Below are 270523 nucleotides of genomic sequence, written 5' to 3'. Positions count from 1 at the left end.
AGCATCAATAATACAGTCACATTTTTATAATGAAGGCCACAAAGATAGATAATTACAACATATTTGTCCTTCGTCTACTCATTAATCTGTGAACTGTAAAATGAATGAATACTGTATTTCTGAAGGAAAAAAAACTACCCTTGTGGCCACAGAGGGCATTACAGGGGAAACCATTCTTTACACATTCAACACCGTGCGTGTGGCTCACTCCACAATTGTGTCATAATCCCCTTACAGACCGAAGTGAGAGTTTGTTTTGCATGTAAACGTTGTGCATTTGTTTTGCTTGTTGCTGCTCAGAGCCTTCCTGAAGAAGCAGCAGCAGCTGAGCGCTCTCAGGGTGATGCAGAGGAACTGTGCTGCCTACCTCAAACTCAGGAACTGGCAGTGGTGGCGACTGTTTACCAAGGTACAGTACACACAGGGAGATCATAATGTAAACATGAAATATGCAACACGCACGTCTCTAACTATCAGCACTGATGGGATGAGATGGAAGGATTTGGAACTTTTTAAGATAGAAGTTAATGAAACAGAAGCGGACAGTGTTGCTAAGCAGGAGAAGTCAGGAAGTAATGTCCTCCACACTGACCTCTGACCTTTGCGGTGTGCTTACCAGGTGAAGCCGCTGCTGCAGGTGACCCGGCAGGATGAAGAGATCCAAGCCAGGGAGTCGGAGCTCCAGAAGGCCAAAGACAAACTCACTCGAGCGGAGCAGGACTACACTGACCTGGACAAGAAACACTGTCAGGTAAACACACCTGCCTTTGTGTACAAATACGAAATTGCTATGACCCAGTTACACACTTATCACTCCTCCTCTTCCTCTTCCTCTTCCTCTCTGTCACATTTTAGCTGGTGGAGGAGAAGGCGGTGCTGGCTGACCAGCTGCAGGCAGAGGCCGAGCTGTTTGCGGAGGCGGAGGAGATAAGGGCCAGGCTGGCCAGCAGGAAACAGGAGCTGGAGGATGTGCTGGGTGAGCTGGAGAGTCGACTTGAGGAAGAGGAGGAGCGGGGTGTGCAGCTGACCAATGAGAAGAAGAGGATGCAGCAGAACGTACAGGTGAGGGGACTCAGTGGTCCTACTAAAAACGTTTAACAATAACCTTGTTCATCTCTGTTTAACTGCTGCTTTCAATCTATACCAGGACCTTGAGGAGCAGTTAGAGGAGGAGGAAAGTGCCCGACAGCGCCTCCTGCTGGAGAAGGTCACGCTCGAGACCAAAGTGAAGAGTCTGGAGACGGACCTGCTGAGTGCAGTGGAGCAGAGAGAACGATTTGGCAAGGTAGACACATCTGTTTAAATTATCTCTTACAGAAACATAATTATATATTCTATGTATTTATGTACATTTACAAAGTGATAGATGTGTCAATGTTGCGCTTTATTTCCATTTTCTCTGAGCAGGAGAAGAAGCTGTTGGAGGAGCGTCTCAGTGAGGTGACGGACCAGCTGACTGAGGAAGAGGAGAAAACCAAAAGCCTGAACAAACTGAAGAACAAACAAGAAGCTGTCATTGCAGACCTGGAGGGTAAAGTGTTACATCATCTCTGCCTGCCTGGGAACATCTCACAGTGACAGGGGGGAGGAGCAACAGAGTTAATAACTAATGACTGATTGTTATTCCAGTTTAAAGTTTACTCTTATTCTGTATTCAGAGCGCCTGAAGCGTGAGGAGCAGGGCCGTTTGGAGCAGGAGAAGTGGAGGAGGAGGATGGAGAATGAGTCTCAGGAGGCCCAGGAGCAGCTGTCCGACCTGGGCATGCTGTCCGCTGAGCTGAGGGGCAGTCTGGCTCAGAAGGAGAAGGAGATCACCACCCTGCAGGGCCGGTGAGACAGAGGAGGGACATACAAGACATACAATGAGCCAGTGTGTACATCTGCATAGAACAAGATAACATCAGGGTGTGGTTTGTGTCAGGTTGGAGGAGGAGGGAGCTCGCCGTGCGGAGGCTCAGAGGGCGCTGAGAGAAGCCATGTCCCAGGTGTCTGAGCTGAAGGAGGAAGTGGACAACGAGCGAGGAATGAGGGAAAGGGCGGAGAAACAGAGACGAGACCTGGGAGAGGAGCTGGAGGCTTTGAGGACGGAGCTGGAGGACACCCTGGACACCACGGCCGCCCAGCAGGAGTTAAGGTGAAGGAGGAGGAACTTTTGACTTAAAAAACTGACAAAGGAAAGGTTTTGGATCATGTGAAGGAGAGAGTAACACATATTTATAGTGCAATTTCATTATATTTGTACTGAGAGAAGTCTTGTCCTTGGTGCCCAGGTCTCGTCGGGAGGCGGAGCTAAGCGAGCTCCAGAGGTGTGTGGAGGAGGAGACTCGCCGCCACGAGGTCCAGCTGTCCGAGCTCAGAGTGAAACACAGCTCTGCCATAGACAATCTTCAAGAGCAGCTGGACAACAGCAAGAGAGTAAGGGGAACACACACACACACATACAGTAGGTATGTACTGTATGTCCATGCAGGCACCCTCACCTATCCGTCCGTGTTCCCTCCCAGGCGCGTCAGTCTTTGGAGAAGGCCAAGGGGGCGCTGGAGGAGGAGAGGCTGAATTTGACCTCGGAGCTGAAGAGCCTCCAAGGGAGCCGCACGGAGAGCGAGAGGGGCCGCAAGAGGGCCGAGGGCCAGCTACAGGAAGTCACAGCACGCATGACCCAGGCCGACAGAGAGAGAGAGGAGAAGGAGGAGCGAGTGCACAAGCTACAGGTATGAGACAATATTCAATATGTCACTTTGTAGGTTTGGGTGGTGGAGATTTTCTGTTTTTAACCCCTCTCTCTCTCTCTCTTTCACTCTGTTTGTCTCCCTTCATCTCCTTTAGTGTGAGATCGAGTCTATGTCCGGTAATCTGACATCTTTTGATAACAAAACCCTCCGTCTGTCTAAAGAGGTTAGCAGCCTGGAGAGCCAACTGCGGGATTCACAGGTGACTTTAATGAACACACATACACACACACACACACACACACACACACACACACACACACACACACACAGGCTTGGTCTGTCTCAGTTATTAGGTTATACATGCAGAAAGAAGAAGATTACAAACATTTTCCATTAAACATTCATGAACCACATCACATTTTAAAAAGATTCTTGCACTGTGAGTTTTATTTTTCGTAATGAGTCAAACATGAAGGTAGATATGGATCAACGGTCACTCAAATCTGTGTCGCCAGCCTTTGTTTGACGCTCTCCTCTGTCCGTCTGCCAGGAAACGCTGCAGGAGGAGACGCGTCAGAAGCTGGCACTGAGCTCCAGGGTGCGAGCGCTGGAGGAGGAGAGGAACGGCCTGATGGAAAGAGTGGAGGATGAGGAGGAGAGAGCCAAAGAGCTGAACCGACAGATACAGACTCTCACTCAGCAGGTACGCTACAACTCCCCCCTGTTAAGCACACGTTCACCATGGAAACGAACAATTCTGCGACATTAACTTACCCTCCTCTTCTTCCTCCCCCTCCCTCTCTGCAGCTGGCTGAAATACGTAAACAGTCGGAGGAGGTGAACACGGCGGTGGAATCAGGGGAGGAGACGCGGAGGAAACTCCAGAGGGAGCTGGATAGCGCCACCCAGAGGGAGCGGCAGAAGGAGGAGGAGAAAGAGAGGGTGGAGAGGCAGAGGGAGAGGCTGAGGGAGGAGATAGAGGACATGACACTGGCGCTGCAGAGGGAGAGACAGAACTGCACAGCCCTGGAGAAGAGACAGAAGAAGTTTGACCAGGTCAGACACTGGAGAGTGACACGTTGAAAGCTATCATTTGAAAGAAGAATATGATAATTAGCCGTTTCCAGCCTGTAATTAGAGTTCAGATCCGTGGCAACTGGGTAATTACAACTGGGAGACAATGTTGCAAAAATTCAGATTTATGACTCGGCGCTAAAATATTTGAAAGAGCGAATTCCACTCCTGATAAATGTTGTGATATCGTGACTTTTTCACCACATTTTGGTCATATTATGTCTCAGTTTACAATTTCCTTACGGTCTGATGAGCACTTAAACGCAGCACAAGTCTGGAAATGTCCCTCTTGACTCCCTGACCCCTGACCTTTCTCCACTTTGCCGTCTCAGTGCCTGGCAGAGGAGAAGGCTGTGAGCGCTCGGCTGGCAGAGGAGAAGGACAGAGCGGAAGCAGACAGCCGAGAGAAGGAGACACGATTCCTGGCACTGTCCCGAGCCCTGCAGGTGAACTAAAGAGCTGACATTTCTCACTCATGCTTCACTGTGATACCTGTCTACCATATTGGGAATGCAAGTTCAACCCTCCCCTCATATTGCCATCTTCGGCACCCCATCTGACTCACTCCAATTTAACACCTCACATATGGTCATGTTCACCTCTCTGCTTGCTAGACGCCGCCTGCTCCTGCATTGGAAATCCCTCACCCCTCCCTCTATTTCGCAATGGCTGAAGGATACAATGTACTTTCTTAAACTCAAGAAAATAAAGTACACTATGAGGGGCCACACTGATGAGTTCTATCAGAGATGGCAACCATTTCTCTCTTCTCACCCAACAGTTCCTTTTTATTTTTTCATTTTATTTTACATCCCAGGCGGGCCATGATGGGGTTGTATGGATGCGGGGGTTGTGTAACTGCGGGGTTGGGTCGGGTCTCTGGGTGGGATTTCCTCTTCTTGTTTCTCTCTTCTCTCTGTCTCTTCACCACAGCCTATGATGCGATTTGTACTAGCCTACATTGCTGTTTGACATCATCCTGTAAAAACTATATTTACCCTATGAGATCCTCGCATCAACATCACTGATGCCATCCTGAACTCTGCGCTCACACTACTGTGCCATGTTCTCACAACCTCCAGCGGGCCGTGGCTTCCGGCTATTTCAATTTCAATCTACTTGTACCTCATTTTGCCTATTCTACCTCAGGGTCTACGTATAAAGACAACAATAGTAATAATAATACAACCTTCCTTCTTTCTCTCTATCTCCTTTTCGCCCTCTTTCTGTTTAAAAAATTACCTCCAAAATATCCTATAACTGTATGCACAATGTCATGAAAAATGTTTGCTTCAATAAAGACAAATAGCAGACTGTGATTGCTGTGCTTAATTGGTTTCTGTGTATCTCTATGTAGGAGGCCCAGGACCAGAGGGAGGAGCTAGAGAGGTCCAACAAGCAGCTCCGTGTGGAAATGGAGCAGTTAGTCAACCAGCAGGATGATGTTGGCAAGAATGTAAGAGTCTTTGTTTATTCTTGGGACCTCGCTGGACTCCTTTTGTTATTGGACTCCTTTGGGCTCAGGCTGTAGTCACCATCTTATCCCGGCTTTTGTTAGGTCCATGAGCTGGAGCGCTCTCGGAGGGCTCTGGACACGGAGGCCCAGAACCTGCGAGTTCAGACGCAGGAACTGGAGGAAGAGCTGACGGAGGCGGAGAACTCGAGGCTGAGGCTGGAGGTCACGCTGCAGGCTCTAAAGGCTCAGTTTGAGAGGGAGATCAGCACCAACGAGGAGAAGGGCGAGGAGAAGAGGAGGGCCCTCAGCAAACAGGTACAGTGAGGACGGAGAGTGAACACACACGTTTCAGCCATCTCCACAAAGTGCTCTAAACACTGTTCCTCGCTCCGCCACAGGTGAGGGAGTTGGAGATCCAGTTGGAGGAGGAGAGGAGTCAGCGTTCCCAGGCCGTATCGTCCAAGAAGCAGCTGGATGCGGAGCTGCAGGAGGCGGAGGCCCAGGTGGAGTCAGCCAGCCGAGGCAAAGAGGAGAGCGTGAAGCAGCTACGGAGGCTGCAGGTAAAACTCACACAATCACAGCTATTTCCTCCGCTCGTCCACGCGCTGCCCTCTCAAATGACTTTTTATTCGTCACAGGCACAAATGAAGGAAATGCTTCGTGAGCTGGATGAGACCAGAGTGGCTCGGGACGACGTGATCACCCAGTCCAAAGACAACGAGAAGCGACTGCAAACCCTGGAAGCGGAAGTCCTGCAGCTATCCGAGGTGTGTGTGTGTGCGTTTGTTTGTGTGTGTACGTGTGAAAACTGCACCTCAGCGTTAATCTGAACATGATTGTTTGGTGTGTGTAGGAGCTTTCTGTGTCCGAGAGGCAGAAGAGGCAGGCTCAGCAGGAGAGAGACGAGCTGGCGGACGAGATGGTCAACAGCAGTTCTGGAAAGTTAGTATCGCTTTTGATCACAAGTGTCATTATACCGTGTTAATTAAGTGTGTCACCGCTGACAAATGTGTGTGTGTGTGTGTCCAGGACTGTACTGAGCGAAGAGAAGCGAAGGTTAGAGGCACGAGTCACTCAGCTGGAGGAGGAGCTGGAGGAGGAGCAGACCAACGCTGAGCTCGTGACAGAGAGACAAAGGAAGACAGCTCTGCAGGTACACACACACACATGTGGATATAAATACATTTAATTAACATTAAATGTAAAAAAAACATATGAACATATCAATGCTACCTTATTTTAAATAGTGAAGTAGTTGTACATTTCCCAACAATTCTGCCTCGTGTTGGGTCGCCTCGATCTCAACTGGAAATGTTGCCTGCCTCTGGTGAGCCTGTGGGCCTGAAGGGGTTAATCTCTGCTGCTCTGCGTGTCGTCCAGGTGGAGACTATGACCGTACAGCTGCAGGGAGAGCGGACTCTGACCCAGAAGGCGGAGGCTTCCCGGGAGCACCTGGAGAGGCAGAACAAGGAGCTGAAGACTCGCCTGGGGGAGATGGAGGGAGCCGTGAGGGGCAAACACAAGCTCAGTGTCGCCGCCCTGGAGGCCAAGATAGAATCCATGGACGAGCAGCTGGAGCAGGAGAGACAGTGAGAGGACACAAGCACCCACAGTAGTGCTCACACTGATAAAGTGTCGATATGAGCATGAATATTCCTGATCACTATTTATTAACTTGTGAAATTGTAACAATATTATTGATTTTTTTTTTGTGATTAAGAGCTTTAACGCTATAAAGTGAGTAATGTCCTGCCCTGAAAACTAGCAAACCCTCCCTAAAATCATATTTATACATAACATTTACAGCAAGTCATATCATATTTGATCTTTTTTTATTTTGTATTTAGATTTGATCCTGACCCACATACTGTAGTAGCAGATTACAACCTTTTCTTTTCACAGGGAACGAGCCATTGCCAACAAATTGGTGAGGAAGACGGAGAAGAAACTGAAGGAGGTGATGATGCAGGCCGAGGACGAGAGGAGACATGCAGACCAGTACAGAGAGCAGGTACGGAAATGGATCACATGTGTGCAAACAACATTCAGTCCAGGTGAACCTCAGATATCAGCACAGGACTGAGACTTTAATAATCAGGTCACACGGACACACACACACACACACAGAGTGTTAAAATCATACTAAAATAAATGATTTATTCGGCTCAGTCTGATCTAATCCTAATCCCCCTCTATCATTCGCCTGGTCATCCGGAGGTCATATTCTACCCCCAAAATAAATCCCTCAGCCAAAGCAAAGACACTGACCCCGTCCCAAAACATCATCAGCTGATTTAATCTCCCTCCTGATCCCCAGCAGTCCTTCTGTTCACTGATTAATCTCCCGCTTTTTCTGTGTCTGTCTCTCCCCTTTCCTCTCTTCCCATGTCTCGCCCCGACCTTGCACTCCTCTGTCCCTTTTTCCCTCTTTCCTGCCATCCAAACCCCCTCCCCACCCTCAGCTGGATAAGTCTATGGTGCGGCTGAAGCAGTTGAAGAGGCAGCTGGAGGAGGTGGAGGAGGAGAACTCTCGCTCCAACGCCCAGAGGAGGAAGCTGCAGAGAGAGCTGGAGGAGATGACAGACAGCAGCCAGAGTATGATGAGGGAGATCAGCGCCCTGCGCAGCCAGCTCAGGTAAACCACTGTGTGTGCGTGTGTTTACTGTGTGTGGGTATGTTTACTTTGTGTGTGTTTACTGTGCTTACATCAGTCACTGTGTGAGTGTTCCCCCTTCAGTGAAAGAGGTGAATGAATCATCATCATCTCATGTTGCTTTAATTTGACTCCATTAACTTATGATTTGTTTTGCTTTGCTCTTTTGTTGCATCTTTTTGTGTCCATCTAACACTGACTCACTGTCCATCTGTCTGCGTCACACCACCACTCAGCATCCCTGAATGGAGACCAGATAAGTAGGTCCACGCGCAGACGCACAAAATACAAACACGTGTACAAAACTAAAGTTCATAATTTTTGATTTTCACTAAAAATGACAAAATGATGGTTGAACCAGATTTCCTGCTGGATTTTCTGTCCTCACACACAAATGTTTGAGCATTTCCTGTTTACTCTAGTTCACAGTAAACGAGGTCATCTAGTGGTGACTGTGTGTGCCTCCACTGTTTGAAAGTGAGTACAAAAATGGAGAGGAAAAAAAGCTGGTCAAAATGAAAAAAAAGTAATAAATAAATTGTTGATGTTGACAAGATTATAATAATATTTATGATGATAAAAATTCAAAAACCACAAAGAATGATTCCCATACAGCAGAGTACATGTGTTTGCACTTTGTGCTCTGATTATTGTTTGCTTTGTTTTTGTATCATTCATTTGTATTTTCATAACATGACATTTGTACACTTATGTGTTTAACATTTAAATCAAATGGCTGATGTTTCCTGTTAAATGCCATGGTTTGCTGTTGGGTTCATATTTCTCTCTCTCTCTCTCTTCAGACGTACTCCGCTGCCCTTGGCACTGCGCGGGCGAAGAGCATTGGTTGATGACCTCTCATTAGAGAACTCAGACTCTGAGGAGCCTCCTGGCTCGCCGACGCCCTCCTCTGGACTCCCAGGGACCCCGACTCCTTCCTCAGAACACAGCCCGGACCCTCCACCGTCCGTTAGTGTCAACAACACTGAGTGATGCACACATAGACGCGGAAACACACACACACACACACACACACACACACACACACACACACACACACACACACACACACACACACACACGTGCACATCGGCCTTTCACTGCTTCGGCTTCTCAGGGGTGAAAGAGTGACACACACACACACACACATGCACACACATACATACATACACACTGCACATAAGAGAACATTCACACAGTCAAGTGCTGGAAAAGGAGGAGAACACAAACAGGCTATGATCTGAACACGAATACAACTTCACATAACATTATACTATTTATGATTGTGCCTCATTTTTTAGAGCAAGGCAGAAAACATGAGATTCTACAAGGAGGCAACGAGAATTGAATTTTATTCTGTGACATGACAAAGACTGGAAATCTCTGCATTGCAACAGCGTGATGCATTTGCGAGAAACTAAACGACATCTCCCAGACTCCAAAGGGGAAAGCTAATGATCTTTCACGCGATCTTTGTTGATTACGTCAGGCTGAACGATGCTGAGAGGGCAGAAGACAATATGGCAGTGACGTATTTAGGAAATCTTTAATATTAAGCCATGTTGAACTCTTTGCTGAGGATAGATAGAGCAAATACAATCTAACTAATTTCACAAAGGGCTGCTGGGAAAGAATGCGAGGGTAAAATAACTGAAAGGTCTGGAAGGTGCCAAGACAATCTTCATACACTCTGCATAACGTTACCGACTAGGACAGAGGAAGTCACGTGCACAAATGGAGCAGTGAACTCGAATGGATATGTGACAAACATCTTCAGATATGACAGAAAACATTTTAAAAAGTAAAAAAAAAAAAAAAAAGAAACTGAAAGAAGGAACTTGTGAGATTATACATGTGGGGCACCAATTTAAAGGTTACATATTACACATATTTCCATTTCTTATTTTCATTTTAGGGGCTGTTTTGAAACCTCAAAAATGCTCTACACACTGAGTGAAAACAGGCTTTTTTTTTAGTTCCCCCCTCTAAACATGCCTCCTCTGTTCTGATCCCCCGACCAGGGACCACTGGACGCATCTCTATAGGGGTGAACCCTGTTTTGTCCATTTTGACAACACAAATTCCTCCTCCTGCTCTATTCCAGCTTTTACATGAGGGGGAAACGACAACAATAAGCTCACAGTGTCCCCAGGCAGGACTTATTCTAACCTTATATCTGAATTTCCATAAGATATTAATATCATTTTCAGATCATTTCTCATAAATGTAGAGACACAAACATTTGCCTGTGAATCGCTTTCACGTCTCTACATGCAGTCCATGGTGGTGCGCTGCTGCACTACGCTGTGTTCAATGATATAATCTGTTTTTATTGATTAGAAGCAGTATGTTAGGTATCGCATTAGGTAGGATTAGATAGTTTCTTTAAAGTCTTAACACATTGCTACTGTTGGAAGTTGAATTTGTATCATTTGTATCAATCTGAAAATGAACTTAATTTATAGACGGCTGGTTGTGTTCTGTATGAGTCCATCATCTGGGAAAGCAGTTTCAAATGATTGTTTCTGACGTTTACTTTGGGTTATTTTTCACAGGACTGATTTGTTTCAGTCGGCAATTGCAGAGAAATGCTGGATAAACACATTTTGGATTCTTCACAAACAAATGATTGAAGCTTTCCGGCAGAAAAATGACTTAAACGTTAGAAACAACATTTGGAAAACTGCATTGCCTTCTATTCTCCAAAAGAAATTGTGGCAATTGGTCTTTAACTCTTTGCTCATTTTAGACCAACGACCAAACGCATCATATCTTGTTTTGGCAAGCATCCTGTACATTTAGATTTTTGAATTTTACTTATTAATTGTGTAAATTATTGATCAAACAAAAGCTTTTGTGTTTAACCAAATGGTGGGCGTATGGATGAGAAAAAGGGACTTAAAATTTGTAGTAAAGTAGAGTAGAGTAGATTAGATGACATGAATAAAGTCTCTTTCATTTTGAGATGAGCAGAAAAAACTCTTGTCTGTGCTCCAATCTCAGATTAGATTGTAGAATAATTGAGCACGGAACGCTGAGCATTTTCAAATGAAAATAATATTACATTAATGTGACAATGGGAGCACCTGGGAATGATATTTTTTTTTAAATGGAAAGGAAACAAAAGAGGTTTTCATCTCCAAACTATCAAAAATTGCATGTGTGCTGTGAACCAATCACAGGTAGAGGTGCTGTGTTTGAAACCTGGCGTTACAGTTTTCCTTTAAGTGAAACATCTCCATTTACCAAACTTTGATCTGATCTGTTTGTTTTTCATTTTTGCTTTAAATATGTATAAGACATTTATGTAAGAGCAACATGACATGCTGCTTCAACCAGAAAAGGTTTCATTGTTACTTTAATCCTCAATGGAAACTAAAGAAAGGTAAAGATTGTGCAACTGAGATTACAAATGGTGTTTTATCAAAGGATGATGAATCCTGTTGGAGTTTACTGCTGATGGTGTTTGGTAATCAGGGTTGACATTATTGCTCCCTCTTCAGTCATCCTAATGTTAAAGCATATGGGCTGGATTGTAGGAAACAAGTGTGTGTGTTTTACTGTTATTTTACTGCAATGGAGCAGGAATGCAATGGTATCATCTGCACTGACGGAACGTAAACAAGGAAGCGTGTGTTTGTGTGTTATAACATGCCTGACGTCCCATTTGTATCCATATCTCTTTTTTGCTAAGCCAGGTTCACATCCATGATTCACCATTAACGAGATCAAACTGATCAACAAAGATTTTGACTACTGACGACATGTATTTAATGCCCTGTGAGAGGGTTTTATTTTTTATTTTCTGTATGTACTTTTCTTTTATGTTAGCAATATGCAAATGTTTTTATTTGAAGTGGTGTTTTTTTTTTTTGTATGATACTGTGTAAATTGCTGCACTTTACACACTACCAATGGGGCAACATACAGTACAGTGTGTCTGCTTTGTCAGGTTATAATTAACAGGCCAACTGAACTACTTTACAGTCACTCTTAACTATCCACTTAAATGTTAGGATCTTTTAATGCCTTGATGGACAAAAGTTTGCAGACTCATCTGGATTGAGCTGCTGGAACGAGAACAGTTCAGTTTCTGTTCGCTCGTAGCACGAAACACAGCCGGCGCTTCTCAAATCTTCTCTGATTTTTCTCTGTGTGTTTGTTTATGGCTACTGTGGAACTTGAACAGTTTTTGGAAATGTGTTTTATTGTTTAGCCTTTTATGTTTGTGATGCTGTAATTATAAAACATCTGACATCTGGGGTTAACTTTAATATATGTCGTTGGTTTTGACGTCTGTGTGGCCGTTTGATTCTTCAAGAGCAAGCATACACACACACACTCAGTTTGCAAATACATACCTTCCACAAAACAGGATTCATTAGCATAATCAGCTTTTATTGTTTTTTCTTTGCAAATATTTAACACTTAATATTTTGGTGGTTGGGACAATAATTCCACAGAAACACAGACAGCTTAAATATCATCATACATGTGCCAAAAAAAGATTTATTACCTCAAAACTGCCATCAATCGTTTGTTTTTATTTGTCGTTCAGTCCCAAGAATATTAATTAATTGTACATTCACTTAAATTCTGCTATATTACAAAATATGAATGTACCAGCTCTGTGTATGATTTTATAATATCAGGCTCAACTGCTTAACTTTTCCTGTGCTCGTTTAATTAAAGCTTTAAATAAAGAATCTCATCAGTATCCTAGTGTTTACCATTTAATTAGGCCTTTGAAACAACTGTCATCATCAGAGGCAGATGGCAGATAACATTAAGTATATTTGAGCATTATACTGTAGATTCTTAATGAGTCATCAAGATTTAGGTCAATCAAAGCATTTCTAGATTCCCTTGTTCCTTTGGACGTTAAGTGCTCTGCTATAAACAAAGTTGAACATCATATCACTGGGACCTGATTCATAGCTCACCTAAGTATCAAAGACGGGGTGAAAACGTCTCATCCTCTCGGGCAGGTGACGTGCTGTCCTGAAGGATATCGGTGAACAGCCAGTCAGCTTCATAAGGAGGTGTTTGGATGGGCCGATACTCCAGGTTATGAACAGGTACAGAGAATGACTGTGCAACACCCTGGTATGGGCTGAAGTTTGGTTTCTTCTCACAATTCACCAGCATGCAGGGACTCTCGTACAGAGAACGCTGGTAGGTTTGCAGTTCTGACATGTTGTCTTCGCTCAATGGGGAGGATAGTTCGAAAGTTGGTGATGCCCTAATATTGGTGAATTGTACCTCTGCGGCATCTTCGAGCAGAACCTCTGAGCTCCTGTGATCAATCGGGAGGTGGTCTGAGCTTGATCCCTGATCTCCATGACAACTATGTCCATGTTTACATATGTACTCCTGTCTCCCCTCAGAGCCATCATTGCTACTCAGCTGGTTCATAAACGCAACATCAACAGCAGCGCCTTCATCTCCTGCTCCCACAGCATCATCTTGACATGCACAGATGCTTTCCAAATAGGCCTCATCATCCACGCAGTCCACTATGTCTGTTCCACCAACACGTAAAAGGTCCATGATATCTGTCCACTGACTCTCAGCGATGTCAGTTGTGCTGTTCTGGGCCTGTGTGTCTGCCAACAACTGGATCGAAAAGTCACAAGAGTCGAGAGACAATGGAGAAAGGTCTAAATATGGAGAGATGTCCAGATTCATACTGGAGTCACATGAATTTGTCTCGTTCACTCTTTCAGTCCAGCTGCAAAGTGCGTCTTGTGAGATGTTGCTGGTTGCCTTCAGTGGCTTGTCAGCATCATAATACTCTGTGTGAAAGAGCTCTGCTGTTTTATTATCGTCTGCACCGTTCGGGGAGCCCACAGTTGTGGATTCAACTAGTCTGGGATTTCCGTTTCCTTTTTTTTGTCTCTTTGTTCCTTTGCCCTGGTCCATCTTTGCAGTGCTGTATGTGGTGGACTGAGATTTGGGCTGAACTTTCCAAAGATTTCCAGAATCAGGCAGCTTCTTTTCTCTGACATCCAGCGAGACGTCATTCCCAGACTTTGAGACGCCACCTGCATCTGTGTGATCTTTGCTTTTACCTGGATCTTGTAGGCAACCAGCTTTGGATGAGCTATCTGAGAGATCAGGCATCAGTGGCTTCTGTGAGGGTGAAGACGAAGAGTTTTCCTCTTCTTCTTTTAAGTGAAGTGCAGATGCTAGCCGCTGGTTTGCTGCCTCTATATCTGCAAACTTTCTGTGAATAGAGTCAGATGAGAAAAGCCATAAGGAACAATGCAATATTGATGATAGTAATTGTTTAAAATGTTGGTATGGTCCTTTAGTATCCATTTTCTCTACTGCTTTGACACACCTCTGGATCATGTTGTGCAGGAAGCGGCGATGGTTGACCTGCCGTTTGGACGGTCGGTTCTTCCTGGGTTTCTGAAGGGTCCTCATCATGTGACCCGCCGCTGAATTCACAAAGGTGTGGAGGTCACAACCCCAGGGAACGCCTCGCTCCAGCTCAGACCCCAGGGTCACAGAGAAGGATGGACACATGGCTGGGAGGAGACAGAGGAAGGAAGGAGTTCAGAAAAGAGGTACAGTGGTCCACATACTTAAGCACCTAACACAAATATCATCATATGGGGTTAAATCATTCTTCAGCATTGCGATGACATGAGATTTGGAGGAAATTATGCATTTGATATCTCAATCACACATAAGGAATGAAATGGAATTATAACCATTAAATCAACCACACAAACCCAGTTACCTCTTTCCTGCTGCTGTGCGTCTTCTGTCTGCTCAGAGGACTCAGCTTGAGGGAGGTGGACTTCTTCAGAAAGAGGTGGGGTTTGGGATCTTTATTGTAAGTGCGTGCGTGTGTGTCAAATCAAATGACATAAGTGTTCAATACAAATCCACAAATTCCTCTTTTTTCTAACAGTTTGAATGGAATCCAACTTGACAAACTGAGAGACAATGACAGGCCCTGAATAGAGAGAGAGGCAATTATCTAAGAAGTCAACCGCCTGTGGAAGTGGAGGCTCACGTCTCCATTGTGCGGTGTGTTAAAAGGCAGCTTGTTAAATGGTGGAAACACAAACGCACCGGTTGAGGCAGTTAACAAGCTCTTAATTGATCCGCTTAAAGTGAGGTCCTAATTATCACATTCTCAGAAGGAAGAGATAAGATGGTTGCTAGTGGCTTTAATTGACCTTTGAAAATTCAATAGCACACCTTCCTCAGGCGCAAATTTACATATCTATGGCAGCAGGTGGGTGAATAGTGAATATAGGGTGTGTATAGTATGCTCCTTAATTTTTGCTTCTATATTTTTTAATTACTGCTATTGGGACTTTTATTTCTTTATCTTCTAGTTCGATGCTTTAAATGTCAATTGAAGATACTGAGATGCTTAAAAACAGCAAAAAGCTAACCTGTGTTCTTTAAACTAGTGAATGAAAGATCTTGTGTGTGTGTTATTTTCAAAGCGGAGGCAGGAAGCCTCCCTGTAGGAGCGGCATCTATTTATAGTGACAGCACATGTGCGTCTCCTAGGGCTGCACAGCTTACACAGTGTGCTTCAACTTCAACACCAGGCAATGAAGAAACTTTTCTGTGGTGAGTAACAACAAATCAATGCTTCTATCTGAGCTTCAGGATCTATACAAATTTAGGATAATTGCTGTTTTGGCTGTAATCTCTCTTCTACTTCTGTAAATTACTCGTGTCTGGATAGTGGCGTTTTTCCTAACATGTGTGATTTTCTCAGTCTCTTCTCCAGTGGGCTGATAAAGGTGCTCTTATCACACATTCAGTGGAACAGCAGCAGAACTTTGACCCGCTGAGAAGGCCTCCCTCTTCACCTCTAACTGGTGGAGACTTGCTCAGCTCCTCCTCATCATCCAACGGAACCAATCCAAAATCAGCTGGAGTCTCTTTAGCGATTGGAAATTTAAGAAGAGGGTGATAGCAGCTGACTTGAAAGGTAAGTTTAACAGCTATGTTTTAGAGTATGAATTATCATTTACAGTATGTGAATATGCCCTTTGGTGCTTCCTCTTCTTCCTCTCCCACAAAAATGTGGCATTTCTCTTTCCCAAATTCTCACTCTAAAGCAGTGACTCCCAGTAAATAGATTCAGCCGGCGGACTCTGGGGTTCATCGGCATCACTTCACCATGAATCGAGCCTGGGCTGTGTTTAAGGCCCACCCATACATTGGCAATGTGGTGGGATACACAGCGCTGTTCGCCTCTGCTGACCTCATACAGCAAAGCATGTTGGGAGGGAAACCAGCCGCAGCCTCCACATCAGAGGATTCACTGCAGAGGACTGGTCCAGCTGGCATTGACTGGAGTCAGACAGCTCGAGTGGCATTTGTTGGCTTCTGTTTCCATGCCAACTTCAACTACCATTGGCTGAGGGAGCTGGAGAAGATGCTGCCGGGGGGCGGAGTCAAGGCCGTGACAGGGAAGGTTGTGTTGGATCAGCTGATTGCAGCTCCGGCCACCATCAGTGCCTTCTTCATTGGTGAGCCATGTACATTTTGCTGTGTTTAGACTTATAACCGAGCATAACTATACACATCCGTTGAGCCAACTAAGCCTTATGTATCCCAGTAACTCCCTTGAATTTCCCCCTTAAGTCAAACCAAGGTGAGTTTTACGTTCTGCATCAACAAAGTGTTCACTGAATGGTAACGGCCCCTCTCTATTTATAAGGTTTAAGTGTATTAGAAAAAAAAGAGGACATGCTGGAGGACTGGAGGCAGAAATTTTGGACTTCATACAAGGTAAGCATGACAGCCACAGGCCATTCATAGTAGGTTACATGGTGCCCAAATGCCATATAATAATGGATACCTCAGCAATAACAGTATTTGGACCAACTAATTAAACAGACATAGGTAGATGGTTTGACTCTGCTACCATTTTGCAATTGCAATTCATTTCCAATTAAAATTTGGAAAGGTATTATAAACCACAATCTATCCTCCTTCCCTCTGCCTCTCTCTCCTCCCTCTCTCTAGACTGGAGTTGTGTACTGGTCAACAATGCAGGTGAGATATTCCAGAGCATCTCATTATCCATCATCTTTTGCAAGCACACACAGATCCACACAGACGATCAAACGTGATTTCCATTTCTAAACCTCTGCTGCCTTCTCAGGCTGTAAACTTCGCCATGGTGCCTCCTGTGGCCCGGACAGTGTTTGTGGGAGGCATTGCACTGGTTTGGACTGTCTTCCTGTGTCACTTCAGACAGCAGGGAGATCACACAAAGCCGGGATCCACAGCTCCATGAAGCAAGTTATGGTATTCACAATTCAGTTGAAAACAACACATAATTGTTGTATTGGATGAAATGTGTCAAAGGGCGGAATTCAGCTGCAGTGTTGTGACATTTACTGAGTAAACTAGGGAGGATTCCTGAAGAAGGTCAGCCATCAAGGATGATTGCTGAATTACAATGAGTTTATATTGTGGAAATACAGGATGCAAATAAGTTAAAGCTGCTGTTATTTTTGTTGGTCAAGTGTGTTTTCATGAGAATTTAGGGAACAACAGAATATCCACCACGATAACTTGATTAATAATGTGAATCACCAAGCAGCATTTTGTTCATCAAAGCACATCCTGAAACTGTACCGTTTATTTGTTTGTATTTTGGCATGAGCTATCTGTATTTAGCTTTGCAACATTATCTCAGGTTTTCTTACATTCAAACTGTTATTTTGGTTTTACAAACTGCCATATACATGCATTTTAAAATAAGTGACTGATTTCATATTTCTGGTGGGTAATCCGAATAATAAAGCTATCAAGTGAATGGACCTCTGCGTCAAGTTGTTTTTTTTTTTCTCTATCACACTGTCAGTAAACTGTAAAGGTTCCTTTCCTATTGTTAATATTAACATTATTGCTATTAGATTATAATAATAGATTTTTATTAGCATATTGCAAAAATGAATAAAATAATTTTACAGAACAAATTTAGAAAAATGAATATTGTAATAAAATTATGTTAACTTGTTAAGAATAAATTCATGAATATATGAGAAAGCATAGTCGAACAGAATACTGTGTATATCTGACATATTGTCAAGTTTTCTGCCACTAGAGGCGCTCTCCCAAACAAATGAACCCCCGGGTCTGACCCTGCGTACAGGAAGTGCACTCTTATAACCAATCAGAGCCGCGAGATTTCAGGGAATTGTTTATCGCGACACCTTGGCTCTTCCTTTTCCCTTTTCGCTCTGAACCCAAGATGGTAGGTAGCGCTATTGTGATTTTACAAATACTTTACCTTCACTATCCACGATCATCCTCTCTCTTTCAATGTCTGATAGTCTGTATGACAACGTTCACTGTTTCTATACATGATTAACTTAAACGTGCCGTCAGGATTTTATGGTATATAAGCGTACAAGTTATATTAGCTTACCCTTAAGGCGCCGACACAAATGCTCGCTCGGTTGCCGCTTCATGCTTTACGTCTACACGTGAATGAGACACGAAAGCGACACAGAATGCCGAGAAATTGATAAATGTTATAATTTAAACGTTAAATGAGCTTCTGAGCGGTTAACTCTGTTTATTTTTAGAGGCGGCAGCCCGTGTAGCCGGACGGTGTTAGCAGCCTGCCGAGGCGGTGTGTCAACGTGTTTAACCGGCCTGTGTTTGTGGTTCGACCTATTTAGTAGAAGGATATATGAACCCCTGGGTTATACATGTTAAGGTTTTACGGTGGATTAGTGCTGACGTAGCATGCACGGATTTAGACTGAGTGTGATTAGCCTTAAAGTGTTATTATAAACTAATTTGAACTAGGTGCTGATGCAAATGTGTGCTCACTTTATTAGGGAGTTGACATCAGGCACAACAAGGACCGTAAGGTTCACAGAAAGGAGCCAAAGAGCGAGGATATCTACCTGAGGCTCTTGGTGAAGGTAAGCAACATTTAATGTAATTGAACAATGTTGTAATGTGAATGTGTTTACTTACAGTATTCATTGTATAAACTTGAACACAAGTCATAAACTGATGGGGGCTGTTGAACATCCTCCTTAACTGCACTGTTTGGTCCCTACAGTTGTACAGGTTCCTTGCCCGCCGCTGTAATGCCCCCTTCAACAAGGTTATCCTGAGGAGGCTGTTCATGAGCAGGACCAACAGGCCCCCAATCTCCATCTCCCGCCTGGTGAGTCTGATTTCTCACCATGTTCAGCAATAAGGACTCTTCATTTCTTTCTACTGTGTGTGCACATAGTTTGTGTGATTGTGTGTTACCCAGCCCCAGGATCAACTTCAAACCTTTACCAAATGTAAACCGTATCACTTGGAGACGGCACATCCTGATATTGGAATGTAGACTATCACCAAATGTTTTAATCTTTCACCTCTGCCTTCCCTCCTCCCAAGATCCGCAAGATGAGGTTGCCTGGCCGCGAGAACAGAATCGCTGTTGTTGTGGGATCAGTCACTGATGATGTCAGAATTCAGGATATCCCCAAGCTTAAGGTAAGTGTGTTGTGCTCGGTAGAACGGTACACAGAAGGTGTTTTAATGTACCTCTATCACTACTTATGATGATGATAACCACACTCGTGAGTATATCTCAGCACTGTAAGGATGTTAGTAATCATGACCATGTCCTGTTGTCCCCCAGATTTGTGCTCTGAGGGTGACCGACGGTGCCCGTCGCAGAATCCTGAAGGCTGGTGGTGAGGTGATGACCTTTGACCAGCTGGCTTTGGCTTCACCCAAGGGCCATGGCACAGTGCTGCTGTCAGGTTAGTTTCCATACTAATAAAACAAGATGCTATTGCTGTAGAAATGGTACAAATGCAAACCAGTGGCAGTAGTGTAGCAAACACCTTGGTGTTGAACATTGATTTGTCTCAAGGTAACATTTAAGGTGAAAAGCTTGGCTTAGCTTAATCAAGCTGTTGGTCAGGTGTAAATGTTGTGCATCTGAATCATTAACAGTGTGAATATGGATTTATCTGACAAAACATTTAGATAAGAAGTTTGTACTTGTGTCCAAAATTCCACTAGATCTTCCATAAATGTTCTTCTGTGGTTATAGCATGTCAGGTTATTGTGCTGGAGCGTCCGTTCCTTTTCACGGCTGAGGCCTTTGTGAATTAATTGTTTGGTTGATTTATTTTCGGAGGCTGTTGCATAATTGAGGCTTTACATAACTCAATTTGTTTTTGTTGTGCACCTCCAGCCCTCATTTTAGATTAGAACACATTTCTCCCAATGGAATGCTTTGAGGTATTTTAATTGGTGTGGATGAAACTACTCTTTTTATTTTAAATTACTTTTATTACTGACCTCTGTTAGAATGAACTCAACGGTGTTTTTGGTGCATGAGCTCAACACACTCACAGGTGTTCTGTTATTCAAGAAGGAAGTTGAAGAAGCTGTGCCGAGGCAAACTCCATTTATTTAAATTATTCAGAGGTAGCTGTACATTGTATCACCATAATGGGTGAAACAAATCAGGTGAAGTGTGTGGGCGAGTGGTGATCATAGAACCTTTCATTTGTACTGTAATGGACACTGAGTGGCAGAAGGGGAGCTGGTGCTTGCTGGTGTCACTCAGTCCATTGTTTGCCTCACTGTGCTGTCAGCTGCTAAAGTGCATGATGGTAGAGGTCAAGATAAATGTTAAAGTTAACGTGTAAACCTGAGTTGGTTGACACATCGTTTTCCCCTCTCACACACTGCATTCAAGTTAACCAGTTTAAGAAGTTCTACTATTCACATTGCAATTTCATGTATTCATTTTATTTATTTTATTTGTTTATTGGGTTTAGGAATACAGAATGTAAAACTACTGAGACAAACTTTTGTTATGTTGCCTCGACCACAACCAGTTACAAACCTGGACAGGCTGTTAGGATTTTGGATACAAAGAGCTGCTCTATCTATATACAAACTAAATCTCCTATAGGAAACGAAGTCATGCTTTCCTTTATTTTTTCTATACTAGTAAGGTTGTCCAACTCATCCAGCATTTACAAGTGGCTGATATCTTTGTTTTTCATTCCTCAGGACCCCGCAAGGGCAGAGAGGTGTACAGGCACTTTGGAAAAGCCCCTGGAACTCCTCACAGCCACACCAAGTATGTTTACAGCTTTACTTTACTACTGTGTTACACAGAACTATAGCTGCACATCATTATAGCTGCAATGTATGGATATGCATGTAATTTATGGCTTTACGTTAATATTCTCACATAAAGCTGAGCTACCAAGCACATGCTTATTGTGTAAATGTACACGTGTGTGCTATCATATCTCACTAAACTACTCTCTCCTGTTCAGGCCCTACATCCGCTCCAAGGGCAGGAAGTTCGAGAGAGCACGTGGGCGCAGAGCCAGCCGTGGCTACAAGAACTAGACTGTTTTTGTTTTTCATGCAATCTGTTAACAAATAAAAGATTGGCTGTTCAAACTCGCTCTGTCTTGTGCTATTTTGTGGCCATGTGCAAATCCATGTGAGCATGAACAGAGAAGATGCTGGCTCACAGAGCAGAGGGACGTCCCTTCCCTTCTGACTCTAACATGAGACGTCACAGTCGGTCCCTCGCTTTAGATCGAGCAGCATACCTCGGTGAAGGCCGGTAGTTGGTGGAGGAGCGCTGCTGGCCTGTCAATGATTGGAGAATGTGGGTGGGTGTTCCACTGTTTTCTTATCGCCATTGGATTTCCTCTGCGCCGCTCAAAGCCGCTGCTGAGCGTCCAGCCCCGGACACTTCCTGCACCGAGCCGCCGCTTTCACATCAACACTTTGTGTCGTCGTGAGGAGGAGACAAGATGAGGTAATCTGGATTTTTAACCATTTTCGATCAATTTTATCATTCGTCCGTAATCTCCTGGTTCCTTTAGGCTAAAACTAGACAAATTTAATCTAAACCCGCCGTTCTCTCGTTAGATCTAAACTGTTTCCAGAGAACATTGGCTCATCTCACCGTGAATCAACGCTTGATCCAGATACATGACTCAATACATTGATAAGCATTAAGAGTGATCGTGATGAGATGTAGCATATTTGTGTTTGCGGAGCCTGGAACAGCAAGTTGTCAACTTAAGCTCCACGTTCACCAGCAACCCGCTAGCCTGAGCTAACCACTTTACTGGACTGACGCCGCAGTCTCAGCCGGAGCTAACGTGTGCGATCGCTTTCATTCACGCGTTAGGATTTGTTCCTAACCACCTCTAAAGCATTTGGTTCCTGCATCTCGGAGCTCTAGTCAAACTACCCATAGTTTGACTGTATTGTAACTGATTAATATAGTTTGGTGAGATGGCTAACCGAGGCAGCAGTTTGTCAACAAGCTAGCTAACGCCCAGGTGACATCGGGTAAAGTCTAAACTCAGTTTGTGTCTCTGGCTGTCAGATGGAGTCAAATATCAAAAACCTGTAAATAGAAATTGTCTATTTTTCGAACTTCAAAGTGCAAGATGTATTTCTCCACAACAGTCCAAAATCTCTCAGTAACCTCATTGTGTGTGAGACACAATTAGCCAGCTGATATTTTGTCTCCGCCCTGCATTTCAAGGACGCGAGGTGCAACAATGGGCATCAGCAAAGTTAAAAAAAAAAAAAAAAGTCTTATCAGATCAGGACATCGGACAACTATTGATTTTGTCTACAGCACGGCTTTCATAACGTTTCCTGGCCATTTAAATACTTGAGAGACTTGAGTGTCCCTCCTCTGTTTCCTGCAGAGATGTGACTGGTTTATTAATGTACGTAATAGTCCAGAAAGTGGACTTTGACGGACAAATTCTCAGGTCCAAAGTCTAATGTCAGCTATTACTGAAATGGGTGCAATAAGCTTTCATATTGATTTGTTTATATTGTATTAAAACAGCACCAAATTACATCATAAATAGCATGAAAAGCATTAGAAACTGTGTTAAGACAAACATATGTTCTCAAAAATGTCAGCAATCCCCAGTTGTTTCAATACACTTCATATTTCTTCATATTGTGTGATTGAAACACTTGGAGCTTGTAAGTGTGTTACAGCGTATCCATTGTGAAACCGCTGAAGTCCATTGTGATTCACACCTTCAATTTGCAAAGCTTGTAATACTTTTTTGCCTTTGTGGACAAAATCCACAATTTTGTCAAAAATCACTTCTGCTCATTCTCATGCAACCTTTCATCCACACTGTGGTGTCAAAGACGGGTGAGGATGTGTGACTCTGAGTCATCATGTAAGCAAAGACGAAGGCCAAGGGGCACAATGGATCCACTGTTGCTTCACACTGCAGGCATAATCTCTTCCTCTTATCAATACAGTCCTGCTCTGTACTTGTTCTTCAAGTATTGTCAGATTATTGGGTTGACACGTGACACGCCCCTCTTCGTCTCCTCATGTTATCTCCTTGCAAATTCCTATTTAATTAAAGGTGGTTCCAATTACGGTGTGTCTTTCTTCTTTTGTCTCACAGGATCACAGGCCTCTGGCAGGGAACGTGAGGCTTGGCTCAAGGGGCATTACCATGACATAAACTAAGGATCCACCTGGAACTGTCTCCTTGTTTGTCTTTTGTTTTGTTTGTGTTTTTGTTTTGTGTCGTCCAGTCTCTACCTGTTGTACCTAATATTCGCCCTCTGGTTTTTGAAGAACAGATGATGGAATTATATAGTATAGGATTACTTGTGTGGATGAAACTTTAACGTATCACACTACTGTTCAGAGGACGAGCTCGGTCGCTCCTCTTATCTGCCTCCTATATAACACTGACGTTAAAGATAGCAACGGAATTGTCTCGGCTGCTCTTCTTTCTGTGGCATTAATTATATCTCAACCAGCACTTACCATGCAGTTTATTCCACAAATGTTTTTTCAGTGTTTAATTTAATTGCTGTAGCCTCCTTGTTGAAGCAGGGAGTTTTATTTGTTTATTTGACTTAATTTGTTTTATAATTTAAAGAGTCTTTAATGTGGAGTAGCTGCCTAGCTGCCCCATATTGTTATGATTACAATAGTTTTGAATTGTAATTTTCTAACTATGAACTTTATGAAGAACACTCTTGTTTAATGACTGGTCTCATACTGGAGAAGATGACCTTCTAGTCTCCTCACCTTTTTTATTGTCTGTCCTCTTCGTCACTCTGTTTGGGACACAGACTGGTGTTTATCGTTTCCTGTCATCACTGCCCCAAACAGAAGCGCCCCTTTAAACTGGACAATGTTTTTTGCTTTCAGAGGAAGTGGTCTTTCTAATATGGACAGATGGGAACAGAAACTCACATCTGTTATCTGTGATGTTGTCTTGTCTTGAATTCAAGCACTGAAGATGAAGCATAGTTTTAAGGTTTCAGGGATAAATCTCTCTTATCCATTCAGACTAATAGCAGTTAACACTGAAATTCAGAGGCATTTTGAGTTTTCCCTGCAAACTCTGAAGAACTGCCCACGTGAAGGAAACACTACAGCATAGAGAACATCTCACCCCTAGACTGAATTTTCGTACACTACCTTCTTGGACTTACCCCCCTCAAAAGAATCGGCCATGCGATCTCCTGATCCGTCCTCGCCGTCCCCAGCAGAGGCCCTCCTTCACGGCCAGTTTGCCAGCTGGGGATCAGGCAGTAACAGTAACAATAACAGCTGCCCCAACAGCCCTGGTGGTCCGGGCGGCCTGTCCCCTGCCGTCTCCCCTACCCCGGCTCCGGCCTCCAACTATGCCTTGACCCTGACCCACGCTCACATACATATCCAGCGCCTGTCACCACGGCCGGGTAAAGAAGCCCGTCTCCTGCTGCCATTATCAGAGCTGGTGGGATGTAGCTGCCCTCGTGCCCCCGCGCCTGCTCTCCTGGTGCTGTACTGGTACCCCCCGGGCAAGCGGCGGAAAGGGGTGTCCCGGCGCAGGCAGGTGAGGGCCTACCTGGCAGAGACCAGGCCGGAAGCCGAGAGGTGGTCGGCTGCTGTGCAGTGTCTACTCAGAGGGGTGACTGTCACTGCTGAAACAGGTGAGTGTGTCTGCCATGTTTGGGTGATTGATTGTGTATTGGTTTTGCCTAGAAGTACCAAGTCATCAAATCTTTCATGTTTTACCCTTTTAACTAAATCACTTTGATATTAATACAGAAATTGCAAGGGGATTTTTATTCAGTACAGTGACTTTGCACTATTTTTAGTGGTTGTATCATATTTGCAAGAAAAGGCATCTAATGGCATTGTTTGGATTTTCTTTGTTTATAAATCTGTCTTATTCTTGTAGTTGACTGCATGAAACCACCATGTTGTCCCTTGCCACCTTGATTTATCCCTCCTTTGTTCTGTAAATGTTGGCTAATTATAGCTTATTGTCAATGTGACCCCTAGATGCCCACGACCTTTTTGTGTATACAGCCTATTTTATCAGGAAGGGCAGCATTTGGGTTCATCTAGAAGAGAACAAAAGGGAATTTGTGATAGACGCTCAAAGAATGAGGGAGTTATTCCAGATTATTTTGGCAATATATTCTTTTGTTTCTTTCGTGATAACATTGTTTATTTGTCTAAAAGCTCTTTTTCTCTTTGTCCATATCTGTTCTGCACACATGGTCTGTATCATTGGGTGTCAAATGTAGAGAGGATAGAGCCGCTGCAGCTTCCCTCCCCTCTCCATGCTCCCGTATCCCCCTGTAGCCAAACAGATAGCCAGGCCACGCACACTGTTTACTCTGTCTGCTTGGCTTTTTCACACCACTGCCCAATGTGGCCACGCTTCACACACTGTCTGCCAGCATCTCCAATCTTTTCCTTGCCTCTTTCCTGCCTTTTAGACATTATCGTAAATGCCCCAATTCCGTCTAATCTGTGTAGCATTTGTTTCTTCAGTCTTAACACATTACGTCATGTTTCCTTCCCCCCAGCGTTGATACTGCTGTGTGTATCAGTTGTTTTGTCTTTCCCCTACACTTTTGTTTTTTCCTTGTCTGCTATTTCCTCATACATACTTGTATTTCATGCTGTTTGTCACCCTTGTCTTTCTGCTCCACTTTGCTCACACAGTCTGTATTCATCTCTAATATCTCTGTTTACTCTCCCACCATATCTGCGTCTGAAACCCTTTTGCTGTGTCATTTCGGTTCAGCGTTATGACAGCGGTTTGTTACATAATCCAGCATTATCTGACGAGGGCATAATTTCACCACCTTCTGCACCTTTGAGTTCCATAAATAAAACTTACTGATGGCAGATTTTCCCTCCTATGCTTCATACCTGTGGCAGTAATGAGTACACTACAAAAGCCTCCCTGCACCATCACCCGACTCATTTCTCTGCAAACCAGTCTAGTTTTCTTCCCCACTTTGTTCTCTAGTTCTCTAGAATGTTCTGCATTTTTCCTTCACCAGTGACTTTTAAGTGATTAGTAGACACTGAAGCAACACCCCTGTGTAGTGTGATCTACATCCTGTGAAATCACATAGTTCAGTGCCCTCAGAGTTCAGGGTTGGGTTACAGTGATGACAGCTTAGCTTACATCCCACTTGGCTACTTCTATTAACAGTGAGACTAGTTCCTTTCTTTGTTCTGGATAAAAGCAGCGTGTGTATTTATAAATCAATGCTCTTACTTTTCTTCCTATAGAATTTTCAAGAAGTCTGCTACCTCGTCCCAGGCGACTACTGCTATTGGTCAACCCTTTCAGTGGCAGAGGCCAGGCCATGCAGTGGTGTCAGACCCACATTCTACCAATGATCAGAGAGGCGAACATCAGCTACAACCTTATACAGACAGGTAACACACTGCCACCAGAGACAACCTCATCAGATTACATGAAACCTATAAATAACCAATGTTAAACCGATGGGACTGACCGATCTCTGTCTTCTCAGAGCGTCAGAACCATGCCAGGGAGCTTATCAGGGAGATATCACTCCCAGAGTGGGACGGCATCATCATCGTGTCTGGAGACGGCCTGCTGCATGAGGTGTGTGAAGCCTTAAGATGGAATGTGCATTTTCAGCAATTTATTATTAAACTATTATTTAATTAATTTAATGGATTACTCATGAACATCCCCAGCTGGTAGACTAAGTGGGCACCATTTAATGTAGGTGGTCGGCTCAGAGGAGACATCTGGAGAAGCAGAGTGGAGATATTTGTTGTCTGTATATGAGCGTGTAAACCTCAAATGTGTAAATGTGCTTTGTGTCATGCAGGTAGTTAATGGGCTGATGGAGCGTCCAGACTGGGAACAAGCAATAAAAACACCTGTTGGCATTCTGCCCTGTGGCTCTGGGAATGCACTGGCCGGCTCCATCAACCACCATGCAGGGTAAGCGTGCCTCTGCAACGCCAGGATTGCAACACTGGGGCTCGTCTTTCAAATGAACAAGCTCTGGCATCCATGCTGGGATTTGTCAGCTGATTTACATTTTCCTCAGTGTGAAAACTGAGAAACAAAAGCAATAAACACTAATCAAAGTTAATCTGAAGGATATGTGTGTGTGTTGTGCATATATCCTGCAGTCTTGCATCTTTATATTCAGTTTGCTGATGATCTATGCTGTTATGTTTATTTGTTATTGTGTACCAATGGATAAATCGTTTAAGATTTAATTTAAAATAGATAATGGGCTTTTTTTATGCCAAAACTAAACTTCTAATCTATGAATGTCGAATCGATGCAGTAAAGACAAAGAAAAACACCATTCTAATCTCACAGGTTGTTTAAATTACACCTTGCCCTCAAATAAAAGGGCACTTTGTCGTTGTTGTTGTTGTCTTGACTTGGTTATCTAGACCTACATATCTCCTGGGTAGATAAGGGACTCTGTAGACCTGCTGTTTCAGAGGGGAGATGGTTTTAAGTTCTTTTGTTTTATCTCCCTCAGGTATGACATGTGCCTTCGGGAGCCCCTCCTTTTGAACTGCTGCTTTTTGCTGTGTCGAGGCGGTGTCCGCCCCATGGACCTGGTCTCTGTGACAACCAGCCCCGCTCCTCCCAACAGCGGGCGCTCATCAGCACCCAGAAGACTGTTCTCTTTCCTCTCCGTCGCTTGGGGCTTTGTGTCAGATGTGGACATTGAGAGTGAGAGGTGTGTGTTTGTGTATGAGGCATTACAAGAACGTCCAATGTTGGTTTGTCTGCCTATAACTCTACACGACCATAATGTAACTCAACTCTACAATTTCAGATATCGTGGTCTGGGTTCAGCTCGCTTCACCCTCGGCACCCTGGTGCGCATTGCCTCTCTGCGATCCTACAAGGGTCGTCTGTCCTACCTGCCACCCTCTATTGTCCCTACGTCACCAGACCTCACACCTCCTCCTCAGAGGAGGCCCCTCTCCCGGAGTATCACTGAAGGCCTGGAGGGCTTCTGCCGAACCCCGATCCATCGCACCTGCTCTGACATGGGCATCAGCGAACAGAGAAGCCTGCGTAAGGGTGAAGGAGAGAGGGAACGAGAGGACAGGCAGAGAGAAAGGGAGAGGAGAAGAGAAAGGGCCAGGGGTGGAGGAACCGGGGTGGTGAGGGCAAGCAGCCTGGCGGAGGACAGAGAGAGGGAACAGGAGGGGGAGATTGAGATGGAAGCAGAGGAGGAGAGGTCAGGGACGAGCTCCGAATCAAATGAAAGGTTGGCAGGGATCAAGGACGAAAGAGAAGATGAGGGAACAGTAGAGCAGGACTCCAGTGAGATGGAGGAGGAAGACAGCCGGAAAGATGAGGGAGGCAGTGGCGGTTCTGTAGAAATGGAGGGAGTGATGCGTGCAAAAGAGCACAGAGGCGGCTATGGGCCAGAGCCTGAAGAGGATGCAGAGGGTTGCTTCAATTACCCAGATGGCCTTCGAGAAGCCAGACAGGCAATACGAAAGAATTCAGCCCCTTCAAGCCAGATAGCCAATGCCCTCTTCAACCAGCCTCTCAGTCAGGAGGCTGACCCTGACTCTGGCACTTCATATGGGGTAGAGGACATGGATCTTAATGGTGCTTACTTACAGAGCGATCCCTACCCGATGGACATTGCTCGTGAAAGGTCTCTCACTATCTCCTCTCCCTTTCGCCACTCACCGTTCTCGTACAAGCCCAAAGCCTTGGACCAGAACCAGAACGCCACACGACCAAGGCCCCTCTCCCTGCTCCAACACTCCCACTCAAACTCTCTCCCCCCGAAACTGCCCTCCCTCTCTCTCTCCCTTTCTCCTACACCCCCTTCGTCCCCTTCCTGTGCTTCTCCGCACTCGTCATCCTACCTCGTTCCTCGTCCAAACACCCCAAATTCCACCTCGCCGTCACCCTCTTTACGCACACCGTCCTCATCGTTTAACTTTGACATTACTGAGCCAGCTGGACCCCTTAAGAACCGTCCTTTTTTTTCACTGCCACCAAATGTCCCCAGGGATGATTTGCTACCCCCCCTTGACCAACCCCTGCCCACCAGAGACTGGGTCACCATAGAGGGGGACTTTGTCCTGGTGTTGGCCCTTTATCAATCCCACCTTGGGGCTGACCTCCATGCTGCGCCTCAGGCTAGGTTTGATGACGGGCTGATCCACCTGACGTTTGTGCGGGCAGGTATCTCCAGAACCACTCTACTGAGACTTTTCTTCGCCATGGAAAGAGGAACCCACCACACTGTCAGCTCGCCGTATGTGAGCCATGTTTCTTGCCGGGCCTTCAGGCTGCAGCCGCTGTCTGCACGGGGAACGCTCACAGTGGACGGAGAACTGGTGCCATATGGGCCACTTCAAGCACAGGTCAGAAAGAGGATCGACTGTGATCGTTGTTGACTGTACATGTAATGCACAGCTGTGATCTGTTTTGTCTTTATAATTCACTGAGTAGAGCATGGACATTAAGGTCGCCTCAATTAAGGGCCTCAATAAGTAAAGTTGATCAGTTAAAACATGAATTATGTCATACACCTTATACTCTATATGTGACAAGAAACAAATCTGCATGTTTGGTTTACCACTGTCTTAAGTTGCCCACTAATAAGGAGATACATGTGCTGTGAGGCTGGAGGGAGGAGATTGTGTCTGTACACTACAGTTACCATAGAATTAATCAGTAACTATGAGAAATCAGTCTTATTCATGTTTTTGCAATCTGTCACTGTTTTACAGGTTCATCCTGGTTTGGCTCGTCTCATCGTTGGCGACTCCGGAGTGAAGATTACCAGATTCTGACCAGAGTTGGGTTGAGTTGATTGACAGATGCAGCACTGTGCTGCGTTATGTAACCTTTGTTGCCATCCTCTGCTCAGAGAGAAATGAGCACTGAGAGACTAAAATAGCCTGGATCCCAGAAACTGCTTTTCTGGGGTTTATTGAAAGGGATCACCCATCGAGCCATGCATCATTGGAGCACGACCGTAGGGATTAATATCAAATTTGAAATGGATGAAAATGCGCCTCAATGCACAGCTGTTGGATTACGCTCAGTGTAGCCTGATAGCATGTAAACCGCACAGTTGGAAAATAAGAGGGAAGAACAATCGAATGTTTTTGGAATATTTTGTGCAGATAGTGCATGTGTTGGATGTATACATTGTAGTATGCATGCAGAAAAGCACTACCTGATTTTTGCCTTACAATTATACGAGAGAAATCAGAACTAAATCATGGAAGGTTCTTCCTAAACATGCAATGAACTAATTGAGATTCACATGGGCCAAAAATCATGCTAGTGGTCCTTTGGCTCCACATCCGCCCCCCTCCCACCCCTGATCTATCAGTATGAAAAACTCCATCCCTTAAAATAATGCCTTATCCACCACTGGAGAGTACAGTTGCTGTGACTTTGCCCTTTCTTACTTTATTATAATGCGTCTAAATACATCTAAACTCTATCAACGTATCCGTCCACTACGTTACAGCAAAGATAAGTCTATATACTAAGAAATAATGGTAGAAACACAGTACTGCTGTCTTTAAGCACGCTACTCTCCACTGTCACGAATCAGTGGACAGTTATGTGGATATAAATAATGTTTGATGATCATGATGTTCATGTAGTGTGAGACAGTGTAGAGCCACAACACAAAGATCAAGTTTGTATGGTCATTACATGAGTCGGAGCAATGGAACTGTTGAACGGTGACCATTCCTGATATTTTTGCATAATCTGCCTGTGTTTCTGAGCAAATGGATGCATGATGTCAATGATATCGCACTTATTACTTTGCAGCATATTGAACATAAAATTGTCTGAACAAAGCAAACCTCTTGGTCAGTGGTTTTAGACTGTTCTTTTCCAAGGAGTCTTTCAACATCACACACGTTAACCCTCTGCACTATTTTCTAGGAAGTTTGTAAGTGTAATTAGGGGACGTTACATGCCTCCATTGTTATGCCATTTATTGAGTGCAATAATGAGTTGGAGCAGCACAGAAAGTCACAACACCTGAATGGTGCTGTTACTTTTTAGTTAAAAAGGAGTAATACCAAATCAGATACATTGTCTTAATACATAGTATAGAGAACATATTTCACAAATTCTGAATGAATTGAATGTATATTTGGATCACTTGTGGTGTAGGGTTGTCCAATTACAATGAAATCTTTCAGCAACTGTAAATTCCATCCAAACTACAAATTCAAATGGAAATAATGTCAAACATTACAGTCATTCTGTTGCTATAAGTGGTGGATCTAACTCTTTTTGGGGACTTTAAGAAAATATTTTGGAAATGTAATTCTTTCAAATGAGGATGATCCCCTCAGCTAATGAACGCAGCAGACGCTGCAACCCTTACTAAGAACAATGTCAGATGATTCATGGGACGAACATGTTTTAATGTTTAGAATAAAACCTGCTATAGTACTTGGAGAGGACGAATATTACAGTTAGCGCACACATTGCATCAGTAAGACCGCCTGAAGACAGCTTTGACGAGCATGCTGTATGTCCTCATTTTGTCTGGACAAATCAATGCCTGTAGATTCTAGCAGTTGATCCTTAGCGTGACAAGTGAAATGTTTGCTCACCAGGCTGTTACTCTGCTTATTTACGGGAGCAAAATGCAGCTGCTTTACCACACGTACACTGTGCTTAAACATCTACAAAATGTGAGTAGAAGATTATGAGGCCAGTCAGGTAAAAGAAGATCTATGTACACTTTGAATGGATTATTTGTCAAATTCATTCATTCAATTCAATTGAGACTAGTTCTGACAGTTCACCCTGTGTAACATTTTGTCATCTATGGCCTCATCTTGAACCGTGGTGTTTTAGACCATTTCTGATATGACAAAGTTGGGTGTAACCTCATTGATAATACAAGTAAGATGTCTGTAATAGACTGCCTGTAATGAAACTGTAATTACTAAAACGATCAAATATATACACCTATATTGTGCTGTTAATAGTTATATATTATTTGGAATAAATTTAACTTGATAAGTTTGTCTCAAGAAAATCTTCAGCTGTGCATTTGCAATTGTGTCTCTTTTCATACGTACATGTCCGGTCTGAGCAGCTGGTCATGTGATATGAAGTAAGGGAAGTTGCTTTTATCAGCAGCATTCTTTAGATATCTAATGGCATTGTTTTACCACGACCTAGCTGCTATAGCAAACATAGATTAAAGGAACATTGTACACAATTTTAACAAGTCACATTACGCTAATAAACAAGGAGATAAATAACTTTGTGTAACGGAAAGTTTCAATCTTTTCCATGAAGTTGCTCCTTCTATCATCAAACCTTTCCTCCATCTCTTCTTTTCCATTATTACAAACGACCGATGGCTGCAAATCCATCCGTTGGATACTTTTTTAACATACATTTGTTAATATATTTTCTGCTTGTAAAAAAATAATGACATTTTTAATAAGCAGACTCTGTGCTAATTATCAGATAAAACTAAAAAGAATTTGAGAAAGTTTCATAAAGCTTTGAGTATAATCATTCTGGGGCTTTTACTGTATATTATTGAATCTGGAATATATGAATAGACACACCAAAACCTCTATTTCTACAAGACAATTTTATGTTTGTATCTGATCTAAAAATAGTGATAGTATTCTGAAAGGAAATGACCGGAAGTGGTTGCCTGTGAATCCAGACGGCTCTTCCGGTGTCGCTAGCCTCTTTGTCTACGGCCCGATCCTCGACACCAGGCACTGTGGTCCATTTGTTTCCCTGTAGTTTGAGGATATATTTACATATATCCATAATTTTCTGATATTGAATGACAGTCGACTCTGAAATATTTATGCCTAAAAGTAAAGCGCCGAAAATGGATGACCTGGACTACAGTAAGTGGGCTTGTTGCGGGGCTATTTGCATAAACTCTCCCTGGCTAATGGTAGCTCGTTGTGTTAGGTTTGCATACAAGTAGCTCCGTTTATCTTGCTGAGTTGTGATACATGTCGTTCCGAAAGAATGGATATTAATTGCGTACAACTTCCAAACGCAATGCATGTAATTCGCTCAATGTAAGCGTGATGTAGTGTCGCCAGTTTACAACACCGAGTTAGCGTCGCTGCTAACGCTAGGAACACTGCCGGGCACCACACGCCCTTACCTGCTGCTCCTATAAACTATGTCGGCATCGCCTCATTCTGTCGGAACCCGGCCGCCTTTTGTCATCGGTGCCTGGCCCGGAGTCTAAACGCTGATCAGAGCCCGTGGGCGTGGCAGAGTAAACACTCGGCTGAGAGCTGTGGGGATCGTGAACCACACTGCGGCACCAAACACTCTACCTGTCTCAACCAACCACTCAACTAATCTCTTGAGAAAGTAATGTAATGACGTAATGACCAAACAAACAGATGCGTCCCGGTCCACAGAACACCTCAACTATAATCAATGCGATGATGATATTATATCTCGTTCTCTAATAACATCATAGATATTAAACATGTCAATCGAATCAGCTGTGTGCTTGATCACAAAGACTCATTCAATGTCTGTGATCGTCTTAAAATATAAAAAGAAAATCCACCTCTTGTCTGTGTCCCATGTGAGGAAATGGTCTGTTTTCAGTGCTTCTGCAGCGATTGATCTTATTTGCAGTGATTGCTGATGATTATTGTTGGCGACTGCTCTTAAAGAATGAATTCAGACTAGAGAGAAATCCTTTTGAACCTTTTATCAAATCAGTTCAGTATGTGGGAGATGGTATTTCAATGGATCTTTAATATTAAGTTGATCCACTGTCAGGCTGTTTGATCTTAATGAGTTGTTTTTCTTGGTTCTTGGTCACATATTTGTTTTTTTTAAACCATGGGACTGAATTACAACACAACTAATGACCAGTGTTGATCTCCCATACATTTTCACTTATACACAATCCACTGACCGGTTCTCAGTGTTTTCCCTAGGTTGCTGGGTGTAACAGGGAGAAGCTAGTTAATGAGCTAGTTAATGAGCATGTTCTACATCTAAAAATGTAGAACATGATTGATCTGTATATTTGCTGGGTGCAGTAGTTAATAGGTTTCCTGGGTGTCCCTTCCCTGTGCTGTGACCCACTTTGTGGATGTGCAGCAGCAGCAGCAACAGCAGCAGTAGTAATAAAGTTCTGTCTCTTCAGTCCCAGTAGACCTGAGCCCAGAGGAGCGCTCTGAGCTGGAGGACATCCGTAGGAGGAAGGGCGTCCTGCTGCAGGAGATCCAGAGGCTCAGGGAAGAACTACGAGAGGCCCTTTTAGAAGTGGAGGGCCTGGAGACCAGCACAGAGGGCAGGTGAGAAGAAAAGGCAGAGTTAGCACACATGCAAGCTACAAAAATGGGTTCCCATCCCAGAAGAGGCACTGCATAGGGCTTTGATTACTGCAGCCTGCACCAGGTCACTGACTTGTCAAGTTCTACACAAAACCCCTTTAAAGACACTCGCGAGACAGCATTGCCTCTAGTAGCATTGTGACGCGTGTTCCTGGTTTGTGTCTTCCCATTTTGACTCAAAGCTCTCTTGTCTGGTGCGGATGTCATTAACCGGTGATCCATGGTTACATGATGGAGACAGGATGTTACTGCTGCTAAAAGTATTCTTACTCAAATTCATACTCGTACATTTTCCCCTTTACAGTAAAACTCTACAGAAAAGTCGACATGTGGCGATGGGAAGGAAGAAATTCAACATGGACCCTAAGAAGGTGAGGCTCTTTACTGAAGCTGTACCTGTGTGTCATGTCTGTGTTGGCTGTGAGGTGACCGATGCTTTGTGGCTCTGCAGGGCATCGTGTTTCTGGTGGAGAACGAGCTGCTCAGACACACTCAAGAGGACATCGCTCAGTTCCTCTACAAAGGAGAAGGTCTCAATAAGACCGCCATAGGAGATTATCTAGGAGAAAGGTGCCGGCTCTCGTCACATGTTGTCTGGGTTTCTCCTTCTGTGTCTTCCCTTTGTAACCCAGCTGTTTCTCTCTCTTTCTCTACTGCAGGGATGAATTCAACCTCAAAGTTCTTCAGGCTTTTGTTGACCTCCATGAGTTCACTGATCTCAACCTGGTTCAAGCTCTCAGGTAAACTGTGTGTGTGTGTGTGTGTGTGTGTGTGTGTGTGTGTGTGTGTGTGTGTGTGTGTGTGTGTGTGTGTGTGTGTGTGTGTGTGTGTGTGTGTGTGTGTGTGTGTGTGTGTGTGTGTGTGTGTGTGTGTGTGTGTGTGTGTGTGTGTGTGTGTGTGTGTGTGTGTGTGTGTGTGTGTGATGGCGCCTATAACCACAGAAACTAGACAAAAACTCATCAGTAGTGCCTCTTTGTAGTGAGAGACAGAGAGAGCGAGAGAGAGAGAGAGGAAATGATGCAAGAAGGCATTAGAGAGTGTTTTTCCCTTTGTTGTGTACTTGAGAGTGCCATGGCTGCAGTGTTTGTTCTGCCAGACTCTGACTAAACTCTGACCTCTGTCCTGCAGACAGTTCCTGTGGAGTTTCCGTTTGCCCGGCGAAGCCCAGAAAATAGACAGAATGATGGAGGCCTTCGCTCAGAGATACTGTCACTGCAACCCTGGAGTCTTCCAAAGCACCGGTATACACACACACACACACACACACACACACACACACACACACACACACACACACACACACACACACACACACACACACACAAGCTCAAGCCACCAAAAACTTACTGTAGGGTAGTAATCCTTAAAAATCCTGATGTTTGACATATTCTGAGGCGAATGAAGCAGTTTTTCAAAGCTTTTCCTTGTGTCCTATTGTATTTTGTGGATCGTGTAGAACACATCTCATAAGTGGTGCGTTCTATCGTGTTCTTCTCCTTTCCCAGACACGTGTTATGTGCTGTCGTTTGCCATCATCATGCTGAACACCAGCCTCCATAACCCCAATGTGAGGGACAAGCCTGGATTGGACCGCTTCATCTCCATGAACCGAGGCATCAACGAGGGGGGGGACCTGCCTGAGGACCTGCTCAGGGTACGAGCAGCTCCACACTCATCTTCTTCATGGACTCCAACAACTCTTCTAATGAGAACAAAGTGATTTTGTTTGCATACTTCATTGCCACGTCCTTTATTTCAGAACCTCTATGACAGCATTAAGAACGAGCCCTTCAAGATCCCAGAGGATGACGGCAACGACCTGACGCACACCTTCTTTAACCCCGACAGGGAGGGCTGGCTCCTCAAACTGGGTGAGATGATGCCTGCCTGGCCCCAATGTTTGCTGGAGATCAGTGACTTAAACTAGACGAGTGTTTAAAGCAAACACAGCGACTTACAACTCCAGGCTGTGGATGACACAGCTGGATGCCGTGTGTGTGTGTGTGTGTGGGTGTGTCCCTTTGAGAATATATGTGCTGTTCTGCTGCTGTACTCTCCTGTGGCTTTGTGCTGTGATCTCCATGTGCTTCTGTCTCTGAGGTTTTGCTGAAACTTTGCCTCTGATTGCATCGTCAGCACACTGTTGTGGCATGAGACCTTTGCCATAGCAACAACCACAGACTCATAACACTCACTGTCTTGCGTCATGGCAGCCCAAAGATCTGATTTTCTTCTGCATGCCGGGAACTGAAATCTAAGTGTCTGTGACTAATAAAATCTCCTTCCTCTCTTCCTCCCTTGTCTCTCTGTCTCTCTCCCTCTCTCCCTCTCTCTCTCTCTCTCGTCCACTCTGCCTGTAAATCCTCTGGTCCCTTGTGTCTCTGCTTCTTACCTGCGATTTCCACCCTCCTCTACCGCCGCTGCTTGTTTTCTCAGGAGGTATGTACTTGCCGAGTTGTTGTCGTCAAATTGTTGTTGAATAGTTTGCCACGCCGTCAGTGGAAAGAATGTGCGGAGTACAATGCCCAAACTTGGCCCCCATCACATCCCTTTTCCTCTCTCTTTCTCTCTCTCTCTCGTCACTGCTTTGTCCCTGTTGCAGGGGGGCGAGTGAAAACATGGAAACGGCGATGGTTCATTCTCACAGATAATTGCCTCTACTACTTTGAGTACACCACAGTAAGTGTGTGAGCCTGGGATTGATCATATGACTCAGTGTTAAGCTTCCTGTGGTGCATGATACACACAGTAGTGGATAAACAGCACGACATAGGCACCATGATTGATACTTCTGGCACTAATATGCTCTCATTGTGTGTTTCACCAACAGGATAAGGAGCCACGAGGTATCATTCCTTTGGAGAACCTCAGCATCCGCGAGGTAGAAGACCCAAGGAAACCAGTAAGTCTGTTTCTGATTAGAAAGCTTTCAGTGTTTGTTGAGTTATAAACGGATTTCTATGAGATTCCTTGCCTCTTTCTGAACAGAATTGCTTCGAGCTGTACATCCCCAACAACCGTGGTCAGCTGATTAAAGCGTGTAAGACCGAGGCTGACGGGAGAGTAGTGGAAGGCAACCATATGGTGTACCGCATATCGGCCCCCACCCCCGAGGAGAAGGACGAATGGATCCACAGCATTAAGTATGTAACCGGGGTGAAACCACAAGGATGCTCTCCAAACATGCCGGAAAGATGATTCATGTCTCATATTTTTCCGGTCAGATTGAAAAATGCTTCTCTTTCTTCTCTTTCTTCTTTCTTTCCTTCCTCTTTGGTTCTTGTCCTTTGTCCAGGTCTGCTGTCAGCGTGGATCCCTTCTATGAAATGCTGGCTGCCAGGAAGAAGCGTATATCCCTGAAGAAGAAGGAGGAGCAACCTTAGATAATTCCCTCTATTTGTCCTTTCCTCCTTTGTCCCTTTCATGTCTCATTCCAACACGGGACACATTTTTGTCTCCACTCCTGCTCGTAGGTTTTGTCCTCCCTCCCCTCGTCCCTCTCTCCTCTGCCGGACTCCTCGCTCTCTTGTCTGTCAGACTTTAGGGAGCCAGACTCAGAGTGGAAACCTCACTCTTCCTAGCTGCTCTGTTATTTTTTACTTCTTACACTACAGCTATAATGATATATACAGTAAGAGCACACACACACACACACACACACACACACACACACACACACACACACACACACACACACACACGCCTGTTCAGCATTTTCATTAACTGTGAAATTGAGGCCATGTTCACACTGATGTGAATGATTAGAAAGCACGATGTCGTCCTGGTCCGGCCTTTCCTCCACTGGGCCGTCACCATCTCATCGTTAAAGTTGATGGATGGAAAACACAAAGACAGCAAGTGAGCTGCATTATTAGATAACAGCCAATGAACATTCCATTTGTGCGTTTAATTCCTCCCTCTTGTCTCTCTTAAAGGTAACAAATAGACACTGATGGACACACACACTCGGTAAACACACATACAAGTATCGACCTCTCCATTAATAATGAAGTATATTAATCGATTGCTAAGTATTTGAGTGCAGTGACGGCCCAACACTGGGTCTTGTGTTATAGTGAGGCACAGGGACATGAACGCCGTCAGGTTTTTATAATCGTCTCCTTATATGTGGACGTGGCCTTCTTCAGGGTAGCAAGCAGCTGAAGTCTTCTCCCACATGCTGATGGCTCCTCAGTGGTCCAAAGAGTTTGTGTTTCTTCCTCGTGCTTTTCCCCGGACAAAATGTGAATTCACTTCTGGAACAGCGATGCGTTTCGTTTGCTTTCCGTCGATGCTGGTCAGAGAGAGTTGAGGAATCGGGGCGAGGTCACGCTTACTGAGATGTGCTCCGGTCTTATCTATGATGATACAGGTTAGAATGTGCACACCGCCCATTACAGAAGTCACACACGTCTCTCACACTGTAAGCATCGTGTGAGCAGAATGTCCATTACTGTTGATATTTACACCGGTCGATTTCGCCAAGTCACTGTTGGGTTTAGCTTCATGTATGAGCAATAGTAGAGTCAAGAGCTGTGGTACGTAACTGAAGGCTTATTATGAGTCACTTATAACACTAGAGGTAATGTAATGGACAGACACATCATTTTCTACTACTACCACCACTACAGAACTGGGTGAACAGCCTCCTCTTCCTCACTGGTAATAACTGTGTTAAACTGGTCTGCTGTAGTGAGTTTCAAACCAATATAAAGGCAGCTCATCACCTTGTACACTTTTTTGTAAATAGATGTTAGCAAATTTGTTTACAACACACATAGAAATGATTTAATTTATTCCTTATGTTTTGTTAAATCTGATTTTTGTACGAGCTACTGTAGGACTGCATGTTGATAACCTGAGGCGTCAGGCGTAGGTACTGATGACTCACAGATTCACTTTGATTTGGAAACTTTAGTGTTCCCTGTTGACTGGCTGCTGCGTTTATGTCATGTGTAAAGGATCTAGTGATTACTTTAGATAAGAAGAAGAAGAGTTTGAGCTGTTTGAAGTCTGATTACGACCCCGCTGGTTGATTAGTGAATCAGACTGAGGAAAGCACAAGCAGTAATCAGTATTACAGTCTGTTGAAGCTCCACCAGGATTTGTTTCCTTCATCTACTAAAGATATACAAAGCTGATTTTTTTTTTTTTTTAAAGATAAAACAGCAAGGAACACTAATTTACCTTTGATTCATTATGTTGTAGTCAAAGTCATTCAAATGGAATGAATCCAGAACAAAGTTAGATTTGTGCCTAGTGACCCTATGGCTAGTTCATTATTTGTAATAGTTTGATGAATTAACATTGTCCGATGTTAGGAGAGATGGCAGCGCTACAATAATTACTACTGCACTTTATCAATATTAGCATTTTGGAATTCAAATGCTGTTACTTTGACTGACAAAACTGCTCTGTAGCTCCCTCTATTGGTGATCAAATACTGCTGTATACTGAAGCAGGCATTATGAACTTAACTTGATTTGTTCCCCCCCCCCCCCCCCCCCCCCCCACCCCCGATGAAGCTCATTGTGCATGAAGGTGAATGTGATCCGATTGTAGAGGTAGGCCTTGCTACAGATCAATGATTGCCTTTTATTCTCCCTCCTCTTTCCTTATCACCAAACTGACAGTGGCCTAATGTTGTAGTTCAGCGTTGGTGTGTCTGTGTGCTGCCGTCACACGGACTCTGGGGTATTCTTGAAGTGCTGAGTTGCCAAACACTGCTGTGACAGCGAACTGACACTGAAACCGGGCCTCTGTTTTCTTGTATTCCAGGACCTCCACTTTCAGAAATTGTCTTTATTTTGTATTTATTTATTTTTATTTACTGTGAGCCGACAAAGGATAGATCATCTGTAAATGTAGCAAAAAGGAAACCGTGACACACTGGTGCCAGTAGACTACTGTATAACAATAAAAAGTCAACAGAGGTGATTGATTGGTGTCTTTATCCGTCTAGACTTCTCTGTCCAAAGTTGCTTTCATGTCCTTGATAATCGACGCACAGCTGATAAACATAACGCCATGTCAGAGGAATGAAAGGCGAGGATGCATCTTTTCATACATTTTAATTGGATTTCTATGACATGTTCAACTAATGCAAGGGTATGTAAGGGGTTAAGATTTAAAAATTCACAATACAATGATAAATGTACAATCAAGGCCAGATGAAATGACGAGAAACAAAGTTAAAATGACTATTACAAGAAATCGCACACAGTTACAGCTTCTTATTAGACAAAAGTCAAATCAATAGTTTAAAGAAGCATTGCTGAGACATCATCACGCCAAGCAGAGGCTGTAAAACACTACATTCAGCCCAACAGGCAGAATGTCTCCAAATAAAACAATCTGATCAATATGTTAAGATAACAAAGGTCAAACACTAATTCTACAGTTTCTTTGGTAAATTAGCTGTATGTCCCATGGAAACATAAGAGAATCCAGAGTGGAAATTGATCTGCTGCCACATGTCTATCAATATCTCTTCCTTTCACTAAATCTCACTTCACCATACTTCAGATTATTAGAGAACCTACACATTTTTAATGACAATATGTCACATATGTCTGATTACATTAAAACCCAAGAAAATGGGCCAAGACCATACAACAAAAACAAATGCAACCATAAATACTAACATTTTACTGGCGTCGGTTCAGAGTGCAGAGTTCAGTGTTGGAGATAAACAGTCTTTGTATGTTGTCCAACATCTTCAATAGTGTTCAGAAGCCTCTCAGTGACAGGGGTCAAAGGGGAACTTAGCCACGCCGCCGTGAAGCTCCACCTCACTTTCAGACCAGGTGATGACGTCCCCGGTGAGGTGGCTGCCACAGGAGGCCAGGCTGTAAATGTCATCGTGGCTCAGGACCTGTGACCACATGTGCAGGTCTGCTATCTCACCCACAAACGACTGAGTAGCATCAAACCGGCCTCCGAGGACGTCCTGATGAAGAGAAAATGGAAGTCAAAGCAAGTCCCTGGACATTATTAGAGACCCTAACTAAAATATGTTCTCCAACTGATTCATGTGTGCCCCATCAAAGTCCCCTGAACCCTACATAAGGACATTTGGGGGACATTCTGTGGATGTTCTCCCTAACTCCCTGTGTCTTTACCTGCTCCTGTCCCAGGATGAAGACCCCTCCAGGTTTGATGGGATGCCAGGCAGACAGGTTCATCCCAGACCCCCTCTGCACCCCATCCTGGAAGGCCTCCCACTGGCCGTCCCGCGTTGACCACGTCACACACACATGGTGCCACTTCCCGTCACTCAAAGACAGAGGCAGCGTCACCGCCTGTGGACAGGATGGTGAAGACGGTGAGGCACCAATTTAAGCATGAAATGTGTTTTATTGTTTGCAGGACAAAGAAGAGCAGCATGGGATTTACATTAGACAAATAGAGGCCTCAATCATTTTATGCTCTCACTACAGGTTTAGTGCCTTGCTCGAGGACAACATTAATCTCCAAATGTTAGAAAAGCTGTCAAAAAGCTGTCGGCTCTTCATCGACTCCTCTAAACTCACTCCTCTTATTATAACAAGCGTTTAGGAGCAGCTCAGCCAGCAGGGGGAGACAAAGGTTTAGAGTTGAGCACTGAGGAGCAAACGTGAAAACCAAAAATGTCACCCACCTGGTCATCAACCAGCAGCTCTATGGGATTGTCCCCCCACTCGATGAGCACCAGTTCGTTAACCTGTCCAGGTGCAGAGTAAGAGAATGGCGTCCCCAGCCCAGGCCCCGCCCCCGCCTTGATCCAAAGACACAAGGTCAGAGCGAAGATCTCATGAAGCAGGGTCCTCTTTGCCCGCCCGTACATGTAGTTTGTTCTCATTGGGAAGCTGATCTGGAAGGCATCGGGACTTTTGGGTTGGTTCCTGCTGGAACCTGTTGGTGAAGAACGACATCAGAGTTTTGCAGGGGAGCTCCAGAAGATAATGAAGGAAAGAGTCTATCCATTAAACATATAAGAGAAGTAGGACCACTGACACTTCTTTAACAGATACAACCTCACTGAGAGCTGTTGTGAATAATGAGTGACATCATCATTTCATGTGACTGTTTACCTGCGTGGTGCAGCTGGTTAAGCATCATCTCCAGTTTATTGGAACGGAACCCTGTACGGGAATCTGGTGCCCGGTATCCCGTGTTACCATGACTGTCTGCTTTGTTATGCTGGTCATAGTCATGGTTGTCATGGCTACCATCCATATCATGGTGGTCATGGCCATCGTCACTATCATGGTGGTCATTGTCATCATTACGATGATCAGTGTAGTTCTCGTTGTCCCTGTGGTTGTCATCATGTCTGTCATTGTGGTCGTCGTGGTGATCGTCGTGGTGATCGTCGTGGCGATTGTCGTGGTGATTGTCATGGTGATCGTCATGGTGGTCTTGGTGGCTGCTCTGGTCCTCGTGGTTGTCTGGGCTGCTGAGGGAGGCAGTGTTGTGGTTCAGCTGATTCTCCATATCGCTGATCTTCCTCTGCAGGAGCTCCTTCAGGGAGCCGGTGTAGGTAGTGGAGCCGTTTTTCTTGTGCTGTGGGAGGTCACAGAGTAAAAGTCTCAGTCCCTCTGCATCCTGCTGCCTTCATCAGAGCTGCTTCATGTAAACATGTTCATGTAACTTCTAAAAACATATAACTTGAAGAAATCAGCTAGTGGCAGGGGTGGGAGTGGGGTGGGGGTGGGGTGTTCTTATCAGCACCCACTTAGATTTCATCATTATGAGGCCTGTCCTCATTGTGAATGTGTCCTCCTGTCTCTCCTTCCCGGGTAATCCAGGCTTTGTGCTGATGTGTGTCCTGATTACCAGTCTGTCAAGGCAGATCATGATCACTGCTGCTGATCCTAGACCTGAACCCCCCACCCCTACCCCCACACAGATCATGACATCTGCCTGTGATCACCATCCAACAATGTGTCAGGGAGTGCAGGACCAAAATGTAACCTTCTAAAATGAATTTACTTCTGGTTTACACCCCAAAAATCATTGATCTGTGACTGTGTTCAGTTGTTGGTGCTCACTGGGACTTCCCATCTGAATTGAGGTGTTTTCTTTCTCTCTACAGTTTGTGTGCTGGTCTGGTGCTCACCTGCAGGTTCTCCAGTCTCTCCTTTAGCACCTGCAGCATCCTCTCCGTGTGCAGCGGGGATGATGTTGTGTCCTCTGGCGCTGTGTGTTTGTCCTTCCCCTGGTTGCTGCTGCTGCTTTGCCCATCAGGTCGTTGGCCCCCTACAGGGTGGTGGTGCAGCGGGTCTGGTAAGAGGTTGTTGTTTCCATGGCGACCTTGCTGGTTGCTATAGTGCCCATTGTCAGTGTAGATATGAGGACTGCCCAATCCCACTGTACCGTGGCGTTCCTCATGAGGCGCCGTGCCCCGTCTGAAGCCCTCGCACAGGTTCAGCTTGGCGGTCAGCTCTCTGATGGTCTCCCTCTGGTCTAGGATGGTCTCTTTCTGTTGGACAAGGCTCTCTCTGAGGTGGAGGATGGTGGCTTTGGCCTCTTCACTCGCTCCCCACCAGCCAGCAGGAGGGGGGCTTTGATATCCTGGTCCGCTGGTCCCTGCTGCTCCCGCGCCTGGCCCAGTTGGGAAGCAGGCGGGGTCTGCATCCACTGGAATAGGGACGCATACAAAGCGTGTGTTCGCTCCAAAGTCATGGTCAGACCCTGAACTCGCAGAGGAAGGGAGCAGGAGTGAGAGTGAGGAAAACACAACAAGGAACACGGACAGGTTCCTCATGTTCTCCACAGTTCAGTCTCACTTCAGAGTGTGTGAAGGCGGCGCTGATGTGTTTGCTGTTGTTGTCGTGACATCAGAGGGAAAGACAACCGAGATCTCCATTCACTTATGAGTCACATTTCCTCCTCGTCACATAAAGCTGCAAAACACAACATTGTATATTAAAAATGGACATAAAGAGGACACAACAGTATGAGCCATGATGATGTAATCCCGTCCTCTCTTTCCATAACTTTCTTAGTTTAGTGTGTCATAGTTGATGGAAGGCTTTTCTGTGTCCTTCATTATACGGGGTCGGCATTTTCAAATGGCACACACGTGATGTGGCAGCTAAACCTCTCTGACCACCTGTTGCTTGCTGTTGCCTCTCACACGGGTTGTGTGTGTGTGTGTGTGTATTTGTTGGTAGCTCATACATGATTTACAGTAATTTATCAATTATGAAGCTTGATGGAAAGACACAAAAAATAATCTTGAATGTCAAAGGTCACACTTGTCTTCATTGAAATTCTCTTCTTCTAGTCTATTGCAAATTTACAGAAAGGGAAGAAGACTGTTTCTTCTTCTTCTGTTAATTATGCAGCCTTTTTGCTACAGAGGTAAACAACCTGTGCGCCTCCTTTGTCTCTGCAGTTTCTGCTGCGTGCTGAGACTCACAGAGCTTAAGAGCAGAGACAGATGGTGGAAGTGTGTCACTCCCACCCAGTCTCCACTCCTCATTACGCCTCATTCAATTAACCTAATTGCAAACAGTTGTCCAGCTAACTTAGGCAGAGATAAGTGGGCTTCCTCAACCTCACACGCTTGTGTGTGTGTGTATAATCCATGAGTCCTGGTTTAGACTGTGCCAGCACCATATGGCCCAGTGAGCATTTAAGTAGGTTTATTAATCTCAAATGAAAAACTGACAACTGCAGTTAGTGACTAAAGCCCTTCGCTCAATCACCATTTGTAGGTTTCTAGGTCTCATAATATAAAGAGGAAGACATGACTTTATTTACTAGCACTAGATGATTATAACTAGTTTCACGCTCTGTTGCTCAGCTACACAATAGTGGTTGTTGCATGTTTCTGGTGACTGCATCTGGCCAAACCGTACCTGATGTCATGAGACACATTTACCTGATTTCTTTCAAAATTAGAAAGAATTTGAGAAGAAGAAGACAATAATATTGTAAAATGCTGTCTTGCAATGCTAAAAAAACATTTAAAAATGTTCAGTCTATGAATCAGATCAGCGCCGAACATGAATGTGTTCTTCTCTTGGTGATGCCTCAGCCGTCCACCAAAGCTCAGCTACACAGAGCAGAACATAATGAGCAAATTGACAAAACAACAGATGCTGGTAAAACATCCTTTCTGATTATTATCAAACTACAACAGCCATCCTCCTGCTATAGTATAAACTGATCAATTATAAAGCAGCCTTTTTGCATAAAATGTAGACTTAAACAAAGGAATAATTGTCAGTGAAGTATTAATCATTAGCAGTCCAGACGTTTTTTAATAAGTTATATTTCTCTCTAAATAATCTCTCAAAGTATTGGGCACTAAAATATGTACTTTGGGTTTTGTTTTGTGCCCTGATATGCAAAACCTGCAGCCTCTTTCTCATACCAAATCTAGAATTAAGAAACTAAGCAACATTCTTAAATCTGTCTCAGTCAGTTTCAATCTTCAAATTCAGTCAGTTATTAATTTATCACACATATTAGCTGCTTCATCACAAAGGATCTCTGAGATTCCGCCGCGCAAATGTTCCAGTTATTGGCTCCAACAGGCCTCAATAAAACTGAGCTGATTTTCTCACATAGAAAGCTCACACACACACACCTTAACACACCTTTGTGTCTTTAAAAAACACATTCAGCCACCCTGAAAAAGCAGAGATGTGTTTACCTCACAGCTCCTGTGTCCTCAGTGTGAAGCTGCAGTGAGTTGGTCCTCCTCACACACACTGATCAGATCAGATTGACAGATTTACTCCTCCACAGGTTGGCCTCTTCTTCAGTCGCTCCCTCTTTTCTCTCCTCCTCTTCATCTATCCCTCCTTTCTTGGGTGACCACACCTCTTTTTCCCTCTAACACGCCTCTTTGTGACACAAACACTGACATAAACTAACTGGCCGGATTATTTCTTTGAGGTAGAAAACTGTGTGTTTGACTCTTTGAGCTTAATGAACACACACACACTAGTTTTAGTCATAGTAAGTCATTAAACTAGTTAAAACTGCTTGGTCATTTAATTCACTTACAACCTGCTGCTCACTCAGTCTGATCATTCATGCAGCATGTACAGGAACATGTCTCTAAAGCCTGAGCTCTCTAAACTGAGGGTTCATTGAAGAGCTGCTACACTATGTTGGCTATGCAATTTCCCGAATTATCTATACAACATGTGTGTGTATGTGTATTACTGTGACGCTTGCTTTGACGTCTCTTGTTTGTGTAGAGACACGATCCACATTTAGAGCAGTCCAGAGGAAGGATGAAAGCCTGACTGAGACAAACTCAAACACACGACACACACCACTGACGCAACCTGGGTGAGTCATCTTTATTGTTTAATGAGTTCTGTCTTGTCAATCCCCTTAACGTGTGAATTAGGCCTGAGGAAGCGGGCAGAGACTAACAGCTTTACAGCTCAGGGCGAAGGACACGAGAGACGCTCCAGCTTTTCTCTCAGTACTGAGCCAAGTGACCCAGACGCCACAGTTTGGCTTCTTTGACTCAGGCCTCTTCCTCACATCCTGGCCTACTTACAATAATGTTCATTGCCCTCTAGTGGTACAAGTAAGAACAACACTACATGGAACTCAAAGCACTCAGAGCTCATACTTCCTCCAAATTCAAATCTGATCTTCTATCTTGTCCCATTGTTTTAAATATAACAGATGTCGTGGCAGATAGAATAAGAAATGTTTATTAATTACAACATACCAAAAACAATCTTATAAACATAACAGTTGATCTTTTTTAGGTTTTTACAGGGAACCGTTCCGAATGTGTTTGATTATTTATTTTTTTCATTTCAGAGAACGTTCATTTGACATCACAGAGGAGCGCCACGCCGCGGAGGATCCAATGCTCTGGTGTGTGTGAAGTCTTCAGGTCTACAGCTGTGATGTAGTTCAGGTCCGTCCTGACTGGCTTCTTGTAGATGGGGCAGGAGTAGAGGCGTGGATCCTTCACACCTGCAACAGAGAGAAGAAGAGGAAAGGTAAAATAATTGTAATTGTTATCAGTGTGTGGATCACTGGGAGATAAAATCACTGGAAACCACTGAGATCATTCAAAGTTTGAAATTGTGGTGAGCTACAAACCTGACCTTCATGTTCTCACAAGAGTTCAAACACAGAGAACCAAAGCTACTCAAACGTTTTCAGGGGATTTTTAATTTTGGCTTTTTATTTGGCAATTATTTCGACTCACGGGAAGTAACCCTTTCCTGCGTCACACCCACCCTGCAGCCACTCACCGTTATTCTCAGCATACATCCTGATGACGGGCATCATCTCAAAGAGGACTTTGGGTTTGGAGTCGATGATTTTGCAGTTGCGGCGGTCCCAGCTGGCCCCCTCCAGGTAGAGCCCATACACATACACTCCCTCTGCTGGGGGCTGGGTGATGTCATCCTTCATCCACTTGGTGACCTCGTTACATAGCACCATACGATCCAGGGCCCAGCCCTTGTTGGCCCGTGTGATCTCCTATAAGAGCAAGGGACAAATAAACAGGTTACAGCTGTGACATTGGCAATATTAAACAATTATTTTCGACCAACTTAACATAGCACTTAGGACTGGTTGAATGCAGTCATGTGTACCTGTCTCATGGCTGTCAGAAAGCCCTGTGGGTTGAAGAATCCCGTCATCCAGAAGCAGTTGGGCCTCCCTTCATAGATCCATGCCTGGTACTGCCGGTTCCGCTCAAGCAGCTCTGTGAACCAGAACCCCAGGGTGCTAGAGGCCCAAGATGCCTGGAAAACCAACGAAAAATATTAAATTTGCACATAAAACCCAGACTTAATTAGCCCGAAGTATCGCTAAAATGATACAATGCTCCGAACCAACCTTCTTCCAGCGTTCAGGAATGCGTGCGTCGTACATGCAGTCAAGAGCGTCCCGCAGGTTCTCACTCATGATGATTGTCCCGTCAATAGCCAACTTGAGGTCCGTCAGGGTGTTTCGGACCAAAACGATAACCTTCTGCATCCGGTCGATCTCCTGACGCAGGAAGATGTTCATGGGTTGGAGTGGACCCATCTTCCGGAGACGTTCTCTCACCTGGTTTGCAAAGTATTTGGTTAGAGCGGGAACTGATTAAAAGATTGATTTCTGTGGATGGAGTGGACCTGCTTAACCATGTCAGGGTGGATAAGCATGAAGAAACAGAGCAAAAAGGACGAGACGTGTTTTACTTTGACTCTAAATTGAGTTTCAATCTACGTTGCTTACTTCAAAAGGCATGTAGTCGGGGGGAAGTTTCTCCAGCATATCATCTGCCAGTCTGGACACCACAGCCTCTCTGGTCTCCCCACCACCAGAGGCGCTGTCTTTAGGCTGAATACTTAAGATGGTGTCCAGCACGTCCTTAGCCAGTTTGCTCTCATAAGTGATGTCTGCGTTAGGATGGAGGCCAAACACCTCTGGAGTGTCATAGGATGGCAGACCCTGTAACAACAAAAGCAAGATAAGTTGTTGGAATGGAGTCTGATCCATTTTAAAATGTAACTCATTTCAAAACACAGACCACACCAATTATTTTGTTAATCCAGTGAAATTTGAATCCGTATCATCAGGGCTTTCAAACCATAATGACTGACCTGGATGTATGTCAGGTACTGGTCCACGTTGGAGCATTTGGGAACACTGTAGCCCTTATAGAAGCTGAAGTCAGGTTCAAACATCTCCTCGCTGAACCAGACCTTGGCGAAGGTGTTGAGGAGGCGCTTGTCATAGTCATCAGTCACACGGCCCCCATACTGGATCTCTCCGATCATGTAACAGACTGTGTTCCATGACACACCCTGAGGAGATGAGAAATGATGACAGCAAGATGATGATCATGTATGTAGCAATGTATGCATATGATATTTTGACATATCTATATTTTGATATAGATCTTTTCCTACCTTTTTAATATCCATGTCATCAAAGTGGTTCTGAACAAACTGGACAGTGGCATTGAAGTCGGCCTGATTGAACTCGTATGGGATGTTCCATCCCAGAGGGCCGTACTTCCTCCTCTCCTGTACGGTGCTGTGGAGGAAGGCTACAGCATACAGCATGGGCTTCCACTGAGCCATGTTACTGACTTCCAAAAGGTCCTGGTTTATACCTGGAGGAGAAATGTACCAGTAAAGTGTTTAGCAGAGTCGATCTTTGGCACCAGGCTGTTTCTGGAGGACACAAATAGAAGACAAACTGCTCAGCCAAACGTAACTACACTCTAATGAATTGTCCCACCTCCATAGGTCCTCTTTAGGCCGGCCTTGAGGCCTCGTGGTGGCTCACTGGTGAACTTGATTGACATCTGCAGTAGGGTGATGGGGAAATGCCTGTGGACCTCCGTGGTCATCCAGAGTCGGAAGCTGTCGTGGACAAAGTCTGTCTCCGTCACCGTGTCCATGAGCTCGTCCATGAAGTTCAAACCCAGGTGGCAGTTCTGGAGCAAAGCCCAGCCACCCTGAGGGCAAAAATGATCAAAGAGAGAAACAAAACATCTTATAAGCTTTGAAAGAGTTTGAAGTTATAGACCAAAGCTGCAATAACCTCACACTGCACTGACTCACATTAGCCATGGTCTGCTGCAAAAGCTTGCGGGCGTGGACTTCCTGTCCTTGTCCCATGGAGACATACCGGGTTTCAATCCTGTGCCTCTTCCCCAGTGCAATGATAGAGTCAGTTGGATCTGATCCCATTGAGAGGAAGCAGATGAGGGGTGTGCGGGGCTGTGACTCCTCCCAGGTCTTCTCCAAGTCAAGCACCACACCTTCAGAGTACTTCTCCCCCATTGCATCCTTGATGTATTTACGGGCCTGCAGAAAAGGAGGATGATGAATACATTTTAGATACTGCAACATTGTGACCGCACATTGACTCTTGATGAGACATGTCCTCTCTAACCTGTGCAATTGTCCTGTCAGGACACCAGCTGCGGATGAGCAGTAAGCGTCTAAAACAGTCCAGAACCTGGTCATAGGAGTTTGGCAGCGCCTCCTCCTCTGGGGCCTCCTTATCAAACCAGGACTTCCAAGCCTTCTCATGACGACTGATCTAAGAGAACAGCATTCACAGCTCAGCTTCACATCATCATCAGCAAAACATGGAGGATCAGAAAGATGATCAACTGTAGTCACAACTAAAGAAAGACATTATGTCATGTGTGTGCGTGTGTCTGGCTGTGTGTCTGGGTGTGTGTGTGTGTGTTGTACCTGGTCCAATATGTTAGAAAACTGCCACAGTTTGCCGAGTTCAACTAGATTGAGCCAGGTCATGTCAAGGATCCATTTAGCTGGCTTTGGTGGGCAAGCCTTCAGGTCCAGAGATGCACCTCCTGCATGATGAACATAAACACTCACTGACCCAGAAAACCAAAGTGTCTCCAGAAGGAATTTAGGTGCATGTTTCAGGACATTTGGAGTTGATTGGTGGGTTGTGGGTTAGAGCTAGTTTTGTTGTTGGGCTAGAGGTCTGAAACTCGGCCCAGTGCCCCTCTAGGCCCCCTGAAACATATGTGAGCTGGTTTGGAGTCTGTATCTCACTTCATTAAAGATGTAGGTTTGGTGTCTTACCCTTAATAAGAGTAAGGAACTCTTCGTGTTTGACCCTGTTACTCTGCATGTCGATCTTCAGCGTCAACAGCAACGTGAAGAGGAACTTGTGCTCTTCGTACATGCCTCGAGCTGCATACTTATACACCTCAAAGGTCATGAACTCTATGATGCTGGCGATGCGTTTGGCGGTGATTGGGTTTTTGGAGGATCTGTTCAGGTGGAATTACATAGCAGCTGTTAGGGCTAAGATGTAGTTGATGAGCAAAAGGAATCATAACAGAACAGACATTAGAAATGTCACGTCAAAGGTGATCTCACCTGGACAGAGAAAGGTCAAAAAGTCCCAGAAACTGTCTCAGGGACGTCTGGTACATGACATTGACCATACTCATTTCTGTGATCAGGAAGTACAGGATGCTGCCCCTGGTGGCCACTGAAAGCAAAGGCAAAGGTAATTAGTATAGTATGTTTGCATTGTAGGCACATCAGTACTGACACCATGGCTTCCATTTTTATGAATGAACATTCAACAGCATGATGTAATCACATCCTGTAACAAAACTTTTTTTTTCATTACCCGGTCGATACTCCTCTCTAGCAATGTTGATCTTAATCTCGGTGTCGGCAGCAATCTCTAGTTTCTGAGTGACTTCTTCTGCTGTTCTTTTGGTGTTATCAAGGACGACAATCAGACTCTCATCCTCCACCAGTGAACCCTGCACACACACATTATATATACAGTACATATAGAAGTCAGAATTATTCTTCTATTGTGCATACATATTTGAACACCAGGATTCAGTTCATTGCTTGCAAATGTACAGATTAGCTGTTAGATGACCCTGATCAAGTTATTTACAGTTTCACACAATATTAACCACTTGTGAACATTTCTGTATATATTTGTATGTATACAGCATGACTCCTTGCCTGAGTGCTGGTCAGTCTGTAGAGCAGGTTGTCTTCTAATTCTTTCATCTTTCTTTTGTTAGATGTCACATCTTCCAAAAGGTCTGTCCTCTCTCTCTCCAGTTCCTTGGGTCCAAACACACACAAACACATTGTTCAGTTTAGGCTAAAAGAACATACAAACATTAAACAAGACAAATGTGAATTCTCAGAGCACTATTAGAGATAACAGTTTCGAAATATCTTGCTTTGTATCATAAATGCCCATAGAAACGCTAAACTAAATGAAAGACTGAATTTCATCTTGGGTATTATTTCCCTGTAGTGCTCATGATGTGACCGTGGAGGCGCCGTTTCTTCCTCCACCTGTTTCTCAGTGAGGATGACTCTGCCCAGCAGCTGATCCTCCAGGCCTCTCATGGTGACAGTGAAGTCGATGATGGAAGTGCGGGCGCTGATCTCGGGGGTGTAGGCTGGGTTAGGCAGCTTGGTGGTCACGTACAGCCTGAAGCCCTTCATCACATCCACTTCTTTGTCACCTAGTTTCACCTGCAAGACGGAGGAAGGAGGCAGCATCTTTAATCTTCTATCAAAACAAGGTAAACATTTAGACACAGGAGGTCTTAGGAGGTAGATTGTGGCACATTACCTTGTAAGTTGTGCCGGTCTTAATGAAGTTTTTATCCAAGATGTTGTCAAGAGCAGGATCCAACTCCTCTCCTACATCCTCGATCAGTAGGGGGCGCCCCAGAGATAAACTATCCTCCAGATGGTTCTTGAAGTATTTATGGTTCAGGGAAGTGATCTGAGGGCACAAAAGGGAATCAGTAGTTAAAGATAGACAGTTTTATTTAATCATTATTCAACTGCTATTCAAGAAATGAACGAAGGAATCAGCGACCGGCTACATCAGCTTTCATTAAGTAACACAGGTTGTGTATGTGCTGTTCCTGTGGCATGAAGTCCTCAGCCCACATTACAGAATAAAGAAGCAGCAAAGTGATGCTTCATATTATGAATCAGGCAAAGATGACAAACCTGCAACTCATTCTTAGCCTCTTTGTTCTTGATCCAGATTTTCCCCTGAGTCTGGGGGTCAATAAGGAGAGGAAAGCGGGCGCCCTTGGTGACAATGATGCCATTCTGAATGGACAGGTCATCATTGGGGAGGCCCTGGTAAAAACAAGACAAATGGATGGTGAGACTCACTCCACCTAAAGCAATCCTGGTGGACATGCTGAGGTTTCTGGTACTGTATCTCTCACCTGTAGGTTCCACTCGCTAATAGTGGACGTATCAATGAGAAGCTCGGTCAGATTGAGGTTGTTGCCGAAAGGTATCTGACGCTGCTTCAACTCCCGCTGCCACGCGCTCAGGAGAAGGTTCCGAAACTCTTGGTTGAAGGGCCCAGCGTAGGAGAGGAACGCTGTGGCGAGAAGGACGTCGCCTGCAACAAGAGACAGACCATGACTGAGCATTCTACAACTGAGTCAAGCAGATCCTCTTTTTGAATGGACAGAATGGCAGTGAACCTTATTTTGAGACTCACCCACGAGGCGTTTAGTCTGGGCAGCAAATTCTTTGCTCTGCTCTGTCCATCTTTCCTTCTCGCCAGCGAGACCACTAATGAGGATGGAGGCTGTTTGCATTTTGCGTCTGCAGCGTTCAGCATCTTCCAAAAGTGTCTGAGAGGGACGACGGGCGCACAGCTCAGTACAGGAAGGTTATCTGTGTATCTGTACACTTAAGCCAAACTCTCAACAGCTCTCATCTGTGATTACTTATGTACTTATGTACTTTATCATACTTTGTCTCTGTCTAAACTGTGTTGTATTTGCATACTGAAGGAGTTTGAAAGAGTTAACCTGTTTCTCCGACATGGCCTTCTCAAACTCAGCCTGTACTACATCCAGCTCTGCCTGTTTGGCATCCAGCTCAGCCTGGGCCTTCTGAAGGTCAACATTGGCTATGGTCAGACGGTTCTCCTGCACTGCCAAGTCAGCCTAGACAGGAAAGCAAACAGATCAGAGAGACAGAGGGACAGATCTGTGAATGATTAGAGACATAGAGAACTTGTGAGTGTGTGCAAGGGTGTGTGTCCATGTATTGACCGCCTGGGTCAGATGACATTAAGTGATAGGGAACCTGTTACCGACATTTCTGCAGCTGCATGTTACCTTTAATGGTAAGACCTCCTTGTTGATGGAGAAGAAGGTGGCCATGGCTTTGGTCCAGGATGCCAGGCCTGCCACATTGCCACACACCCGCTTAGCTGTTTCAATGTTGTAGTCGGGCATGTCAAAATAGGGCTGCAGAAGCTCTACCGTCTCTGCAGTTATATTGTCTTTAGGGAATTGCTGCAAAGGAGCGAGAGTGAGAAAAACATTTACCAAGTTTGATGTTTTTTGAGTACGTTTTTAAGCTTCAGTGTCAGTACCTGCAGGCTGCCTAGGAAGTTTCCCGCTGTCATGAGCTTGAGGGACTCCTGCCAGGAAGGTGTGAGGCATTTCTTCTCCAGGTCGAACTTCACTGGATTCACCCGCCTCTCAAACAGCAGCAGCACACAGTCCATGATCCGCATGATGAGGTGGGGAGGACGGCCAAGAGTTCGTACTGTGGCAATGTCAGATGGCTTGATCGTCTGGATGTTTGATGGTATGGATAGAATACAGATCAATGGTAAAAGTATTCTGGTTCCTCCGATACATGCACACAGAGACATACAGCATAGACAATCATACCAGCAGTGCAGCTTGTGCTTCATCAAGTGCAGGCTGTGCAGCTTCTAACTTCGTCTCAGCAATGGCCTTGTCAGCAGAGATGTGGTCTACAATGGCCTGGGCCTTGTCCTTCACTTTCTGAACCTCCACTTTAACTTGCTCTGCTGCATGAGCTTTCACCACCACCTCCTTCAACACCTGCAGACATAAAGGAAAGACATAGATAAGTAATGACCCAGAGCAATTTCAGCCTTCATGCTTCACAGAAGAACCCTCCCCAGCCTCTAACCTACCATGTCAGCCTTGTCATTAGCAACCTGAAGCTCTTTCTCCTTCTCCTCCAGCTCCTTACTGAGAGCTGCCACTGACTCTGACGCCTCCTTCAGCTTCTGGAGACCAGTGTTCATCCTAGCCAGGAGATAAAAATGACATGAAGATTCCGAAAACCTGTGAAATGTAAAATCTCCATAAAGAAAACAGAATTAGTTTGTCCATTTACCTATTGGCCAGCATTTTGACTTCAGACCTCTTCTCCATGTAGATAGTCTGATAGCCCTGGATGAAGGAGAGGTAGGACTTGGGTGTGACGTGGTTAGAGCGTCGGTATCTGGATTGAAATAAGATCATATTATTACAAAACATTACTAGGGCTTTGAGTTGTAATCAGAAGAAGGTACGTATATCATCAATCTATGTTGCTTTTGTACTTGAACTTACAGTTTCATTGTGAAGACAAAAGTACATAAGGGCCTAATACTGTACGACATTTTTCATATTCAGTGTTTTCGTCTTCTACTAAATACTGTCAGTTGTGATTGCTCTTTACAATCAATAAAAACACATCTGCCTTACAAAACAGAAAGAAGTGTACTGATGAATGGACGATGTGCAGTACCTCTGGAAGTAATCTACACATTTCTCTGCCACACCGTCCTGGAAGGAGCCCATACACTGGACCACCTGTGCTTTGACCTGAGGGGTGCAGTCAATGTCATAGCCAGACAGGAAGTGCTCTGAAACTACAGGACAGGAGAGCGAGAGAGGACAGGAGAGATTCATAGGTATGGATGGAATTGGATATAAAAAACTCATTTGACGTACCACAAAGACTTCAATGTGTGTTGTACTGATTGTGAAATGTTTAAGTACCTGCAACAAGAGCGTCTTTGGGCCAGCGGCTGAACCAGTCCATGGTGCAGCCCGATATGAGCGCAGGAAACTTTAATGCCCGGTTACGGAACTTTTCGCCGACAGGTGAGAAGCACAGGACAACGTGAAGATTCTGTCGGACGCGTGACATAAAGTACTCATACAGGTTTTCATTGGTGAGCGGTCGCTTTGGAAACTCCCGCTTCATCACTGGAATGAGGTCATTGAGGATCTCGTCTATCTCATCACGAGGAAACAAGTTGGACACCTGAGGACAGAAACAGAGTGAAGATCACTCAATAGGTGTTTCTGTGTTTGTGTGTGTGTGTGTGTGTGTTTCAGTGTGCACTCCTGACCTCTCCAGATGATAGGACGTTGTTCATGTACTCGAGGAAGGACTCGTCTTTGATGTCACTATCGGTAAAGATGAAGCTAATGCCTTTGCCTTGCTGACCGGCCGTCCTGTACAAACCCTTCAGGTCGTCCATCAGGTTGGTAGCGTTGTATGAACTGGCAATAAATCAATATTCACATGGGATTTCAGTCAGTGTATACAAGTGTTGCACTGACAAGTGTTGCACCGGCAAAATTGCAAGAAATGATATCACTCAGTATAGGATCAGAAACAGCTGATATATACAGTGCATGTGCGTTCCAAGTGTGTGTGAGTGTTACCGTGTCAGTGTGATCTGGAAGATCTTGTATCCAGCAATGAACGAGGCCAGTCTGGTCAGGCTCTGTTTGCCTGAGCCCCCCACGCCCACCAGCAAGGCATTACCTCTGGGAGTTCGGATTATCCTTGAAATCTACACACACACACACACTATTATTATCAAATTGAAGGTGTGGATACATATGAAAGAGTGATACATGAAATGCTTTAAATTGTATACTTGAATGTTAGGATAGTTAGTACAGATCACATACGTTTGTGGCTAAATTAAAAGGAGCCTCACACCAAATTCTGACTATTGAAGTGTGTATGTGTACCTTGATCAGGTGTATCATGGCATCCTGGAAGAAGACCGTGTTCATGCCGGTTCCCCTGATGCTCTCGTTGTAATGTCTCAGAAACATGTTCAGACTATTCCTCAAGCTCTCAAATGACTCAATAGGCTCATACACTTTGGGCAAGTCAGATTCTGAATCTTCTGGCTCGTCTCCTGAGATAGAATAAAGAGACATAGAAATTAAATGTCTTTGGAGACAACACAGCTCCAAAACTTTTGGTTGAGCCGTACCTGTAGCCTCAGGGGCATTTCGCAGAAAGTCAACAAAGTACGTGTCTTCTCCGTAGTCCACCAGGTCACTCAGGTCCTTTCCAAGCTCCTCGTCTACAAGGTTCACCAAGGCCTGGTCAAACCATTCCACATCTTTGGGCATCGTGAATCGGTCAGCTATCACACGTTTGCATTCATGTTTCCACAGTGTAATCAACACCTGGAATGTAAGTCAATCACAACATGATTTCTGGTGTCTTAGCTCAGGTGAAGACAAACAGACAGAAAGGCCAACAGATGAATACATGGTTTTGTTTAAGTTGTGTTTCTTTTCCTTTTCTGGAATCACAGCAAAGGTTTGAAGTCTATTATGGTTTTTGACTAAAGGGACAGACTGAATACTCAGCCCCACTTGAATGTTCTCACCTGGACCGAGTTGACCACCTCAGCAGTGGTATTTAGCATGCCTTGCCAAATTCTTGACAGATCCCGGAGGTTGAAGATGTAGTGGAACTTGGCCGGGGTTGGAAGCATCTTGACCTTCGTCATCTGCCAGAGAGAGCGAGTCATAGACACCAGGCGGGGCACAAGGCTGCGAACCTCATCAACGAAACCACGATGGGCGCAGTAGTGGCCCTCACCGACAACACCTGCGTTGGAGATAATAGGGTCCTTGTGGTTGGTTGAAAGGTCAAGGGTCGGAATGGGATCAATGCATTTCATTCTACTCAAAGAAACATGCACTGATTTTACCCACCAAATATTTTGTCTATGGAAGCGTTTGAGGGCAGAGTGCAGTTAAAGATGGAGAACTGCCTCTTCAGCCTCTGTGGGATGTCATTCCGTCCTCCTCCTGGATGGATCATAGCTGCCAGGAACTGGATGTCCACTATACTGGTGAACTCTCCCGGCTTCTCCAAAGTGTAGAAACCATTCTGTTCCATCATTTGCCGGACGATCTCATTAGTCACCTAAGATGAAACAGTTAATTTTATCTTATAAGTCACAAGCAAAACAAAGGATATATTTTGTATTTTTGTTCAGTAATGATCTCAGACCTGATCTCCCCACTCGTTGATCACAGGCATATTGATGTCATCTATGAATATGGACATTTTCTTCCCTGCTGGAGGTCCATAAGTGGTGCCCATCCGTTTATCCACATAGCTTTCTACCGTCCTCTAAGATGACAACAAAGAAGAACAAAGAAGGCAACAGAGGAAGATGATGATGAGCAAGATGTATTCATACTCAAACTATACTGACAGCCTGATGTGTGTGTGATTCTGCCTAACCTGGAACATGAGTGGTGTCGTGGCAGAGGAGAAGTTGAGACTCTTGCCGATGTGGTTCTCACGATCGTACTTTGACATGTAACCCTTGATGATCACCGTCTTGGCTGTCCCCTGTTCTCCGATCAGTAAAACAGCCTGTGGGAACAATGTAAACATTTCCTATCACTATTGACTCATTTGAGTGAATACATCTTGTTTACTTGTTAGTTTGCTTTTGTCCGTCTTACATCTAAACCTTACCTTGCCCTGCTTGGCGATGGTATGAATGAGGTAGTCTGTCCTCACATTGTCCACATTGGGAACCAAGATGGAGCCGTAGTCTGGGGTGAAGTCAGAGGGGTAGATGTATTCCTCTACTCTGGTGCTCCAGTGGACCCATTGACCTGGGAAGTAACAAATGTCCATGTGATCCCTCCGTACCTGTTGCACACGTGACAACATCTGCTCATCAATGCATACGCACCATCTGCTGAGACATGGTAGTCAAACATGGTGCCCTCACTGTCAGCTGCAATGTCTGGCAAGTTCAGTTGTATGCTTTCATTGCCTCTGAGCCAGATCTCCATCTTCCTCCGATCGTCTGGTTCCAGCAAAGCTCCAATGCTCCACATTAGGGCAAAGGCATACAACCGCTCCAAGTGCTCTCTGGTTAACTCATTACCATAGTCCTGTAGAATAAAAACCCATTTACCACCACGCCTGTGGACCTATGAAATGCTATGGTTTAATGAGAAAGAGTCCAATGAGTAGCACAGGCTTACCTTTGGTGACATGAGTCCCTGCAGCATGTTGATGCATTGCATGATGACAAAGGCCTCTAACATTTCCATCTTAAATTCCAGTGACTGCACACTGAAACGGTAGAGCTCAGGGAAGGAGGAAGAGAAGAGCTTCCTCAGCACCTCTGCCTCGTGGGAGGAATAGTTCTTCAAACAGCCCTGTGACCACCAAGCAGTTTGCTGTTAATTTCTATACAGATACATCAGTACCCTCTCTAGTGTAGTTTGTTTTCAGGAAAATTGTAGCTGATTGTAATATTGTAACACATCATCAATGTTAGAAATTGAACACATTTTTAATTCAAAGCGATGGACTGAGTTTATTTACCTCAAGTATAGGGCTCCAGTTCAGCACAGACGAGCTCATGAACACCATGCCATTGCGTGAGACGGTGGCTGGTGAGGCGTTGTCAATGTTATGTGGCTCAAAAACAACCTTACAGTTGGGTGCCATGGAGATACGGTCGCCGTTTGCCAGTGTGAGAGTCTTATTGTCATCCAACACTGAGTTTAGGTTCTCAATCCAGATGGCATCAACCGGTCCATCCAGGACTAACCAGATGTGCTCTCCTGAGAAGACAGAAGCAGTGCTTGAAATGTAACAGAATAGAAGCTTTCGGGCTTTATCCTCTGGTTCATTAACCTTTTTGTAATCACCTTTTTTGGCCCTCAGTGTTTTCCTCCAGAGTGTAGAGAAGATTCCATCAGTCCAGTCATTTGTGGCCACGTCTAGTTGACCAAACATCTGAGGTGCTGTGATGGCTTTGGGGTTCATGCGCATCTCTCTGTGGGGCTGACCGCACTCTGGGACACGTGAACACAACCCATCCAATATGAAACATCAACAATGATTCATAAATGAAAAATGTGTACACTGACTTTTCAAGGGAAAAAATGTTCAGAGTCTTCCATGTAGTCTTACCTGTCATGGCTCTCATCAGTGTGTGTATGCAGGTTGTCTTTCCAGCTCCACTGGGCCCCAGGGCCATCATGCCATGTCGGACCATCTGAGTCTCAAACAGCTGGATGACCTTCAGCTTCCACGGAGGGTGACTGATCAGACCAGCCGCTTCCACCTGAGGGATCACAGTCACTCACACAGGTAAGGAAAGAGACACACACACACACACCGTCCCTCTGTGCATGTTGGCCCCCATCTTATTTACTCTTCCCTCTCTCAAAAACACAGACATGGACCCTCCTACCTGTTTGTCAATGGCAGCCTCCAGTTCAGGGTAGCCTACTTTGTCAAGTTGAATGCCTGGAAAGAGGTCCTCAATCAGGCTGAGGAAGAGGGGCTCATCCTCATCGATCTAATAAGGACAAACACATCTTGGTTTTAACCACATCAGTGAGTGAGGCTTACACTGTGGAAGGTAAACTCACTTTCTATTGTATTGTATTGTATTGTATTCTATTCTGGCAACCATATTGTTCACTGACCAGCTTGGACAGGTTCATGTCCCTGAGGACTCTCATGACGATAGTGGACTCTGTGTCATTGGGGTTGGCTCGCTTGGCTGCTCCCAGAGTTCGCAGCACTGACAGGATGTTCCTCAGGCCAAAGTCATAGTGAACCTGCACAATCACAGAGGACATTTTAGATTCACTTGGTACCACCACTCTCCAACCAGGCTCTGTGAGAAGCATTTACATCATTTCTATGGTAAAATTAATACTAAATATCAAATATGCTCCTTAGTAACAGATCCATTTAGTCTCTGGATTCTTTTACCTGCTTGGAGAGTTGCTCCTCACATAGCTTGTAGAGGGTAAAGAACTTGCGTGCCAGCTGTATGTTGTCTATGAACCCACAACTGGCCAGTTTCACCCTGATGATGATCTGACGGTCAGGAACCATCATAGCCACAGAGCGGAAGTTGATCTTCAGGTTCTCAGGAAGCTCCTGGCGACCAGCATAACCCGGGTTCTGATTAGATTTGGAAAGAAAAAAATAGTAACTGTAATTCAGTTCATACTATAATTACACTTAATCTGTAGAACACGAACATAAACAATTTAAATCTCAATTTTCTTACTGACCATAGTGAGGAAGATGCCAAACTCTGGGTTCATATCCACATTGTCTCCATCAGTGAAGATGAAGTTTTTGCTGCGTTCCTTCTTGCATCTGAGCACAATAGAAATCTGCTGGGCGGCCACCGACAGAACCGGGAGGTCAATGCGGTTGAATTCATCAAAACAGCCCCATGAACCAGACTGAGCCAGGCCTGCACATACACACATGTCAAAATGTCTTCATTATAACTTCACACAATCCCTTCAGTCCCATTATGGTGTAGCCAGTTAGGTTACATCATTATGGCCCTTCATCTTTCCATTTCTTACCTTTGAATATTCTCCCCAGACCTCTGAAGTCCATCTGGTCAGAGCAGTTGAAGACCACAACATACTTTCCCAGACAGCGACCCATGTCCTTAATGGTCTCTGTCTTACCTAAGGACAAACACAGGTTGGTCACATCTTTAAAAAACAGATGAATTTGACGTTTTTCCCTTTTTTTCTGATATTATGCACAAGACCGAACTAAATGAACCTACTAACTGACTTAAGAACGCAAGATGAAATAGATGTGGTTATGGACATTTTTGACAATAAATTTCTATGTTTGTTAACTGGAATTTATAATCAAAGCTAAATAGAGTCTACGGATAAATTTCCCATCTGGGTGTCACTTTTACCTGTTCCTGCAGGACCAGCAGGAGCTCCTCCCATACTCATACCAAGAGCCTGGGCGAGGGTGATGTAACACCTGGTGAAACACACACACACACACACACACACACACACACACACACACACACACACACACACACATACACACATACACACATACACACACCCCAAAAATGAACTTAAAGTCACACATTCTAAATGGCTCTATTAGTTGCTGTGCTCTATTAGGTCCTCATCTGTCACCTTACCTGTCAGTCAGCGGCGTAATAACGAGCCTTTCAGTGCAGCCCAAGAATTCGTTCTGATAGACAAAGTTGACATCTGTAATGTTGATGTTCATCCTGTCCGAGTCCTCGTTGAAGTAGAAGCGGCACTGTTTCAGCCACTCGAAGTCACTAGGGCTTTTGACATGCAGGCGGCACTAGATGGAGAACAGAACACAAAGAGTAAGAGAAACTACAAGAAAAGAAGAGAAGAAAGACAAAACTCATATTCTCTGACATCACTTTGCTTTCATACTAACCAGGTCATCAAATATATCCCTCTGGTGGACATGGATGGTGATGAGAGTCTCATATTTGGTCCTCTCTACGTCCCCGAGGTCTTTTGTAGTCATGTCAATCAGTGTGTTGAGCAGATCAAGGAAGAACTGGTTGGTTTTGGCCATAATGCGCCGATCGTTCCGGGCATTAGAAAGCGCGTTCTCAGAGTCTCTCGTCCAAATCATCTGAATACCGAGCAAGCCCACCTGGATCAAAGATGAAGATGAAGAATGTTCTAATCACACCATAACAAGAGAGTCCATTGTAATAAAGCAATCGATTACACCCACCTGAGCAGGGAAGGAGTTAAGGAAGTCGATGAAGAGGAAGCCAGGCTCCTGTATGGCGAGGGCAGCGTTCCGAATCACTAGATGCAAAGATCTCTGGGATTCCTTCAGCAGAGCATTGAGCCAAACCTCCACGTTCCCCTCTGCAGTAACCGGACGCTCCAGCTCCACTGTCTCGCCTTCCCGTGATGATACAGCCAGCATGCGGTCGTATATCTGACAAAGGTGTTTTGTTGATTAGAATCCATTTTTTTCTGCTCACTGATTCAATTATGAACCATTATATTTTTCATGGACTTTCAGCTCTACAAAACATTGTGTCAAATGGTTTGTGGGCCTCAAACATGGACTTGTTCTTTACACCTTTTCGTGAAAGCGGACGCATTTAATATTGTCGAAGATGTTGAGGAGGTGGGCCTGGATGGTGTGGGAGTCTGAAGCCTGGCCTAGGATCTCCAGCAGGGCCGCGTCAGAGACAAAGAAGAAACGAGGGAACATCAAGCGCTTCTTCTCTAAATAGCTGTTTGAAAGCACAAACAAAGCACGAAACTATAACCTGCAATATTCAGCAGGGGAAAGACAACACACACACACACACATTCACACACATTCTCACCCTGTAAGTGACTTCTGACAGATCTCCAGCTGTTCCAGGAGGTGAGGAAGCAGCTGTCCCATGGTCTCGTCTCCCACACATGACTGCACAACATTGGGTATCTCGTGGGCTCGAGTCATAATCTTCACCCACGTTTTGTCAATGTTGGAGAAACGTTTCGCCTCCTACAAAAAGAGATGAGTCGATTGTTCATCTGATCAGGTTGTAATAAAATAAACACATACAAACATAGGATACATATACTGTACATTGATTAAGCTGAATGTCATGTGGCTGTGATTCAAACAGGTTCTATATTAACCTGGTTTCCCATTAGGATTAAGCGATATCTAATCAAGTAAGAATGGGATTTTGTTATTTTAAAAAATTCACACATAAACACTTTGGATTACAGAATTGAGCATTAATATTAATGAATATATTGTACCTTAGGTAGCTGTTTAGCAATGTCTCCACCCACAAACACAGCCTCCAGGTAGATCCAGAGGTTCTGCACAGTCATCCAGTTCTCTATGATTATTGTGGTGTTGGACAGATTCTGGACCCACTTCTGAATCTGGGCCTTAAATGGGGTGTTGTACCTGGGGAAGGAGTCGAATCATCGTAAAAATCTTTTATTATATGACACAATGACAATCTTTTATAGCTTGTGTGATTTCTGTGATTTAAAGTCATGTGCCATGTCACCTGTTGCTCATAAGAGAACCCAAAACCATCAGACTGTCCTCCATGCTGGTAATGATCTCTGACGTGCTGTCTCCTCTCAGCAGCAGCTCTCCACGGGTCTTAAAGTTGGCAAATGTGAAAGTCTTGGCATCCCACTCTGCGATCACCTGCCTCAGCTTCTGCTCAATGTCTCGCTCTTTCACCGCACCGATGCAAATATCCTGCATAAGAAACAACAAAACCACAAAGTAAAGACAAAACAAAGGTAGCCCAGTAACATTTAAGTGTATTTAGTATAAATGGTAGTTCTATTACTAATATTTGTATCATGTATGACTCTTATGTATCATTCTTACCTCAAGCTCCTCTTTATACTTCAGCAGAGGGGCCTCCATAATGTTGCGTAGCTTGAAAGTGTCAGTCTCCACTTCAAAGGTATCTCCAGTCACCTGTGCCATGAACCAATAATTACGTTGTCGAGTAATTATAACCCATATAGACTAAGCCAGGCATGAAAAGGCCAAAGCACAAAATGATACCATATGACCGAACTAGTAGTTGTTGTTCTTGGTAACTTGAGTTAACAAGTTGAATTATGGGCCTTGGGTGATAAACCTGCTAACTGACCTCTGTTATCCTCTTCCAGTGACGCATCATCATGGCTTTGTTTGTCATGAGCTCCAGCAGGGGGCAGCACTCACTGAAATCATCTATAGTTTTCTTTAAATCCAGAAAGGCCTGCCAATCCTTCAGGGCGCGGGGCAGCTTGCGACATCTACAAGAACGAATTTTCATATAGCAATGAAAGAGTTTTTAATCCAACTGGTCCTTTTCGTTTACTTCAATGACGTTTATTAAGATGAATGTTACAGTAAATAAGGAGGCTTCTGTTACCTGGTCTGGAAGTCCAGCAGCTCATTGTTGATCTTCTCTATGTGGATGTCAGCCCAGAGGATGTCGTCGTAACCATTGACTGTTTTAATAACATTGTTGTACAGGCCGTACAACTTCTGCAACAGTGCCAACTGCTTTCTAATATCCAGCAGCTGAGGATGCTGGGTAACAGGAAGACCAAAGAGCTCCTCTCCACCTGTGTAGGTGATGTACTTCCTGAACAGGTTGTCAAAACGATTCTGACGGACAAGAATAAAAACAATGTAGGCAAAACTTAGATTGACTTTAAAATACATGTAAAGGAAAAAATCTTATCAGATAAAGACGAGCACATGATAATCCTTTTATAAGACAACAAAAAGTTTTCTGCCTTCTAAGCCTTCATCGTTATGGGTTCTGAATAATATACAATAAACACAAACTAAATAAACTAAGACTATAATGTCTAACAATTAATAATGATAATAGTAATTTGTTATTCTCAGACTGAGTACCACACCTGAAACATGCTGAGTCTATCGCTGGCGTCTTGAGGAGCGAGTCCCACCACCATTGGTCCATCCTGCAGTCAGGAGGAATAAAGCAGCTCATGTCCACAGGTACCAGTCAGTGTGTAAATGATGCACCGTAACTGAATTTGTTCTCTCTTGCAGTCTTTAAATCTTTATTTTCTCATCTTTCACCTTCTCATAGTCCTGGTAGAAGTGTCGGCAGTCTTCCACAAAGGTCTCTACGTTGCTGGCCAGCTGTCCTCTGAACCTGGGCTGCAGGCTCACCAGGTTGTTCTGCACCTCGGTGGATTTGAACAGCAGCTTCTCCCAGGTGTATCGCAGTGTGTCCACCTTCTCCGCCTCTTCTTTTGCAACTGACAGCTCATATTTATTGAGCATTGCATACGACTCCTGTGAGGAACAAAGGTATGTGTTTGAAAGGGGGACATATTCTGAAGCATCTATCTCACATTGACACAATTTCGGCAACTACACGGACAGAACTATGCAATATAGAGAAATCAAATACATCAACCCAATAGCTATTAGGTCAGCAGAAGCACTGAACATGTAAGTTTGTCACTTTCTGTATTCTTTCTGCACTGCTGATGAACTTTCATTACTCATCATCATCTGCAATACTGGCACGATTTAGATACTTTCATAAACACAGCTGAGAGGCTTTATAATATCCACAATATGATTTCTCACAGTGAGCAGCAGATGATGGACAGTAAAGCTGCATTGTACCTCTATGGGTGCAACTTGAAAGTCAATGGCTATTTGATGCTCTCTGATGTCTTTGAGTGCTGCCATGGCAATGCGAATGTCATCCAGGTCTTTGATTGGCCGATTCAGTTTCTTTCCCGCTTCATCTACAAAAGCAAAGATCTGCTCCATCTCTGAGCGATATTTCCTTTTGCTGTACAGTCCATAGTCCATCATCCAGCTCTTTGTTTCAGCTGTGAGTGACATCTTCAGCGCCTCTGGTTTGAAAAATAAAAAACACAGGTGAGGAAAGATGAGAGTTCAATATTCAATTCAGTATTTCATCATCTCACATCAATGATTTCAAAAATTCACTATACTGAAAAAGCAAGACAATGATGAAGCTGAAGCTGAAGCTGTGTGAGTAAATCAGAAAGTGCTTTTCTAATCGCAATGATCACCATGAATACATGCATGAATCTGTTCTAGAGAATGATATTCCACGAGGGTCTGACCTGTGAATAGAGCCAAAGCTCCTACAATGATGAACTCTGGCTCAGAGTTGATCTGCAGCTCCAGTTGTCGGTAGTAACGAATCTGGCTCTCAAACTCTGACACCAAGTGACTCCCCTCGCTGAAACTGAGGAGACAAAACCAAATCCCCAAGTTCATTGTGACTTCATACTCGCAAACAAGAAAATGTCCGATAAGGGACTGAGTTCACTGAGTTCACTGTACCTCTGCATAGTTTCCTTACGGTCTTTCTTCCAGATATGATGGTAACAGCTGAAACGTTGTAGAGCAGCTGTCACATTCTGGCATAACAAAAAATAAAGAAGAATAAGCAGAAAGTATGAAAGTATGAAAATTCTGATTTGGCATATTTTTGCTTATTCTAGTATTTAAATTAAAATAACATGTGTATCTGAATAAAACCAATACTTTAAGAGGGATATCCACTAATTTCAACTTTTACTTTTCTCTTATTTATGTTTGACAAATTTGTAACACAGAAATGTTGGAAAGTGAAAATGAAAGAATCACACAAGTATAATGTGCTTCAATGAAAATTCCCTGTAAAATGAAAGTCTTTGCTCTGCTCTCAGGTGGACCATCAGCACCTTTTTGGCAGAACTGATGGAAGTGCTGAGGACAGACACCAGCTTGATGATCTCCATGTTCTCAGACACACTCTTGTAGTGGTTTCGAACTTGGAGCGGAACGTCCTGGATCACAGCCGCTGACATGTCTGAGGCACTGCCGTCTGGAACGGATGGATTGGAGGAAATGAAACAGACTGTAGGACAACATGAGAGAGTTGGAGCGTTGTAGAACAATAATTCACAGGTAGGTCACAGAAGCCACAGAAAGCTGAATGAATAAATTACTGTGAGGTCAAAATGGACACAAGTTTGAAGTTTTAGGTGCTTCATGTTGGTTTTGAGCACAGATATTTGTAATTAGATAGATAAGATGGTGTATGTTCCCTCATCGTACCAGCAAGGCTCTTTTGTGTCATATTTCCGTCCTCTGATTCACCCTCTGCATTGTCCCATTTCACAGCTGTCAATTGCCTTGCATGCATCTTTCTCTGCAAAACAGGAAACATACAGAAATGTGGAGAGTGACAGAGTGGTAATATTAATGTTGTCACTTGTAAAAGAAACCTAAACGGTGGGATCACACACAAGCGTTTCCTGTACCTTGCTCCACTGGCCGACTCCCTTGCTGACGCTGACCACACACTCTACAGCCCTGTTCACAGCCTGCTGGACCTCCTGCAGTGTTGGCACAATGATGATGTCAGGGATGGAGAGGTTCACACTGACTTTGAAGATTGGCTCTTGGTCGCTCCTCTTCTCATAACCAACAGACTCAGCTACAGGACAGAAAAGCAGTGATGTATTAAGACAAGATTGAGATGTTGGACAGTTTATGGGCTCACTAGACCAGGACAGAACAGGCAAAAACCAGTCTAAAAGCATTCAAATCAGCTGAATAACTCGTATGAGCCCCACCGCAGAAAAGCAACAGGGATGTGCCATGGATGCGCTTGCGTAATATCTCCAAGGTGTTCCGTGTCAGCTTGATCAAAGCATCCACATTTCTGAGGTTGAAGTGGGATATGAGCTGCTCAGTTGCCTCCTCCATCATCACCACCTCCTTGTTCCTCTTCCTCATCAGGGGGGAGGCGGGGCCGATACTGGCTGAAGGGCGAAAGGTGTTTCTAGTGAAGCCACGGTCCTCAGATCTGCGCTCGTCTTCACCTGAGATATAACCAGTGATGCAATTACATATATAGTTCTTCTAATTTACTATCTACTGAATGGTTTGTGTTTTTTAATGTCCCATTATGAAAACTGCAAGCATACCATCACTCTCCATGTGGTCCAGGGTTTTGCTCTCAGTGCTGCTTCTTTCCTCAGCCTTCTCCTCCTCCTCCTTCTTACTGTGGTCAGACTCCAGCATGTTGATCAGTTCGTGCACTGCCTCTTCTACAAGTGAGTTCTTTGTGTTCAGGCTCTGGGCTTGTTTTATACACAACTCCTGTAAATACAGATATAGATATAATATCACCATTGTATTATAGTGACAGATGGTCTATCACATACATTTTTTAAGCTATATAAAATACATGTCAAGTATTAATTGAGATCAAAGACTCGTGTATTTCCTTACCATGGTGGTCTGAACAAACTCTTCACAGGTGACAGGGTCGTCCTCTGGCAGAGCACACAGTGTGGATCTGCTCATCTCCTCCAGAACATCAACTATCCTGAACTTCACAAAGTCATTCACCCGGTCCATCAACAGCTCCAGGTCAGCTGGAGAGAGAGCAGACGGCAGAGGGGAAGAGAGAAAGAGAAGAAGACCAATAATGTGGAGGAGGACAAGATGTAAGTGTAAGACTAACTTATATGGAAGTTCACACACACACACACACACACACAAATCTTGATTGCTTTTATGCTCACCCAACTCTTTGTTGATGCAGCCGAGGTAAATATCGATGTTCAGTGATGTCCAGTCTAGGAGGATCAAACCTGGCCATATAGCCTCATCCACCTGTAAAGGCACAGGTACACATTGTTGCTGCTGTAAATGCCGTCTCATCTCATCATAAATTCATGGATTTTCATACATCACATACACACAGTATAAGACTATTACATATGTGTATCCAAGCCAAGAAACAAGGATTCTCGTCTGTCCTGAACCACGTCTATTCCATCAAACTATGAATATAAAACAGAAACACTTTTGATGTGACTTCATTTTGAAACCTAATCTCACCTTGGCTACATGCGGCGTGGCCAGCTGTTCAAAGATCGCTGGAATCTTGGCCCGCACTCTGGTGTTCTCATTCAACATTAACTGGAAGGAGAAAGACGTTAACATGATTTGTGTTTTTATTCCCAGCAGTATTGGATCATTTTGTTCAATACAGATCAATATTGAACAAATCAATCATTATTGTACAATCGAAATGTCAACCGATGTCTTATTTCTCCCACCTGCAGTCTGTCATAGTTGTTCTTCAGCGTTTTCTCTTTCCGCAGCAGCAGGGCAGCAAACTGTGGGATCTCCAAACTCATGCTGGTCATCAGTTTTGCTTCCTTTAGCTGAGTCCATATCTCTGGTTCCAAGTTGACATATAGCTTCCTTGTGCCTGGATGCCTGACCAGCAGAGTGGCCTTCAGGCCCTCTCTGGCATCCTTCATCTGAGGAGGGGAGATCAGGGAAGGTTTGGATTGTTTATTGAGAGTTTGTGAGAAAAATGAGAATGCAGAAGTGAGAGGAAGAGGGAAGAGCAGAGGAAACATTAAAACAGAGGACAATGAGGAAGGGAGGAAGCATTGTTCTCTTTTTCACTCACCTCACTTTGCGTCCAATTGTGATAAATGTGCACCTCGTACTCCACCAGGACGGTAGCTAGTTTGTTATACTTCCTGATGACTGGCTTTGCCTCTGGTGTGGATAGAATCTCTGGATGCTGAGCAGGAAGAATATTGATATCAATATGATGAAGAAGGGAAAATGTGAATTGTTGCATAAGGATTACAAAGCGTGTTATAATACTGACACTGATGGATTGTAACTGGAAGCTCTTTAAGTGTCACATTCAGGATTACCTGTTGTAAGAGCTCCATGGGGCCGTGGATCTTTCTGTACAGCAGTCGTGCCCACACAATTCGGCCTGCAACAGGCGGCAGGTCCCAGCCAATGGGGGGCTTCGCTTTCTCCTGGTTGTAGATGTGGGAGATCCTTTCGATTTCCTCACCAAACTTCTGTAGTATGAACTTATACTTCTCCTCAATGCCAAGGTTTGGAATGCCCAGTCTGTTTACAGCGAGTCAGAAAAATGGAAACAAATGGTCAACATTAGAATGAGACCATGACTAAAAGCATCTACAACAGATCAAGCACAAGCAAATACAGAGCTGCTCACTGGATGTCAATGACAGCAATGTTACCTTTCATATGTCTTCAGCTCTGTCAGAGCTCTCTCCGTGTTATGGATTTCCTCCAGTGTGCTGTGCATGAAAGACCTCAGCTGATTCTAGAAGCACACAAACAATGATAGAAAGTGCTGTTAAGGCACTGTGGAGTGACAGTTTGACATGTTATGACAAGTTAATGGTAAACTTACATGGAGCTCAGTGGTGCTTTTACAGAATTCACCATAGTCCACATCAAAGTCTGTTCGTCTGTGGTCGAGGAAACTGTATTGCTTGGTCTTCATCTTCACCACAATAGCCTGGTAACACACACACACACAAACAGACACAGAGAAACCAGAATTCATGTTATTATATCAGCTCTATACTTTTTCAAGCCCTCTCGATGTTTGTGTTTGTTTTAGGGGAGCGTTGTTGTGTGTGAGGGCTGCGTGGAGGACAGATCGGTCATTTAACACCACATTATATCTTTACACTGTGGCACAACGGTCAACTTCTACTAAAGGAGACGTCTTAACCTATGTTTGTAGAGTTAGTTGGACCATGAAGTTGATAGCATGTGAAATGAAGCTCTGAACAATCACAGGCCCTGTTTGTATGGAGTTGCATGCAGTTAGTAATGTCATATTATTTAGTAGGATGTACATATTAATGTCCATGAGTTTTATTATTGTATGTTGTCAGTTATTAGGATGGATCATGCACCACTACAAGGTGAAGCCTGTGGTTAGACATTACCTCCCATTTTCCCTGCATTTCTGCAGTCTGTCCATCCATGGAAGCAGAACAGAAAAGACAGCAAAATACAATACCCACAATTAACATGATTTATTATTTACATTAACAGACACCCTGATTCATAGACAGGTTAAGGCAGTAATCACTCTCATGCACAGCCCAGAGCTCCTGATTCATAAATCAAATACAAACACAGACATTTCAACAACAGATGGGATTCTTATCCGAGTGGTCCAAAAGATAAAACAGCCCACCCACCTGGAACCTAGTGGCTCGGGTCTCCAGTCCCTCTATCTTAGAGTTCTGAAGTGCAGAGTACGTGGAAATGGTGCTGAACATTTCCAGGATCTTTTCCAGTCGTCGCTGGAATATGTCAAACTTCCCAAACAAGTACATTTCGCTGAAGTCAAATTGTTTCTCTGAGGGAGTCTTCTCCAGCCTCTCCTTGACCTCCTGAAAATTACGCTGGTACTCCTACAGGGCAGACAAGAACCATCAGCTATCATTTTATTTGACCTTATATAAAGATTGAAACTAATATATTGTACTAAACAAGCCAATATGCTGGATCAATACCTGGTTGAGGTGGATAGCAGCTCTGATCTTATCCACTACATGTTGCTGAGGCTGGTCCCATATTGAAGCGGTGCTGTTATTAGTGATGTAGGCCTTACAGGACGTTATCATCTGGTTTGTCACCTGGAGATGGAAACACACATGAAGAAAGGATGTACAATGCTCACATCAGCTTGTTTTAATATCTCACTGATGATTGTACATCCCCCTGCAGGATTCCTGCTCCAGCTCAGTGACGGACATCCCTACCTTGACGCAAAGTGATGTAATCATTTCAGACGTGTCGTAGTTGGAGATATTGTGAATCATCCTGATGCCGTCGATCAATCCTGGGATTGCATCCACCATCGACACCTGGAGGGAAACAACCGTGCTCACAAGTTGGTAAGTACAGCTTTCCTGTCTATTTGCATGTACTTGTACTTTTACACAAGTGAGGCTCTCAAAAAGGTTAAATATAGATTCAATACTTCAAATTCAAATGCAAAACATGTAGCATTACTGAGCCATGTTCTTACAGGGTCTCCATTGTAAAGAGGGTCACAGAGCTTCTCCAGGTTGTGGAGGTGGCTGACATTTTCTTTGGCCTCGTTGACTGTAGTAGTGATCCTGGTGTCCAGTTCCTGCCATGACTGCAAGGAGAGCAAAGTTTAAATGAATTCATGAAGCTGGAGCAAATTCAACATCGTAATCGAAGTTTTCATGCCTTCAACTTTGGATTAGAACTCACTGAAAGAGCTGTTCAGTCGAATCATAAGTACTAAAACCTTTTTGAGGGGACCAGTGGTCATTTCATACCTTGATGAGTTTAGATTTAGCAAACAGCAGCACACCCAACACAGCCTTCACGTCAGCTCTCTTGAGTTGATCCAACAGGTAGCTGAAGCGGCACATACGTTTCTTCCAGTAGTACAGCTCATCTCTGGGGCCGAGGTCATCTGCATCCTTCCTCAGCTGCTCGCTTTCATTCAGAACCTGCAGGAAGATGTTCATGTACTGCAGCTCCACTAATCCATTTTATTTGGTTTGGTATTTACGATGGTTTTTGAGTTTGGAATTTTGAGGTTTGAAATGCAGATTTTCTAGATGCTCCTTTTTTCAGCTTTTTTGGGAGATAACTCATAACTTTGTAGAGATGTCACCTGTTCTATTTGTTCCATCCAGACTTCCATACTCTCCTCCATTTTCTCTGTGGTCTCTGAGCTCTTGGACGCTGCCGTGTAGTCTGATGGAGTTTTCAGCATCTGCAGGTCGAACGTGTCAAACTCTTTCAAAGTCACCTGAGGGGAAAGATGAGATGGTTTCATTTTGCAGCAGTGCCTTCAATTAACTTGCATACATAAACGTATCATAGATTTAGTCAACAATCTTGTATGTTTGCATTTCAGACAATTGTGAATTAAATAACTCTATTGATTTATCCTGATCAGCACAATTTCTATATGATGTGAATGTACTTTCACCTTTTCTTTGAGATTCTCTTGTGCTCTTGCCAAAAAGGACACAAAGCTCTCCATTGAGTCCATGTAGTCCTGTTTGACAGTCTGGGCCTGAGGCTTGGACAGGTCTCCCCAGCCGTGGTTACTGTTCCTCAGGGCCGGGATGAAGACTTCAGAGAACAGCTGCTCCACACTTTTCAACAAACCGCCCTCAGTTGTATCCAGCATGTTGAAGTTTACTTCCTGGATAGAGACGGTTCAGCATAAACATCTGCAGTTTTAATAATAACACCATAACAATAAATAACACCAAACTAACAAAGATGGACTCACCCTGTGTATGTTCTCAGAGGTGATAGCCTTAAAATTGTTTGCTCTGATGAAGAACACACACACTCCGGTGAGTGGCACATCCTTCCCATCTGTCACAAACACTTTCTTTCTTTGATCTTGGGCACCAAACTGGGAGGCACCCGAGGTCGTCGCTGCTGATGTCGGGACTAAGAATACACGACATAAGACAACCACTCCTCCTTATTCAGCACAAATATAAGTTAAATAATGACATATTGTTTTTCCTGTTACCTGCTTCTTGTGTCTCAGTGTCCTGATGGTAGAACATGAGGGAGAGCTTTCCATCAACCACAAAGAGCTGCTCCATGTGGTCAATCTGAGAAAGAACACTGCAGTCAGACTCACCTGTAACCTTCAACTAATACATTATTGTATTCAGAAACTAACAGTAACATGCAAATACCATAACTGTGCTTATTAAAGAATTCAGAGCACCAATCCTGCAGCTTTTTATACCAGCACACCTGTTACACTACACTGCAGTATGGTTTACTTAAACAAAACAGTAATATCTGAGAGAATTTGTTTCACACAAAGCCTCCGTACCTGTTTCCCTTCCAGCATATCATCCTCCACATCAGCCTTATCCAGGCCCAGACACGCAGCCACAATGCTGAGCACGTAGTCATGTCGTCCATCCAGCTGGGCTCGCTTAGCCTCACGCTCCTCTTTTAACTTGAGCTTAAGACAAAACGAAAACGAAAACATCTAAATGAGACAGGTGGGCATTGAGGTTACATGGATTTCATTTAATTCCAAAATAAATCATGAAGTTAACCCAGTTCCTGATCGCCCATATTCAGTAGAAGAAAGCAAGTACTGTAAGGAATACTGTACGCAGCAACCTCATGCTCAAATACTGACATCACAAAGCTACGACACATTCCATCACATACTTGGTCTGTAGCGTTCTGGACACTGGAAATAACAGATGACAGAAGTTCCCATCTGGTCTCCAACGTTGCATCAGACATCATTTAGTAATCCATTTTTTAAAACGCAGTTATGTTCAGTTTTTAGTACACTAACATGAAGAAAAATAATGCTAGTATTTGACTTATAAGCAATCTATCACATAAGTAGCTCTGCAAAAGACTGAGAATATCAAAAAGCGAAGCCAATATTCAGGAAGGTAAAATGTACATTGTCAATATTGTCTTCCTACTTTTGATAATTCTGTATCTTCTCTCTTCTCTCTATGCTCACAGCTTCCTTATTAGAATGATTGACCACAAACACACCCAGCTGAGGATGATGGGGCACTAAAGCCGCCCACAGTGGGTTGCCAGGTTCTGCTGCTTAGTAACACAGGAACAAGTCCAGCTAATAAATTAAATCAGACCTGCTGTTTCATGGTACGTTGACTGCAAGATGCATTCAACCCTCTCAGTCATTCCAGCACCAACCAGCAGGGGTCACTGTTAGATTGCATTTTGGGACATTTGGAACTGAATGTCTCTTTACAATATATTGAACTCAACCTTAATGGAAAAATAAACACACACAGTTGCACACACACAGTTGCACACACACAGTTGCACACACACACAGTTGCGCACACACACACACACAGTTGCGCGCACAAACACACACACACACACACACACACAGACACACACACACACACACACACACACACACACACAATTGCTCACATCACAAGTCTAACATAAATCGCTTGCCAAGCAAACAGTTGCTAACCAACCAGCCACATCACACCTTTGTATTCCAGAATAAGCAAACAACTTCAAGCTTCAGCTCAGAGACAAACAATACAGGCACACATCACAATACAATGTAGTGCAGATGAGCAAACCTGTCATGACTGAATACAGCACAAGAAACCAATAAATATGAAAGCTAACATTAGCAGATTCATACATAACACACACACATTTAATGTGGCACCTAACAGACACTCAACACTGTGAGAGACTTTTGTAATTCAGACAACGCTACAAGCTTTCAAAGACCAGCACAACCTGGCATAAGAATACAGTGAGATATGGTGAGAGTGACACACACACACACACACACACACACATTTGGAACTGAAGAACACAACAAAACAGCTATGAGAACAACGGTAAATTGAAAATATCACCTAAGAGTCAATTCAATTGAGATATTAAGAGGCCATCTCCCAATTTGTAAGTGAATTACAGAAAATATTGCAATTGGTCCATTCAAATTCAAATCACACAATGATGAATAAAATATGCTATCTGAGGCATTATTTCACATAACACATGTTAACTACATGAACAGAGAGTGGAAATGAGAGTGGACACCCAAACCACACCTGATCAGAAGCACCAGAGCTGCACACACTCTCTTACCTGAAGGACCTTGAACACAGTTTGCTTCCAGAGATTTTTTGTAAATATCTGAGACATGACAGCTGCTCACCAATCATTTTCTAGACCATGACACCTTGTGACATTCCCTCTACACAGGGGATGTGCACGCTCTGCCTAGATAAGATGACTCCTATCAGACTGTCAGGGAGGAGCACACTGTGTGTGTGTGTGTGTGTGTGTGTGTGTGTGCAACAGCCACATGCTTCAACACTGCATGAGATAGATCACATCCCCTCTGAGCTATTCAAGCCACAAACACAGGCAGCTATACACACTGAGGGACCACACAAATATATAGGAATACACACAATATTACTTATTGTTATTATTAATACACACATACATGGACACATGAACTACACACTCCCATACTAATCCCACATATTCATTTGCAGATATACATACATGTATACATGCAGACACATAACGGACACAAATATATACTCTATATTTATATAAATACTACCTAAATGGCCGTCTCATCCCACTTTGGTGTAACTGCATGTGGCAAAGACAAGTCAAACATCTGTAATAACTAATAATGCTTTTAAATATGTTGAATGTATATCATAGCATATTTCTGAATAATAACCAACAAGATCAACTAGACTTGCAAGTGACAAAGGATTAAACTTTGGGAATGTTTGAAGGTTTTGGAGTATTTTAAGTATTTGCACTCTAATGATGTGGCTTTATGATCCTTCTCTTCGACATTTATCATACTGAGACTGAAACAAAAGGTCGGCACGGCAACAACACATTTTCCATGACCACATCTTAGCTTTGGCCTCGGCCTATAAGACACATTCTCATGTAAACACTCCCATCTGTTTCCTGAATCCTGTGACATTAAGGATTGATTGCATTTGGCTAGATAACGAAGCAGCCAAGTAGTGTGTAACTTCAGAAGTCTTGGGTCACCTTACCTTGTTTTGATAGTCTGGCTTAAAGTGCAGCATTGTCATCAGTCTTTCACGCTGACGCTTCCTTTCAAGTCATTCCACCTTCTCAGCTGACGTTGCTTTTCATGACATTAAAGAATTACAGCTCGCGACAAAGAAGACCAGCCGAGGAACAACTGGCTTGGCTATGTGAGCAATCAGCATCCCATTTACCCCATGAGAAAGGTGACTGACCCCAAATTGTTAGACCGTGGGCCTTAAAGGGGACCGCTGACTAGATAATGCAGTATAGGATTACTAACTGTCAGCCAGGTAATTATCAAGGTGCTGCTATCACTTTACAAGTCTATTACAGCTATAGGAAGGAGAGGGGGAGGGGGGGGGGGGGTGTATGTATGTCTGAATATACACATTCAGACATACATTATGCTTAATATGAGAGCGAAGAATCATCAAGAATCATCCCATAAACTCACACACTAATATTTAGGAAATGGTACTGAATTATTGGCATTGTTGTAACTGGGTTGACTGAATATGCCACAATAGAATTTTTTGAATGGTGAACTGCTTGCCATGAAAAAGGAGAGAGACTTTAAATAATAAATGAGGGTGTGAGACACATGAGAGACAGACAGGGAGATGGAACGAGTGAGAGGTCTCCCATTCACTGTTCCACTGCGTCTGTCCCTCTGGAGAGCTTTAATATGTCTGATCAATGTTCAATAAGTAAGGTGTGATACTGAACATTCAAGCAGCTCAAGCAGTTCTGAAGCCTTTACTGGATTTTGACTCTATGTTTTTTATTGTTGTAAGGTCTCAGAGTTGAGTGACAAAACTGATCATTGTTATCATTGTTGTTGTTGTTGAATAGTTATACCTTATCTTATGTAAGTTAGTATATTTAAGGCCATGTAGGACACTGTACTTGAGTTCTACGACGCTTTGTATTAAAGTGTCTGCACACACTAACACACCGCCACCTAGTGGAAGGAGACTCATATCACAATAGCTCTGTAAAAGATTAACGTGCACAGTTTACAGTGGTCATAAGAGTCGTGTTGCTGCAGCGCCCCCTGTGGACAGATGTCATCACATTTTAACATGATCTCATGCTGTTGATATGTTCCCATGTAATCTTAATTGGGTTGCAACTTGCTGCGACACAGTACACACAGTACAGTACAAACAGTACGCAGTACAAGATAAACAACAGCTCCCACATTTGATAAGTGATGCAGTCGAAACTCATTGGATATCAGATCAAAATGTCAGAAAGCCTCCTGAGTCGGCCTGTGCTGCAGGTCTATAGCATCAATAACTGTAAGCTACTTTATAACAGCCGAGTGGGGGCGCTATAACACTACAAACACGCTACTCATGTGTAGCAGCGTGAAAATACAGTTAACTTAACTTCATAAAATCTTTCATAATGTTTTTGAGATATGTTCCTGTACACTTAAACACAAAAACATGCTGCACACAAACGAGGAGGTGAATGAAGTACACACTATAGTTGTTGTGGTTTTAGTTCCACGTGAGTGAGCGAGAGGGGTGTGTTTTCTTCTAAATTGATTTTTGAAAAGGGTAACACACACTCGTGACATGATTATCGAGATTTGTTAAAGTATTGCAGCTCAAACCTTGGAGAGATCCCATGTGACGGGCGGATCGATGGATCTTTCCCTGTTGAACACTCTGACCGGTTTGTCCGACATGGCTGTTAAATTCCTTCACACAAACAAAAAAACTCCACCACCGCAAAATCTGTCTCAGCTTTGTTGTTGTCCCCTGACACAGAAGAGCCATTTAATGAGTCAACATCTGTGCGCAGAGGTTTAGCTGGCGGTTAGCCTCTGCGGACCTTACAGAAGACTCGTTTAACCTGCAGAAATCAGGCGCGTTGTTAGTGGTTACTAAGGCAACGAGTCAGCTGTGAAGGGGGGCAAGTCGGTGGTCCAGCAAAACTTACACTGGCACATGACGTAACGGGATAACGGGAATACAATCATAGCAACTGACAACTTCTCTTTACAGGCTTCCGTACTGTTCTACTATACTGCCAACAAATCATATTTTTAAGCACATGTTCTTTCTAGATGTATGTATATTTATATTTAAGGCCATGTAATTGTGTGTATGTTGAAGAGTGGCTAATCTTAGTAAAAATTAAAGGTTACAAAAGGTAAAAGATAAGAAGAAAAAAAGTCTTTGAGCAGAGAAAACTGTAAATTACAGGAAATGTCCTGTGTGTCCTTTGTGAGTGTGTAGGGTAATGAAACAGGGACAGTGTGTTTTACCAGAGGTTCATTTATTTACTACAGTGGGGAATTATTGACACCTTTATATACTGTAGTCTCCCAGTAATCCTGCCAAATACCAACAAGTGCCAATTCCTGCGATGCCCCCTAGTGGCTTAAACTCACTGATCACCCATTAACTATTAAAGCAGCTTGAGTGTACCTGGACAGTGGGTCACCCTCCTTGTAGGCCTTCATCATGTCGTGTCAATGTTCTGCTCAGGTCTCACTGGATTCATGCTGCTCAAGCTGAACGCACACACACACACGCACACACACACACACACACACACAGGCGTGGCCTTAGCAATTTAGGGGTCCAAAACAATCACAGCTCTTTGGTTTTTCTAACTGGAGAACATGTTGCTATTGAGGTGATCTTTCACTTAAATGTTCAAAATGATATTCAAAACAGTCGTGATTTTTATTGTCAAATTGATTGGCAGACAATAACTCAATGTAAAATATTCAGAGAGTTAAAGAAAATGATAAAGACGTGTATTTGTTTGCTCTTATTCCTATAGACAACAGCTCAAAGAACATTTCTGACATGCATTCAACACCGAACTGTCATATTTTTGTCTGGGTTGAGTTTGAATGTGTATTTGTGAATACTGAGGACTACCAGCCTATCGGGAGCAGGTGCTACATTTAGTGTGATGTATAAAAATAAAAAACTTTTGTTCTCTTAAAATTTTGTGGAACTAAATTAAAATGTTGCATGTGAGTAACTTTAAACATCGCCTCCACACACACAGTCAGGAGAAGCAGGGGCGCCTTGATTTCTCATATTTGCTTTTATCCTTTCAGCAGTTTTGTTGCACTAAATGAAATGTCTGTGTCCATACAGGGCCCCCTCCTCCTCCTCCTCTTCCTCCCCCCTCCTCTCATTGAGGAAGGGGAGCAGGAATGTGTGATGGGCCGGCTGTATGTAGGCCAGTGATATGCCTGAGCTGGGCTCTGTCTTTGGCTTAAAAAGTTCAAGTCATTATTCTCCCCCTGCTGCTATTCATACAGAGTCCCGTTAGCTCATTGTTATTCTGCCCCAGTGTGTGAGTGAGTGAGAGTGTGTGTGTGAGAGAGAGAGAGAGAGAGAGAGAGAGAGAGAGAGAGAGAGATGCCGCTGGTTTTACTGGTGCATTAGGGAGATTTGTTGGTGATTTTCTGGCCGGTTTGCGGGCGTGAAGGCATGTAGATAATCGGCTCAGTAATGAGGAGGTACTGAGCGGCACCGGAGATCTGATCCTGATGCCCGATGGAGTGAAGAGAGAGGGAGAGGAAGAGAGGAAGAGGAGGAGGAGAGAGGGCCATGTGAACGAGGGGCGGAGGGGCTGTGAGATTTAGTGCCCTGCTGGATGAATCAACCCCCCACTAACTAACGGAGAGGGAAAGTAGCCTGAGAGGAGGAAGAGGAGGAGGAGGAGGAGGAGGAGAGACTGAACTGCTCATTACACACTCAGAGACGCTCAGGAGCTTTTATCGTGCCCAACAATGAGTCCAGTAAAGGTAAATGTAACTTCTCTCTCTCTCTTTCTTTTTGTTGTTAGTGTTTCTCATGTCTGAGCGGGACTGAGGGTCTCGGATCAGCAGGTAGCTCTGATCGCTCCGGACCACAGAAAGATGGCAGACCTCTGCTTTACTCACCCACAAGCTCCCCTGACTCATTTCATTTGGTGGCATTTTATTGAGTAAACCGGGTCGTTACATTCCTCTGCTCCCTTTGCGTTTGATTCATTCATTCAATTCGCTGACCGATCGCTTGTTCGACTTTAGATTCTGTTCTGTTCAAAGAGATTAATCACCGAGTTAGTGTTTGTAAACTGCAGCCATGTATTGTTTTATATTATTCAACATTAAGCTTTAGAAAAAGTAAATCCTGAAGAAAAATGTAATATATAATTTGTTTTCCTAATGATCTACACCAAAAGTAAATTGCATGTCAATATTATTTCACATTGCTAAATCATTTTAATTTGAAGCAGAACTTGAATGATTCCTTGGTGCAGCGTTGCCATCAGCACCATTTGAAGACGCTTTAAACAGCCTCAACCAGATGAATGCACCTTCTGTACCCCAACTGCAACCACCTGCAGTTCCGGTATAGAGAAACAAACAAGACATTATATTTGGTGTTAAAGCACCCAGAGCTGGAGGACATTTATGTTTCACCTAAAGCTTTCATTTGTAACTACAGTAACATTTCATTTGGCTTTTCAAACCAAGACTTGTCTAAGTAAATGATGATAAAGCTGAATGTGCTGACCTCCTGCTTATCTTGCTTTAGTGCAGACTGATACACTGAACACTAACACACCCCTGTCTACTGTATCTCACACGGCCATAATGAGAAAGAGTCTGGAGTCTGTTTTCTTTGTGTTGTATGCTTTTACTTGATATGGGTCAAAGTTTTCTCTGTAATCTTGCTGTGATAACAAAGAATGGCTGCTGGGGGAAATTGGACTTGAATGAGCGTTTTGCCATCAGATTCAGACTGGAAACCTTTCGACCTCCGAGCTCTCGCCTTGATCGTCCTCTCTGCAGAGGAGGAAACATAGTCGTGGCGTGTTTATCCAGCGTCCTGACACCTGTTGTTGCTGGGACTGGAGAAGCCCATTGTTCTTATCTGAAATGGTGTGGAACTTGCGTGGAACTCAAATCTTGGATAAATATTTGGGCTTTGGTAATGTTACGCAGCAGTGATGTAGGAACTGGCGAGTGAGGCGCTGATGAGATTCATGTGAAGTCACAGACGGGGGAAATAACATGTTTGCTGTCAATCAAAACCAGTCTGATAGCATCATGAGTGACAGTGAATTTGTCTCTGTTTCACTGAGCTCACTGATTAGATTACGACGGCTTGTTTAAAGACTGATCAGTGGATCAATACACATTTCTGACACTCACTGTTCCGCAGATAAGAACAAATTAACACCCTAAGCTTCTGTTTCCTGTTTGGAAGTCAAGGTAACACATCCAGACTCTTTCTCCTGCTCTCGGCTGAATCTTGCATCGTTGTCATTGCATTGTGTTTTTCTGATTGCTTTCTTTTATAGGGGACTGCTGTCAGTTATAAAGCTTAAGGCCCTGATTAACAGGAAGAAGAGTAAGCACACACACACACATAGTGGCAGGACGTACGTGAGGAGGGGAACCATGTCTCGCACAGAGGAGGTCAACAAGATGACAGAAAACGTCTACAAGGTAAAGCAACACCTACAGTTTATCAGCTTCTCTCACCCAACAGTGACCGTCTGCATGTTGTCGTCCAGTTTGCTCTCAGAGTTTCACACACTGTGGCTTCCTGTGTTGCTTCTAAAATATTATTTGTGTGCGTTTTTACCCAAGGGGATACTGGACCAGTTCAACCCCAGTCTGAAGAACTTTGTGACTATGGGTAAACACTACGAGAAAGCCCTGACAGGTCAGCAAGGTTTTCGATTATTTCCACTTGAAGTCACTGGATTGTCTCGGTTAGATTTGGGTTGAAAAGCAAATGTTTCACTGCGTACCAAAGACCTGACACATGCTGAAATATAGCCACTTAAATGCTGAAGAAAAGAAGAAACTCCTCATCCTTGCTGGGCTCACAGATCTGCAGCTGTGGGTTTATTATCCCTTTAAGCTGTACATGCATTTACCATAAACTTACTTTTACTTACTTTACTTACTTTCCCCTTCCTCAGGTGTGACAGTGGCTGCTAAGGGATACTTTGATGCTTTGGTGAAACTTGGAGAACTGGCAAGTGACAGCCAAGGCTCCAAAGAACTGGGTGAGTGGGGGAACTGGCAGAGAATCCTGGGAAGGAAATACAAATCAATTATTGGTCTTTATGTGAGACCTAATAATGTTCAGAGACAGTCGGGGGGGAAGCTGAACTCACTTTTGTTTGCGAGTCCGTTGCATACGTTAGTGAATGAGGACATAAAGACAAGAGGGGACGAGGAAATGTGCAGAAAGAGAAAGAGAACAGAGGGAAAGGCAGAGAGTAGGGTCATTGTTGGGAGATTAACAACACCACATGATCTCATTGTAATGCTGAAAACAGTGGGGGAGGCAAGCAGGAGTGAGGGAGGGAGGGCGAGATGCCAGCCACCATATACTACTGGGCTGTGTGACGGAGGGGGCGACGCACAGCTGACCGCCAGCAGGGTGCAAATGAGACGCCGAGGCAAAGAAACAAGTTGTGTGACATTTTCGCTAGAGAGCGTCTGCATAAACTGTGTATTCAAGTCCGTATGGTTGTTTGTGATACTGAGTCGCTACTCTTGCAAAGATGTAAACATCACAAAGCGACTCTCTTTGTTGCAGGAGACACACTGTTTCAGATGGCTGAGGTTCACAGGCAGATTCAGGTGCAGCTGGAAGATGTGGTAAGAGAGCAGCACCATGTGGGTCAGACAAACTTTATATCACAGACGGACACTTTGACTAAACAGGGCTTTCATTTGGTGACAGCTCACCATGACAGATAGTAATTTACTGTATCTATTGAACATTGTCCCTGCTAAATAATGGTTACAATGCATAGAACAAGAATATCTGTTAAGATTCCAAATCCTGTCCAATAGTAATTATAACAGTTTGGCTTTAATGCGTTGATGAGATGTGGCGTAATCACATCATTTGTCTAAAGTATTGGGCTTAAACTCATCCACAGTTAAAGCTGTTTCATTCCGAGCTGCTGGCCCAGTTAGAGCAGAAGTTGGACCTGGACATCAAATACCTGACAGTGAGTTCATCTAAATCTAAATGAAAGCTTGACTGAAACATGGACACATTCAGTGATGAGAAACTCAACTCTCACTTTTTTTTCTCAGGCCACCTTGAAGAAGTACCAGAGTGAGCGCAGGTCTAAATCTGAGTCTATTGAGCGCTGTCAGTCCCAGCTAAAGAAGCTGCGGAGGAAGAGTCAGGGCAGCCGCCACCCCAACAAGTATGGAGACAGAGAGATGCAGGTAACGGAAGCCCGGAGAGTTTCAAACAAATACAACATCTAAATTCCCTTTATGCGCCTGCGAGGTGAAATGTGGTTCGAGCATCAAGATTGCTTTTCCATTTATATCTGTACATCTAGCTTTTGTGTCATTAGAACGTACAATTTCCAGAGATCCTTTTAGAAATAAAAAAGCGTCCATACATACACATTATGGATCCTAAACATCTTACTCAGCATTATGGTTTTATGGGAGATTAAAGAGTTTTTGTGTAAGAAATAGGTCAGTGTGAATAAGATTAAAGAACAATCTGCCTCAGCTGATTCTTTGAAAACAAGCAACTTAGTGCAGAGGCTTTTACTATAAGGGTCATATAAGAGGGTGAAAGGGTTTAGCCAATTGGTGTGAGCAAATAGGAAATCAAAGAGGAGTGGTGCATTGAAAGGAAAGGTCAGCAGGGCAAAGGAGAGACTATATAAGCAGGATATGATGTCACTTAGTTCTCCGGGTCTCTACCAACAATGTGCATTAAAGGTCAGCGGGCTATGTGTGTGTGGTTGAATGTGTATGTGTGGGGATGATCAGGTTGTAAGTGAAATAATCTCTATTTCCTTCAGTTTGTGGAGTTGATGAGTCGTCGCCAAGGTGAGCTGGACACGCTCGTCGCCACGGGTTACAAGTCTGCTCTGACTGAGGAGAGGAGAAGATATTGCTTCCTGGTGGACAGACAGTGTTGCGTTACCAAACTACTCATGAACTACCACTCCAAGGTTATCTGCTCATTTATTCAGTTTCGATCATATCATTCCTGCATGTGTAGATACAACCAAAATGTCTTCTCTGATTGGCCCCAACCGTCCACATCACAGGTAACTGAATTTCTTAATTTTTGTGTTTTTGAACATTGCCCAGGTGCGAGAGCTTCTGTCGCAGAAACTGTCATCGTGGCAGCAGTCGTGTTCTCAGCCCACCAAACTCCCAGAACGTGCTCTGAATCTGCTGCGTCACACTGCGCCTCAGAGCTCCGGGGCTGCTGGGTTAGCAGAGGTCCTCCGCCACACCAAGCTGGGCGCCTCTCAGCCAGAACAGGTGAGATAACGTGTCTGTACACCGCGTCGAATATCCTGTATTTATTACTGACTATTCATCATCATCATCAACCTCTCACAGACTTTGAGAGGTTTCAGTCTCAGGTTCTTATGTCTTACTGCCTGTTGTCCTGTGTTTGGGCGCTCACACTCCCTCTCCTTCCTTCTCAGAGGTTGTCTGTTCAAGAAGTCCCTCCTCTGATTAATGGCGATTCCAGTCGCTCCCAACAGCAGCGCTCCCTGCCCACCTCCTCCTCCCAGAGTGATTCCTGCTCCACCCTGGCTTCTCCTCAGACATTCTGCTCCTCATCTTCCACTGGAGGGGCTGCTGGAGGATCATCTCGAGGAGCATCTCCTCAGCACACCAGTACACCTATAAGTGCATCAGCCAGCCCCACTGCTGACAGCAGTGCCAGTGGAAGCAGCACCAGCAACCCGGGCACATCCACCACCACCACCACCACCATGTCGGGCAGCTCCACCCAGCAGAGTCAGCTCCTCCTGGCCGCCAACACCTCCAACCTCTCCCCCTGCCTCATCCCATCCACAGTGATGTCAGTCAGCCAGGTGTCATCAGCCGGTAGCTCCTCACAGGCCATGACGCTCCCCATCCCTCACGGTGCTCCTCACAGCCCTCCGCTGCCCCACAGCGCTCCTCTCTCCAGGGCCTTGACTCCAGTGCAGTTACTGCACCAGCAGGTGGGACCAGGAGGACCTAACACTTCCTCACAGCCCCAGAATCCCTGGCTGATGAAGGCCGCTGACATGTGCGGAACTGCAACACTGCCACTGCCAAGAAGGCCTGTGAGTGAGATAAGGCTGGGCGGCTTTCAGGGTAAGAGGTCATCTGTCAGCTCTGCATGGTTCAGTCTTCAGTCTGTCAAAGTTCTGGAACAGTGCCTGGTAATATTGTATCTGGTTTCTCCTCTGTCTAGGGTCCAGTCTCCCTAGGATGCTGCCTCTGACTGGACCTGTGCGGGTGGAAGCCCTGTTTGCACACAGTCCTGGAGGATCAGAGGGTGGTGTAGTAGGTGGAGCCTGCTTACTGCACTTCCTGCCTGGCGACGGCATTACCCTGCTCATCTCTGAGCCCAGGGATGGATGGCACTACGGTCTGAATGAACGGACCGGACGGTACGTTTCACTCACAAAATAGGCAATGTCCCTGTCTGGAGCTGCTTTATATATTCAGATTACATTTAACAATGTTACATTTTCCATCACAGGAAAGGCTGGTTCCCTTTCTCCTACACTCAACCACAACATAATACGATGGAGAACATGGAGAGGTCAGTGAGCAAGAACTCCTAATGATGAATGCTGATGACAGAATGCTCTCTCTCTCTCTCTCTCTCTCTCTCTCTCTCTCTCTCTCTCTCTGCTAATGTCTCCAGTATTTTACAATTCTGGAAGTCATTTACTATACCAGCAGTATTCCAGCAAAAGTAGGCTGTAGTAGCTGATGGATGGCGTCATTTTATTCAGACTAATCAGACGTCTCCTCTCTGACGCCCTCTTCCTTTTCTGTCCAAAACCAACATGATTGTTGATGAACGTACACGAAATCGCCTCTTCACTCTCTTATACATCCTCTTTCCTCGTGTATTCCTTCCTCTCTGTCTGTGACTTTCCGTCGTAGCTCTCTTTTCTTATCTAAGGCCAACAGCACCAGTACCGGCCAGCTCGACAAGCTGGGGTCTTCGGGCCTTCCAGCGCTGACACCCGAGTCTGAAGAGGAACGCTCCCTTCCTCCCCAGAGGGTCAGCACCTTCCGTCCACGCCCGTACAGCATGGCTGACAGCAACAAGGTCAGATACACAAAAGGTCTGAGGAAACTGCTAATATGAGAGAAAATGCGTGAGAGATCAATCTAAGTCGATTGTCTGTCACATCTTTTGCCTTACAGATCACCTCTGAATTGGGTTCTCCACCTCTGTCTACTACCAGGTAAATATTCCAGTCACTGGGATGTAAGGTTATAGATTGTCGTACTTATTAAATGTTTCTTTCATTTGTATCCTTCCCTCCTTTCAGGCCTAATCCATTTGCGCACATCCGACTTAGAAAAACGGTCACTAACGATCGCTCAGCTCCCATCATTGAGTAAGTGGAAGCCATCATCCACCTGCTGAGCCTTAACTTCAATTGTGGATCAACTGATTGTTTTGAACCACTAAAAAAATGACATTAGATTTGATTTTACTTTCTAATCAAACACAAGCAAGAATTGATTTTTGAATGAAAGGTCTGTGTGTAAAGGTTTACCTGTTACACATGTCATTACAGACCCTTGCTTTTATGGTAGTTGTCTCTGTTATCTTAATTTCACTGGGCCGGTATTATTTCATCTTATAGAACAGAAAATTTAGAATTAAGGCCAACTTTGGAAGTTGAAATCGAAAGTTCTGTTGTTGGAAATGGTGTTTAGGCTTGTGTTAAAGAAACAAGTATGATGTTAAACTGTAGCAGTCAGGGATTTTAGTTTTCCAGATCAACAGATCAACAAATGTTCCAGAAAGTGTTCTGTGTTTGGGCCCACTGATGAACTGTGCCTGTTGTTTCTCTTTTTGTCTTACAGCCTAATTTCTTCCTTGACATAACCTTTACTGTAGCCTTTTTTTTGTTTTTGTGCGAATACTAAGGAGATTAGATTTGATCTTAGCTCATTTAGGGACGGGCTCCTAAAAGCAGCTTTATGTACTTGTGATGTAATTTCACCTTCAGAGTGATGAAGTGTGGTGACGAGGACAGGCTCCTACTCTTAAAGTGATACTATACTATGATTTGCTATCAGATTGTTGGATTAACTTGGTTTCATTGAAAGAAAATTATGTATTTTATTTTAAAAGTGGTTGTTTGGTTCAGAGAGAACACTGCATATTGTAATGAACTGAGCTCGCTGTTATTGGTGTTGCTTAGGCTTCCCTATTACAGCACATTTCAGCCCCCAACAGGCAAAACCACTCCTATATGCTACATTTTTGCCTGTATATACTCACATAAGTGGGCAGAAATGCTATTTAAAGGCTAGAAACTGAGGTCAGTGTTGATAAAGGTCTACAAATTATATTATGCTTGGTGTAAGATGCAGCTAACCACATAGTAAACCTACTGGCTGAGATGTTAGGATGTTAATATTTGTGCCTTGAAGTGTGTTTGAAAGGATTTCCTCCCCTGTTTTGAATGTAGATTACTTTGGATTTGTTGAGCCTTTTAACTACTCTGCTCAAAATATAATGGACCTAGTATAGACACTGTAAATGAGACTGATTTTATTTTTTATTTAATATGGAGCAACTCCCAGAAAAAAACAAGAGAAGCTGTTGAGCTTCAAAGAGGCAAAACTCTGCAGTTTGGAGTCTTTAGATGAGAGTTTGGACGGTACTTTTACTGAAAGATGTTCTATTAGAAAGTAGCATGTGGTTGTGGGTTCAACGTTTTAAGAATGAGAGATCTCAACACTTTGTCTCTGGATTTGATGTCTTCTTGATTCCTTTTCGATCCCAAATTAAAAGCTGGGTGAGATTCTAGGCCAGTGAATTGTAGTTGCATGTTCACCAATCAGACTGGGAAGAATCTTTAAGAGACCTGAAAGCCAGGACAGGTGGTAAGATTGAGATTTAATGTGGAAATGAACCTTTGAAAGTGAGGAAGAAAGCATTCAGGAAGTTGGCCAACGTTGAAGCAAGTGTTTGGGGTAAACTAGAGACGTCTAAACTAATACCTATAACTGTGCCTGTGTAGTTATCTTTAGCAAACTGCAATTTAAATATGAAGCTTTTGTGTATCTGAGGTGCTTGATATAACATCACGTCATGTTTATGCTGTGATTGTGACGCTCACACGATGTCTTAGCACCATGTAAGAAAGAGGTCACCCATAAGGTTTGTAGGAAATCATTTTAACAGCACAAGTATTACTGTGAGTATGGCAACATTAACAAACGTTTACAGCAAAATTAGAGACCTTATGTGTACTTGTGCTTAATAACCAATGTAAGTGTATGAGTTTTATTTGACTCTTTACTTTTTCACTTTGGTAGAACATTTTGACTTTGCAGCATGTAAATATGCATCTGCAGCTTCAGAAGTGTTAAACCTCCAACTGAAGGAAAATGAAAATCAGGAATCCGTCAACTGCGTCGGTCAGATTGTTGTTCTGCAACTTGAAACTTTTTTTTTAAACTGTAGTCACTTCATCATCCTACATGTTAGAAACTTACAAAATCTACTTTTGTAGAACTGAATGGTACAAATACAAATTACTGCTGGCAGATCTATACTCTTGAAAACTCTGTAAAAGAATTTTATAAATGTTATAAATGGCTGTGATGGTTGTACAATTTAAGAATTAAGGATTTCAACCACAGTCTGTGTTAAGTAGACTACTGCAAAAATCGTGCAAAATATGCAAATATGGATAATGTGCATTGTAATAATATTTGAGTGTGGACAGTACGGCGTGCGTCTCATCCCTCCATCCACTGTTAGGTTCAAGTGACGCGCTGTACGTACACAAGCAGCTGCTCCTGTGTTCAAAACTTCTACCAAAGTGAAATACTGTTTCCACACTGCACACACACATTTCTGAACCATTTCTTGGTTCTGTCGACACACAGCAATGTAACCTGGCTGTCTGCTGAACTGCATCAATGTGAAATCCTTGTGACTGCAGAAATCACAATGAATACTGCTGAGGAAGACTTTTCCTTACCTGGAATACTGAATATTTACATGTTTTGAAATAAAGGTTATATGAATTGTGTGCATGGTAGTAGTTTGTACTGCTTGTGATGAATAACAGACAACTGGAGGACACAACACAAAGAGAGATAAAGTGGTGTAGTTTCAAATTGTCTTATATTTAAACTGTGGTTTTGTGCCACTTAACCCATTTAAACAATCAGAGAATTTAAGAGAACCAGTGAAACTATTTCTTAAAGTAACACTATGTGCTTAGATTAACACTTGTCCATTTCAATTAGATTTTTTTAGATTTTCTACCAACAGTTTGCAACCTCAAACACATAAGAGAGCGTTGCACCGTAGCTTTGTCATTTCATACATCAAAAACACAGGATACTGATGGTGATTGTGTTTATTACATTCAAATGTAATAAATGAATCTAAACCCCAAAAGTGGTATTAAATAGACAATCTTTATTGTGGGACATTTTGTTTAGCAATTAGACAGAAGAACGGGGACAGCAGTTACAGTTTTGATGAATGTACATTTATAGCTTCTTTAGCCACTCCAGGTTTTGTCCTTTTGCTTCAGATGGATGAGCAGGGACATCGGGCAGGTTTCCATCATCTCGCAGAGGAACTGCACCAGGAAAAAAAGGACAGACAGTAACAGGTATTGAATTATATGTTAGGAATACCAGTGCTTTAGGACAGGGTGTGCATATAAAACAAACAAACACAATCTGCTGTGACGTGAGCACAGTGTTTACCTGGGTAGACGTATGGCGTAGCTGCATTTATCATTCCTGAATACTTCGTCATGGGACTAATGAACGGAATAATAGCACCTAAGAAAAGACGACATTCCTCTTGATTTAAAACTGCAAAGCCAATGTACAAGTTTATCTTTCATATCCTTTTAGCCATTTGACTTAGCAGAGAAAGCAGAACGTCCGCTGACATGACAGCCACACTGAAGGTCTGGCTTATGGTCTGCAATACCACAAACAATGTGCAACAGATATGACTTCATATTCAAACTGATGTCTGACCTGCGAGGCCCACAACACAGGCGGCCACTATAACAGGCTGTTTATTCCAGGCATTCATCAGATAGGCTACAGCTCCTAGAGACAGACAGGGTCAAAGGTCACTTTTCACAATTATACTTACAATAGGAGTTGTATGTGCCTTGGAATTATATTAATAAATAACATATTATTAAATTCATATTTCAAAAACTCCCGTTCCGAAGCAAATTCCTTTCTGTCAATAAAAAACTTTTTTTGTGGTTCACAAGTCACGCGATAACGCTGTTTCTCCTTTTTGAAAAGAAGAAAATGTATTCGAGAACCGAAACGAGTTTGTGGTTTATACACTGACTTCTACTAGTTAGTAAAAGCTATGAGCCAGGAGTCATTTATTAAAATAGGACAATAATAACATGTAACTTCACAGCTGACTGCTGCACTTGTTAGCTAAGTCACGTTAGCCAGCGTTAGCAGCGCATTCAAGGTCACATATTTAATATGCTTTCAAATAAATATCTCGTTAAACTGCATCTAAATTCTTTGCAACATGATTTATAATAATGTAGCCATACAGTTAGACCGTTTGATAATCACAACACTGCTAACGCCACCGATTAGACGCCAAGAAGATGAAAAACCACAGACATACTCGCCATGTTGTCTCCTGTAGTTTCAACGAATAGAGTGCTCATGGGAGATGTAGTGTTTTTTTTTTTTGTTTTTGTTTTTTTTGAAAGTGACGTATAATTTCTGCGACCGTCACGAAGACTGAAACAGGTTTGAGTCCACTGAAACAGGCTGCGGAGAATAGTGTGCGTGTTTTTTATTAAAAACTGTTAGCTTATGTAACTTTAACCCGCCGGGCCAAGAACACGTCGCTGTTTCTGCAAGTGAAACGCAATAAATGTAAGTAAATGGCTTCTTATCCAGTATGGTATAGTCATAACGGTAAACATTGGCTTTCGTTTGACCATTATTTGTGTTATTGATAAACTGTTCAGTGAAAAACTCGATCTGTATCTTCCATCTGAATGATATCAAAGGTGCAAAATGCCCATCACACGTTTTCACGCTGGAAAGCTCCAATTGTCCAACAGCCCAGGACCTCAAATTATATTACTTAATAATGTTTATAATGGAGTTAATCTCATGCACCCAATACTCAAACCATGTGTCTTTACAATCAGACAGCTGCAGAATGAGAATTGCTTAATTTGATTGGGTTTGTTGTTGTAGTAGCAGTCTGTTCTCTTGGCTTCCAGATGATGGAGGATTTCTCTGATCTGGCCCTGCCTCCTCTGTTTGGAGGGCACATCCTGGAGGCTGAGCTGGAGCCAGGTGGAGTGGAGCTGGGACCAGGGGAGGTAATGGGAATAGTTGTCATCCAAAAGTTACAGATAGAAATAACCATTGAAAAATTGGTTTTAATTGAAAGGAACATCCTTTAGCAGTGTCTGAAGAGCAGGACTATAGAAAGTCCCAAATGTGTTTAATCAAGGCCTGACACTGGCTGACATAGTTGTATGCAGTATGCATTGCTACAGATATCCGAAATGTTTGTGAATCCTCTAAGATCTAATCCCTTGCTCGGGATAGCAAGTAAAATGTTCTGTTATCTTAATAAAGCAATGTTTTGTTCTCCAGAAATCTATTTTAAAACTATCATCAAGCATAAGGATGTTGCACGTCCTCTCTCAGCTTTTGCACAATAAGTCTTTCCCTCAGATGAGAAATTTACTTAACAAATGCTCCATTTGAAACACAGTGAGGAAAAACTCACCAAAAACGACTAAACAGGCAATTGGAGCCTATAATGTGTTGCTGCTGCTGAGTGCTGAGTGTATTTTTCTCACAGGTGGAGTTGGGCCCAGGAGGCAGTGAGCTGCTGGAGAGCAGAACGCAAGAGGACGAAGAGAGGAAAGCTCTAGAAAAGAGAAAATATCTGTCTTTGAGCAGGAGATGTAAAGAAATAGAGCAGGTGTGTGTGTGTGTTTGTACATTTTTAAAGGGGTAAAGGGTCTTTTTAAATTAAACATATCGGTAACCTGTAATCATTTACATGCCTGTTGTGTTTAGGTCAATCAGAAGATCCTTGGTCGCCTTCACCAGGTACAAAGATTAACACGACGCTTGAAGAAAGAGAGACGGTACTAAACCACTCCTGTTCTAATACTATATCATTTGTGAAACCTGTGCTTGACCCATCTTATATGACTCTGATTCTCTTTTTAACCCTCCCAGGTTCCTCATGCAGACTCTTGATACTTATGGGGACGACTACAGAAACTCCCAGCTCACTATACTACTAGAGGTAAGAACTAGACAGATATATGTGTGTAAGGGTATAAGAAGCTTCATAAGAGAGGTGCAGCTCAGCTTTGGCATCAATGAAATCTACACATGCTTGTCGATGAATCAGTAAATTTAACTCTGTATGTAAACAGACCCTGCAACTCATACAATCCCTTAAAAAGTGTCAGTGATGCACTTAGCAGCTTTTACATAATATGAGTTATTTAAGGTGTCTCTCAGACTTCATTTAGGCACAGGTTCACCATGGAGCCTTGTTCTCCTCTCTCTTGTGATTCAAGGATGGTCATTAAAATAACACTTACTGTCTTAGGATGAGCCGGGAGCACACATAGATTCTGCTGCTGGTGTGGAGGATGAACGACTCAATGGTGTGTCTGCCTCCATCACATCTCCTGCTCTGCACCATGGGGTTGGGCCAAAGAAGAGAAGGCATCGAATTCCTAGACAGGACAAGGATAAAGACCAACAGGTAGGTGAAAACGTGTGTGTGTGTGTGTGTGTGTGTGTGTGTGTGTGTGTGTGTGTGTGTGTGTGTGTGTGTGTGTGTGTGTGTGTGTGTGTGTGTGTGTGTGTGTGTGTGTGTGTGTGTGTGTGTGTGTGTGTGTGTGTGTGTGTGTGTGTGTGGAAAGAGCATGTTGTTTGAATTTCTAAATGGGTGGATATGTTGAAATACATGTAGATCTTATTGTGCATTTTTTAGACATCCCCATTGTGTGGAACGATTGGTTTTCTCAATCACTTGAATGTCTCCTTGTTGTTTGTTTCCACAGAGTGAAGCAGATGTGTCGGTGTTGGCAGAGTCACAGTTTGGAGAGTTGCCCAGCCCGACCTCTCTATCTCACTGACCTGTACTGCCTTGCTGTCATAACATATAACACTGTGTACACTTGAGTTGTTTAGCAAAAAATGTATTTGACTATTGTAAAAAGGTGTCTTTCAAAGAAGGTAAAATTACATGAATTTATTTTTTTAATCTTATGTTGTATATCCGTATTGTTTGCTATGTTGATATTTTTATGACTAGTGGCAGTGACAGTTGTCATGGGGAAACTTGTTTGGTGACAATTTAGCAACCTGGTTGCATTTACATTAAGGTTACACATTTTTTTTTGTAAATCTTGCATTATAAACTGCTGGATATTGTTGTTTAATGTTTTTTGAGAAATGATCCATTTCAGTGCGACAGTGTTATCTCCAGAACTTTGTACCTAGACTATATTATTGAATACTTCACTTTTAAAAATGATTAGAAATGACAAATGAAAGGAAGTGGATATGGGCACGGATGTAGACCAAAACCAAAAACAACAAACATCCTACTGTTATTTGTGTTTATATCTGCAACAACAATTTAAACTGATGGAAAACTGTCTGGCACTGTTTTATCATGATTCTACAGTGTACCATGGGTTCAACTGGGGACGCAAATAGCATTGTGTCCTCCAGAAGCGATGACTGCCAGTAAATGCAGACAGGACAGCTCCTTGCCAGAAACAGAGTCCCTTTATTTACTGCAAACCATTACGTTATTGACATTTCCCAGACTGCCAAATGAAAAGAAGCAGTCTGTCTTAACGTCCAAGTCCTCAGACACCATTTATATGCAGGGACTTAAGTACAAACAAATACAGACTCACACAGACACAGACAAATGTACACATAAATGTTTTGTTTTGGTGATACAGAAGGGTTCTTAATCACATCTAGACAGTAATGACAAGCTGTACATTTCCATCCAAGTATTTTCATTTAATAGCTTGAATAAATGAGTGAATTAATTTACATTACTATTAATTTAGTTAAGAAAGCATTGTTGATATTAAAAGGACTAAAAACCAGCCAGATGTGAACGTGTGTATCGAGATTTCGCTTTATTGTGTGTGTGTGTTTGTATTTTAACTCATTGCTGGGCCAATAGCAGCACGTCAATCCAGCGCATGTTTTTCAAATGACAGACGTCAGATCTGACCAATCATAGCTCGTAGATTAGGTTTAGGGCGGGTCCCAATTTCGGAGGTGGGATTTTTAGCTACCGTCCATCTTCAGCTACATTACAGCGAGCTTGTCGAAAAGAAAACACAAATTGGAAGTAAAGAAGACTTTCTGGAATTAGTTTTGGCTGTGATTGAAAAAAGACAAACGAAAGCCCAGACCTTAGGTAAATGTCGTAAATAAGTATGAATCTAGATGTTTGGGTTGACCCAGTTTCCCTTTTTCCTAAATTTGGCTAGCTAAGATGCTAACTAGCATTTTATGTATTAGCTAGCTAAACAGTTAGCAACATTAGCGAGTAGGGGGTAAAATAGGAGCGGATTCTGATATGTTTGACCTTTCACAACGCAACAAACACCATATAAAACAATGTTGTGGCCATAATTAATGATGCATGAACACGAATTCCAACCACCAGCGTGATAATGTGGTGAATGCTTTGAAATGGGCCAGTTAGCGAGCGAGGTGGTCGAGCTAAGCAGTTGTCTAGTGTAAACGTTAGCTCGCTAGGTCGCTAATTTTAGCTGACAACCATGTCAATCGGCATTGTTACACGTTACTAAGAGCAGTAACACCTAGGGGAACGAGACGTTAAGTTATCAAGCATCCATCAGCCCCGCGTGCAGGTGTAACGCGTGTTGTAAATTTGAATTTTAGCTGAAGTGAGCTGGTGAGTTAGCATGAGCTGCAATTCAGCACCGACAGGCTCAGGCAGAGTCCCTGATGGAGGATGCACGTTTCTCTGCTCCGTGCATTCACCACCGTGTTGTCTTCTCTCCCTAGCCGACTTTGTGACAGACGGAATGTGGACATTGTCGTAGTCAGAGCCATGGCTGACAAGAGAAAACTTCAAGGTAAGACTCTTTGTGGAGGCACTAAACTATACGTGGCGTGTGTGTTTGTTTGTTTGCCCAGTAAATCAGACTATCACCTGGTGTCACGGTGCTGTGAAGTGCCAACAAATTTATCTGCGTAACGCTTTTAAACGCGGTGATGTTCAAGAAGCCTCTTTGTTTCATCTCCACAGGTGAGATCGACAGATGTTTGAAAAAAGTAGCTGAAGGTGTAGAACAGTTTGAAGACATCTGGCAAAAGGTGAGACGCCTCAGGAACCTAGATTCTCTCTCTTAAGCCATTTAAATGTTGGATTTATAAAATTTAACACGTCGTTTGTCCGCTTCCATCTCAGCTCCACAATGCAGCCAACGCAAACCAGAAGGAAAAATACGAGGCAGACCTCAAAAAAGAGATTAAAAAACTACAAGTAAGTTGAGCAACATGTGTATATTTGTGTGTCTGTTATCTGTGCGTATATGAAGCAAATTCATCTACAATTGTGTGTGTGCTCTCCCCAGCGACTGAGAGACCAGATAAAGACATGGGTGGCCTCAAACGAGATCAAAGACAAAAGGCAGCTAGTCGAGAATCGCAAACTTATCGAGACGGTACGACCTCATCAGTTGCTTTCCCCCTCAGCTTCAGAATAACAGAAATGATTTAGGATCATATTGTCTAAATGCTTACCTAACCAAATTTGGTGCAATGTTTTTTTCCTCCCGTAGCAAATGGAGCGTTTCAAGGTGGTGGAGCGAGAAACAAAAACAAAGGCGTACTCTAAAGAAGGCTTGGGTCTGGCCCAGAAGGTGGATCCTGCTCAGAGAGAGAAGGAGGAAACAGGACAGTGGTTAACGGTCAGAAGGACAATGCGTTCACACACCCATTGCTTGTGTCCAGTTGTCAAAATGCAAATGACTTAAGCCGGCATCTCTTCACCCCTGAGCTTATTTTCTCTCTTCTTCTTCTCGCAGAACACGATAGACACTCTAAATATGCAGGTGGACCAGTTTGAAAGCGAGGTGGAGTCTCTCTCGGTTCAGACGAGAAAGAAAAAGGGAGACAAAGACGCAAGTCCCTTCTTTTTCCACCTTACAAAACGATTCCACTGTTGTGAAATTGTGCTTAAGGTTTTTCCTCCACATTCTCTTTAACCATATTTTTGTCTTCTATGTAGAAGCAGGATCGGATTGATGAGCTGAAGCGGTTGATCGAGAGGCATCGATTCCACATTCGCATGTTGGAAACCATTTTGCGAATGCTGGACAACGACTCTGTGCCAGTGGACTCCATCCAGAAGATAAAGGATGACGTGGAGTACTACATCGACTCCTCCCAAGACCCAGACTTCGAGGAGAACGAGTTCCTGTACGATGACTTGGACTTGGAAGACATACGTGAGTAGCACATGACATCCTGCGGGACTATCAGTGATCTCATTCAGTGAGACGCCGGTGTTTGGTTGCAACTTTTGAATCCAGAATCAATGTAAGGTCTGAACCTGACGCGTCTCTTTCTTTAAACTGCAGCTTTAGTGGCGACGTCACCATCAGGTCAGGGCAATATTGAAGACGAGATGTATCTCCACTCGAGCAGCACTCCCACTTCCACCACCTCTTCTTCGCCTGTCCCCCCATCCCCCGCCACCTGCACTGCTGTAAGCTCTTCCTATTACCTGCTGTTGTTCCTTGCTCTTGTTAAACACGTTTCGGGTCATGACGGTAAAGGGATTCTGCATACAAACTGTGTTTACTTCACCTTTCTACAAGTCCTATTGTGTCATGATCCACTGGGGAGTTTGCTGAATCAACATTTAAAAAGAGGATTGTCACATCAAGGTTTCTCCTCCTGTAGGAGAACTCGGAGGACGATAAGAAAAGGGGACGATCGACAGACAGTGAAGTGAGTCAGGTGAGAGGCTCTCATCTGTGCTGTGTTGGTGGAGGAACAGTTTGAGCAGTGTGAGCGTCGTGCTCTTCAGCCTTGGTCCTGGAGAGACACACTGGCTCAAGGGCTTTGGCCAACAGGCTTTGTCTCTGTGGGACCATGGTTGGAGGCTGCTGATAAATTGTCATAGGTCGATGTCATTAAACATATTTCCTTAGAGACTTTGTTGACATGTTGGTCTGAAACCCATTTTTCTGATGCTTTATCATTTCCAGTCACCTGTGAAGAACGGCACCCCGTCCTTGCTCTCTTCCTTCTCTTCCTCGACCACCTCCGGGTCATCCTCATCCTCCTCCCTTGTATCCATGGCGAGTGTTGTCGGCGGCATTCCTGCTGTTCCCATCAGCAGCAGTCTTATAGGGAGCTTCAGCAGCGCAGTGCAGCAACATCAACACCAACCTCCACAGCAACAACAGCAACAACCTCAACCCGCCAACCAACCACTGAAGCTGCAGCCGCCACCTCAGTCCAAGCCTCCCGCCCCCTCAAACAACACCCCGAGCCCACCCAGCAATCCCCTCCTCCCAGCCTCCACTGCTTCTTCTGTCCCCACACCAAGCACACCCATTTCATCGCCTCCCAACTCCCAGCCGCAGCCCTCGCCCGGCTCCTCCCCAGCATCCAGTTTAGGACTTGGGTTGGGGTTGGGATTGAACAAAATTGGCTTAACAGGGACCAGCAGTGCCAACCAAACGTCTGGTTTAGGCCTGGGTGGCCACCCCAGCTCTTTAAACGCAATGGCGGGGCTTATATCAGGGTCCACTCCGACCCCTTACGCTCAGGCAGCAGCATCGGGGGGTTTGGGTTTGAGCAGCACCACCCAGTCGAGCGTTACGGTGGAGAGTAGCACTTCCATCCCCACCTCTGGCTCCAGTGGAGTCACCACCAATGGGGCGGGGACCGGGCTGGGTTTGCTAGGTTCTAGCCCCGCCCACAGCTCTCTGAGCGCGAGTATCCTGGGTCTGGTCCCGGGGCAGAACGTAGCCCCCGGAGCCTCTCAGGCAGTCCCCAGTTCTGTCAGCGCCGCCCCAGGAGGAGTCGCGGGCATGATCGGAGGCAACGGAGGGAACGTGGGAGTGGTCGGAGGAGTCGGGCTGAACGCTTCTCCTGCCAGACCGCCAAGTGGACTGAAACAAAATGGAAGCATAAGTACGTACACATGCTTGGACTTAAGTGATCATTTGAGATGTGTGATCATTTTTTGGTTTTGTAACAAAGATGTATTTAATAATGTGTTTATGTTTAAATCAAAGGTTTTCCACCTCTAGGTTACAGTGCTGTGGTGGCAGAGAGCTCCACTGAATCAGCCCTAAGCACACCCAGCCAGTCACAGAGCAGCCAGCCCTCATCTCTCAGCTCCTCAACCAGTCAGCAGTGAGTGTGTCTGTACATCAGGCGTCCGTCTTTATGTGCCGTCTCATTTCATTGTGTAACTCCGTGTTTGTCCCACTCCACCTGCACAGGATGGACAATGGTCCAAGTTTAATCAGCTCCATCACGCTGCCCCCCAGCTCTCCGTCCCCCTCATTCTCAGACAGCACACCTGGAGGAGGGAGTCTCCTCAACGGGCCCCACTCCTACACACAGGCCTCCGAGGGCCTCAAGGTGAGTGATGCAATGATGGGAACAAGGCATTCATCTAAAAGTGTGTGTGTGTGTGTGTGTGTACGTCAATACCAGGTGCACCATTAAACTGTTCCGTTGTTCAGGAGATAAAAGGAACAGTTTGAATTCAAAGAGCAGTTGAATTAAAACGAGAAAGTAATGGAACTATGAACGATGTCACAGGACACACACACACTACTTTGAGAATTGTGTATGGTGTCACAGTTACTAATGACAAAGTTGATGTTACAGTTGACACACACACACACAGACAGACAGACAGACAGACAGTACTTTGGAGAAGCATGAATGATGTCAGTTGCAAATGACATCATGAACGATGTCAAAGTTGACGCCCTACTTTTAGAATCATGAATGATGATCATGAGTTGACACACACACGCACACACACACTGCTTTAGGAACACATAGGAGAACATCTCTGAAGAGAAATATGAGCCCCATTCCTTTCCAAAGATAAACCATTTGCATCATGCTGAAGAAAGAGCAACCGTCACTGTCGGCAAGCCACAATGCAAAGCGCCAGAGACTGACTCAAGCAAACAAAACTCCACAAAGGTCAGGTAACAACTACTTCATGTTAACGCTACTTCATGTATAGCTATAGGCATTAGGGGTAATGGATAGGGCTCAAGTGAAGAGGGGGAAATATCAGAGAGGATGATGGAGGAGGGGTCAGCAAGGAAAGGTAGAAAACCGCCAAAGGATGCTTCTAAGGGGTGTGTCAGGAGAGGAAGGAGGCTCAGGAGAGGCTGGGTTACTTTATTATGATGAGCTTCCCTTCACCCATGTCAGCCAGCAGTTTCATATCAGACTGGCTTTCACAGTAACTGTTAACAAAGGTCAGGGGTCAGGAGAATGAGCGAGAGCTGGCATCTACCCTCCTCCTGTGTTTGCTCTACTCAGCCTTCAGGGGAAAGGGAGGCAGCAGCGTGAAAGTTCTCACTGAAGGTGATGAGGAAAGTCTGTGACGGTTTGCTCGAGTCAAAGTTAACTACCTAGATTTCCATCGTCTCACAAACTCTAGGCTGTAGCAGTAAATGTCTTCAGTCTGCTGCAGAGACGACAGCTGCTCAAGAATGAGAGATGTGAGGGTACGGCTGAAAGCTTTCACCTGTTCAGTGAGTTAGTTTGGCCTCGTGGAAAAAGATCAACACCAAGCATTTTCCGCAGCAAACCACATGAATTAACATGACCACATTATGATTCGTCACCTTGTAAGACCTGTAAACATTGTATGCGTCTAACTCATCACACAAAGAAGCTGCTTTCACTTCAGTCCCTTCCTGTGACATGGTGCTGCTCTCTGGGTGCTCTGGTGTTTGCTCACTGTTCCTTTGCGTTGCGGCGACGCTCTTAAATGCTTTGATCTTAATATAACTCTTCACACTGACCTGGTGTTCTCTCCTGTTGTTGTTGCTTAGGCTCCTGAGCCTCTGAGCTCTCTGAAGGCCATGGCTGAGAGGGCGGCGCTGGGATCAGGTCTGGATGGAGAGATTCCCAGCCTGCACCTTACAGACAGAGGTCAGAAGGGTCTACCTGTCCTGTCCTGTCCTGTCAATACTACACTGACTGTGTACTTCAGACTAGGCAGCCCAGATTTCAACCAATTGTCAACAAATGACTGCACTCACTCATTTTGATTAACGGGAAATGGCCTCTAGGCCTTTAAGTAAAGACTGAAAGTAGTTTGGCCGATGTAAAGGAGTAGAGCGACTACCTTCAATGCATCACAGAAGAAAATACATTAGTTTGAGACTTAGAGCCTAGAGGTTGAGTAGCAAAGGTCAGGTAACCATTACCTCATGTTAACACAAATTATAGTGACCAAGTGGGAGCATAGACCTCAGTGAGGGAGCTCAGGTAGGCAGGTGTGGGTCTGGTTTCTGCATTGAGGGCAAACCATCAGGAGCAGGAACTTGAAACAGCCAAATATTGAGAGCCAAAGGCGGAAACGTGTCCTTTTTCTGCTGCACTGCCTCATTCTAGAGCATATTCCTGACCCCATGCCTTCTTCCCTTCCTGTAGATATCTTCTCTGGCTCGTCTGCAGCCCCTGGCACTCCAGCTGCCCCCCAGCCATCCGTGTCAGAAGTCAGCATTCCCCCCTCGCTCGGGGTGTGTCCGCTGGGCCCCACGCCTCTCCCCAAAGACCAGCTGTACCAGCAGGCCATGCAGGAGTCTGCGTGGACGCACATGCCGCACCCGTCTGACTCAGAGAGGATCAGGTGAAGATCTGTCACAGCTAATAACATTTATTTTTCTGCCGATGACCACACAGTAACTATGACAGAATGGGACAACATGATTGAAAAAACTCACCCTGATAAAGATCAGTTATCAATGTATTCTTATCTGTGATGTTGATGTGAGGCTTGATCTGTGGATTTGTAATTGCTTGTCTTCCCGTCTCAAAGGCAATACCTGATGAGGAACCCATGTCCCACGTTGCCCTTCCACCACCAGATACCACCACACCACTCTGATTCCATAGAGTTTTACCAGAGACTGTCAACAGAAACGCTCTTTTTCATCTTCTACTACCTAGAGGTAAGACACCCACACCACCTTCATTCCCCCTCCATGTGCCACTCTCTCTCTCTCTCTCGCTAAGTCAACCATTTCTCTGGCTTTGCTCTGTCAGGGCACCAAGGCTCAGTATCTGTCCGCCAAGGCTCTGAAGAAGCAGTCGTGGAGGTTTCACACCAAGTACATGATGTGGTTTCAGAGGCACGAGGAGCCCAAGACTATCACTGATGAATTTGAACAGGTGCAGTTACACACTTTAATTCCAATCACACAGCACAATATAATCTGCCCATCCGTGTGAGCACACTGACAGTCAGGCTCATTAACGATGATCCCTCTACTATGCTGTTCCTGCAGGGCACTTACATTTACTTTGACTATGAGAAATGGGGCCAGAGGAAGAAGGAGGGGTTCACCTTTGAGTACAGGTACCTCGAAGACAGAGACCTGCAGTGACGGACAGAGAGAGGACAAAGGACAGAGAGAGACAAAAATGTGCTGCTGTTGACATTCCGAGACTGAACTCCATACTGTGGATAGAGATTGTGATGTGTAGTAGAAACTCTCTCCTATAATGGAGACTGTTGTCTGTATAGGCTGCATCTCACATGAAGCCCCAAACCTCATGTAGCGTATTGCTTTGGACACACACGCCCCATGGGCCTGGCCAAAGGCAGTGCACTGCGTGGGCTGAGCGGGTTATCATTAGAGATCTGCGTTTGTGCCTGTTTGTGTGCACACTCAGTATGTGGCATTAGGAAAGCCTACCCCATGCATGTTTCTCATGTTTTGTTGTCTTTTTTTCTGTTTTAAGATTCTTTGTACCACCTACCCAACATGAGCCTTGAAGCCTTTGACTTGACACAAAACAAACCTTGGATTTGATTGTTCAGTAAATTGCCCATCTTGTATTTACTGTCATTTGTTTGGTTGTTTAGAATGGGGAAGTACAGTGGACAATTTAGTAATGGCTTCTTTTAAGACCTTATGATGCCTGTTGAATATGGTCACTATTAGAGATAGTGAGCGATTATCAATAGTTTTATTGATATTGTCTTGGTCGATTAAACACTGATTGAGAGTGACCACAGGGCCTCTTCCTGTGACAGGGAAAGAGTCCTTATTGGACATGGATTAAATTGCTATGCAATTGAACTGGTCTCTGACTCCCTCTCTACAAATAAAATGTTTTTAAGTTAACCTGTCAAAGAGAATGCATTACTATGGCACATTCATGTTTGTGAGAAATTAATAAACTTGTAAAATAAATCTTAAATAGGGTTTGAGGAATTTATCTTTTTGATGTTTGACCCATTGAGCACTTCCTCACTGTCATCCTCGGTGCAAAGGCAAAGCTCGGCAAAGTGAATGTACCAAGACTCCTTTAGCAGAAGAGAAATGGCCTGTTCCTTCTTCTCTAAGCGTTCTGGTGGCATTAGAAACAACAGATCACTTTAGTTTGAGTTCTCACTTGTAGGTTTCCGTTTTGTTTCTTAATGTGACCTCATCCCAATCTAAATCCAATGTATTCAATTTACCGCCTGATATTTCAAGTAAGAAAACGGTGAATGTGCACTGCAGCTGTTTACATGTAGAGTCAACCATAGATATGATGAGTCCTGCTGTTGGACTTCTGGACTGAAAACATGCCTCATTTGCCGTGTTCGTTCATCTGCTGCCATATCTGGATTGACACTGGCACAGATAATCTGGTGTTGTGAAGGTCGGAGCTCTGCTCCTCTTGGCAGCTTGAAAAGGGGGAGAGAGTTCAGAAACACTGAATATGTAAGATCTGTACTGTAGAGTTGAACATTTTGTTTTGTGTAAAATTATGATAATGCACGATTTTTGGGAGGGGCCTTCAGGATGTGTAAAAGGACAATATGGTTAATTTATGACAGATTTGCCTTTTATAGATTCTATTTTTTTTGGGGGGGGGGTTCAGAAAGGGAAGGTCAAATCAGAAATTGTTCAAATGTGAATTTCAAGACAATTTAAAGTCTGCATTAGATATGTCATAAAATGGGGTTATAACAGGATTGTAACATTTCAATAAATACTTTTATGAAATTACAAAGCAGTATGTGTAATGTCATTGCTGTGTGGAATCTGGATGCACTTCATTGTAGAAAACCTCCAGCTAACCGCCTCATGATCAGCTCATCATGCCACTATTTACAATACCAGGAGACGAGTCATGTCTGAATGTTGTTTATTAAAATGAAATCCACCTTCAAGTCAAACAAGTAAGAACAAAATACAGCAATAAGCACAATGTCAGACAATCTTAAAAAATATATCAGATAGCAATGTTTGCAATCAGCAGTGTAGTTTAGAATGGAGAAGCTACTGAGTGTGTGTGCGCGTGTTTTGGGGCGGTTGTCACATCTTTGCCTCCTTCTTGACCTTGAGGAACTCTGCCATGTTAGAGAAGTACTTCTGGTTGGCTTCAGCCACCTTTTTCTCTGCAGCCTGTGGATTTACGATCTCCAGCCCCTACAGAGAGAAGCAGAAACGTTGAGTGAACCTGTGTGATGTCCAAACTCTGTTCGATCAAACCGGGTGTTTATTGATTTTACCTGAAGAGGAGTGAAGGCTACACTGGAGCTGGTTCCTGACGAGCGGTCTCTGACTGTGGACTTCCCACCGTAGGTCATGCTCTGCTTCTGCAACGTCCTCTGATGTGCAAAGATACAAACAAGATGTGTTGAGACATCTGAGAAGAAGAAACCCTCAGTGACCGGAGGAGTCAAATGAGCAGGAGTGTTTACCTGGAGAGATTTGGAGATCCGAGCCTTGGTGGCCTCGTTGACCTGCGCCTGCCTGACCCGTCCACTGCCGCTCTTCCCCAGCTGACCCAGACTGAAGCCCAGATCCTCTTGATATGCATCATCTTCAATCTACAACACCGCAGCAGAAATGAAGAAGAAAGTCAGTCTAAAAATCCTCAAACTGATTGTTTGGATTTTATGCAGGACACTACACTTCCATCCTTCCAATACTAAAGAGCTCCAACAAAACACTCCAAACACGATGAAAGAAGATTCTACATTGACTGACCTCTGCAAAGGTCATCCTGTTAGCATGTTTCCTGATCTCAGTCAGCCCCAGACGCTCCTTCATCTTACGATACCTTCAGGGACAGAGATTGTGGAGTATTATTACTAGAAGGAGCTAGTGCGCAAGTTTGGTAACAGATTGATCCAGCCAACAGCTTCTCTACCTCCTTCCACCCCTCTTCTTCCTCTGTCCATCCAGAGGGGCCGGCAGTGGTTTGACCGTCTTCACTGGTGGAGGCTCCTGCCATTTGTCGAACTTTCTCTCTATTTCCTCTTTTAGATCATAGCCAACCTGCAACAAATGAAACAAAGGCTCATGCTGGAACAGTCGGAACTGAATCAAGGCAAAAGTAAATTGTGCAATACATTTATTAGCAAGGCAATCAGCTGATCATAGATTCAGTCTGGTACGTCACCTTGCCAACCGAGCTCTCATGGAAGCTGTCCACTCGAGAAGCCAGCGTGCATTTTGCAGCCACCAGACGAGCCGCTTTCCTCCTGAGGTCCTGAACACAACAAAGGCTCCATATTTAACAAGCTGCGGCGGGGAAAAAACACTAATACAAGGTAGAATATTGTTTTTACTGACAGGAGGGAGCGACTGCACGACATCGCAGTGATAGATGAAGCCGGTGTGCGGCAGCAGGGAGGTGCTGCTGAAGCCAGACAGCGTTCTCCTCTGAGCCCCCAGCAGCATCAGGTTGCAGGCCGGCATCTTGGACAGATTGGTGAGACCCCCGGCGATACCTGCAGCCGGAGAGGAGAGTGAGGATGAAGAGCAAGTCACAAACACAGAGAGAGAGAGAGCGAGGGAGACTGCCAGCATCTCACCCATGATTTTGGCAGCTGTTGACGCTCCGACGATGATGGACAGATTGGGGGCGATGAAGGACATCCTTGACTCTACGTAGTCGTAAATCCTGTGTTTAGACGTGTTGAGCTCCAGGGCCATGTCACACGCCTCCTCCAGCTGCTTCAGCTCATCCTCACTCAGCATCGTACTGGAAGGTAAAAACCACAACAGAGTCACGTTTTACTCCCCGCGCTTCTTTAAAGCAGAGAGTCGTTTGATTGGATTTGTTTACATCCACACAGACACCATGAGTCGTGTTTCCAGACTGACCCCTGTGTGGTGGAGGCGGTGACGCTGACCACCATGATGGTGGCGTTGGTCAGGATCTGCTGCAGAGCCTCATTGTTCTTGCATTTGTCCAGATTGTTTCCCAGTTCCTGAATTGAAAAAAACGCACACAGACACACAGCTCAGGCACTACAGTCTCACCACAGGGGGGCGCTGCCTTGCCCCAAAGTGGGTTTTTGGTGAAGCTGCCGATACCACGTCTCAACTCACCTTCACTGTGCGCATGTAGTCCAGAGAATCCGGAACCAGGGATTCCAACTCTGGGAACCTCTTGGAATACTTGTCCCTGGTAAACTTATGGATGATATCTGAAACCAAAGTAGAGAAGGAATAACATGAGTGGATACAAGAAGAACAGAAATAAACCCTTTTTTTATTGTTTTACCAGGCAAAAGCTGCCAACTTACTGAGCTCATTGTCGATCTCCACTGTGAGGTTATTAGCTGCTACGATCAGTCTGTACTCAGGATCAGACTCAACCGGGCCAGACACTGAAAGGAAACACAACTCATTTACTTCCATCCCTGATTGTAAGGAGATTCCGAGGTGAGGGAATGCTGCACAAACAGCTCACACTCACCCTCAGAGTTCTTGCGCTGCTTTCCAATATACACTGCGATTTTGTCGATGATCTCTGAAAACTGTGGAAACACAACGAGGTCATGCAGGAATGAACAGACCATAATATACAAATATCCGAACCTCTAACAGACTCTCTAAACTCACCTGTTTGCTGTTGCGTAGCTTGGCGATGGAGGCCACGCTCTCAGCTTTGCTGTAGTCCACCTCCATCTCCTCTGGGATGTCTTCCAGCCCTCCCCCGGTTCTTCCCTGGGCCGCCTCTCCATCACTCTCCCCTTCCTCTCCCTCTGGATAGAGACCATCCTCACCCTCGTCTCCGGCCTCCTCAAGATCAGCTAGGAGCTCGTCTGCCAAAGACATCTGTGGTAAGGCACACAAAGGGTGATTTAGAGATAAAATAACAACAGCAAGAGTACTTTTTTTTTTAACTATTCCTTTATTTTCTCTATTTTTAGATCTTATTGTTACAAGGTTGCCATGTGGAAATATTCATTTGCCAACAATATGAAAACTTATATATTCATCATTTATTGAGATTAAATAGCTTTCATTTTCAGAATTAGTCTTGGTTCAGTCTGTTAAAGGACAACGCAATGTAATAGTTTTTGTTTTGTATTAACACATGTACACTAGTCAAAACAACTGCTGCAGATAAGATCATAAACAGAGAAGAGAAGAGAAGAGAAGAGAAGAGAAGAGAAGAGAAGAGAAGTTGGTACAGTCCAGTGGATTAGCTTTAGCCGGTTAGCCAGTGAGATCGTTGGCTGAACGCAGCGCTTCCTGCTCTACACACTCACCTTGGCACTTCAACCTCCCGTCGTCTCAATTAACAAAACACAAATGTCTCCTACAGACTCCTGGAGCTGCTTCAGAAGTGAAACTGCTTTGATTATGCGATATTTATAGTTTTCATGCTGGTTAGTGCGCTGCTATTTGGTTGTTTGGCGCAGACGAAATACGTCATCCAAACAGCCGCACGGCTTTCTGCTTCTTCTTCTTCTTCTTTAGAGTTTATAAGCGGTTGGGAGACTAGACTAAACGCGCATTACCGCTACCTACTGGACTGGATGGGAACAGGTCATTCCTGCAGAAAACAAAGGTCTGTTCTCAGTAAGGCTATGGTTTAAATCTTCAGTCTAACGCACTCCCAACTGAGCTATTTCCGCTATTTCTGTCACTCAAAAAATATGGGCTTTTTACAAAATGACCCATTTGGTCCATGGCTACTGTGACATTTTTCCTGAATTTGATCAAAATTTTAATTTGCCCCAAACTTGCAGCAAATGATCAAATGAGCGCTCTTTCCTTGTCCAAGATATGGGCCTTTCACAGAAATTACCCATTTGGTCTATGGTTACTATGAAGCGCGATAATGATGATACCATTGCAGCCTGAAGGCTGAAAGCTCTCTCACTCCTTCTATGTCCAAGATATGGGCTTTTCTGGTTTTCTGTAGTTTTACAAAACGATGACCCTAACCCTAACTTTTTCAGAATTTTGTCAATATTCCCTAATTTGCCCCATGTTGGATTCATGGTAATGTGTATTTAAATTTTTGTGGTAGAAAAAATTGGTTTACAAAAAAATTCTATTATCAACCTAAAATTTCACGACCCCCCCCTGCAGTACCTCCACGGACCCCCTGTTGACCCCTCTAAAGTAAATGTGGCGCCCTGAGCAAAAACAATTGCCCACCCCTGAGTAAGAGCCTCACTTATTGTTTTTTGTTTTTTTTATTTCTTCTTGTTTATACAGTATCCCTTGAAAGCAATTCTTTAAAGAATACAGGTATTAACCCAACATTTAAACAGACTAAACAAATGGACTAATTGGACCTCGACTGCATGATGGACTGATATAAGAAAATTAGATAAATTAACAGATACACAAACAAATGGAGATATTTACAAATGAAAGGCGTCCATTTTTCATGCTAAGCTACATTAACTGTCATTAAACAACGTAAAAGAATGACATGACAGCTAAGAATTCATAGACATTAGAAAATAAGGAAGCATTACAGGACAAAGCTCCATACAGATCGGCATATATTAACAAGTAAAATTATACAAAATACTTTTTTTTTTCAGCAATTAAGACGTTAAAACGTGGGAAAATAATTTATTTGATATGAAGAGCTGGAGAGGATATAACCTGGATGCATCTTGTCCCAAACAAATGAAAATCAATTTATGCTAATTGAATACTAATAAGTAAATAATAAATACATAAATAAATACATGGTATTTTTTAAATTAATAAACAAAATATATAAATCAATAATCAAGTAGGAAACAGATTTTTAGAACTAAAGTATGAAGAAACAGCTTGTTTCATTTTTTCGTGCAGTCTAAGAATACATCTAAAATCAAACAGCTCTAAAATGATATTGTATACACTTGTATTACAATATTTGTACAAATGTTGAGTATTCTCAAATACAGGAGTCAAGCTATTTCTCTTCCAAACTGCTGCCTACAAGAATAACTGACTGCAATGAAAAACATTTTAATAAAGAGAGGACAGGAATCCAAGTGTTTACATAGACAAACGAATGACTAAAGAAAGTGCATTCCCCACACACCAGGGGAGAAATACAACAGAATGAAGCAGAAACGAGAAGGTAAGCTGGTACACAGCAAGACTCCCACTGCATAGCTGTCAAATCTGTTTCAGATTTTACAAAGCTCCAGGCTCCTCATCCCCTGGCATATGCTGCCTCTTCTTAAGATTTTTGTAGCCAAAGGCTATGAATAAACTCTGTAAACAGTGGCAAATAGGAGCTCGACCACCCCTGTCATACAAAGTCCTGCTGCTGGTAAAACCTGGAATGTGTCCAGCTTTTAGAACGGGAGTCTTTTCTTTCAGTTGCCTATTCAATAAAAAAAATAGCCTCTGAGTGAGTGGCCGGTTCAGCTCTAATGGTTCCCATGATGACATCACACCAAGTGGGAGTCATCAGCAGGGCTGACAGTAAAACGCGAAGGTGTCACTGGATTGGTCCCCATGGGCGACCTTGGTTTGATTGACAAGTCCTCTTTCCGTTTTGAATCTTTGCTTTTGATGTGTGCCCCTAAGACAAAGACAAATAAAGTCAGCACTATTGTAACACTCCTAACATTAAAAACATCAACACTTGGACAAGAAGTACTAAACACAACAGAGGAAACAAATTCCTTTCTTCATCTATATTTATATGCAAGTTACAGCAGTGCAAACTATTGTATTTTCCAGTTAAAAATAACATTCTTTCAAGTGTTCATCTGTAAAGGCTCTAAAGCATCATGAGAGCATCTAAATCTGGTGTTAGTGCATTTCTGTATTTGCACAGCCCAGAGGGATTTTCGAGCACAAACCATCATTAATCAGTGAAATGAAGCAATCAGTGTATGAGGTGGAGAGTGGAAGTCAAGAGACCTGGGTAAAACGTGTTGGGAAACACCACTCGAGCATGCAGGCTTGCTTGCTTGAGTAGAGGATTTATGTCTCCCCCTGTGCTACATGTCAGAGTGTAGGAGGGATAATTACATAAGATTAATCCTGGCTGCATATCTGGAGAGGGGATGGGTGAGCTCAGGGTGCTCTTTTGTTGTGTGGGTACAGGTCGGGGCTGTCAGGTTTTATCACGTCATTCACGGGCTCAAAGAACAATCCGATCATCCAAGAAGGCAAACCAGGCAGATGCACGCTCTAAAAATGTCACCCTCATCTTGTGTGTTTGATCAGGAAGGGAAGTTAATGAATTTACCATGTAAATCCAACTTGGTGCTTTTGACAGACACTGGGGCTGGGCTAGTAGGAGCTGAAGTGCCCAGCTCATTTGTTGGGGTTTCCTGTAGCAAGAAACAGAAAGAGAAATGTCAGACCATTTTTATTCCATCGCATATGAGCTGCTACTAAACTCATGTGAATGTGTGGAATATACCTGATCAAATAGATAGACGGTGACATCATCAAAAAATGACACATTTCTTCCTCTGTCCCTTTCTCTGTCCGTCGGTTCCTTGGGCGACTTCAGCAGACTCCTCAGGCCGACGCGTTTGTCAACATCCGTCTCTGTGACCACAATCACCCTTCGCGAACTCTCGTCCTCCTGCTCGTCTTCCTCCTCATCGTCTGGGTCACTTCCCGATGACAGACCTCTGCGTCTTCCGATCCGACCTCCGATGCCCCCATCACCGAATCCTCCTTTGGCAGTGGGCAGGGGAAGAGTCAAAGCCAGAGGAGGGAGTGCCAGAGACAGACGGGCAAGTTTTGCTGTGAAAATGAGAGCAGGGAAGAGATTGTTTACCCATCTGCATATAATAAGCAATATAGAAGTACATGCCATGTATAATCTCAGTAATAGTGACTCCTGAGTGACAACCAGCATCAAGATGAAGATACCTTTCATGGCCTGGTTAGCAGGTGGCTGAGGGGCTGTAAACTCAGGTTGCTCGATCACAGTAAGTGGCTCAGTTTTAGTTTCGTCAGACTCATTGTAGGCCTGAGGGCTGGGGGCGACTTCCTGCTCCTCATGACTGCAGCACAAAACAAAGTTTTACACATGAAAGAAATGAATCTTTCAAAATATTCTTTTTTATTATGTGGAGTCAGCATCCCACCTCTCATATTCTTTCCCGTCGTTCACAGTGAGCGGCTCATCTTGGCTGTCTCTGAGTTCTTCCCCCCAGGGCCGAAGCGTCACAGTGTCTTTGACAGTCGAGCCCCAGAGGACGTTTGTTTGAACGTTTTCGCTGAGGGAGAACTGCAACCTTTCCTCACACACCTGAAGCAACAAAAGGACACAATAAAGAACAATTCTGCCAAATATAAATCAAGAAGTTAACATACACACACACATACCTGCATCATGAGGCCATTCTTAGTCGTCATCTTTGACAGAGATCCCTGGTCCTGCACCTCAGACGTGTGGCTCTGCATGTCATGTGTTTCCTCTTGAGGTGACAGCTTGATTTCTGAATCTTGGCCAACATGTGGTGCCGACTCAGCCAGCTTATCAGAGTTATCAAAGCTCCCATCAAGGCCCTCTGTCAAATTGAACTTGTCCCCGTCAGAAGAGGAGCTCTGTGTGTCTTCAATCTTAGTATCACCACCACTGCTTGGTTTCTGATCAGGTGTTTTCTTGAAAGACTCCAAGAGTTCTAGGTTGTCCAGGAAAAGGTCTCCTAGTGTGTCTCCTTCATCCCCAGATATGCAGCACAGTTTTTCTAGTTTTTCAAAATCCTCTAGGGCCTCCTCATCTAAATCTTTCCACTCAGAGATCAATAGTTCTGGGAGAGCTTGGAGGGGTTGTTGGGGCAAAGACGGGCTGGCAGTTGGTGTTTTCTGGAAAAGATCATTTTGGTGATCCTGATTTCCTGTGTTAGTTGTAAGGTCACTCTCACTGTCCAGTGTTATAAGCACAGAAGAGAGGTTTAGATTGGCTGAGATCCCTTTACTCTGGGTTGCAGCAGGTGGGACCTCTTGCAGTGGAGGCTCGCAGAAGGCTGGGCTGTGAGCTGGAGAGATATACGGCTCTGTCTCAGTGCCAGCAATAAAGTCTTCCAGATTAATGTGACTAATAAAGTCCTCTGCTTCTGTAACTGACGGCGGAGGACTTGGGAAAGAGTCGTCTAAACTCTCAAGTTTATCATCTTGCACATCGAGGTCTATGCTTGGTGGCGGACTTGGAAAATCTACCGAGCTGAAGTTGTCTATCTGTGGGTAAGATGGATCTGTCTCCTCCTGCATCCCAAAACCAATGTCACCAGGAGAAGATGTGGAATTGAATGGAAGGGAGATGTCTCTAGAATCCTCCTCCATGTTCACAGTGCTCATTCTTGCCTCTACGTTCGGCCCGGCAAGCCATGGACCCATTTCTGTCTCTGAGTCTACGGCTGATTCAACATTCTGGAGGTCTGAAAGGTTCTCGTGAGGAGCTTGAGGGATGCAAATTGATACATTGGATGTTTCATTCTCTAAAGTGCGACTGACGCAGCTCTCTAACTCTACATCTGTTTCTTCACTTACATGCTCAGCTGGCAGCTCCTCCGTCTCGAGTGTGCAGACGTGATTCTGTGACCATTTGTTAAAGTTCTGATTCTCCTCCTCCACTACAGGGTCTATCTGATCTTCCCTGACTATTGCTGTGCGTGATGAAACATGCTTCGCTCCTTGTGCCGAGGTTTCTTGCTCTGGGATTTCTATGTTCTCAACCCCAGTGTCCAACTTTTCTTTTTTCAGTTCTGTGTCGAAATTGTTTGTGTTGATTTCTTTGAAGTTCTCAACATTTTCCTCTTGTTGGATTTCCGCAGCTGGAACATCTTGTTGGTTGGCAATGTTATTGGAATCACACTTTTCTTTGACTCCAAGATGGCCAGCGTGCCCCTGCATTTCATCATTCCATGTTTCTTCACAGCCCTCTAAGACAGCAGGGTGAGGTTCACTTCCTGCTAGTTCATTGTTTTCTTCAGTCTCCCAGAATTCTTGATCCACCACAAGTTGTTCCCTAACTTCCCAGGCTTTATTACTGAAGCCAGACAAGAATTCAGATCCAAGGTCAATCTCCTTGTGCCTCTTCTCTGGCGATGCCCACTGATCGTTTTCATGGGGCCACATGTGCAAGTCCCTTTGTGTATAACGGTGGCAATCAAATTCTTTGTTCACCGCACCGTCTCTTCTCTCTTCTCCCTCCTCAAGAGTGTCCCATATATTTTTTGTTGTCAGATCCTCAGAGGAGTCTTCATCCACACCGTTAGCAGACGCCATCTTCCCGTCTGTACTCTCTCCCTCTCTCTGGGGTGACTTTTCCGTGGTGGCATTGCTCAGCTCTGCAGCGGCCAGTTGCTTGTCAGTATCTGTTGCGACCTCTGGTTTTGTGTCCTCTCTGTCCTCGGTGTAGTGCAGGTTTCTCAGGCCCAGCTCATTCTGGTCTGTGTGCTGCATATATAAGCCCTCTTCATGTCGCTCAGGCTCGTCCGCACCCTCTTCCACCCAAGAGGAACATGTCAGATCACTCGCTTTATCGTCCACAGACTGTCCACCACTTGACTCCACTATAGATTGTGTATTATTGCAAAGTGTGTCATCGCTGGTTTGAACTCCGTACACTTTGTATAACCTGGACTCTCTGTTGTCAAACTGGGCGTTTTGTTCAGAGAGATCATTGTGTGTCTCTGTGTTCCCTTGGTTACCTGGTCTCAATATGGAATCATCGGACTGACTCCCGGACAGAGACTTGATCAAACTCTCTTCCTCAGCGACACTCTTGGAATGTAGATCAAGGTTTTTGTCGTCAGAGTCGTGATATTCGGTCATTTGGGACAGGATGCCGTCTGTGTAGTGGTTATCTATCGGAAATCCATCGCGGTTTGGGAGACCTTTCAGTGGCTCCTCGTCTAATTTTGAGAACAACTTATCGATCAAGTCGGCACAGTCCTTAGCATGAGGATCACCAGAGAGCACCCCTGACTTGGTCTCTCTGCTGTCTCTCTGTGCAGATTGTAGCCCGTTGCCTAAAATATCTTGGTGATTGCTGATGTCATTCTTAGGAGCATTTTCATACATAACCGTCTCAATATCTGTCATCTCTCCCGTCACGGCTCTGCTATCTAAAGTGTTTGTATCGTTTCTTAAGGGGCTTTTCCCGCCCGTCTCCCCCTCCTCCTCAACCTCAGTTCTTTCCTCTATTCCCGTCAGTGTCCCCCTGTCCCCACCCCGACTGCTGCCAGGCCTGGAGACACTAACTCCATCGCCGCTCCTCCTGTTCAGCCCGTCGCCCTCCCATTCACTGTCTGAGAAGTAGGCAGAGTCTCGATGTGGCGTCTCATTTCCCAGCGCCCTCCATCCACTGCTTCCCCCTCCTCCTCCCGACCACGAATCGCTCGGTGTGAGGCCGTCCGCCGAGCTGGAAGTCATGGGCGACAGGACGGAGTCTGTAGGCGTGACCAGTGAGATATCGGAGGATGGGTCCCAGTCTGGAGTGCCTGGAGTGGCAGCAGGAGTGGGTGCCTGTTGAGTCGAGTAGCTGTTTGCTTGACCACTGTCATTGTGTCGTTGTGCATTGTCTCTTTCACTCTGCTGGATGCTTTCATTATTTTGGCAATATAAACTCTTAGAGCTCTCTGAATCACCCACTTGGATGTTTTCAGCATCATTTGCAGAAATCAGATCACATGATATGGTGTCAGTCCTTCCACATGTTTGACCTCCTCTCTCAGGGCTGCGTTCCTCTCTCATCATCTCACCGTTCCCCACAGCAGGAGCCCTTTGACTCTTCGTTTCTCTTGTCATGAGTGATTTGTCCTCTTGTAGTAGCACATTGTTGAATGATTCTGCAGCACTCTCAGTAGAATTCACAGAGGCATGTTGTGAAAGTTCTCTCCCCCTTGGCTCTCCTCTGGCAGGTAAGGCGGGGCCAGCTGCACAGTCCTCTTCCTCCTTCTGACATGTCGTGAGCGTTTGGTCGTGTAGAAAGCCGTTTTTAGGCATGATTTCTGAAAAGACAAAATCAGCAGCTTGGCAGTGGGGAGCTGAGTTGGGTGCAGCGTCAGCAGTGTCCTGTGTTGTGTGTGAATCATCGCTACCTTGGCTGTCCTCTTTAGCCAATTGTTTATTTGCTCCTATATGAAGGATGGGGATATCAGGTCTCATGGTGACCTTTATCTCACTCTTTTTGGCACGCTTGGTAACCTGCGCATAGATGGCCTCAGTTTGTGCGTCCTCTTTGCCTTTGTTAGATGCTCGTACGGAGCTTTCTGACTCAAACCTGATGGTCTGAGCGGAGTTAGGGTCGATACATATGGACTCATACTCAGGGGAGAGTGGAGTGGGGGAGTACGCGGACTCCTCCTCCTTGCTGGTTGCTGAAGCATTTTGTCTCGATATGATTTCAGTCAGAAAGGTTTCTGCTGACTGGATCTCCTTCAGAAACTCCTCTCTGGTCATCTCTGTTCTCTGTGGCTCCTTCTCAGGTCGCTCCAATTCAGACTCCGGCGCCCCCACGGAGATCTCAGAGAGGAGCGAGCGAGACCTCCGCATACCCTTTGAGTAGGCCTCCTCAGCCTCGGTGTATGAGGGCAGGCCAGGGGCGCAGACGTAGGGCCGCAACCTGGATCCTGCAGGATAGAGGTATTTTACTGGGTCATCCTCTGTCTCTCCCTTCAGATCTCCCTCTATCCTTCCTGTGTCTATCTCTGTGAGGAAAAGGTCCCTCTGGAATGATTCTTTCGTGACTGCACTGTCCTCCTCTGTTCCTGTCGTGTTTGTTTGCGTCTCCGCTCCCCATGAGTGTCCTGCTGAGCCCAGCTCTGTGATCAGTGACTGGGACCTCCTCATCCCCCGGCTGGGTAGGACAAAGTTCCCCCATATCTCTCCATCCGAGGTGTCTTCCTTCTCTTCTTCCCACACTGTCTCTGGTTTGGACTCATTGCACTCTGTCACACTGGATATCTCTGTCAAAAACAGATGCATGGGGGATTCCTTGGCAGCGGCCACACGATCTGCCTGAAGTTCAGCATCTTCTCTCCAGATGGCAGGTAGGATGGTGTCGAGACGTGACTGTGTCCTTTTCATGCCCCTGCAAAAGAGCTCTGCGGTGGCCGGGTCTGCGTCTTCAGACAGACTGGAGTGAGGGACATCAGCATTGACACTGGATCTCTCAGGGGACATGAATGGAGAGTCATCCTCGTCTGAGTAGGTGGGACTAGACGATGAGTGCCTTTCAATCTGGGGGTTTGTGGACTGAACGCGAGGTAAAATACGGTAGACGGGACGCAGGGGGTTTTCTCGACGGACAGGAGAGTCAAAGTCTTTTACGCGCGAGTGAGACGACACCTTGGAGTTGTGCGATGACGATACATTCCTTGCACTGTTCTCTCTGTCTGACAAGTCACAGGATAGCGGGTCTCTATTATATTTCTGCATCTGAGTCTTGCTGTATCTCGAGTAAGTGTCAGCTGTATTGTAGTTAGGGCAACTTCTCTGTGGTTTCGAGTGGGGAGGGAGAGGGGGAGGATACATTTGAGGTGGGGGGTAAATGGGATGGCTCGCTGGCGGCAGGGAGGGGGAGAGGGACGGGGATGGAGGTAGAGTCTGACGGGACCGATGGAGCCCCAGGTGATCAAAAGCGGAGGGAGGGCAGCTGCTCATGTGATGAGGGTCCGTCTCAATCTTTCCACCGATGGTGTAGTGAGGCAATCCTCTGTGATATCCTATGGGAGGGGCAGGGAGAGGGCGTGAGTGGTGCTGGGTGGCTGATGACATGGACATAGACCGAGGCTTCGGAGGGAGGACTGGGGCTTGAGTGCTCGTTGAGGCGTCACCGCTGCTGCTCCTTTTCTTCTCCTCCTCATCGTCGTCCCCGAGATCGACTACTGAGAAGTCAGTTACTCTGCTTGAAGTGTCTCTGAATTCTGCCACACCCATGTTGGGCACCTTGACCTGCACCTCACTTGATCGAACAGTCTGGATCCCCCTGCGTCCTGCAGCCCCACACCCTTCAGAGGAACAATAGGGGACGCGGTCCTTCCCCAGCATTCCACTACGCATCTCCACCAACTCCACGTCTCCAGGGCAAATCGAGTCAGAGCGAAAACAGGGCTCTGCCTTCCCTTTAAGTGTTGGCGACTTGTCCTGGGGTGTGTGCTCCTCTAATCGGATGTAATACTCACTGGCAAGGGAAGGGCTACGGGCACTTATCACCGGGACAACAGTGGGAGTGTCCAGTGACTGTCTGTGGTTATTGTTCACAGTCGGAATTGGCTGAGGAGGCGGAAGAGGTTTGTAGCCTCTTCTTGCGTGGGCCTTCTCCCAGAAATACTCAAAGTTCAAACCTTTGCTGGTCTCTGTGACTGTCAGGATGTCATCCAGTTCAGATGAGGACGGCGTGATACAGTTCCCCACAGGGTCCAGCAGGGGGTAGGAGTTGTCTCTGTCGTCCCTGCTGTACTCCCTCTCTCTGTGCCGCTCATTTGCTGCAGCCTGGAAAGCAGGCGGACGCAGCAAGTCCCAGCGTCTTTCAAACGACTCTTCACTCTCTCCTCTCCTTCCTCTGCTCTCCTCATACTCCTCGTCCTCTTCATCCTCCTCACCAACACTCCTTCTCGTCATTCCTCGCTCAGCAGCCAAGAGGGAGGACAGCAGAAGGAATAGTTCAGCCACAGAGGGTCGCTGGGATGGCGGTAGCCAGCAGGACTGCATGATCTCATACCTGAGGCAAGAGAGACATGATTATGGCACAATTATAGCATCATCCCCTTTCATTAACATAACCATTACTTCTGCAAGGATCACTTAGGGGAGGAGTGGTCACCAACCAGTAGTCTGCATGGGAGAGTTTGAGTCTGGGCTGGGCTAAAGTGATCTGTCGCTCCCTAATGACAAAGGTCAGCACCTCTTCATCACTCAGGTGTCTGTGGGGCTGAGAGCCAAACTCAAACAGCTCCCATATAACCACACCTAAGGACCTGCAGGACGAGAGAGAGGAGGAGTGGGAGGGGTAGAGATCATTGTATTTTTATAGTGACACTTTGTGCAACAGTCAAGCCTGAGAAACTTTTTAGGAACAATAAAGTAAAAAGACATTCTGCTGTAATGGTTTTATAACATACCACAAGTTACTGCTCTTTGTTTGGTCAGTAACTATGAGAGATCCTCTGTACTCCTCCAGCAGCTCAGGAGCGATCCATCGTAATGGGATCCATAGCTTGTCTGGAGTTAAGTAATAATCCTCCTTCACAAAAACATACCAAGAAGAAATGTAACTATATTCAATGATATGCTGATGATACCTCAAATACATTCTCATCAAAAGTTCTCATTCTCAAACCTCACCTTATAATGATTGTGTGACAGGCCGTAGTCTCCTATCCTTACAGTGAGGTCTGAGGTCAGCAGGCAGTTTCTTAATGCAAGATCACTGTGTAAGAGGGAACACAAAAGTCACCCACGCTGGTCCGGACCACAGATGGATCCGGTTCAGAGAGCACACCTGTGACCTTGACTGACCTGTGGATGTAGTTGTTTTCGTGGAGATGCAGCAGGCCTGAGGTGATCTCAAAAGCCATTCGTTGCAGAGTCAACAGGTCACGGGTCGGCAGGTCAGGGGTCATCCCATCCGATTTGCGCTGAGCTCGCAGGTACCTCTTCAGGTCACCCTAGTGGCATCACAGCAGTAATTCAGCCTCTGACTTAGTATGGACTCAAAGTCGCTGCCAGTTTGTTGTGCATAAGTGTGTGGAACAAGTATTTTACATTTGTAGCCTGCTGCTAAACTGCAAATAAAAACTTGCAGGCAACACCGCACAGGCAAAGAGGGTATTTGTGACTTTGCCAATAAATACGTTCCCTTTTCGGTGTTTTTCCATCACATGGCTTTAAGGGCCGCCAGGGAATTGGTAATGAGCTGGCAGCCTTTGTGATAGTCACTGGGCTCCAGGAAGGGCGAGGGAATAAAAAGAGAAGTATATCAAATGATGACAAATATCCCATAGGAGAGGGCGATGGGAGACTTTATCGTGCGGCATCACAGGAGTCTGGGAGGACTCCAGTGTTGTTTGGTTTCTCTTGCAGTGTTGCTGTGATTGATCTAAATGTGTCTGTGTTCGTCCAGTCATATCATTTTTTTTTAACCAGTCACTGATGGTGCAAGCAGAAGGAAGGAAAACAAACAAATCTGACGGATTCAAAACAGATTTCAGTGATCTGGAATTGTGTAATCGTCTCAAACAGGAGCAGGACTTTGAAGTAACTAAACCACCAACACCTGCAAGCCAGCAACAAAATAGGTGCAGCAGTAAGAGAGTGTATTTTTTCTTTCACTTAAAGAGCTGAAAGGGTCCTAAAGGTTATTTACTCTATCTGTCGGTCTGAAAAATCCCAACAGCATTTTCCAAACAAGGTCTGACACACATTTCTGTGTTTGCAGTGGTGACTTTTTAACTTCAAAGTTCAAATCTTTCTTTACTCCGTCTGCCCCCTGATGTTCAGACGGCTGCCTTCTGCTTACCAGTTGACAGAACTCCATAACCAAGAGGAAAGGGATGTTCTCATTGCACTTCCCTAAACACTGAAGGATGTTGGGATGTTTAAGGCTCCTGAGGGGAGAAAGGGAATGCACAGAGAGAGAGAGAGAGGAAGGGAGGGAGGAGAGGGAGAGAGTAAGTATCAGACAGAGACAGAGAGAGGGAACTGTGTGAGTCACTGCAACAAAGAATAGAAAAACCTGAGTGAAGGCTGGTAAATGAAATGGAAACAGAAAGAATTTGTGTTTTGTGTAATTGTTTGCAGTTGTGTGAGTGTGTGTGTGTGTGTGTGTGTGTGTGTGTGTGTGTGTGTGTGCATGTGTGTGTGTGCATGTGTGTGTTTGCATCAGATATAAAACTGGGGCAGAAAAGGTGAGAAGAGAGAAAGATAACAGGACAAGTGGACGGTGTGTACCTTAGAGAGATCAAGAGAAACAAGGTGTAAAAGAGACAGCATGTGTGTGTGTGTGTGTGTGTGTGTGTGTGTGTGTGTGTGTGTGTGTGTGTGTGTGGTTATGGCCCTTTGTACTATGGGTTTTGGACGTATCAAAAAGAAGAGACAGCTTGTCCTTGTACAAACTAAGGCTGTGCAGAAGGATGCAATCAAGTGTGTGTGTGTGTGTGTGTGTGAGAAATAGAGGGGACAGCCAAAATGCTTCTTGGATTCCTTCCTACTAAGTGGGTCAGTCTAGTACTCATCTGTACTCATTGCATTTGCCGGCAGCAATGCCACTCATCCGAATTCCCCAACAAAACTTCCCACAAGATCTTAATAATGTTCAACAGACACAAAATGGCAGCTCGTGTCCCCCGTCGTGTCTCCTACCTGTACGGCTCGGACTCGGCCAAGAACTTCCTCTGCTCCAGAGGACTGGCACTGACACGCAGTTCCTTCACCACAGCCTGAGAGGAGCTGCAGTCACACAGCACCTCAGCCAGGATCACCTAGGAGAGAGATCAATAACATGGAGCAGTGCCCAGGAGACGGAGACGGAGACAGAGTGCAGCAATGAAACAAATGCTCTAAGGTAGGACTACGTGAGGGACACGTCTCTTCATATACTACGTCAAATCAAGCACGTTATGTTATCTGAATGCAGAAGCGTATCGTCTCACCTTTCCAAACCAGCCATTTCCTATCTCCTGTAGATAGTTTAACGTGTGTCTTTTGAAACACTGAGACTTAGAATCTGCAAAGGCAAAAGAGTTGAAAAGGGGACGTAAGTCAAACAGGCTCTTTTGTAGTTTGGACATAAATCATCTAAACAGAATAAAGGGACAAAAATCATGGCAATACATTATTTACACTTCCTCGCAGGGTTACAGGTACATTTCTTACATCACATATGTTGCACTGTGCAGCGACTCAAACATGAGAGAATAACTAACATCCTGACAAAACTCCATCTACTAATATCCACACTGGAATGTTGTCAAATCAACTTATTGTTTGACATTATTTTCAGGTAAAAAGATCATTTCCAATTCAGTTTCAATACAAGTCAAGTTGAAATGTGTAGTTCCCACTTCCAGGCTCTATTTCAGTCCTCCACACTCATTAGTTCTTGTGACTTGATGAAGAGTTGCTTGATAGCCTGCTGAGCATTCATTAAACTCATCCAATTACTGTAATTGGGTTAAAACTATCCAGAAAGCCTTCTTTTATCTGTGTGTGAGGAAAGCTAGATGATGGAGAGAGATGGTGCACATTTGTGTGTGTTGAGCCAAACCAGGAGTTCACTCCATGTACAAAGCAAAACAAAGTTAAAGGAGGATAGAATCCAGTTTAACCCCTTAACTATACCGGTAAAATGAGCTAAGTCTGTCTTAATGAAGTGTCTGTTCCATGAAGCACCTATACAAAATGTTTTCTCTGATTCTGTAAAGTTAACCTGTTGAATTTTCCATGAAAACAACAAATCAAATAACAACAAATCGGCAAATCAAATCAAATCAGCCGAATGGCCAACTTGGTGCACTGACACTGAGCTTTATAGGTTCACAGTTTCCAATCCACCCAACTTCAGCAGAGAGTCCAACTGCTACTTGGCTTAATACTTTTAATGGATCCACATTGGCGATTCAGACAACAAGCCCAGAGGAAGTACAGCAGAATACATAAGCAGCAGAGTGCGGCTTTAAGAACTGGCCATAATGAAGATAAAGTTTTTTACGGCTGTGCAATTAATTATCGTCTCATGTGGACAGTGGGTTCTTACTTCCATCCTGTGAGACGCCGCAGCTGTGCCTGTCTCTGACCGGCAGGGTGTAGACCTCCGGGAGGGAGGGACAGGAGGAAAGGCTGTCCTCCTGGATGGGACTGGAGCCCCCTGAGCACTCCTCCCCGTCGGCATTGTCAAACTCCTGCTTGACCCGCAGCGGCGAGGGAGACGCAGAGAAATCACAGTGAAATTAAAAAATAATCAACAGTGTTATGCTAAACAACACACTTGAATTTAGCAGTAAGCATCAAGGGCAGACAAGGAGAGCGCAGTCATTCTGAACTAATGACACCCTGTCTGCATGCTAAACAACAACACTGTCAGGTCAACACTGGGAGGCTTATTTAAGATTAGAATGAGACATGATTATTGGCCATTTCTGCCTCATTAAGTTGGAATCATTGACTTGTGTTTATCAGGGAGTCTGTTTTCATGTCCATGCCAAATCCTCTTCCACATAACTTCAGACAGCTGCAGTTAATCCCACTATTCTTTACGCTGCACTCAAGCTTATATGGGAAACCGCACAGGCATGCAAATGGTGTGAGGAGACTAAAATCAGAGAGGTGAATAAATCTCTTACATGTTGAAGACTTACATTGAATCCCACGCCTCCTCTCTTACAGCACAGGCAGGTGAGGAGCAGCAGAACAAAAGACACAAGCCCCGAGCAAGAGATGAGAATGACGACGTAGGGTGGAGGAGAGAGGGACGCGACCCTGGACTGAGAGACTGAGAGGCAGGTGGAGGGAAGGGGGAGAGAGGCAGAAATACAAGGGAGGAAAGGATTTAATACTTCTATTCAGGGAGCTTGTGCTTCTATAAGGGGGACACACTGTGAGGTGGATCAGTGAGAAGGAAGAGAGACTTCATTGGATGAGAAAAGAGTAAAGTCTTGTTACTTAGGTGTTTTGTTTAGAGGGAAACCATTGGAGTGTTTTCTTAGTGGCAGGTTTTGGATACAGTGGAGAAACCCCAATGGACAGTTGGTATCAGGGGGAAAAAGCAGAAAAAGACAACAAAAACATTTTCTGAATCCATAAAAAGAAACAGAGAGACTTGAATTAAAAGTTTGAAAGTGGGAGAGAGAGAGAGAGAGAGAAGAGAGAGAATACCATTCCAGTAAGGTCAAAGCACAGGGAGGGGAGAAGTATCAGAAATGGCATTCCACTCAGGAAAACACAGTTAAAAAGCAGGGGGGAGAGAGAGGGGGGAGGGGAGTGCCTGGAGCTGTCATTTAGGTAAGAGGAGCGCTAACTGGGAAGGGGTGGAAACTGGAAAAGAATTACTGAAATCAGGAAGGTTTACTCAGGTGAGAGAGGGAGGGATCGGGGCATTTTGAGATTTGTACCTCAACATGGTCGATTGTGAGAAGTGAACCATCTGTAGAAGAAAAGGGGCAGGGGAGGGTGGTTAAAGACCCTTCAAGTGTGACCTAAAGGCTGCATTTCAATACTGTAGACAAAGCTGTAGGAACAATGACACCTTGGAATACCCAGAGGGTGTCCTGAACATTCAAAAAAAACATTTTCTGTGACATCATGGGGATGATATTTGGTCATTTCTATCTAATAATGTCTCAAACTGCTCATACAAACTCCCCAAACACATTCATTCACTGGGCAACCATGATGTCAACACGTTATACCTTAATTGCAAAGCACATAATCATTCAGTTGTTGGGTAAATACAGTTAAAATAGGATTTAACATTTAAAGTTTAGGTCTAAGCTGTTAAATGATGTTTATTTGTAAGGTCCAGTGTGATTAACACGTTTGGCTCTTCTCCCCTTTTCTCTGCCAAATCTTACAAAACCTTGAACAAACACATAAAGACATCAGCTTTCACTTATTCCACACGAGAGCAAATGTATAACCGGGGGTGTGTTTAGCATATATACACCACCTATGGATGTAAGATACTCAGGTAGAAAATCAGGCCGAATGAATTTGAGGAAATTACCAGTGAGTTATTTCAAAATCAGTTAGGATAAATAATTGTCAGACCGTATGTTGTGATTCTGCCATTTTTCTTATCATTTTTGCTGCAAAACAAGTGAAATCCCAATCCTCCCCTGTGAGTGTAGGTCATCAAAAACACGAGCGGTGACTCAAAAGCCTGATGCTCCATTCCTGTGCAGTGTAATTCTTTCATCTTTCCCTAGACAGATGTCCAGACAGACACTGCATGTAAAACAGGAATCTAACACAGGGGCCTTTTCCACCAGCAGTCTCCTATCAAAACAATGCGCCCCTATACAATGACTGCACACATTACACAAACACAGCACACACGCGCGCGCGCGCGCACACACATACACACACACACACACACACGCACACTGGCACATTTGGAGGAAGGAGCCATGTGTGGAAAATAATATCATCTCTGAAACACGTCAGGCGGTCTTTATAATCTGCAGGTTATTTATAGATGTAATATGTCGGGTTATAAATGCTGTTTCCGCCAAAAGCATCATCGATTTTAAGGGGCCGTAATCCCAAACAGCAACAATATTTTGATCGCTGCATGTAAATATGGTTCGCAGGCATCACACACACACAGCCCGGATCCTGTTTGGATGAAGTCAGACACGTACTGCAATAATAACCCGCTGATCATACTGTTTACAATACAGAGGCCTGTTCATAAGCCAGCACACTGACTATACATCCCCCCCGCTCTCTCGTCCTTTCTCCAGCATCCCTGGCATGTTTTCAAACCCCCCACCTCCTCCTCCCCTTCCTCCATCCCTCCCTCCCTCCCTCCTCTTCTTCCACTCCACCACCGGCTCACCTTCTCTCTGCGGGGCTCCGAGGGCTCTCTCCGGGCTGAAGTACGACATGGTCCCCGCCAGCGCGACCATCACCCAGCAGTGTGGCCGCATCGTCGCGTCCGGAGCTGCGCCACCATCCGAGCGACGCCGCTGTCGGGTGTCAGTGTCCGCCTCCTCCTCGCTCGTATCCCCGCCACGGTGTGCGCCGTCTCCGGTCTCTCGCTCTCTCTTTCTCTCTCTGTGTCTCTGTGTCTCTCTCCCCCACGTCTCCCCTTCTTCGTTTTCTCTCCCAATAATAAAGAGCGTCTCCTTGCCTTCCTTGTTGTCCTCCCCCCTCCTTCTCCTCCTCTGGATCACCCCACCTCCACCACGTCCTCCTCTAATCCGCAATTAGACGCCGCGCGCGTGTGTGTGTGTGTGTGAGATGCTCTATTGTGCGTCTCCGGCTCGACACACACTTTGCTCCCCCTTTCAAAATGACACCAGCGCGGCTCATCCGTCCGCCTTCTCCCCGTTATTTCTGCCCCTCCGCTCCTCTCGGTCTGTCGGGGGGTTGGGGGGGAGTCTGTGTTTTTCTCCTCCGCCAGCATACGTCAGACACACGGCGCGCATTGTCATGGTCCTGCTTCATCACCATAATACCTTTAAAGAAAAACACATCATATCCAGACAAGAATATTGTGTGTGTGTGTGATGCTTTGCTTTCATTTTCATATTAGATATTTTTTTTATTGTGTTTTAATGTGATGTGCTCTTGTATTCTATTGAACAATAGAATTAAATTAACGCTGCATTTCTGATGGAAATCTACTTCCAGCGTGTACAAGCCAGGAAAAGAATACAAATAATATGAATAATTAATTTTACTGCCTTTTTTTGAAGCAAAGGAAGCGCAGACACTGTGAATATCAATGTGTGTGTGTGTGTGTGTGTTTGTGTGTGTGTAAGAGAGTCTAATAAACACATGACCAAAAATCCCCCAAAATCAGATCATATTTTTATTAATTTACAATTATAACTTGAATAGATCACAAATGTCAAATGACCTTGCGCGTCATGAATTCACACAAGGTGCAAACTTACAGACAGCCTCTTACTGTACAGACACAAAGCTACGGCCGCCTCACCGAGTTTTTCTCAGCCTACAGCCTCGGCTCAACCTCCTGTGATGACGACCATCTGCCCTGATGACACGTTCATGGGTAAAACACTGTAGGGGAGCGGTGAGTGAAGCCCAACAGGATCTCTGACCTCTCATCTGCCTTTCTGAGAGGAGTAAATAAGTAGTAAATAGTAGGAAACCCTCCCTTACTTGCTGCCTATGAGCTGTCTAATCAGGCTCAGATGGAGACAGAGATGCATCGAGTTCAAGGTGAACGACAAAGATGCTTCATGAGTTTAGGATGTCGTCTCTCCAGCTGTCTCTGTCCCGCCTCTGACGTTTGCGGGCCAGTTCTGGGAAGTAAGCGCTGTTGTACGGCCTTTCCCTCTCGTTCAGCTCCCTACCCGGCTCCTTGCCCTTGCCCTTGCCGCTCTTCTGATCCAGCAGGGCCTGGGTTCTCCTCCTTTCTTCAGCCTCCCTCTGCAAGCGCTCAGCACGTAACCTTTCTATGGAGCTGGAAACAAACCCAAACACGGACGGCTTTGTTATGATATTCACAACACTGTCATACTGTCCGTCATGTCACATCCCCCATGCATCATTGATCAATAGAGACAGTAAGGTGAATTTGATGCGCTCTTCTTACCTTTCTCCACTGCTGATCGCTGGCCCCTGAGCTCTTTTCTCCTTCCTCTTGCTCCTGAGTTCCTTTCTGCCCACTGGACCCATTGCTTTCTTCATTTCTTTCAAGGGGTCCAAGCTATCTTTCAATCTGCGATCTCTCTTCTCCCTCTCTTCTTCACTTATTCCCTTTTTCTTATCACTTTCTTTCCTCTCTTCCTTCTCTTCCTCCTTTTTCATGTACCATGGAGTGACCTCAGTGCCTGGTTGAGGACCTAAAGACACCAGTAGGCCAATGGCACGTTCCTGTTTCTCCTGGAAGAAAACACAGAAAAACACACACCTTTGATGCACCGTTCACACTCACTCACAGTACAGATGACAGTAGTGCCACACATCTACTGATAGCTTATTCCAAACCAGCTATAACCTAAAAGCTAACATCGTACATTGATTGATTCTACTCTAAAAGGTACAAAACAATGTAATGGATCTGATCCTGTATCACAATTTCTAACCCTAAGAGCACCGTCACCTTCTCTTCATTCTTCTCTTTCAGATAGTCCTCGTTGCCTTTCTTCTCTGAAGACTCCTCGATGGGGAAAAGATTCAGGTGTTCCAGGATTCCACTGCTTCCTCCCTCTTCCTCACCGCCATCCCTGCTCCCTCCTGCTGACTCGAGAGCGGCTCGGGATTTCTTTCTCAGATAATCTGTGCGTGCCTGGAGGGCAGTGGACAGTAAGAGTTACTATTGCAAACTGAGAACAGTGAAAATAGACCCCAAACTAAATGTTTGATTGACTGATTGTTTAAAGGAATCAGAGCAATAATTGGGAAATCAGCTTTAAAAGTACTGTAGCTGCCGTTATTGATAGATGGTTGGCTTTGTGTTATTATTACTTGTCTCTTAACTTCATACACACAATTTCCCAAGACTAAGGTTGTCAGTTTGGAAAGTGTAAAGACATTTCAACTTGCAATAATTCAAATAACAATAGTAAAAAATAATATGTCAAACAATATTTGAACATAAACAGAATATAACAAAAAGCATAGAATTTGTATGAATTATCTGGTAGTATCTGGCAAATGGAAACCTGTAAATAGACATAACTGATCTACAAAGACTTCAGAGAGCCTTACGAATATCGCGAGAGCTCTACTCACCTCCTGCTCCGCGCGCTCCACGCGACGCTTTGCCTCGCGCTCTTCCTCCGCCGCTTGGGCCTCGTCCTTACGCACGCGCGCGACGTTGTCTTTGTTGCGCACGTGCCAGCTCTTTTTCGGAAGGATGTTCATGATGGCTGTTAGCTTGTTAAGCAAAATAAGCTAGCTAGCTTAGCAGCAGGCTAAAGTCAGCCGAGGTGGGACTGAGTAGAAATTACGCTTTGTAAAACAGTTCGACTTAGACACAGTCAGTACAACCTCAGTTACGAAAACCTCATCTACCGAGATTATAGTAATAACCTTAAATACGCCCGCTTCTTATTTGTTACGATGTGTGTTGCTCCGGCTGCTAATACCTCTGTGTAAAGGCAGCCCCAACCCGGAAGTAAACATGACAGATTTGCAGTAACACTGTTTGGGCACTAGAGGAGGCTAATGTGCCTTTTATTCGTATAAGATATCAGTACATACGGTATAAAATAAACAATATAATTTCTTTAATCGGCGCATGGTTTATAGTTCATACATGATTGCACAATATATTCCAAATTAAGATCTGTTAACAAACAATACAATTGATGTTTGTTGGCATCAGTGTCTGCTAAAACCATGAAATAATAAAATATGTTTTAAAACTGATGAAGGCCTTAGGCTGATACACAAATTGAACAATAAAGGTTCTGTGTGGCTGTTGAGTCTGTCGCCTTTCTCTGTGCAGCTTGGCAGTAGGCCAAGTTTTGGATATGACATATTACAGTCCCTTCAAATTCCATGCTGTGTTTTAGGGAATAAGAACCAGGGGGAAACTCAACATGGTCCATATGTTATATCCTTCATCTGGCCTGAGCTCCTGCATAGTTGTTTGGTGTCTGAAGTTGCCGACTCAGCTCTTCAATCTGTTTGACTAAGAACTTCTTGTCACGACCCTCCTGGAAGCCAAAGACCCAACAGTTAATTAGTCAAACTGCATACCAAAGGATATTAGTAATCACATGATCAACCTACACATAATCAACAATCAGGACTATCGACTCTTATCATAGAAACAAAACAGATCGTAGTGGTAGTAAATGTTAACAACCTACCAGTTTGAGCTGAGCTCTGAACAGAGTAACAGTCTTTCCATATACAGACGCCAAGGCTATGAAATAACACATCACCACGCTGTCAGGGAGAGAGAAGCCATGATTATACTTCAGAAATGTGAAATAGAAGACAAAGGAGAACATTAAATATGGCTATATTTCATATTCAGGTTTTAATGTGTATGTAGAAGAGACATAATCCTTAATAACACCAACATTCACTCACCAGGATAACACAAACAAAGGAATGGAGAACGCCTGGGAGCCAATGAAGAACAGAAAGTCCTGTGTAGTCATAGAAAGGCTGTAGAAAGATGCTGGAACAATCGCCCACATTGTAGAAAAGGAACGGAAAGGCCCACAACCCTCAGAGGGATGGATGCTAGATGGGAGGGAAACAGAATTTGCTTAACATGCCATGAAATAAAAATCTGTATCAAACTTGATCTACTGTTGATTTGTTCTTTGCCAATTTGACAGTGGGAAGCAATCAGCAGTCACTTTGCCAAACTGTAAATCATGACAACTGTGGCCAGACCCAAGCCAAACAGAAGAACAACTAGGAAGAAGAATGTGGAGGTGGTGGAGCGAAACGTCTTCACTGCAGGCCGACAGTTATAGAACAACGTGATCTTAAGAGATAATAGAAACAAATTAACAATTAGGTAATGATATTTATTCTCTCCAGGCCAACAAATAAACAGTTTGAATGAAGCCTGTGTGAAAGTGACATGTTCACCTTCTTGCAGTAGAAGAGGATGATAAACTTGATGGTGTTGATGAAAGGCAGCAGAGGGCAAAAAAGAGCCCCTGTCCAGACCACCGTCTGACCATAAACCAGTCCAAGCACATTGGGGGGCACCAGGAACTCCTGCCGACCCACCCACTGAGCCAGTTTATTGGACCAGTTATCCACTACCATCCTGGCACACATATATACAGTACATTCATATACATACAAGTGCCAACATAAGAGAAGGGACTGATTTACCACTCAAAAGGCAATACAATGATTTTTAGTTTCCAACCTGCGTGGGAACTCCACCAGGACGAGCAGAGCGATAGTGACGAGGAGGTCAAACAGGGCCAGCTTGTACATCTCCTGTCCAACACGGGTTTCCCAGCACTACAAGGCCAAGAAACAGAGACAGATGGAATTGAATAACCTGTTTCCTTATGATTTCATGATGAGGGGAAAAACTGGCAAGATTGTATTCTTGTCTTCCAATCTTAACTATAATGTATCATTCTCTGTTACCATCCAGAACAATTTAATAACTTTAAAAGTCATCATCCATCTAATCCAACATCCGATATCATTTTGAGTTATTGAGTTATCGCAGAGGTAATATGTGTTCAAGAAAAGTCAAGTTATATTGTTACCGGGTAGACGTCATGGTTGTATTTGCATAATTTGCAACTTCCATTATTAATATCCCCGGTACAGGTGATCTGACTCCACAGGGTGAAGAGGAGAACACTCAGACTGACCAGACGCAGGAACACAGACCTGCACGGGGGAGAGAGCCAGGGAATCTTATCTCGTCCACTGTGATTCTTAGGTTTTGGTGCTTGTTGTGGATTGGAGAGCAGACATGCGTAATCCTCGTCTGTTTCAATATGTTCTCATCAAAGCAAACCTGAGCAGAGCCACGATGACAGTGGTGCTGGGGGAATATCGCTCTATCAAAGCAATCTGGTCACACAGCGAAGGCACCACAAAGTTTCCAGCGGTGATGACCATGGACGGCAGGTACTCCAAAACTAAGCCCAGGCTCCCTTCCTCCCCGCTCCTGCTCTGTTTGGGAGAGACAAACTGTCACTCAAAACCTGAACATGAAGATGATGGCGTCGTTACCCTATGGGCACGTGGTCGCTCACCTGGCTGAAGACAGTTGCCTCGAAGATCCCGAAGAAGGCTGCGATGATGAGGCCGAGAGCGACAAGAGCCATGAGAACACGCAGGGAGTATAAAAGGACTTTTTGAGACAAAGTGAGAGCAGCTGTCTTTTTCTTTATCCTCTCCTCCTCCAGGTCCACCTGACAGAGAGAAGAACAGAGGAGCTACAATAATACTGTGAAATACTGTTTAAGGTGGGGTGGTCAGGACCCCAACAAGACGTCAATCTGAGTGTTCCCTAAATGATTAATGACATTAAAATAACAAAGACACTGCATTACACTTTCAGTTGAAATATTGATGAGTTCAGGCCTCTAAAAATAATCTAAATAAATTGTTGGAAAATACTAGAAAACTTTCCTATCCTTCCTTCTATTTATAGTTATGTAATACAAAGTACATTGATTAATTCATGCAATACAACCCAGAAAATCTACAGATTTGTAATTATACTTGAGAATTATAACACTAACTAAATACAAAGCTGCAGGATTTTTACAGTAAATCTAAGTACATGCGGCTGATGATAAGAACAAGTACACACTGCTTCATCTTAATGGGTCACTTGATTGAATAACACTGCAGTAAATGTAAATGTGCCACATGTGAACCACGTTCCTCCTCTTCCTCGTCCTGCTCAGCCTCTCTAAGTAGGACAGTTCCCCTCTGACCTGTAGCCGGTAGTGGATGTTTTTCTGCTTTAGATTTGTAGCTTGGTCTCCCAGGCAACCGTGGTCCCACCCGGTGAACACTATGCTGCTGTAGTTGCACACAGAGCTGCCTCCCGTTGCCACAGCAACACGAGCTGCAGTCCCCATGCTGCATAAGCACCCAGACAGGGAAGAGGACACAAATACAGGTCAAGCTGACTAAAGACTGGATCCTCAGCTCATCTGTGAGCTTGTCAATGTCATCCAGTTTAGTTTATTTGACCAAGAAACACACACACACACACTGAGAGAGCTTGTGGGACTGACCGTGCAATGATACACATAAGACAGAAGGCAAAGTAGAAGACAGCAGTGAAGAGGTAGGCCAAGGGGATGTTGTAGGAGAAGTTGCTGTCCTCCACCATTGTGTTGTTGTAATATCCATAGAACAGATATGAATACTCCATGAAGCCCTGAGTGGAGAGAAGGGAGGATTCAAGAAATAATGAGGTCATGTGCCAGGAAGAAATCAGCTAAATCTATAGAAACTGATTTCTTTGACATTTGCATGTCAAAGAAATCGCTGCAGTTTCTCACCGTTCCTGATAATAAGTCCAGGAAGAAGTTATAGAACACCACCAAGTCCTGAGGATTGGGATCATAAAGCATGCATGCCTCTGGACCTGGAAGGACAGGGAAAAAGGAAACACTTAGGATCTCTTAATGTAAAGGTCACCATGTGGTCATCAGGTTGTCTGAACTTTATATACATGATAAGATACATATGTGAAAGAATCCTGCTGTTGTGGCAAAATGACGAACTTATATGTAAGGTAAGAGAACAGGCCGGGTCAGAAATGATCCAACGTTTCGCAACTGCATAGTTTATATTTGACACTTATTTAATAATGAGCTTCAGGCAATAATCTGTTTTTGTTTTGGGATTAAATCCTCTCATGCATGGATGAACATCACCATAGTTCATTTCTAAGGGGCCTACCACAGCTGACGACACTTGTTCTACTTATACTAATACCATGTCCACAGAAGCAGAGCTGTTGCTAGGTAACTACATCCTGACTGCCAGACTTCCTGTTCTATGTGTCAAAGAACTGTGTGGATCTATCAGAATGCAGAATATTATGCTGATGGAAAAACACTGGTTACCTTCAAAGAAAGTGTTTATGTTTATGTTTTCCTTACCGGTGCTGTTGACCAGGCTGGTCCCAACAGATCTGAACACAATGCTGGGGATGAGGACGAATCCAGCAATCAGTAAGAAGGAAACAAAGTTGAGCACCACCAAGAAGCGCAGGAACAGGAAGTAAGACTGGACACCACCACCAAAGTTTCCTGTTGAGGCAGAAGAAATCTCACAGATATGCACACACAAGTTCAATCTCCTGAGGCTCTGAGCGTAGATAAGCATCTATAATAAAAGATGTAATATAATAAATAAGTTGTAGATCTACCTGCGATCTGTTGCATGGATTTGTTCCACAGTATGAAGAATGACAGGAACCTTCTGCCGCCGTCTCTGAGTTTACGCAGAGATTTGGCTTTGCTGTGTTTCCATGAGCCCAGACTGGAGACCACAGGGACGCTCATCTGCTGCACCTGTCTGTGATGGAGAAACACACCCAGATGACATCACGCCTCTGTAAAGATTGTAGGAATGTTTACATTACTGTTTGATTGTTTATATTGCGTTAGATTACAAAGAGATGATTTATACTTGAGCTAAGAAATATTAACTACAGTACTGGAAATATGTAGACGTATTGGTTTGAGAATGACTACAATCACATCACAGTCGTACAGTATAATAGTGCTGATTGTTGATGAAAATACTCAGAACTGTTATTCTTTTCTAAATACCGTGCAGCTCGTTTCAGGCCCATGGGCAGTGGAAGGTTCCTAAGGTCCCGCGGTGGCACTGCGTCGCCCCCTTCATCCTCCCTTCCAGGGGTCGAGCCCCAGTCAATCTGAGGGGAATTCTGATTTGATGCTCCAGATAAAACCCGCCGTAACCTTAGTGATTGCTGGTCACCAGGGTAACGGCTCTCTGTGGCAAGTGAAGGCCAGAAAATCAGTCGGCATGTGTGATTTTGTCACACGGAGAGTTATCATCAGAAACAATTAAATTCATTCAATATAGATCAGTTGACATGGAGGCATCATGTGACAGTGATTAAAAAGAAAGACGCACCTTCAGAGGAGACGGTCATCATACCTGAGCCTTGTCTCTGTCGTCCACTGGACATCTCCCTAATGCAGCTTTAAAGACTTTATTCCGTAACCAAATAGAGCGCTTTGTCACTAACTATTTTGGAAAACAGAGAGGTGAGCAAGCCCGTACAGGAAAATGTCTTTCCTGTTATCCCCCTTCTCTCACGGACTTTACTCCCATTGTTTACGACCGCACAGGTACTTCCTTGTACGCTTTAACCCCTTATTACCAAGGAGATTGTTACCATTCACTGCAAGGTAACCTGTCACAAGCAAAACCTAGTTAGAGTAAATCATTTCCCAGACTGACTCCTAAAGAAAATGTTTGTTTCTGCAAGCTTTATCTTCATTCATTGTAAGAAGTGTCATATTTGTCTTATTTGGTCTATTTTCAGCTCAAACTGAAAGTACAAACAGTCACAACATTCACTATTTGTGTGTGTATTTGCACAAGTAAAAGGCAGATGTGTACCAATAATCATGTGAGAAACATCATTGTTTATAATCACAGTTTATACTGAAACCCTGAAGATAAATTGCACATAGATCACATAAACAAAGAGAGAAGCATGACTCAATATATGCTATATACAGTACAGCAGAGTGGAGTGATGACATCAGCTCAGGGTTACATGTATAGGTAATACGAGCAATATATGCAAATCAGTTTCAACATCTTCACCCAAAACAAAAAATCTATTTGCAGTAAATGTAAAGAGGAGTTTGTAAATTCTTATACAGTAGGTTTGTATGAAGTCACTCCACATGCAGGTACATGATATCCAGAGGATGTTGTGAAGTTCAAAAATGTCAATCGTGAGACTTTTTGTATCAAATGTTTGGTCCAAACCCACAATGGTCCATGAAGGCAGTACACACATTTTGGCAGTGAGCAGACTGATTTGTTTCCCATGATGTTCAGTGTAAACGTTGCAACGGTGACACGTGAAGCAATAATGATCACAGCTAGACAAGTTCAAACAATTCTCCACGAAAAATACGTTCAACCTGCCGGATCATAGGAGCCAAAGCACAGAAATGCTGAGACGGAATGAATCAGAAGAATCAGAATCTACAGGACACACTCATACACTCACTGGGTTGAGAAGCTTGAAGTGAATTCAGTCCTTTTACTTTCCTGTCTGTAAACGTCTCTGTTCTGTTCAGTGCGGCGGTTCGAGAACACGCTGCTGAAATGACCTCACACACTGCTCAGGCACAACAACTCATTCACCACATTCACCACAAATAATTAAGAAGAATAAAAACAAAGAAGACATTCGCTGAGCTCTAACATTCCTCCGCTGAGGTACATAGACGGTGTATGTACATTATGGATGATGTGTAACAAAACGTCTCCAGTGGCAAAACCTTCCGGGGTTTTTACACGTCACACTGATTTCTGTCTAAAATCTAAAAATGAAGGACAGAGAAACTTTCACTTCCACTCAGCAACTGGACCCGTGTGAAGCTCTTATACAAATGAGTGACTCGTATAATACAAATCTCCTCCTCGTGTCCCATAAATACTTTCATTTCATTCAATCGGTCTTCTTCTCTCCATATTTCTCTTTGGTGTCTGTTTTCTCTCCCTCTTGTTTCTCCTCCTTGTCCGCTCTCCTCCCTTCCCCCCTCCCTCCCTTCAGTATCCTGCCCAGCACGATGCAGCACACGGCGATGACGTGCATGACGAAGTAGATGGACGTCCAGTAGTTGATGGTGTCGGAGGCCTTCAGCAGCACGAAGCCCATGCACATGTAGTCGTAGGCCCTCATCTTCAAGAACCAGTGAATCCAGTCGAAGATGTTCTGTCCCTTAGGGCTGAGTTTGGAGCGGACGGAGGCCTCCATTGCCGACTCGGCCGCAATGCACAGTGGGATGGTGAGGAAGGACAGGTAGTAGCCAACGTGGAGTCCATGCCAGTAGGCACTGATGAACATGGTCCAGCCGGCCCTGTGGGGACAGAAGAGGAGAGGGACTGAGTTCACATGAAGCTCTATCCACACCAGACTACAGGTAAGCATCTCTAAAATCCCACCTGAGCGCGTAGGCTTTGAAGGGGGCGTTGGGGTAGATGTAGTGATGCAGCCACCACTGCACCGTCATGTTCCAGTAGCGCATCCCATGGCGCACCTTCACACAGAAGTCGGTGTTGTAGCAGTCTATGTTCTGGATGGTTCTGAAGTCGTAGGTCTCTGGAAGGCTGGGATCGGGGCTGAGGACAAGAGGAGCAACCATGAAGGGCCAACTCCCGACATGAATGTGATCTGTAGACTGTCTGTACTTTGCTGATGTGCTGGTGTACCTGTAATTCACAGTGGGTCCTCCTCCGGGTTTGGACAGCGCCTTCTCCGGATAGCAGCCCAGACCTGCACTGATACAGGTCGCCTCAGCTCCACACCAGGCTGCATAGAAACGCATCCGGAACACGAAGAAGATTGCAATCATGTAGAACAGCCTGGTGAGAGACGGGGAGGGAGAGAGAGAGAGAGAGAGAGAGAGACATTAGTTATCTCCTGCAGCTTCTTTGTCTCACTAATTTCCTTTTCACTTCATTAGTTTATCTCAGTCCATTTGCCTCCGTGTACATCTGTTATAATTCAGTGTTATGCTATAATAATAACAGTTTCAAACAAATTTCTCACTAAATGGGGAAGTAAAGGATGAAGATGGAAATGTTGTAAGCAGGAAACGTGAAAACCTCTCAACATGTCCATTTATAGACAAATGTAACTTCCTCCTTATTTACTATGCAAATTAGACGATCTGATATTAGAGCTCATTGCGGACCTGATGCCATCGAGAGAATTTAAGCCGCCTCAGCACCCTTTTGTTTATTCCACGGTCTGAGATGAAAACTAACAATAATAAGAAAAAGCACCTGAACAAAAAGTGTCGATCCACAAACTCGTCAGTGCGGACGTAAGACAAGGGGAAGACGGAGTTGACAGCCAGGAACAGAGCGGCGTAGACAGGAACCATCTTCAGACGCTGCAGACAGGCAGCGGGGCCGGGCAGAGCCTGCGGGTCGGGCTGCCTCAACCAGTCCATGTAGGTTTGGAAGCGAAAGAATGGGCCTTAAGGGAAATGAAGGGGTGAGATCATTTGATGAAGGCGGAGGGTTGAGAGATGATCAGGATTATCCGACACAAAATGGAGACAAGAGGACACAGTGGAGGGAAATATGGAATAACAAAGGAAGTCCAGGACAGGGAGGGATCAGGTAGACAAAAACAAAACAGGAGAGGAATTATACGTAATCTGTACGTCATTCTAAATAATACTGGAAATGATATGGACTCACACAATATTGGACAAGTAGCAGAGAGCGAGACAAAGAGAGACAAGAGTTAAATGGATGCAAAAGCAAATAAACATCTAACAGCACACATGACAGGTCAGAGGTCACACAAGGCATCACCATGTCTGAATGTCCCAGATTCACTCCCCCCCCCGTCCCCGGTCCCAAACACGGACTCACCCGTCATGATACCCACATAGCAGTAGCTATAGGACAGAATATCGTAGAGAGAAGGCTCCTGAGACAGACCGCCGATGACGGGAGACCTGGCAAAAGAGCTCACTTCCTGTTTCTTCTCCAGGTGGAAGCTCTGCACCTCATTGGCCAGACTCACCAGCTGATAAGACAGAACAGATCCCAAAGTCAGAAATGAACAGATACGGCGTGTAAACAGTGTTGCTTGGCCATCGTTTCTGTACCTTCAGAGTGAGAAGTAGCTGGACGGCGTTGGCGAACGGTGTCGGCGGCGGCAGACCGAACCAAGTGACCAGACGGAAGAAGAGGAGGTAGAGGAAGGTCCAGCCGAGACTCAATGCCGGGGCGCGCCTATGAGACGGAGACAGGGCGTAATGTTATGTGTGTGTGCATGGCATGTACAGTATAGTGAGGAGAGAAGAAGAGAAGATACTTTCATGACAGCATGTGGATTTCTCACCTCCAACTGCTCTTTATAATAATCCATGTTCCTATGACCGTCACCAGAGAGTGAAGCGTGTGGATGTGACACGTTGCTATGGTAACACAGAGGCCCAAGAGCAGTGCTGCCCCCTGTTTCACTGGAGGAGCTGTGTGTGATAAGTGAGAAAAAATGAAGCAAAATAAGCCAAGATACTAAATGTGTCACAGGGGAGCTACAAGGAGAAATATGAGCAACACCTCATGAAAATGGACTTTGCACAAGTTCTCTCAAATGGAGGCGAATAAGTGGAATAAAAATAACGCAGGGAATGTATTGTTGCGTTTTCATTGTGTCTGACTCAAATACTCACTGAGATAACGGAAGAGGAATCCGACAGGAATGGAGGCAGCAAGGATTCCCAGGTACACCAGCTCATCAGGAGACATGGCTCTGCTAGAAAACAGTCGAGTCACACACACAGTTACATACACCACAGAGCTAAGGCTATACACAAACATAAACATATCAAATACCATGCACAACAGCGGCCTTGCGGGAAACTCAAACCTCTGTGATGCTGAAAATATTGAAATATGATCGATGTGTAAGGTGAAACTCTATATTGGATTACATCATATTGTCTTTCCAGTCAGTTCATTTAAAGATTTCTCTCTGTTATTTACACGCAGGGAGATGGAGGGCAGCGCGTCAGATGGGACAATGGGAAAAAGTGTTTGTTTGCACATTTACAGCCCCGGTGTTGTCTCCTTCTACACTGGGGCTTTGTTGTTCATGTTGGCTTAGCACACGAATCGGCAAACTACGAGGCAGTAACAGTTTCAGCCAAGTTGAGGGTTTTTTGCAGAGGAAATGAGTCACACGTGAGTGTAACGTAAAGTGTGAAAGCATAAGAGCTAAGAATACTCATTGGGATCGTGCAGCACAAAAGGAGAACTTCGAGCTATTGCGCAATAAACCGGTCACTCCGCCCCCCACGCATCCGCCCGATGCGGACAGAATGTTCACGATTAAAGACGGTTTCCAGTCATACTGTGTGTTTGTAAATACACATATGAAGCGACGGACTGCAGGGCTGCTATCAGCTTCATGCTCTGTAGCTTTAAATGTCGATCTACTACTCAGCAACCGTAGCCATTACTAGTACTTTAATAACGATTACATGATCCCAGGTGGTGCAGGGAGTAGCGACGTAGCCTAAACGGAAATGTTATCAGTTTTACCACGTTAGGATAAGTCAAAGGAATGTTAGCAAATGGTAGCTTGTGAAACAATCTGTGCTGCTGTTAGCGTGGATGGAATCTTGACTAAACGGCTGCCTTGCTGTACCGGTAATTTTGGTTCGAAGCGAACAACTTGTAAAACTTACATCTCTAGTGTTGATCCACCAGTCTACAGGTCCTGTGTACCGGAGAAACTAACTGAGCTCCATGCAAATAAGGTTACAGTAGCGACTTGGTGGCCGATAGCACTTCCGGGTATTTGCATCCACCCACTCTCGCTGGGCTGTACCATTCCGATCGCAGGGGTGAGGCTCTACCCACTTTCACTAGATACTGCCTAAGCTTTCTCTCCACGTCACTTGCTACAAGTAATGATCCCTCAGTTTAATACACTAATACCATACATCTATTAAACATTCCACCCCTACAAGGGCTCATGAGCCATTTCACCAAACATTACAGAAAAAAAAAAAATCATGGACAAGAATTATTTGGTTAACCAATAATTTTATTGTAAATTTGAGCAAACAGGAAGCATCAGAAGACGCTCCTGGACGACACCCTTCTTAATCCTCCTCTTCGTCGTCAGCTCCTCCAGCTCCAGCCTGGCCCTTCTTGGCGTTCTTTCTCTTGACGCGGCCTGGGCGTCCGCCACCGTATGGAGACCTCAGGGAGAAGTCGATGTGCTTCTGGCTGTCCAGGCGAACCAGGAAAGATGGGATGTTCACAACCTGCTTGCGCACACTGAAAAAGAGAAATGACACTTTAAAAACCATGTTGATGGTCTCACATTTCAAAAGCAACTTAAGGCGGGGGGGGGGGAAATCATGCAACTGTGTAGAAGACAGTATGTCCAGATAAAGTAATTTTACTGCAGGCCTCATTGACGAGGAATTCGTGACACCACAGAAAATCTGAAGATGAAATTTAATCACTGGCCTGAGTTACTTGGTATAAGAGTTCAAACTTGCCCGAGGTGCAATCCCCCATACCTTACCTGACAACCACACGCCCCAGTGGCAGCCTGAGCCCTCGCCGTGGCAGGATTGGCTCTGGGCAATGTCTACTGACAAGGTATATGGTTTGATACCAAATTGACCTTGCGGAATTGAGTTATTTAACTCACGCTGAGCAATAGAACTTCATGGTCCTCTGATGGAAGGGAAAGCATTGACAGTTTCTCATGAGTCTGGTGCAATGCAACCCCTCAAACTTATGAGCCTGGTCAAATTTTCACATTCACAGAATCCTTATTTTCTTACCGAATGTGCCTCTGGCGAATCAGCACACGGGCATGGTGGATGCTCTTGGCGAGTCCGAGCTTGAACACCTGTGTCTGCAGCCTCCTCTCCAGGAAATCTTCAACCTTCAGACCCAGGATGTAATCGAGCTTCATCTTACCCTCGTCCAGTACACCAATCCTGACCAGACGCCTGAGCAAAGCGTTACCTAAGAAACCACAAAGGAGCCAATTATTTACAACCCATGTGTTTGATGCGATTCATCTTGCAACACGAACATTGACAGTCTAATGAAAGGTCGACAATGTTGGCCTCATTGACGAGGAATTCTTGACACCATAGTAAGGTCTGACAATTGATAGTTAAATCATCGGCCAACATGTGGAAGGGACAACTTTGACCAATATTGTACCTTCGAACAGACGCTTGGGGTCCTTCTCATCCAGAGTCAGCAGCTCTCTGGCAGCTTTACGGATCTTGGCCAGTGTGAACTTGACCCTCCATACCTCACGCTTGTTCCTCAGTCCATACTCGCCTTGATAGAGAAACAAATCACCAGTTAGTCCGTGAAAGGTCTAGAATCAATGTCTAAAGGATAGCATTTCATTCAGAGAGCCAATTTTGTTTCCTTTAGAGAGGACATACCAATTAGTTTCAACTCCTGGTCGAGACGGGACTTCTCGAAGGGACGGCGGGGGGTGACATAGGTCTTGCGACAAACCCAACTCCTGGCAACGGGCATGGCGGCTTATTTGTGCCTGCAACATCAGGACATAAGACATTAGTCAAGTAAGGACAGCTGACCAAAGCAATGACAAAACAGTGAAATCAGAATAAAATTGATATAGCTTTTAGCCATGACAGAACGTTTACAACACAAGTATTCCAACGTAGTCTAGTCTAAGACGTCATCCTTGTGAATATCTTTAGTTTGTATGTTATTCCCGATTCTACAGTTAAACATTTCTCGTGGTAATGCTATTTTGTTCGGTAAGCACTTGAACGCAGCGCTACCGTTCTACATTTTCCCATATCAAAATGGCAGCGGACGGTATTTAAAAACAAAAGTTTGACATTTCTTTACTGTTTATGAAGCGAGTTATGTCAGGTACGATCGGATGAATGGGATAACGCCAAACGTTAACACTAATGCGACGAAGCACAAGGCCGCCGGCGCATTAGCCGCACCACGTTTCCACTTGCTAGCTAACGTTAGCTTAGCAACGTTAGCTTCGCAATCTCTACAGTAAAAATGGCGCGACACACTTTTAGCAGATGGCCGCCGCTTTAAGAGTATATGTGTGTGCTGCCAACCGACTGTGGTGTATTCAAGGGCAGGCGCAGCGTAATATTGCGGTAGAATAGTCATGGAGGTTTCGCTGCTTCGTACCTGTCTCGCTCAGGCTTGCGCAGTAAAGAGACAGTTGAGGGAAGTTCACACGCCTTTATAGAGCTGAGAGACACTACATATCCCAGCATGCCTCTGTCCATGTCCGGAAGTAGAAATGTGAGAATGTCATATCTGGCTCACCCTGCTGGACAAACTGAAAACAGCACATTAAAAGCTAAAATCCAACGTAAAATGGCTTAATCACCTCAAAAACAATGGAAATTGTGTTAAAATGTCTTTAACTGATTTCGCTCGTCTTTCCTCCTCATTTTTGTTATTAAAAAGATTTGCTCTTTGTCTCTTGTTTTGGCTGATATGTACCTATTCATTCATCTGTTTTTGTTGTTGTCTTTGTCTTTGTTGTTATTGTTATTTATTTTATTTTGTTTTTGTTTTTGTGCTGCACTTATATACACAACATTTTGCACATTCTTATTGACACTTAAAACTCTTTATGTATCTACGTTTCTCCAAGTATGTGTGTGTGTGTGTTAAAAATAATATCTGTGTAGTGACACGCTTGTCACAGATCTCCGATAACACACTCACAGCCGTCAACCAGAACATACACATTTAGTCAAATACGGCGCAGTGTGCCCTAATAATCAATGGAATAAGCTGGTATGCTAATGTGAAAAGGTGTAACAAGGAGACGGAAAACTTGTGCAACAAAGTGTGTAAGAGAGAGCGTGTTAAGGTGGTAAACTCAGGGAGAAGGACATAGGTGACTATTTATATAACTCTGAAATGGGACCCTGAGCATGTGTTTCTGTCTGTCAGGCTGATCAACCGATGGACACACAGAACCTCTCCTGCTTTCTCTTTCACTGGTCTGTATCCTGTCTTTTCCGGACAGGATCAGTTGTTTTCTGCAGTTACTTTGTGTTTTCTTTGACTCATCTGGAAAGTTAACAGAGCCTTCACAGCTTCTTATTCTTTCCCTCGCCCTGCTGGACCTTCCATTTCCTCCTGTTGGATTCTTTCTTGTTTTTCCAGCCTGACTGCCTGCTCTCCCAAGTGTGTATCAACCTTTCCTGTTCCCCTGCTCTCCTTTTCCTCCCATCTTCCATCGTTCCCTGTCTCCTCGTGCTTTGAGTTTGGGCTATGCTCTCCTCACCCACTGTGATCCTCCAGCCGTATGGATTGCCTGTCTATCCACAGACATCCACATGCTACTCCAGCCTAGTCCAGGTAAACGCGCTGCCTCCTTCTGCACACTGCAACAACTGTTTCTCCTCTCTGTTTCTTGCACAAATGTATCTGACATTAATGTTACAAAACATACAACATCAAATTTGACTCTCACCGTGTTAATACTTTAGGTTGAAATGGGAGTTCAGCTCATTGGGGACATAGTAAGTAAAGATTGTGTTGAGATAATTTTATCATGTCTAATTTAGTAAATAGATGCCTTGTAATGTCTGTCATGGTGTCTTGATAGCGCCGGACGAATTAAAGTGGGAACAAAGCAGACTGATGGCAGGTGGCTGAGGAAGATTGCAAAACATCTTATACATTTAATATTAAGGACACATTAGGGTTATCTTTAGTAAGGTGCAGTCAGTGTGCCAAGTGTGTGTGTTTAAGTATCCCCATGCATACCAGAACTGCCACGGTGCATCTGGTATCTGTCTACCTTGTCTCTGTGCTTCAGACCGGCTGTATTTTTAGCCCTCCTCTTCTCAGCAGATAATCACAGGAGGAGATTCTGTCACCTATCTTGTTGTCTGTGCCCCCCCTCCCCCCTCCTCACACACACACACTTAAGGAAGGCGTGAAAACAGCCTGTTGTGCACTATTTTTGCACAGTTAAATGCTGACTTTTGAGCAATCCGAACACACAGGAGAATTCAGTAGTAAGGGAAAAGAGCTGAAGTCCAAACACAATACAGCCTGTTTTTAATTGGTCCACAATGGAACAATAATGACCCTTATAGCCAAACATATTTAGTCACAAACCTATATCTCAGCAGACAGACACTAAACGGCTGGCTAGCTGAAAACAAGAATATTCTGTTACATCTTATATCGTGCAAGATGTGTAAGCACTTAAAAAGCCACATCTGCAGTTGGAGTGTGTAAATCCTGCTGCAGCTGTCCCAGCAGGCACCTGGCCAGAGCCGTTGACCTCTGATCTGGAGCTGACAGCTGAGGAGGGAGTGGGAAGACGGAGCGAACAAATGGCAACCAGAAAAAAACTCACAAGGAGGAGAGAGGGACACTGTGATACTCTGTGAGACGCAGCTGCTGCTTGATGTGTGGGGACGCAAAGCAAATGCGGGGGTCTGTCTGGTTGTGATATCTGATAGATTCTGTTATCGTCCCTCTTCTGTTGGGCCAGTGTGACGTGACAGATGTTGTGTTTTCTCAAGATGATAGGGCCGAGTTAGTGACTAGTTACTGTTTAGTTTCAGGCATAATAGAAGTTTCAATCATGGATTATCTCCTCCTTTAAAGACGTTTGATTGCTTGTTAGCAGAGCCCATAGTGGAGACAACGCTCCCTCTATCTATCTCCTATCTATCTTAACCTGGGTCATTATCTGTATGTTTCTAATTCTGCTCTCCTAAGTGCAACAGTTGATAGAAAGCAACACCAGAGCGGCTGTGATGACACGTTGGCCGACACACTTGCAACGTTTTCTCTGCAGGGGAAATCACGGAGAGAAGTGAAATAGTGTGCCAATGTTTGATATGCTACAGAGGAACGATTAGTATGATGTGATCATCTGTGCTGTTGTTGTACTACCAAACACTGCCACCAAAGCATCGTTTATCATCCTAATATATGAGGGCAAGAAGACAGAAATATAATATGCCTGCAACTCACAGAGCAGCTGTAATATTATTATTACAAGATCATTTGGAATGATTTGACAGATTTTCCAGCAGGATGTCAGATGATGTGAGTCACCTGCTCTGCTCTGTCTCTAGCACAGAAACCAACCTAAGGAATTTGATAAATTAATTTGTGGATTAAAGCCCAGTTATTTGCTGGAAAGTAACCAAATGCACCTTTGAATATTTGGAGGTTTATGTGTCATGGTATTTGGCGATATCTTGTTTGAGAAATTGATCTACTGTAAGTGTGAAAGACTGTCTAGAAACTAAAGAGCATTTGCATTCATAAATACTTCAGCCTGTGTGTGCGTGTGTGTGTGTAAAGTTACACAGGGTGGGTGGGGGGGAACAAGGTGACTGACAGTTACAGATGACCACAGCTGGTGTGGCCCCCAGTCCCTCCAGCTATGGCTCTGATTAGCTGTGATTGGTTCATGAGCAGCACTTATGGTGCGGTGGGCGGGTGGTCAGTTGGCATTTAAACATGCGGCTGTTGTTGGACAATGCATCAGAAACAGGGGAATGCGCTAAAGGGGTAAGACAATACTTTTACTTATCAACAATCACTCTTATGCATTAGGACTGTCTGATGATTGTTCACATCTGTTTTTTTATCCACTAGTGATTGAGGCACAAAAATCTGTAGAGGGAGGACAGTGGTAAAGTACTATTACAAATACAATATCTCCTTTGATTCCTGCTTCTCTACAGGATGAGTTAACCCTATAATGAATAAGAATTTGCAAAGTAACTCCCTACAAGCTTAATGTTTCTTTTCAGTCGGTGCCAAATGGGTCAAAGTCTTGTTTCTTGTGCAGTTTATAAGTAATTTACTTGATGGGGGAAACATGCTTTTTTTTCTTAAAATCAGTAAACCTGAATCTCATGAAGCTGTATGAGATTCTTCATTCTGCCTTTTAAACAGGAAAATAGGACAATAAGACCAGAAGCTGCTCACTCTGAACTACAACAAAGTCTTCAAAAGTCATGAGTGTTTTCTGCTGCTGTTAAATGTGATGTGATGTTTGCACGCAGCACTAAATTAGGCCTCTTTTCCCTCTATTTCTATCCATTTTTACCAGTTGACTTAGATATTTGGCTCAGCTGTGATTCCTCTTCCTCTCTCTCTTCCTCAGGGAGGCCCCGCCCAGGAGGCCATCCCTGGCAGCGGTGACCCCACCCTGACTCAGGTCTATGCCCAGCCTCCCTCTTACCCCCCACCAGGCCAGGGTCCCCCAACATCTGCAGGCAGATTACCACCTCTGGATTTCGGCGCCACCCTTTCCAGCTCAGAGTACCCGGAGCATCCTCAGCTCAGAGTGTATCAGGGGCCGCAGCACGAGGGGGCCGACACCCTGGCACCCGTTAACGCCGTAAGTTTATTTATGACTTCAATTTATGACACAAAAACAGAAATATGACCTGCTTTAACTGGATCATTGAGGTAATGTGAGAGTAATTCATCATATCACCTCACACACAAACAGATGGAGTTTCCTAGTCCTCCTATATTTAGAGTGCCCCCCCCCCCTGCTGTGTCTATGTATGGGAATGCTGTGACACTGAAACTGAAGGGGGGGGGGGGGGGGGGGGGGGGTCATTTTCCAGGACAAACTGTCATGATTAATTCTTCATAATGATGTGTTTGTGTTTTGATATTGCAGCTTTAAGTGTGTAAAGCATAAGTGCTGTCTGTCTTTCTCCCAATTCAGAAATCCAATAGAATTTTGATAAGTGAGTAAATAAAGCAAATTCTTTTACATCAGTGGAGTCTATTGTTTAAGAAGAGGACATTTATTCATTTTCTGAACATAATATACAATTATGATACATATACAGTAAATGAAGACTTGTGATCGAGTGTCTAAACTTCACTAAACTATGTCAGAATTCTGTGTTTTAATTTGTGGGGCCCTGTATGTTTACTTGAGGATGATTATGACTGTATGTACAGCACACATCATCCCATCATTGGTCACACACACACACACACACACACAACAACAACAACAATCAATTGTCTTTCATTCTTGAAGTCGTCCACTGTGTGGATGATGTGTGTGACAGCTCAGCTCTGCTGCCGAACTTCACTCTTCCTCCTCTCATAACTGCTCTTTGTGGCTCCATCTATATATTCTATCAATAGAGCCTCTGACTTACAAGGTCCGTGCTGATTTTCGGTGGAAAGTTGAGACGTCGCAACGAAGGGGGGGTCAAAGGGGGCGGCTGACCAGATGACCCCTCCCCCCTCTGAAATATCGCTCAGGTCCAGATCATAATTCTGCATCGTGACATGACACCACCACCCAACTCAAACCCTGTCCCTGTCTCCCCCCCCTCACTGTAGCCTGTATCTCTCTGTGTGTGTGTGTGTGTGTGTGGGTGGATGTGCTGCTGTGACCTCTGCTGTATTCTGTAGTAGCCATGGCAAGCCAGTGCAGTGTCAAAAATGGCCAGTGTACATGGATGTGTGTGTTACAAGCTCCCCTGCGTGAATGTGCGTCCCTTTGCGTCTACCTCCACCTATTAATTATGCCCCTTGACAAATGACCTTTAACCTTTGGCAGAAAAGCAGCACTGTGACCTTAGACTGACATTTTTTGGAACGTTTAGTTTTGATCTCTGCCCCCCCCCGCCCCTGCCTTCCCCCTCCCCCTCTTCCTCCTCCAGCTTCTTGCGCACCGTCTCTGCCTTGTTTACATTCTACTTTGGTTTCGTTTTTGAGGCCTTCCCCACTGTTTCTTTCTGCCTCTTGGTGCTAGAATGCTAATACCAAAGTTCACACCTGCAATTGATATTTTATTTGATTACACCTTTTTGTATGTCCAAACCTTTTCCACTAGGGTTTTCTTTGCTTTTGATTCTCTTATGTCTCCTTCACATGCACCCTGCTGTCTCTCCCTCACTGCTGAAGCTTTGTTGCAGACTTTGACATCCTCATGTTCTTGTTTGGACTCATTGATTTGTCTTAAAAAATATTAAACTTTTTTCTGGTTTTTGCAATGGTTGACCCACACACATACTGTACACACACACACACACACTAGCATCGTGGTGCATTGTGGGATAGTGAATGTTTTGGTTTTGGCACATTAGTCTTTGAAATGTTCTGCATGGGCCCATTTGAACCAGTTTCATATTAGAATAGCACAGCTCCATGTCACAGCTGTTTAGTTATTAGTAGTATTATTATATATCTATTTAATATTTACAATAAATTCAATCAGGGAAGCGTAAAACTTGAATTTGTCTATTGCTGTCAGAAGTTGAACTCCTCCAGGCATGAGACGCCTCACTAAACGGAGCCCTTTCACGCCTCCTCACATCTGCCTGAGAAGGATCACTGGTTGCTGAATGCTCTTTGACCTTGGTTTGGATCACTTGACCTCATGAACATGTTCCGTGTTTTGCCTAATGCGATGTGATGCTTCTACGCAACTGAGTTTTCACACAGACGTTCTCCTCTGGTGAATCTGTTGAATTGACTTTTTCCCTTTTCTTTCTTTACTTTTCTACTGATGCCCTCTCCCTGTTTTTCCTCACACCCACTCTCATCTCATTCATACCCTTCTTCTTTTTCCATCTTGTCTTTCCATCTTTTCATTTCCCTGTCTGTTTCTGTTTGTTTCGTCCTCTTCTCCTCATCCTTCTCGTCCATTCTTCTATCTGTGTACTTGCTCCTCCTCCTCCTCCTCCTCCTCCTCCTCCTGCTCTTTCTCATCATCAGGATGACGCCTTGGCCACCGTGACCTCCGACCCGCAGTCTCTGAGCTTATCTGTGTCATCAGGGGGTGGAGCAGGAAGTGAGGAGGAGGATGGGTCAGGTAAAGCCCAACCCAAACGCCTCCACGTCTCCAACATCCCTTTCCGTTTCAGAGATCCAGACCTCCGACAGATGTTTGGGGTATGAGTTCCACACTCCTACACTCCTTGATCTCTCTTGTATTTACATTTTATGATGCTGACACCAACTCTGAAACTTTCAGCAATTCGGCAAGATTCTTGATGTTGAAATCATCTTCAATGAAAGGGGGTCAAAGGTCAGTACAACAAAACAATGACAGACATATATGGAAAAACAAACATTTCAACACCGGCAACATAAAATAGATGATGACTATGACAAACCTGCAGGGTTTTGGATTCGTGACCTTTGAGAGTGCGGCGGAGGCTGACCGAGCACGAGAGAAGCTGAACGGGACGATCGTGGAGGGACGGAAGATCGAGGTGAGACCGAAGTCTGTCCAGGTTCCTCCATTATTACTCCATGCTGTCTTTGCTTATCATCGTCTTGGTGCTGATCTCTGTCTCCTCAGGTTAATAACGCCACGGCAAGGGTGGTCACCAAGAAGCCTCAGACGCCTCTTGTGAGCGGAGAGATTTCACGTCAGTCAAACCTCATCGCTCACCGCACACCACTGATGTTTTATATTTCAGTTATGTTTTAGAAAAAGAAGCTTAGATCTTTTTATTCTTACTATGTAGCTCCTGGATGGAAGATCAACCCAGTCATGGGGGCCATGTACGCACCCGAGCTCTACACGGGTAAGAGATCCACTCCACCTGCAACGCTGCTTTTCAGTGCCTTCACATCCTGACATTGTTCATTGTACTTCTTCTTCTTCTTCTTCTTCTTCCATTCTGTGAGTACAGTTGCCAGTTTTCCATACCCTGTAGCGGCTCCCACCCTGGCCTATCGCGGCTCTCCTCTCCGCGGCCGAGGTCGTGCCGTTTACAACACGATTCGCTCTGCTGCAGCCACGCCTACTGCTGTACCCGCCTACCCCGGGTAAGACCCTCGCCCCCCCAACAACACTAACTACTCCTTTACTTCACTGCAGAACATCTCAATATTCTTGTTTACTCGTTTGGTTTTGATCAGAGTGGTGTATCAGGATGGACTGTATGGAGCAGAGGTCTATGTAAGTAGCTGAAAAGTAGCTTTGCATATCATTTTTCACTTTAAAATCAATTAAATAGTGTTTCCTCGCTAATGTTCATAATGTTTTTCTCTCTCAGGGTGGATATCCTGCAGCTTACAGAATGGCTCAATCAGCATCTGCAGCCACAGCAACCTACAGTGACGGGTAAGCACAGAAACTCAACACAAAGAATTCATGTACAATTAGACACAATATCAGATCAAAAGATACCAGATAGAATAGATTCAAATGAGTTTTAAACATTTGAGGAGCAGCATGGAGGCCATTGAGATTAATGCAGATGGAGAGCAAATTGAGGAAACAAACTTAACTTGGAAAAACATACAGGAACATCACTCAGAAATGTTCAACCAACCAAACTGGAGCTTTTCTGAAATGCTCCTCAGAGGCGTGACTGGACCTCACCATGTTCGCCTCCATGTAAGAACATGTCAGTACATGTTGTATGATTTGATCCTCTGTCATAATCCTCAGATACGGACGTGTTTACGCGGCGGCGGCTGATCCTTATCACCACTCAGTAGGACCAACAACAACATACGGAGTTGGCACAATGGTGAGTTCATCTAAACCTTCTCCAGCTGTGTGCAGATCTTTCTGGTCTCTAGTGAACAATAACCTGCAGCGTTCTGTGCTCTGCTTCTGTTCACAGGCCAGTTTGTACAGAGGAGGATACAACCGCTTCACCCCATACTGACACACCCACTGTGGCACTGTGGGACCGGTTGAGCCACAGACACTGCAGGACAGGTGACGAGGTCCTTCGGGAAACGTGTGTCCCCGTCTCAACATCTGGCCGAGACACTAAACAGACTGAATGTGTAAATACTGCAGGACTGGTCTGCTGTCCGTCCTGCTGAGGAGAAGCTGTGTAATATATAAATACAGGATATACTGTAGATCTCTGAGGTGTTTGTGAATTTGAAGAGCTTTGCTGTGGGAGGTCTTAGTTGTATAGCCGGCTAACACTACAGGAGGATATTTGGTTATTTTAGCCCGCTCAAGGTGCCAAATACTGTGAGGAGGATTTTTGCGAGATTTACACGGGTCAAAGTGTACAAAGGGAAGATTTTGTACAATGTTAAAAGACATATTTTTGGTGACGCAGGCTTTTGTCACGGATTTAAGATAATGTATATGTGCGGGCGTGTGTGTGTGTGTGTGTGTGTGTGTGTGCGGTACGCATTAACATTATACACTTACACAATCAAAGGAAAGACAGCTGTGACATTATTATTATTATTCTGATTATTATTATTAATATTATTATCAGCAGCAGTAGTATTCTGAGCAAAGCGTTTTTTTGTTCTGTTGCCTTTCTAACAATCTACCTCTTGTACATTTTTAGCTTCACACACAGTTACAGTGTCAGTTGGTGTCAGTTTCTAAATCTGTCAAACAAATGACTTGTTCTCACCTGGACTAACACAGTGGACCTTCTTACCAAGTGACTCTGCTCCATTTGAGGGTTTGTCTGTCAAAGGAGGATACAGATTGACCTTTGACCTTTTCTTAGCCATGTTTTTACACCCATACTTATTCACAGATACATATTAGAGTAGCAGCCAGAAACTCTGTTTTTCTAGGATTTCTCTTCTCTTCTCTTCTCTTCTCTTCTCTTCTCTTCTCTTCTCTTCTCTTCTCTTCTCTTCTCTTCTCTTCTCTATTCCTTTCTTCTGCTCTATTCTTTTCTATTAAATGTCTATCATGTATTTATTGCTTTTCTCAATCAGACCTTTTGAATAATATCTGTTGAGAATTCTTGTTTCTTCTTTTCTGTTTCCCTCTCTGCTGCTGTGTTTGTGACGTTCACCTCTAAATGAAACATTTTCCCTCCTTCTCCTCTTCTTTCCTACCTTCTTCTCTTGCCATTTTGTTTATCTAATCTGCTTTCATTTCTTATCGTCGTGCCCTCCATCCTCATCTTGTTTCTGCTTCTTCACACCTCCTTTGATCTTTATTTCTAGTTGGCCTTGAAATGTGATATCTAAATTTGTAAAACTGGATTCTGTTTGAGGTGAGGATTGAAGAATTACAAAGGATTTGATCCTGTCTGTATTTATTTTTGCTTTCTTCTCTGCCTCTGTTTCACTGTTTCCCACTTCTTCTCCATTTTTAATACTTTTGCTGTTTCCCTTCTCTTGTTTTCTCCTTTCTTCTCATGTGTTGTTGGTTGGTCTCTTCTCACACTTCAGTTTTCATTTCTTAACATTAACGTTGTCTTTCCTTAATCTTCTTCTTGCTTATTTTCTATTCTTTTCATCTCTCTTCTGTCTGAATGGATTTAACCCTTTCCTTTCTGCGTGATAACTCTACTTACATAGTTGCCTCCTCTGCTCAGTCTATAGCTTCTTAATTCTTTGCATTATTTAGTCTTTTCTCTCTTTTCTGTGCTTTAATCTCTTCCCTCAGTAGTTGCGTGCTCTCTTCTCTTTAGCTCCTTCATAGTTCTTAGACATCTCTGTAGTAAAGCCAATATTTCACTCGTTATTTATTCTTCTTTAATATTTTTTCAACTGCAAGTCCTGGACAGTCACATATCTTACGTGCACATACGCATGAGTGGCGTCATTAATCAAAGACTGATGAACCCTCTATTACTAAAGGAGGACTGTCATGTCAGTACATTTGTGGTGATATAAAGCAGAAATGTTTAAGTAACATTAATCTTGTACATTATCTCCCCTATAAACGCTAACATGTTAAAGTGATGAAGGCTCTCAGATGAACTGAGCCATTAGTCAATGAGTAAGCAGGCTTCCAGTCTTTATCTTCTTGGCATTTTCTGAATTGGTTTCTGTTCCCCTGCTGTTATTTCCTGCCTCTTTATTTTCACTGAAGCTTATTTTCTTTCCTTGTGCCTGTTCCCCCTTTGTTTTGGTAGCTCACACTGGTCTACATCAATCCCTTCATTATGTATATTTGCTCTATAAATCTACCCAATAAACATCTAAACCCTTTGTCATCTCTTATACTTGAACTCCATTCACTTGACTCATATTCTTGCGTCAACTCAACCCCATGTGGCTGAAATTTAAATATAAAACATGACTCGTGGCTCCGCGCTGTAACCTCATTTTAGTGTCACACATTTCTTTCATTGAACTCTATTTTTAGTTGACATTTCGCAATAAAGCGTGAATGACTCGTTTTCACCGACTTCCTGGGAGGCCGATCTGTTTCTTCAGATCAGGACCAAAGCAAAGCAAGCATGGAAACAACAAGTTGCTGTTTGTTCTTCAATTTTATTAGATTTTCTCAAAAATAAGTATTTACACAACATATACATAGTGGCAGTTGATCAAATCAAATCTGTAGAGAATGAGAATGGGGTGGGGGTGGGGGGGTAACAGCAGTTAAACCTTTAGCTTCAGTTGTTAGTCAGCTGTAACAAACTATTAAAGCCTTGCACACACACACAATACTTACTAGTGGGAGTGACTAGTTGCACGGAGCAAATGTCACTAATATACTTAGCAGAAAGGGGGAAAGAATGAGACAACAGATACTGGTTAGAGTTTTGTTGAGAGAGAGGAGGAAAAGAGGAGTGGATGGCATGCGGGGGGGAGGAAGAGAAGTGAAGAAGGAGAGAAGACAAATTGAAATGAAGGAAGGTCCAACGTAAATGGGCAGACATGAACCTGCAGTGAAGGACATGGGAACTCTTCCAGTGTCAAATATCAAGGCAGGAGTTACAGAACGATGGAGGTCTACAGTACATGAGAGCAGGAAACATGAATCACACATCAGAGGAGAAACAAAACAAAAAAGAAAGATCCAAAATGAAAATGCGTATTGTTAGTCGCCTGGGGGTGAGTTTTCTACTTTAAAAAAAAAAGAAAAAAGAAAAAAAAGAGAGCAAACATCCTGAAAGAGTGAGAGCTCACGTGTACACAATGTGACGCTAAAGAGTAAGACAGCCTGAAACATTTACACACGCAGCTGTGTCAGCCGTCACATGTGAAGGATAGCAGTTGTTGGAGCGTGGGCGCACACAGTCGGCCTAAACAACACCACATACTAGAAAAAACAAAACAAGTGGAAAACCTTTACTAAATACAGGCTCAGTCTGAGGACACGGTGTTCTGTCCGTCCAGATCCATTCCCGAGCGTCTTAGGGCTCAAAAATTATTTTCAAACCTAACCTCTAGTGCACACAACTAAGTCTGTCTAACAGAGAACATAGAGCGCTGACTTGTGGGGACGAAAAGATGACTTGGATTACTTAGAAAAGCAAATGCATCTGGACAAACAGAAAAACAGGAGAACATGGTAAATGGAAATCAAACGGCTTTTAAAAATCAGGCATGTCAAAAGAAAACAAAACAAATATTGAAGATTCAGGTTAGCAGCAGATTCTCACAGATTTCATTCTGAAGCTCCCATGTATCTGATCAGCTGTGTGGCTCGGAGCTGTGTGGGTCAAACCGAGACTTTGGTCGCTCACAATTTGCTCTCCGGGTGACATCGAGTCGGAGGCGGCGGAGGTTTTGCGCCCACTTCTCATCCTCCGCATGTGCTCCTGCAATGCAGTGCTACAAACTGAAGCGTGAGGGATCTCGTGGTGCGTGAGAGAAAAGTGTTGGGGGGGGACGGGGGGGGGGGGGGACGAGGGAGAGAAGGAGCAAAGAGGACAGGGGGGGGGGGGGGGTCAGATAGATGGAGGGAGGAGAAAGAAAACATGTTGAGATCATTTTGGTTGGACAAAACATTCGAACAGTGAAGACATTCAACAACTCTGATTCATGACATGGAGTGATTTGTCAACATTCCTCTGGTGGAATTGTGTCTTTTTTACATTGCATGTATTGCATGTGACTGGCAGCGCTGGTCCCACTCCTCTGCACGGACCGAGTGCACTGCCGACACCAGTGGCTGCAACCATGACTACATTACAGATCAACCTAACTATACAGCACAGAATCAATTCCCACACTGATTTTTAAATGTACATATTCACAAAAAATCACAAATGGCCAAGGAATAGATTTGTGAGTAACTGCTGGGGGGGATTCTGGGGAAATCACACTTACCCGTGTGACCAAATACACCAACTACACATCAACTGAAATCACAGCAATAGCACATTATTTACAAAAATATACTCTGGAGTCAACACATTTTTACAGCAAGCCTGCATCCACTCTGATCATGTTCACCACTTTAATACTGTTCAAAAGAGAGGGGGGGGGAACATTTGTGGCGAATAAAGTCAACACGATCTCAAGTTTCTGCACACTCATTCTGTACAAGAGCCAATTCGAGAGGAGTTTCCATTTGGTCTGGGTGTGAGACCAAGCAGGCAAAAATAAATGAGTTCCCGATGAGCATGGACGTCTCTAAGCTGCACGGAACAAAATCTTCTCCACTGCCACTTATAAAAAAAACAAAAACAGGATTTAATTAAGGTGACCGGCTGCTTTGTGCTGCAACGGAGCTACAGCCTGAATTAAATTAGGATTCCATTAGAAAAATATTTCACGTGAACTACTACAGGCTAATAAAAATCAAAGGTTCTGTTCAAAATACTTTAACCATGTGACATTCAGACAGCAGCATCAGTTTGCATAGTAAGATGCCTGGGATCTTACGACTGCTGCTTTGGCAGGGGGACAAGGTTTAAAAATTGCATTAGACTCAATTCATTTGTCCAATATCGGCCTGGAATCTTTTGTTAAAAGCTAAATGCAGCTCCATAACGGTTTCCTGCTGCTATCATTCCAACAATCAAGGCCAATACGGTTCCAATACTGTCCACAGAGTGAGAGCTAACCCATTATGTTTATCACACAGTAGGAATGTGAGGCGACATCATCCGGCTCCTTCCAGAGAAGTCCTGCTTTCTTACCATTCTTACACACTCTGAGCAGAGCCACAGGTAGCATACAAACCGCTCACGCTTCATTGAGACTCAGCCGGGTATCCTCTGCTGCTCCATAACGCCGGAATGGTGCGATTGAAGATGGCAGCTTCACCTCTCCCCTTTCTATGACATCTGTGTGGATAAAACACCAGGTGACCCAAAGACCCGCTCCACCCGTGGAACTGGTTGTCGAGTTGGACGCCGGCGAGGATCGTCGGGATTCCGAATGCTGGCAGGAACTTCTACCTGAGAATGATCCAAGCAAACTCCTTTTCTGCTGGTGGCTGGTGGTTTCCAGGCTACGGAGGAGTTGGGACATCACCTTGATGAACAATTGCTCATATTCATCATAGTCAATGCGCATCAAATCGAGATGTCTTCTCCGTGGTGGGAGCGAAATGACGACTACATGCTACATGGTGAGATCAGGAACCAGACTTAAAACGTATCAGTCCACCGCTTTCAAACGCCATGTGGTTGGAGAGCTGGAACAGGAAGGACAGCCAACTGTAGGCAGGGGGGGCAAGTGAGGACATACAAACCACATCTCCGAGACAAAAGGCTGCTTCTTCTCACATCAGTGTGGGCTCACAGTCTCTGGAGAGCAACATGTAGTGTTGACCTGTTGACCTACAGCCCCGCAGCGTGGCGTCAGAACTTTGGAGGGCTGGATGGATGAGTGATGAAGTGAATAGCTTTCTTGGTCACCCTTTTGGTTGATAAGGCTTGAATCTTCAGGTCTTGTAGCTGCTGACTTGAGGAAGGAAAAACATAACAGAACACTGTTAGCGTTGACATCTGACGGTTGTTATGGCATGGGAACCATGATCCTCCCTAATCTGCCTCTGCTCATTCCTGGCCTCAACGCTTTGCAATCGCAGGGAAATTCCAATCCTTAAAACTGTTGACTAATTGTTCTGTTATCAAGATACTGAGAGTGTATGTATTTGGTTGACCTCATATTGAAAGTGTTTTCATCGGATAGAAAATGTAATCTTCGTCTTTACTCTACCCTTAGATCTGGCAGCAGAGTTTGCTCATATTTATCTTTCTACAAGGGTTCATAAAGGTCCTCGCCTGCCTAATAATCTGTATGTCAACTGGATGAAGTGTATAAAGTGAAGTGGATTCAATATTTAAGGCTCCCTGCTGGTCCCTAAGCATCCCCCTTTGATGTGTAAGCCCCACCCCCTTTCTCTCTCTCAGGAAGCAGCCAAGGAGGCTGAGCTGGTTTTGCAGTCTATCTTTAGGGGGTCATAGGGGGCGAAGGTGACACCTAGCCCGTTAAGAAAGGCCATACAGGAGTCTAAACAAAGGAAGCCCAGATTGGACTCCACATACTGCACCGGCATGTCGGGTCTAAACCTGCAAACAGAGAAAACAGAGACATGGAGGTCAGTTCCTGATTCTGTCAACCGGACATTTTCAAAGGCACTGCGCTCCGGGACAGGACTCACGTTTTGAACATGGCCCGAAGTGCAATCGTTCGTTCCCTCTCTACAAACTTGTCAATGAGGTAAGAGGCCATCCGCGGTGATTGCCGATACAGCTTGAAGAAACGGCGATAGTTTCCTAAAGCCCAGGCGGCACGCAGAGCAAGAGCGTGAGCCACACACTCATCTACGCGCAGCGCTGGGGTCAAATACACCAACTCGGTCGTCAGATCTGGGTGGCGAGATGAACGGCAGTGGTTAACGTCAGGGAAGAAAACGGGATCTCACACACACATTGTTACACGGGATGCACTGGACATTTAAAATAATGACAGAGGGGTGTGTGAGGAAAGCCTTTCAAACAAGACGAGACACACCTCCAGAGTTTTTGGTGAAGATATAATAAAGCAATCTATAAGCTGTAAACTCCCCGATGTTCTCCGATGGATGGTCCTTATACAAAGCCTTGAGCTGGGTCTGGCACTGGTTGAACTCTTCATGGTCGCCCTGAGGAGACGCGGAAATCCACAATTAATTCAAGAAACACTGATTACATATCCAGAGATGAAAGAATCCTAGAATAAGCCACACTCACCTTCTCCAGAGCGATGCGTGCATGACACTCGTAAACCTCCACTGTGAACTCTGTACGAACTCCTTGGACCTGTTATTGAGTGTGTGTGGGGGGGCGGGGGGTGAGAAAAACAGAAAACCAAAACTAAGTTGAGTGGTACAATCATTAATGGCCAAATGAAATCTGATTAATGATTGCCAACCGTAAGGTCCTGTCGTATGGACTTCATCTGTTCACAGGCGTAGGCGTAATCCTGGTTTGTTTTCCAGTGGGTTTTCACAGCCTGCATAGACTTCCTCAGCACCTGAGAGACAGCGTGAGGTCAGCACCAGGACAAACTAAATGCATCTTCATGGGTTTTTCTATATCATTTAAAATATCAAAGAAATCAGCAAAACAAAACAGCTTTCTCAAAGACAACATTGGCCTATGAAATACAAAGACATTAACGTGGCTAATGGGGAGACTCACATGCACAGGGCGCACAGTGGAAGGGTCAGGGGCACAAGTGAGCCTCAGGTAGGGTTTGGTGATGTCCTGGCAGGTTCCCACAATGGGGCAATCCTCCCAGCTGAGGTTCTCTTGTGTCCCATCGGGCAAGTCCAGGGTGTTGATGGAGAGGACGAGGGGCTCGGAGCGAAGCTGCTTGTGGAAGCGGGCCGCTCTGCTCTGCTTTTTGGCTTCTCGGTTGGGGTCGTGGAAATCCAGGCCAGCATTGCCGCCTTTTCTCTTCTTTCCGAAACCTGAACCGGAATCGTCGGTGTTTCTGGGAGTACAGGGAAAGGCTATTCACGAAACATTCCAAGGTCACAGAAAACTAAATCAGGTCTGATCAGTGATCCATGAGGAAAAAGTACAGACTTGATAAGACGATTAAATGTGTAAGAACTATTAGTTTACCGTCGCCCTCTGTTGGCTTTTCCTCTTCCACGCCCCCTCTCTCCACCTCCACGCCCACGGTCCCTGTCATTACCGCGTCCACGTGCTCCCTTCTGATTCCGTCGAGACAGCTGAGGTCGGAGATCACTGGAGATACTGCTGTCTGACTGTGAGCCAGAATCACTAGTATGGTAGAGAGAGAGCATTTAGTAAAATACAAATGGGATCCAAACGTTATGGGTCAACCGTAACCGGGAAACATCTCACCTGTGCCTGTGCCTCTGGCCGCTGCGGTCCCTGTGTCGGCTATGGGAAGGGGATGGTGAACGCGAGGAAGAGCGAGACGAACTAGAGGATGGACTCCGTTGAGAAAATATATTCCTGTAGTGTCCCAACCTGTGTCCACCGCCCCTGCCTCTTGCAGCGCCCACAGTGCTTCCACCGCGGCCATCTAGCATTCTCTGAGGCAGGGCTTCCCAACGAGACTGCTTGGCTTTCAGTCTGGAAGAAAATAAAGTGACAAATGATCATGAAATCCTGGCTGATGTGTGCTAACGCCAATCAGATTGTCCACTGTAAATAAAGCTAAAACTCACTCTGGCAATGGCTCCCGGTTCCAGTCAATGGTGTAAGCGGATCCATCCTTTAGCCGGTCCTGCAGAACTTCCTTCAGGACCTTTTCTGTGCGATCTTTGTCTTCTTCTGTCTCACAGGCTGTAAAACAGCGTTGCACATACTCCTTCATGGCTTGTGGCCAGTCCTGGGGACTGTAGAGTGAACATCAAAGTCAGGACATGCTTCACAGAGGGGGAACAAAGACAACCAGTGAAGACAGTCCAGTTCTCACCGTGGCTGAGCAGCTCCAGCATTGGCAGAAACAGGGGAGGAAGGATTTTGGAGATTTAGTCCTGAGGGCTGCTCCCCTGGAGGGAACACCTGATTGGGAATTGAGGAACATGGAACCTGATAGGGCCTCTTTGAAATATTGAACTTCACAGAGTTTGTTCCAGGCGCCTCTGTGGGAAGTAGGGTTAAAAAAAAGCATAGCATTGAGACGTGATCATTTAGTGAGACCTTTTCTGATTCATTACATTAAAAGTAAACGCTTAGACAAGTATTTTGTATTAGTTATTGCATGCAACACCTGACAGAACTGAACCTTCAACTGAATTCAGTGTGTAGGAATTCAGTGTAGAAAATTATATACATGTCTGCTGTAATAAAAAAAAAAGCTCCATCTTACGTTTCATGCGGTGCCAGAGTTGCTGTCCTTGTTTCTGGTTTTTGTTTTTGGAGGCCTCTCCTCTCCCCAAGCCTGGCAAATACTGGCCGGGCTGCTGTTGCTGCTGGGAATTATTCTGAGGAGACTGGTAGGCGTTCTGAGCCTGGTATGGCTGTCCATAATTAGACCGTCCCTGGTTATGATTGTAAACTTGCATTTGGTTGGGGTCAGCAGGAGGGTATGACATGGAGTTATTGGAATTGTAAGCATTTTGCGACGGAGGGGGTTGATACTGGGCATTTGGTGGGGGAGGGATGGATGGGGGTGGAGGAGGGGGTTTCTCTGAGGTGGTTGGACTCTGTGGCTGGGGGGCAGAAGGGGGAGGGGGCTGTGGCTGAGAGGGGTAGGTTGAGGATTGGTCTTCCATTCCAGGCACTGGAGGAGGCTACAAGTAGAAACAAGTGATAATATAGAAAATTATTCAGTCTTTTCGAAGAGCGACCAGAAATGAAAAACTAACTAATATAAATGTCTTACAGTCAAAATGTCCTAACCAGTTGTGTCTGACTAACCTGTGTGTAATTTACTAATAATTTCAGAATTATTGCGTACCTGCCCATTAGGCGTTGGAGGTCCCGTGTACGCCCCAGGAGGTACACCATACTGACTTGGTGGATAAGCAGCTCCATACTGAAAATTCAAACAAAAATCATACAAATATTATCAGTTTTGTAACCTACAGTTCACTATCTGCACAGAGTGCAACAATAGAACTGTTTCCAACCTGGTCCCTCTGGACAAGTGGTTACTTCAGAATTATTTTCTATATATATTCAATTTTGAAAGGAATACATGTCCGGGAGTGTAACATGTTGAAAATAACTAATAATTCCTTCTGTACTCACTGGGTTCATAGGATAGTAGTAGTTGTAAGGATACGTGTATCCAGGATATTGCTGCTGATTTTGTTGGTACCATTGATAGTACTGCTGCTGCTGCTGTTGCTGCTGTTGTTGCTGGATGGCAGCAGGGTCAGTCACTGCTGGCTGAAACTGACCAGCCTGAAGTGACAGAATTGAGGAAATAGTCTGTGTTATGATCATTCATGAAAGGAAATCATCAAAAATTCAATTCTACAATAACATGCCAAAATAAATATTTGCAAAATGACATCATAATTTGGCTGCACTCAATGACATTCCTTTAGAAATTGACAGATTTGGAGGAAGTGAACAAAGACACACACACACCTCTGCTGGGGTCTGGTTGGCTTGTGCAGCCTTTACAGAGCTCTGGCTCTTACTGATGGAAGCAAGTGCTTGTCTTGCTTTCTCCCATTCAGGGTTTTCATGCACCTGGCCATCTGCAGCAGCGCCATAGGACCTGCCAACAACACAAGACCGTGAGTCAAAGGTGTGCGAAGACACAACCCAAATCAAATTCTTCAGGATAACTAAAGACGCCTTTAATTACAACTCTAACAGAAATTACAGCAATTACACAGACTCAAAAATGACATACTGCAGGAGAGAAAAGTGTATTTAACATTCATGTCGGTGAGTTACATGTGTGTAAGTCAGTGCTGAGGCGACGGTTTGCAGAATTCTGGCTTTTAATTATATCAGTGCAGTTGACTGCGTGGCTTAACAGATAAACGTTTAAGTTAACTGACGTGACGATGCCAGGCCGATATTCGAATAAAGTCACAGACATATTGTGCGCTGAAGTTAGCTTGTTTTCACCAAACAGTAGTAAATAAGTTTTAAGGAAGTATTTGGAATACTGCTGAGCAACTGGGTAGCATGTTAGCACCTTAACGGCGGCCTCTCAGTATGTTCGCTCACACATGTCAACACAATGACTTTAACAAACAACATCAACTGAAATTATACCACGGTTATCTCCATTATGAGTGACATTTATTTCAGGTTACGGAAACTTACTGAATGCTAAAATACAATGCTAGAAATCGTTACATACCAGTTAGCTGGTGGGGTTGATTGAGCCGTGTTGGCCGCCATTTCGCCACAAACAAACGCGCCGGGCCGACGTTCGCTAGCTAGCTAGCTAAAGGCTAGCGACAAGCGAAGCTAACCCCAACGATATGAGCAGCAAAGGCAAAAGACGTAAACAAGTCGAGGTCCTGCTCGACGGCTCTCCGGCTTTAAACCAGATCACCAATCCAGAATAACAACAACTATCCCGACAAATCAAAGTGTAATTTACTCAGATTAAGAACAATGGTGTTAAAATAAAGCTAACATTAGCCCGTTCAACATATTTCTTGACGACTAGTTTCATCTGGATAGACTGTAGAGATACAAAATGGCAGGTACGTAACCCTGGGCAAGGCATGACGCTCTGACTGGGACATGAATTTGCCCTCTGCTATGTCTGTCAGGGCAGCCGCCCCACGTAAAGTGTGCGACCTAACATCATCCGATAAGTATTATGCTGGAAATGTTGGATTTGGTTAAAGATGATCGAATACACAGTTAGGCTTTACATTAGTTGGGTTCGCCAATATAGATAAGAGGCGGAAGTATGTGTAACCGTAGTGGGTATACCACTTTGAGACTGAACCCAGGGCAAAATCCCCTCATTTCTAGAACCCGTTGGACTGTTGCTCGCCTTTGGATTTATTGTTGCGATTGTTGACACATTGTTGCCATTAAATCGAAACTCTAATTTTATGAACAGAAAACTTATTGAACATTTTCCGCATGATGTTTGGTTAATCAAACCAGTAAAGCCTTGTTATCATTTCACAGATTTCTTAAAAGTTTATTGGTCACCTTCCATCAGGATACGTTTCCCGATAATTCGTCATTCTTAATCACCAGTCATTCATTCTTTTTCCAAAGGCTTTATTCATTACTTCATTCACTAATTCATTAATTCATTAATGCATTCAGTCAGTTAGTTAGTTAGTTAGTTAGTTAGTGTGTTGAAATATACATGTTTTTATTTGTTATTGAGGCTGCCATCCTAATCCATCCTGCATCAAATACTCGCTTCTTGTAGGGAAATCGGAGCATCGAGCTCACCAGGATGATGACCTTACTGTAGCTTTGTTCATTGTGTGCTACTGGTGCAACACAAGGAAGGAAGGAATACTGTGGCAAATCTCCTGCTTCCAAACACTAAAGATATCTGTGGCAACACGGCTGGTTTGTGGCATAAGTGAACTAGGGAGCCGCCTAGGGCCCCACCTTTCCTTGGAGTGAGTATGTGTGTGTGTTTGGGGATCAGTCGCCTTGTTTATAAATGATATCATTTGAACTTTTTAGTGTGATGATGTCACTGTTGTGTTTTTAAGTAGATTTTTGAGTTAGACATGATGGGAGGCAACACAGGAAGAAATAAAGAGTTATGACTATACTTTTGACTTTGTAATGTTGTGTTTTCTAATTAAACATTAAAAGGAAAGTCACCTAGTCTAATCTTGTGCGTGACAAACATTGTTTTCCATACTTACCCCAAGAGGTAACACATCTATGGCAAGGCAAGACATGACCAAGTGTCACAACAGGGTAGTTGTATCTTGCAAGTAAATAACATTTAATTCATGTCCATTTCCCAGATTGTATAATATCCCGTGTCTGCTGAGTGTATCCAATTTGTTCCCATTGTAGTCATGTTGGCAACATCATTACACAAATATGTCAAGCATGTATGAAAAGATCTTCCTAACAATGAGTCACTCGCAGGCTCATTGTGTGAATACCTTTGGTTTGGTTTTAGTTGTTGTTTTTTCGTTAACCCTTGGGAGGAAGTTGGATGAGGTGGTCTCCTTACAGCAGCCCTGTTCTCCTGCTCACAATCCACATTCAGCTTTTCTTTCAGCTTCTTTCAAAAGGATTTCTGAATTACTGGCAGTCTGAATGAATGAATGAATGAATGAGGGGTTAATAATGTGAGTTAAAGATGATTCAGCATGACATTATTCACAACAGTGGAACAGTGTATGACAAGTGACAGTACACTGACTACATTCCTTATAAGACAGACACCATAATTGCAGAGAGTTACGTGTCAAGTCCTTCGTAATAAATCCTGTGTGATGCATGAAATCTGTCTGGTTTCCTACACTGAGCCTCTCAACAGCTTGAAAAACACTTTGAAGAACAGGATTTAACATCAGATATGAGTCAGAGGGAGGCTTTGCTTTGTTTCAAAAGAAACAGAAAATGACTGGTTGTGCACATTGAAACATTACTTAAAAAGGAAAATCATAGAAGCTACAAACGCAAATAATTATTAAAAAAACTGAATATAAACTAAACATACAGACATAATAAGTCATTGTGTTAAAGCAGCTCCTTTAAGATACTAATGCAACCACCTCTGAGGAAATCAATGTTTCTATGTATCGTCTCAACAACAAACTTAACCTGGAAAAGCTGGAAAAAAGTCACTTCTGGCAATGGTATATCCAAAAATAGTCATTACGACAGAATAATAATTTTTGTTTCCACAGAAATGTCCAGTTTTGCGGCGTATAAGTGCCACAAATGATACATGAACAAAGACATAAACATATGCAAATGTGAAGCCATCCAAAGGCCTGCAATTCGTTTTGATTTGTTTTCCACGTTTTGATTTAGATTTGACGGTTGATTGTAGTTTATTTGTATGTTTTCTTTCTTTTTTTGTACACAGATCTGGGTGACAGTTTGTATTTGCTACTTTTTCCAGCTCTTTCTGATGGCAAACAATTCTATTTTATACTTTATAACAATAAAAAAAGGTAATGGATACTGGCTCATAGTGTAAAATCAAGTTATGTAAGATATTTGTCTGTCTGTCTGTTTGTACCTTGAGGATCCTTGCGCTGGTGTGTATGTTAGTTCCAACACTCCCTAATAAAGCGTGGCGTCACTTCCTCGGCCCATGCCCATCCCTTTGGAAAAAAAAGAGAAAAACTCACACAGACAAGCGACGGCGAAAAAAAGAGCGAGGGAAAAGTAGAGAGAGAGAGAGCAAAGAAAGTCAAAACCCCGATGAAAAAGTTGGATACTGGGGTGGGAGCCAGTCACGAACCAGAATCGACTCTTTAATAAAGTAAGTTTTCCTTCACGATCGATCGATCTCTCTCTCTCCCTCTCTCTATCTCTGTCGGTGCCGCTCACCATGTGTTAATTGATCGGCGGAGTAAAAGTAATCGATCCGCCCTTTGATCTCACCACAGTTACTCTTCATGCTATAAGTACAAGTTATACCTGCGCTATTAATATCATTTGTTTACATCAAGTATTTGTTAAATGCCTTAATGCTGGGGATCGGCCTGTATAATGACGCCCCCTCCCTAACTTTAACACACACACACTCAGACACACACACACTCACACACACACACACACACACACACACACACACACACTCTTAGCATGTTTTTGTATACTGTGTTGAATATGTAATGAGGCTTGACTAAACTATGTGAGGCTGATTCAGGCTGTAAGTCAGTGTCAGGTTACCAGGGTTAAACTGGCTGCCACCTACTGTTTTTAATGATTGGATATAATGTTGCAATGAATAGAGCAAATATGGGCCTCAGCAGGAATAAAGCTGCTCATGCTGATAACAGAATGTCATGCCCACCATAGCAGCTCAGCAAGGGGGGCTTTGGCTTCGGCATGATAGAGTGAGTTGTTGTAAGAGAAAGTTAGGGTCTTGTTTTCGTCCTCTTCCACCCTCAGGGTAGAGAAAAGTATGTGAGAATGTTGGATGAGTGTGTTTCAAGTACAAGTCCCAGCATGGTCTCCACAGCAGCAAGACTGCCTGAACGCTCACTGGTTTCGAATAATATTGCTCAACACCGGGAAGTTTCTGGTGCTGACCTGTCTCTATCAGGCAGATTGACAGGAACTTATCTTTCATTGCTTTCTCCCTGCATTCTGCACGGTGTTATCTCACTTTCACCAACTGTTACCTTTCTCATTCACCTATTGCTAGAGTTAATACATGGCCATTAATCCTATCTGATCTTTGCGCTCTCTTTCTCTCTCTCTCTCTCTCTCTCTCTCTCTCTCTCTCTCTCTCTCTCTCTCTCTCTCTCTCTCTCTCTCTCTCTCTTCTCTGTTGCCAGTCATGCCACTCCACAAGTCATCCCGGGCCCCTCGCCTGGACCCTACAATGATCTCAGCCCCACTAGGTGACTTCCGCCACACCATGCACATTGGGAGGGGAGGCGACGCCTTTGGTGACACCTCCTTCCTGGCCACTCTTGGCCCAAGTCCAGCCGCCTCTTCTGACCCGGGGTCTCCAGGAGCCCCGCCTGCTGCTGACCCTCAGGTCCAAAACAACCATTCTGATCTCAACGCAGATGATTTGGAGGACGACCAGTACAATGAGCCTCAGCATTCTGAGTCTGTGTCTTCATTCACCCTGGATCTGGACCTAGATTTGGGCCCGTCCATGCTGGGGGATGTTCTGGGAGTGATGGATGGACTGGGACTTGAGGACTTGGAGACGTTCAGTTCCAACAGCAGCACAGCCATGGCAGAAACACAGCAGGGAAATGGAGCAATGGAGGAAAAGGCTATGAATATGCAGAATGAGCTGAATGGAAGGAACTTGGTTGCGATGGATGGAAACCAGATGGCAGACGACAGGATACCAGATGGGAATGGTATTAAGTCAAAGGGGTTACGACCAAAAGTGAGATTCAGTGATAAACGAGAGGAAATCATTCGGCAGGCGTCTGAGGAGGAAGAGGGGCAAGGATTTGATTTCCAGGATGAGGAGGAGCTGGCGTGTCACAGTCCAACAATGGGAGAGATTGAGAAAGTCAACAACCTGGAAGGTGGAGGGGAGGCTGAATTAACCAACCACAGGGTAGAGATGCCACCTAGTCCTGCCTCATCGTCACACAGCTCAGAGTATGAAGGGGTCACACCACTGGACCGCAGGAGGGTCGACAACAGCCACTCAGAGACTGAATCAGAGGAGGAGGAAGTGGGAGATTGTGGAAGGGGATACACATTTGAAGATGAGTTTGATGATGAAATTGGTCTATAGGGGAGACGTATGGTTTCCCCTGAAAACACATCTTTGCTGTCTAGTAAATCACATATACTGTATTTTCTTTAATTCCTCATTCCTGCATATTCAAAGGGAGGTTTCTATTTCTGAACACAAACTGGACATTTCACTACATAGAATGAGAACAGTGCAGTTTGTAGACGAAGTTCCTCAACTGGAAATGACATCTTTATTTTATCAGAAAGGGTAGCAGAAATCCAAAGACTGACATTTAATGAGAAAGATCCAGCGTTTTTAGGTTATTATATTGAGGTTTGTAGCACTTTGATCCATTCTGTTGACCTGGAAGCTTTACGATGAAACTCATGCTTAGTGGAGAGTTTAATTCAGGCTAAATGAACGATACTCATGCTGGTGTTTTCACTGACAACGCTGGGTGTCTTCATAAAAGCGCACAACAGGTGTTGTGTTACTTGAGCTTTTATGTCCTAGTGCCTTAAAGGGAGTTCTATGCTTACATTATTGTGCTGTACCAATGTCCTTATAGCTATTGCTCATATTGCATGTTTATTACAGCCTTCATGCATCCTTTCATGTCTATCAACTAGCTTTACAAACAAACCAGATAAAGATATCCTGTGTATTATAAATTACTGTGAACTTGTCACATTCCAAATGTAGAGTGTGCTTTTCTCTGGTTCAGAGCAAATCAATTCCAATTTCAGTTATTTAACATTCCCATAGTAAGAAAACTCACAATGTTTACCATGTTGCAGCTGTGGGGCTGGGCCGGTGTAATGCTGAGACAATCTTGTAATTCAATGGTCACTGAAATTGTAAATCGGGACCAACAATGTATTTTTGTATGTGCCTTTGTGTTTGTAAAGCCTCTATGAAATAGAGAGTAATTTAACAATGGTATAAAGGGGAGAGTCCACCATGGCCATTATCTCTGGAAAATAGAGGGATAAACATCCTTGCTTCCTATTGTTTAAGAACATCACATTGACATTAAAATGATGGAAGTGGGATTGAATGGTGATCACCACAGTTGGCTATTTGCAAGGAAAATGTTTGAGCTTGATGTTCAGTGTGGATCAGTGAGGATCTAAAGGCCTTTTTTTTTTTTTACCGATCTCTTGAAATAAAGAAGTTCTGTCCTTTTACTTCTTTATAAATAAAGATAACAAACAGCAGACTACAGTATTCTGTTTGAAAAAGCATGAACTCATTCATCAACAACTGTACCGTGAAACTTTTTATTTTAGCCATACAAATAGGAATGCCTAAAATAGTTCACACATCTGTAAACCATACAGGGTTAAAGAGCAGTAGGAAAGTCTAACAGCATATGGCATTTTCCAATAAATGTCAGAGGAAAAGTTATTACCTACAATGTTGAGTTGCAGTCTTATGTACAATTATACAAGCTCCATAATAATGAAACTTATTTGGATTGACCTCCTATTATACATACATATTACACATTAAATGTGTATTCATGCAAGTTGAAAAAAAGCCCTACCAGCTTCTATCTGAGAAGACAGACACACACAGACACACTATACGGAAACAGTTCTGAACACGTTGAATCCTGACTGAGCCGTGGAGATCATCACACCAGGCACTTGTGGGTGCCAGTGAATCTCCTTGATCTCCGACTGGCCCTGGTGTAGGAAGAGCAGTTGAGGGGGCAGGTCCTTCAGGCCCTCTACCCTGGCACCCACGTCACATGATTCTACTGAGAGGTCCCATTGGCTGACAACATCATCCGCTCCAGAGGCGGCGAACACGCTGGAGTCCACTGGGCTCCACTCCACTGATGTGATGGGAGCAGTGTGCTGCTTGAAGTTGGCCACAGGTCGCCCAGTCTGCAGGTACAGATAAAGCATCAGCACTGAGCTCAGATAGGTTCATCACATACAACACTCTGCTTTGGGCTGGGGAGTCAGTAGTTGATTTAAAAAATTTTTTTCAAAAGAATTGAAAACAATTCAGTAGTTTACCGCCCAGAATTGTGTAAGAGGCACAAGACTGAACAAATATTACAGCCAGCAGGAGCATAATCATACATAAGTGTGCAAATCCTGAAGCTGCCCTTCACCCTGATTGTGTAATATAATAACATACTGAGCACAGGATTCTTTGGAGTGCAAGATAACAACGCGATCAAACATGACACATAATGAAGACAACATATAACTCCAGCTGAACTGGTCCTGGATTTATAATGGCTCTAACATAGACATTTCTGTAAACAGAAAAAATGCGCATACCAAACAGTGTAAAGTAGAATTTTCGTCTCAGAGCATAGGAGGTAAATTTTTCTCCAATTATTTAACAGTCCCTAATAAAGTTACTGATTTCAGCTATATTGCCGTTAGGTTCTTACCTTAAACTGTCGAAGGTCCCACACTTTAAGGACTCCGTCATCCCCCCCTGATAAGAGGAATGGTTCACTCCTGTTCCAGCTGATGACGTTGATGTCGGACGTGTGCGCCCCTTCAGCTGACAGCATGGAGTTGGGTGGTGATCGGATGTCCCAGATACGGATGGACTGATCCACTGAGCAAGAAGCAAACACCTGTGGAAGATCATGGGTTTAATGACCATAGCTTAAATATTTACAAAACAAAATCTGGCTGCTCTTGATGACCTTTTACAAGAAACTATAAATTATTACCGGAAAGAATGTTCAATTTATTAGGTACTTAGGAGCATCTTCCGAGGGCTGTTATTCCCGTTATGCCTCTTAACGCCCACAGAATGCCTGATAAGATAAACACTGTACACTCTATACACACGCAGTACAGCAGTACCCGACAAGCACCTACCAGTTTGACACTCGTGCTCTCCACATTCACACACAAGGAGCTGGTTCCAAAAACAACATTTAATTCATTCCAGTCGTTCCTTCCCTCACCCCACACTTCCAATAAAACACCTGTATAGTTAAACCTTTATAAATCCCTGTAGGAAAGTCCATCCTCTGTATACGACCCCTTGTAACTATTAGGCAAACCAACTCCAGATCTGAGGCCAGAAGATTCCTCACATGCCTGTCTAACAACTCGCATGCATGTCTTGCATGCTGTGTGAAGAAATCCACGCAAATATGCAAAAAGCCCCTCGTTGGCCATAGTGGGGTTTGAACCCAAGCCTTTCTCTAACCTGACAGTAGAGGCCAATAATCCTGCATACCTCTCACTCCATAAACACCTGCCCCAGTGTGACCCACCATGCCCTCATTACTGTATACAAACATACTGTAGCCTCTGTAGGTGACCACTGCAGATCCTCCACAGACTTGGTGTGAGAGCTGAAAGGTCTTTGGTCAATCTGCCATGAGCTCCCACCCTCCTGTGGCTCCCACACGTGGATGTTCTTTTTGCAGTCACCACTGACCAGACGACCTGTTAGTAAAGGACAGACACAATAATTCAGCACATAAGCTGCATCTCATGGTATTTATATACATCTTTATACTTCACAGATACACACATACAGTATAACACGTGGGTGTATGTGACTATGAGGTTGCAGCCAGCAACATATTTACATTAACACCTCACTGCATATGTGGCTCTGTGTCCTAAAATGCCTCCAGAATGGATGCAAACAGAAAGAAAGTATCAGGAATGAATCTATAGTTATGGTGAACTGACATTATCAATCATGCGTATTAAGTTTGTTAATATACTGGGTAGTTTGTCTTCCACATCAACATAAGGTGAGGTAAACATTCATATACCAGGCACTGTAGGCGACCAGTCAATTGCAAAGCCTTCGGTCATGTGTCCTGAGAAGCTGAAGAGCGCCGTGGCTTCCTTCTGCTGTTTGATGAAAGCCGTCATGGCAGCAGAACTGTGAACAGCCTCCAACTGAGCTCGCAGATCAAACACCTCCACCTGCCCCTTCTCTGACCAGACGCCAGCCAGCGACTGCTCTCCACGCTGCGTCACCTGGAAACAAAGAAGCAAAAACCATCCTCAAGGTATGGAAAATAAAGTCTCTGACAGAGGAGACAGTGGATCAGAGAGGGTAGATAACTTACTCTGACTCGGTTAATGCCTCCATAGTGAGGCAACATGGCCAGTTCCATTTGTGGCTTCTTATCTTCCTCCTCCTCGTCTTCATCACTGTCTTCGTCGCTGCTTTCTTCACCCTCTTTCTCCTTCTCGGTTCCATGAAGGTTATACATGCGCATAACAATAAGTCTAAGAGAAAAAACAAAAGGTTATTAGTCGTGTTAACTTAATCTTGAAAGGAACTCGGGAGCAAAAGGCTAAACTGTTCCATTGATGAAAGACCTGAAGGTTTTATTTCTACACATGCCTAAGCTCTACTTTAAATGACTAGTTCATAGAGGACAAAGTGGACTGAACTTGGATTCAAGTAATCCAAACCAGCTGCAAGTAATAGGTTATGTTCTACGAGTTCTAACGAATGTTTTGCGCAATTTCTAAATTTAACTAGGATTCTGTAACAAATTCCGATGATCAATGTCTCATCTATGTCCAGTGTGCAGAGGACAACAGGACAGACGCCAGGCTGTGCCCACTCCAAACTCAAGTCAGCTGTGCTGAGGTTTATGTTGTGATGTTTGTACAGCACGTCATTTATAACAACAGCCTTCATTCCTGTATCTGTGTAACTCACACTAAACACACACATCACCACACACAAGCATTTCAACAGGTTTAAGTAAAGAATGAAACAATTAAAATACAATGTAAGATTATAAATAAGGAAGAGGCGTCAAACCTTTAATAGAAACTAACTGTAGAACTGGCCTAGATGATGAATATTGTGCAGCTATTTAACTATATATTTGTAATCTACAGTTTAAGAAGTTTCCTCTGTTTTTCTGGGTTTTTTTCAGTGATTTGATTGGAACCTACCATCAAAATAAGTATAGATTTATGTATTTATTCCTTCTCGGTGAGAGACAAGTGTTGATTTTGACATGCAGGACTGTTAAAGCGAATATAGACGTTTCTGAACATGATCAAAAGCTACTGATTGGAGACTTAAGTCTATTTTGAAGACTGTTAAGTGTCAGAAAAAGGATCAACGCGCTGCAATGGAGGGGGTGTGTGTGTGTGTGTGTTTGTGTGTGTGTCTAAATGAGGACGCTGGTGTGTGATTCCCGACCTGTTGCTGAGCGCCGTGTCCGCCTGTGTGCCCGCACAGAGCAGCATGGACACCGGGAACTGATCCCTGCCGTCTCCATCTCCGTCTTTCAGCACGTCAAAGCTCAAACACGGAGCTCCTGGACACAAACAACGAAACACACATTCGCATTCACAACCCACTACGCCTCCATGTGCGCGCGCGTGTGTGTGAGTGTGTGTGTGTGTGTGTGTGTGTTTACTGTGGGCATCTCTTGCCTGTCTGACACTCGTGGTACATGCGGTAAGCGGAGCGGTCCATCTCCAGCTGCTCTCCCGGCTGAAGCGGCTGGATCCCGGGCACGTACACTTTGCCCTCCGCCTCCCCATCTCCTTCTCCTTCTTCTTCCATGTCCTCATCATCGTCGCTATCGGCTTCGCCCATCTCGTCCCTGATTTCCTCGGCAAACGTGTCTTCTCCGGGCGCAGCCATGTTAGCGGAGGCAGACTTTGCTTACTTCCGGTATGCTGGACGACCACGTGGTTTAAACCCCCCTCCCGCGCTGCTCTGCTCCGCGCCGCCGCCGCCTCCTCGCTCTGCTCTCTACCCCCATTTACGGGAATTCAGCTGGCCCCTTTGGCGCTTGGCTCGTCCGGCCTTGTTGCCAGGAAAGCTCAGCTCCGTTTGCAAGTGTTTGTCTCGGAAATTGCCACAACTCCAAAGTCTAAACTAGAGTATAAACGGAGAGGCCATCATCCTGCAGCGTGTGTTCCATAAATCAGAGTTGCATCAGGGGGCTGAAGACAGAGAGGAAGGCTGATAATTAGAAATGTAACGACACACGCACCACTCACTCATTGTGGCAATTTCAGACGTTAATGACAAAATATTACTGTTGTTGGTACAGCGCCACCATCAGGTCGAATGATGTTTCTTTTTATTTATATTTGTCATAAGCAGTGAATGCAAAATGTGCACAAAATGTGGTCAATAGTCATATTCCCTCATGAGAAAAATCACTTTTTGTGGAATGAGCCACACCCACTGAACTTTGGCTGCCACCTGTAACAAAATGGTGAGAGACGTCATACAAACATGGCTATTGCTCCACTTGCATGAGTCTGAATGAAAAACAAATCTATAGCAAAGGTCGATAGGGGTTGGGTCCTGACTCTAACAATGTGACCCAACCTGTATGCCAAATATAATACAAATTGGATTTACAAGAGTCCGAGCTATCAGGTGGGTAGATGATGCAGCATAGATTGGCCATAACAGTGGACCAGGTGGCTACTGATGAGGAACAAAGCTTCAAATTTAAAGTATAAACTGGAGAATGGTCAAATGCTTGCAGGAGATAATAATAACACATATGTATAAGTGCTGTGCATGGTACATATTAGAGCTTTTTGGATTCTGTGAGCAGGATGTAATAATTCTCTGTGAATGTTTGACAACTACTTCCAGATCTCCTCCTAACTCAGTGGTTTGTAAATTACAACACAGTGGGGGAAAAGGTCAAAGAAAACTGGAGGTTAACCCAAAAGTCTGTTCCTAATAGTCTGTTCTTTAATGCATTAGGAAACTGCAAGGAGGGTCCTGCGAGGACAATAGTGCTCATAGCATGCGTGGGTGTGTACAAGCAGGGGCAAGTGCCGACGCTAAATAGTGCACTCTATTCACCACGTAGATCCAGAGAGTAGAATACAGCGTGAGAGAGGACATCTCTGGAGCCTCTTTCCTTTCCAGAATGCATTCCTCTCTCATCTGCGCTCCATCTTTCAGACACTTATCTCAGAGTAACAGCACAGTAATGAATGACTTGTTCATTTGGAATGATTCTTTCAAAGCACTCGCTGTAATGATTTAGGCTTGAGCTCACATGGCTGCACTAAAACTCAAACTGGTTCTTCCGTGTTTTACAAAAAACCTTCCTCTCTGTAATCCCACATCATATAAACAAGATGTCATATTCTTAAACAGTCGCTGTAAAAAAACGTGAATTCCTACTAACAAACAGTACAAAAAAAGCCAAATTCAGAAAAAGAGGCACAATGATGTAATCCTCTGGATCAGCCTTACACCAGCTAAAACAAGTAACTATCAAAAGCATATATCTAAATGGCTTTAATTTACAAGTATGTACAAAAGTAAACATTCATAGACAACAATATCGTACGTTTACATAACATTCATTGTAAACAGTGATGAATTCCACATCGGACAGACGATGGCTTATGTGCATTTGCTTGCTCCACATTGACGTCTTAAGCATTTAGAGCAGAGCTAGTTTGAGCTTGTTGCTTGCTCTAGAGCAGATGGCTATGAGTTTATAACTGTGATATCAGTTGTTACAGACCGCTGCTGAACAGTGGACTGAGCTAATTAAACTTTGGACAAGTAAATGCAACCATGTCACTTCATATTAATAACAAAGCTTACTGCATTAAAAACAATATAAGAAACAAACATTCAGTGCCAGAAAAATTGTTTGCATTTTGTGTGCATCAATAAAAGACCTCCGTTTTTAGTAACTATGGCAACAGCCACCAATAGAGTCTAAATAGCAGGGGGCTCCAGACAGAAGCAGAATATGACAGGGGTAGTGTGCCGCTGCTGGACGGCGGCTGTGTAATATCCACCATCTTCTCATTCAGTCCTTCTTCTGCACTGCTGATAGACCTGGTGGTCAAGAGTCTGGCTCTGGAGGGACTGTACTCCTTTTTCTCAACAAAAGTGGGGGCCAAGGTGGGAAGGGGGCACGAGTGAATGGAAGGTGAGCACCCGACCTTGAGCCATCGGTTGAAAAGCTCTGAGGTTAGGTTGAAGAGTTCTTCTGGAGAGGAAAGGGTCACAGAGAAACCGGCCAAATCTGTCTCCTCCTGGAATCTCTGTGAGACAAATAGAAACAAGAGGACTTAGAGCAAACAAAGTGCAATAAAAAGGAAGAGAGCCTTCCCAAGACTCATTTTCCACAGGAATTCTATTATTTAACAAATAATTACATCAGTGTTATCCTCAGTGTAAACAAGCACATATGAAGTAACTGGAGATCATTCTCGCTACACCTCTATAGTCGTTGAAACAATAATCTTCTGCCACTACAAATGTGTCTCGTCAAAGCACAAAACAGTTACACAATACACAATAACATTCAAGTTCTGCTTGTGATGGTAACACATTGTGTCATATAATCAGAAATAATACCTCTGTATGTCTGTTCTTCCTTAAAATCTTTTCCAGTGTTTGTTTTAGATCCATGATTAAGGAGTAATTCAGGTGCTCATCCCAGAGGTTACCGAGCAACACATGCCAGGAGTCCAGCAGGACAACAGCAGCAGGAAACACGCAGCACTGGATGGAAGAAGGGAAGAAGCGGCACAAGGTCACATTCAGCACGAGAGACAAGAGACAAAACCAGAACAATCTCATCAGTCTGAGTACAACTGAGACCAAAGGCAGCTTGAGAGGGAAATACATTTAGTAAAGGAGGCATAAATGAGAGTAACTGGCAACATAAATTGTGGTTTCACAGTTGACAGAGTCATACTGAGTATTTACCACAGGCACGCGCTAAAATAGCTGAAGACTGCACCAGAGATGAAGGGTAGACTGTCACGGAGACAAAAAGGCTTGAAACTGAAACTGCATAAGACTATATATGATGCAATGATTGTTAATGGACTCACCGGGTCTGTGTCACAGAGCATGCTGTTACTGTAGTGGTGCACAACATAGTAATCTTTAGGAAATACTGTTCGCTAGAAGGATAAGAGACATAAAATGAGGATAAAGTCAGAACAAACAGCTACATTAGTCATTTTGTGTTCATATATAGTTTATAAAGAGAAACTAATCAACAACAGGTCGTTCAGGTTTAAGTCATACATGTTTAGACATCTATTGATCATGTGCGACTGTAGAGACAGAGGCATTCTTTGCAAGTCACCAGGAAAGAAGGAACAGCTGACACTTGATTCATTTGCTCTGTTTGTCATTTAGATATGGAGAGGTCAAATTGAAAACCAGATGTCCACCTTTTAATCATCAGTATCCATTAATAGAAAACATGACTGAAGATAATGAGTACAAGGGATTTCATTATTCAAAGACATGTATGAAGTAAGGTCTTGAGTGATGAAACTTCTCTCTTACAGACAGATACACTGACATTTTAGGAACAACTAACTAACAAAAGTAAGTGTACAAGTGTTAACTTACAAATCCATTAGGATTGGAATCGATAGTTGCTTTAATGTTTTTCACAACTTCCCAGTCAAAGTCACATCCACCGCATTGGACCGTCAAGAATGATAGCAACAGCAAAACTATTAGAGACATGGTAAGAGAGAGAAAGAGGCACAGAGTAAGACAGACAGCTCATTTGTGTAATAGCTGGAAACTTTTTGCGGTTTGTACTGTGTTCATACTGCATACCTCCTAAGAAACATCACATCATTTCCTGCAGCAATTAGCCATTTCACAAGAAAACAAAAAAACACACAGCCAGTTGTAGAGACAACTGCAACATGTATGGAACACAGTGGTGATATAGCTTCTATAGATAAAGCTTTCAATCACAAGATGAATCCACAACGCAGTTTAAATAGCAGACAAGCAGCCATGTCTTCATTATAGTCACTCCCACCTTCTGTTGTTTTCTTAAAAATAAAGTGTACAAAAAGCCTTCTTATGTACTAAAGTTGTTGTTCCTCACCTTGCAGTGACATCCTTTTATCTTTCTAAGAATGGACACTTCTCCATTTCTCTTGTTGAGAGGTTTTGCAGTATCAGTCTTTGAAAGGCAAAGTTTCCCTCCTCTGTGGTTCCTTGAGGTCTTTGACACAGAGATCGTTACAGCGTCTTCTCCCTCACTCTTCAGGCTTCAGTCTTGTTGTTGACATTTCTTTGTCTTCCTTTGGTACTTTCCAAAAAATGCCTTATCTATCCTCTCACGCAGTCCTTGTCTCAATTTGGATTTTCCCACTTAAAGCTGACTGGATGCAGTTTTCCCCCTATCACAGCTGGTGAGTGTATGCCTTTTATTTAACAATCTATTTCCTTTTCCCTTTCCCTTTCTCTGCCCTAACCCTGACCTAGAATTTTCCTGAACAGCCTTATTTGAATCACTGCTCTTTCCCCTGACGCTGGTTAATGGACAGAGCGAGCGCGACACTGGCCTGCTCTTCCCTCCCTCTGGCGCTGTGTGTATCCTCACTCAGACAGAGCCTGGGCTCAAAGTGAAAGTGCTATCAAGTCTGGATTGCTTGTCTGCTCCCTTTAAGTCTCAGCCCCTCCCACTGCCACACGTTTTACCTCACTATTGACTGACCCAGCCCCCTCCCCCTACTCCCCTCATACCCTGACACCCGCAATCCTCCCCCTCCAAACCAGGCTTAGTCATGCAGTTGGAGCGTATGTTTTTCATTTAACCCCCCCCCCTCTCTACACCTCTGTGCCTGTGGATCCTCATCCCCTCTATCCCTCTGCAGCCAATATGCAATTTCCAACCTGTTTAATCATCACATCACCATTTTAGCACCCAGAAGCTCATCCAAACAACAAAAAAAGCAACCCACAATCCTTAAAGATGACAACCAGGATTGGAACGCGACACCTACAAAAACTTGCAAGTCATTCCGTCACTGTAAGCAGCGGAAGTGGATGGTTTGATCGTGTCTCACAGGGCGCACAGCAGCTGCCATCCTGTCCTGTCATTCTATGCATCATCACATTGCATGGTTTTCATTTGGATGTTCGGGGAGAAGTAAATTATTGAAGAAAGGAAGCACACAGTCGTTTCTCAGTCTCCCACAGGAATCACTCTTCAATGTGTTCTTTTACAGCAGAGGCCAAAGGAAGCCGGCAAGTTTCCCAACGCTCCATCTCTCCTGAGGGGAAAAGGGAAACTAGGGAGCAACAGCTTTGGTTCAACAAGGAACCACCGCCAACTCCAAACCTCCTCACCTCAAACCAATGATTATAAATATTCAATCATTAAGTTCTTCCTGCTTCATACCTTACTTATGAAGCGTTTGTGAAAATTCTTGCTTTGAGGCCAAGTGAATATGTGGCTCGATCGTGGAGATGCAGCTGATTATTGTTTTGTTCTTTGTGCTTGTACTTGTGATCCTCACAAAATGCGATCCAGATTGAAGTGGGACATCGAAGAATAGAACAGAAGTCCAAGCTAACAGTTGAGCAATAGGTTCCTTTTTCCTGAGAAACTACAGCCAGCTCCAATGGAATTTACAACTTTCCTGTTCCATGAAGCTAAATGACTGAAGTTATTGGATTATGTTTTTACACAATCATTACATAGGTTGGTTTTGTTCCAAGTAAATGGGGCCTCTAATTTAAACGACGCTGTGAGTTTTATTGTCTTATGCCTGCACACCTCAGCAAAGTGACAGGCTTAAATAACCATGAAGAAAGTCTCACTTTATAGGTCCACAGTCTGCAACTGGCTCATTAAGAAGCAAAAGCCTGCTGATGTGGTCACAGCCCTGGAGTGGAGCCTTGTTATGCAACTACTTTGTACAAGAACAAGACACCAAAGAACCTTAGAGTGCTGTCTTACACCACTAGACACTTCTTGGCTGACAGCCATACATTGTAAAAAATCCTAAAAAAAAAACCCACATGTGAGTGGGAGCTGGAGAACTCTCCCCCCCCCCCTTCATTCCACTTTCACTCCCTTTGTTCCTTCAATTCACCACAAGATGGAGCCAGTTATGGAATACCAGAGGATGTTAGACTGATGTTTCACACTCATTTTTTATTTAAAGCAAGAAAAGAGTGAAGAAAGTGCCCAGTGTAATAAGTTATATTTTAGTCTGAATAAATATTCTATAATTCCCTGCGACGAATAAAAAAATCCCATTCATTCATTTAGTAAATTGAATTATATGCTGGATTGCAATCAGGATTGGAAACACAACAGATGAACTGTTAAGAAGACGATAGTTGTGCCACATTCACACTCTCTCCTTCACTGTATTACTGACAACAAAACTGATGCCCAGAAGGTTTTACTTTCACTTTTTCTTTTCAGGGTCTTTCCCCCTGATGTCAGCTCCCTTTTTGTTTGTAACCCTACCTCCTCCCTGTCTCTTTCTCTCCGTCTGTCTGTCTTTCTCTCTGTCTCTCTCTCACTGGCTGGGGCTCCTCTCTCCTCCCCTGACAGCCGTCATCAGGTGACTCTTGTAGGTCTTGCTGAGCCCGGTCATCCAGAACTTGAGGAGCCGGACGTTGTCTTCCTCGCTTGGCCCTATAGCTCCCAGCAGGATCAGGACTTTTTGGGTGTCCTCTCTCCCTCGCCCGTCCACCTTAGAGAACTTGAACAGGACCTTGACTTTGCTGGGGGGAAAAAAGAGAGTCACCTATGAGGAGGCTTACAAATGAGGAAATCCGAGTAAAGCCGAGGAGATAAAAGGAAATTAAAGATTAAACTTGAGGTTTTACTCACTTCATCCACTCTTCCTTCAGACACAACAGGCAGTGGGACACCACGTCCACAGACAGGTTCTCATTAGACAGAGCAACCTCAAGCTTGTTCAATAAAGTGGGACCTAGGAGAAAAACATTAAATCAGTCTTTTCTATACACAGGTAAACTCAAGAGGCATTAAGCTGCATTAAACATATTATACTTGTAAAGAGTGATGGATGTATAAACCCCAGTGTGTGTGTGCTCACCCCGGTCTGTGGGCTGTGTGCTGGCACTGCTGATGGAGAACTGATAACGTGAAGAGATTTCATCTTCACCCAAAGTCAAGCTCTGACTGCTTCTCTCCAGGCTGACGTCCACAAGAATGGAAAACTCTACGGGACAGAGAGGTAAAGCCAGGAGGTGGATGACCTGTGGTATCTGCATGTACAAGCCTTCAGTTTGTGAGAGCAGTTGTTGCCTTTGAGCTTTCGTACTGTGATCTGACGGAGCCTCTCCTGTTACCTGAGGAGCTGACGTGGGTGGGAATAGGCACATCGGGGCTCAGACCCAGGAAGTTACACTTATACTCTTCCTCATACTGGGCACTGTAAGGTATTGAGCGCACACAGCCGACTGGGAGCAGAGACTGAGGGGAAACAGGAGAGAAATTCAGAGTCTGTTTGGTGAAAGCGATTAGATCAACATTTGTTAATCTTAAATACACTGAAATCACAGCATGAAATGCCAATTTTTTTTATTATATTATTGCTTTAATTAATATACAATATCAACACCTGTATGCGTACAAAGGAGAAAATGTACACACTTAAACTATTACTCTAAGTACACATTTATGATTGTACTTAAGTGTATAATCACAACAGTGCCTCATATCACAATAAAGACTGCTTCTCCCAGCACAAGTGTACCTTGAGCACTATGAAAGCTGATTGGATGAGCCCAGGATCTGCACCTCTCCATATGACCTGATTGCCCATGAGCACGTGCCACGATAGCTGACGAAACTCAGTGGGCCCCAGGACCTGCACACCAGATCAGACAGGAATGGAACTCTGAATTATCATGAACTTAAATGTATCTTTGTAACCTACATATTTAATGTTGTACTGCAGGATGAAGAAAAATGACTTCCCAAAAAGTCCCAGCCTTTACCTGTCTCAAGTGCCGCAGTGACGTAAACTTTGGTCCGAGTAAAGCCTCTAATTTTGCATCCTCACACAGGAAGTCAGTGCCCAGCTGACTGTCTGATTGGTGCCACTGTGATCTTGAGCCTCCACTCTCTGCTCCCTCCCAGCAGCTCATTTCCTCCTCTTGTTCTTTATGGGGAAACAAAAAACAAGACCTCACAGTCTGACTCAGTGAATCAATACAGAGACAGACAGACTCCTGTTTCAACTATAGCACACTGTGCAAACACATGACATCAGGCATACAAAAGCACACAAGATATATTCAACCTTTAAACAAGTTAATCATCTTCCTGTTTCTGGTTTGTTTGCGTCACAGAGTAATTCTTACACACACTTGCAGCCGGGAGAAAATATGCAAGTTTTTTTGTGCTCGAGCACAAAAAAACAAACCGGATCGTGAATTGAAATATAATGTGTCTACCTGTCTGTCTCTCAATGAGCACCAGTGTGTCCTCAGTGGGGGCTCCCTCCAGCAGCTTCTCTGTTAGGCGACTACCACAGGCCTTCAGCAGCCTTGAGACAGAATCCAAACACACACATCAGCATGTCCAGGTGTGAGAGCACAACTCAGTCATACAGGAAAAGACAAATGCTGGTATGCTTGCCACAGTGAAAGTGAGAGTAAATCAACACACCAGCTGAAGGAGGAGTGCAGGCTGGCCCACAGGTTGGGATGCTGGGTAAGGGAAGTTAGTGAGCGGGCTGCATTGCCACTCCTCTGGTGTGGGAAGACAGCAGGCGAGAACCCGCTGTTGATCCTCACTGCTCGCTGGGGGCAAACTCCTTGTTCACTGTCAAACACCTAAGCGAGAACACCAGGAGAGGTCCATTAGGTACAATCTGACATGAGTGCCTTACCAACAGAATAGGGCCTCAGGATTCTGAGACCTATAAAGAGTGTGTTCACTGTACCTTGAGTGCAGTGCTTTGCAGACTCTGTATAGTAAGTCGAAGGTGGCGCAGCAGGAAAGGCCAGGAGTTGATAAGGTAGATCCGGTCCATGGCTACCATGACAATACTATACCAACGCTGGAAGCCCCTGGCCAGACTGTCTTTGATGAAGAAAGTGTGCGAGAAGACAAACCCATGCTGCTCATCTCCAAAGAAAATGGGTCCTTCACGGCCAGGACACACCTGAGGAAAAAGAAAATGATAATGAAACTGGACCTGGATAATGAAACTGGACCTGGATAATGAAACTGGACCTGTCGTGCAGTGTAACTCACAGGCACCTACACAAACATTATATATAGTTTTTACCTCACAGCTGAGGCTGCGTACGCAGGCCTGCCGCACCACACTGAACAGCTGTTGCTGCCTGGGATGCTGGTGGCTCAGGAAGCGAATGCCTGTCTCATCATCGATGCTCACAAAGCCGGGGTGAGACGCAGGCAGAGATCGGCAACCCTGTGTAGCAAGAAAAAGAGACAAAAATACTCTCAGGCAGATAAGAGAACGCATTTGTATACCAAAAACAAAACCCCAAATATTTTCTGTACTTCTTGTAAGGTTGAAGAAGTTCAAATGGTGGCAAATAACTTAATAAACTCCTATGGTCAGTTGACGTTTTTACGACCTCCTGCACTCACCTCACACATCTCTCCTCTCTGTGTGGCTGAGCTGTTGGCTCTCATCGTCAGCCCTTCACCCTCCCGGTCTCCATCTACGTCGCCGGGCACTGGGAGCCCTGCCTGGGACGGGGAAGGGGACGGAGGATGCAGTGCCTCAGTGCAGAACAATGTCCGAGGGCCATGGAGCTCACAGAAGTGACACAGAGCAACCAGAGCGTTCATCTGGGGATGACAGAGCAATGTTTACAGCGTGAATAGTAGCGAATGTGATGTAAATATTAAAAGGCAGTTCAGCACAGCATTAGATCTGTTCAGACTACACAGCAATAACATGGTCACATTAGCAGCTAGCTTACCTTCAAGTCACCAAACAAAAGCTGCTCAAAGATACTTCTCAAAGACTTTCATTGGTCGCAGAGTACAAAAAATTAATCACATAAAAAGCAGCATTTTAAAATAGAGACGGACGATAAATTCTACATATCTGGACGTTGTCGGGCTTTCAGGAATCCATGTTTTTAAAGTCAAAGCCTCAGATTCTTTACTCAGTTTTCTTGTGTTTCCTTCTGCTCAGCAGCTCAACTACAGATCATGTGACGAAGAGTCACGCGCTCGGCAGCGAAAATGGCGACTGGCTGCTTACTTTACTTTTTATTCATTTTAATAGCGGAAATAAGGATGTGTTAGTTACTAAACGTGAGAATTGGGTGTAAACATATTTACAGTGGATTTAATTTGATATATTAAGGTTAAATGAAGGGTTTCCCAATACATTTTATACACAAGACCCATAAATACTACATTACCCACAATGCCATACGAGCAAACAAACCCGGGGTCAGAGGGCGTCAAAAGTCACAACAATCTACGCCTTAAAGGTTGGTGTAGTTTGAAGTCTGTCGCTTAATATGTGTAATATATTAACCCTGTGTTTATGTCGAATATGTATTTTAATATGGAGAGGTTATAGTATTACGATATTACTGTGTGACGATTACCGGCTACTTCCGCAATAATAGCAAACTAGATAGTGTGAGGCGTGATTTCTCCGAGTTAAATGTTTTGTTTTTGTGCCATTCATTCGGCATGACAGACTTGAGAATAACACATTTTGTTCAATTACAGACTGAACATGGCTTCAGAGGGCTCAGCAGAAAGAGATGGGACCCTGCTGACAGGAGCAACCAGGCTGGTTACTGGGGGGCTCTCAGTTAACGCTAAAGACCCCCTAGAGGTCACTCCAGGTATCTACTCTTCTCAGTCACCTGCCTTGACACAATAAACACCTTACGCTCTGCGTTGTTAGCCTATTAATTAAATCACTTTCTATTACTAGTACTATTCACTGTTATCTATCTGATTATAACTGTTTCCCATTACTGTTGATGGTTCCATTTCATCTTGTATATAACATTGTATATTGTGTGTGGATCCTGTGTTTAGTTGTGTTTAGCTCGATTGATAAAGGTTTATCTGATTCTGATTCTGATCCAGTCTTTCAGAAAGAATACTAAGATCAGTCATAATGATTTATCAGTCATGCTGTTCTTTCGTCAATTCCTTTGTGACTGTGACTAAGTTGCGTTCTGGGAAGTTACTTACTGGTATCAGCAGGTCTTCTGGGACTCGGCGCCTTATTATACAAGGAGGGGGGTGGGGGGTTTACTGTAGTGAAGGCCAATGTTTTAATTTCGCAGTTACTCGGGTCACTGGAAGTGTGTCTGGAGTCGGGAAGTGAGTCAAACACAGTGACCACTGCCTTAGAACTCCCTATGCTGGTTGTTGGTGGGAGTAGATTCCCAATAGTCTTACTGGGCTCAGAGCCAGAAAAATGTGTCTGAGCTTTTGACACGTCATCCCGGTCACTGCCATGTTTGTGGTCTGAAAGATTTCACAGCTAAAAATCAAAGGATTAGGACAATGATTCACATTCAGTTCTCCTAACTGGAAATAGCAATGAAGGGTGTATGTGGTATGTTATTGAGTAAACCGGCAGACACGCCTTGACTACACTTGGCTGACATTTGAGCACAGTGTCAGAGAGTCATTACCACCTGTTACGTGAATTTTACGGTCTGGAAATGTGTTGCAGTTAATACATTGTGTTAATAGTAGTCACAAATAAATAAGAATACGACTTCATCCGCATTTGTTTTATTATTGAAATGCTCATTATTGTATCAGCTGTTCTTTACATATGGATAAGAGGGAATATAGCATCAGAGTTTTTGTTATACTGTATTCAATCTGTTGGCAGGAGATCAGGTTTAGATTGTCAGACGTCTGGCAGTGGAGTAAGAGCGCTTTCCAAGTAGCTATGATGTGGCAGGCGGTAGCATATTTCCTGGAGCAGAGGAATCACTTGTAAGATTATTGGACACCTGTCATGCAGTGAAAACAAGCATGACACAGAAACTCATCATCCTGTGTTCTGATATATGAATGAGTCTCACATATTAGTTTCATTTTACGTTACTCACTTGTCTGGGCTGCTGACCCAGTGGATTGTCCCCTCTCAAACATTTAAAGTGTCGTTAGCTCTTCCTGTGATGATGAAAATGAGGGGAAACAAGGGGGTTTCCTGAATATCTGTATGAGTGTGTTCACCAAATACACATCTAATCACTCAGTGGATCAGCTTTGATGTTTTTCCCCTTCTTTCTGTCCCTGATTGACAGAGTCAGCAGAGGGAGACGTGTGTCAGTTCTTCCTGATGGGAAAGTGTCACTTTGGCCACAGATGTCGCTTCTCTCACAGGTCTGTTGGCCCCATTTCAGAAAACATACCAGCTTGGTAGTGGAGGACATTCCTTTTTCCGGGAAATTCTAGAACATTTAACCAAGTTTTCACTGAAACTATAAACAAGTAGGAAATTTGAGAAGATTATACAACCAGCGGAACATCAGAAAGATTCCTGTTGTTATCCCTCACCCTCTCTACTCACGCCTTCTCCTCCTCTTCTAAATTGAGAAGTATTCAGTCTGTAGTTATTTTTCCTGACGTTGTCACCTGATGCAGTAGTTGTCACACCTCAGGCAGATCTGATTATGTAGTGCTGCAAGAATATCAGATACACTACATAGAATTATGTCCAAATCAAATTTGACTTCTCCTTTCTTCCCTTCCCCTTTTCATGTTAACTTGTTTGCCATTTTGCCCATTTCTCTCTTTGTTTAGTGACCCATCACTAGAAGAACCAGGTCATGTTTTGCCTGATCAGGATGACTTTAAAGATGAAGAAAAGGTGGAAAAACCCAAGAGGAAAAGCAAATTGAACAAAGCAAAACTGCCTAAAGACCAAGAGGGAAAAGGTAATCCCACGCTCAGTTGCTTTCATGAGTCATGTCTTGGAAGGGGCAAGTGAAAACATGTCTTGGTTCTTTCAGATTTTTCTAAACTGATCTCATTGGACTGGTCTTTGTATCTTATTCCCCCTCCAGAGGTAAACAAAAAGCCTCGCATGCGCACAGCGGATGAAGTCATCTCTCGGATCCTGTGGGACCCCTCAGTGGAGGCTTCAGAGTTTATAGTGGGCTACGTGGATCGCTTCCTCGGGGTGTTAGAGCGCCCCTTCTCTGAATTCAGCTGGGACACCGACCCATGTGACTGTGACTACTCTTCCGAGCTGGCCCTGCCCAGACACAGGATCCAGTACTTCTCCTACAGAGGGCACCGCGTCTGGGATCGCCACAGCAGGACAGACAGGGTGTTTGGCTCCACCGGCCAATCTCTGGCTCCCCCCTTTGGAGGGGAAGAGGAAGTAGAGAGTAAGAGAGGGCGCTTTAATCCCACCCTATGTTTAGTATACACCTATACAACCTGAGTACATATAATTAAGGGAAAAGAACACTGTCAATTCTTACCACGTTTTGTTCCTCTTTCTAAAGAAATAAACACAGATGAGCCACAGCAACTGGAGTGTGTTATGTTAAATAGCGGCCTTGAAACAACAGAAGACCAGCCACCTCCTGTCAGTGGGCGGGCAGAGAGTGAACCAGAGGAGTGTATCCAAGCTCAGAACACACATCTGGAGGAAGAGAGCAGGAATAATATTCACTCCCCTGAGTCCACACAGCCAGCTCACAAGTACACAGGAAACACTTCTCAGCAACACCAGGAATCACGAGGAGAATGTGTTCTGGAGGAGGCTGGAAATAGGTCTGATGTTCCTGTTAGCCGCTCCTGAGCATGTGTCAATAAAACTATTTACATTTTTAGGGTGTGTATTTCCTATAAACAGTCATTATCACATTTCATCATGTTGAATTCCTTTCTCTCATGTTCTGGTTTTAGACCTCCGGAACAGATGCCCACATTCCAAAGAGTGACAGACGGTGAGGATGAAACTTTGGAGGAATGGAATGAAAGCTGGGAAGGCAATGATGATTTGGTAGGTAGAGCACAATGAACCCAGAGATACAGACAATATTCAAGCATGAATCATCTGCCAATTCCTGGTCATGTTCAGCATTGTGACTCTCATTATGCTCTCCTTGTGTTAAACACAGAGTTGTGTCACTGCGCTGCACATTAGTCCACCATCCACCATTAATCCACCACCTCTGAAGCAGAGAGATGAGAAGCACGGCGGTCGCCCTGCTAAGCTGAGACCCACACACTTCATCACTTTTAGGGCCAACACCCCTGGGATCCTCTCCTGTTTCCAGCAACTGCAGGAGGAGCTCACGTCCCTTCTCCCATCCTCTGCTCCTTACTGGATGCCCGCCTCCACCCTCCATATCACCCTGTGCCTCCTGGTGCTGCCCGGCCCGGCTGAAGTAGCTGCTGCCGGGGAGATCCTCAAGCGCTTCGCCCATCTGGATCGTAACCCCCCGGTGGCTGTGACCTTCCCGGTGAAACTGAAACATTTCAATGGGAAGGTGCTGTGGCTGAGCCCCCACCCACAGCTGCACGTCCAGCAGCTCAACAGCGGCCTGCAGGAGGCTTACAGGCAGGAGGGCTGGCTCCACCGCGACTCCTTCAATCCTCGCTACCACCTCACACTGGCCAAGGTAGATTACGAGGGAGAGAGGATTTTTGAAAGGGTGGCGGATTTGAAGGCGGGTAAGGGTTTAAATTTTGGCCGCCTGCCCGTGAACACCTTGCACCTCTGTGCCATGGGCAAGGCGGATGATTTTTATGAGATCTTGTGCACAGTAACCCTTCGATAGTAGAATCAGCTATCAATCCCATTCACACATACACATTACGTGTTGCTTAACCTGCTGTGTGATTGGGTGAAATATCTCTGATCTTAATCAACACCGAACTCTTTTAAATTTGGTGATGCTTTCTCTGCGGGGAGATATACGCTTACATTTAATCAACCACGAGGATGTGAAGAGATGATTAGGCTTAAATATATACAGGTATACATACACCTTAATGCAGCACTGTGGGCCAGTGGCAAACATTTTAAACTGTATTATACTCGAAGGATTCCTTTAATATATTCTCATATACAATCAATACAATCTTAAAAAGCACTTTTACTCTATGTTTGTGAAATGCATTCATTCATTCTTAAAAAACACTTCAGTAACGTGTAATTTTCATACTTTTAACATGAAAAAACGGACCAAGCATATGCTCAGATGTAATATGTTCACAGGTGCAGGGACTTTATATTTGAACATTCTGATATAAAACATCCAGAAATTTCCAATGGCACATTTAGTTAATTTTGTCGGATGAGCAGATTTTTTAAAATTCTGCAAAATGTTGTTCTGAATTATTTAAAAATTGAAATAATTCTTCTTGTTAGATTTACATTGAAATCCAGTTTGACAGCCACCTTGTGCACTGTCGATGTGTTTTCCACAAACTTCAGCAGCTGAATTATCCTCTGAAGTAACTCCTGCCTTAAACACTACAAGCAGTGACCTTGTGCCTTGGACAGGAGTGTTGATCCTAACCGGGACCTTCTCGCTGTGCTATCAAAGGAAAAGCACAATATGTTTACTTCTGACAACAAATGCAGATACTTTATCAGCATTAAGTCATCAAAGTCATAACAGAATGTCTGATTTATACAAGTAGAAAAACACAAATTGCCGTAACGAGATCGTTTTGTTTTTGTTTTGAATAATGTGGTTTTGTTAGATATGGTGATCAGGGCTGGTCCTACTTTGGTCCCCTCCAAAGAAATACTCTACTTTATATACTGCATGTAGTTAGTGTAAAGCTTGTGTAGTGTAGTCGTTATGAGTGGTGACGATCATACATATATATGCAGAGATTAGTTCCATGATTATGACGATCTGTTTGATATGAATATGTTATGGGGTTGTGTGCCATGAGAACAATACAATGAATTTGCTTTTTATGGGTTTACAATGAATTATAAGCACTCGATTGTGAAGGACATTAAATATTGAATTGGTTATTTTAAAGGCTGTGAGTGTGAGTGGTGATATTTCCTCAGCAGTGAGATGGATGAGCTGGATGGGGCTGTACTGCTTTGTGGTCCAACATACAGACATGGAGGCTGTGGAAACACTACTCTTGCATACATAATAACATTTTCTATCTCCTTTGGCTTTTCCTCCCAGATCATCTCTCACACACACACACACACACACACACACACACACACACACACACACACACACACACACACTCGCCATACATAGGCTATATGAGTCAGTGGGTATGCTCTCTGGCTGCACTGTTTGCTCCTCGCTCGCATTATCTCCCTCCCTTCCCCCACTGCCTTTCTGTGACACAGAAAAACGAACACCACCCCCTCCCTCTTTTCGTCCACTTCTGCCCCCCTGCCCCCCACCACACACACACACACACACACTCCACCCGTGGCAGACAAACACCATGCTCTTTCTTCACTCTTTCTTCCTCCCTTTTATCTTTTCTATCTTCAGTTGTTCTCAATCACATGGAGACTTTTCCCTCCACCTCTTCCATAATGTTGGATGTTGTGGTCTGCCTGTTTGTCCCTGAAGCCTTGTTGATGCCATCCTGCAGCCCTCACTGGAAGCTGGTTCTGCCTACAAATCCATTGCATGCTGCTTTCCCCTCTCTATTCATTGCTCCCTCCATCTCACTGCCTCCCTCCCTCCCGCCCGCCCTCCCTCCCTCTCTCAGCATCTCTCCCTGGGAACCCACATTTTCTCTACTCACAGTATTTTATGTTGCTTTTCCCTTTATCTCGACCCCCCCACCCCTCCCCATATCCATCCATGTGTGCTTATTTGCCTCTCTTTTACCCCCTGTGCAATTCCATGTGCATCCCTGGCTCTCGTTAGCTCTCGACACATCGCAGCCACACACTGCTATTTTAGGCAGGAGTTCACTCTTTTTGCATCCAACATGTGAGTGGATTTTTTAATCTCTGTTACACTATAATTGAGCTCACGTAGTTGACTAGTAGATGTGTGTAGTGATCTTTCTCTCTGAGTAATCTGGGCGCAGTCTGGTAGTCTGGACAGAGATTGGTCCTGTTGATGTGAGTGTTGGTGGATGTTGGTGGGGGGCGGCATTAGAAGTGTGCCTCTGGTATCTCGGTATGAAGTGAGTGAGGGGCTGTTAATCCCTGTTAACAGATTAATTATCTTTGGGCAATATCGTGTCCGTGCCTTGTTGTAAAGTCGCCGTGGCATCAAGCTATGATGGGCTACAATGCAACGATAAAGAGTCCCAAAGGGGTGTCTCCTCAATCTTAATCCCTCTCTCTCGCTCTCTCTCTCTCTCTCTCCCTCTCTGTCTCTCTCTCTCTCGCTCGCTCGCTCACTCGCTCGCCCGCTCATTCTCTCTCTCTCTCTCTCCCTCTCGTTCTCTCACTGAGATCTTTTCTCCCATCCATCAACACAAGCACCTCTCCACTGTCACCAGACAACCGCACAATTATTGGCTACTTGACATTTTGAAATCTTCAGGAAGCATTTTCAAATTCTTTCTCATTTTCCTCAATTTTTCCACATCTTTTTTTGTGTCATTTTTTCAGGATGATTTTTTTCAGGAGCATCCAGCATGACGCCTAAGAGTAAACCTCTTTGAGTGGGTGATATTTATTGAACTGGGTGAAGAGAAGGAGGTGAGACAGAAGGAGAGAGAAACCTTCCAGCACAACAGCAAAGGTAAGAGACTGTCTCACTTCTCACCAAATGATTATTGCTTAATTGTCTCTGTGGGCACAAGGATTGAGCATAAAATAGATTATGCACCGTTACCGTGTAAATCTTCTGAAATATCATGCTTAATGCGTGTTAATGAAAGCATTTCCAATTTAGACCCTTTCTTCTCCTTTCAAAAACCTCGCTAAATGGATGTCCACTCTTATCGACCTATGAGAATTAGAAAATTGCTATGATGATGCTGTAATGGGTTGAATACGTCCATTAATTTTCTCACCCAATTACAGCTGAAAATAGAGGTGACAGCTTTATAGAGCTAGGATATATTTCACCTATATGATGTTTTCTTTAAATGTCTCCAGTGGAGTAGGTTTGTCTGCAGGATAATTAAATGTTGTTCCGTACAGGTTTGTCAATTTAGTCAATGTAGTGGAAACGTTTTGTCTCCATCAACTTCTTATGTTGCACTCGTGCACACGTTGAAGCACTGATTTGCACCAACTATGAGCTGCACTCACATTGAGGGAAGGTTGTCGGAGCTGAAGCTTAATTTTTGCATATGAATGAAAACTGAATATTGAATTTTACCTCAATTAATGGAATATTATTGTTGATTTCTTCCCTCTGATCTGATGGCTTTACAAATAGACAAAGGTAACTTCATGCCCTTCACATGTGAATATTAATTAATGACTCCTACCTGCTGTAATGTGTCACTAGGCTGCAATGCTTTCTCATAAATTACAGTCATTAAGGCTGTTAGATGATTACTTGAGCTATAATGTGAAACGTTGCAGGTTTTACGAGAGGCAAATTGCAAATGTGCTTCATTTCAGCAGTAAAAGGACTACATTATTCATATCTATGTAAATGAGTATAAAAGCATAGATTTCCCTGTGCTCAGGAGGATCTGACACCCAGTTGAGTGAGATGCTTCTTATTTCCTCATCTCATCAGCAGCCGTACAAAATGGTCTTTTTCTTTACATTCAGACGTCATGGAGTCTCATTTCTTACAACTGAGTTCAGGGCTCACAGAACAATGAGGGAGAAACCTGCAAACCTGAGTGAGAGGAGAAGGAGGAGGAGGAGGAAGAGCAGGAGGAGGAGGAGGAGGGTTCCATCTCCATTTCACTCCTCAACCCCACAGAGCTAAAAATCACGTTTATTTGCTCACACTTATGCAATGATAGCAGGCATGATAGCAAGCTGGCAAGAGACATCAGGTCAACTTGAGGCTTCTTGTAACTGACAACTGCTGAGTAACTGCTGCTCCACATCTGCAACCCCCCAACACACACACACACTCACACGGACACACACGCGCACAAAATCACACTCCCACCATCACCAACTACATAACTTATTTGGTTGCAGTACATTCCTGTGCAACTTTGATCTGTTAGTTGTGTTTTCCCCTTAATCATACATCATAATTAAATTGAGGCTATTTAATAGATGAACCTGTTGGTGATTCAGTAATTGTTTGTGATGTTGCGCTCATGCTACATGTTTGAATACATAATTATCATCTATCAAAGGAAAAGCTTTGTGTTTCCTCACCGGTGGACTAATGTGGCCTGTAGACTAACTCTGCTGTGAGTGTGGAATTATTCCCTGATGTGATTGTTGTGCCCCTCGGAAAGCTTTTATCACCTGTAAAGTCTGATAAATGGACCTCACCAACCTGCCTGAAAGATCCCATAATACGTCTAATTTAATAAATTCACCCTAAGATAAATGATGGCGGTGAAATGCATAAAATGTGGCTGACACCAGAGTGCAGTAAACAGCCTGTCGGTGCACGGCGGACAGATGCAAGTCTCACAGTGTGAACCATAACATCCGCAACAAACGGTTTTAATAAGGCAAATGGAGTGTTGGCATTGAGTTGATTTGTGACAGTTGGGCTGTTGGAACCATTAAGGTGAACAGGCTTATTGTAATGGGCTTAGAGCAGCTCTGTCTGGCCTGTGGGTGAGCTGTTAACTTCTTCATTAATGCCCAAATCTGAATTGGAAATTGTCTAGCAAAGAATGTTGCATGGGGCTGAGTCAGAACTTTAATGGCGCCCAGTATTAAACAGGATTACATTCAGTGGGCGCACCACTATGTAGTGAATCAATGGGTGGATGGTGGTGACTCTCATGAGTTTTGTTAACAAATTCCCAGCTGCATTCACAGACAGTAGAACCGAACACAGACCTTAAGTGTAGAATCTATCTGACATTACGTACAGAATCGTATCTATGTGAAATATGAGCATTGAGCCGTGTTGTGTAAGCCTTTCTGTTTAAGCGTTGGTACTGTTGTGAATGCTTCTCTCTTTGCTCTCTCTCTTATTTCTTAAACACTGAAGCTCTGATCATTTCTTAATCTTTGTATCAAAACGCTGACCACCCTCTTTGTTCCCCCTCGGTTCTGTCATTGTAATGAGGATTCCAGCGTGTGTATCGACTAACTGGATTTGCCCTTCATAGTTACCCTACTTTCTCCTCTTGGCCCCTTCAGCAAGAGACCCTGAGCTCAGCAGCTGGCGGGTCGAAGCTACGAAGGCCATTTAAATGCATATGCATCCTTCTTGGTGCTTTATGTTTATGTACAGTTCTCCTCCTGTATCCTGCCAGGAAGGTTCAAAGCTCCCTTATATCTTCCCTTAGATACATAATCCATACTGCTCCTATAACATAAACCCTTTGTAAATGGTTATGTCTAAAGGGAGTTTAAGCCTCACTGCATTTGTCAATACTCTGTGGTATTGAAGCATTTTTGTAAATCTCTTTTCTGTACCCGGCCCTGTAAGTTTTGTAAATTAAACACCTGAAGCTGATAACAAACGTTTTTAGTGAACCGTAATATGAAACAAACATAAACACAAACACTCGGAATGTAACATACACACAGAGAGGAAATCAGATTAATGTGGGCTTGTGTGTTTGTGTGAGGAAAGTATGCTATAATGGAAGATGATGACAGAATTCAGCAGCACTCTTGACTGTGAGTGAAGTGTGGATACTGATTTACACTCCTAAGAGCTTGTTTCAAGTGCTCAGTGGTGACATTATGACCCTTATTTTGCTCAGGTCGTCACTGGTCATAAATTCACTCATGATGGCGGGTCACACTGTGGCTGCAGAGCTCACACTGACCCCTCTCCTCTCCTCTCCTCTCCTCCAGCTCTGCCGTGAGCTTCTGAAAATCTTCGCCCCCTTTTATTCTGTCTTTCCTTCCCTGCACTTACTTTACATCCCACCAGCTGTTTGTTCTGACCCCTCTATCCTTCCTCCTGCAGGGTGGAGGAGGGGACCATCGGCAGTAGAAAATGGCTGCCATGGCAACGGTGCCCAGCTACACCCCTTCGCTGTGGGTGAGAGTGTGTCATGCTCTCCCCCGGCTGGACCTCACCATGCAGATGAGGGGCAACAACTTTGTCCCAGACAGCTGGGAATACCAGCAGGTAACAGCCACCTGTCACAACCATTCACACATTAAAACCACATGCTCCACCTGCTCAATCTCAGCACACACACATTACGTAATAATTACAGCACTATCGCTCAATTTGTAGTGATAAATGTACAGGTATATTCTCCTACTGGTCCTGTAATGTATGGGGCATCTGTGAATGATGGCCAATTTGCTCAACACTAAGCTTTAAATTGCTCCATAAATCCCTTGAATGCTAACAGCAATCTGCAGAGCTATGATGATGGCATTTGCACTCCTGTAAAAAACCCAATTTCATGCAATTTATCGAGCTAATTATTGGCACATAGCTGGCACAAGATTCCTCCAAGGACCCCTGGAATGTTTCTGAGTTTGTATTTGAAGCTGTAGCATCTCCAAGAATCAATTTCTTAAAATTTCTGCCTCAGTTTAAACGCTGTAATGTTTTTAGTAAACTGTTTGCTACTTAGCTGTGACATTACTCTGCTGCTCTGTGCATGCTAATGGGAAATATTTTATGCAGTCTGGTTTCAGGGAGTGCATCACATTCAGTGCATTCACATTGTGAGAGTCCTTCAGCAGGGTTCTGCAGTTGGCATTGCCTGCACGGTGCAGATATGTGCAGTTTCTCTTGTAGCGGGCTCATACAGATTCTCCAGCTTGCCACGTCTCACCGTGCGTGTTTGTGACTGCGGCACAAAAAGGGGGGCGCAAATTATCCTGCAGAACACAAAGACAAAAGAGACTGAAAGAGAGAATAAGAGAGGGAATGAGTAATGCGAGGAGGTTCCTGAACAGAAGACTGGGCAGAGAGAGAGAGAGAGAGAGGGAGAGAGGGAGAGAGAAAGAGAGAAAAGGCAAAGGGAGTGAGAGTGGGAGTGAGAGAGAGTGGCAGTGAATGTATTTAAGTAGGTCACAGATTATTAATAGAGATTCAGTGGTGTGGATAGAAAGAAAGAGAGGGGAGAGAGGGAGAGAGAGTGGGAGAGCGGGCAAGGGAGAGCATGGGGAAAGAGGGATGGGTGGGGTGAAACGCTGGGGAGGGGCTTTAGAGAGAGAGAGAGGGAGACGGTGGAGGAATGGAGAGTGACAGACGGGCAGATGGATAAAGGATAATACTGGAGATATGTGTTGTCGCAAAATGCATTTCAGTAATGTTGACTTTATGACATGGATGCTGATCAAATGCACCTCTGATATACGGCTTAGTGACATTAATATTCAGCGAGCGGCTGCAGGATTCATGGGTGAAAGCCTTTGAAATAAGTAGATGGTCATCAGGGAAGAAGGCACAACCAATTTGTCCCTTGGTACATTTATCTGTGTGTGTGTGTGTGTGTGTGTGTGTGTGTGTGTGTGTGTGTGTGTGTGTGTGTGTGTGTGTGTGTGTGTGTGTGTGTGTGTGTGTGTGTGTGTGTGTGTGTGCGGGTGTGTGTGTGTGTGCGGGTGTGTGTGTGTGTGCGGGTGTGTGTGTAGTGGGTGTATGCAATGTGATCTGTGATTTTTCCTGCCTCTGTTGCAGCAACAGTTTATTTTCTCACACATTTGTAATCATCTCCTGCTGCTAATGGGGGCGGGACAATGTGACAAGCTTTGGAACTTAACAGGATTAGTTTGTGTTTTTAAACTCTATGTCAGGAGTAGAAATGTCCTTAAAGTTGTTATTATTCACATTGGGCGACTAATCCACTCGTCTGTGTTCCTCCTCGTCTTCCCTCAGACTTTGTTGGTGCTGTCCAGTGTATCAGCCTTCGCTCTTGTTGTCTCCCTCCTGGTGATTCTCTCCTTCCTCATACACTACTGCTGCTGTCACCGTGGAGACCGGAGTGAGGGATCAGAGGAGGAGGAGGAGGATGAAGATACCAGCACAGGTCACGGTTACAGCGGGAAGAAGGGGCGGGGCATCTGCTGTGTCACATGGGTGGCGGTAGCTGCTGTCACGCTGTGCTGGTGAGTGAGTGTTTACTGCCTCCTACAATCACTACTAACCAGTGTGGCGGATTAGCTACCCACTACCACTACCACTACTAAACACCACTATAACTGTTCAGTGGCTTCACATTTGCACATCTATTTTCAAAACAAGGTCACTTTTTCCAGTAACTCATGCAGGGGGGGAGAGGGTGGGGGGGGCTAGTCACGACTCTACATACGTTACTACATATCCCAGCATGCACCACTCCTCCCATTCTCCTCGGTTATCCTAATGGGAAACGATGCAAATCCAATCAATCTTTTTCCCTTGATATAATAATAGCGCTAAAAACCATTTCATTATATCTCATCTCATTTTTACTTTGTTGTCATAGACACAGAGATCAGTGTGTATGCAGTGTGTTTACATGAAGAAACAGGCTCCTTTTTGAGATCATATCTTCATGGAATACACTGCAGAAAGAAAATACAGACGTTTTTATTACTTTTACCTGTTTCCCACATTTTTCTGGCTATTTGCTTTGAGACCAAAACAGCAAAGAAATATTTAAATTATCCTCAATGTAGTTTGCTACATTTTACCCAGGAGATTGTAGTGTAGCTAAGAGTAGCTTGGCTGCAGCTGAATTACTTTAAATCATGAGTAACAGGGCTTCTAGGGACTTTTAGCAGTGACGGTGATGTGAAATTAGATCTGCACTCTTTTGTATCTTTCCTAACTTGACAACTCCCTGGATCCTGTAGATCTGGACCCTGTGCCACAGGCTACGGCAGCTTGCCAGCTATTTTCTTGGAACCGTCGCTGCTTAAAGTCCCTAATATCCTCTGAGAGAGAGGGGGGATGACTCCTGATTGTCATGTTGCGTTACCATTGTGTGTTCATCACTTTCAGTGGTTTTGATGCCAGCAAAGATGATGTCAGCTCACCCACATACGTCAGTCAGTCATCCACTGGTCTTCCCCTCAGATCTTGTGACCATGCAGTCATCAAGTCAGCACATTGTCTCTGCTGTACATTAAACAAGACCGCTGCTTGACATCTGTCCAGGCACGAGTCGCTCAGCTGCCCATCAGGGCTTTTAAATCTAACGCTACAGGCACACTTGTGTGGTGTAATACAATTATGCTGCAATTTAACGCGTCAGCAATGCTTGTTATTATGCTCCTGCCCACTCTCTGTGCAGGACTGTGGTTTTATATGCACTTTTCCCAGACACTCTGCATTGATTCACCACAGAACATAATGTACTGCAGATCTGATTTCAGCTGTCACAATGATGTCATCTTATGCAGACTTTAGGTCTATGTGGTCTCTCCCTTTATGGATGCTAATGTAATGTAGTGCTCTGCTGCGCTGATGCTTCATATCTAAGCTCTCTGCATGCTGGGCTGGGTGAATGGAAATATTTCACCCTTTCCCTCCACCTGGTGGCTTTTGGTTACAAGTGCAAAAATGTTGTTTTCCATTTCGGAAAAGCAGCTGCATTCGCTGTCATCCGCATTTGGCAGAAATGAACTGCAAAGCGCAGCCTCGCTCACAGATCCACACACATTCCTCCTTTCCCCCTGCTTCCTAATCTGGGTCACATACTTTGTGGGAGATTGGGTCGTACCATTCCTGTCGGGTTTGAGGGGATTTGATGAACATCTGGCTTTAGCTGTAATCTGAATATTTGAATAACAGAATGATGTGTAAACACGCTGCTTTGTTTCAAATTTTGAATACCTTCCACGCTGAAGCTTAACGGTTGAGCACCGAGTTCATTTTCCATCATCTGTTCATTCCTTCCCCTGCGCTTGACTTTTGGTATGCTCATGTAGAGCACACGTATCACATCCTCGCTAGTTCTCTCTTGTTGTGTCACATTCATTTACAATGTACATACACACTGAATTAAACATGACTTTCATGCCTCTGCTATCTGTGCGGCTCCATGTCCCTCTCTTTCACACGCACACACGCCCTATCGCTGTGTTTTCATGCAGCTTCTTCTTATTCTTTGCAGTGTCGCCATAGGCATTGGTTTCTATGGCAACAGCGAGGCTAATGATGGGATGTATCAGTTGACCTCGTCTCTTCTCACAGCCAATTATACGCTAGCTTCCATCGATCTGCTGGTGAGTGTTGCTCTCTGCAAGTGAAATGTCAGGAACATGCATAGTATGTTTGCGGGCATGTGTGTGAGAGAGAGAGAGAGAGAGAGAGAGAGCGAGAGAGAGAGAGAGAGAGAGAGAGAGAGAGAGAGAGAGAGAGAGAGAGAGAGAGAGAGAGAGAGAGAGAGAGAGAGAGAGAGAGAGAGAGAGAGAGAGAGAGAGAGAGAGAGAGAGAGAGAGAGAGAGAGAGAGAGAGAGAGAGAGAGAGAGAGAGACCTAGCTTTTTTCACCCTCACTGTACCATGTGAGGAGATTTCACAATGAATGAATGAATGAAAATCCTCTATATGAGGTTTTCCCACCACAAAGGGAAGTGTCCTTTACCATCAATTGATCAGCTGAAGGATTCCGTGCTCCTCTACAGGTTGATTAACTTCACCAACCACTACCACTCAGTAATATTAGATATCTTCAACATACAGATATTCCCGGTTTTTACATGGAGACAGCAGCATTTTATGAGCTCGTGTCCTGCTAAGTTCTAAATCTTAAACTACAAAGTAACCAGATACTTTAGATATCAGATAGTGGAGTAGAAGTGTGCAGTGTAAGTATCTCCCTCTGAAATATTGTGGAATATAAATACAAAAGTGAGATACTGATTGAGATGTGAGGATCATGACTCTTCAGTTGTCTTTATCCATCACACAACCACAGCCAAGCCAACATGATGACTATGATGATCACCATCATTGCGATTTTGTGGTTTTCCTCCCACTTTCCTCCCCCTGCCCGCTTCCTTCTTCCACAGATTTCGGACACAATTACCGGACTACAGCTGTCTGTCTCTGGCCCGCTCACCACAATGGAGGAGCTCTTCACTGGCAGTAAGCCCTTCCTGGTGTCGGCACGGAACTGCCGGAGGTTGTCCGACAACGTGATCAACCTCCTCTCCTCTATCTCCCTGGCTCGCTCCAGTCTGGATGCGGGGATGGGAAATGACAGCAGTATGACAATCCCACCTCTCACCCCCGTCCCGCCCTCTGTGGCCCCCACACTGGTGCCCACCAGCAATTTAATGCCCAACCCCTTCTCACCTGGCTGGGCGGCCAACACTCTGATGGTCAATGAGGACTACAGGTGAGGAGTTGGAGTCAGATAGATGGGAATGATCGATCTTTGTAGGTTATTATTAACTACTGATAATCGTCAGTAACTATCTTATTACACTTCTCTGAGGCAAAGAAGAGAGGTTGCAAGTTTCAGTCCCAGAGGCAGGATTAGAAACCTACTAAAATGTTATGAAAGTGATAACAGTGAAGACAAGGTGCTGAGCTGAGAAGGGAAAATGTCTTCCGGCTTTTGTCAGCAGTGTGTATTAGTGCAACACATGCTGTATTAGCCTTAGATGTGTTACAGAGAACCGATTAGATACACACCAATGGATGTTCGATGATCGCAATGAATTTACTTAGATTACTAACTTTCTCCTATTGATGCCGATAGCGAACAACACAGCGTTTGTCAAGTTTACCTGCCTGTACATAACAGTCTATCATGTGATGGCTTCTTTGGTCTATATCTCACTTGGTGCCTGTGTGCGTTTGTTATAGGTGGTTGTCGTTTGTATTGTTGCTGCTGCTTGACCTCATAGTGTGTCTGTTTATCCTGCTGGGACTGGCCAAGCAAGCCCGCTGGCTCCTCATCCTGTACGTACACACACACACACACACACACACACACGCACACACACACTCTCTCTGTCTCTCTCTCTCTCTCTCTCTCTCTCTCTCTCTCTCTCTCTCTCTCTCTCTCTCTCTCTCTCTTTTGCTTTTTTTTGACACATTCTGTAGACCAGTGGATGGAACATTTCGGTGCCCGCTGGACTTATTTGTGTGTGCTGTCCCCCCCACAGGATGACAGTGCTGACATGGCTGGCCCTGTTCCTAAGCTGGGGTTCCCTGGGTTTGGAGACGGCCACTGTGGTGGTGAGTGGCCCCAGTAAAACTGCTCTAGAGAGGGGAGGGGGGTTGTGGGTCTGGGGGGGCTGATGGGTCAGAGGAATGGGAAGTGAATGGGACTGTCATGGGATGGATTGGCTGCCTATTGCAGAGGGAAGAGTAGTTTAGGAGGCTGACCCTCCATGGCAAGCCAAAGGGATCTCAGGAATCCCTTGCTGAGAAGAGCCCAGAGCTGTGTGTGTGTGTGTGTGTGTGTGTGTGTGTGTGTGTGTGTGTGTGTGTGTGTGTGTGTGTGTGTGTGTGTGTGTGTGTGTGTGTGTGTGTGTGTGTGTGTGTGTGTGTGTGTGTGTGTGTGTGTGTGTGTGTGTGTGTGTGTGTGTGTGCGTGCGTGCGTGCGAGTGTGTCAATGGGAGATTTGTATGCCCATTGTGTGAAACTGTGAAAAGACCTGCCTCCTAGGGAACACTGCAGTCATGGCAGGAAAATGGGCAGGAAAATGGGGCAGACATTAAAGATTCAGTGTGCATGAGCGGGTTTGTGAGCGGAGTGTGTTTGTGCATTTAAGGTGCATGTTTTTTCATGTATGTGTGTTTGCTTGCGTGTGGGCGTTTGGCTCCGTCAAGTACAGATAGAAGATGAACAGAGATGCTTTCAACAAGAGTGATGGAGAATGTCGAGGGGAAGAGCCAGAGTGAGTGAGTGAGTGCATCTCCAGTTTCTTTAAGAGAGAGGGAGAGAGAGAGAGAGAGTCAAAGTGAATGATGGAGAGAGAGAGGGAGGGAGAGGATAAACCACCAGCATGGCTTGGAGCTTTCTGCTGTTCCCTAGGGACTTAAAATGAGCAAAGGAAAGCAAAAGCTAAAAGTATGGGAAGTGGAAGTGAGACCACATGATCCTGTTGATGGCCGACATGCCACTGAAAGTCCAGATGTTCTTTTATCAACAAAACACTTGTGCGCTGTGTCCTAAAGGCCAAACTCCAGCCGCCTCCGGAGCTGCAGAGACAATTGTCAGAAAACAAAGAGCACAGAGGACAAGTTTGCCATTTTTTTTGGTTGAGTTTGCGACTGTTATGACTGCTTCTGAAGCTGTGTCTGTTTTTCTGCACGGCTGCCTGGTTGGAAGGCCTCAGTGTCATGTGGAGCTGGTGGGAGACGTCCCAGGGCCTTCGGGTCCACACAGAGCCACTCTGTCCGTGGCCACTGACAGGGAAACAAAGGGGCCAGCTGTGGGCCGGCCCGCTTTCCTCTGTCCCGGCTGGTCCCTTTCCCTCTCAGTCTCAGGCTCTCTGTGTGGCTCTCGCTCCCTCTTCTGGTGGGGCAGTCTCATGCTGTGTGTCAGTCAGTAGGTGTGCCTCTTCTGAGGAACAACCCTGAAGGTAAAGAAGAGGAGTTTAAGATTAAATGGAAGGGAAAAGTGAAGCTCTGAGTGATGTTGTGATGGAAACATGGCTGGATGTCAGTGAGCGCAGAGCAGATTTATCCGGGGCGTCATCCGATCCTGCCAACAGCAGATCAATATCAGCTCCTGCAAACTGCTGTCAGATATCTGCAGAGGTAAGTGTGTCAGTCGGTCAGTGTGTCTAATGACTTCTCCCTTGTGATCACTTCCTCTTTTTCATCCTCCCCTCCCACGTCGTCTTCTGTCCCACTCTCGCTTGTCATTTGCCATCTTTCTCCCGTTCTCCTCTCCCGCTTGTCATACTTGTCGCCACACACACTTTCACTCTTCTCAGTCTCTCAGCGACTTCTGTTCTGATCCAAACGCTTTTGTCCTCAACTCCACCCAGTTCAACACCGGGACCAGCTCAGGTACGATTGCCTCCTCCCCCCCCTCCCGATTGTGCTTGTGTCATCAGAGCTCAGTACAATGATACAATAAAATCCTCCCACGCTTTTGCTATTGTGCACTGATCTGATGTGTTGTTTGCCATTCAGATGTGTTGGATTATTACCTGACATGCAGCAGGCGCATGAACAGTCCGTTCCAGCAGGTACTTTGACCGCTATTATGTCATCACAGGCATTGTATTCACACTCTCCACTGTAATTTAGTCAAGAGGAGTGTATTTCTGTACTGCGGTGCTCACAGTTGCACCATTAGAGTTACATTTCCAGGCCGTGTGAGAGCAGGTGTGTGCTTTTCTGGTTCACATTTGCAGTGAAGGACATTTATGCTTTTGTGCTTCCAAAGGCTAAAAAAAAGCGTTGGTCCTTTGTGAGAAACACAATAATTGAGCTGGTTCCACACCAGAGTAAGAATAATGATATCCGTTCTATATTGTAGACGTGGAGACAGAACTTAATGTATGAGGGTTGATTGATAAATTCTGAGCCCACTGAAAGCACTCAGAGGTCTTATTCTTGGAGACGTCCTTTTCTTGGGCAGTCCATAAATTCCCACAACTGATGTGTTAGGAAGCATAGGGGGACAAATCAGTTGTGTATGGTGGAAGGCCAACCAGATCAAATGTAGTCATGGTGACAACTGATGTGCATGCAGGCACATTGTTTGTTCTACTACCAGTACTTTCTGAACCTGTGCTGTAGAATCCCTTAGATTCTGAAATGTATGCAGTTGATGGCTCAGAACTTATCAATCACACCTCATCTGAAGCTCCCTAGATAAATATGTACACTTTAGGTATTTGATCTCTAATGTCCCCTTATTGGCTTCAGCTGCTGACCCAGTCACAGAGGGCGCTGTCCAGTATCCACACACACCTCTCCAGTCTGGACAGAAACGCTCTCCCACAGTTTCCCAAAGCTGAGGTATGTATTAACGGAACAGCGGCCATCGTTACGGAAAGTGACAAACATCTTTCCACTGACTTTCTCATGTGTGATGTGAGGAAACACTCCTTTGTGCATATTACAGAGATCCCTCAGAGAGGTTCAGCAGATACTCAACTCCACAGAGGGGAACTTTCATCAGCTGGTTGCACTACTAAACTGCCGAGGGCTAAATAAGGTAACCCGAGGCTAACATGGTGACATCTAACCAATCTAGATCTAAAACTAAACCTAAATCTGATCAATGTGCCTGCTTTCTGTCCTTCTCTCTCAGGATTACATCGACTCGCTGAAAGGCCTCTGCTATGACGGGATGGAGGGATTGCTCTACCTCTCCCTGTACTCCTTCCTCTCTGCTCTGGCCTTCACTGCCATCCTCTGCTCTCTGCCTGGAGCCTGGAGGAGCTTCCCCAGGTGAGACGCACAGTGGGAAAGGGTTTGTACGAGCTCGTGGGCACAAGAAACATTCTAAAGAACACTCTGTCTCACTTTAAACATAGAAAAAAGTAAAAAATAGAGATCTATGAATAGAAGCTAAGCATTCCTCTCCCCTGCTGCTGTCAGTCATTCACAAGCAGATCATGATGGTGAAACATGTGCGTTGATGCAGACCAATAGAATAGATTCCCAAACAAAAAGAGTGTTATTGTAGATGATCGCTTCAGACTCAAAGGCGTTTACTGCAATGCACTGCAATATTTTCAATGTCACTCATACGTCATTCATTCCTTTGAATTTGATTTGTTCTTTGATTGATTTGTACTTCTTTTACATTAATTTCAACCTCCTCTCTCTCTCTCGCTCTCTCTCTCTCTCTCTCTCTCTCTCTCATTCTGGGATGGCGACAGTGATTCAGAGGACTATGAAGACTCGGACAGCGAGAGTGAGGACCCATTCACCTCCCATCAGGCACGTAGACAGACGTCCACGGGGTCTCAGCGAGGGGCCATGCCCCCCTTCTATAATTACCCAGGGGCCGGCTGGACACCCCCATTTTCTAGCGCGCCGCCCCTCCCGTGAGTAACACAGACACACGGTCACACAGACAGACAGACAGACAGACAGGGAGACAGAAAGAAAGAAAGAAAGAAAGAAAGTCCCAGGCGCAGCATCAAAGTTCTGATTGAAAAAATGTATCTGTTGGAATCTGCTGTACAGATGTGCAGTACAGATGTGCACAGAGCAGAGATTTGAATAAGGATCAGCACACAGAGACTGACGGAGCTCTTACACAGAGTACAAATCACACACACATAGACATTTAGCTTGAAAGCACACATTTCCACACATTCATAGGAGTGGTGACGACAACTGTAACAGATTATGGACACATCAAGGTTTACACACTTCTGTCCCCATCTACACATATAGGATTAGTGCAAATCCACAAAGCTGTCAGGTTAAGCACATTCAATGCAGACAGACACACAGACAGGTCATTATGGACGAGAGGGTAGGCAGAGAAACAGACACAATTCCAGAGGTCTGTCTGTCTGTCTGTGTGTCTGTCTTATCCGTCTGTCGAGCGTTTCCGGACAGACGTTGTAGGCCGCTCGCTCACTTCACAGATCTTGGTTTGGTGTCTCAAACGGCGTCCTGTTTCCTTAAACAGTAGTAGAGTCCCGCTGTATGGGGGGAGGGTGTCAGTGACGAGGCAGCGCTCGTAAAAACTCCAGCGATGTGAGGATCAGGTTGACATACTGTAGGTAACCCTCCCCGCCCGGCCGCATCATCCCCCATCTGTCACCTCACCGTGGCGTCCATAGTCTCCTGTGACCAGATCTCTCAGATGGTTTCTCTCTATCGGCCCCTCCTCTGCTCTTTGTGCTTCATCACACCTTCCTCTTCTTTTGACGCTTCTCCCTTTTTTTCTCTCTCCTCCTGCTGCTTTAACAACTTCACCACTTTCCTGACTGAAACGTCTAAGCTGTAAGCACTCTAAATGTCCTCTCACCCTTTTCAAGGACAAAGTCATTAACAACTCTAATTCCAGTTGATTGTGTCGTCCTCTCCCGTAGATATTAACACACACACATCCACACATTCTGACTAAATCCAATTAACAAGGCTCAGAAATACAAGCAGCAGCAGAAGTACAGGTCACTCCTCTGCAATTGAATTTGAAAGATTTGTTTCTTTTACATGCAGATAAATTACTACATGAAGCATTAGGAAGCCAGAATTCCTGCTGGTGGGCCGACCCCCCACTTCTAAATGCATATAATATGAGATTATTGAGTAAATCCAGCAGTGGATCAGTCAGGAGTGGACTGTCCTGCAGAAAAGCTTCAGTTGAGCCCCAGTAGTAAAGCCACTGCTGATACTGAGCTCTGTATTTCCACACTTATATCTCTAATCGCTCTTTCTCCCTCCCTCTCCTCGTCCCCCCTCGTCACCCTCCGGCCTCATCCCTCTGACTTTCTCGATGTGTCTCACCTCTCTCCTTCATCCTCCTCCGCTCTTCCCCCCCCCTCTCCCTCTCTGTCCTTGTCTCTCTCTGTCTCTACACAGGACTCCAAACGTTTCCTCCAATGGCAACCCTGGCTATGAGAGCCTACCCTTGACTGACAGGCAGTCCCCACCCCCCTCTGTGAGTCCTCTGTTCTCTGTTCTTGTGACGCCATCATAATCTCTGCCATTTTGTCATCGTTGGCGCACACGCTCGCTTTAAATTCAGTAGGGAACGATGGTGGCAAGGCTTCAATCGTGCAAGACCCTGTGGACCTCCTTAGTTATTGCCTTACAATGGACCAAAAAGCTCCATTTAAGATAGCGGAAGATAAATAACTGTGCAACTGCAGCATAATAAGAGTGCACCTTTGTTTGTATTTGAGTAGAATTCAGCATAATCTTAGGTAATAACGCCTTCTTTTCTCTTTTATTCTCCCTCAACGTTCCTGCGGATCGTCACCCCTCCTCTTCCCATCCTGTTTCTTGGAAGTACAGTACTCTCCCAGCATGCTGACTGGTTACGGGGGAAATCAATCACACCCCAACCCTGCCCATTCAAGGAACCTGTATTCACGTTGATTCTTTTTTGCGTTAGGAAATGTATAGAAAAATGTTTAGTTTTCATATGAATGGACACTTAACTGAAATGAAAAAAAGATCTAATCTAAATAAGCTGAATGCTAGATGTGAATCCAAGATATGTGACATCAGTACCATTGAATAGAATTATGAAAAGCACTTAAAAACAAACAGACCTGAATGGAATGTTGACTTAACGCACAGTGAGACGGATAGATAGGATTGTTGTGCAAAAAGTATAAAACCAAGTTGGCTTGGTCTAAATTCCCTTTTTCCTGTCCAAACTGTGTAAACTGTGAACAGTGGTGAGGCTATCAGAATGGTATTGCAGTTACTAAGTTGTAGTTTTATATTCTTAAATGTATCAGTACCACCAGTTTATTTTTCATGTTTTTTATATGAATATTGTCGTAGGAACCACTGGCACGTAGCATCAAGACACTTTTTTTTCTGTGAATTGGTTATGCAGTCCCTTCACTTGGTCGACATTTTTTTTAATTTTGACTTTTTATAGGTGGCAATTCTGTATTTTCCTTGTATGACCTTATGGTACTCTGTATATTTCACTGTCTATAATATCTAATTATGAAACTTTACTCCTTAAAAAAAACAAAACATTGGAAGGCTATGGAGAGCCTGTGTTACTGACCGGATGGATGCAGGACTACAACTGCCCGTCAGTCCTGAGTGGAGAACTACAAACCCCATGCAATGACAGCAGGTACATATGCAGCAATATGAGTCTTGCTACTGGTGCTGCAGTAGCCCTACCGTAACTAGCAATAATACCTATGTATAGCATTGGGTTACTGAGATCTCTACCAGAGCTTAGTGTATATATAATATGGTATGTCGGAGATTTCATCGGATCCCCCTCCTCCTCCTCCTCGTCCTCCTCCTCGCCGACTGACCTTGTTAACCCTTGAATTGAGTTTGTATGTTATTATCAATGCTCCTTTTGAATGGCATCCTTTTACACTCAAGAGTCTAATATAAATAAAAATAACTTCAATATCCTCACGTTCAGCTTCTTATCTTCCTCACAGCTCCATGTCAACCAACACACACACACACACACACAGCGTGCTTAAAACAAGAGAACAAACTTTAATATAAATACGTTTCCATATCACGAAGCTCTGTGTTTATCTTACATTGATGTGTAAGTCAGTCACGAGTGTGTACCAGAGTCGGTGCTCCCATTCTCTTAGATATGCATAGATAGATAGAACAGAAAACACAAAGGTAGGAGAGAACGTACAGTTAAAGGGCTGGACCAGTGTTTGAGCAACTTTAACTCCTTTACTGCTGATCACATGTCAGGGGTGTAAACCTTTGGCCCTGACGCGGTTAAGTACGCTATGATAAGATAATGAAACGTTTTAATTTCCAGCGCGACTCGCTTTAAATGATGCTTCCCGTATTGGAAATACATTTGTAAAGGCTTGAGTTACTCTCAATGATTGAGAGTAACTGACATGATATCTACTTTATTTTAAGGTCAAAGTTTCATATGTAGTGTGTGGCCCTGCACTTTAAACTGAATTACCACACAGCAACATATGTGTGTGTGTGTGTATGTATGGAATGGAAACGGTAGTAAAAGGAATTAAACGTGCAGAAACACTGGCGCAATACTTCATCCTTTCACCAGGTGGCGCCTTCACAGTAAGATCTGTAAGATCACAAAGACGACCAGTGCTAACTAATCTAACACTGCAGTGCATAGAAATTGATCAACAAAAGACCAAAAAAAAAGACAGCTTCCAGGTGCTCTTAAGACGTCTAACACACACACACACACACACACACATTATTTCATTACGTCGAGGTCCCGGGTCCGAGGTTCAGCCATTTTTCTGAAGAAGTGTTTTATAACAAAAGAACACAACCGTCCAGTTATCGTCGTGGCAGGTGGTGTTTCATGCAAAAGCACCATATGCAAAAACAGGGAAATTCTATCAAACATTATCAACTCTGGTCCGGTCTGTGTCTCTTTGGATGTCCCTCTGTGGCTGTATGTGGATATGGTCTATGTAGTGCGTTCCCTGAAGGCCATTCTGCGTTGAGGTGTTTGTTATAGAAAATTGTCTATTTCTCTTTGGAGGAGGGTTTCCATGCTGTGTACAAAAAAAAGGGTACAGTGCCCCCTCAACCCTCTCCTCCCCCCCACACACCCCCCTCTCCACATCCTCACTTCTTGGGGTTGTCAGAGACGAGCCACGAGCCGTCTTCCTCCACCTCCCGCTGGACCACCAGGAGCATCTCTGCCACTTCCTGAGAAAGCTGCTCGCTGAGGAATGTGCTGAAGCAGATGTGACGGGAGCAGGGGGGGGGGGGGGGGGAGGACAGAGACACAGAGACACAGATAGAGGATAGATTACCAGACAGCAGTTTTCTAAGACAAGCAGTGAGGTGAGGTCAGCCCCATGTGATCTCTCCTATGCCATGACTCAGTCCGAGACGGTTCAGGCCGGACCGCTCTGCTCTACGAAAAGCTTTATTCTTACTAAGGAGCGTAAACATTCCCGTTCTCACCATAGCTCCGCCTCCCCCCCGATGCAGACGGGACTCTTCAGCTTGGAGTCCAAGTTGAAGTACTGCCCGTTGACCTGCCGTACCGCCAGCCAGTGCCGCCGTCGGAGCGGGAGAGACACGAACCCCAGGGAGACGCGTGATGGGACGTTGAGTATGAAACCCTGAACGCTGGACGGGCAAAGGTTCTGCAACGATCTGAAATAAAAAGGGAGAAGATTGTGGTTAAACTGAATTTCCAACATTTAATTATTCTGAGTTATCAACCCGTGATCTTCCTGCACTTTGTTTGCATCCAATTGTTGGTTTTGTTTGCGTGACAGAGATTCGAGTGTCTTACTTGAGATGCAGAACGTCTTGGGGCTTCAATTAGAAGAGGAACTGGCATCTCTGTTTGTGACAGTGACTCTACAAACATGACCCTGTTCTTTGTTTAAGAATCTATTGTTCACTTTACACGTGAGCAAACCCCATGATACAACATGCTTGAAATATTTCAGCATCATCTTATTTGTTTTTGGCCGATTTGCAATGGAAATAAAAACACTGGAGCGGCCCAGACATGCGAGGGAAAGCAGTAACAGATGTGAGCTTTGGGATTTAACACAACAGGATCCAGATCTTTTTGAGAATTTCAAAACAAAGTTGTGCAGTCAGTTTTGAAATCCTCTCTGTCGGATGTTTGTCACGCAGCGTCTCGCCCACCTGCGTTTGTCCCACCACACTGCAGCCAGCTCTCTGCTCTGTAGCGCCGCCATGATGACGTTGACGTCGTAGTTCCCCGTGCCCAACACTGAGCGATGGGGGTTCACCACACACTGTGGAGCCAGCCTGCACACAGGGACACACACACAGCAAGAGATGCATTAGGGAAATGTTATCAATCCATCTAGGAATGTACTGAACTGAACTTCTCTTTCCTTCAGTTGAACAGCAGGGACGTACAGTAGAGTGTAACGATGCATATGGTGTACAGTAAAGGCACAACGATGGATTTTATGAATGAAAGATCCAATAACAATGGCCAGACTACATTTAAAAGTGGGCAAACAGATTGGATAATGATCCGATCACCACACGCTCCAACAGCATTTACACCTTTAACTACTAACATGTGATCTTGTCATCTGAACGGCAGATCTGGATCAGGAGAACAGATGTTATTGCACATTTGTAAAAAATCTGCCCTGACATTCCACTGAGGAGAGCAGGTCAAACAAGGTAGGATGCGATTATGATGACATACTGTATCCACGATCAGTTTCACTGCAGCCCGGTCTGTGGTACTGTGAAAGGGGAGAGGAGGCCTAGTGAACATTATACTTTTCATCCCAGCAGAAGTGAGAGCGTGAAAGATCTGCAAACGCCTCGGAGGCAGCAGAGAGTGATGTCAGCTGACATGCAGGGGTTTTATTGTTTGTATTGATGTGTGACTATAATATTAACCCTGAAAAGTCGGGGGGGAAAGCCGAGAACAATGTCCAAAAGCCCAGAAAAGTTGTAATAACTCATGACTGGAGGATTGAGCAGGATCCTGAGAATGACCTTGAAACGCTGAGAACAATGATACAACCAATTAGGGCAGAATTCTCCTGTTTATAAAGTGATTCTCCCGCTTTTTTAAGTTTGATGAATAATCGCTATGAATGAATGAATGAATGAAGAGTACAAAGTGGGGCAGCTTATTAAGATCCAGTGTAACAATGTTGGCGCTAAATGATGCCTAATTCCGAGCTTCCGTCCCGGGATGGACTCTCTACTTTTTGTGCTTCGTAGCTTTAATGTCGCTGTTTATGCAAAACACGTTAACACTTCCACGGGTAAATAGAGAAGCACGTTACCGTACCGTTTACAGATGTCATCGGCTGTCTCCTTCGTGAAGACCCGCTCCTGGAGCACGTTGTTCAGGGCATGGATCGCACACAGCTCCAGTCTCTGCTTCTCATGGAACACCTCTCCTTCACTCATCCTAACGCTACAACACACAGAACACGTAACGGTGTCAGAGCCATGCTAACGTTCATTTGAAGCGTCGTTAGCCTCCTTTAGCTTACCGTGACGGAAGTGTGGAACCGGGATTTGTGTGGTAGCTTCTTGTTGCTAGTTTCCAAAACAGGGACGAAGTGGATTCTATTATGTTAATTAATAAGCAAAAAACGTGGCGAGGGGCGCTTCTCCATGAGAAAGATGCTGGAGTGTGACGGCTACATCCACAAACCGGAAGCGCTGCTGCTGTTTTGTTGTGATGTTGTTGTTGTTGTTGTGAGCCCGTCACGCCCATTCGCGGTATGACAGCGGGACAAAACGTCACCTACCTCATTTGAGAGATGATTATACTGTGAATAATCTGAATAAAAGAACAAAAACGATGTTAGAGTTCATTTATTAACGCTCAGTGTCAAAACGCTGTGAGCCAGAGTCCGTCGTGGCCTCCAGTTAAATGAGAATATTGTGTTGCGGCGCCCCCTGGTGCCTAGTTCGCGTTATTGAGGACGAGTATGTGTTTTACAACACACACTCAATACAATGAACACTGCACGGGTGCATACTTTACTTTAATACGAATCCGTTAGTACAGCGGTTGGATAGAACTGTCAGAACAGCTTGGAGTTGGAATATTGATTAATATTTTAAAGACTGAAAGATTAAAAACAGATCAAACTGATATCTGAAGACAAGTCTGGGTTGATTGAACAAACTGGATGTAGTTAAATGGCCTCGGCAGCATTCAGCCTTTCAAGGGTGTAAAGGTTTTTAAGCTGAAGTCCGGAGTGTAAACTGTCATGTCTGGTAAAATGACCTCCATGACATAATAGAAGTCTTTCAATTGGTGTTAACACTGCAAATGTGGAACAGTGTTTACAGACCATTACACTCAAGTGCAAGTAAGGAGACACACGTTCTTTTCCTTATACACATTTTCCCATACACATTTGTTATGTATGGAAGAAACTGTTGTAACTCTAAAGCTTTTAGTGTGTTTGTAGCGCAGAATAGACAATGAGTGAGTGGCATGGCAGAAGCAGCATTAACGTCACAAACCTTTATAGTTTTTTCCCCAGATTATTTTTATTTGTACAATATGATGTAGAACAATATGGTGTCGAAATTGTTATCGTGTAGTGTCACAGAGTAGTTCGATTCACAGCTTTATCAAACCGATTCAATAGTTTCAATGTCTCCAATAGGTTTGTCGGGGTGGGTGTGCGTTTTTCAAACACACCAATGGCTGCTGAGTATCTGTCATGTATCCGTGTCTGATTAGCTGTTGATGCTGTCAGTCACAAAGCAAATACGGCGTGAACGACGATTGGTGTACGTGTCCTGACGTAGCGCGTTACGAAGCTTCCCATTGGCCAGTAGGAGGAGGTTAAACCGAGGATTGTATTTTTGTTCCTGTGTCAAGAAAAAGAAGAAAACAGCAGCAGCGGCAGCATCTTGCGAACCCCGGCGAGTTTCCCCATCAAAAGAGTTTCATCTCACGTTAACGGAAACTTCTCTTTTTTGCTGACGCCAGACATACATCACTCAGATTACACTCGAGTCATTTCAAACATGGTAAGTCTAGCTAGCCTAGCTTATGCTCACTGCTAACTGGACTAGCTTCTAGCTTTATCTGATGTTAGCCGCCGCCAGTCGACGAGCTTTCTTGTGATGGTTTGGTCTATTTGCTGAAATCTCTGACGTTAATTAATAGCTGGCATTTACAACCTATGCGATTAAGTCTTTTATTTAAATACAGACACGAGCCCCGGTGCCGCATCATGAAAACTTGTCAATTTCAATCCACCAATCGTCAACGGCTTTACCTGATTGTCGCTAAGCTAGTGTAGCTAATGAAACGCTAGCTCGCTAACCATAAGTTAAACATATCTGTCAGCCTGTAATGCCTCTGCGAAGAATATAGGCCGGAATCTATGAACTAACATCAGATGACTGAAGGTGTTCACGTCAAATGCGTTAACGTTAGATAAACTTTAAACTTGTTTGATCTTTATGGGATGAACTACCAGTAACTTAGCTAAGTGACGGTGCGACTGCTGCTTCAATGGGAAAAAGTTTGTGTCCGTCTCAAAATAACCCAGATCCGTTATTCGGACCATTATTGACTATTATCGATTTATCGTTGACAACATTAAATCTCGCCCAGAGGCAGAAAATAAAAAGTGGTTTCTAGCGGCTGAACTGTAGGTCATACCATCAGAGGAGGGTCATACCATCTTTGTTCATTATTGGATTGATGAACGTGGCTGCCAATATAGAACCATAATGATCGACCAAAGTCACAGATTCGGTTCATTTCTGTCAATTGTCTGTTAACATTCATTGATACCTGTAATTGATGTTGTACTGCAGCTGTCCCCTTGTTTGTATACAGTGTATATATATGCATTATACATTAGTAATCATCAGCATGTCTTTCTCCAGAACTCCAATGTGGAGAATCTGCCGCCTCACATCCTTCGCTTGGTTTACAAAGAGGTTTCAGCTTTAGCAGCAGACCCGCCTGAGGGCATCAAGATCTATCCCAGCGACGAAGACATCACAGAGCTGCACACGGCCATAGAAGGACCCGGTAAGAGTTCACACTCTCACTGGACACTGCTTCAATTAAACTGTTTGAAAAAAATTAGAGAAATAATGAACGCATCATGTAAGTCATCTTGTATTTTGTTCTTAACACTATTTTCTAATATTGCAGTACAAATCATCATCTGTGTTACGTTGGATTCATTTCTCTCCACTTATCAGGCCGTTGTCCTCACTCACTGTTAATACCATTCTGATGTAATATACGATATGCATATTATCAGGCAACAATTGTGTGAATATTTAAAAAAGCTCTTAGATTTTGACCCTGGTTTATCTGTCAAAGCTTTTTTTGAGCTGAATCACTCACTCTAAAGATCAAATATGACCTGTTAGTCCTTTAGGATGCTGGAAACGTCACTGCAGTGTTTGTAGGTTTCTTTTATATTCCTCACACAATGACAACTAATAGCAACTAAAAGCAGCAACCACCTGATTCTTTCAGCTTGTTTCGGGATCTGCTCCACCACCACAAATGCATTTACAATGAACAATCACTGTCTGGTGGCTGGCTGATCCTTCATCTGATGGCCAAGCTGTTATTTTCTGCCTGAGGTGACGATCTGCGCCGCTGTCTGGTTTGGTTACGGTTAACTGTCCAAGCTTAGATCACGTAGAAAGGCGTCTTAAGATGATGGTGTCACCTTTAAATAGTATGCAGGTCACTCGTGGGAATCCAAAGACGCAATCAGAGATCCAGGCACGAAGTTGTCCCCTGGTCCTCGGCGTGTTGATCCTGTTTTCCCAGGTTCATATTAAATGCAGTGTTAAAGGCTGCATCGAGCATGCACTGCAGAGTTTTATTTAAATCACCGGCAGTCTGTTACACTGACTAATAGTGGCAGCTAAAATGTGTTGAAGTGCTTTCATTGATGCACTTTTCATGTGCAGAGTGCCTCTTGATGAATGGGATCATGTGTCATTGGTACGGAGTGACAAGTAGGAAAGTCACAGAATTGATGAGTTTGTGGGCGTTGCATCATCACCTGCACGGGTCCTCATCGGTGACTTCACTGAAGTCATTTATCACTGAGTCCATTTCTGAATTGAGGCTCTATATGCAAAAAAAAAAAAAGAATCTGTCCAATCACTGACCCGGCTCTGTGTTTGTGGAGCGAGGTTGGCCTCAGACTTGATGTGATGAATTCTTCATGTCTCGACAGAGGGAACTCCATTTGCTGGTGGCATTTTCCGGATGCGACTGGTCCTAGGGAAGGACTTCCCTGCTGTTCCACCCAAGGGGTACTTCCTGACCAAGATTTTCCATCCCAACGTGGGTCACAAAGGAGAGATCTGTGTCAACGTGCTGAAGAGGGACTGGAAGGCAGAACTGGGCCTGAGACATGTTTTACTCGTAAGCATGATCATCAGCGTTTGTTGTCCTGAATGTCAACTTTGATATTTCTACGTCTTTAACAGAAAATCTCTATCTTCCCCTACGTTTCCTTGTAGACAATCAAGTGTCTTCTCATCCATCCGAACCCGGAGTCGGCTCTGAACGAAGAGGCCGGGCGCTTGCTCCTGGAAGACTATACCGAGTACGCGTCCCGCGCTCGCCTCCTCACGGAGATCCACGCCATGGGCGGGCCCGGCGGGACCTCCGGGGCCCCTCAAGACCCCAACGACGGCCCGCAGCCAAAGAAGCACGCGGGCGACCCCATGAAGAGAGCCGGAGCGGGCGCGGCCACCGTGGCGGCGGCTCTGGCCAACGGCGCCAACGGAGCAAGCACCACCACCAGCAATAGCAGCAGCAGCAGTAGCTCTAATAACGTAGCAGGGAAAAAGAAAGCCGATAAAAAGCGAGCATTGAGGCGACTTTAATACCTCCACATATTTCTCAGTGTGCGTGTGTGCGTGTTTGTGCGGGAGAGTGTGTAAATATAAATATTGAAGTGTGCTGACGATGTTTTTGTTCCCTCTTTTTGTTTTCTCCCTCCTCTCTCATTCTGCCCCTTTGTCCCCCTGTCTCACCCTCTCAGTCACCGGTCTGTCTTCACCTGCTGACCGTACAGCTTCACTCATGATTTCCAATCCTTGAGTCCGGATGAAAACTTCTCCTTTTCATTCCGCAGGCATCTTTACTAAGCAGAACATGCCATCCGTCGTCTCCTCCCCCCCTCCCGCCCCCCCGTACATTCTGAATGAACGACGCCTGGTTATGGGTCTCACTGTGCTACAACACGGCGGTTAATGAGGAATAACGATCACCTGGGATAAACCGTACGCTTGACGTCAGACCTTTTTAATGCCTCCTGGTAAGGTTCTGCTGAGGCGGTACTGTGTACTGCTCAGTCAGGCTCACAGGCCCGGGCAGTCTGAGCTCAACCCAGGTGATAACGCCGCGTCAATCGAAGACAGGAGCAGTAGTAATAAATGTTAAAGTTGTTAAAGGATTATGCAACCGTACGGATTCAGCAGAGTGAGGGACACATTGTTAACGTCTCGCAGAACAGCAACAACTTTTTAAAAAAACGGTGTTTTTCATATTCCAATGTGAATTGGAGGCAAAGGGACGGATGGCTGGAGCGATCAGTGGCATATAGGACGTCTGTCAGTGTTTCTTTCTACACTTTTTAAGTTTTTCATTTTTCTAAACTCGTTTCACTGTCCAGTATTTTCAAAAGGTTGTTTAAAATTGATATATGCATATCCAGCTGTCTCGTGGTTGTATGTGCGTGCCTGCGTGAGTGCGTGAGTGTGTGTGTGTGTGTGGATGATCGGCTGTGAGGGGACAGGGTAGGTCACCAGAGTGTGCTGTAAGAAAGAAGGAATCATCTCTGTTACCTATTTTACGCATACAGTGATGTGTGAGTCGCTTAAACTGCCCCCCCCTCCCTTCCCCCCCTTCCCTCCCCACCCCACCAAACTGTACCTGCTCTCAAATACCCAACACTCCAACCAGCCTTGTGGGTACCAGAGAAGACATCAGCAGGAAGACTTCCACACGTTTGATAGAAAATCGTCTCCCCCACCCATTGCACTGTTTGGGCCGGGGTTTCTGAGGCAGGTCTTTTCTCTTTTCTAAATGCGTGCAGGGTTTACATTTCCCAAGGAAACACTCTGACACGCTGTCTTTATTTGGATAGAAAAAGGTGCCTCTGAAACTCTCGCAGGCTGTTGGATGGGTATTTTGTGTCGATTTTAAATTATTTAAATTAATAAAATGGAAATACCAGAAGTGAAACAGAAGATGAGTCATATTTCCCCTCTTCCTCTTGTGTCGTACTGTGTCAGACCTTTAGGCTTTAGGCATCCTGCCTTCCAGCGGCGTGGAGACGAGCTGCCGTTTTGTTGACATGTCATAGCACTTTAGTTTCCACAGTGACGGAATAACCATTATGAAGGAAGCAATAATTGCATCCACCCAAGCAGACCAGTGAGTGAAAGTGCACCCAGTAGAGCGTCATTGAGCACTTTAATGAAGGGCTCCACTGGCCTCTGTGCTGGAGACACGCAGTGGGCCGCCCACCTGCGTAGAAATAGCAGCCTGCCATCCAGGTAATTATCAGCGCCTTCGTACACACCTGGGGTTCCACACAGCTCTGACACCTTCCACTAAAACCCCATTTTAGATGCGCTCGCCTCCCTCTTTACCTGAAAGCCTTCAGGAGGAGATTTCCACCCTGATTCATGTTGAAATCATGTTTCGTTGTCTCCTCACATGACTGTTAGAGTGATGGCAACATGGAGTTTACTGGACAGAGCTGGAGCATCGATTACACTGGAAAGATGCAGAAATAGGGGAATATGTGTCAAATTCCACACCATAACATAAACATTACAGGGTTCTTTTATTTATTTATTTGCGTTAATGAGCATTTGGCCCTGAAGAAAGACTGAGCTCAGCTTAATGTGAATCTGGAAGCATTCTTGTTTTCACTGTGGGCCAATGTAGAACAACATTGCACAACTGCCTTCATTCATTTGATCTCTCCAGTGAGGGTGAAAAAAGCTAGGTCTCTCTCTCTCTCTCTCTCTCTCTCTCTCTCTCTCTCTCTCTCTCTCTCTCTCTCTCTCTCTCTCTCTCTCTCTCTCTCTCTCTCTCTCTCTCTCTCTCTCTCTCTCTCTCTCTCTCTCTCTCTCTCTCTCTCTCTCTCTCTCTCTCTCTCACACATAAATGATGGACCTTTGTGTCCTAAACTTAAATAAATGTCTGATTTGCTGGTGAAGGTCTCTGTCTAATTGACAGTTGCGTTGCTGCTCCAGTGTTAAAGCCTTTGCGCCACTCCGCCGCTCTCCTCTCCCCCCTTCCCCGTTTTCATTGCTTTCATAATTGCCACCAACATAATGACACAGTTGCTGTGGCAACCGTGTCTTTCTCTCTTTCCTTTTCTGTGTCTTTCTCTCACACATACACGCGCGCGCGAACACACACACACACACACACATCAACACTCCTTGGATCTCAGATGGTGTCTACTGACTTTACTGAATCGCTTAATTTGTCAAGTTTTGGCGTGATCGTCTCATATTTTCACTCTGGTTTTTGGAGCATATCCGTCACATTTGAGCGCATTATCTCCGTTTCCGATCGATATTGTTCTCCGGTTGAAATAGAAATATGATTTAATGAAGGAGGGGGTTCGACATCAGGGCGAATACCACCAGTTGAATGGGTTTGATGACCGTCAGCACCGAAGAAGAAGAAGCGCGGAGTTGCGAGTCTCATCAGCAACCAGTTTGATCGACCAATCACAGGGCTCCCTCACTGGCGGACCTCCGTGAGGCCAGTCGCAGCAGTGAGGCGTTGAAACCCATCTAGCTCGGGGGAATTATGAAGGGAGACAGCCACGGTCCGTTTCGGATGCAGAAAAGTTGAATCGGAGGGGGAGAATTTGGCAGCGGCTGATGGTGTGAGGTCGCAGCCATCATCACTATAGACAACTTACAACACACAATGTACAGATGTACAGTCGATTAACCGTCACAAGTAGAGAGAGAAAACCTGCAGAATAATCGCGTCGATCACCGAATCTCTTCTTTATCGTGCGCTTTCTTTCTGGCGATTTTCCTGTTGCGCCGCATCGGATCACCGAGAAGCTTTTTTGCGGTCTTGACTCGTGTGAGCAGCCGAACAGGTGTCAGATGCAGCAGCAGTCGGAGCTGCTCGGATCCTCCTCAGCAACAATAACAGGCTGCCGTCAGATCCAGATCCAGTGCGCAGCCTCTCTGTTCTCCAGCATCAAACCCCACAGCAGCGCGCAGGTAAGACACGACATGATGCACCTTTACATGAACGCACTAACGGCACATATAGGACTCCATGACTGGGGGGGTTTGATAGTGTTTGATATGGGTTCACTGTGTGTTTGTGAGGATGTTAAAGGGACTTTGACATCTGTTTATGGGCGCATCATCCGGGCTGCAGGCTGTCAAACAAAACATTGGGATGAAAGCTGCGCCATAGGAACTACACACACATACACACACACACACACACACGCACACACACAGGGCGGACATGTTATCCATCACTTCAACACTTCACACGACAGCACATGGTGTTATTATAAATGTATTGATCATTAGTCCATTGATGAGGACACACACACACACCGTCATATCCAGCTGGACACACACACATTACACACACACACAACACACACTGGCGCGGGTACACCCACGCACTCTGAGCCTATGATACATGCAAGCCATGTCCATCACCTGCATGCTTGTTCTTTACAAATTGCAACTTATTGTGTTCATGAAGGGGAAACATGGAGCGTTAGTGCATCGCAGCGGGGGTCCAGTCGTCGGCTGATGCAGAGTCATTGCGCAGCTTCTATTCACTGTTACGACCTGAAGCATGTTGTGTTTGTCCGCAGCTCGCAGTGTATTTGAATGTCTATTGCACGGAGATGATTTGTAAGGCAGGATTCTTATTTTTCAAACAGACAAAAAAGATAAATTTGTGTTTTTATTTCCCAGCTAAAAAACACCTGTTGGAATGGTTGCACGCCCTGCACAGTTTGGCTGCAATGAAAGGCTGCATTGGGATGAATAAATGTGTTGTTTGGGTCGAGTTCCTCCATATAAATGCTTAAGATGCTGCAGGGAATCTGTTAAAATGCTTTGTCGCCCCCTCCCCCCTTCCTCCAGTGGTCATGTAAGTCAAGGATGCAGCCTGACAATTGTGAACTCCTTCATCCTTTGGTTCCCATCCTCCTCTCCCTCTCACCCTCTTTACTGCATTGCCTCAGCAGCAAGATGTATATGTAGAGATTGGTGAAAGGGGGGATATTTGCTGCTGTTTGCACGTTGAGTCACCTGCAGAGATGTAATGTTCATTGGCGTTAAAGACTGAGGATGGCTGTGGACTGACCCTCTTTACCGGGAGCATCTTGGAGGGGGAAAATGCATTGTGGTTTTGTTGTGCACTGCATGTGTTTGGGGTGTGAGTGGTGTGGCTATTCTGTCAGAATGCCCCCAAGATCTGAGCGGAGTCAGTCAATCAGAGAATATGTTAATTGGAGGTGAAGGATGATGGCAATACAGTGTTCATCCAAGTCATGTAAGAGAGAGGCAGATGTGACTTTGAAATCTGGTTTGGTTAATGGGTGTAGATTGGATTCAGCCTCCCTTCTCTATCACTGCTTCTTTCACTCACACAGACAGAGCTGCAGTGCTATTCTGAGAGAGTTAGCTGCCTCAACCCACGCACGGAATCTGAGAAAGAGAGAAAGGCAGAACCAGGGAGAAAGAGGAGAAGGAGGGAGCAAGAGGAAGAAAGGAGTGAGGTAGAGAGGTTTACAGAATTCCCACTATAGTGTCCCTCTCTCTTTCTCTTTCTCTTTCTCTCTCCCTCTCTCTCTCTCTCTCTCTCTCGCTCTCTCTCGCTCTCTCTCTCTCTCTCTCTCTCTCTCTCTCTCTCTCCCTCTCTCCTTCTCTCTCTCTGTCACACGCACGCACGCACACACACACACACACACACACACACACACACACACACACACACACACACACACACACACACTCACTCACTCACTCACTCACTCACTCACTCACTCACTCACTCACTCACTCACTCACTCACACAGCATCTTTCTCTCAGTCATACATTCCGCTCTCTCAACTGATTTGCAGTCTTGATTAGCACTCTCCTGTCATATTATGTCGTGTGTTGCATGTATTTGCAGATCTGTGTGGTGGTGGTGGTGGTGGTGCTGTTTGTGTGATGTGCTATGTTGTATTGGTAAGTGCTGGGAGAAATGTACTTGATTCTGTGCCACCCACACACCACCCTCCCACTCACGGTCGTCTCTGCATCTATACCTCTGGCTCTTCCCGCTCGCCACAATCTCTTTGCTCATTTAAATCCCTACCCTGCATTTATCCCTCTGCTCTCTCTGTCGCTCTCTTTCTCTCGCTCTCTCTTTCTCTTTCTCTCACTCTCTCTCCCTCTCCCTCTTTCTGTTCTTTGCCTTTTAAGCAGCTTGTTCCTCCTGTAATGGAACAACTAACACACTATGTTCCCTCCTGGTAAAGGGTTGTAAAAAGACTCAAGATGTTGGAAACAAAATACAGACAAAATGATTCAAGCCCAAAATATCAGATTATAAATGGGGGTTAAAACACCATTTATTGTTAATACAGTTTACCTGTATGTTCTCTGTGTTTTATTGACGCGTCTATTCAGTGCATTATCCGAATAGGACACTAGATGGCGCATAGTTCAAGTAGGGGGGGGGGGGCTACGTAGCTACTGAAGAATCATTCCTGCATATTGTTGTCTGCCTCTGCTTTTTAGTCTCAAATGGATAAATGTTCATGTAAACCTTGGCCGAGCCCTCGCTAAAGGCGCCCCAGTATAGTTTCAAAGTAGAGCCCCATCAACCCACCCACCCTCAGACGTCTGGGCTCCATTTGGTGCATTTACGCGACGTGTGTAAACACTGTTATACTGAGCTCACTCTGTCACGCTGCAGCAACAACAACACTTCTTGTTGGAGAAGCTGGACGTTCAGTCAATTATTTGACCGTATTGGCGTGCAAATAAATGAAAATGATTTTTCAGGTGTCGCGACTCTGTGTGCGTGTGTGTGGACAAGCGCCACACTCTCTGTTACATAGAGTGTGGCGGGAGCATTGAGTGCTACGGTTATGGGTTGCCTAGATAGACAGGATTAAAGGTAACAGTCCTTTCAACAGTCAGTCCACCAGCCTGAAAATAAGTAAGTTTTTTAAGTAAAAATCTGGTTAGCAAAATGTTCCACATTGCGAAATGCTTCTCGCTTATAGATTCCATTTGATGGCGTTTACAAAGAGCAGCCTGTGGACACTTCCAGGAGCAGCCTGAGGCCTGAGGCATCCATTAGTTTGGGCTTTTGCTGACATTGCATTGCTTAAATCACAATGTAGCCAGGACCAAGTCTTCTGAAACTAATGGCTCATGCCCCAGTTGAATCATTTAACACGTTAATCATTTCAGTCACTTGCATTAGTGTAAACGTTGCGTTGTTTGTTGTTTTGAAAGGTTAAGGACAAGGATTAGCCCGCAAGCTAACACCTGAAACTAGCACACCTAGTCACTGAGGTGGGTGACTTGGTGTGCTAACAGAACAAGAATAAGATCAATTGTTAATGTTCTGACATTAAAAGCCTAATATTCTATTTCACTGTCAGCTGTTTCTTCACTACAAAGTCCTGTTGCAGCATGTTCACAAACCAAGACAGATTTAAGAAGTTAAAGAGAAGTAACAAATAGGTTTATTCTAAATATTGTAATACTGCACTCAATGTAAAACTCTTAACGTGAAATGCAGTTTGGTAAGATGAGTTCATGTTTTTATGGTTTCTAATTTAAGTTGCGTTCATTGAATTCAGCGAAAATATGGGCACACTGTCATACATGAACAAGCATATTGGTTATTGAGAAGTACCTGGTGTTGGTAATTATTTCAACAGTTATGTCTGATGAGTTTAGAGATGCCTTTATGTGTTAAAAAGCAGCATAAATTCTACTGTCATGCTGCACAGGTCTGCCATTTCAGTCACGGGGTCTGTACTCACTCACCAGGGCCAGAGGGACACATATGGACATACAAACACACGTCACTTTATGTATTGGGTATGAGCACATATGTACTCAAAATGTGATGAGTCCCAATGTGTGGATGTGTGTGTGTGATAGTGTGCCAAAAAGGACAGCTTGAAGATCTTGCTAATTACATCTCTCGTTTGGTTTACAGTGGACATCATCGCTCGGCCAACACAATCCAGGGTTGATTGACGGCATGTAGACCTGAAGAAAAAAATCAAGCAGATCATTCAAGACGACGGAAGAAATTCTCCTAAAGAAAGTTTTTTGAACATTACTCAGAAGGTTAGAGGAGCATGTAACTGAAACAAGAGGAGACCTCAGTGATTTCAGCATTCTGTCTCCCCCATCTGTGCCTACATTCTCTGCAACAGATAGGGACGTTTTGATAATTACATATAATTATAATTTCTGTGGGAGACAGATCTGCCTCTGTCTATTATTGCCAACACCTCCAACACAATAACTTCACACATTTACATATTTCTCCACAAAAGTGATATTCTTTGAACCTCAGAGGCAAATCAGGAATACATTTACTTACAGAGACGTGTCACATGGAAAAGCACTGCGCTATTCACTTGTCTTCACATGTCTAATACGCAGATGAATGACACCGGCAACTTTTGTGCCTAAAAGCTGAATATAAAATCGTTCAGATCTCAAATTAGACACTTAGTCCAAGTTTACAATGTATTTTGCAGGCCAGGACCTGTTTCATTGGTGTATGCTGACTCCTGATTTTCACTTTTTCCAGTTTTCTAGAAAGTAGGCAGCTTCTTCCTTTTTACAGTAACAGTACGTGCAAGGCCAGTATCAAATCATTTCAAAGATTGAGATGAAGTACATGGTGTAACTGTAGACATAATTAGAGCAGCTCAATGTGGACATAATTCCTTGTTCATAAAGATCTAGTTCAGCTCAGTTCAGAGGCAGTCCTCACTTCTATCACAGGTTCATTTTCTATCTTTTTGTTTACAATTGCCAAAAAAGCACAAAATGCATCATTAACAGAATTGGATTTCATGCATTTTGGCAGCAAAACATTGCCTACTGAGAGTGCCAACTCTGAATGTATGTAGTGCAAGATTGAAGTCGTCAACGAGGAAGAAACAAGATAGAACTGTAAAACTGTTTACATTTGACAACACTTGGACACAGACAATTGTTTTTTCAAGTGCCACAGTCGTCACAGGAATGTATAGGACCGTGATACTTTTCGGGACATTTGAGTCATTGTTACTGGCTTCTGCAATTTAAGAAAACATCCATTAGATCAGATTTCATTTTTGTTCTAGAGAGGAAAACGAAATCAAACGATGAAGTCATTACACATGGACAGTTAAAACAATTTTAATAGCATTAGAGCCCACCACTGATTCGAATAGTTTTTTTCCTACTCATATTTTTTATTCCTGGCTCTCTGTTTAAATGTAACTCATAGTGAGATTGTGGAGGAAAGAATCAAAGTCGGATCATCCATCAGAGAAAATATTGCTAAATTATCAAAATCTGAAAGGCCATGCTTGCCACTTGAATAGTCCACATGCCATTTTAGTGAGTTAAACTGCAAAAGCGGATACAGCATTGTAACATCATTGACTCAACAACAGAAAATAGATCTCTTAGTCATGTAAAAATGACGCCCACCACCAGTCTCCGAATCCTCGCTGTCTCCTTGCTCTCCCTCCTAACTGCTCCCCTTACCACCATTGTGGAGACCTCTCCCTCCCCCCCTCCCCAGAGCACAGACCACTCAGGGACGCCATTCACTGAGGAGCCCCAACCCGCCCCAAGCTCCCCTCTCCTTCTTGCTCTCCAGGCCAACCTGCAGCCAGCTGCTCTCCGGGGCAGGATCAAAACTGCAGAAGAGCTTTCAGAATCGTCAGAGGTCGCGGACACACCTCCTCGACCTCTAGCCCAGGTCATGTTCCCTAAAAATGTGACTTCAGACGCCCTCGCACCACCCTTAGGTGCAGCCAAAGTGGCGCCTCCTCCGCGCCGCCTGGTGGACGTGGATGTATGTCGGGGTTACTATGATGTAATGGGACAATTTGACAGCGCTTTCAACTGCTCCAGGGACAGCTTCATCTATTGCTGTGGAACCTGTCACTACCGCTTCTGCTGCCCAGAGAGAAAACGACAACTGGACCAGGACCACTGCAAAAACTACGACTCTCCAGACTGGGCCAAACCACAGACGGATGCCATGATTATACCAGAGGATTTTGGTCCTGACCCAGACTTTGACCCCTTGAAGCAGCAGAGCCATAACACAGGCTTTGTCATTGGTGGCGTAATCGTGTTCATGGTGGCTGTAGCTGTGGGTATCAAAGTGGTGTTCAACAAGGTGCAGCAGGAGGCCAACCAGCGAGATCTCAATATGCCTCGGTGAGGACAAGACACTGTATTCATCTTTCTGTCGTTTTGTCACTACATTCTATGTATGAAATCAGGTTTTCAGGACTGCATAAATGTCCCAGATTCATCATTTTGGGCACATAATAATGTCATTAGTCATCCGCTGAAACATATTTTATCCTCATCAGGGCTGTGGCAGAATTGATGGCTCTTTTCAATCTTGTTGCTTTTCATTTCCTACTCGTTTTGAATAACGTTTAGCAATGAATACATGCATTTTGGTATTTGTAGAGATTTCTTTTTTCCACCTTTGGCCAATCCGGTGGAGCTTAGGAACCAGTATTAACTAAATAAACTCAACCTTCAAACATAACCCGCTCATTTTGCTTACCTGAGTATATTGCAATATGTTGCAGAACTTCATTATTCATTGAAAAGATTTTTAAAAGATTACAAGGATATGTAATATAAATATGAATATTTTAAAAGTACATTAATTCTGCATTCTAAGCCCCAAGGCCTTTATTGTCACATAAATGTGGTAAATCTGCAATTTCATCTATTGTGCAAACAGAAAACCTTGCAATTTTGCCGTTTGGACAATAGTTTATCGCCTTCATATTTAATGAATAATGTTTTCTCTGTGCTTGTCTCTAAAACACCATCAGAGCACTAGTCGACATGTTGCGGCACCAGTCCAGCCCAGTCCAGCAGGATGAGAGAAATAACAGCGTGGCTCTGACTGTGGGAGATGGAACAGGAACACTGGGGAGAGCTCCCAAAAACCTGTACGCTCCAGGCGTGCTGAGCAAGGACAACAGATGTGAGGGTCTAAGGCTTTTACACTGAAAAGCACTATATTTTGCAAAACTGGTCCCTTGAAACAGCATCACATCCATGCAAAAGATAATTTAAGAGAGACACATTAAGGCAGAACAAGAATCTTAAGCATCGACACAGGAGAGATACTTTATCAATGACTTGAATGATTTCCTAATGTTGAAATATTTCATCTAGATAAATAGACAGAAATCTGGAGAGCAATCTTAATGCTGCACATGATGCTGTTGATCATCTGTGTGTAAGAAAGATGATGTGCGGTGATGCAGATAGATGCAGGCTAAAATGCCAATGAAACGGAAACTGCCTGACATCCATTTTGTGAGCTGATTACCTTTTGTTTTTTGTCTGACAGTGGGCAATTTGCAGCACAATTTCATCCACTCATCAGGCTCCAGCCCCAAACACACTGCGACGATCGGTAAGGCAGCTGGTGAAAGCCAGCCTCCTATGTAAATTACATGTAATCACCAAGATGCTTCATTTGCTCCAATCACTTTCATTTTAAGCTCAAAAGTAAAGGTATTCATCTCAACAATAATAATGATTATGATAACATTTTTCTTATGTTGGTGTTGGAAGCTCAGATATGTGTTCCTGTGAATGTTAGCAGATTCAAAAACTGTTATGTACAGTGAGTGTGCTATATCCAGAGGAGCAAATCTCATTAACACACAGTCTCTTTCTCCCTGCGGTTTCTGTAGAACGCACCCCCCGAATGAACAACGCTCAGCTAGCAGCTGGAGGTACGCTGCTCTCCAGCAAACACAACAACACCAAATCCCAGCCTGCCTTCCACCATTCCCTGCACAACCTGGCTCAGCTGCCTCCCTCCTATGAGAGTGCCACCAAGCCTGAACTCAACAGATACTCATCACTCAAACGCCTGGGTGAGTACTTTTATTTGTTTGTCCCTCCCCTTAAAATGACATTTCGGCAGCTATTTCGTGACGACTGAGGTTAAACATGGAGAGACTTCTGTAGCATACATTTAATCATGACACAGGTACAGTGAGAGGATGGAATCCATTATAGTAATAATTTGTCATGTTTGCGGTAGAAATTTGAAATGTTACTAAAATGACTATGTTACATCAATCCAGATGTCTGTGTATTGCAGAGACACAAACATTCACCTTTCAACACATAGAACTCCACAGCATAACGCGTAATTTAGCAGTGTGTGTTATTTCCAAACTGAGGAAGTGTGTCCTTGTCACCGCACTCTATGGATGGCTACTGGTCAGCCTGTTTACGTTGTCTCCTGTCTAAACCCTCCCAGAAGAGCTGTGGAAAATGACAGCAACATACCCAGCAGTATAATTAGAACTGGCAATTTAAAATGGCGGAATATGAGAAAAGGTCATGCACCAATTTTCTCAATATTGCATTTTTTATTGTCATACCACTGACTGGATGCAATTCAGTCACTTGGGGACCACAATTACTTTGAAATGACACATGGTGGAGGGACAAATATGACTTGTGAGAAAGAATACTTTAATGTCCTGATGAAAGCCTTTCTACTCCAAAATTCTAGTCTAAAGTCAGTAATTTCCCTCGGGATAATAAAATTTCATCTTATCTTATCTTATCTTAATAGTACAACTGATAAATTCAAAGAATGGATTTTGTCTTCCAGAGAAAGGTCTTGATGAGTACTCGTCTGGCTACTGCACCACAAAGCGACGGCCTCACACAGCCCAGCCAGCGCTCCAGTCGTCTCAGCACCACCTCCACTGGGGTGGAGACTACACCCTCAGTGGGAGAGGAACTCTTCCCAGACATGCTGTACGTCCCTGGATCCCACCTCCACCTTCTGGCATGCCTGCCTCACCCACCCCGAACCCTTATCCTTTGGACCCCCCAGAACCCCAGTACAACCCCAACTACGACACTCTCTCTAAGCCCGGAAAGAAGGGGAAGCCCCAAGACCAGCTGCTGAACATGGGTGATGTCCCGGGCAACACGGGTACCCTCTCCAGGCTGTCCAAGAACCAACAACATCAGTACTACAAAGCCATGGCTGCCTCCAATAAGAACTCGAACACGCAGACCCTCACCCGCAAGCCCCAAGATAGGCAGGAAAGGCAGGATAGGCAGGAAAGGCAGGAAAGGCAAGACAGGCAGGACAGGCTGGATAGGCAGGAAAGGCAAGACAGGCAGGACAGGCAGGATAGGCAGGACAGGCAGGACAGGCAAGATAGGCAGGAGCGGCTGCTTATGTCCCCAGACCATTTGGAGGACAGGATGGGGGCCCCCGGAATGGGGGTTGTCGATCCATATGCCCACACAGGAGGGGCTGTCCCCACGCTGCCTCGCCAGCAGAAGGCCCAGTCCCAGCAGAACGTCTGTGCCACCCCCTCCCTCGACCGGCACCACATGATAAAGATGAACTCTCACCCTACATCCGGAAGGGAGCAGGAGAGGACCACAGCTATGACGGGGCACATGAGCGGGGGAATGGGCTGGGTGGGGGAGACTCCTGGGGCAGGGGTAGTCATGGGAACGGGAACACTAGGGGGCCATAGCGCGAGAAGGATGGCTTTTGCTGCGAAAAGGCAGAACACCATTGAGCAGCTACATTTCATCCCCGGGGGAGGAGGCGGGGGATCAGGGGGAAGTGGAGGAGGCAGCCAGGGGATCAGGACAGGAAGTAAAAATGAGGTGACAGTGTGAGGTTTGTGCGTTATGTAGATTCTGAACCTCATTAAAAATTTAGGAATAGATCACCCCTCTGCATCTGAATAATAGATATATAACTACGAGACATAAAAATAGAATAAAAGCATAATGTATAGTAACAGTGTAAAGTGTTTAGGCTATTCAGATTAATGTTATCTGGTATTTAGATGAATATGATGATATACTATATAAAATCTAAAAATTTAGGTGAGAAATATCTGTTCCTATTATGTGATAGCCTACATCAGCCATATTTTGTAACAGAATTTGCCATATTGCCATATACAGCGGTGCCATTACTTGTAGAAAGACTGACCAGAAGAGTGAAACAAGACCTACGGAAGAGTTGTTCATAGTTTTTATATATGTCTTTAAAAAAAAGCACTCAGGAGCCATATTAGATAGGGAACCAGATGATATCAAAAAATAGAGGAGCGGGCAAGGTTGATGAAGCGGATCACGTGGAATATCGGATGAGAATTTAATGAAGAATTGAGCCAACTACCTTCTGGACTGTCCAATAGCTCACCCTTGCCAACAATGATTTATTTAAGTGAATCCTTCGGGGAACAACCCTGTGGACCAGATGGGTCTGAATGAACCTGATGAGGGATTGTGGAGATTTGACATTCTGCTGAACCAATCTCACACCCGACACAGGGAGAGACAGCTGATTTTTCTTTTGTTGGTTTGTGTTGCTTCCTATATCAATGGTTGGACGAGGTGAGGGCTGCTTTTGAGTTTGAACTCCTCTGACTGGGACACAGCAACGTGACTCTATTTGCAGGATCCTATGACTAATTTGGACTGTGGACGAACCCACACAACCAATCTGGTGCCTGGGTTGCGTAGTTCTACATGTGACCTTACATTATATCCACAGAGGAAGCAACTCTCGCACACGCATCACTGTTACACTGACGTGTACACTGATACTAGGTTTAGCTGTGGGTGAGTGTTCCTTAATGTTCCCGTCTGATCAGGACCTTATTGTAAAAATGGGCTAACCAAATACTATTGAGCCATCGGTCGGTTATATTGAAAAATCTTGACATCATGAACGCACCAGTCAAGAGAAGTACAGAAACGACATCTGTGTTCAGTTTACCAATACAAAGACAACCTGCTTTAATGTAGGTTGCACATGAGGAGCATAGGTTTTCTGTCGAGCACAAATGAATAGACCATGACGCAGAGGTTGCACTTACACAACTGTCCTTCAAAGCCATTTAAGGAGATACAAAGAAAATACCACAGAGGAAGCTGGTCTGACAATCACCATTTTATTATTCTCGCCAGGTGACATATTATACAAGTCATACACAAGTGATATTTTGTAGAGTTCAAGGCTTGGCTTCAGAGCGACCCAAAGCCTCTGAATCAGGAAAGACGGCAACAAGAGGCCTTCTCCTGTGTGGCTCCATGTGCCGTAAGAGACTTGGATGGTTGGGAAGCCCTTCCCATCCTCAAATGAAGACCTTGCTGTATCATAACGCACTTCAGCCATTATAAGTTACAAAAAAAAAGGAAAATAGACAAAAAATCTTCATCAATAACAATGCTTATCAATACTAAGGGCTATCCTATACTATAAAGTATGTGATATCTGTGGTCCATATAAATGCTATCTCTTTCTCTTGATTTTGTGTTGATATTGTCATGATGTATTAAGTATTAATGTGTACAAAAAACAAGAGCAGTTGAAGCACAGTTCAAAGAGAAACACAAAACTTTGCACAAAATCTTTCCCCTGATATTTGCACCAGATACAGGCATATTTTGTATCGTGTCCTCACGGTTTACATTCTGTGAAAGCAAGGCTGAATGTGTGACTGATCAATGGAAGGTATTGTATCAAGAGAGAGGATTTTTAATATGAGATAAGTACTCCGATCAATGACGGAATTTGTTTCTGCTTGGTTTTTGTTCAGTCATGTGAAAGGTTCTGAAGATGAATTGCTGATAAACAGAAACACAGACTTCATTTGGACAATCTTCCTATACACAGTGCTAAATGTAGTTGTAATGAATATGATGGAGTGTTATTATTAATAATTATTCTAACTGTTATTGTTATTATTAACAATTATCTAATGATGTGATGTTCTTTTACTTGGTGGGATTTAAGTGTTTATTGTTTTTAGATAAATAGCATCCTGGTTTTTCATACATTTGGTCACAAATTCAAGTTTTTAGAAACATTCCAAATCTTGATGCATGCCAGCTCCATTTCATTGAGAGGCATTTACAGTATGTCTGGATCTAAGGTCACTCATGCTTATGGCCAGTTTCCAGCTGAATGTACTGTGCCTAGACATCAGCCTTATGACTTCTTGATCTCAAGTGATTACTTAGGTTTCCAATCTAGTACAAAACATCAAGTGTTAAAATCTACAGCCTTCTTAAATGTTTGAGTGTAGATATGGTTTGTAAAGAGCCAGTGGGGGATGAAGATGTTTTGGATGGGCCAGAAGTTATTAAAACCACCAGACTTACGAAATATTGTTGCCTCCACTACAGCAGCCTGACCCAGTAACTCATGGGTGGTACACACAAACTCCATGATGCCATAATGTACGTGTGTTGGGATGTATGTTTATAAAACAAGCAAGAGAAATGGAGATTGGATGGAAACCTGAATGCTTTGAGAGCAGTGTCTTTTTCAGGGAAATAGGACAGACAACATACAGTAGTATTAGATTTTTTTAATAGAGCCACAAAAGGTCTGTAGCAAAGTCTGTAAAATCTCACAAGCCATATCCATCAAAGCTCATTTTCACAATTTTATAAATGGTTAATCTAATTTGTGCAAGTATTGTATTTTGTATAGCTAGTACAATCAGAATATTTTAATGAGTGATCTCTTCGACATTAATTTGAAGATTCAACAAATTATGTGTTAGTATTTAATGAATTGTACAGTGCCAAACTCATAACATTTTGTTGTCTTTCTATTGTCATAGCCTTCTACATGACAACAGGGGTATCCCCTTTTCACAGCTGAGAACTAATACACAGACAAGTAAGCTTAAAGGCTAATTTTCAGAAAGAAATGAATGAATATGGTGTGTATTTTTTCATTACCATTATGAATTCATTTAGACTGAGGATGGTTAACGGCCACTTGAAATGTAAATTATTTCAGTAAATTGTATGGACAGAGAGAGTGTCCAGTAATGAAATTCACAGATTTATTTTCATGCCTATAAATTTCAAAATAACCCTTTTGTTATTGTTAAATGCATCGATCCCCTTGGATACAACAGTGACTTACAAAGAATTTGTATAATAAAGTTGGTGGAAAAAAAACGTTTTATTGTGATTCATTTTAGAATGTGAAGATGTGAAGTCTTTTTCTTTAAGTTATTCTCTGATATATACAGTATATCACGAGCTATTAACAGGAAGATAGATTTACAAACTAATATTTGGTGTTCCTGTATGAGATACACACATATAGTATGTTTTGTTTACCATATACAGTATATGGGGTACAGATAGTATCAGCATATATTAATATGTACCTTTCTCAGATAGATATCAGCTGTAACGGTCTATACTGCTATTCTACTCTATTCTGTAATTTCACACTATTGACTTACCTATTGAACCCATCTTAGTGTTTAAGATTTGTAAACCTTCCTTTCCCATTAGACCTCTTTCTCAAAGCAATAAATCCCATGTTGTGTAAAGTCTCAAGAGCAATTTTCAGTTCTACTTCATCATGCATTGGCTCCACAAAGCTGTCTAACTAATGTCAAAAAGACTCTTTTCAAACTTCAAGCTGCTCAGCTCGTTTTCAGCTGAACACGTCCTCTGCGAGAATTAAGCACTCACATAGACGTGTTAATGGGAAAGTTCAACAATAAAAGACAAAAATTAATTATTCAAGGAGTAACTGCAGTGTCTTGAAACTGACTTTTAGATATAACGTAAGTCAGTATTTATTTCTATAAAACTGCATTACTCACATCAAACTAGTCTGGGAGTTAAACAGCAGACACAGGGCCAGGGTCTTGATCAGGGGAGATGTCATGGAACAAGAACATTGAGAAGAAATGACAGTAAAAAATAAACAATGTTAAATGTCTCTTAGGTTTGTGAGCAAAGTTCTTCTGTGATATATCCTACATCTCTGGGCTGTAAGATATTATAAAAGCTACACTGGCGAGGACTCCAACGGGAGCAGATAACTCTGTTTTCTAAATGAAATGAGAGAGTGAAATTGTCTTCACATAACTCTCACAAGAGCAAACCATCTGAGTGCAGAGTTTATTACACCTGGGCTGCACCTGCATGGTACTGTGATGGTTTATGGAGCTCATTTTCAAAGCTCCTGTGATTACCTTTATTGCACTGAGACATGTAAGAGGCTTAAAGGAAGGAGCAGATGGTTGTCATTTCACTGTTACCCCTCGCCATTTTTTTCTGGAGGGACACAATGGACACAAGATAATGATTGTTTGATTTAGGCCCTGTGGTTGTGATATGCCCCTCTAACCATCCAGAGGCTCAGCGATCTACAGCCCCCAGATGAATTCTAAATTACTATGGTCTGATATAATATCGTTTCTTATATATGAAGTATCCTGCAGAAATGTAACAAAGCAAGACTGATTCCTGACTGTCAGTTAGTATCATGGCTGGATTACCTGGCCACACTCCTGACGTGTCACGATTCATACAGTATACTGTATATGCACAGTACATCAGCCAAGTGAACTGACTCAGTTCTCTGCAAATGATGGTAACAACTGCTCCCTTGCTGAGATGGTATTCAAAGCTGTGTGAAAGGAGAAATTATCATTTAAATTGCAAATTTATCTCAGTGTGAATATGAGGCATTCAGGGCATTTGATGGTCTAGGGCCCAGATCTTGTGCCATGGTGATTAGGATCCTAACCAAGGCATGATACATACTTAAAAATCAGAGCAGCGCAAAACTGTAATATTCATATCTCCACTTATGATCAAAATGATTGCATCAAATCTTACATAGCATGTGATACTAAAATTCAGCCTTGAAAATAAGTTTTTACTTTCACACAGTTTAGAAGAGCAGTATGAAATGTTGAGAATGACTCACGTTTTAAAATATGGTCATTTTAAACTGGTACAAAACATATGTATGGTTGCAGTGCTTGAATTACAGGTGAGACATTGATGAATGAGCTTCAAACAAAAAACTCAGCATGTGAAACAAACAAACAAACAAACAAACAAACAAACAAGGAAAGCTATTTTTTCTGCCATATCCTCTTCTTTAGAAATAGGCAGACTGAGTCGTATTCTCATGCTGATTCAGACCTCAATGCAGCCTTATGATTTGAGACAATGTGCCTTTGCCCCAGTCTGCATCTATGCCGATGCCTTTTACATTCTGCCATCTATCTATCTAATCATTTCATTTGAATAATTCTCCATACATATTCTCTCTCTATATATAATTCCTTTTATTGTCATGATTATGATTTGTTGGTGCAACATTAGGCGCTGAATCCACACTTCCTGTCTGAATCTTTCTTATGAGGCATTATATAGATATACTGTATATACTGTTATAAATATTTAATTTATAATCCATTTAATCTGGTGTAACTGTGGCACATTTAACAGGTGGAAGTCTTTTCAAGCGAATGGTGCTTTTAATGAATTAGAAACATTTGCATTAAAAAAACGTTTCTAAACTGTTATTTATGTGTTCGTGGTGATACAACTTCATTTTTACTTATCAAATGAATAAATGGAAGCTATTTGTTGTTTGGAGTTAAAGAGATTATAAAGCGGGGAACGTTGTTGTTTTGTCTGGTATCTTGGGCGTGTGATCGGCCTGTCGAGCAGCAGCAGCAGCAGAAGCAGCAGCAGCAGCAGCAGCAGCCATTACGCGCAGCCCGGGGGAAAAAAAGTCCTCAACCTCCCGCTGGGAGTCGGCACCTTTGATACAACGGTGACATGTTTTACATAAAATAACACTAGATTCGTATCGGCGTGCAACATTTGGCGAAAGTAAAATTTGACTTAATACGTAACTGTAGACCTATTAACCCGAAACGGCCATCGGGCGAGCCCCGCTGGTGCTACCCGGAAATATTACAAGGGCCGGAAAGGACCAATGTTAAGGGAGCACACGTCACTCACTTTTACCCAAAAATATTACCACGGACCGTCCAAAAACTCTCGGCCGAGGACATTTCTACCAACAATCCCCCCTCGCCGCCGCTGCGTTCTTCTTTAACCTAACGACAGAGGGACGAACACCGTATCCGTCGGTGTTGATTCGGAAAGGTGGGGACCGACCGCGTTCACTCGGCTCAGCATCAGTGAAAATGGCTCTGGCTATCGACTGGAAAACAGCACGCAGAAATGGAAGCGGACGGTAGCTAGCTTCGGTGGTTGTTTAGAAGAAGGCGTGACAGGCCTCATCCATCTGCAACGGTGCTCTGCAACTGGATGCGTAGGTAAACATTTGACCAATATACGCTACGGAGATGTAAATGCTATAGCGTTAGCAGCGTCACATTAACGGGACTCGGCGTACGTATGATATTGTGGTTTGTGATGGAAGCTAACGTTAGCGGTAGCGGGGCTTTTTTTCCGCTGCTTTTTTCTACATTGCGTTGTGACACCAAACGGCCAAACGCGCCGAGCGGGTAGAACATAAGATGCCAAAGAGAAGCGGGAAGTTTTGCATTTATTCCCCTTTTTGGTATTGTTAACCAACACTATTCCGGGGATGCCGCCTTTAAGTGCATGCGTTATTATTATTAGCCACCGCCGTGTCGATAATGTTTACATTGTTCGGCGAGTACTGTGGCGCCGCTGCTAATGTGATCATTTGTGCCATTCTCCACAGGATCTCGCTGATTTACATTAAAATGAGAGGCAGTGAAATGTGCGGTAGATAATCTTCCTCATCAGCCGGGGGGAGTTCACGTCCTTCTACGTTCATCGCATCAATTCAATCAAACGGTAAGAGTCTAAATAGGTGAGAAAATGAGATGCGAAGTAAGTGATTCAGACTGGAGGCGATCCACATCTAACGCTTTCCAGCAGGAGAGTTGCGGAGAATGTTTTTGTTTGTGTGTGTTTCCACGATGGGTGTTTTGTCTTTGGGAATACTTTGGGAAACATTTTAATGTTTATTACTAATATTGATTATAAAATGAGGGCAGCCCCCGTTTGCAACAATGCAACAGTTATCATTCTGTTACCCTATAGGTGAAAGAAGGTACACACACATTCAGATGGTGGTGGGCACAGTCAAGTCAGGATTATTGTTAGTGTTCCTTTATTTTACCCTCCCCCCTTCCATTTCCACCCTCAAAATTTCAGGTTTAATCCTGACAGTTGTTTGTTATTGTTTGTTAATGGTTTTTTGCTTCCACTTTTTCCAGATTTTTTTTAAAACCCCTAACTTGACTTTGCAGCGTAATTCCTAATTTCTTTGAGTTGTTTTTAAAAAAATTCAAGATTAATTTCTTTTTAAATTTTTACCGCATATTGCTGATTTTTAAGAGTTTGCTGATTTTTATCCCCCCCCCTCTCATGGTTATTCCCAACTTTGCATCTTGCAGTAAGATATTTCGGTGAGTGTGAGAAAATTGACAAGTAGGCTGTTCATTCTATATCATATTGTATTTTCTGTAAACTGGAATATCCTAGTGGTAATCAAAGTTTGCAGAAATCCATCATGGCAAATATCAACTAATCCCACTGACCATTTATAATCACTTACCTATATTTAACTTTGATTACAAAAAAGAAATCTGCTATTTTGATTTGATTGTACTTTAAGAATGTTAAAAACACATTTTTCTTCCATTGTAAATCTGAATCTAATGATAGAGAGAACAAGCATGATAACAACAAAGGGAATTTGATTGTCTTGCCTCTCTTAGAGCTGCAACCTTTGATGGTAAGTAATAACAAAGTATTAAATGATGTAGGCGCTACGAAATCTGACCAAGGTTGCCTAAAAGGTAGAAAATGTTTTGGAATTATCTAATGGATTGCTTGAATTGTTGATATGATTATTTCTTCATACTTTGAAAATGTTTTGCCATATTTGAAATGAATATTTGACACTTAATTTAAGTTCTCATGAAATGTCTTAAAATTAAGTTAAACTTCTCATTGTTGCCTTTTGTGGTTTGCATAAGTATTTGATTTGTTGTGCTATCAATTTAAAAATGATCATTTGTAGTGTTCCAATTAACACTATCATCTTATTTACAGTATCTCTCCTCTTCCCTTTTTTACAGTCATAGGAACCTCTTGGCTCAGCAATGAAACTTGTCTAGATGAAGGAAAATGATGTCAACGCAGTGACTCAAAGGAAACGAGAAGAATACTTTTGAACAGCTTCTCAATAAAAACTTTTTCTGTGCAGTTTTAAGATTAGGTGGAGTTCATCTTTACGTCAAAAAGACATTTTTATTTCATCTTTAAGGCATCCCCAGCTGTCCCATTGGACATAGTTTTGGGACTGTGGACAATCAGGAGGAAGTAACAGCAGCCGAAGTATACAATCTGCACAGAGGAACTTAGACTGAGGCTGAGAATATAATAGTTTTGAGGAAGTAGTCGCATAACATCACCCTTAAGGTGAAGTTAAGCTGTCCGCAGTCTGTGGTGGGATCATTTTTACTGCTTTTAGCGCTGGAGGTTTGGCCCTGTACCCCCATGCGCCACTGAGTGTGAAATGTTCCAATTTGGAAAGTACAATCTGGACATTATAGAGATGCTAAGTGGGCATCAGGCCCACCAATTCAAAGGCCTTGGTTTAGATCGACAACTACAGCATCAACAGCAAGTGCAACTTCACCAGCATCAACTCCAGCAGCAGCAGCAGCAGCAGGCTGAGTCTTCTGGAGCCCTTCTGTCTGGACTTGGCTTGGGCCCCCTGCAGGGGTCTAGAGGTAACGCCTTTTCTGATTCTGCCTCCATTTTTGCCAAGATGAGTGCCCCTCCTCCCCCACCTTTACAACAACAGCCTTCCTCATCTCAGAGTTCACGTTCAAAGTCAAGCAAGATGAGCAGCAGCAGCTCAAGTCATTCTTCAGGCTACCCACAGTTCCTGCGCTCTTTCCACCCGTCTGAGGCAGCACTAGCACAGGAGCAGTTACATCCAGGTGTAGGGCGCTTTGAGCACTTTGCTGGGGGGAGTAGCAGTAGCGGGAGTGCCGGGGGATTAGGAGGATTAGTAACATCAGCACCTCCGCCCCCCCCTCTGCATCCTGGCCTTTCGCTCCCGCAAGCATCACCTGCCCCTCCCACTTCTTCGCCCTCCCCCTCAACCTCTGTGACCACCTCCAATAACCCCTCTAGCAGCAGCGCAGTCAGCTCCTTAGGCCATCAGTTAGTTGGGGCCCAATCTGATGCACGCAGCCTTCATCAGCAGTTCAGTTGCATGTTAGCTGCTAATCAGTATTTCCTTTCTGGGGTACCGGCTAATGCTAGTTTAGAGCAATTTCTGGTTCAACAGGGAACCCATAACCATTTAGGCCTTGGTTTAAGTCAAACAGGTGGAGAGCCTAGCTCTAGCCTTGCCCCGCCTCCAGCTTTGCATTCTCATTCACATAGCCACTCTTCACAGCCACAGCACCCCCCTCAACAGCTTTCGCAGCAGCAACAGCTTCCTCCTCACACCCTGTCTCATCCTCACTCTCATTCTCATCCTCATCATCCCCTCCACCCAGGTTCTCAGCCCTCATCTCTGAGTGGTTTTGATTTCCAGGGCATACCTGTGCTTTCATCAAATCAAATAGCTTCTTTGATGCAGCAGGAAGCAGGTTTGCCCCTCCCATTGCCGCTTCATTTATCTTTGTCAAAGGACGATGGTAAAGGGGAAGGCGGTGGACATGGTAGCTCGAGCAGTAGGAGGAAGAAAGCTATGGCTGGCTATTTGCCACAAAGAAAATCTGAAAGCAGTAGTAACAGCAGCAGTAGCCATGGTCATAGTGGGAATCCAAGCACTACTAGTGGAGGAGGCCTTAGCCATGGTCAGCCTCCAGCTTTAATTGGCAGTGGGATTGGTTTATCAAATATGGGAGGGGACCCGTCATCACTTCTTGCTTCATCATCTTCATCCTCATCAGTTGTCTCTTCCTCCTCCTCCTCCGCTCCCTCCTCCACTGTTGCTTCAGTGCTGGTTACTAATAATTCTCACCTTTCTAAACCTGATAACCAGAGCACCATGCAGTCCAACTCCTCAGAGTCTGATACAGCATATAGCTGTGGAGACTGTAGCAAAAGCTTCCCTCACCTGTCGAGCCTTCGCAGGCATTTGCGCATGCATGAGCCAACAGCAGCAGGTACTAGCAATTCCTCCACTACTGGCCCAAACCCCATTCATATTAAAGCACAGACAGACCCGAGCCTCCCCCATTCCACCCAAGATACTCCCCCAGCCCCCCCAACCAATTCTTGTCCTAGCCCAGACAAAATTTTTCATTGCCCCGATTGTGGCAAATGCTTTAAGAAAAAAGGGCATCTCCTGCAACATGGTGTAATACACTCTTCGGCCCGCCCATATGGCTGCTCCACCTGCTCTCGGGCATTTAATCGTAGAGAGTCACTGACACGCCATGAGAAGATTCATGAGGAAAAGCCATTCCGGTGTCCCGCCTGTGGCCGTGCCTTCCGTGAGAGCACATCTCTACTCAACCATGCTGCCTCAGGCACCTGCGGCAAGCCAGGTAGGGGACCCAAACAACGGGGCTGCAAGGCAGGAACTGATGGTGAGGAAAGAGTCGCGGGAGGGGGTGGAGGAGTCCATGGAGGAGGAGGGCCTTTTCAGAGCAGTAGAGGGGTAATTTATGGGAAAACTGAGGAAGAAGATGGTGTAATCATTGTGGGGGAAGGAGAACCAAAATCGGGTTTAGGTTGTGATGGTTTGTTTCAGTCTGGAAGGGGTGGGAATTCACATGACAGGGACAGAACAGATGGTAAATACCCCACTGACTACTCTCGGAATCGTTACACAGGCTACCATGATGATCACCGTTCTCAAGGTAATCCGTCTCCATGCTACTCTGGTGCCTCTCCCTGTGGAAGTGGGATGGCCGGCCCAGCTCTAAGAAAGGCTCCTTTGGCTCCAACACTGCACCCTCACTCACAGAGCCACAGCCAGCATCACCATCCGCAGCAACAGCCCCACCTGCCCCTATCTTCTCTACTGGATGACTCGGAGGATGATGTCACTAGCTCCGTCAATAATGCTATCTCAGCTATAACAGCAGCTAACATCAGCGGAAACAGAGGAGATGATAGGGGAGACATCATAGGAGGGCTACTCGGTGGTCTTGGATTAGGTCCTCTAGGATCACCCTCATCCACCTCTGGTATTGAAAAGAGTTTCAGGAGTGGTGTTAACCCAGAGTCTATGAGCGGTAACCCACAGAATCCTGCTGCCAAACCAAAACGTCCTCGTAAACCCAGAGCAAAGAAAGATCCAGCAGCTGGTGGACAGCCTCCCAAACGCAGGCAATACACTCCCAGAATGGGGCCAAGTGGGCTCCCACGCCCTCACCTCTGCAGTGTCTGTGGTAAAGGATTTGCCCGTCGAGAAACCCTGCGAAGGCATGACCGCATCCACACTGGAGAGAAGCCTCATCACTGCACTGTATGTGGGAAGTATTTCCGAGAAGCTTTTCACCTGAGCAAACATCAAACGGTCCACTCTGGGGCAAAAAATTACAAATGCAGCATCTGTGGGAAGGAGTTTGGTTACTCCCAAAGCCTCAGGCGACACAGTAAACTTCACCAGAAGGGGGAGCTGGAAGAGGTACCAACAACACCTGCTGCAGAGAACCTAAACAGCTTTAACCCAAACCCTCAATGTAGCGTGGCTCAAGACAGGAGCCAGAATCATGCACCAACCACCTCCTCCTATTACTCATATCCTCAAGACATCAAGCCCCAAGACTCCAACCCCCCAATCCAGCCGCAGCCGCAGCCACCACCCCCTCCCCGACTTTACACCTGTGCTATATGTTGGAAGTCATTCCGCCATCATTTTCATCTGACCGCCCATCACCAGACGGTTCATGAAGGTGGCGGTGAAAAGCTCTTTTGCTGTGAAGTATGTGGGAAAGCATTTGCTTACTCCAATAGCCTCACTCGACACAGGCAATCTCAGCATGGGATGACACGCACTGAACAGCCCAACCCACAAGAGGGTAGCAGTGGGTCTGGCGACAACAGAGGCGGGGGTGACCTTGGTCAGTCCACATCAGAGAGTGAGGCTGCCACCAATGCTCTATTACAGATGGCTCCACCTACAGACGGCCACGGAGGGCAGAGCCTTAGTGTTGTCACTCATAGTCACCAACAGGCACCACCACAACCACCAGCTGGTTACTCTCCTCTTTTTTATGATGCTGCAGCAGCCCAGACCTCAACCCCTACTGCCCCATCTTACTCACAACCGCTGCCCCCAAACTCTACAATCATGCCTCCCCAGCATCCACATTCCCCAGCAGGGGTGAAAGGGGAGCATATATATCCAGCAGGATCCCGTAGTCGTACACTCCATACCACAGCCCCGTTCCAGCCCCTCACGGAACTGCCTTCCACTGAGCATCATCATCTTCATCACCATCATCACTTGCATCATCATCCCCATCACCAGTCAGGTACCCAGTCCCACCAACACCATGACTGCAGTGTCCAGATATCTCACGATGAAATGAGGCGACAGAAGAAGAAAAAAAAAAAGTCCAACAAGAGAGAATGGAGAGAAAATGAGTGGGGATCCTCCGACCCAATCAGATTTGACGCAAGCAAAAAGAAGAAAAAGATAGGTTGTTTAATATCAGGTCAGTTGAAGAAAAAACGAGGCGCCCTTCGCTTGACAATTAGGCGAGGAGGAGGGTCAGCTGGAGGTGGCTATAAGCTCGTCAACACTGGTGGGATGAAGCTGCAGATCCTGTCATCTCTTAAAGTCCCTGTGAAACGTTTTGGCTGTCCATTATGCCCCAATTCTGTGTTTTCCCGTAAAGCGGGGCTTCTAGTCCACATGGCAATTAAACACCCACAAAACATCAAGACCACTCAGGAGCGGCTAATGTGCAGCGTATGTGGGAAGCTGTCTTACAGGCCTTTGGCAGCTTTCATCCATCGGGCCTCCCACCGCGCCAGAGGAACGTTTTCCTGCAGCCGCTGCCCAGCCCGCTTCTGGAATGCTACACTTCTCCAGAGGCACAAGGTGTCCTGTCGTCGCAGGGCGAAAGGACTGCAGCGCCGCACTATTATCAGCCTCAAGCTCTCAAAGAGACCAGGAGAAAGATGGAATCGTGAGAGTGAAGAGGAGGAGATACCATCCCTGCAGGGACCATACAGATACTGAGCATTCTGCTGTCTGAAAAGAAAGACATACGAGAGGACTATTTTAGTTCTTAAAACAGGAAGTTTAGAAAGGGGACAGGCATTTGTTGCCTTTAGGAGGATTTGCCTGGTGTCTGTATTGACATCTACTCTGCTGACTATTAGAATGAGTGTGTTAACAACTACTGTAGAGCATCCTATACAAATTTAACCAGAAATACTTCCAAATTGTATTGGAAGATGTTTCACCAATGGGACTGTTTCCATAGGATCATTAACCCCCTTAAGTGCATTGACACTATGCTTGGCTGACACTGTGCAGTACTAGACACGTTTAGGTGATATGATCTGCTAATGTATCTCTTGTCCATATCTTTACTAGCACCCCTGCTACACCTCTTGCTGTATGATAAATGTCTCTGCTGTGTATTTTGTCTTGTTGTTGTTCACTTAGAGGCTCTGAGGATTTTTTTTAATCTGTAAAGTGCATTTATTAGGAGTAGGGACATGAGGACAAAGACATTTGTTTATAGTTTGTCAGTGCATGTTTGTTCTCTGGTCAGTTTTTGCTGAGGTAGTGAATTCACTCCTACAGTATGTGATGGTTTATTCAGTATATCCCCAAAAGTTTGTAGTGTAAACCTGATTTGAACGTAACTCAATATTCCCTAGTGATTTGATCACTTATAGTACAATTTGCAGGTAATTAGCAGTACAAGGATCCTCTCCTGCCAAAATGAAGATACGTACTTACACAAAGCCTTGCTTATTATATTCACCTTGTTTCATTTATTTGAGATATTATTCTTAGCTTTTATACCAAGAGATTGAAAACAGGTTAAACAAGTGACTGTAACACATTTATCATGTTATTTGTATGCTCTTTTTAGCAGTGATTATTTCTACAGTACTTCACGTTGTGTTTAAAACAAGGACCTATAATCATAGAGGCAAATGTAATATTCCATGTATTTATCTGTGTAACCCAATCAGTCTACATGCCAATCTTATACTAAACCACCTCTTCCTTTTAATGTTTTTTTTTTGCTGATTTGCAATCATGTTATTTCAAGCTGTTTTTTTTCTTCTAAAGAAAAATGAGTTTTAAGTACATCTTATCACCTTATTCACTTAAGAAATGTTCATACCCCTGTCACGTCTTGTTTTCTTTTCACCTAAAATCAAATTGATAGTTCTAAGTAGATTTCTATCACTTTATTTACCGAGAAGTTAGTAGTTGATTATATTTCAGCATTGAATAAACCTTAAGTGTAATCATTTGTTTTCCTTTTTATTTCTCATTCAGAGTGAAACACTGCAGTCTTTGAAACATGGTGCAAAAATGCTAATTAATACAATTTAGCTGTAACTATTACCAAAGTCAGTTTTCTAATTATATATAGCTCCATGTTCTGTGTGAAGTTCATATCACTTTGTGGATTAAATGGATTTCAGGATGTAGTATATACAGTATTCCAATAAAATCCAGTATTTAGGCATGCCAGTGTTTTTTGCCAAATGGCTCAATATTGGTAAATTGTTTTCAGTGTTTAAAATTCACTATATACACAGTAGGATCACTATATTTGAAATAAACGTCTGTGTAAAACCACTCATTTCTTATGTAGCTCCACTAGATGGCAGTAAGCTATTCATTTGCCTGTACTTTACTGGTGTGCATGAGTGTAGCAGAAGTCACATGGACCTCACACCAGGACCAGGCAGGCTGAGGCCGAGTGTCGGACAGTCTGAACTCTGTGCCTGTTAACTACATTAGCTAACTAGATTAACATCCACAGGTAAATACATTGCTCGAGCACCAATCAGTTCAGTCAACGAAGCACTGAATGTAGTGACAGGAAATAGACGACTTAATGTAGCACAGAAATTAAACTGTTGGGATGGGAACACAAGCAATTTGTACATTTGTGTTAACTACAAACACTGATTCTGTTGAGGGGATTAGTTATACCACTATAATTCAGGCCCTACCACGTGAGTCTATATTTGACAGGTTTGAATGAGTTAGGAAGATAAATTGTATTCCGGTGAATAATCTACATTAGTATTTTTGCAAATCAGAACCCTTTAAATCCCAAACCCCACCTCACATTCAGAAAAAAGATTGAAGTCACTATTTATTCATTCATTCCTCCTAACATATAGATTAACTGTAGCTGTGTTACATTGTCTGTGTTGCTTACCCCAGCATTATAGTATTTGAAAATTAGAATCCACTGTCAAACACTACTTTTGAACAGTATAATGTATGGTTAATTTGGCCATTTATATACATTTCTGGAAAGGACAAACAGACATTCCACAGAGATTAGTTTATCACAACAAAAGGGAGGCAGCGTTCCTTCAGGTCAGAATCCCTGACTATTCCCTTGCTCAGGATCACAATTCAGCACCTTTAACTTGGAATGACCTGCAAACGTGCGTCGTATCTACTTATCGAGCAGAGATACAGCTGCTTTTCTCCGGTGTAAGATGTTTTGCAGCAGACAGGACTCAGCCTCGCGCTCTTAGTGTTTTCGAACTCGCCTCACGCGGCTGTGGCATGCACGGGGGGGAATCCGTGGGGGCGTGGCAATCGACCTAGTTCTACCCAATAGGCCCTTATTGTGGGCGGAGCGACATGTTCCCGAGGCCAATTGGAGGCCGCGCGCGGATCGGACAGGCTTCAGCTCCGCGTGGCTGCGACACGTGAGCTGGAACAGCTATTGTACGCCGGGAGGCAACGTGCTGAAACGTTCCCGTCGCCTGAAAAACGACACACACACACTCACGTTTTCAGTGGATTACAAGGAAACTGGGAAAAACTATACGGCGCTGCCTGGTGATTGCAGAAAGCTTATACTCTTCTCAGAATGACATCTACCTCTGATAGGGGCAGGGGCATGAAAACAAATATTCACCTCAAGGGGCAAACACTACTTCACTACATGTCAATGTGGTTAATGAGCACGGCAGGAACGTGCACGCCCGTGTTTTTGTACTTGAGAGACAAAACAAACTGTGGTGCGCCCTGTCTCCTCGAGGTGTGGCACGAGGGTAGGTGTGTCTCATAAATAATAACAAGAGTTCTTGAGAGAGAACCCGTGCACGCGTTCCGCCCGCCCCGACGCTCTCTCGCCGCCTGTTCTTGCGAGATGTGACGTCACGTGAGTCGCCCGTGTCCGTTCCAGCTGAGGGTCGGAACGTGAACGCGGCGCGGGCATTCGGGAACACAGGAACACAAACTCGTGCGCCCGTGACTGGATCCACCGGATACTAAAAAGTACAGCCAGGGAAAGAGGAAACGGCCCCTCCTCCTCGTCCTCCTCCTCCTCCTCCCGCCTCCACCACCACCACCCCCCCGCCCCGACGGACAGCAGAGCACGACAGCAGAGCGGAGAAACACCAATACAAGTTGTCATCTGACCAATGCGCGCTCAGCTCTCGACGTGTGCGTCTTTTTTTAATGCGCCTCTCTTTCCACTCGGTTGTTTTGTTTTGCCAGAAACTTGCTCCGCAGTTGTTTGGCGTGTCGTTTCTGAATGACGGAGGATTAACTCGGGATATTTTTTCTTCCCTACTTCTGTCCGTGTGCAGCCTTTGCGGGATTCGTTGTTTTCGCTCTCGCTCTCTCGCTCTATTTCGCATTTATTATAGGGGAGTTCTCGTTTAGATAGTGCGATTGTTCCTCAGTCTGAGCTTCATCTACAGCACAGTTATGACGCCTTCAGCTGCCATGGAATACTTCGATGAGAATATTTCTACGTGGAACTAAAGCAGATCCACTTGGCTCCAAGTAAAAGGTAAAAGTTGCACGAGTTCTTCTTTAAAATGTATTAGGAAAGTGTGTTATTAAGATAATGCTCGTAAATATAATACAATGGTCTCTTGTCTCTATGAGCACTTCTTAAAACTCTCTCTCTCTCTCCACCCTCTCCCTCCCTCTCTCACTCCCTCTCTCTCACACACACCCACACACACACATACTAGGTTCTCTGGTCAGTGTTATTCGCCCAAGGTGTCTTTCTGTGACCCCCCCACCTGGTCCAGAATGTCCAGGGAGCTCTCCCAGCTTCCAACCCCAGATCTTCCTGCAGGTGCCAGCCCACAGTTTGGAAGTTGTACTCAGCCTGCAGGCTCCCTCACCGGTGGACACCTCACCTCGATGGCAGGTCTGAAATCCCTCCTGCAGCACCCCATGAAGGGAGACCAGCGTTTAAAAAGCCCATGTGATGTGAAAGGTGAGACACTCTTTGAATTTGATTAACTATGTTACAGTGTTGACAATGATGAATGTACAGCAGTCATCTCATAAATTGTGCCTAAATACATTTCCCCCATCCATTGGAAGCATTATCATAATCCAAACGTGTAGCACCAGATGTCACTCCATACTCTGGTGCACCTATGCACGTGCTCAGTGTGACTCCACCATGACGCTGATGAGTATCCACCTGGATTATAATCCCTGTTGTGACTTCACATTAGGATCCAGATTACCATGAGCAATAACATGTTTGGGTTTAGCTGTAATGCTGTGCAGGCACTGCATTCTCCTTGCTTGCTGAGCCCAATGTAGCTTCATCTATTGTGAGATTTGCTCGGGAGCTTACATATAAGTTTTGACAACAAATTGGTTTCAGCTCTTGCTTAAAGCTTCAATTCAGCTACCATCTGGTCCATCTGTGGATCTGTGTTTGTGTGTGTGCATGAGAGACAGACTGCCAGAGAGAATCTGCAGAAGTGCCTCTGATGGGTACACCTGTCATCCCAATTACTTCTGCACAAACACAGAGAGTTGATGTTTGCAACATTCTGCCAGAGGCTGCTGACAACGTATATTGAGAAAACCTCTCGGCGACATAACTCATTTACTGAAATCAGTCAAAGCAGTAAGACATTCTTCATTACATTCACCATGAACTTATGATTGTGGTTTCCCCTCTCTATAGACAAAGAAAGACCTATGGACATGGATGAGGATTCCGTGTGCCCCGTGAGGAATGGAGGTGGAGGTGGAGTTGGAAGCACTAATAACAATAATGGCTGTGGTGGTGGAAATGGAGGAGGGAATTTCAACCAGTTTTTGGGGCCTCTCCTGTGGGATCGCACCCTGCCTGCAGACGGGGGCCTCTTCCAGCTTCAGTACATGGACTTGGAGGAGTTTCTGACAGAAAATGGAATGGGCAACATCCACAACAATAACAGCTCCAGTTCAGCCCAGATCCCCTCACAGAGCCCCCAGTCAGCTGTGCCCAACCAGAGCTCCCAGTGCCTACCGCCCTCATCTCCGTCATGCTCTTCATCCTCTTCGCCCTCTACCTCTTCCTCCCCTTCACTCATTGGTTTGGAAGTGGCTCAGCCACAGAGCCTGGCTGGAGGAAGCGACTGTCTGCATGGTGAGTCAACTGATGGCCCATTTTGATATTATTTACATTCAGATAAACAGTAGAACAAGAAAGTAAAATATAATGCAAGACAGTTGATGACTTGGCACTTTGGCAAGGCATTGGCTTTAATCGGGGGTTTGTCCATATCAGCTCACAATGGCAACATCCCAGAGAGGGTTCTGCAGACTTTGCAGAGTTGAGACACTCAAGGAGACAAATTGTCCCCTGCCACGAATGAGGCTATTAGTCCCACAATTCAATAATGTATGAAATGTAATCAAGGTTATGTGGTGTTCTTATAATGTTCCCATAGGCTAGTGATTCAGCATTTCAGTTGTCCCCTTTGAGTTTATAACAAACACTGTAGTGACCAAGCATTTTTCTGCCCTGTGGGGTCACACTGCTGGCAGGACATACAGTCACAAGGATCTAAACCCAACAGCAGCTTGATAAAGAGAGTCTAGGAGTGGCTGTTTAACCGTGATTTAAAGTGTACTTTTAATAGTGGTGAAGGGTTGAAATCAGAGTCTTTCAGATCGTCCTTGTAAATGGTGTTTAAAAAATAAGAGAAAGGTAGAAGTGCAGGAAAGAATGAGGCCCTGAACTACTCGATGGGTCAAAACCTCATAGCTGTGACAAAGATGTTTGGTTTAGTTTGGCATGTGATCTGTGTACTGCAGTGTGCAGCATAATCAGCATTCACTCCCAGCCAATTATTCATGTGCAGCAGGGTCAAAACAGTACGAAGAGCGAGGGAGAGAAGTGTGTGGAGGGTTGCAGTTGCGTGTCTTTAAATCTCTCCCCGCTTCACACGCCACAGCCATGTGCACGCGTCAGTACACGTGCTGAGGCTGAGAGTACTGGAGTGAAAGAACTAAAGGCAGGGCCAGCAGACATGTAGGAGGAGTCCAGAGGGGGAGGGAGGGCCCGAGGAAAGGGAAGAGATTCCCCATGCTGCTGGAAATCAAACTGAACAACACATTAATGGCCGACTTTAAATACATTGGCAGCCAGGATAGAATAACATACAGGATGTTGATTGCGGTTTTCTCACTTTAGCCTCAAAATGTGCATTCTAGGGCTGTAACCGTGGTTTGTGTTAACACAACTATGGCACATGTATGGGGATTACCACTAATAGGAAATAGGGCTGTGTAGTATAATGTAATATAAATAATGAACACGGACTCAGTCTTAATGTTCATGTATATGTTTATGTATATTTACAGAGGGTTAGTAAAAGTGAGAAATTGTCTCAAACTGTCCCAAAAGTTGAAACCTGCATTCTAATGAAAGTATGATTAGTATGAGATTATCAGCTGCCTCAAAGAAAGTCAGGTTTTGCTTTGCTTTTACAGAAACTTTGCTCTTCTTTGGAATGTAGTCGCACAAGTCCCGATCTGTGTGTGAAGGATATTCTGACCTTTTTGGCCCAAAAAATGAACGCTCTGTGTTGTGTATGTGCAAAGGAAGACTGTAAATGTAAATGTACTGAGCTGCGGAGCTCCTAAAGCAGAGCTAGACAACTGTTTACCAGATTTCCAGTCCAAGTGCTCTACACCAGCTGGCTCTACTGAGTAATTCCTGCTCTGTGGCTAAAGCAGCACTAATCAGTCCAATCTCATCGTTAGAGAGATAGAGGGAAACTCGCCACCATTGATCTCTCAAAAGCCTACTGCAAATATTAGATTTTGTTTCCATCCAGTGCTGATGGGAGATTTTTAACCTAATCTTCCGCGTTCATCAAAGCTCTCTTTAATTAATTCGGCAATGTTGCGGAGAAATTATCATCTTTGGAATGTGGGAGCACCATGAGAGAACAGCACGCTCTGTGTCATGCACCTGGTATGGCCTCAACATGCCCTCAGACTACCTGACCATTGCACAACCGTGACCATGTGAGAGCCGCAACATACATGACAGATCCACTGATAGCTCCTTATCATGTGCTGACAGCCATTGTTTGGCTCACCTCAAACCAACAACAGCAACAGCTACATACAGAGAAAAGGACAAGTCATCCTCCCATGTTACGCTCTCCCCCCGTGACTAAGGGTTGAAGGTTCTCTCACCCTTCGCTCCGGGTCGTACACTTTTCATTGTTCTGGGGTAGAAGTGTTTCCACATGCTGGGCCTGTAATAATTACCAGCTTTGTGAAAACACGAGGCGCACAGTTTTTGTTGAGACTGTTCTACGAAGGTGTTGATGCAATTCTGTGGCCATTTTTTAAGGGCCTCGGTTTGTGGTGTTGAGCAACTCTCCTGTTTAGTGTCCATCTGTCGGGCAGCTTTAACTTGTGTAAGTTTGTTATATGATGGTTCTAGTCCCTCAGCTGAGAGAAGCTGTGTTTGGATCCAGGTGCCTTCATGCTGAATGTGACTCTCGGGCCTTTTTAATTAGACATACATATCTTTCACTGTAGCATTTTCCTATGTGGAGTTTCATATATTTACATTATATGATATTAATCATTGACAAGACTGTGGGAGATGTGTAGCTGTAATTTAGGTGTGTGTGTGTGTGTGTGCTCTGACAGGGAAGGAAAGTCGGTTTGAGTAAGGTGCATTGGTCCTTATAGGGGGTGTGGTGCCTCCAAGCCCCATACTGGCCCCACTTAAAGGAACTGGTTAAAGGGGAGGGGAAAGTTGCATAAGGTTTCCATACACTCTCACTCGCTCGTCCTATTTGCTTGAAGATTTAGAATATTGCCTGTGCTATGCTAAGAACGTCTCATGGGTCTGGTTGATAATAGTAACCAGCACTGAAGTGAACTAAAAGAGTCATGTGGTTGTGGTTAAGTGAGGTTTGATACAGCAGTTGTTTGCAGAGTGTGGGCCTGGGGCAGACGGGTCTGTGGGACCCACAGGAACACAGTGTTCCAGCTGTAGTATTTCTATTAAGAGAAGCCATTTTGCATAATTGTTAGTTTGATACAGTAAGACAACATGATAGATAATCTGATGTGGAGCTGGGAGTGTGTCCTGGACTTCATTTCATTTGAGATCACCTGGATAAAAGTATTACTATTTCTGTGTATTTTGGAAAAGCCACATCTTTGCAGTATTCCTGAATATAACTCTCTCCTTTCTGTATCCTTACTGTCCACAAATTACAAGTGGATTAAAAATTCTGTTTAATTCCTTGGAAGCCATTCAAAGCAGAGGGACATTCGTTGCTTTTTAATGGCAAGAAAGTAGCTCACTGCTTTCATCTGGTGGTCATCTCGGTGTACTACTGTACCAGTCTATTCTTTTTAACCGTAGTTCTCAGCTGCTAGGGCAAAGTGTCACAATAAAGTCAATTTACTGGGTACATGTAGTGAAATGAAATAATTAAATAAATTCCTCCCTCTTTTTTTTTCCAGGGAGTCAGACGAATATGAATGACTCGTGTGAGTCACCCTCTTCCTCCTCCTCCTCGTCCTCCTCCTGTCCACCTCTGCTCACACCCACGGGCAGCGGGCCAGATGCAGTTGGAATGTTTGACATGGATTCTTCAGATATGGCGATGTCCAGCTCCTCCGAGCAGCAGAACTTTGACCCCAGGAGGCACTCCTTCAGTGAAGAGGAGCTCAAGCCCCAGCCCATGATCAAGAAGGCCCGCAAGGTGCTCGTGCCCGATAACATGAAGGTGAACATGGTGATGAACAAGAGCAGCCAATGTTCCACTGTTAGTTCACTGTCCTACTCCAAACATTTTGTAATCATTCTGAAATTGTGTTTTTCCTGTACTGATATCAGTGAAATTAATATTGAAATATAATTAATGTCTTGCCTCAGCTAAAAACAAACAACTGCATGAGAGTGCATGCTCATTCACACTGATGGCAAACAGCACTAAACACAGGGGCAAAGGGTGATAAAAAGTGAAGGTTGAGGACGTTTAACTGTTGGAAAATCTAAACTATCTGCAGTGGTCTATGAAGTTTAGTCTGCTCTCATGACCTTGGTTGATAGAGAGAGAAATAAATCCTAAATGACACTGGCTATTATTTTGCAGTGTTAGTGTTTTTGGCAAATAATTCATTTCTGGTGAAGATTAATGTGTGCACAGTGTTAATAGCAGTTATTAACTTGAGCTATAATGCAGCAGTTAACTGCAGTAATAATGTGGAATATTTAACTAGTCAGCATAATTGCTACCGTCTGGCAAACAAAGTAAAACTGTGGATATAGACTCACAGCTCACAGGCGCAGTGTTGGAATACTGTTCAATGCTGGATTTGTATTATTGATGAGTTATGAAGCTAAACAGCCAGCAGGGATTTGTGTGGTGTGAAGGTTGTTTCCAAGCTTTATTTGATCTCAAAGACTGAACTCCAACTAAAATGAGGATGAATCGTCTGTAGTTTATGGCCTAAGACTCATGAAAGGGAAATTTATCAACACACACAACACAGGTTAATAGAGTTTGTCTTGTACCATACCAGAAAGAAAAATATGAGCATTGAACCCTAAAATAATCTGTGTGTTTGTTTTCCTCTTATCCTCTCAGGATGAAAAGTACTGGAGCAGGAGATATAAAAACAACGAAGCAGCAAAGCGTTCCAGAGATGCTCGCCGGCTAAAGGAGAACCAAATATCGGTGCGCGCCGCCTACCTGGAGAGGGAGAACGCGGCCCTCAGACAGGAAGTGGCCGAGATGCGGAAGGAACTTGGCCGCTGTCGCAACATCCTTAGTAAATACGAGAACCGTCTCGCCGACCAGTGATGAAAGGTGGAGCCCAACCCCCCCGGGAGAGGAGGATCACCAAGGATTAATTTCACAGACTGATTTTTTAGGGGCGGCGCGACGGACAGAAAGGGGCGAGGACGAGGAGGTTGATTATGATTATGATGATGAATGTATCAGACAAGGAGAAGGTGTTGTGTGTCGAAGCTCAGGTGTCTTGTTTCGGTGGGTGCTCTTAAAAGTGGAGAGATTAATTTAACAGATGAAAGATATGACTTTTAAGAGTTTTGTTATTGGAGAATTGTATATTTTTATAATACTTAAAAAATTAGAGGGAGAGCAAATTTGGAGAATAATTTTGTATATTTTCTACATGACTGGGACATAGAGAAACAGAACGCTATGGTGAATACCTTTTTATTATAGATGAGTCACGAGATGTTTAACAGGTGGTCAACCTTTGTTGGGTATTTTTAGACTTGTTTATTGTCAGGATGCAGCAGCGGGGGAGGGGAGGGGAGGGGAAGGGGGGAGTCTAGGACGCATGTATCAACTGTAATATAGAGAGCAAAATTATCTTAAAAAATCGTATAGTTCAACATTTTTGTGGATTTTACTCAAGCACTTAATTATTCCTGTTATGTTCCTGTCACTGGGAATGGGCATGCAGAGACAGAGAGAGACAGTGAGAGACAGACAGCGGGACAGAGTGAGAGACACCATGTGTACAGTCCAAGCACTATCAGCAACACTTTGGTAGTTCCAGTCTTGTAGAACAACTTGATCCTGTGTAAGTGATTTGGTGCTTAAGTTCCATGTTTACTGAACCACACCAATGTTAGCCATTTGTACAGTAGGCCTGTTTTTCTGAGACTGGTACATATTTGTGGAGCCCAATCTTGTACATTTGGATATTCCTTTCTCCCCCCCCCCCCCCATCAAGTGCATTGACTGTACTCTGGTGTTTGATATCTTAACCTTCTGTTGTGATGCCCCGGGCCACACAGGGCCTCTTTGTTTGGACATTTCCTCTGTTTTTATATCCAGTAAATTTCTATTTCCAGCTCCTCTCACTCAGCAGTAATCCTCTGAGTTATACACTAACTCTTTCAGTAACATCCCACACTGTCTTTCTACATGGAGTACCTCACAATTGTCATAAAAATCTGATATAGCAATAAATTTTCCCCCTTGGAAAAATGCACATTGTTAATGAATTAAAGTGTACTTTTATGAAAACACTTTGATTAGCATTGCTGAAGCAGATAAATATCGTCTATATTGGATAGTGTGTGTGTTTGATAGATTCCAGGAGACGGGTCGAGCGCACCCGTCGAGCGGAATGATGTTAATCTCTCAGATTTCTGGGAAGAATAAAAGCCAAAACTTTCTGTATTGATTCACAAAGCTTGCTGATACTTAGTGCTTTTGTTCCTTACTGTATCGTGGCGCCTACACAGGGCTTTGGTACACTGTGTTATGGTCCGGGGGGGGAGGGGGTGGAGTCTGGAGGGCTGGCCAAACTAGTGATAGAGTGTTCTTATAATCTCCCTAATGACCACCATGAATAGTTACTTATACTGTTATTATTATTATTATTATTGTTATGATTATGATGATTGTTATCCCTCTTATTGTTGCTGTTATCTATTATTGACGACTTTCTTTCATCGGATGAACATGATCCGTTGCACCTTGAAACATCTTTGATCCTATGTGTTCCTCGGAAAGACTATTCAAATGGAAAACGCCTCCGCCTCCTCCAGATATCCAATTCTGCTACAGACTCTTCACCACCAGCTCCCAGTGGGTGGCCACCGTTGATATCTTTGACCGCAAATCTCACAAACTTGGTTCAGTGTCTTGTAAATGCAGACTTCATTTACCTCTCATTATGTTCTCCAGTTATGTATGGACTACGCACACTATGTATATGCTCCCTGTTTATTTCAGCTCAATCAGTGATTGTTTGCTCTCCCAACTGGATTTAGTCTCTAAAATCCTCACAGAAGTTGTTGATGAATCTCATAGTGACTCTAATTGAACTACAACTATCCTGCTGCATCAGTGGTCTCCATAGTGCCCAGCCCACTAAGTGCTGGTTATGTGGATGTAGTCGAGTTTTCCCAAAAACACCAATAAAAGATTGTTCTTGTTCACAACTGCTCCCTTTTGCACTGGTGTTTTATCCCATTTCTTCATCTTATTTCCATTGCTCTTCTCTCTTTTCAGCTCTGTGTGACTGGGATCATAGCGGGCTAATAGAGATTTACTTTATTCCGTTGCTTCGTTTCAGCCTGATTCCGATAAAGTATTGGTAAATGTCACCAGAGTTGTTTTGATAGCTCTCCTTTGTGCACATTCCTTTAAATAGACAAAACAGCGCAAATATGCATCATTGCCCAACATAGCAATGCTGCTTTGACCTGACTGATAAATAGATTTCCAATTAAATGTGTTCCCCTTTATCTCGACAAACAAAACCACATCAATAGAAACACATACAGTAAGCTACTAAAGAATTAAATTAGAAATTTGTTAGTAACTATGTAAGACAGAGTTGTTTGATGTGTGGATGTGTCCGTGCGTGTCTGTATAGGAGAGCACATGCTGGGTTCAGGACAGTCAGGTATAGACTTTACAATGAGCCACCCAGCTGTTAATTTATTGTGTGTGTGAGGGCAAAGGCCATCAACCCCTCAATCTGTTATCTCAACAGAAATGGGTGAAAGGTCCCTTAGAGTGGAATTTTCCTCACTTCTCTCCTCCCCAACGCGAACCAGATGTGTGATCCTGGGCTGTACCCCCTCTCCTTCTCTCTCTCTCCTCCTCTTCCCCTCTCTCACGCTTTTTTGTCTCTCCCACCCTTTGTTCCCCCTCCTTCAAAATGCTGCCTGCATGTCTCCCTCCCTCATATCGTCTGAGGCCTCCCTTCAATGATGGACTTTGCACTGCTGCTCCTGGCTCTGTGGGCCGTGGCTGGATCCGTGTCTCCGCAGGCTGCAGGTAAGACCCCTGACCCTGTCCATCACTCACACCTGGGGGATCTTGTATTCTGAGTGAACCTTGCAAACACTCTGACCTGTCAAAGTAAATACAGGGATTTACTTGGGCTTCACCTTTGGAATGATGTGCAATTATGGAATTAGTACTCTGTTTTCTTGCTGTTTCTGTTGTATTGTGTCCTAGTAAAGCAAAGGTGTGGTCACACAGTATATCCAGGTGTACAATATGTACAGTATGTCTCCTGAGGTGATCATGCTTCAGCACATACTTGTTTGGGTGAGCACGTGCTGCGAGTGCAATAATACAGCCACACACACGTGTTTCCACCCTGAAAAGTGAATTACGGGGGACCTGTCTGTGTGTCTGTCTGTCTCCCCCTCTGCTCTCCCCCTCGCTCCGAATGTTCTGGACATCGGGGTGTGTCACGTGTGTTTGCGTACAGTACAAGCTAAGCAGTGGATATGGTTTATGATGGGCTTGATGGGATACATATGGAACAGGAGAGAACAGGCTTGTCGGGCTTGGACTCCGGCAGCAATACATACATGTGTCAGCTGAACTTTGCTCAAACATAAATTGCGTATTTTAACGAACTTACACCAGATAAAACCAGGAAATAACTGCTTTTTTACTTTGTTTATGCAGGAAATGACAATTATAATCTCACTGCTCTACACAAATCAGGACTCAGAGTGGAGAGACAAAGAGTAATTAAGCCTCTTGTTTAAATATTTACAAGCAACCTGGGAGGCAACAGTTTGCCTGGCCACCCACATTGTATTTACTCAGCGGCAACACAGAAAACAATGCAGAACAGGCCAACAAAATGTTGCTCCTGTCCTCAGCATTTGTGCTTTTTACAAGTTGAAATGAACAAAAGGCCAGTTTGCTGTGAAGGTGTGACAGTGTGTGTGCTGTGACAAAAGGGTCGTGTCCAGAGAGACTGCTGGGTGACGAGAGGGGGAGGACGTGTCCCCGACCCTGTAAGACGGATGGCGACTGTGGCAACAAACGTCAGTGTCTGTGTGACGGCCAGTGTGGTCTCAGCTGTGTGGCTCCAGGTGACTATTTATGTGTGTCCCAAATAAGTGTGAATGTCAGTGTGGGGTCAGTCGTCACAAGCATGTGTGTGTGTAAATGGTGCACGTGTAGACACAGCTGTTCCAGTGTGTGTGTGCGTGTGTGTCCATGTGGGTATGTAAAGCCCAAGCACATGCAGAAACACTTCATTTACTGCGCCCATACTGAATTTGGCTACATTTGTACGATGCAAATGAGTGAAAATGAGCACGGATCTCTTAAAGGACCTCACAAGTGTCCTCTGAAAATGCTTTTGTGCCAACATTCCATTTGCTCTGCTAAAGTAACGCAAATTATAATCAGGAGTAATCAGGAGGCATGTCTTTGTTCCTTACCTCTCTCCCTGTCTCTCTGTCCTGACTCGTCTGTCCTCTTCAGGGCGTCCTTGTCCCTGGCCTCTTCCGCCCAGCGACAACTCAGAAACTCGTCTCCTCTCTCCCACACACTCCTTCTCTGCCCTGCTTGAGGTGCGCTGCAATCCGGGATTCACGTTGCCCAATGGTTTGGATGCAACCATTCGCCGTTGTCAAGGTGACCGACAATGGAGTGGGGATGAGCCCATATGCACAGGTGGGTTGAGTTCAATACAATACGTTATTATTTGGCTTTTCACACAACACAAGCATTCACAGGCAACACCACAGATAATGAGTGAGCTGCGGCATGTGTGTGTTTGTGTGTGTGTGTGTGTGTGTGTGTGTGTGTCTCATGTCACGGAGTAGTGTGATACATGTGTTTGTGTATGGCACAGGAATAAAGGCAGATCTGTGTCTGTGCAGAGGAAAGAGTTTGATGGATGAAATCCCACTGTGATTGTGTCAATTGAGACATTGCACAAATGGGACCTATTCTCCTCATTGCCATAGCAACAAGAGCTTTACTTGTTCATATTGGCTGTCTGAAGACTTAATATGTTTGAAGAGGAGCTGGAAAATCACAACATGTGGCTCCTACATCATGCAGAAGGACTGTGTATGCATGTGACCTTTACATTTAGTCATTTAGGAGACGCTTTGATCCAAAGTGACGTACACACAAGGTTTCCATACAACAACTTATACGTCCATATTTACTGCAATTGTTATTATTGTTGTATTAGGGGGTTAGTGTTAGATTGAGGGGGTGAGAGCCTTTATGGCAGATAACTTAGAGAAGAGCGACGGAGTCTGTTTAGGAAGCCATTTGGACAAACTGTGGACAGACGAACACACTCGTCACTGTAACAATCTGGGTGTTAAATCCTCATAAGTAGGATGAATAAATAAATAAATAAAGGCTTTATTGCAACATTCCCGAGCTGCTGTCCTGTTAATATTTTCTCACCACGTTTGAATTTATGTACAACTGAAGTACCCAAGCTGAGCCCCGAGATCATCTCTGTCTGCTGCACTGCTTGATTGAATTAGAGAAGATCTTGAATCTGAATAAGACAAATATTTAATCAGAGCATATTCAATGCGGCACTGCTCAGCTATCAGCACGTCTGTGTGTCCTCAGCGTGTCTGCTCAGTATACAGCGTCTGAAAATAAAGCCTTTCACAGCTTCAGCCTCGGATGAATTGATGGGATTCAAACCCTCCAGCAGCCGTGTGGGTCTCCGGCCTGGAAGAAAAAACTGTGTAAATGTTTCTGTGTACGTAACCTCAACCGAGCTGGGTTCTAGTCACACCGTTGCAATTTTTTTAAAAACAGGAATCCAAATGTCAAATAAGGATGTGATTCAGCTCCCTCCTGGCGTCCACCTGCTGCGACACAGGCAGAGAGAGAGTAGGTGGGATTAGAATGTGTGAGAGTATTTTTATTGTGTGTGTCCTCTGCATGTGTGTGTGTGTGTGTGTGTGTGTGTGTGAGTGTGTGTCGAGCTCCTTCGTGCCTATTGAGAGGCAGTGGGCGGCCGATCACTGTCAAAGCGGCACAAAGCTGTGTGCATGTGTGTGTGTGTGTGTGTTTGTGTTTGTGTGTGTATGTGTGTGTGTGTATTAGTGTAAGGCACAGAGGTGGATGATTTTCCTCTATACATTAGATGTATATGTTCGGGGGGGGGGGGGGGTGCCTATGTGACAGCTCTCCTCTCTCCCTCTCACTCGTTCTCGTTCTCCCTCTCCTCTCTCTCTCCATCTCTGCTTGTGTGTGTGTGTGGGCGACAGATCACAGTCAGGAGAATCAGAGAGCTCTCTTGCTCATGTTGCTCCAGGCCTCTCTGTTCTGCCTCTCTCTCTCTCTCTCTCTCTCTCTCTCTCTCTCTCTCGCTCCCTCTCTCATGTCTCTCTCTCCTCTCATCCTTGTCCATTTGAGGCCTCTGATAAGGTCCTTCTTCTTTACAATGGGTGCCAAGGACAAGTATGCAGCTTTCAGCTATTTATCCTGTGGTGTGTGTGAGCGGATTTGTTCATCGGCAAGAAAATGAATGAGGTCACCGGGGGTTAGGAAGCCTGATCAGACCTTTCTTTGGCCTTAATCAGATCATTTAACACAACACATCCACAGTTTTTTAAATGATTAATTGTACCTGTTTCATTTTCTCTGGCTGCAGCCTGTGTGGGCGGCAGCAGTGTGAGGGCAGCATGCGAAAGAAAGAAAAAACACAACTCAGCTTCAGGCTCAGGCTCACATCTAAAGCCAAACAGGCCTGTAACTCTGCGGCTCCCTCAGGTCCTTTTACATTCTTATATTAACGTTTCTCACTCTCAGATACCTAAGACAACCCTCAGGCCAGAGCTGAGTCTCTGCTGTTCAAAGCCGCGTTCAGTGGAGCTCGGGTCGTTCCAGCCCTCTCTCTCCGAGTACCACTCTTGATATTTATATTTCCAGGAGTGTGAGGTACTCGAACATCCCGGAATGAACAGTGCCAGGTGTTACACAATCGTATGTGTAGCGTATAGAAGTGTTATTTCATCTTAAATAGAACAAAACATTGGGTGAAACGCCTCTGTGGGTCACAAAGCGAGCAGGAACGATGGTTTAGTACAAATGGACATTCTTTCACTTCTATCCTCACATCACTCTTTGCTTTGTCTCTCTGCTTCCAATCGTCCATAATCACTTATTCCATCAGGCTCACTTCCTTCATACTTTACTGCTCGTTGTTTAATGGCATACACTACATGCATGATTGCATTTCTGCATACATTTTGGTGTAGCGTGTCTTTGTGTGGAGGTTGATCCATGAAGATGCACATCAGGTACAAAGCTGCATGTACCTGCTGACACAAGCAGCACTAGAGATGTAGATTAGCTGTCAAAGAAACAGGAAATGATAGAAAGTGGAAGTGATTGGTGACCTTTGTCTTTTCTTCTTAGTATTACGAGCACGTTCAGAAGATTTCAAAAAAGGAAATCCGATGATGTGAATGTGAATGTTTGACATTATTGTGTCATGATTTAATGTCAGGGTGTCATTTAACATCCTGGTGACTAATTCATCCTCAGCTTAGAGAGGGAAACATCAGTGGTATTGACGCTGTGCAAAGGATGTAATTGTTGAATGACTTGAGTTTTAAAGATTTACATCTGTGAGAAGAAGGTGAAGTGTGGGATCCTCGCCATCTAGTGGCAGGAGATGGTACAGCATTCAGTGGATTCAGAATTGAAACAGCAATACTATCTGGTGAATCACAGTTTGACCATGGTGCATCCCTGTCACATTTGTTATCTGATGGTTCAGTTTGTCTCCTTACACACACTCTCTCTCACTCTTAATCCTTCTCTCTTTCTCTCTCTCTGTTTCCATTCTTCTGCTTTGATCTACAGCAACTCAGCCGTCGTCGCCCCCCTTTGCCCAAACCTGCCCTGTGCCTGATGAGGTGATCGACACCTTCAGCATCCAGGGCAACGCCGCCGTGGGAACATCCATCCACTACAGCTGCCTGTCCGGGTGAGAGAGGGAACTACAAATGAATAAATGATAAATATACAAGCTCTTACAATAGATACAGAACGGGTAATTACACGGAAATTGACAAAAGATTTCAAATCGTATCGATTGGAAAATTGCCCTGATTTAATATTTGATTTTAGGAAAAAGATGTAATATGCTCCATTAGTAAATGAAGGAATAATCTCAATCAAATAAATAATTAATTCTAGACATCCATTTTGGATGAGGCCCATCACACTTGTGAAGGTGTTATCCGGTCTGGTGAAGAATCATTTTTTACAATGCAGCCGCAAAGATGACTTCAGCCCCCCAAGGGTTCACTGTGGAAACCTCAAAAGAGACAGAAATGGTGGAAGACGGAGGACGAGGATGGAGTATGAAGCAGAGGGGAGGAAAGGTTTGAATACAAAGGAGGAGCTGGGGAAGGAGGAAGAGGAGTGATGAATGGCAGGGAATTCATTTTGATCTCCCAGCTGATGCTCTCTCCATTGAGCAAACTGGGCCATTACAGTCTCATCTTGTATTGACTCCACTCCACGCCGTGACTCATCCATGTGTCAGCCTGAACCGTGCACACACATTTTAGACACTGAAAGAGAGATGAAGAGGAAAAGGAATCATATCCCTTTCATCACTCCAGCGTATTCACACGGGGCTCTTTAGTTGTCACTACTGTATGTGTCACCCAGCTAACTCGCCCCATCGCTCTCTCTCTCTCCTTTCTCTCCTGCAGAGCGGATATAGTGGGAAGCAGCGAAAACTTCTGCCAAGATAATCAGACCTGGCAGTACCCTCACCCTATCTGTAAACGTGAGTGTGTGTGTGTGTGCAGTGCAGTGTATATAGCACTGACTGTGTGTGTGTTTGTGCGTGCCTCCCTCTTCACACAGTATGTGTCCATGCATCTTGAAAGGTTAGAAGATGCCCCCCCAGGGTATGGTGGGTAAAGTGTAGGTGAACTGAGACTGCTTGTGTGTGTGTGCGTGTGTGTGTGCGAAGGGTCGGACATGATTGTTTACACAGTTAATTCTGTGTGTGTATGTGTTCATGGGTGATTCAAAGAGGAAGACAGGCAGAAATACACAAACTCTTCATCATCCTCTGCTCTGTTTTACAGTCCTTTTCTGCCATCTTCTGGCTGAATTTGGTACTGCATGTCCTGTTCACCCACAGGAAGGAGGAAGTTCTTCCACTATGCTTGTTCCAAAATGATCCTAAAGTTTGATCCAATCATAGTTGATCAGAATTTCAATCGCGTTCATCCTTTCACGTTCTCAATACCTCTCTGTGGTCTTAGAGGTTTACTGCCTGTCTCCTCGCGAGGTGGACCAGGGCTACGTGGTGGCCGTGCAGAAGACTGAGTACGAGGTGGGCTTTGACATACACTACCTCTGTAAAAAGAACTTCCTGCTGGATGGACCTCAGAAGGTGACATGCCTGTCAAACGGCAGCTGGAGTGCACCGCCCCCATTCTGCAGAGGTGAGAGAGATCACACGGCTGTCAGACTGCCACAGCAAGAAACACCTGGACTCTAGATGCATTAGATTAAAGATGTATTTGACATAAAGATGTATAAACTTATTGCGAATAATCTTTCCAGCTCGCTGTCTCATTCCTGCTGGGAGAAGCCGGGTGACGATCGGTGGAGTGAAGCGCTGGCCGTTCGACGTCACGGACGCCATGGTGCCTCATGGAGAGAATGTGACGTTCTACTGCAACCATCCCCGTAAACAGTGCAACCTCGCTGCAACCCAGACCTGCTTTGACGGAAAGCTCCAGCCTCCAGCCTGTTACCTGGGTAAGCCTGAGTCACCTGCACAGGCGGTCGGCCCTCTTTTCGCTGCATCCCCTTCACATCAAAGACCGGTAGAGTCGCTGAGGATTTTGTGAATGCTGCTGAATCAATACTCTGTTCTGTTTCAGAGCCCACATGGTTGCAGTATAAACTCTTCCCTCATCGGCTGGTCTCTGAGATCGGCGAGTGCGAGCCCGGTGACGTGGAGTGAAGATCTGTCCATCTAAACATCAACCCCCGACACCACTCATGACACAGTCACAACATGAACACCTCCTAACACGCAGCAGCACCCAATCCCAATCCTCCCAAATGCTCCTCTGCAACCTTCTGCTGTTAGGATGTCTGGCACTCAAATGTCGTGCCAAGTGGATCAGCCAGACGACGAGCATCATGGGTTTGAATTGTGCTGACCTTTGTCACTCTCTCTTACCAAGTATTACTTTGACCCTCTCTCATCGTGAACCATTGCATATAGTAGATTGCAACACATAGGCTGAGATGATAAAGTATAGTACTGTAATGCTTTATCAGTTATACATGTGACGATACCTTCATGTAGCCTGTCTCAAAATGTGGCTACGGCTCGACTCTGTGATTTCTCACTGTGCCGTCTGCAGCTTGGTGTTGCTTTCTTTCTTCTCTTACCACTGACGCATCGAGTCTTGAGGCTTGTAAGTTTTGTTAATGACAATGAGTGATTTGAAATAAAAAATATGTCAAATGAAAAATTCAAATCCTTCTGAATAAAAGTACAAATTCCGTTAATAAGGGGGAAAAATATCACCACAAGTAATCAATTAAAGCCTGGATTGTCAGTTAATTGTTAATGGTTCATGGTTGGTTGAAACATGGAAGAACCTCGGAAAAGCTTGTTTTCTAACTCAACAGTGTGAATCCGTAACCGTGTTCTTCACCTTGCAATGAAAAAGTGAAAAGTTTGGAATTAAATAATAGAAAATAAAACCCCCAACTGGATATGAGAAAGCACAATTTTGTGCATTTTTTCCACGCTTTCAAACCATTTCAAAGTCTGAGCAGCTTGAGTAAACTTCACTTCAACAATATCTCCATCTGCATAACAACCAACAACTACAGCTGTCAGCTTAACTACAGTACCATGAAAGAAGTGAAAAAGACAAATACTCCCTTATGAGGCCGCACACACAAACACACACACACACACACACAGCTTGTGTGGTTGAGTCCAAGTCCATCCATCACACACACTCACACACACACACTCACACACACAGGCTGCAGGTTCTACAGTACTCATAGGCTGAACATGGCTGCTGCTCGGACCCGGTAGGCTGCGACACCATAGCAACTCCCCTTGACCCCTCCCTCCCGGAGCCTTCGCAGCATCACCCCGTACACCGCACAGTCATATTTGGTCCTCCGGAAGTATCCACAGCTCGGGTAAGCCAGTCCCTATGCAGCCTGCGTATGGGTGGAGGAGAGTTTAAAATACAGTTTTAAATGTATCGACAGCGTCCGTCCCCGGCTGTGGCAGCGCGGCGCGGGTAAGACGTGACCGTGCGCTGCCGGGAAAGTTGTTTCAAAAAGCCGCCGGGCAGCGCTCTCCCGATGCCTCGAACCCTCGGCTCTAAAATGGCTGGCTGTAGGTCCGAGGAGGCTCCGGCGCGACGGGAAGGATACGCTCTGCACCGCGACCGTGTGTGACTATACGCTGTTTTTATTCACCCCGGCTACCGGTGCCGTTGTCCCCCGGTCCGAGCGCTGTCAGGGGCGCGCGGCACCGGCATAACAGTGGCGTTTCGGACCTCGGACTGTGCGTAATGGCGTCTTCCTCCGCGGGCAGACAGCGCCGCTCCGTCTCTCCTCACTCCACATCTCACCGAGCCCAGGGGGGGATTGTGGGGCTCGTACCCTGAGCGAAACGGAACGCGGTTAATGTAGATTTAAACCTTGTGATATTAGCGGTACATGTGGATGTTCAAAGTGCGGAGAGGGGGGATTTCAGCGGTACGCCTCGCTTCCATCATTCGGACCCTCCGCTGCTCACCGGCTCGCTCCTGTCACTGATCCGTCATGACCTCTCTGCCTCACGGTACAATTTAGGATCATGGAAGGTAACCAGTTCAATTAACTGAACGGGATGGGGTGGCATAGTAAAGCATAGCTAATACTATTATTAATTGTATAATGAATATTCAGAAATTGTGCAGTTCTAGTCTTTTACCTCAAACTTGACCAGTGACTTGACCCCAATAATCCTGAGATTGATTTATTCTAACAACACACCATATTAATTCCATCACCTGCCACTCACATTCCCCACAATCCCCACACAATGAATTGAATTGTTATCCCAAACGTGTTACTCTTAATGCTAATTCCCTATTTTATCCTCTATCTTACAGAAATATAAATAGTAATGCCCCAAAATGGACTCTCAGCTGGCTACAGTCCTGACCAGTGGCAGCCTGGGTGTCCAAAATGGCAGCCAGTGTGCAGGAGGATCAGGGCAAGTGACAGACGATTCAATGGAGCCAAAGGGGAAAAGCTCATCCGGTACTCCAGCAGGTAACCTCCAGCCATGCCCTCTCCAAGCGGGGACCATCAGCCAAGATGCTCTGTCAATCAACAGGAATAAGCCAGAGGTGGGCGGGATATCCGAGCCAGCCTCTCAGGGAACTCACATGATTGGTGGACTCAGACAGCCAATCACAGTAAAGACTGGAGTGCCTGTTTTCCGAAGCCAACCAATCAGAATCAAAATTGTCGTTCCCCCGCGGTGCAAAAGGCCAATCACAAACTCTGCCACCAGCCTGACCAAAGACTTTCCTCACTCGCATTTCACCAGAGCTGTTTTGGTGTCACGCGGCGCAGTGATCACAGAAACAAACACCAATAAAATGCAGATAGGTGCCTGTCCATCTGCTGTGCGAAGCCAGGGAGACATGATGGAAATGACTAGTGAACAGACTGAAGAAGTCAAAGCAGAGTCACTCAGCGGGACGGACGGAGAGAACTGTGAGGAAATGTGTAAAGAAAAAGATAATGTGCTCCTCCCAGAAACTCCTTTTATCTCCTGCAGCGAGACACTTCAAGTACTGACCCGAAATGAGAATAAAGAGGAAATTGTAGAGAAAGAATGGGAGAAAAGCATTCCTGTCATATTTCAAGCGTTGGACTTGAAAGCTGCTGAAAGTAAGAAGGTTGACGAGGCAGAGATGGAGGAACAGACAGAGCCGCTGGATCTGAGTTTACCCAAGAAAGCAGAGAGTAGAGAGAGGGGACGCGGACTCTCGCTGGACGACTGCGACGGCGAGAGCTCACTGATTATGGAGGTAGATGAATATGACGGAGAAGGAGACAGAGACGTAGTGGAGGAGGATGATGGCGATGATGAAGGAGAGGGCCCTGCATTCTACACGGAAGGCGCAGATAGACTTTTATCTCCCTCTTTCTTTTCTACCTCTGTCCTGACCTCGCTGTCTGCACTGGACTGCGACACAGAGAACCTTCTGCTCATAGACGACCAGGGAATCCCGTATACTCTCAGTCCAGATGGACACAAAGTGCCCCAAGTAGACGTTTCCAAGTCAGAGGACTCGCAGACCGATCAGCTTGATTCAGTGGAGGTAGAGAGGAAAGGCTCGCCACAACCGGCCTCGCTAGCCCGTCCCGTCCTCAGCCAAAGTTTAGACGACGCACCTTCTGAATATCTCCGTCCCCCTCCAACCACCGCTGCTGCAGAGTCACCGTCACAAGGTGCTGAGCAGTCAAGTGACGCAGAACTCCGCCCGAGAACACAGCTGACCACAGATTCAGATCCCTCCGGTGCCTCGCAGCCACGCATCAAAGCCGTTCAGGAGACCAAGGCCGATCTCCCTCGGCCCTCTGGGATGTCGCTCTGTGGCCAACCCATTCAGATCCTCACCAGCTCCTCCACCAACACCCCCATCCTCCTCCTGTCCACCTCCTCTTCCGGCCATCAGCTCTCCTCCGCCTCTGTGGGTCTCTCGCTTCCTATTTCCGTCACTCAGACGTCACCCGGTGCTTCTGCCCCCATGCTCCTCCTCCTCTCCTCTGTGCCCTCTTCCTCCGGGGACTCTGCCTCTACCTCCACACCCATTGCCGTTCTCGACCCTGCTACCGGTCAGCTGTCCCACATCACTGCGTCCTCAGGCCCGGTCTGCCTCCCTTTGTCCTCTGCTACACTAGGATCCCCTGTGGCTACACTCTCTCATCCGGTAATTCGACTGAGCCCCAATAACCCCCCTGTTATCCTCCCAGGACTCAATAACAGCCTGACCCCTGCCTCTGTCCTCACGTCACGCTCTGTCCAATCCACCATCTCCACTCTCCAGACCTCCGTGAGCCCCGCTGAAGGAGCATTTCACAGCATGACGCCACTCAATCACAACCAAATCAGCTCTTCCAAACCTGAAACTAAAGCCACATCTGCTCAACCTTCAAAGGAGGACATCAAGCCATCGACTCTGACAGCAGCAGCAGCAACAGCAGCAGCAGCAGCTCCACCGTCGTCTAGTCTGCTCAGCGACACCTTAGGTCAGATCAAGCCAGACCCAGAAGCTGAGCCCCTGACCTCAGATCCCCAGTTTGAACCCTCTGACCTGCACTTACCTTTGGAGGACCATCTGTACTTCTCCAACACCGCTGCTCCTCCCTCCCCTCCCATCGGACCCATGCTCCAATCAGGTACATTGGACCCTCTAGACTCGTTGGACCCCCTCTCTCCAGCATCTTCGCCCAACACCATGGGCGCACGTAGGGTGCTGTACTGCCAGCTGTGCCCGCGGGTCTTTTTTTACCTCTCCGACCTGGAGCGCCACGCCATCACTCACTCGCAGAAGAAGCCACACGTTTGCCAACAGTGCGGCAAAGCCTTCAAACGATCCAGCCACCTGCAGGTCAGTGCAGCCTGTCTGTCCGCTTGACTATCACAACCAGCATATTAGATTCTCTCTGTGTTTCAATGCAAATGTTGAATGTGTTCTTTAACAGAGACACAAGCACATCCACACTGGCCAGAGGAACTTTGTGTGCCCCATCTGCACCAAGCGCTTCAGGGAGGCCGGCGAGCTCCAGCGCCACCAACGGGTCCACACGGGAGAGAAACCCTACCAGTGCCAACTCTGCCACACGCGCTTCGCAGAGCGCAACACGCTGCGTCGACACACCAAGCGCAAACACCCGTACCACCAAGTGGCCATGGAGATGCTGAGCGAGCGGAGGGACGGAGGAGGAGGAGGCGGGGTGGGGGTGAAAGAGGAGGAAGAGAGCGCCGAATGGTACAGCTCCACCGTGTCCAACCTGGAGAACTCTGAGTCTGAAGCGGAAACCTAAGAGTCATCTCCAAAGTGAAACCCGGGGCTGAGACGCCAATCTTTCCTCTCCAGTCAAACTCTTTATTTATATTGAAAGAAGGGAGCACTCGTGATATTTATTTCATTGTTTCCATGTTAACTTATTACACGTTTGTATAGTCCCCCCCCCCCCCCCCCCCATTCCGTGAGACAGGTCCACACATGATGTATTCCCTACAAAACTACTTTCCTGTGTGAAAAGAGACAGAAGGCAGAGTTCAGGCTGCTTCAGACGGCAATCCCGCTCCATTACACATCATTACATTCCCACATCAACCACCATCAACCCCTAAGTGCTCACAAATGAACGATGACTTATTTATTCCCTAACAATTCCCCCCTCTAGTTGTGTGTGTGTATCCAGAGGACGATTTGTACGAGCTGCACTCCTGCACTAACTTATGTGAAAGATGTAATCAGTCTTTCTTACTGTCAGAGACACTGTGAGTCGTTTTGCACTTGTTTTAACCTCGATATTGACTTTTTACATTGTGAATGAAATCGCTTTTACGTTCTTCCGTTGCCTTTTTGATGTCACGTATTGAATCCATATCATGTCAGAGTTTGACCACGTGTTTTGGTTATTCTAACACAAACATATAACACCATGAAGTCAAGTTTAAAGTAATGTGAATTATGTTAACTTATTTTAATAAAATTTGCCAAGTGTATAACAATTTTTAGTTGTTATGCCAGTTTCACTTCCGCTGTGTGCGTCTGATCTGTACACTGTGTGTGTGCGTGTGTGTGTGTGTGTGTGTGAAGAAAGAGTTTTCAAAGAGGATTTACTCCAATAACTTCCCTAATGAACACTTGGGGTTCCATCTCTGCCTGTAATTAAAGCAGGATCTTTCTCAAAGGCTTTATTGTCTTATACGTGAACATCTCCATGACCAAAAAACACAAAAGAAATCAAAATATATCTCATTATATTTCAGCTGTGCTTGCAGGCTGGACGGCCTCCAGAGAGTAATTGAGTTTGTAAGACAGTCCTCTGCTTTTTTTTTCACTCCCTCAATTTTCTGGTCCATTTAAGCCAGTGAGCCAAAGAGATCTGAGCCCAAGATAAGTTATTAAATACTGTATTGCTCAAATGACCTGACGGGGTCCTCGTGGCGGTCCTAGTCCTTATTGCGGTGAAGGCCGGCGTGTGAATAGCAGCGCGTTGGCATGCTGAATGGGCCGCGATGAGCTGAGCTGAGCTGTATTAAAGTCTGGGCGGAGAGAGTCTGGAGCAGAGGTTAACCAGGCCGCCTGTCTGAGAATGTGGATTAATGCTGCTCAGAGACGGCTTGCCTGTGTGAGACGGCTGTGTTTGCTCTGCTACCACAAAAGAAACACGCTAACTTTGCATTTCGCTCTCACTATTTTAACTTTAATTGAAACTATCATCAATAACTCACTGAACATGATTAGCTCGTATTTGAAGCCTGTATGCTTGTCTGCCTCTGCTGCACAAACCCCTGAGCGCTTTAAAGGACAACGTATAAACAACAGAGCAGAGTGTAAACCACATTATGAGCCTCTGGTTGAGCACCACATCCCTGAACTCTATTCAATTTACTCTTCGTCACACTCGTGCCCCTCTTCATCTCCCCTGTCAAAGATGGCCCCGTAACTAACAACTTTCTGTTGTACAAACTTAATGATGTGTCATCCACTCAGAGTCAGGGCCAGCGTGCGGTTTCAGCCATTAAATCAATGCTGTTCTGCTCAGAAAAAAAGGATAAATTGACATTAAACTAATACTGCTTCACTAATTGACACCACTGGGCTGTTGCTGAGTCTACAAGGTCCTCAGTGCCTGATGATGATGAATATTCAACTGGCCAAGCGTGTGAGATCAGCAGTCCAGCTGGAGATGTGTGTGTGTGTGTGTGTGTGTGTGTGTGTGTGTGTGTGTGTGTGTGTGTGTGTGTGTGTTTGCAGGGTTGGTAACCATCCAGATTAGACAGAGCTTCAAAGTGCATTGACGGACAGACAGATGGATGATGGACAGACTGAGGACAGCAATCTGTGGACTGTGTATATGTGTGTTCTGATCTGTTTGTGTGCACCTGTGTGAGTGTGTGTGAGTGTGTGTGTGTGTGTGTGTGTGTGTGTGTGTGTGTGTGTGTGTGTGTGTGTGCTGGTGGTTGCATGAAGTGGAACGGGCAGCAGGCCGTCTGAGTGGCACAAGGCACATAGCCAAGTGATTGAAGTGATAAAGGTAGAGGAGGAGTGGAGAGAGGGATGAGAATAGATACAGTGATGAAGGACCAGGGAGCTGCAGGCAGATATAATGAAGCGTGTTAGACTGGTGAGAGTGTGTGTGCATGTGTGTGTGTGTGTGTGTACAAGCTCCTCCGTCTCTTTAATACACCTGCAGTTTGATCTGTGTGTGTATCTCTGCTATGTTAAATCACAAACTTTCCATTATTGTTACTGAAAATGATGGTAAGCTAAACTGATTTGTTTTTGGTCCATTGCTGTCATTGCGGCAGGTGGCCACACGAGGGCGCGCTTACTCCTATGATGTGTCGCATGAGCTGGCTGAGTCTCTCTGCTCTCTCAAATGGTGGAGAGGGACTCATAATAAGGTGTAAATGCTCAATGTAAGCAGAGTTTGATCTATATTCCAACTTGACGCTGGGAGAGAATGAATATGCAGGTTTTGTTTATTCCAAAGCTGTGTTGCGTGTGGCGGGCAAAGTGCTGTTTCAGCCCGTGTGATGGAATACGCAGGTGTGTGTACGAGAAGACGTAAGAGCCCAGAATTAAAGAGGGAAATCTGATACTGCACAAGGGGAAAGGTTACCAGCGTGCAAGCCTCCTCACCCAGCAGACACAGAGCAGGATTTACACTATGGAGTCTGTGTGTGTGTGTGTGTGTGTGAGAGCGAGGGAGGGAGGGAGGGAGGCAGGGAGAGAAGGAGTGTAACAGGTGTTAATCAGAAAGGGAGTCCCGGCTGCAGGGGTGAGGCCGTGGCGGTGGTGGGGAGACGGAGGAAAAAGCAATTACATCACCTCTCCTTCAATAATGTGCCGTGCTGTCACTGCCCTCTGTGTGTGCGTGTGTGTGTTTGTGTGTTTGTGCGGGCACTGTGACACGTGCATTACCAGGGTGTTGAGAGAAAAGGCTGTCAAAGGTGAGTTTTTATGATGGTGGAGAACACAGACATACAGTGTAAATGGCACCTGTCTCTGTATAAACACGTATTAAATCAAGGTTCCCATTCATTTTGTGTTCCATTAGTTGTTCCATTTTGTTTCCGTGGCAGCTCTAATTGGCCTGTGTGCTGCTATCTGTGCTCTCTGTTCTCTGATTAGAAGCTTCCTACGTCACTGTCTTTCTTTCCCCATCTGATAAAATGACTGAAACCCCCTTTGCTCGATTTCCCTTTCACGCTGCGCTCTCTTCCTGTCCCCGTGGTTCCGACTTCCTTCCTCTCCACCTTTTGGCTTTCTCCTCAACTCCTCCTCACAATCTCTTTCCACCTATCTGCCAGTCTCTCCTCCCCTCCCTCCCTCCCTTCCTCCCCCTCTCTCCTTCCCTTCCTCCCCCTCTCTCCCTCTCTCCCTCCCTTCCTCCCCTTCTCTCTCTCTCTCTCTCTCTTCATGACCTGCTGAACCAGCACACTCTGGCCTGTCTGTCAAGCGGACAGAACAGGTGCTCCAAATGCGACCTCACTTCCCCCACTTTTCCTCTTTGCACCTATTAGCACACACACACACACACACACACACACACACACACACACACACACATACACACACACACACACACACAGGTTAACACTCTCTTACATGTTCACGCAAGCTTTTTTTTGACGGCTCGGACAGTGAGGAGAGACGTTATTGTATTACAGTAAGGCAGCAGTACATGGACACATGGACGCTGACTTACTGACCTGTGACTCTTTGTGTCACACACACACACACACACACACACACACACACACACACACACACACACGTGCAAACACACATGCAGCGGGCAGTCTCTTTGGGAGAGTGACTGAAATGTGTTCAGTCAGGATCGTATACACCCTGAGTCTGCAGTCTTAACATGAACACTCCCTTGCTTCTCTCTTAACTCTGCTCTCCGTCTTTCATCCCTCAAATTCAAAGTGGGAATGCAAACCTGAAGGAAAACTCTTTAACTTTTTTTTTTGCGCAAAGTCAAGTGTAAACACCCAAGTCTTTATTGTGCTTGTGTGAATGTGCTTCTCTCTCAGTCAGCTGTCAGATGACAGGCTGCTGGGGGAAGGGAAGGGGGAGGGAGGGGAGAGTCGAGGCCGCAGAGGGGGGAGGGGTGAAGGGGGGGGGGGGGGGGGGGGGGGGTAAAGTTTGACAGTCGCTCACAGTTGGCACCGAGGACCCAGGATGCTTTGGGGCGGACAGGGGGAGAGGGGCAGAGAGAGTGAGGCAGAGGCAGAGAGAGAGAGAGAGAGAGAGAGGGAGAGAGGAGAGAGAGGGACGAGTTCAACAGTCAAAGAGGACGGAGACGCCGACGATCACTTCCTCCTCGCGTTTCACCTCTTTTTTTTTTGTCATGATTTTTGGGTACGACAACTTGGAAGAAGAAATTTGCAGAGGAAACAAAGGAGAAAATGAAAAGAACATGAAAGAAAGAAATCATCATTAAAAAATAACAGCAGGGTGAAGTTTCTCTCTTCCCTCTCTTCCTCCATCTCGCACCTCTCTCAACTCCATCTTAAATCCACTCCAATTTCCCCCAAGGGACTCAATTCTTTGTTTTCCTGTAAGTATTCTCTTTCATTCTCTCTCTATTATTTTCCGGCGTCTTAGTGTTCTAATTGCCTTCCAGTGTGTTAGCAGTGCCCTCACTCTGAATCACCGCCTGTGCCACAGATCAAATCTTACTCATTGGTTTGCTATCTGATTGCAATAATGACCAAGCCGACGTCCTCTGGGGTCAACAGCAGTCTGTGTTTGTGTTGTTAATAAGTGTGTTTGTGTGTCTTTATGGGTTTGGGGGGAGAGGAGGGGGAAGAAAGCGCACGGCGGTGATTTGGTATGCTTTGCCTCAGATATTTCACAGCATGCATGTGTGTGTGTGTGTGTGTGTTTGTGTGTGTGTGTGTG

At 44.5% G+C, this 270523-nt stretch overlaps 33 protein-coding genes across 53 annotated transcripts in view; 18 read left to right on the top strand and 15 right to left on the bottom strand.

Annotated features, from left to right (window-relative positions):
* myh14 (myosin, heavy chain 14, non-muscle) overlaps positions 1–12148 on the top strand; it is a 27721-nt gene extending 15573 nt beyond the window's left edge. Inside the window, exons 21-45 of one of the 2 annotated variants that reach the window (XM_076154826.1) lie at positions 301–409; positions 620–751; positions 856–1062; positions 1148–1285; positions 1408–1531; positions 1659–1830; positions 1922–2134; positions 2271–2415; positions 2505–2711; positions 2827–2931; positions 3223–3375; positions 3480–3728; positions 4079–4192; positions 5104–5202; positions 5305–5517; positions 5601–5762; positions 5841–5969; positions 6056–6144; positions 6232–6355; positions 6583–6791; positions 7105–7213; positions 7665–7837; positions 8092–8115; positions 8659–8894; positions 8939–12148. In XM_076154826.1, coding sequence (XP_076010941.1) covers positions 301–409; positions 620–751; positions 856–1062; positions 1148–1285; positions 1408–1531; positions 1659–1830; positions 1922–2134; positions 2271–2415; positions 2505–2711; positions 2827–2931; positions 3223–3375; positions 3480–3728; positions 4079–4192; positions 5104–5202; positions 5305–5517; positions 5601–5762; positions 5841–5969; positions 6056–6144; positions 6232–6355; positions 6583–6791; positions 7105–7213; positions 7665–7837; positions 8092–8115; positions 8659–8848 — 3589 coding nt within the window. In that variant the 3' untranslated portion in view covers positions 8849–8894; positions 8939–12148. Of the gene's footprint in view, positions 1–300; positions 410–619; positions 752–855; positions 1063–1147; positions 1286–1407; positions 1532–1658; positions 1831–1921; positions 2135–2270; positions 2416–2504; positions 2712–2826; positions 2932–3222; positions 3376–3479; positions 3729–4078; positions 4193–5103; positions 5203–5304; positions 5518–5600; positions 5763–5840; positions 5970–6055; positions 6145–6231; positions 6356–6582; positions 6792–7104; positions 7214–7664; positions 7838–8091; positions 8116–8277; positions 8333–8658; positions 8895–8938 lie in introns of those variants that run through there. The other variant, XM_076154827.1, reaches the window with a different exon arrangement.
* A 3865-nt stretch (positions 12149–16013) lies between these two features.
* LOC143003992 (mpv17-like protein) lies at positions 16014–17607 on the top strand. Its single transcript, XM_076154814.1, has 4 exons — positions 16014–16365; positions 16557–16627; positions 16865–16894; positions 17004–17607. Exons 1-4 carry the CDS (start codon positions 16014–16016, stop codon positions 17136–17138), a joined length of 588 nt encoding a protein of 195 aa, XP_076010929.1. The 3' UTR covers positions 17139–17607.
* A 411-nt stretch (positions 17608–18018) lies between these two features.
* On the top strand, positions 18019–21301 carry rpl18 (ribosomal protein L18). Its single transcript, XM_076154600.1, has 7 exons — positions 18019–18104; positions 18697–18783; positions 18927–19034; positions 19256–19354; positions 19503–19626; positions 20897–20966; positions 21169–21301. Exons 1-7 carry the CDS (start codon positions 18102–18104, stop codon positions 21242–21244), a joined length of 567 nt encoding a protein of 188 aa, XP_076010715.1. The 5' UTR covers positions 18019–18101; the 3' UTR covers positions 21245–21301.
* A 148-nt stretch (positions 21302–21449) lies between these two features.
* Positions 21450–32450, top strand: sphk2 (sphingosine kinase 2). The gene is made up of 8 exons (XM_076154599.1): positions 21450–21665; positions 23308–24838; positions 26445–26594; positions 26693–26787; positions 27020–27135; positions 27695–27898; positions 27998–29558; positions 29928–32450. Exons 2-8 carry the CDS (start codon positions 24376–24378, stop codon positions 29988–29990), a joined length of 2652 nt encoding a protein of 883 aa, XP_076010714.1. The 5' UTR covers positions 21450–21665; positions 23308–24375; the 3' UTR covers positions 29991–32450.
* A 434-nt stretch (positions 32451–32884) lies between these two features.
* cyth2 (cytohesin 2) lies at positions 32885–39684 on the top strand. Its single transcript, XM_076154803.1, has 12 exons — positions 32885–33062; positions 34343–34493; positions 34837–34903; positions 34984–35102; positions 35192–35272; positions 35661–35773; positions 36038–36186; positions 36292–36403; positions 37135–37211; positions 37363–37434; positions 37521–37675; positions 37828–39684. The coding sequence occupies exons 1-12, from the start codon at positions 32996–32998 to the stop codon at positions 37913–37915; spliced, it is 1251 nt and encodes a 416-aa protein (XP_076010918.1). The 5' UTR covers positions 32885–32995; the 3' UTR covers positions 37916–39684.
* Positions 39685–41271: 1587 nt separating this feature from the next.
* Positions 41272–44280, bottom strand: LOC143003875 (neuronal pentraxin-2). Its single transcript, XM_076154633.1, has 5 exons — positions 43633–44280; positions 42605–43076; positions 42172–42425; positions 41654–41833; positions 41272–41481 (listed from the first exon to the last, which is right to left on the bottom strand). Exons 1-5 carry the CDS (start codon positions 44278–44280, stop codon positions 41272–41274), a joined length of 1764 nt encoding a protein of 587 aa, XP_076010748.1.
* Positions 44281–47189: 2909 nt separating this feature from the next.
* Positions 47190–75994, bottom strand: dnah5 (dynein, axonemal, heavy chain 5). 2 transcript variants are annotated; one of them, XM_076154825.1, is made up of 87 exons: positions 75938–75994; positions 74145–74279; positions 73825–73914; positions 73578–73733; positions 73269–73487; positions 72948–73085; positions 72604–72780; positions 72324–72437; positions 72055–72159; positions 71806–71928; positions 71488–71703; positions 70683–70790; positions 70507–70592; positions 70165–70372; positions 69909–70025; positions 69547–69747; positions 69326–69406; positions 69007–69097; positions 68711–68856; positions 68459–68578; positions 68050–68335; positions 67720–67910; positions 67529–67622; positions 67153–67271; positions 66770–66846; positions 66547–66671; positions 66074–66309; positions 65516–65734; positions 65332–65394; positions 64833–65071; positions 64566–64713; positions 64295–64387; positions 63960–64159; positions 63700–63853; positions 63273–63436; positions 63020–63176; positions 62660–62872; positions 62351–62575; positions 62076–62248; positions 61833–61903; positions 61480–61587; positions 61174–61361; positions 60866–61060; positions 60574–60708; positions 60336–60443; positions 60053–60206; positions 59788–59934; positions 59459–59700; positions 59113–59289; positions 58815–59019; positions 58592–58734; positions 58352–58486; positions 58115–58237; positions 57814–58027; positions 57483–57706; positions 57078–57276; positions 56827–56999; positions 56512–56642; positions 56193–56346; positions 55837–56104; positions 55583–55706; positions 55187–55294; positions 54981–55095; positions 54709–54885; positions 54405–54608; positions 54145–54324; positions 53833–53970; positions 53517–53652; positions 53233–53414; positions 53006–53140; positions 52617–52772; positions 52334–52516; positions 51989–52093; positions 51636–51774; positions 51377–51491; positions 51077–51267; positions 50717–50838; positions 50409–50558; positions 50075–50320; positions 49749–49968; positions 49415–49620; positions 49106–49309; positions 48738–48953; positions 48354–48566; positions 48107–48259; positions 47759–47990; positions 47190–47474 (listed from the first exon to the last, which is right to left on the bottom strand). In XM_076154825.1, exons 1-87 carry the CDS (start codon positions 75992–75994, stop codon positions 47323–47325), a joined length of 13860 nt encoding a protein of 4619 aa, XP_076010940.1. In that variant the 3' UTR covers positions 47190–47322. The 2 variants fall into 2 exon arrangements, with proteins under 2 accessions (XP_076010940.1, XP_076010939.1); XM_076154824.1 differs by having other exon boundaries at positions 67153–67295; positions 68050–68298; positions 68404–68578; ... (1 more) ...; positions 73578–73732; positions 73830–73914.
* A 6319-nt stretch (positions 75995–82313) lies between these two features.
* LOC143003974 (BAR/IMD domain-containing adapter protein 2) lies at positions 82314–87290 on the top strand. Its single transcript, XM_076154788.1, has 14 exons — positions 82314–82361; positions 82506–82581; positions 82844–82930; positions 83470–83531; positions 83819–83890; positions 83979–84116; positions 84713–84865; positions 85008–85184; positions 85355–86018; positions 86119–86317; positions 86410–86472; positions 86823–86991; positions 87090–87130; positions 87218–87290. The coding sequence occupies exons 1-14, from the start codon at positions 82314–82316 to the stop codon at positions 87288–87290; spliced, it is 2022 nt and encodes a 673-aa protein (XP_076010903.1).
* Positions 87291–90322: 3032 nt separating this feature from the next.
* On the bottom strand, positions 90323–91591 carry ndufa3 (NADH:ubiquinone oxidoreductase subunit A3). Its single transcript, XM_076154732.1, has 4 exons — positions 91549–91591; positions 90921–90995; positions 90639–90716; positions 90323–90508 (listed from the first exon to the last, which is right to left on the bottom strand). Exons 1-4 carry the CDS (start codon positions 91589–91591, stop codon positions 90417–90419), a joined length of 288 nt encoding a protein of 95 aa, XP_076010847.1. The 3' UTR covers positions 90323–90416.
* Positions 91592–91648: 57 nt separating this feature from the next.
* tfpt (TCF3 (E2A) fusion partner) lies at positions 91649–95050 on the top strand. The gene is made up of 7 exons (XM_076154578.1): positions 91649–91805; positions 92162–92263; positions 92755–92877; positions 92976–93046; positions 93141–93210; positions 93523–93681; positions 93983–95050. The coding sequence occupies exons 2-7, from the start codon at positions 92162–92164 to the stop codon at positions 94055–94057; spliced, it is 600 nt and encodes a 199-aa protein (XP_076010693.1). The 5' UTR covers positions 91649–91805; the 3' UTR covers positions 94058–95050.
* A 165-nt stretch (positions 95051–95215) lies between these two features.
* cnot3a (CCR4-NOT transcription complex, subunit 3a) lies at positions 95216–103294 on the top strand. Of its 3 annotated transcripts, none has more exons than XM_076154719.1 (18): positions 95216–95370; positions 95988–96058; positions 96232–96299; positions 96394–96468; positions 96560–96649; positions 96767–96895; positions 97013–97108; positions 97222–97435; positions 97568–97695; positions 97893–97949; positions 98201–99134; positions 99239–99359; positions 99449–99590; positions 101036–101135; positions 101640–101838; positions 102028–102160; positions 102255–102380; positions 102497–103294. In XM_076154719.1, exons 2-18 carry the CDS (start codon positions 96034–96036, stop codon positions 102593–102595), a joined length of 2736 nt encoding a protein of 911 aa, XP_076010834.1. In that variant the 5' UTR covers positions 95216–95370; positions 95988–96033; the 3' UTR covers positions 102596–103294. The 3 variants fall into 3 exon arrangements, with proteins under 3 accessions (XP_076010834.1, XP_076010835.1, XP_076010833.1); XM_076154720.1 differs by having other exon boundaries at positions 97216–97435; positions 99254–99359; XM_076154718.1 differs by having other exon boundaries at positions 97216–97435.
* Positions 103295–104334: 1040 nt separating this feature from the next.
* prpf31 (PRP31 pre-mRNA processing factor 31 homolog (yeast)) lies at positions 104335–107909 on the bottom strand. The gene is made up of 14 exons (XM_076154856.1): positions 107719–107909; positions 107066–107281; positions 106920–106980; positions 106747–106830; positions 106550–106647; positions 106322–106428; positions 106030–106199; positions 105788–105945; positions 105615–105704; positions 105363–105490; positions 105200–105272; positions 104911–105039; positions 104719–104817; positions 104335–104635 (listed from the first exon to the last, which is right to left on the bottom strand). Exons 2-14 carry the CDS (start codon positions 107279–107281, stop codon positions 104522–104524), a joined length of 1527 nt encoding a protein of 508 aa, XP_076010971.1. The 5' UTR covers positions 107719–107909; the 3' UTR covers positions 104335–104521.
* Positions 107910–108739: 830 nt separating this feature from the next.
* Positions 108740–115360, bottom strand: LOC143003941 (uncharacterized). Its single transcript, XM_076154745.1, has 6 exons — positions 111767–115360; positions 111526–111689; positions 111308–111441; positions 110847–111178; positions 110670–110754; positions 108740–109994 (listed from the first exon to the last, which is right to left on the bottom strand). Exons 1-6 carry the CDS (start codon positions 115193–115195, stop codon positions 109861–109863), a joined length of 4278 nt encoding a protein of 1425 aa, XP_076010860.1. The 5' UTR covers positions 115196–115360; the 3' UTR covers positions 108740–109860.
* On the bottom strand, positions 115258–125034 carry lmtk3 (lemur tyrosine kinase 3). The gene is made up of 12 exons (XM_076154629.1): positions 124944–125034; positions 122746–122879; positions 122163–122289; positions 121042–121115; positions 120752–120870; positions 119910–119997; positions 118910–119058; positions 118736–118820; positions 118513–118634; positions 118219–118368; positions 115595–118112; positions 115258–115398 (listed from the first exon to the last, which is right to left on the bottom strand). The coding sequence occupies exons 1-12, from the start codon at positions 125032–125034 to the stop codon at positions 115258–115260; spliced, it is 3798 nt and encodes a 1265-aa protein (XP_076010744.1).
* An 869-nt stretch (positions 125035–125903) lies between these two features.
* leng1 (leukocyte receptor cluster (LRC) member 1) lies at positions 125904–128187 on the bottom strand. The gene is made up of 4 exons (XM_076154749.1): positions 127814–128187; positions 127182–127367; positions 126672–126961; positions 125904–126539 (listed from the first exon to the last, which is right to left on the bottom strand). Exons 1-4 carry the CDS (start codon positions 127943–127945, stop codon positions 126314–126316), a joined length of 834 nt encoding a protein of 277 aa, XP_076010864.1. The 5' UTR covers positions 127946–128187; the 3' UTR covers positions 125904–126313.
* A 40-nt stretch (positions 128188–128227) lies between these two features.
* On the bottom strand, positions 128228–133847 carry tmc4 (transmembrane channel-like 4). Of its 2 annotated transcripts, none has more exons than XM_076154746.1 (16): positions 133658–133847; positions 133327–133513; positions 132921–133069; positions 132652–132801; positions 132046–132131; positions 131776–131921; positions 131470–131617; positions 130780–130938; positions 130539–130696; positions 130282–130408; positions 129927–130024; positions 129638–129821; positions 129400–129530; positions 129125–129280; positions 128899–128977; positions 128228–128742 (listed from the first exon to the last, which is right to left on the bottom strand). In XM_076154746.1, the coding sequence occupies exons 1-16, from the start codon at positions 133710–133712 to the stop codon at positions 128647–128649; spliced, it is 2109 nt and encodes a 702-aa protein (XP_076010861.1). In that variant the 5' UTR covers positions 133713–133847; the 3' UTR covers positions 128228–128646. The 2 variants fall into 2 exon arrangements, with proteins under 2 accessions (XP_076010861.1, XP_076010862.1); XM_076154747.1 differs by having other exon boundaries at positions 133682–133847.
* Positions 133848–134102: 255 nt separating this feature from the next.
* Positions 134103–139110, bottom strand: mboat7 (membrane bound O-acyltransferase domain containing 7). Of its 2 annotated transcripts, none has more exons than XM_076154833.1 (9): positions 138985–139110; positions 137968–138050; positions 137634–137763; positions 137398–137524; positions 137159–137315; positions 136559–136754; positions 135983–136135; positions 135716–135892; positions 134103–135630 (listed from the first exon to the last, which is right to left on the bottom strand). In XM_076154833.1, exons 2-9 carry the CDS (start codon positions 138041–138043, stop codon positions 135219–135221), a joined length of 1428 nt encoding a protein of 475 aa, XP_076010948.1. In that variant the 5' UTR covers positions 138044–138050; positions 138985–139110; the 3' UTR covers positions 134103–135218. The 2 variants fall into 2 exon arrangements, with proteins under 2 accessions (XP_076010948.1, XP_076010950.1); XM_076154835.1 differs by having other exon boundaries at positions 137968–138047.
* A 215-nt stretch (positions 139111–139325) lies between these two features.
* Positions 139326–141535, bottom strand: rps9 (ribosomal protein S9). 2 transcript variants are annotated; one of them, XR_012963919.1, is made up of 6 exons: positions 141470–141535; positions 140725–140837; positions 140492–140614; positions 140101–140287; positions 139836–139990; positions 139390–139582 (listed from the first exon to the last, which is right to left on the bottom strand). XR_012963919.1 is itself a non-coding variant. In XM_076154794.1 (5 exons), exons 2-5 carry the CDS (start codon positions 140819–140821, stop codon positions 139405–139407), a joined length of 585 nt encoding a protein of 194 aa, XP_076010909.1. In that variant the 5' UTR covers positions 140822–140837; positions 141470–141535; the 3' UTR covers positions 139326–139404. The 2 variants fall into 2 exon arrangements, 1 of the variants encoding a protein (XP_076010909.1); XM_076154794.1 differs by lacking the exon at positions 139836–139990 and having other exon boundaries at positions 139326–139582.
* A 1038-nt stretch (positions 141536–142573) lies between these two features.
* rbfox1l (RNA binding fox-1 homolog 1, like) lies at positions 142574–150414 on the top strand. The gene is made up of 12 exons (XM_076154751.1): positions 142574–142660; positions 145446–145682; positions 148037–148213; positions 148296–148349; positions 148444–148536; positions 148626–148695; positions 148795–148854; positions 148963–149098; positions 149192–149231; positions 149329–149396; positions 149727–149808; positions 149905–150414. The coding sequence occupies exons 1-12, from the start codon at positions 142574–142576 to the stop codon at positions 149947–149949; spliced, it is 1149 nt and encodes a 382-aa protein (XP_076010866.1). The 3' UTR covers positions 149950–150414.
* A 2669-nt stretch (positions 150415–153083) lies between these two features.
* Positions 153084–161579, bottom strand: leng8 (leukocyte receptor cluster (LRC) member 8). The gene is made up of 15 exons (XM_076154646.1): positions 161204–161579; positions 160474–160606; positions 160129–160284; positions 159836–159913; positions 159245–159668; positions 158849–159017; positions 158598–158768; positions 158269–158502; positions 158023–158184; positions 157594–157888; positions 157325–157426; positions 157144–157212; positions 156926–157055; positions 156573–156780; positions 153084–156480 (listed from the first exon to the last, which is right to left on the bottom strand). Exons 1-15 carry the CDS (start codon positions 161242–161244, stop codon positions 156318–156320), a joined length of 2535 nt encoding a protein of 844 aa, XP_076010761.1. The 5' UTR covers positions 161245–161579; the 3' UTR covers positions 153084–156317.
* Positions 161580–164130: 2551 nt separating this feature from the next.
* On the top strand, positions 164131–167405 carry cdc42ep5 (CDC42 effector protein (Rho GTPase binding) 5). Its single transcript, XM_076154602.1, has 2 exons — positions 164131–164287; positions 165312–167405. Exon 2 carries the CDS (start codon positions 165314–165316, stop codon positions 166241–166243), a length of 930 nt encoding a protein of 309 aa, XP_076010717.1. The 5' UTR covers positions 164131–164287; positions 165312–165313; the 3' UTR covers positions 166244–167405.
* A 178-nt stretch (positions 167406–167583) lies between these two features.
* On the bottom strand, positions 167584–171852 carry grwd1 (glutamate-rich WD repeat containing 1). The gene is made up of 7 exons (XM_076154601.1): positions 171598–171852; positions 171362–171479; positions 170262–170424; positions 169959–170169; positions 169475–169620; positions 168600–168791; positions 167584–168078 (listed from the first exon to the last, which is right to left on the bottom strand). Exons 1-7 carry the CDS (start codon positions 171809–171811, stop codon positions 167770–167772), a joined length of 1353 nt encoding a protein of 450 aa, XP_076010716.1. The 5' UTR covers positions 171812–171852; the 3' UTR covers positions 167584–167769.
* Positions 171853–172353: 501 nt separating this feature from the next.
* LOC143003851 (uncharacterized) lies at positions 172354–176605 on the bottom strand. Its single transcript, XM_076154603.1, has 5 exons — positions 176037–176605; positions 175541–175647; positions 175009–175080; positions 174527–174673; positions 172354–174210 (listed from the first exon to the last, which is right to left on the bottom strand). Exons 1-5 carry the CDS (start codon positions 176047–176049, stop codon positions 173854–173856), a joined length of 696 nt encoding a protein of 231 aa, XP_076010718.1. The 5' UTR covers positions 176050–176605; the 3' UTR covers positions 172354–173853.
* A 1466-nt stretch (positions 176606–178071) lies between these two features.
* flcn (folliculin) lies at positions 178072–182148 on the bottom strand. Its single transcript, XM_076154782.1, has 12 exons — positions 181889–182148; positions 181551–181754; positions 181222–181368; positions 180874–181095; positions 180597–180763; positions 180383–180474; positions 179924–180087; positions 179680–179793; positions 179273–179396; positions 179017–179142; positions 178788–178890; positions 178072–178678 (listed from the first exon to the last, which is right to left on the bottom strand). Exons 2-12 carry the CDS (start codon positions 181752–181754, stop codon positions 178471–178473), a joined length of 1671 nt encoding a protein of 556 aa, XP_076010897.1. The 5' UTR covers positions 181889–182148; the 3' UTR covers positions 178072–178470.
* A 161-nt stretch (positions 182149–182309) lies between these two features.
* On the top strand, positions 182310–189614 carry leng9 (leukocyte receptor cluster (LRC) member 9). Of its 3 annotated transcripts, XM_076154781.1 has the most exons (9): positions 182310–182410; positions 182658–182776; positions 184211–184289; positions 184710–184843; positions 184973–185299; positions 185420–185690; positions 185826–185922; positions 186041–186544; positions 189493–189614. In XM_076154781.1, the coding sequence occupies exons 2-9, from the start codon at positions 182665–182667 to the stop codon at positions 189520–189522; spliced, it is 1554 nt and encodes a 517-aa protein (XP_076010896.1). In that variant the 5' UTR covers positions 182310–182410; positions 182658–182664; the 3' UTR covers positions 189523–189614. The 3 variants fall into 3 exon arrangements, with proteins under 3 accessions (XP_076010896.1, XP_076010894.1, XP_076010895.1); XM_076154779.1 differs by lacking the exon at positions 189493–189614 and having other exon boundaries at positions 186041–187924; XM_076154780.1 differs by lacking the exons at positions 182310–182410; positions 189493–189614 and adding an exon at positions 182428–182564 and having other exon boundaries at positions 186041–187924.
* On the top strand, positions 189520–205891 carry ttyh1 (tweety family member 1). 3 transcript variants are annotated; one of them, XR_012963917.1, is made up of 16 exons: positions 189520–189625; positions 192914–193078; positions 194789–195018; positions 197010–197121; positions 197909–198237; positions 198711–198806; positions 199013–199085; positions 200794–200869; positions 200996–201051; positions 201737–201829; positions 201936–202028; positions 202125–202264; positions 202699–202866; positions 203463–203552; positions 204362–204440; positions 204797–204806. XR_012963917.1 is itself a non-coding variant. In XM_076154778.1 (15 exons), the coding sequence occupies exons 2-14, from the start codon at positions 192944–192946 to the stop codon at positions 204398–204400; spliced, it is 1533 nt and encodes a 510-aa protein (XP_076010893.1). In that variant the 5' UTR covers positions 189520–189625; positions 192914–192943; the 3' UTR covers positions 204401–204440; positions 204797–205891. The 3 variants fall into 3 exon arrangements, 2 of the variants coding, with proteins under 2 accessions (XP_076010893.1, XP_076010892.1); XM_076154778.1 differs by lacking the exon at positions 203463–203552 and having other exon boundaries at positions 202699–202759; positions 204797–205891; XM_076154777.1 differs by lacking the exon at positions 203463–203552 and having other exon boundaries at positions 204797–205891.
* A 73-nt stretch (positions 205892–205964) lies between these two features.
* josd2 (Josephin domain containing 2) lies at positions 205965–209856 on the bottom strand. The gene is made up of 5 exons (XM_076154783.1): positions 209470–209856; positions 209262–209390; positions 208121–208246; positions 207419–207613; positions 205965–207185 (listed from the first exon to the last, which is right to left on the bottom strand). Exons 1-5 carry the CDS (start codon positions 209694–209696, stop codon positions 207074–207076), a joined length of 789 nt encoding a protein of 262 aa, XP_076010898.1. The 5' UTR covers positions 209697–209856; the 3' UTR covers positions 205965–207073.
* A 941-nt stretch (positions 209857–210797) lies between these two features.
* ube2s (ubiquitin-conjugating enzyme E2S) lies at positions 210798–215181 on the top strand. The gene is made up of 4 exons (XM_076154784.1): positions 210798–210973; positions 211844–211991; positions 213169–213359; positions 213458–215181. The coding sequence occupies exons 1-4, from the start codon at positions 210971–210973 to the stop codon at positions 213824–213826; spliced, it is 711 nt and encodes a 236-aa protein (XP_076010899.1). The 5' UTR covers positions 210798–210970; the 3' UTR covers positions 213827–215181.
* A 7500-nt stretch (positions 215182–222681) lies between these two features.
* Positions 222682–227958, top strand: shisa7a (shisa family member 7a). Its single transcript, XM_076154579.1, has 5 exons — positions 222682–223433; positions 224072–224226; positions 224599–224664; positions 224948–225133; positions 225886–227958. Exons 1-5 carry the CDS (start codon positions 222682–222684, stop codon positions 226920–226922), a joined length of 2196 nt encoding a protein of 731 aa, XP_076010694.1. The 3' UTR covers positions 226923–227958.
* A 4806-nt stretch (positions 227959–232764) lies between these two features.
* On the top strand, positions 232765–241532 carry LOC143003897 (uncharacterized). 7 transcript variants are annotated; one of them, XM_076154672.1, is made up of 4 exons: positions 232898–233386; positions 233782–233897; positions 235190–237625; positions 237914–241532. In XM_076154672.1, exons 3-4 carry the CDS (start codon positions 235630–235632, stop codon positions 240274–240276), a joined length of 4359 nt encoding a protein of 1452 aa, XP_076010787.1. In that variant the 5' UTR covers positions 232898–233386; positions 233782–233897; positions 235190–235629; the 3' UTR covers positions 240277–241532. The 7 variants fall into 7 exon arrangements, with proteins under 7 accessions (XP_076010784.1, XP_076010787.1, XP_076010785.1 ...); XM_076154673.1 differs by having other exon boundaries at positions 232907–233386; positions 235190–235846; XM_076154669.1 differs by lacking the exon at positions 232898–233386 and adding an exon at positions 232765–232875 and having other exon boundaries at positions 235190–241532.
* A 1896-nt stretch (positions 241533–243428) lies between these two features.
* On the top strand, positions 243429–252478 carry dbpb (D site albumin promoter binding protein b). 3 transcript variants are annotated; one of them, XM_076154676.1, is made up of 5 exons: positions 243429–244057; positions 244245–244495; positions 245207–245653; positions 249010–249314; positions 250140–252478. In XM_076154676.1, exons 2-5 carry the CDS (start codon positions 244306–244308, stop codon positions 250353–250355), a joined length of 1158 nt encoding a protein of 385 aa, XP_076010791.1. In that variant the 5' UTR covers positions 243429–244057; positions 244245–244305; the 3' UTR covers positions 250356–252478. The 3 variants fall into 3 exon arrangements, with proteins under 3 accessions (XP_076010791.1, XP_076010793.1, XP_076010792.1); XM_076154678.1 differs by having other exon boundaries at positions 243430–244057; positions 249010–249251; XM_076154677.1 differs by having other exon boundaries at positions 243433–244057; positions 249010–249275.
* Positions 252479–253212: 734 nt separating this feature from the next.
* Positions 253213–261073, top strand: ntd5 (ntl-dependent gene 5). Its single transcript, XM_076154679.1, has 8 exons — positions 253213–253322; positions 254249–254383; positions 254781–254972; positions 258153–258276; positions 259013–259089; positions 259577–259759; positions 259881–260078; positions 260204–261073. Exons 1-8 carry the CDS (start codon positions 253253–253255, stop codon positions 260284–260286), a joined length of 1062 nt encoding a protein of 353 aa, XP_076010794.1. The 5' UTR covers positions 253213–253252; the 3' UTR covers positions 260287–261073.
* A 403-nt stretch (positions 261074–261476) lies between these two features.
* On the top strand, positions 261477–266096 carry LOC143003899 (uncharacterized). 2 transcript variants are annotated; one of them, XM_076154675.1, is made up of 3 exons: positions 261477–261497; positions 262463–264979; positions 265074–266096. In XM_076154675.1, the coding sequence occupies exons 2-3, from the start codon at positions 262487–262489 to the stop codon at positions 265413–265415; spliced, it is 2835 nt and encodes a 944-aa protein (XP_076010790.1). In that variant the 5' UTR covers positions 261477–261497; positions 262463–262486; the 3' UTR covers positions 265416–266096. The 2 variants fall into 2 exon arrangements, with proteins under 2 accessions (XP_076010790.1, XP_076010789.1); XM_076154674.1 differs by lacking the exon at positions 261477–261497 and adding an exon at positions 261541–262171.
* Positions 266097–270523: the final 4427 nt, after the last annotated feature.

Source organism: Genypterus blacodes, unplaced genomic scaffold (assembly GCF_046128005.1).
Source record: "Genypterus blacodes isolate CSIRO-AG114 ecotype Tasmania unplaced genomic scaffold, CSIRO-AGI_Gbla_v1 ptg000063l_1, whole genome shotgun sequence".
NCBI lineage: Eukaryota > Metazoa > Chordata > Actinopteri > Ophidiiformes > Ophidiidae > Genypterus > Genypterus blacodes.
This window is presented reverse-complemented; position numbering and strand designations above follow the sequence as displayed.

Excerpts from the sequence above, each read along its gene's own strand:
- LOC143003992 (XM_076154814.1), top strand. The coding sequence starts at position 16,014 with ATGAATCGAGCCTGGGCTGTGTTTAAGGCCCACCCATACATTGGCAAT. Across the intron at positions 16,628-16,864 it reads AATTTTGGACTTCATACAAG|ACTGGAGTTGTGTACTGGTC; the intron begins GTAAGCATGACA and ends CCCTCTCTCTAG. Across the intron at positions 16,895-17,003 it reads TGTACTGGTCAACAATGCAG|GCTGTAAACTTCGCCATGGT; the intron begins GTGAGATATTCC and ends CTGCCTTCTCAG.
- rpl18 (XM_076154600.1), top strand. Across the intron at positions 18,784-18,926 it reads ACCTGAGGCTCTTGGTGAAG|TTGTACAGGTTCCTTGCCCG; the intron begins GTAAGCAACATT and ends TGGTCCCTACAG. Across the intron at positions 20,967-21,168 it reads ACTCCTCACAGCCACACCAA|GCCCTACATCCGCTCCAAGG; the intron begins GTATGTTTACAG and ends TCTCCTGTTCAG.
- sphk2 (XM_076154599.1), top strand. The coding sequence starts at position 24,376 with ATGCGATCTCCTGATCCGTCCTCGCCGTCCCCAGCAGAGGCCCTCCTT. Across the intron at positions 27,899-27,997 it reads GTGGACATTGAGAGTGAGAG|ATATCGTGGTCTGGGTTCAG; the intron begins GTGTGTGTTTGT and ends CTACAATTTCAG. Across the intron at positions 29,559-29,927 it reads ATGGGCCACTTCAAGCACAG|GTTCATCCTGGTTTGGCTCG; the intron begins GTCAGAAAGAGG and ends ACTGTTTTACAG.
- cyth2 (XM_076154803.1), top strand. The coding sequence starts at position 32,996 with ATGACAGTCGACTCTGAAATATTTATGCCTAAAAGTAAAGCGCCGAAA. Across the intron at positions 35,273-35,660 it reads AACCTGGTTCAAGCTCTCAG|ACAGTTCCTGTGGAGTTTCC; the intron begins GTAAACTGTGTG and ends TCTGTCCTGCAG. Across the intron at positions 37,435-37,520 it reads TAGAAGACCCAAGGAAACCA|AATTGCTTCGAGCTGTACAT; the intron begins GTAAGTCTGTTT and ends CTTTCTGAACAG.
- LOC143003875 (XM_076154633.1), bottom strand. The coding sequence starts at position 44,280 with ATGAGGAACCTGTCCGTGTTCCTTGTTGTGTTTTCCTCACTCTCACTC. Across the intron at positions 42,426-42,604 it reads TAACCAGCTGCACCACGCAG|GTTCCAGCAGGAACCAACCC; the intron begins GTAAACAGTCAC and ends CTTCACCAACAG. Across the intron at positions 41,482-41,653 it reads TCATCCTGGGACAGGAGCAG|GACGTCCTCGGAGGCCGGTT; the intron begins GTAAAGACACAG and ends TCTCTTCATCAG.
- dnah5 (XM_076154824.1), bottom strand. The coding sequence starts at position 75,994 with ATGTCTCAGATATTTACAAAAAATCTCTGGAAGCAAACTGTGTTCAAG. Across the intron at positions 68,299-68,403 it reads GGACCACATGGAGAGTGATG|GTGAAGACGAGCGCAGATCT; the intron begins GTATGCTTGCAG and ends GTTATATCTCAG. Across the intron at positions 60,709-60,865 it reads AGGAGCAACTCTCCAAGCAG|GTTCACTATGACTTTGGCCT; the intron begins GTAAAAGAATCC and ends GTGATTGTGCAG.
- LOC143003974 (XM_076154788.1), top strand. The coding sequence starts at position 82,314 with ATGTCTCGCACAGAGGAGGTCAACAAGATGACAGAAAACGTCTACAAG. Across the intron at positions 83,532-83,818 it reads AGGTGCAGCTGGAAGATGTG|TTAAAGCTGTTTCATTCCGA; the intron begins GTAAGAGAGCAG and ends ACTCATCCACAG. Across the intron at positions 84,117-84,712 it reads ATGGAGACAGAGAGATGCAG|TTTGTGGAGTTGATGAGTCG; the intron begins GTAACGGAAGCC and ends TATTTCCTTCAG.
- ndufa3 (XM_076154732.1), bottom strand. The coding sequence starts at position 91,591 with ATGAGCACTCTATTCGTTGAAACTACAGGAGACAACATGGCGA. Across the intron at positions 90,717-90,920 it reads CTGTGTTGTGGGCCTCGCAG|GTGCTATTATTCCGTTCATT; the intron begins GTCAGACATCAG and ends GTCTTTTCTTAG. Across the intron at positions 90,509-90,638 it reads TACGCCATACGTCTACCCAG|TTCCTCTGCGAGATGATGGA; the intron begins GTAAACACTGTG and ends TTCCTGGTGCAG.
- tfpt (XM_076154578.1), top strand. The coding sequence starts at position 92,162 with ATGATGGAGGATTTCTCTGATCTGGCCCTGCCTCCTCTGTTTGGAGGG. Across the intron at positions 92,264-92,754 it reads TGGAGCTGGGACCAGGGGAG|GTGGAGTTGGGCCCAGGAGG; the intron begins GTAATGGGAATA and ends TTTTTCTCACAG. Across the intron at positions 92,878-92,975 it reads GATGTAAAGAAATAGAGCAG|GTCAATCAGAAGATCCTTGG; the intron begins GTGTGTGTGTGT and ends TGTTGTGTTTAG.
- cnot3a (XM_076154718.1), top strand. The coding sequence starts at position 96,034 with ATGGCTGACAAGAGAAAACTTCAAG. Across the intron at positions 97,436-97,567 it reads CTTGGACTTGGAAGACATAC|CTTTAGTGGCGACGTCACCA; the intron begins GTGAGTAGCACA and ends TTTAAACTGCAG. Across the intron at positions 99,135-99,238 it reads GAAACAAAATGGAAGCATAA|GTTTTCCACCTCTAGGTTAC; the intron begins GTACGTACACAT and ends TTTAAATCAAAG.
- prpf31 (XM_076154856.1), bottom strand. The coding sequence starts at position 107,281 with ATGTCTTTGGCAGACGAGCTCCTAGCTGATCTTGAGGAGGCCGGAGAC. Across the intron at positions 106,429-106,549 it reads ACTACATGCGCACAGTGAAG|GAACTGGGAAACAATCTGGA; the intron begins GTGAGTTGAGAC and ends TTTTCAATTCAG. Across the intron at positions 104,636-104,718 it reads TAGCCTTCACTCCTCTTCAG|GGGCTGGAGATCGTAAATCC; the intron begins GTAAAATCAATA and ends TTCTCTCTGTAG.
- LOC143003941 (XM_076154745.1), bottom strand. The coding sequence starts at position 115,195 with ATGACAAGAGAAACGAAGAGTCAAAGGGCTCCTGCTGTGGGGAACGGT. Across the intron at positions 111,179-111,307 it reads TGCTAACCAGGCCATGAAAG|CAAAACTTGCCCGTCTGTCT; the intron begins GTATCTTCATCT and ends TCATTTTCACAG. Across the intron at positions 109,995-110,669 it reads CACCAAGTTGGATTTACATG|GGGCACACATCAAAAGCAAA; the intron begins GTAAATTCATTA and ends TCTTTGTCTTAG.
- lmtk3 (XM_076154629.1), bottom strand. The coding sequence starts at position 125,034 with ATGCGGCCACACTGCTGGGTGATGGTCGCGCTGGCGGGGACCATGTCG. Across the intron at positions 122,290-122,745 it reads GAGGAGGCGTGGGATTCAAT|GAGTTTGACAATGCCGACGG; the intron begins GTAAGTCTTCAA and ends CGGGTCAAGCAG. Across the intron at positions 118,635-118,735 it reads TGTCACACAATCATTATAAG|GAGGATTATTACTTAACTCC; the intron begins GTGAGGTTTGAG and ends GTTTTTGTGAAG.
- leng1 (XM_076154749.1), bottom strand. The coding sequence starts at position 127,945 with ATGAACATCCTTCCGAAAAAGAGCTGGCACGTGCGCAACAAAGACAAC. Across the intron at positions 127,368-127,813 it reads TGGAGCGCGCGGAGCAGGAG|GCACGCACAGATTATCTGAG; the intron begins GTGAGTAGAGCT and ends ACTGCCCTCCAG. Across the intron at positions 126,962-127,181 it reads AAGAGAAGAATGAAGAGAAG|GAGAAACAGGAACGTGCCAT; the intron begins GTGACGGTGCTC and ends GTTTTCTTCCAG.
- tmc4 (XM_076154746.1), bottom strand. The coding sequence starts at position 133,712 with ATGTCCAGTGGACGACAGAGACAAGGCTCAGGTATGATGACCGTCTCC. Across the intron at positions 133,514-133,657 it reads GATGACCGTCTCCTCTGAAG|AGAGCCGTTACCCTGGTGAC; the intron begins GTGCGTCTTTCT and ends CACTTGCCACAG. Across the intron at positions 129,281-129,399 it reads ATGATTTACAGTTTGGCAAA|CATCCATCCCTCTGAGGGTT; the intron begins GTGACTGCTGAT and ends CCTCCCATCTAG.
- mboat7 (XM_076154833.1), bottom strand. The coding sequence starts at position 138,043 with ATGTCTCCTGATGAGCTGGTGTACCTGGGAATCCTTGCTGCCTCCATT. Across the intron at positions 137,764-137,967 it reads ATTCCTCTTCCGTTATCTCA|CTCCTCCAGTGAAACAGGGG; the intron begins GTGAGTATTTGA and ends TATCACACACAG. Across the intron at positions 137,525-137,633 it reads ATTATAAAGAGCAGTTGGAG|GCGCGCCCCGGCATTGAGTC; the intron begins GTGAGAAATCCA and ends TCCGTCTCATAG.
- rps9 (XM_076154794.1), bottom strand. The coding sequence starts at position 140,821 with ATGCCCGTTGCCAGGAGTTGGGTTTGTCGCAAGACCTATGTCACCCCC. Across the intron at positions 140,615-140,724 it reads CCAGGAGTTGAAACTAATTG|GCGAGTATGGACTGAGGAAC; the intron begins GTATGTCCTCTC and ends TTCTCTATCAAG. Across the intron at positions 139,583-140,100 it reads ATTCGCCAGAGGCACATTCG|TGTGCGCAAGCAGGTTGTGA; the intron begins GTAAGAAAATAA and ends TCTCTTTTTCAG.
- rbfox1l (XM_076154751.1), top strand. The coding sequence starts at position 142,574 with ATGCTCTCCTCACCCACTGTGATCCTCCAGCCGTATGGATTGCCTGTC. Across the intron at positions 148,855-148,962 it reads CGCACCCGAGCTCTACACGG|TTGCCAGTTTTCCATACCCT; the intron begins GTAAGAGATCCA and ends CTGTGAGTACAG. Across the intron at positions 149,232-149,328 it reads TGTATGGAGCAGAGGTCTAT|GGTGGATATCCTGCAGCTTA; the intron begins GTAAGTAGCTGA and ends TTTCTCTCTCAG.
- leng8 (XM_076154646.1), bottom strand. The coding sequence starts at position 161,244 with ATGGCGGCCAACACGGCTCAATCAACCCCACCAGCTAACTG. Across the intron at positions 158,769-158,848 it reads GCTGGAGCTGCTCAGCCACG|TCCCCAGGACTGGCCACAAG; the intron begins GTGAGAACTGGA and ends TTCACTCTACAG. Across the intron at positions 157,213-157,324 it reads CCATACGACAGGACCTTACG|GTCCAAGGAGTTCGTACAGA; the intron begins GTTGGCAATCAT and ends ACTCAATAACAG.
- cdc42ep5 (XM_076154602.1), top strand. The coding sequence starts at position 165,314 with ATGCCACTCCACAAGTCATCCCGGGCCCCTCGCCTGGACCCTACAATG.
- grwd1 (XM_076154601.1), bottom strand. The coding sequence starts at position 171,811 with ATGGCTGCGCCCGGAGAAGACACGTTTGCCGAGGAAATCAGGGACGAG. Across the intron at positions 171,480-171,597 it reads GTACCACGAGTGTCAGACAG|GAGCTCCGTGTTTGAGCTTT; the intron begins GCAAGAGATGCC and ends GTTTGTGTCCAG. Across the intron at positions 170,425-171,361 it reads GACACGGCGCTCAGCAACAG|ACTTATTGTTATGCGCATGT; the intron begins GTCGGGAATCAC and ends TTTTTCTCTTAG.
- LOC143003851 (XM_076154603.1), bottom strand. Across the intron at positions 175,081-175,540 it reads ATTCCAATCCTAATGGATTT|CGAACAGTATTTCCTAAAGA; the intron begins GTAAGTTAACAC and ends TTATCCTTCTAG. Across the intron at positions 174,211-174,526 it reads GGAAGAACAGACATACAGAG|AGATTCCAGGAGGAGACAGA; the intron begins GTATTATTTCTG and ends TTTGTCTCACAG.
- flcn (XM_076154782.1), bottom strand. The coding sequence starts at position 181,754 with ATGAACGCTCTGGTTGCTCTGTGTCACTTCTGTGAGCTCCATGGCCCT. Across the intron at positions 181,369-181,550 it reads AGAGAGGAGAGATGTGTGAG|GGTTGCCGATCTCTGCCTGC; the intron begins GTGAGTGCAGGA and ends CTTGCTACACAG. Across the intron at positions 180,764-180,873 it reads TGCAAAGCACTGCACTCAAG|GTGTTTGACAGTGAACAAGG; the intron begins GTACAGTGAACA and ends GTTCTCGCTTAG.
- leng9 (XM_076154779.1), top strand. The coding sequence starts at position 182,665 with ATGGCTTCAGAGGGCTCAGCAGAAAGAGATGGGACCCTGCTGACAGGA. Across the intron at positions 184,844-184,972 it reads TAAAGACCAAGAGGGAAAAG|AGGTAAACAAAAAGCCTCGC; the intron begins GTAATCCCACGC and ends TTCCCCCTCCAG. Across the intron at positions 185,300-185,419 it reads AGGGGAAGAGGAAGTAGAGA|AAATAAACACAGATGAGCCA; the intron begins GTAAGAGAGGGC and ends CTCTTTCTAAAG.
- ttyh1 (XM_076154777.1), top strand. The coding sequence starts at position 192,944 with ATGGCTGCCATGGCAACGGTGCCCAGCTACACCCCTTCGCTGTGGGTG. Across the intron at positions 197,122-197,908 it reads TAGCTTCCATCGATCTGCTG|ATTTCGGACACAATTACCGG; the intron begins GTGAGTGTTGCT and ends CTTCTTCCACAG. Across the intron at positions 198,238-198,710 it reads ATGGTCAATGAGGACTACAG|GTGGTTGTCGTTTGTATTGT; the intron begins GTGAGGAGTTGG and ends CGTTTGTTATAG.
- josd2 (XM_076154783.1), bottom strand. The coding sequence starts at position 209,696 with ATGGGCGTGACGGGCTCACAACAACAACAACAACATCACAACAAAACA. Across the intron at positions 208,247-209,261 it reads GCCGATGACATCTGTAAACG|GCTGGCTCCACAGTGTGTGG; the intron begins GTACGGTAACGT and ends CCCTGTGTGCAG. Across the intron at positions 207,614-208,120 it reads GTGTGGTGGGACAAACGCAG|ATCGTTGCAGAACCTTTGCC; the intron begins GTGGGCGAGACG and ends TTTTTATTTCAG.
- ube2s (XM_076154784.1), top strand. Across the intron at positions 211,992-213,168 it reads CACGGCCATAGAAGGACCCG|AGGGAACTCCATTTGCTGGT; the intron begins GTAAGAGTTCAC and ends ATGTCTCGACAG. Across the intron at positions 213,360-213,457 it reads GCCTGAGACATGTTTTACTC|ACAATCAAGTGTCTTCTCAT; the intron begins GTAAGCATGATC and ends GTTTCCTTGTAG.
- shisa7a (XM_076154579.1), top strand. The coding sequence starts at position 222,682 with ATGACGCCCACCACCAGTCTCCGAATCCTCGCTGTCTCCTTGCTCTCC. Across the intron at positions 223,434-224,071 it reads CGAGATCTCAATATGCCTCG|AGCACTAGTCGACATGTTGC; the intron begins GTGAGGACAAGA and ends AAACACCATCAG. Across the intron at positions 225,134-225,885 it reads CTCATCACTCAAACGCCTGG|AGAAAGGTCTTGATGAGTAC; the intron begins GTGAGTACTTTT and ends TTTGTCTTCCAG.
- LOC143003897 (XM_076154669.1), top strand. The coding sequence starts at position 235,630 with ATGTTCCAATTTGGAAAGTACAATCTGGACATTATAGAGATGCTAAGT.
- dbpb (XM_076154676.1), top strand. The coding sequence starts at position 244,306 with ATGTCCAGGGAGCTCTCCCAGCTTCCAACCCCAGATCTTCCTGCAGGT. Across the intron at positions 244,496-245,206 it reads AAGCCCATGTGATGTGAAAG|ACAAAGAAAGACCTATGGAC; the intron begins GTGAGACACTCT and ends CCCTCTCTATAG. Across the intron at positions 245,654-249,009 it reads AGGAAGCGACTGTCTGCATG|GGAGTCAGACGAATATGAAT; the intron begins GTGAGTCAACTG and ends TTTTTTTTCCAG.
- ntd5 (XM_076154679.1), top strand. The coding sequence starts at position 253,253 with ATGATGGACTTTGCACTGCTGCTCCTGGCTCTGTGGGCCGTGGCTGGA. Across the intron at positions 253,323-254,248 it reads CGTGTCTCCGCAGGCTGCAG|GGTCGTGTCCAGAGAGACTG; the intron begins GTAAGACCCCTG and ends CTGTGACAAAAG. Across the intron at positions 254,973-258,152 it reads GGATGAGCCCATATGCACAG|CAACTCAGCCGTCGTCGCCC; the intron begins GTGGGTTGAGTT and ends TTTGATCTACAG.
- LOC143003899 (XM_076154675.1), top strand. The coding sequence starts at position 262,487 with ATGGACTCTCAGCTGGCTACAGTCCTGACCAGTGGCAGCCTGGGTGTC. Across the intron at positions 264,980-265,073 it reads AACGATCCAGCCACCTGCAG|AGACACAAGCACATCCACAC; the intron begins GTCAGTGCAGCC and ends GTTCTTTAACAG.